Genomic DNA, 261075 nt, shown 5'->3' with positions numbered 1-261075 from the left:
GACTGCACTTGAGGCAAAATATCCTCACATGAAACAAATTGATTCATTTGTTGCCATAACAGTTTTTCACACACCTTAACAAAAACAGGGAGAATGCTGATCGGTCGTAAGTCCGAAATTACGGGGTTGAATTGATACAGGTGTTACCAACGACCATTTCCAATCGATAGGAAACTTCCCATCAACAATACATGTATTTATAATATTTACCAGCTGAGGTAAAATATGAGGACAACACATTTTTACAACCTTTATATTCAGCCCGTAGGATAAACTATTACTTCTCGTAGGATAAAAATTAAAGGCAACTCAACCCTATCATACTTCAAACAATCAAATCTCGTGTACGGCAAGAAGACGTAATTACTCCACACTTATTAAAAGTTTACTCTAAAAATCTACAATTACACAATTCCACTGAACCAGGAAACCATATCACCCTATACAAAAGAGTAACCTTCTCTTTCCACATTAAAAACTGCATATACAAGGAATCCTCCATCATAAAAACCATTTATCCCCTAGTTTCACGAAATAGTGACCTAAATCTTACCGACAAAAAACTCTTACTCTGCCATCTTGTAATACTGCCGATACTAATAACTCTTAGGATCCCTATTGTATCCTTATACAGTGAATTTCACTTAAGATGCAATATACAAAAATATATTTCCATAGAAACCAGGACATACCTACTTACTTTGTCCCACATAAAATCCAACATGTCAATATAATTTGACATTACAGTAAAACCTCGATATAACGGATTTAGTGTCGAATAACAAATAAAACTGGACTAACACTAGCACTAAAACTAACACTAGATCTAGGATTAGAATCAAATTGTCGATTATTTCAAAAATTTATTTCTCAAGAACTAAAAGTGATTTTTCAAATCGACTTGTTGCATTAAAAAGACGATACTTTAATTAATAATTGGTGATATTTTCACAAGGATCCTTCAAGAAATAAATTTTATAGCGAATTTTGAAAATTATCGATGAAAATTGCAACATCGAAAATTTTATCAAAACTTCAAATATTGCTTTCTCAAAAACTAAAAGTTATTTTTCAAAACGTGTTGGTTCATTGAAAAGAGGACACTCTTATTAACACGTTGTGTCCAACACCTAAAAGAGATACTAATTCCTGTGAATGGTGGAGTACTAAGTAATAGGTATTTAATATCCGGCCAAAGCCGGATATTTGGTAACTATCCGGTATCCAGCCGGATTTTAAAAAATGGTCGAATACCGGATAGTTGCCCGGATATCCGTTCCACCACTAGTACTGATCCATATGGTGGGTTCAAACTTATTATGTCATATTAAAATGGCCATAACTTATAATGGAAAAATCATGCAGCACCATTCGCACCATAGTACTCTTTGGTGAAACAGATAGAATGCAGCAAAATAATATTGTGCGTCTCACGCACAACTACATTTTATAGCAAATTTAATTTATATTTAGTTTGTTAAAAATCATTTCGTCATATTTTCAAATTTCGAGATGAAGATTTTTCTATTCAGTGAAAATCGTAAATATTACATTAAAAAAAATCAACATTAATATTGTATCTCACAAACTAATTGAGAAATCAGCGTAAGATAAATTACATTTTGTAGTAAGTTTAATGTATATTTGGTGTGTTAAATATCATTTCTTCATATTTTCATATTTTAAAGCGATGATATTTTTTTTCAGTCGTAAATAATACATTGAAAACCATCAATTTTTAATGGTATTGTAGGTATCTCAAATACTAATTGAGATATTGGAGTGATATAAAATGCATTTTGTAGCAAATTTAAATGGTATTTATTATGTTGGAGATTATTTACTCAAAGCGTCAAATATTGGGGTAATGACTTTTTCAGTTTAATCACAATATGATGTTAATTTAAAAAGTAGCAATGTTTATGGAATTGCATCTTTGAAAATAATTGAAATATTAAGATGAATGGCATTTTGTAACAAATTTAATTAATATTTATAGCGTTGAGAAAAATATTTCTAAATAATCAAATTGAATCAAACCATAACCACACATATTAAGATATACGACAAAAATATACATTGGATTACATCTCTAAAACTAAATGAGATATTGATGGTATTAAATAAATATTATATATCATTTCTTCGAATATTTTAATTTCGGGGTATTGATTTTTTGAGTTCAACCGCAAATTAAAATATAATCACTTTTTGAAATTTTTAATAACTCTTAATTTAATTATAAGTTATTTTTTATCGCTCTCTAATAATTTTAATCTATTTATTATGGATAAAATATAAACATTAGTCCTTTTAAGAAATATCTTATCTTACTTCAGAATGACTTTTGAAATGAAACAGTATCAAACTTGAAATGGACACAGTTCTAGTTAAAGTAAAACATGGTGAATTACGCGGAAAACTTCAGAAAAATTATAAAAATGGAACATTCTATAGCTTCTTTGGAATTCCGTATGCTACACCTCCACTCGGAAATTTACGATTTAAGGTAAGTTGAAGATAACAACTGATAAATTTTTATTTTTATATTATGTGTTAGTTGAGTTGCATATATTTATTTAATTTTGTTGATTAATTTAGCCTCCTCAACCTCTCAAACCATGGGATGGAATTTTAGATGCAACAGAAGAAAAAGAAGGATGTTTTGCACCTAATACATATACAGGGAAATTAGAAGGAAGTGAAGATTGTCTACATCTAAATGTTTATACTCCAGAGGTTAATTCTGGAAACATAAATTTAAAACCAGTTATAGTTTTCATTTACGGTGGAGGTTTTTCAATAGGAAATATTAAAACTGAAATTTATGGTCCAGAATTTTTATTAACTCAAGATATAGTTCTAGTATTAATTTCTTATAGGCTCGGAGCTTTGGGTATTTAACTACCTCTTCGTTTAAAAAGATCCAACATTTTTTTATTAATTTATATTGTAGGTTGGTCACGTCTTGAAGATGGTTCTTTAGGAATCCCTGGCAATCAAGGGGTTCGAGACGTTATCATGGCTCTAAATTGGGTTCAACAAAATATCGAATCATTTTCGGGCGATCCAAACAACGTGACACTGTTTGGGGGAAGTGCAGGGGCTCTTCTTGCCCACATTCTTATGTTTGTACCATCATGTAAAGGACTTTTTCATAAAATAATTCTTCATAGTACGTCGGCTCTTTTTCATTGGTCTTTCGGGCAAACCGATTCCATGAAACAGTTGGCAAAAAAATTGGGTTGCTCTTCAGAAATTGATAAAGATATATTAGAGTTTCTACAGAAACAATCGATGGAGAAACTTATGCAAGGTCAAATGATGGTTAAATCTTCCATAAAAGGGAATGCCGCAAGACCGTTTTATCCCGTGTTTGAAAATGATGATAATATTGAAGAAAAAATAATTTTTGGAGAATTTAAGGACCGCATAAAAAAAGGTGAATACATAAAAGTACCGATGATTATTGGATACGTATCAGATGAAGGACTATTTTATGATTATATAATAAGAAGAAAACTACAACGGAGTGAAAATCCGATTTTAATAAAAGATTTTGAAGATATCATCCCATTTAAATTAGGATTTAAAAAGGGAAGTCCAGAATCTTTAAAGATCGCGGAAAAGATGAAGATGTTTTATTATAATGGACGAAATCCAACGTTACAAGATCGCAAACAATTTTATAGATTATTCGCAGATAGTCGTTTTATCACTCTTATTCAAGACACGGCTAAAAGACATTTCGAAACTTTACAAAATCCCATTTATTTATTTAAATTCGCCTTCGACGGAAAATTAAACTTATATAAAAAACTACAAGGCGTCGATTTTCCCGGAGTTTCTCATTCAGATGAGTTGTGTTATTTATTTAAGATGTCCAAAAATCCACCGGTCGAAGAAAACAGTTACGAAGATAAAACGATTCAAAGAATGGTTAAGTTGTGGACTAATTTTGCCAAGAATGGAAATCCGAATAATCTTGACCGCGAGAATGCTTTAATTAATATTGAATGGAAACCGATTGAAAAGGACAAGCTACATTTTCTTAATATTGGAGATGAATTAACGGTTGGGATTAATCCTGATAAAGAGGGGACTGATTTTTGGGAAGAAGTGTTTAATATGAAATCAATATCTAAATTGTAACTTTGTTGTGTTAATAAAGAAATTTAAATTAAATGTATTGTGGTGTGATTTTTTTCTATTAAAGAGTTTTTGGAAACAGTTATAGATGATGGCATAAGTGTACAAATTGTGCAAGAAGATTATTTTAGCTATTTCTTATGTAAAATTTGAGGAATGTGCAACATTTCTTAAACCACACAGACATAACGGAACTAAAAGCGGAATTAGGGGAGATATCATTGACATCTTCATAAGAATTAATTTTCAGTCATAAGAATCAGTTTAAAATTTGGGGGATATCTTTATCCTCGGAGACCTCAAAGTCCACCACCCGTCCTGGAGGTCCTACATCTTCAACAGAATAGGCCATATCATCTTCAATTATACCAAAGTCTACAACGCTTTCGTCCTCATCCTCCACATCTTAACCCAGTTTTCAACCAATGCAATGACTCTCACGATAATTGACATCGCAGCTCTTGAAGACATAAATCCTCTACTAGAACTTGTCGCTCTAGACGATTCGCAAATCTAAACCCAAAAACCTCCGCCCAATCACACCGGCTTCCATCATAACAATCATAAAATGCTTTCTACTTTGACAAACATCATTCTGCAAAAACTGCCCAAAAAAGTCATAGTATACTGTGCTACATCACAGGGCATATCCTCAATCTCCAGCGCCTCCTCGTCGCTTGAAAAATTGTCATAATCATATTCATTACCAAACCTACCAACAATCATCTCCAAAGTCGTAAAGAAAATCCATCTCGAAAAACTAAACTCGCACTCCCGAAATTAAAACACCTCATCAGCTTGCGACCCATGCATTCTATACCGTATGGATCGACAACCTCATCCACAAATTAAGCCTATCCAAATATCCTCCCACCTCAAGAAACTAACCCATGGTTATATAATAATAATATATAGTTTATTGATCCAATGAAAACAAATACAAAAGAAAAAACTTAATAGTAACAAGAAGTCAAAGATGTATGGTGCGCATTCAGCAGAAAAAAGCTGATCTTCCATGCGCCCATAGGCGACCCAGTAATAAAATGTACATGTTATATAACTTAAAAATTATGTAAGTGTTGCTATTTTTAAAACGTTCTGTCTTATGAAACGGAGGTGATGATGCTCCCTTAAATCTAATATTAAGTGTATGTAAGTCGGACCAGCGAATTTTATCAATTAGGTAAGAAGGCATACCCGTAACAATTATTTTATAAAAGAGAACAGTAGTATGCATTGTTCTTCGATTATGCATGTTAAGCCAATTAAGCTTCTCCAGTTTATGACTCACATGATCTCTCCGTCTCAAACCAAGAATCAAGCGTAGGTATACATGAAGTTTGTATTCGTTGCATCCTCGCTCGCAGCTGAGAAGTCAAGAATGGAGAGTACAGTGCATCAGCATAATTAAAATGGGAGAGGACCAAGAAATCACAGAGCATGGCTTTCAACTTTCGGGAAAGATGTCTCATGTTATATATTTTTTTCATGTGAATAAAAGTCTTTTTTAAACATAAATTTATATGGTCGCGAAAGCTCAAAGCCTCGTCTACCACAACTCTCAAATTTTTTACTTTTTCCTTTAGCTCTAAACGATCTCCATTTAGTGTTACCTTAATCCTATCCTTTACTCTATTTCTAAGCCTTCGCGGACCAAATACAATAAGCTCGGTTTTGCTACTGTTAATTTGTAGCACATGTCGCTGGGAATAGTCCACGATCGACAACAAATCATTCTCAAGCCGACCACATAACTCATCCAACTCCGTTTTCTTACCCGATACTTAAATCTGGGTGTCATCAGCATAATAGTGATATTTGGAGTATTTTAAGCAGTTTGATATGTTTCTAACATAAATAAAAAACAACAGTGGTGACAATATAGACCCCTGAGGATACCCAGAAGTAGATACCACAAAACTGACCTACTGCCACCTAGGCTCACGGCTTACTCTCGCCCAGCAACATATTCACTAAGCAAATTCAATACCTTAGGTCCAACCCCATTGTGATACAATATAGCAAAAAGCAGCATATAAGACATAGGATAGTTATATTGTTGTCATCTGCAGCCCTCAAAATATGGTCCACTACACACAAAAGTGCTGTGTTGCAGCTAAACCCCGATCTAAAACCCGACTGTACTTGAGGCAAAATATCCTCACATGAAACAAACTGATTCATTTGTTGCCATAACAGTTTTTCACACACCTTAGCAAAAACAATGAGAATGCTGATCGGCCGTAAGTCTGAAAATAAGGGGTTGGATTTTTGTGGTACAGGTAAATATTAAAGTCAACTCTACCCTATCATACCTTAAACAATCAAATCTGGTGTACGGCAAGAAGACGTAAACAGTCCACACTTATTCAATGTTTACCCTAAAAATCTTCAATTACACAATTCCACTGAACCAGGAAACCAAATCACCTTATACAAAAGTTTAACTTTTTCTTTCCACATTCAAAACTCCATATCCAAGGAATCCTCCTTCGTAAAAATCATAAAAAACCATCTATCCCTTCGTTTCACGAAATGCTCTGCCATCTTGTAATACCGCCGACAGTAATTTCAGAAAACATCAAATCATCCAAAACAAAACTCTTAGAATCCCTATTATATCCCTATACAGTGAATTTCATTTAAGATGCAATATACAAAAATATATTTCCATAGAAATTAGGGCGTACCTACTTACTTTGTCCCACATAAAATGCAACATGTCAATATAATTTAACATTAAACTAAAACCTCGATATAACGGATTTAGTGCTGAATAACAAATAAAACTAGACTAACACTAGCGCTAAAACTAACACTAGATCTAGAACTAGAATCATTTGGGTTTAGCCGTCTTGAAAGACGTGCGGCTAAAACCGAATGTTTCTAGATCTAGATCTAGTGTTAGTTGTAGTTTTAACCATCAAGCAGGCGCGCTGTAATAAAATTTATGACAATTGTTGTTTTTAAAATATATCTGCTTATATTATGCATTTGAAAGGATTTAACGCTAAAGTATTCATGTAATTATGTATTTTGAACATCTTGATAAGTCGACTGCTTGGATAAGTCATCATTACCGCACTTATTTGAGGTGATTTGAGTTACGTAATGAAGTTCATTACGCACTGGTTTCATTACGTAACGCATTTTTAGCCTAATCAGAACACACTTAATTTATTGAAACGAGCAACAATACAGAAGAAAAAGTTCTATCTACTTACAGAGAAACAATACTATTTATTATAAACATTCATTGTTATGTTTTTACATTTCGAAACACTTATTCCAGATGAGTAAACATGTTGTTGAAACTGACAATTCAAAATTGTCAACAATCATTTGAAAATATTTTTATATGTAAATGTCAAATAGACTTTTCTAAAGAAATTGATTTTTTAGTAATTTTTAGCAGTCGTAGATAAAATGCTGTATATCACACGTGGGCCAGAGCATAATTACAGTACTCGGTCTACGACCTCGTAGTGCAGTTCTCCACACTCGTACAGTAATTATGTTTCTAGCCCACTTGTAATATAAATAACTAATATGAAATTCCCGGTATATTAATGCATATATTATATTATGCTTTGTATATTGCTGACACAAAGTGATGCAACAGATGACATTAACAACAAGATTAAAGTAAAAGCAACAAAACAACTAATCGAAGACATCCCAACTGTTACTTATTTTTTCTGGAATGCGCTGATTCAAACACACTTCTTTTATTTGTATTTAAATTGTTCTTTATTTTATTATATGTACACTTGTTTTATAAATTTGCGAAGTTTGTTTGTTATATATATATGACTGGTACGACGTGTGTGTTATACACTACATATGACTGGTACGACATGTGTCAATATCGAAAGACAAAAAGTTGTTCTCGACTTAACCAAAATTAAAAATAAAATTGTATACTTTATGCAACCCAAACTGCTAACTTTGAAATAAATCTTAACACCAACCTCAAGTGGTATGTTGCAAAAGTAGCTGCTTTAAAGGCTAAATGCATGGTGGTAACAATTAAGCCAAAAAGATATAAGCAGATAGTCTACAACACCCTATCGCATAAATCAAGGAATTTTCCTGCTTTGGTGTACACATCTCAAGCACTCACGATCCCACAAAGGACCTAAGAAGTTCGATCAACAATTTATCCGCAATTTCAGGCAGCTTACGAGATACTGTTTGGTTCAACAAATTCATGCGTATGCATAATATAATAATAGAAATGAGGAGAACAATTTCAGGAAAGGCCAGATGGGACATAATTAAGAATATCCGATATCAGAGAACAATCAGGACATTGTGATGTGGCGAAGACAGCGTAAGAGATTTTGACACAACAATGTCTATAGAAATAACAATCCAAATAACAGGCTGCTAAAAATTGTGATTAGAAATAACCTGCTCTGAACTAGATCACCAGGTAGATTACCAAAGAAATAGAGAAACAGCTACCAGTTAACTTCTCAAAAGACATCTTAGAGGCAGATTAGCAGATTTGATCTTGAACCGAGTATCTTGGGTGTCTTCAAATTTTCCGATATAAATATTAGTTGTAAAATATCTTCTGTTTCGTTTGTTGCATCCAAAATTTCTTGTTTTGCTTTAATTGCAATTAAAAGTATGCAACCCAATTAACAAATACCATTTATATTGTTCAAACACAATTTATATCGATTTATAAACAAAATTTATATTTAATTTACTTTGAATCTTATTTTTTCACTCGATGGTTTTTTACAGGAACTTCCGAGAAAGCCACAAAACGTTTTCCATTTGTAATTTCATTTCAGCTGTAATGGTTTCCCACACTTTATTCTAACGAGAACTTGGTTCATTATCAATTTGGTACTAATTGAAAATTATTTGATAGTTAGTGTAGTGAGATTAGATAGATGAATTTTATAATACGCCAAAGGTTAATAGTTATTTTACAAAACTTCTTTACATTTCTGTGTTATAACTTTCTGGGGTTACTATTCTTTAAAACCACTTTCCTCGGTAATCTTAATTTTTAACAACATTTTGGTGATACGTCATAATAAATGTTAATTGATGAATACCTAAATTATAAATAAAGTGCGTTTCGTAATAAAACAATATTATCTCATTATTTTCATCTATTTGTAATGGATATATCAAATAGTTTTTTTAAGGGAATATCTTATCATACTTGAGAATGTCTACTAAAAAGTTAACACAGTATCAAATTGAATATGGATATGGACACAGTTCTAGTTAAAGTAAAACATGGGGAATTACGTGGAAAACGTCAGAAAAATTATAAAAACGGAACTTTTTATAGCTTCTTTGGAATTCCGTATGCTACACCTCCACTCGGAAATTTAAGATTTAAGGTATCAAAAACAAAAATTGATAAATCTTTAGATGTATTTCATATTTTTTATTGATTAAGCCCCCTCAACCTCTCAATCCATGGAAAGGAATTTTAGATGTAACAGAAGAAAAGGAAGGTTGTTTTGCACCTAATATTTATACAAAAAAAATTGAAGGCACTGAAGATTGTTTACATCTAAATGTTTATACTCCAGAGGTTAATACTGGAAACAAAAAATTAAAACCAGTTATAGTTTTCATTTATGGTGGAGCTTTTTTAGTAGGAAATACTAAAACAGAAATTTTTGGTCCAGAATTTTTATTAACTCAAGATGTAGTTCTCGTATTAATTTCTTATAGGCTCGGAGCTTTAGGTATTTAACTAACTCTTCGTTTCAAAAGATCCAACATTTCTTTATTAATTTCTTTTGTAGGTTGGTCACGCCTTGAAGATGGTTCCTTAGGAATCCCAGGCAATCAAGGGCTTCGAGACATCATCATGGGTTTAAATTGGGTTCAATATAACATCGAATCATTTTCGGGTAATCCAAGCAACGTTACAGTGTTTGGAGAGAGTGCAGGAGCTCTTCTCGCCCACATCCTTATGTTTGTGCCATCATGTGAAGGGCTTTTCCATAAAATAATTCTTCACAGTACAACGGCTCTCCTTCATTATTCTTTCGGTCGAAACGACTCCATGAAACTGTTGGCAGAAAAATTGGGTTGCACCTCAGAAAATGATAAAGATATTTTAGAATTTTTACAAAAACAACCTGTTGAGAAAATTTTTGAAGGGCAAATGATGGTTAAATACTCCATAATATCGAATGCAGCAAGACCGTTTTACCCCATTTTTGAAAATGGTGATAATATAGAGGAAAAAATAATATTTGGAGATTATAATGAACGCATAAAAAAGGGTGAATACATAAAAGTTCCTATGATTATTGGATACACATCAGATGAAGGACTATTTTTTGACAATTTAATCCGAAGACAATTAAAACGCAATGAAAACCCGATTCTAATAAAAGATTTTGAAGATATGGTGCCATTTAAATTAGAGTTTAAAAAGGGAAGTCCAGAATCATTAAAGATCGCCGAAAAGACGAAGATGTTTTATTTTAACGGACGAAACCCAACGTTACAAGATCGCAAACAATTTTATAGATTATTTTCAGAAAGTCGTTTTAACTCTCTTATTCAAACCACGGCTAAAAAACATTTTGAAACTTTACAAAATCCCATCTATTTCTTTAAATTCGCCTTCGACGGAAAATTAAATTTATATAAAAAACTGCAAGGCGTCGATTTCCCCGGAGCTTCTCATTCCGATGAGTTGTGTTATTTATTTAAGATGTCCAAAAATCCGCCGGTTGAAGCAAACAGTTACGAAGATAAAACGATTCAAAGAATGGTAAAGTTATGGACTAATTTTGCTAAGAACGGAAATCCGAATAATCTTGAAGGCGAAAATCGTTTCATTGATATTGAATGGAAACCAATCGAAAAGAACAAACTACATTTTCTTAATATTGGAGATGATTTAACTGTTGGGATTAATCCTGATAAAGAAGGTGCCGAGTTTTGGGAAGAAATATTTAATATGAAACCGATATCTAAACTGTAACGTTGTGTTAATAAAGAAATTTAAAAGAAATGTATTGTTTTTTTTGTTGTTTCAAAAGAATCAAAAGCTGGTGTCAAAAATGTCTGGGAACCTAACTTTGCGATGTTGCAGCTTTCTTCGTTTTTGTTGTATGTATAGATGAAGGCCACTTTCCTTCAGTAATGTCGCGAACTTCCGCTTCTCACCGACCGAGCTCAAACACATCTTCTTCACTGACGAGAAGTTATTCACGATTAAGTAAACACTCAGTCGTCAAAATGATAGAATTCTGAACGGTTCAGGAAGTGAATGGGCGTGGTCGCTACGTTTCCCGAAAGAGTCGTGCAGGATTGATATCACTGATTTTTGTGGATCAGAGGTCAAGATTAACTCCCAGAACTACCTTGATGAGATTCTGATAAAGAAAGTGTTTCCTTGGAGCTAGTCCCATTTTAGCGTGCGCCCTTGAACATTCCAACAGGGCTCAGCACCCGCCTACAATATTAACCCAGATATGCCCATACAAATTTGGTGGTTGTTTATGAGTAGATGTTCTGAGAGGTTAGTGTTTAAGCTATACATAAACAAATTTTGTAAAGAAAATTAAAAACATATTTTGAAAAATACAAAATTCTGGGCTGGGCATTTAAGGAGTAACAAATCTAATTGTTAGTTTGTGTATGATATGAGAGGAAACACTTCACGTGTAGACCCTTTTCACACTTCAAACATCTAATGGTGGTCTTCTGATGACAATGGACGCATCTAGTTTGCTTATCTTGAGGTATGACGTAGTGGTGCCTGTGATCAAACCGAATATCTATACCTTCATTACGTGACGTATGTCCTCTTGAAGTCGTTTGTTTTTTATTCTGCAATAGCAGTGTGGTGGCAATTCTTCTTCTAAATTTTAGCTGATCTACTTAGTGCTCCACCACTTCTCCTATTTAGTTGCCAAGCGTTGTGGACTGACATGTCAATACAATGCGATATAAGAGGAAGATACCACTTTTTCTCTCTGACAGATATACGATAAAGGCTCATATTTTGATCACATCTGTTGACACCTCCCATATTCGCGTTGTATAAATTGACAAAATGTGGCTGAGTTACTTGAATAATTTTCTTTTGTTTTCGAGAAAATCTTTTTGAAGAATGAATTGGATTCACCCCCGCAGAATTTGAACATAAAGTAACACTACTATTGTCATGCCATTTTTCAACAATTATATTTTGGCCATCAACTTTTTTATAATCGTAGCATCCCCTTGGCTCTTTCTTAATTTTTTTGGAATCCATCAGAGGACTAGCTGGTATACGGTTTTCACGAATGTTGCCTGTGCCTCTCAAATTTTTATTGCATAGAAGCTCCAATAGCGGCAAGGTGGAAAAGAAGTTGTCAAAAGAAAGTGTATTGGTTCATTAGGCCATTTTTTCTTCAAAACGTCGGCATATTCTAAATCAACAGCAGGCCCTGCACCGTACGCACTATACATAGTGCTGATATTTGTTGACGCGCCTTGGTACGGCTCGAACCAGTTGACATAGCCCAGTCGCGTTTATAACCATATCGGATGGGTTTACCATGTATAAACTGTTTACAGCCATGACGACCAAAGTATGGTACCATGGCTTCATCAACGCAATGTATCTCCTCGCATATACTATTTACTAAAAAATTTTTATTCAGATGTTGGAATAAAGGCCTCACCTTTGCGAATTTGTCTCTTGCTTCTATTTTAGTAGTATCTGCAATGGGACATAATATATTCAAAATTATTTCGACTTATTGCTTCAGACACCAACACATTTAGACTGTCTCTTTCGTACTCCCAGTACATTCTCCTTCTTGGTACTTGCATGTATCCACTGAGTAATAGTACACCTATAAATTCTTTTATTTCTGTTTTCTCTATTCTTAGGTGGTGATTCTTCTAATTTGCATAACGATTACTTTGGATCCAGTATTTCATCATCAAAGAAAAGTGAAAATAGCTCCAAAGGACTTATATCGTTATCATTTTCATCTACTTGTCCATTAAAAATTATAATATTAGGCTTCAAGTCGTTATCCGTCCACTTACAACTTTTCGTTTTTTTCATATTTTTTTCAACCCTTGCTTTCTTTACCCTCAAGGCTGAAAGAGGAATTTCGTCGTCTGAAGAAAAATCGTCATCATTCTTTTGATTTTGATTCTGGCAGTCAATATTTCGGAAATTTATTTCAGCTGGAGCTTGAAGTTGTGGTCCAGGTAAATTATTTAGGTTTGAGGCATCCTCCTCTCCAGAATCTTCATCGGTTTGATCTCCGCAAGCATTCTCTGGTGGAAAAATGGTCAAAGAATCGCCGTTTTCTGCCAGTTCGTCGTCATCTTCTAACATTGCCAAAGCCTCGTTTAACGAAAAACCTCTAGAATAATAGAACAACTAAGAGGTATCCGAATGCCCACCGTCCTACATATAGTACACATAAAAAAATCGGGTTGAAACAATACTCTAATAAATTTTAAAACTAATTTGGAGATAATATATCTAAAACTTGGTACTTTTGCCTTATTATCCATAATGAATAATAGAAAAATAGATAATACAATATATGAAAAACTACTTACCTAACAAATCGTACACTGTATTCCGCCATTAATGATATTACACAATCTTTAAAAAATAACAGAGAGTAATTAACACTTAATTGCAAACCTATGCACCTTTACGCAACCACTACTTCTTACTGAATGCCTGCGTGCACCCGAAATGCTACTTCGACTCATGTTCGGACACGTTGAGACATGTATTTGCGTGTACTATATGTAGTACGGTGGGCATATCTGGGTTAAGATGATTCAGCAGTGGTGTCGGACCAATTTTTCAGCCATGATCACCCACTGCTCATCTGATTTGAACCTCTTCGACTTTTCTGTGTGGTCGGTAATTAAGAGCAAGGCCTGTGCTACTCTCCACTTAAATCTCGACAGTCTGCATCTTTAGAAGGCATGAGACGATCTCGACGTTGTGAAGCTCTACGCTATGGTGGTTGCATTCCCCAAGCGTCTACGGACCTTTGTGAAGGCGAAGGGTGGATCTGTTAATGTTTGAATAAAATTTATGACAAATATCATGTGTCTATGTGCTTTCGTTCTGTTTTTATCAACAGAAATACCGGACTTTTGTGACACCTATATACTACATAAATAAATTATGAGTTATTAATGCGTTTTCTACCGCATTCGATCAGCAATAATCTTGTAGATTTTAGAAGCAAAATCGTTAGCAATTAGGTTACATCCTCATGATTTTCGGAATCAGAATCATCAGACAAGGCCTTCATTAGATTCATCTTTCGAATATTAAAGAAGTAGCTAAAGAGGTAACTAATGAAAAATTATCTAACAAAAAGGATCCGGGGTAAAACCTTATACCAAACATAGTTCTAAAACATTTACCGACAAATTTTATATGTTATATAACAACTATTTTTAATTCGTGTTTAAAACTTGGATATTTTCCTACATATTGAAAAAAAGACATCCAAACAAAAATTTAGAATGAAAACGATAAACCAAATTTTTATGTTCAGATAATACAGTTGAGCACTCGATAGAAATATTTAACTTTAAAGGAAACATTCCACAACGTTTTGACACACAAAAGATTATTGCTCACTCAAGCCTAAATGCGTTGAATGTGGCGAAGAACACAATCACGTCCAAATCCAAAAAAAGAAAAACGATCCTCCTAAATGTTCAAACTGCGAAGAAGCAGTTCCATACAGTAAAGTCCATACGGATATTGGTACAACAGAATAACCCACAACAAGTAAGAACAAACATTTACAACCAACACGTGCAAACTACGTATAATAACTCCCATGTCCAAAGCAACAACATCCTGCAAATACAAAATGCAACGATGGGGAGATCAGCAGGAGAGATGCTCATGGGAAGAAGATTATCATGTCTATTGGACCGAATCAAATCAGATTTCACTAAGAACATGAAGATCAAGCAAGAAGAGAAGTGTTCAACAACACCGCCAAGAATGTTTACATTGGACGATTCAGTTTTCATGAGATCGTATGAAACACGGGAAAAGTGGCAACCTGCAGCAGTAACCGAAGTAAACGGTCCACTTAGTTATAAAGTCCAAACAACATAAAAGACATGTCGACCAAATGAGAGAGAAGATCCCAGTGTTGGAAAATGCAGAAGCAGAGCCATTACTGGAAAAAGAAGCAGTTGCACAACCAACCTCATTGTAGAAAAAGTGTGCAAAACTTGTGTATCGAGTGGCAATAAAAGTTACAAGTATGATTTACACTATTAATTAATACAGGGTGATTTATAACATACGGAGCAGACTAAAAGAGTAGGTACTGGAGGTAAAACTGAAGAGATTTTCTTAATAATGTTTTGTTAAAAACTTAATAGTTACATAGATATCCCATGTTAATTTTTTAAATAATTTAACGTCCATTTTTGAGAACCGCTGATATTCAGTAAAGAATAATTAAAATACTTATCTGTTGCTAAGTAACCAAATCAACTGGATTGGCAGCAATAAAAACATGGTATCAGCGGTTCTCAATAAACAAACACCACCGTTTGAGCGTTTTAACAAATTTTTAAATAGCCGTAACTGCTATGTTATAAAGATTTTATTATTTTTATTAATTATGCATTGTTTAAGTAACCCCGAAATATTCGCAGTTTGAATTTAAGCGTAGTGTAATACCGTATATGGTAAGAAATGCTCGGCCATTACTTCAACTTTAACGTTCTATATCTTTGTGATTATTAAGTTGTGGTCAAAATTTTATTAGAAAAATATCTTCAATTTGGCTCCTAGTACCTACCCTTTTAGTCTGCTCCGTATGTTATAAATCACCCTGTATATATAAACTATACAGCCTGATTCAGAGTAAGCGTAAATATTTGGCAGTAATATGTTTTAGGACACTCTCTACACGATGGTGATATCATATTTTCAATTGGACGAATTATTTCAAAATGGCGACTGTCAACTTTTTTTTTTTTAATGGAATGCCAAAATTTTTTTTTTATTATTGAGATCTTAAAAGCATTCTTTTTACGACAGAATTTTGTTTTTCTTAAAAATTCATTTCTTTCCCCATCCAAAAGGAACCTAATATTTTAATCTATACTCTGTTTTTAAACCAGGAGGAGTATTTTAAATTTGTCACCAGATTGATCTTGCACGTGATTGGTTGAATGCGAGGAAGGTTCACACACAGGCAATTTTGAATTTTGATTTTGAATTTGAAGGTTAGGTAATTGATAATTCGACAGTTTCGTGTCATTATTGTATATTTTGTGTTCTTAAACCCTTTTTTATTATATTTTGAAATAAATATACTCATAACTTCAATGTTAATTTGTATGTATAGTGTTGACGATAACAAACGAAAATAAATACAATAATAAGTAAATAAATAAATAATAATTATTAATTTAAATTTACCGCCAAAATATCTAGTGATATTTTCTGTTGGTTTTTTCCAGTGTAAATCTGACTTTCGCGTTTACTCCTCCTGGTTTAAAAACAGAGTATAGTTCTAGTGCAAGTGTTAGTTCTAGTTTTAATTGTTATTCAGCGCTAAGTTGTATATTTTTAAGTTTCGGGTTTAGCCCTGTGTCTTCAGACGCTGAATGTTAGGTAAGGTTAGTTTTGTTTACAAACATTAATTATACCATGAAGTATTCTTTGGCAATTTGTAATGGAAATTATAGCGTGAAGTTTTCTTTTGTAATGTCAATTATAGCGTGAAGGAATGTGAGGTAAGGTTAGTTTTGTTTACAAACATTAATTATACCATGAAGTTTTCTTTGGCAATTAGTAATGGCAATTATAGCGTGAAGTTTTCTTTTATAATGTCAATTATAGCGTGAAGGAATGTGAGGTAAGGTTAGTTTTGTTTACAAACATTAATTATACCATGAAGTTTTCTTTGGCAATTAGTAAAGGCAATTATAGCGTGAAGTTTTCTTTTGTAATGTCATAGATTAAATATAGCATAGATTAAAAAAACAAAAGTTGACAGTCGCCATTTTGAAATAATTCTTCCAATTGAAAATGTGGCATCACCATCGTGTAGAGAATGACCCAAAACATATTACTGCCAAATATTTTGAAAGTAGTACCCACAGTGTGACTAAAAAAAATAAGGCGCTTACTCTGAATCAGGCTGTATACTATATATACACTATATATTAATAAATAGTGTAAATCATACGTGTAACTTTTATTGCCACTCAACAAGTATGATTTACACTATTAATTAATATATATAAACTATATACTATATATACACTATATATTAATAAATAGTGTAAATCATACGTGTAACTTTTATTGCCACTCGATACACAATTTTTTCACACTTCTTCTACAATGAGGTTGGTTGTGTAACTGCTTCTTCTTCCAGTAATGGCTCTGCTTCTGCATTTTCCAACACTGGGATCTTCTCTCTCATTTGGTCGACATGTCTTTTATGTTGTTTTCCATCTGGTGTTTGGACTTTATAACTAAGTGGACCTATTGCCACTCGATACACCACACGAATCCTTCCTCCAAATTCTCCTATAAAGACAATTGTATTAAAAAGCAAAGACAACTACTAATAGCGTTTATCTTTTCGTACAATCACGATACTGATTGTATATCAGAAAGAAATTTGCCCTCAGGGGAAGACTTTAGAACAAAGCAGGAGATAACAGCTATTTCACAGATGGATAATCCCGAGCAGTTGCAGGAGGTGTAGTAATATTAATCAAAAAAGGACTCTGGAAACATCAACATGATCTCAATAATCTTTTAGGCCAGTATATTTTCCCTATTGAAGAGTCTATCAATCAATCCGAGTTCTTAAACTTAGTTATAATAAAAATTTACCAAGTTGTATTTCTTTAACTGACACAGGTGACTAACATCATTGAATAAGGCTTTATGCATAAAAAGTTCACATGGCTCGCTTCTTAGACGTAGCAAAGGCCTTTGACACCATTTTTGACTAGAAGAACTGTTTTTTGAGAAAATCGCATCTTTACATCAATAGCTACACCTCAACAACCACAAAAGTGAAACCTAATGTAAAACAATAATACTAATACTAATCAGAGCACTCTAGGTATGTACGGTGATAATATGGTTATTATATCACAAAATACATATCTAGAAGCATTAACTGATCAACTACAACGCTCACTTAATAATGTTAATAATTGATTGACTAATTGTTAATAATTGAAATGGAATAATGTAAGTTAATTCAAATAAATGTGAAGCAAAAATGTTTACACTGAGAAGAATAAGAAGACAAAAGGCAAGGCAGTAAAATATCTTGGAGTCATACTTGATCAAAGACTAACATGGAGTATCTACATATGTTAAACGTCTCTAATGCGCTCATTAATAACATACGCTAGTCCAGTTTGGAGCAATATTTCATAAAATACAATCAATCAAATACAATCAAATGGAGCTATTAAAAAAACTAGAATCGTTCATGCGTAACGATCAAATAAGAAGAGCACTTATTGTGGAAATGATAGCAGATTCTATACATTGAATTATGTTGTATCAAAACAACATTGTATCAAAACAATTTTGTATACAATTTTGGTGCTCACTGCTTCAATCATTCCACTGCTTACATGTATGCTTGGGGCGAGGCAGAATAAAATTCACAGGATTCTACATCTTAAGTTTACAAACATTTAAAAGAAAACACAGCGAATTGCAAGGACATAATTTTACTTAATCAGTTTTATCAATAAACCTGTGTGTTATAGGTGTCTACCTTGTGGTTATTCTTAGACATAGAGAAGGATTTCGATAAGACTACCATCTCGACCCTGTGACATTAAAAATTCTATAAAACATAGAATCATTACTTAAGGCTGGCGATATAGAAAGAGAGTTATCATTGACTATCTGTAAGTGTAAAATTTTCCATCGTAGTGATTCACAAATAATGCGCAGCGAAATAAAGCAGAAACTTCATAACATCAAGATGTTCTGGCTCGATTCAATTTTTTCAAATTGATTCAAATTTAATTGCTTCAAAATCAATATACTTTGAAATTCTTGAAAATATGCAACCCATTTAACACATCGAAAAACTGTCTAAAAAATAATTTTTTCAAGTGTTCAAATATCCAAATAATACTTTTTTGAATTAAGATAGTAAGTTGGAGGTTAATAAGGTTTCTTGAAGATTAAGATTTTATTTTATATTATAGCTTAGAAGACGCTCATTATAATGATACATAATGGTGCTGATAGGATGTTAGTTAATTGGAGAAAAATAGTAAACACATTAAAATTAAACACATCAAAATATTATTGTATAATTATTTTAGTCTGTTTATAATAAATATAATATATGTAATCACATACCTTTTTCATAAAATATCTTATTTATATTCGAATGACTAGTAAACAGTTAATTCAGTATCAAACTGAAAATGGATACAGTTCTAGTTAAAATTAAACACGGAGAATTACGTGGAAAACTTCAAAACAATTATAAAAATAGAACATTTTATAGCTTCTTTGGAATTCCATATGCTACACCTCCACTCGGAAATTTAAGATTTAAGGTAAATTGAAAAATTTTATTATAAATCCTTATGTGTTAGTAGAGTCAAACAGTTTTTATTGATTTAGCCTCCTCAACCTCTTAAACCATGGAAAGGAATTTTAGATGTAACTGAGGAAAAAGAAGGATGCATTGCACCTAATACATACACAAGGAAATTAGAAGGAAGTGAAGACTGTTTACATTTAAATGTTTATACTCCAGAAGTTAATACTGGAAAAACAAAGTTAAAACCAGTTATAGTTTTCATCCATGGTGGAGCTTTCTTAATAGGAAATACTAAAACAGAAATTTACGGTCCTGAATTTTTATTAACTGAAGATGTAGTTCTTGTATTAATTTCTTATAGGCTCGGAGCTTTAGGTATTTAACTAACTTTTTATTTAAAAAGATCCAACATTTTTTTATTAATTTCTTTTGTAGGTTGGTCACGTCTTGAAGATGGCTCCTTAGGAATCCCAGGTAATCAAGGGCTTCGAGACATCATCATGGGTTTAAATTGGGTTCAAAGAAATATTGAATCATTTTCGGGTAATCCAAACAACGTAACATTGTTTGGAGAAAGCACAGGGGCTCTTCTTGCCCATATCCTTATGTTTGTACCATCATGTGAAGGACTTTTCCACAAAATAATTCTTCACAGTACATTGGGCATTCTTCATTCGGCATTCGGTCAAAATGATTTCATGAAAAAGTTGGCAAAAAGATTGGGTCACTCTTCAGAAAGTGATAAAGATATTTTAGAATTTTTACAGAAACAACCGATTGAGAAAATTATTCAAAGACAGATGATATATAAATCTTCCTTAATAGCGAATGTCGAGAGACCGTTTTATCCAGTCTTTGAAAATGATGATAATATAGAAGAAAAAATAACTTTTACAGATTATAAGGAACGTATAAAAAAAGGTGAATATATAAAAGTACCAATGATTGTTGGATACACGGCAGATGAAGGATTATTTTTTGATTATTCAATAAGAAGAAAATTAAAACGAAATCAAAATTTGATTTCAATACGAGATTTTGAAGATATGATTCCACTTAAATTAGGATTTAAAAAAAGAAGTCCAGAATCATTAAAAATCGCCGAAAAAACGAAGATTTTTTATTTTAACGAACGAAACCCAACGTACCCAAAAGATCGTAAACAATTTTATAGGATGTATACAGAGCGTTTAGGCTGTCTTATTCAAGACACGGCTGTAAAACATTTCAAAACATTACAAAATCCCATTTATTTCTTTAAATTCGCTTTCGATGGACAATTAAACTTATATAAAAAACTACAAGGTGTCGATTTTCCCGGAGCTTCTCATTCCGATGAATTGTGTTATTTGTTTAAGATGTCTAAAAATCCACCGGTCGAAGAAAACAGTTACGAAGATAAAACGATTCAAAGAATGGTTAAGTTGTGGACTAATTTTGCCAGGAATGGAAATCCGAATAATCTTGACGACGAGAATGCTTTAATTAATATTGAATGGAAACCGATTGAAAAGGACAAGCTACATTTTATTAATATTGGAGATGAATTAACGGTTGGGATTAATCCTGATAAAGAGGGGACTGACTTTTGGGACGAAGTGTTTAATATGAAATCAATATCTAAATTGTAACTTTGTTGTGTTAATAAATAAATTAAGAAAAATATAGGCTTGTGGCGTAAAGAAGACTTTATTTATGTTTTGTCACCTAAAATCATGTCGATTACCAGCTAAAAATTTTGTGAATTACAAACCGACACTTAATGTTGGTTAGAATGGACGAAGCTTGCTGCTCTGTCAATCCAGTACCAGTTAAGTAAGTATAGTTATTGGCTATATTCCAGGCATTTGACACACCTGTATATGCAATTAGAAACGCTGGTCTATTGGACCTCCTTACAGCAATTTGAAGCAACTGGTTTTACAGACCTGCAGGTTTCTAGAGTCTACTACTTACATCATAATGCACTATGACAATTCAAACTGTCTGTTGGACCTATGTTTTGGGCTAATTTCTTTCCTACTAAACGTATGCATTTCACGGCAATATATTCACACATGTGGTCTTTTTGCGGTCATGTAACCGCGGCGATCATTTGAAAGGCCTATTCACATTATCGATCAACGATCGGTCAACTCACGGAGCGATCACGGTTAAAACAAAATTTCTTTCCTACTGAACATATGCATTTCACGGCAATACAGGGTGTTCAGAAATTGGCGGATAATCTACACGCAGCGACATTCTACGACCGATTCTGAATCGAAAATCTTAATGTGAAAATGTTGTTCTACTATGTTGAAAAATGTCTTTTTCCTGAAGATGTTATAATGAAAAAATGTTAAAAACGCACTTTAAAGCAAAACAAAATAACTTGAACAAAAAAAACTAGTTTTGAAAATTCTTTTTATTCCAAATTACAGCTTATTTATCAACACATATTGAATATTTATGATTATTTATGGATAAATTATCCAACCTTTGAGAACCTCGTGAAGACGTATGAAGCATGGTACAACATTTTGCAATTAAGATTTTCGCTTTAGAATCGAACGAAGAATAACACTACGTGTAGATTATCCGCCAATTTCTGAACATCCTGTATATTCACACATACGATCTTCTTGCCGTCATGCGAGGTCATGTGACCGCGGCGATCATTTGAAAGAATATTTGACCGGCTCAAACCTGTTGATTTCCGACGAGTGCCTGCAAGTCTGAATTTCATTGTAAAAAAGGCGGCAAAATGAAGCGACAACGAAAATTTTCGTGTGAAAATGATAAAAAGTTAATAGAAACTGTACTTACGTGAATGTACAGAATTATACGATTTTTCAAATAACAAATATTCAGATAGTGTACACAAAGCAGATGTGTGGAGGGACATCGGGGAAAAAATAAAACAAGGTAAGTAAATACTTTTTATATACTATTTATATAAGAGGTTATATTATACAGGTTAGTACGTACAGTGTACTCCGGATATAACGAACCCTCAAGGAACCTGAAAATCGGTTCGTTATAACCGAAGTTCGTTATAAGCAATAATTTAAAAAAATCATGAATTAAATTTATTTAAATTACAATTGACAAAAATCTTGTAATATTAAATTGAATGAAATTAAACAATTTGGGAAGAAAGTAAAGGAAATCAGTAAGAACAAATAGTAAATTATTAAATAGACATTTTCGGGACTATTACGTTCGTTCGTTCGTTATATCCGGAAGTTCGTTATAACCGGCTTACACTATATTTGAAAATAATAAGCATTCGTTGCAAAAAGTAAATAATAATATTCTAATATTAACAACAATAAATATTGCGTGGTAATAGCTTTGTGAAATATTTATGAAAAGTTTTATATCTTTTCCAACTGCCAAGGTACAGATCCCGACTCCGAATTGAGAAAACTTGTAAAATTTTCTCGGACAAAAAATGCTTGTTGTTGAGCGTTGCCACCTTGCTTTTGTAAATTTTCAAGTATACACTGATTTTGTGCATTCACTTGTGTATCGCTTTCAGAGTGTGACAGGTTATTATTTCGCAAATAGTTGTGTAAAATACAGGTAGTTAAAATAATTTGTTCGACATAGTCCGGTTTGGAATGAATAATTCGAAAATAAATTCTGAATCGTTGCGTTAAAATGCCAAACGCATTCTCCACAACACGTCTGGCACGACAGTGACGATAATTAAACACCCTTTTTTCTATGGCATCACATGTTTGGGTTTCTGGGTATGGGCGTAGTAGATTGACTTTCAAGGGAAATGCAGAATCCCCTAATATTACATATGGTGCTCTAATATTTGAATTTGGTTATGTTGTAGGGTTGGCAATATTTAATGTGCCATTGTCTAAACGTTTTCCTAAATGAGAATTAGCAAAAATACCCCCATCGCTATTCTTTCCGTACGACTCAATATCAACAAAAATAAACTTGTAATTAGCATCAACTAAAGCAAGTAAAACAACCGAAAATTTTTTTTTGTAATTAAAGTAATTTGATCCGCTATTTGGAGGAGCCAAGATTTGAACATGTTTACCATCCAATGCTCCTATACAGTTCGGGAAGTTCCAATGCATCCAAAATGTTTTGGCAATATCGTGCCAATCGCTTTCAGTTGGCACTGGAATGCATGTAGCCAATAAATTGTTTACAATTGCTTTACATACTTCATGCACGATAGAATGCACCGTCGAATGGCCAAGGCGATAACTAAATGCTATCGTCTGAAACGAATCTCCGGTGGCAAGAAATCTGTAAGTAAAAGCGAGAATTATTACGCAAATTGTTGCCGTTTTAATATTATAAATTAACGTGATATTTATAAATTGCTTACAACGATTAAAATACTACTTTACGTAACAACACATGGTGGCAGTAATTCATTACCTATATACTTTTATGTTATACCTTTTTTTTACAGATCCACAGATTTGTAAGCAGAGATGGGAATCTCTGCGATCGCAATATCGTAAAATAAAGAGATTAAGAAAAACAAAATCCGGCCAAGCTGCCATAAACACACAAAAGTGGAAATACGAAGATTCACTGCAATTTTTAGAACCGTTTATGTAGGATAAAAAACGAGTAACGTCCTTCGATCGGGGAGCAGATGATAGCAACGATGGCAGCGTGTTGGAAGAGAACGTATCTCAACCATCACATTCTAGCTCCCCTTCTATCCACTACAGACAAGACACAGTTCTATCAGAAAGTTCTACTAACATTAATACTTCAGTACCTACACAAACAACTCCCAAAACAAAACAAAAGAGCACTTTAAAAGTAGCAACCGAGGCGACTACGGCAGCAAGTACTCTTATGAATTTTCTTTTAGAGGAAGAAAAACGAAAACTAAATGAAAATAAAGATGAAATTGATTACTTTTTTGAAACGATGAACAGACGGTTAAAAAATTTTCAGCTGCTGACAAACATACAGCAAAGCAACAAATTTTTACAATTGTTTCAACGCTCGAAAGCAAGTACATCGACCCTCCACCAGTGCAGTCACATCATCAGATTCAGCCGTTTCATGCACATGATAGAATTTCATTTTTGCAACAATCAATGTCATCTCCACAAGTTTCGTGGGTATAAATTAAACAATTTCAGGTTAGGATTTAATACGAAAATGCATATTTAACATTACTTTTAACTTCGTAAAAGAAACGTCAAATCGCAACTTTAAAGTGATTTTTCGGTAAGTAGTACACTTTTCCGCATTTTTTTTTATCATTAACGCCTTTTTTGACTCATTTCCTATCGATATAGCAATTCTCTAATTCTCACTCCTAATCTTGATATATGCCCTATTTTTCTTCTACCTAATCGAACGCGAAGCCGTTGCGTTCACCATATATTATAGTAAAAAATATATTTAAAAGATATACATTACATTACATTACATTACATGGAATACATATCGGGTAGGCGGACCAACCAACCTTGCACCGCGACCCTAAGGATCTATTGTACCCCGATAGATATCATTATCAAATTTCCCGTGCAGTCCAATGTTCTTAACGAACATTAATACCTTGCTCGGCGAAAGGTCATTCAGATCTTTTGAGGAGATAAACTGCGACCCAAAAATCGAGAATCTGATACGGTTAACGGCAGGGCAGTGGCATAAAACATGCTCAACCGTCTCTGCTTCCTCCGCACATAGTCGGCATTCAACATCGTCGGCTAAACCCAACAAGTTGAGGTGTGCTTTTAATCGGCAGTGCCCAGTAAAAACACCCATTAGAACTTTTATGCTACTACGGGCAAGTCCTAAAATATTCCCGGGTCTCATTCCAGGAGAACTGGTCCACAGTAGGCGAAGTCTCTCTTCAGCCCACAGTCCAATCCTATATTTGGCCATCGCAAATGATACACCAACTGCTGGTTCCGGTCCCCCAAACGCTTCAGCGCTGCCATCTCGTGCTAGCTTATCTGCCGCTTCATTGCCAGCAACACCAGAGTGACCCGGGACCCAGATCAGAGAGACTCTGTTATCACAACTCAGTGTGTTTAATGTTCTCTTACAATCATTAACCAGAGCCGACACCGTTTTCACGGCTTGCAGCGCCTGGAGAGCGGCTTGACTGTCTGAGAAGATTCGTACTGTCATGTTCTTCACCCCTCTTTCAAGAAGGATTTTAGCACCCATGTCAATAGCAAATACTTCCGCCTGGAATACAGTACAGTACGTACCCAGGCTGTAGGCTTGCTTAATTCGAGGTGTCTGGCAGTATACTCCTGCTCCTACCCCTTCAGGCGTTTTTGATCCATCTGTGTACAAGCAAATGTCTGCCCGAACCAGAGAATTTTCATTTTCGATCCAGGACTGCCGCTCAGGCAGTACAATCTGGTATCGAGCATTAATCACTGATAGTGATACCGCCAAATCTGACAGCATTGATAGCACAGTATCAGTGCTTATAATGTCTTCCGCAGCCCATTGGTAGGACATGTCGGAACAGTTTTGAGCATATTGCTTAAATCTGTAAATGGTTGTTCTAGCCACTTTCTCTATATGCAAATGCAGAGGAGATAGGCCAAGCAGAACCTCCATTGCTAGAGTTGGCGTTGTGCCTATGGCACCAGAGATTGCCAATCCAGCTACTCGTTGAATTCGTGAAAGTTTACTGATAACTGAAGTCTGTCGGACTTTCCTATACCAGGCTGCTGCTCCGTATGTGATCATAGGTCTAACCACAGTCACATAGAGCCAGTACAGTCTTTCAGGGGTAAGACCCCAACTTTTGCCACAAAGACTGCGACAAGTCCACAAGGATAGTCTAGCTTTGTGCAAAACTCCCTGCAAATGTCCATTCCATGACAGGGTTTTGTCTAGGATTACTCCTAGATATTTGACTTCCTTTGAGAAAGGAATTTCTTCACCTTGGATAGTTGGACGGATTAGTCCATCCAACTTTCGCTTCCTGGTGAAGGGCACAACAATTGTCTTTTGCGGGTTTATTGAGAGGTTCTCTCCCTTACACCAAGCGCAAATGGTATCTAGGGTCACCTGGAGGACTTTAGATATCCTCGGCAAACAGGTTCCTTTGACCATAACGACAATGTCATCAGCATAAGCTTGTATTTCCACACCAACGGCTTCGACTATCGCAATCAGATCGTCAACTAGGAGGGACCAAAGCAGGGGAGATAACACCCCTCCCTGCGGTCAGCCACCTCCCGGCCTGAAGCGTATCGTATCACCGTGGAGTGAAGTAGAAACTATTCTACTATCTAGCATATTGCGAATCCAACCCGCTATAGTTGCTTCCACTCCCCTGTCAAGAGCAGCTCTTTCAAGAGATTGTGGTATTGCGTTGTTGGATACTCTACCAACTAAGTTGTGTAGAGCCAATTCTGCTGATTTTCCCGCTTGATAAGCATACTGGTGGCGACTCAGTGGACCAGATACCAATGGCACCGTACGGATATACCGTTCCAGAACTTTTTCAAGGGTTTTCAGCAGAAATGACGTTAGGCTGATGGGTCGAAAGGCATTAGGAGTAGGGACCGAACGGCCCTACTCCTAATGCCCTAAGGCCCGCTTTGGGTATGTAAGATACCCGTACCTTAGTCCATTCTGCCGGCACATATTTCCAGGCGACACTCGCTCTGAAAATTTTTACCAAAATTGGCAACAACAAAGACCTCCCCTGCTGTAACAAAGCAGGGAAGATATTGTCTTCTCCAGGCGATTTGAACGGCTTAAACGTTTGAATTGCCTGGTCCACGGATGTGTAAGTGACGACTTTTCTAGTCACACTCCAATCCGTATTTGAGGGGCGCTTTGCCTTGCAGGAATAGCCCGCTGTGGCATTATCGGCCCTCATCATCAGGCTTTTAAAAGATATAAGATATATTTGAAAATCAGGCATACTACTTACCTTAAACAAACTGCCAGTTTCTGCATTGGAGATATAGCTTCTCGAAATGTTGTATTTTCCTTTTGAATATCAACTTTAATTACTTGAAGAATGTCATTGAATTCTTTGACTGACATTCTGAAATATTTAATATATTTAATTTGGTCGTCTAAGAGTTCATTATATAACGTGACAAATTCTCCTTCAATATTTCGTCGTTTTAATATGTTATGAACCCACAAACGTTTTCTTTTCCGGACTTTCCTATTTTCTTCTTCCTCTTCATCCAAAATTAGAGCAATTTTTATTAAACTTGATGTTGACAACATTTTTTCACCACGTTTCCAACACCAAACTGACTGCCGGTAGATCACCAGTGTGAATTAATTGAAAATTGACCGGACCGCGACCGACCCGTGACCGGCCCGTGACTTGACCGGTCGTTGATCGATAGTGTGAATAGGCCTTTAGTTGTTCTACTTCTTCATCTACCAGCATCACTAGCCTGTTAGATGAAGGTACCTCACTATCACAGGGTGTCCCAATTTCGATGTCCGCATAGGCTATCTCCGAAACTAAAAGAGATAGAAAAAAAGTAGCTTACATGTCATGATCTGGTTTTTCGAGAAAATGCTAATGCCGAAAACTCAGAACAGCTATCGTCTTTTGTTTTCGCCCTATCGGCAAAAACTGAAAATTTTGCAAAAACGACAATCACGAATATCTCACTTATTATCAAAGATGGAGTATTATAAATAAAACATTATATGGGCAACTTTTTACGAAGAATTCAGTGGCGTAGGTAGAATTTTTTTCCCATCATTTATTTTCGAGATTTTAGATGTAACTTTATTTTTTTAAATGGAAACCATAGTTGGCTATGATTTAAAATAATTTGTTATTTTCTTCTGATAACAAATATATATAGTTTGTGGGTTATATTTCTTATGGTTATTGAATAATTAACAAAAATTCATTTTGTTCTGTCTAAAACTAATGTATGTATTTAAAAGTTAATGTTGCTATGGTGATAACTATACATACTATGATGAAACATAATGTATCAAATAATTGCCAAAGTTTGTATTTAAAAATTCGATAACAACTCTGGCATTATGAGCTGGTACGATGCACCAGCATGTTAAGTGTCAAAGTATAACAAAACTGAATAAAACTTTACAATGAATTTCGAAAATTATGAAAAATGTAACATGATGGAATGCTATATGTTATCAGATAAGTATGCGACGTTAGCCGCAGAATTTTATTTCACAAGATATCCAGAAAGAAGACAACCGCATGTAAGAACCTTCAGCCGGTTAGCAGAAAATTTAATACATATTTGGTCCTTCCCCAAACCACATACAAAAACATACCAAAATGAACTGCAAGAGAAATTGCAACAAGACGTCTGACCCAAAAGCCGCTGCTCCCGAATATGAAAGAAAAATAAGTATAAACCATACAAAGCGGGGCTAACTCCTTATTTACGTGCCGGAGATGTCAATCGAAGATTAGAATTTTGTAGATGATATTTAGAAAAATTAAATAGTCTGCTGTTTGTTCAAAATGTTATCTGGACCGAAGAAGTCTCTGAGTGTTCAAAGAAGCTTGGGGTTCAATGTATGGTGTGCCCTTTTAGATAATAGAATTTTGCCATATAGTATCTACCATAAAAACTTAAACTCAGAGAAATACCTCAATATATTAAGGCAGCATATTGAGCCTTTGGTCGACAATTTGCCACTAAATATATCTCAAATGATATATTTTTAATATGACGGAGCTCCAGCACATAATGCGAGATTTGTTAGTGAATTTTTAAATACTACTACAAACTCAAGGACAGTAGAATCTAACAGGACTGCTACATCCATTGTTGTGACAGCCTACCCGCAAACTACGTCACACCATTTTCCACGCCCAGCTGTTGTTATGGTCTATGCGTTTGCTGTGTGTTTTTAGAGGTTATATATGCGTATTAATGTCTATCATATAACCTCTAAAAACATAGACAGTTACCAGGCGTGGCAAATAGTGTGACGTAGAGTGCTGGTAACCAACCCGTAGTCGACTACAAAAATACAATGGATGTAGCAGTCCTGTTAGATTCTACTGTCTTTGCTACAAACTTTGGCAATAATAAAATTGGAAACAATGCTTTCTCTCAAGGGAAAGCTCATATACAATAGTTTTAGAAAGAACAAAAAAAATTTATACATTATATTCCATCATAGTATGTATGGTTATCACTATAGCAACATTAACTTTTAAATACATACATTAGATTTAGATAGAACAAAATGAATTTTTGTTAATTATTCAATAACTATAAGAAATATACCCCACAAACTATATATATTTGTTATCAGAAGAAAATAACAAATTATTTTAAGTCATAGCCAACTATGATTTCCATTTAAAAAAATAAAGTTACGTCTAAAATCTCGAAAATAAAAGATGAGAAAAAAATTCTACCTACGCCACTGAATTCTTCGTAAAAAGTTGCCCATATAATGTTTTATTTATAATACTCCATCTTTGATAATAAGTGAGATATTCGCGATTGTCGTTTTTGCAAAATTTTCAGTTTTTGCCGATAGGGCGAAAACAAAAGACGATAGCTGTTCGGAGTTTTCGGCATTAGCATTTTCTCGAAAAACGAGATCATGACATGTAAGCTACTTCTTTTCTATCTCTTTTAGTTTCGGAAATAGCCTATGCGGACATCGAAATTGGGACACCCTGCACTAGTAATAACAATGTCACCTTCTTCATCTTCTATGTCTGTCTGTTCAGAATTATCCAACGGGAGATTTTATAATTCAATACAAACTTTTTTAGCCTCAACCAAAAGTTCTTCATGAGTCAAAGCTCTGTTAAAGTACCAAAACGTATCTGTATTCGCTTGGCTTATTTTTAAATCAATCTCAATATTGTACCTGTTATTATCCTGACGGTACATTTACGTACCAAACACAAAATGTAACTTTTTCGGGATAAGAATAAGAAATGTTTGAAAAAATGAAAAAATTCAGCAACACCACTTTTCACCAAACTTCTAATCTCACATCTGGATGAATTTGGGATGAATAAGTTTAAATATACCTAAAAATCCTACAGTGCGGATTGCGTCATTTTAGATACAAACTATGGTTCTTATAACAAAGAACCTTTGTTGTATAGTAGAAAGTACTGACAGGTCTAAATGTCCCGAAAAATAACTACAGTTTAAAATGAGTGTTGAAAACTACCGGTACTTTAAAGTACTGTCGGGACACAAAGAGTTAATTAGCTCAAAACCAAAATATTTTTTGAAAATATGCAACCCATTTAATACATATTATCTAAACTGTATTATAAATCGTTACTTTTATCAATTTGTAAACAAATTTATCTTTAATATACGTTTAACATTAATTATCCAATTAAAAGGCGTTGCATAAAAAATTTCGAAAAAGCTACAAAACATTTCCGTTTTGTAATATTATTTTTAATTTTTCCACTTAATCTCATATTTTATTCGAAACAAAAGTTTGTTCATTTTCAATTCGGTACTAATTGAAAATTATTTGATAGTTCCCGCATAGTAAGATTAGATAGGTAAAAAAAGAAACTATAAGCCAAAGGTTAAACAATTTAATATGATAAGTTGAAAAACACCACAATTATTTTTGAAGATTAAGACTCTATTTTATATTGTAGCTAAGAAGACACTCTTAAAGATATATCGTAATAGAAAAAAGAATTTTAAATAAAACAAACAGTTTTTTAAAGAAATGTCTTATCTAACTTCTGAATGACTAGTAAAAAGTTAATACAGTTTCAAATAGAAAATGGATACAGTTCTAGTTAAAGTAAAACATGGAGAGTTACGTGGAAAACTTCAGAAAAATTATAAAAACGGAAGTTTCTATAGCTTCTTTGGAATTCCATATGCTACACCTCCGGTCGGAAATTTAAGATTTAAGGTAAATTTAAGATAAAAATTGATAAATTCTTATTATTATTATTTTTATTATTGTGTGCTAGTTGAGTTGCATATTTTTATTCATTTTATTTTATTGATTTAGCCTCCTCAACCTCTTAAACCATGGAAAGGAATTTTAGATGTAACTGAAGAAAAAGAAGGATGTATTGCACCTAATATGTACACCAGAAAATTAGAAGGAAGTGAAGATTGTTTACATCTAAATGTTTATACTCCAGAAGTTAATACTGGAAATATAAAGTTAAAACCAGTTATAGTTTTCATCCATGGTGGAGCTTTTTTAATAGGAAATACAAAAACTGAAATTTACGGCCCAGAATTTTTATTAACTGAAGATGTAGTTCTTGTATTAATTTCTTATAGGCTCGGAGCTTTCGGTATTAAACTTTAAAAAGATTTTACATTTCTTCATTATTTTTTTATAGGTTGGTCATGTCTTCAAGATGGTTCTTTAGGAATCCCTGGTAATCAAGGACTTCGAGACGTCATCATGGGTTTAAATTGGGTTCAACAAAATATCGAATCATTTTCGGGCAATCCACGCAACGTAACGTTGTTCGGAGAAAGTACGGGAGCTTTTCTCGCCCATATTCTTATGTTTGTACCAGCTTGCGAAGGACTTTTCCACAAAATAATTCTTCACAGCACATCGGCTCTTCTTCATTGGTCGTTCGGTCAAAGCGATTCCATGAAACAATTGGCAAAGAAATTGGGTTTCTCTTCAGAAAATGATAAAGATATTTTAGAATTTTTACAGAAACAACCGATGGAGAAAATTATCGAAGGACAAATGATGTTTAGAGGTTCCATAGTTTCGAATAACGAAAGACCGTTTTATCCAATCTTAGAAAATGATGATAATATAGAAGAAAAAACAATTTTTGGGGATTGTAACAAACGCATAATGAAGGGTGAATACATAAAAGTACCGATGATTATTGGATACACATCAGATGAAGGGATAATTTTTGATTCAACCATAAGAAAAATATTAAAACGAACTGAAAATCCGATTACACTAAGAGATTTTGAAGATATGATTCCATTTAAATCAGATTTTAAAAGAGGAAGTCCAGAATCGTTAAAAATCGCCGAAAAAGCGAAAATTTTTTATTTTAACCAACGAAACCCAACGTACCCAAAAGATCGTAAACAATTTTATAGAATGTACACAGATAATATTACTTCTCTTATTCAGAACACGGCAAGAAGGCATTTAGAAACATTACAAAATCCGATTTACTTTTTTAAATTCGCCTTCGACGGGCAATTAAACTTATATAAAAAACTACAAGGTGTCGAGTTTCCCGGAGCTTCTCATTCGGATGAATTGTGTTATTTGTTTAAGATGTCTAAAAATCCACCGGTTGAACAAAACAGTTACGAAGATATAACCATTCAAAGAATGGTTAAGTTGTGGACGAATTTTGCCAGGAATGGAAATCCGAATAATCTTGAACTAATTAAGGTTGAATGGAAACCAATTGAGCAAGATAAGATGCATTTTCTTAATATTGGAGATGAATTAACTGTTGGGATTGATCCTGATAAAGAAGGGGTTGAGTTTTGGAGAGAAATGTTTAACCTGAAACCAAAATCGAAACTGTAATTTTTTAAGAGGGCATTAATAAAGAAATATTAAACGAATACAGTATTTTCTTTAGAGAATTAAAAGTCTCATCAAATATTTATAGTAATTTACACATATTTTCTCATAGAACGATATATTAAGAACATTTTCGAACTGTTCTTTAATTGTAATTCAACATCAAGAAGATGTCCCTATATGAATTCCATCGTTATTGTAGATTCCGTTTCAATAACAGTTTTTCATATATCGTCAATAATAGATTTTAAAGTTAATTTAATATATATCATTTAAAAGAGAAAACTTTGAGCTTTAATTTAAAATAAATCTCGTTTCTTAGTCTTCATAAATAAGTTCTCCATGAACTTTTAATTTGTCATCTTTTTTTAAATTTTTGAATTACGTAAGCTTCAACTTAATTTTTTTTTTCTCCAAATTTCTGTAATCTAACACTACGATTATTATACATGGTTTGAAAGAGGACACTTTTAGCTTTAATTTAAGATACATCTCATTCACTAATTTTCATAAACACCGCTTCCAGGCTTTTTTAAATTTTTATGATTTTTGACATTTTTAGGTTAAGCAAAAATGACGCTTTTACTTCAACACTTCTTTTCTAAACATTTTCTTAAATCAACCTAATATTTATTATATATCATTTAAAAGAGAAAACTTTGAGCTTTAATTTAAAATAAATCTCGTTTCTTACTCTTCATAAATAAGTTCTCCATGAATTTTTAATTTTTCATCTTTTTTAAAATTTTTGAATTAAGTAAGCTTCAACTTAATTCTTTTTTTCTCAAAATTTTTGTAATTTAACACTACGATTATTATATATGGTTTGAAAGAGGACACTTTCAGCTTTAATTTAAGATAAATCTCATTTCTTAATTTTCATAAAGACCGCATCCAGGATTTTTTTAATTTTTATGATTTTTGACATTTTTAGGTTAAACAAAAATGGTGCTTTTACTTCAACACATCTTTTCTAAACATTTTCTTAAATTAACCTAATATTTATTATATATCATTTAAAAGAGAAAACTTTGAGCTTTAATTTAAAATAAATCTCGTTTCTTAGTCTTCTTAAATAAGTTCTCCGTGAATTTTTAATTTTTCATCTTTTTTAAAATTTTTGAATTACGTAAGCTTCAACTTAATTCTTTTTTTCTCAAAATTTTTGTAATTTAACACTCCGATTATTATACATGGTTTGAAAGAGGACACTTTCAGCTTTAATTTAAGATAAATCTCATTCCTTAATTTTCATAAATATCGCTTTCAGGATTTTTATAATTTTAAAAATTTTTGTCATTTTTAGGTTAAGCAAAAATGTTGCTTTTATTTCAACACTTATTTTCTCTACATTTTCATAAATTATCCTAATATTTATTATATATCATTGAAAAGAGAAAACTTTGAGCTTTAATTTAAAATAAATCTCGTTTCTTAGTCTTCATAAATAAGTTCTCCATGAATTTTTAATTTTTCATCTTTTTTAAAATTTTTGAATTACGTTAGCTTTAACTTAATTCTTTCTTTCTCCAAATTTTTGTAATCTAACACTACGATTATTATACATGGTTTGAAAGAGGACACTTTCAGCTTTAATTTATGATAAATCTCATTCGTTAATTATCATAAACACCACTTCCAAGCTTTTTTAATTTTTATGATTTTTGACATTTTTACGTTAAGCAAAAATGGTGCTTTTATTTCAACATTTCTTTTCTCCACATTTTCTTAAATCAACCTAATATTTATTATATATCATTTAAAAGAGAAAACTCTGAGCTTTAATTTAAAATAAATCTTGCTTCTTACTCTTCATAAATAAGTTCTCCATGAATTTTTAATTTTTCATCTTTTTTAAAATTTTTGAATTGCGTTAGCTTTAACTTAATTCTTTCTTTCTCCAAATTTTTGTAATCTAACACTACGATTATTATACATGGTTTGAAAGAGGACACTTTCAGCTTTAATTTAAGATAAATCTCATTCCTTAATTTTCATAAACACCGCTTCCAGGATTTTTTTAATTTTTAAAATTTTTGTAATTTTTAGGTTAAGCAAAAATGGTGCTTTTATTTCAACATTTATTTTCTCTACATTTTCATAAATTAACCTAATGTTTATTATATATCATTTAAAAGAGAAAACATTGAGTTTTAATTTAAAAGAAACCTCGTTTCTTAGTCTGCATAAATAAGTTCTACTTGAATTTTTAATTTTTCATATTTTTCAACATTTTTAAACTACGTAAGCTTCAACTTAATTCTTTTTTTCTCCAAATTTTTGTAATCCAACACTACGATTATTATACATGGTTTGAAAGAGCACACTTTCAGCTTTAATTTAAGATAAATCTCATTCCTTAATTTTCATAAACACCGCTTCCAGAATTTTTTTAATTTTTAAAATTTTTGTCATTTTTAGATTAAGCAAAAATGGTGCTTTTATTTCAACATTTATTTTCTCTACATTTTCATAAATTAACCTAATGTTTATTATATATCATTTAAAAGAGAAAACTTTGAGTTTTAATTTAAAATAAACCTCGTTTCTTAGTCTGCATATATAAGTTCTCCATACATTTTTGAATTTTCATCTATTTGACATTTTTGAATTACTTAAGCTTTAACTTAATTCTCTTTTACTCCATATTTTTGTAATGTAAAACTACGATTATTATACATGGTTTGAAAGAGGACACTTTCAGCTTTAATGTAAGATAAATCTCATTCCTTAATTTTCATAAACACCGCTTCCAGGTCTTTTTAAATTTTTATGATTTTTGACATTTTTAGGTTTAGCGAAAATGGTGCTTTACTTCAACATTTACTTTCTCTACATTTTCTTAAATAAACCTAATATTTATTATATATCACTTAAAAAAGAAAACTTTGAGCTTTAATTTAAAATAAATCTCGTTTCTTAGTCTTCTTAAATAAGTTCTCCGTGAATTTTTAATTTTCCATCTCTTTTAAAATTTTTGAATTACATAAGCTTCAACTTAATTCTTTTTTTCTCAAAATTTTTGTAATTTAACACTACGATTATTATACATGGTTTGAAAGAGGACAGTTTCAGCTTTAATTTAAGATAAATCTCATTCCTTAATTTTCATAAACACCGCTTCCAGGATTTTTTTAATTTTTAAAATTTTTGTCTTTTTTAGGTTAAGCAAAAATGGTGCTTATTTCAACATTTATTTTTTCTACATTTTCATAAATTAACCTAATATTTATTATATATCATTTAAAAGAGAAAACTTTGAGCTTTAATTTACAATAAATCGCGTTTCTTAGTCTTCATAAATAAGTTCTCCATAAATTTTTAATTTTTCATCTTTTTTAAAATTTTTGAATTACGTAAGCTTCAACTTAATTCTTTTTTTCTCCAAATTTTTGTAATCTAACACTACGATTTTTATACATGGTTTGAAAGAGGACACTTTCAGCTTTAATTTAAGATAAATCTCATTCGTTAATTTTCATAAACACCGCTTCCAGGATTTTTTAATTTTTAAAATTTTTGTCATTTTTAGGTTAAGCAAAAATGGTGCTTTTATTTCAACATTTATTTACTCTACATTTTCATAAATTAACCTAATATTTATTATATATCATTTAAAAGAGAAAACTTTCAGCTTTAATTTACAATAAATCACGTTTCTTAGTCTTCATAAATAAGTTCTCCATGAATTTTTAATTTTTCATCTTTTTTAAAATTTTAGAATTACGTAAGCTTCAACTTAATTCTTTTCTTCTCCAAATTTTTGTAATCTAACACTACGATTATTATACATGGTTTGAAAGAGGACACTTTTAGCTTTAATTTAAGATACATCTCATTCCCTAATTTTCATAAACACCGCTTCTAGGATTTTTTTAATTTTTATGATTTTTGACATTTTTAGGTTAAGCGAAAATGGTGCTTTTACTTCAACATTTCTTTTCTCCACATTTTCTTATATCAACCTAATATTTATTATATATCATTTAAAAGAGAAAACTTTGAGCTTTAATTTACAATAAATCACGTTTCTTAGTCTTCATAAATAAGTTCTCCATGAATTTTTAATTATTCAACTTTTTTAAAATTTTTGAATTACGTAAGCTTCAACTTAATTCTTTTTTTCTCAACATTTTTGTAATCTAACACTACGATTATTATACATGGCTTGAAAGAGGACACTTTCAGCTTTAATTTAAGATAAATCTCATTCCTTAATTTTCATAAACACCGCTTCCGGGATTTTTTAATTTTTAAAATTTTTGTCATTTTTAGGTTAAGCAAAAATGGTGCTTATTTCAACATTTATTTTCTCTACATTTTCATAAATTAACCTAATATTTATTATATATCATTTAAAAGAGAAAACTTTGAGCTTTAATTTAAAATAAATCTCGATTCTTAGTCTTCATAAATAAATTCTCCATGAATTTTTAATTTTTCATCTTTTTTAAAATTTTTGAATTAAGTAAGCTTCAACTTAATTCTTTTTTTCTCAAAATTTTTGTAATTTAACACTACGATTATTATATATGGTTTGAAAGAGGACACTTTCAGCTTTAATTTAAGATAAATCTCATTTCTTAATTTTCATAAACACCGCATCCAGGATTTTTTTAATTTTTATGATTTTTGACATTTTTAGGTTAAGCAAAAATGGTGCTTTTACTTCAACACTTCTTTTCTAAACATTTTTTTATATCAACCTAATATTTATTATATATCATTTAAAAGAGAAAACTTTGAGCTTTAATTTAAAATAAATCTCGATTCTTAGTCTTCATAAATAAGTTCTCCATGAATTTTTAATTTTTCATCTTTTTTAAAATTTTTGAATTAAGTAAGCTTCAACTTAATTCTTTTTTTCTCAAAATTTTTGTAATTTAACACTACGATTATTATATATGGTTTGGAAGAGGACACTTTCAGCTTTAATTTAAGATAAATCTCATTTCTTAATTTTCATAAACACCGCATCCAGGATTTTTTTAATTTTTATGATTTTTGACATTTTTAGGTTAAGCAAAAATGGTGCTTTTACTTCAACACTTCTTTTCTAAACATTTTTTTAAATCAACCTAATATTTATTATATATCATTTAAAAGAGAAAACTTTGAGCTTTAATTTAAAATAAATCTCGTTTCTTAGTCGTCATAAATAAGTTCTCCATGAATTTTTAATTTTTCATCTTTTTCAAAATTTTTGAATTACGTAATCTTCAACTTATTCTTTTTTTCTCCAAATTTTTGTAATCTAACACTACGATTATTATACATGGTTTGAAAGAGGACAGTTTTAGCTTTAATTTAAGTTAAACTCATTCCTTAATTTTCATAAACACCGCTTCCAGGATTTTTTAATTTTTATGATTTTTGTCATTTTTAGGTTAAGCAAAAATGGTGCTTTTATTTCAACATTTATTTTCTCTACATTTTCATAAATTAACCTAATATTTATTATATACCATTTAAAAGAAGAAATTTTGAGCTTTAATTTAAAATAAATGTCGTTTCATAAATAAGTTCTCCATAAATTTTATTATTATTACTTTATTACGTAAGCTTTAACTTAATTCTTTCTTTCTCCAAAATTTTGTAATCTAACACTACGATTATTCTACATAGTTTGAAAGAGGACACTTTCAGACCTCATAAAATTATGCAACGATTTACAGAAACACTCTGTAGTATCCTAGTAAAGTTTCTCGATTAAAATTTGTACCACCCTATATACGAAGGAATCTTGATGCAGATCGAGTAAGACTTTTAATAATTTATTAACGTAGTAATTGAGTTAATTTAGTAATGTGGATTGAGTGTTTACGATAATAATCCCTTTCTTTTAAAATTTCGAAACCGAAATTTTTTTATTGATTTATTTATTTTGTCAAGATAAAGATTTTATTTGCCGGGAACCTACTGACCTACATTTTTCTCTTTCCTTATCAATTTTATTATTGATCTCCGATTAAAATTCCTTACATATATATCTGAAAGAATACACAATTTTAATCTCTTTTTTATTTTCCTTAAAAATAAATAAAATAAATCAAAAGCTTTTAGGTACTTCAAAAACATTTTACTCTCTTCCCATGTTAGATCAGCAATACTAATCTCACAATTAGTAATTTCACCAACAAGATAGAAACTATGACGGTCACAATCATTTCCTAGTTAAACAACAATAAAGAACTAAACATTATTTCAAGAAAATTTTATTAAACTCAATCGATATTAATAATTATGTTATAAAAAACACTAAAATCTAATTAAAAGGATGTGTTTATTATTCAACTTCTTTGCTGGAAATTTCCGTAGTAGTTATAACATTCTCTTCAACATCTAGAAAACAAACAAAAATTAAAACATAATTTTATTATCAAAAAAATAACTAACCTAGGGAATTACTGAAAGTTTCTTCGACACCTTCATTTCTCTTCTTATTAAAAATCCCATAGTTATAATACCAATTATATAGCTCTTCACACCATTTAACTCGTTGATAATAAGAATAATAACAATATTGATAATTATAATCGTAACAATTATTATCATACAACGACTGCGCAACACAACTTCTTATAAAATAATTATAATAATATCCCAAATAATTATTGTATCTAATATTATCCTCACAAATTTTTCCACATCTTTTTTCAATCGATAAATTACAACGTTTCGGATGAAACTTTTCACATTTTGGTATTAAAATTTTACAGCAAATAGCTCGTTTTTGCGGAACAATCAAAATATCATTATTAATGAATGAATTCACAGAAGTTGTTTGATTAATTTTGTTATTATTATTAATAAGATTTGCAATATCCAAAGTTGTCGTTATTTTACTCGATTCCTTATCATAAACATGAACATCTTCAACACAATCATTTTCGCAAGAATTAAAACAACCTGATCGTTTCAAACGTTTTTTTAAACAAGTTTCTTGTAAATTAGTCGCGAACCGTCTGCAGTACTTTTTAGCAAAATCATTTATTTCCGTGCAATTTTTATTTGAACTGATCAAATTTAAGTTGTAAAAAAGAAATAGTAATAAAAATGTAGTGCTAAAGTACATCTATAACAACGAAATTTTTGTAATTAATAACTTAATTAATGATTTTTTTACCTTTATAATATTAAGACGCTTCAGGTTCACTTAATAAAAAGACTGTGAGGTTCCATTGATTCGCCAAGGAATTTATGGTATGGTTTAATCGGTTTTTTTGCTTAGTTAACATTTTCCGGTCAGTTACATTTGAAAAAGCACAAGAGTTACTGTGTGAAATAACTAGAGTAGAAATTACGACGGACAAATATTATTACGAACGTCAACCTAATTCAATAAAGCTTTTAATATCTTATACGATTATTGATTTTCATTAATATTTATTGGTTTGTTTTGTTATTTGATTTTTATTAAAATATTTTATGAATAAAAATTATGTTAAGTTTTATTGCTTGATGATAAGGACTTGGAACTTTATTGGTGTATCGTGGGATATCATCTGAAAATAATGAGTAAAAATGGATGTTCTTTAAATGCAAATAGGAAGTGTATTGTTGTCCAAACTTTATTGTTATAAGTTTATAGAATATAGTACATTTGCTTCACATATTCGTTATTTGCTACAAATCCACCCTTTCTATTCGTTGAGAAAACACCATACGTTTAAAGTAGGATAAAGTAAGGTAGAGTTTAGAAACTTGGACTCTTTGGACATGAAAAAGTCATAATCCACGCTTATTTCATATTTATCTATCACCCGTTCCTAGTGATATAACATAAATCAGAAAATGTCAAAATTGGGCGATTTTTCTTCTAATAAAATCAACTAGATATAACGTAAGTACTAAAACTGATAGAGAAAGACTTTGTGAATAAAAAATATTCGTATTACATCAAGGAATCATAATTCATAATTATTTCATATTTATCTATCACCAGTTTCTAGTGATATAGTATAAATCACAAAATGTCTAAATTGGACGATTTTTCTTAATAAAATCAACTAGATATAACGTAAGTACTAAAACTGATAAAGAAAGACTTTGTGAATAAAAAATATTCGTATTACATCAAGAAAGCATAATCCATAATTATTTCATATTTATCTATCACCAGTTTCTAGTGATATAGTACAAATCACAAAATGTCTAAATTAGACGATTTTTCTTAATAAAATCAACTAGATATAACCTACGTACTAAAACTGATGGAGAAAGACGTTATGAATAAAAAATATTCGTAATATATCAAGAAATCATAATCCAAAGTTATTCCGTATTTATTTATCACCAGTTTCTACTGATATAGCATAAATCACAAAATGTCCAAATTGAACGTATTTTCTTAATAAAATCAGCTATAACTTAAACACTAAAACTGATGGAGAAAGACGATATGAATAAAAAATATTCCTAATGCACCAAGAAATCATAATCCATACTTCTTTCATTTTTATCTATCATCAATTTCTAGTGATATAGCATAAATGAGAAAATGTCAAAATTGGGCGATTTTTCTTAATAAAATCAACTAGATATAACGTAAGTAGTAAAACTGACAAAGAAAGACTTTGTGAATAAAAAATATTCGTATTACATCAAGAAAGCATAATCCATAATTATTTCATATTTATCTATCACCAGTTTCTAGTGATATAGTACAAATCACAAAATGTCTAAATTAGACGATTTTTCTTAATAAAATCAACTAGATATAACCTACGTACTAAAACTGATGGAGAAAGACGTTATGAATAAAAAATATTCCTAATATATCAAGAAATCATAATCTAAAGTTATTCCGTATTTATTTATCACCAGTTTCTACTGATATAGCATAAATCACAAAATGTCCAAATTGAACGTATTTTCTTAATAAAATCAGCTATAACTTAAATACTGAAACTGATGGAGAAAGACGATATGAATAAAAAATATTCCTAATGCACCAAGAAATCATAATCCATACTTCTTTCATTTTTATCTATCATCAATTTCTAGTGATATAGCATAAATGAGAAAATATCAAAATTGGGCGATTTTTCTTAATAAAATCAACTAGATATAACGTAAGTAGTAAAACTGACAAAGAAAGACTTTGTGAATAAAAAATATTCGTATTACATCAAGAAAGCATAATCCATAATTATTTCATATTTATCTATCACCAGTTTCTAGTGATATAGTACAAATCACAAAATGTCTAAATTAGACGATTTTTCTTAATAAAATCAACTAGATATAACCTACGTACTAAAACTGATGGAGAAAGACGTTATGAATAAAAAATATTCCTAATATATCAAGAAATCATAATCTAAAGTTATTCCGTATTTATTTATCACCAGTTTCTACTGATATAGCATAAATCACAAAATGTCCAAATTGAACGTATTTTCTTAATAAAATCAGCTATAACTTAAATACTGAAACTGATGGAGAAAGACGATATGAATAAAAAATATTCCTAATGCACCAAGAAATCATAATCCATACTTCTTTCATTTTTATCTATCATCAATTTCTAGTGATATAGCATATATGAGAAAATATCAAAATTGGGCGATTTTTCTTAATAAAATCAACTAGATATAACGTAAGTAGTAAAACTGACAAAGAAAGACTTTGTGAATAAAAAATATTCGTATTACATCAAGAAAGCATAATCCATAATTATTTCATATTTATCTATCACCAGTTTCTAGTGATATAGTACAAATCACAAAATGTCTAAATTAGACGATTTTTCTTAATAAAATCAACTAGATATAACCTACGTACTAAAACTGATGGAGAAAGACGTTATGAATAAAAAATATTCCTAATATATCAAGAAATCATAATCCAAAGTTATTCCGTATTTATTTATCACCAGTTTCTACTGATATAGCATAAATCACAAAATGTCCAAATTGAACGTATTTTCTTAATAAAATCAGCTATAACTTAAATACTAAAACTGATGGAGAAAGACGATATGAATAAAAAATATTCCTAATGCACCAAGAAACCATAATCCACACTTCTTTCATGTTTATCTATCACCAATTTCTAGTGATATAGCATAAATCAGAAAATGTCAAAATTGGGCGATTTTTCTTAATAAAATCAACTAGATATAACGTAAGTACTAAAACTGATATAGAAAGACTTTGTGAATAAGAAATATTCGTATTACATCAAGAAATCATAATCCAAAGTTATTCCATATTTATTTATCACCAGTTTCTAGTGATATAGTACAAATCACAAAATGTCTAAATTGGACGATTTTTCTTAATAAAATCAACTAGATATAACATACGTACTAAAACTGATGGAGGAAGACGTTATGAATAAAAAATATTCCTAATACGTCAAGAAATCATAATCCAAAGTTATTCCATATTTATTTATCACCAGTTTCTAGTGATATAGCATAAATCACAAATTGTCAAAATTGAACGTATTTTCTTAATAAAATCAGCTATAACTTAAGTACTAAAACTGACGGAGAAAGACGATATGAATAAAAAATATTCCTAGTGCACCAAGAAATCATAGTCCACACCTCTTTCATTTTTATTTATCACCAATTTCTAGTGATATAGCATAAATCAGAAAATGTCAAAATAACGCGATTTTTCTTAATAAAATCAATTAGATCTAACGTAAGTACTAAAACTGATAGAAAAAGACTTTGTGAATAAAAAATATTCGTATTACATCAAGCAATCATAATCCATAATTATTTCATATTTATCTATCACCAGTTTCTAGTGATATAGTATAAATCACAAAATGTCTAAATTGGACGATTTTTCTTAATAAAATCAACCAGATATTACGTAAGTACTAAAACTCATGGAGAAAGACATTATGAATACAATATATTCCTAATACATCAAGAAATCATAATCCATAGTTATTCCATATTTATCTATCACCAGTTTCTAGTGATATAGCATAAATCACAAATTGTCAAAATTGAACGTATTTTCTTAATAAAATCAGCTATAACTTAAGTACTAAAATTGATGGAGAAAGATGATATAAATAAAACATATTCCTAATGCACCAAGAAACCATAATCCACATTTCTTTCATGTTTATCTATCACCAATCTCTAGTGATATAGCATGAATCAGAAAATATCAAAATTGGGTGATTTTTCTTAATAAAATCAACTAGATATAACGTAAGTACTAAACCTGATAGAGAAAGACTCTATGAATAAAAAATATTCGTATTATATCAAGGAATCATAATCCATAATTATTTCATATTTATCTATCACCAACTTCTAGTGATATAGTATAAATCATAAAATGTCTAAATTGGATGATTTTTCTTAATAAAATCAACTAGATATAACGTAAGTACTAAAACTGATGGAGAAAGACGTTCTGAATATAAAGTATTCCTAATACATCAAGAAATCATAATCCATAGTTATTCCGTATTTATCTATCACCAGTTTCTACTGATATAGCATAAATCACAAAATGTCAAAATTGAACGTATTTTCCTAATAAAATCAGCTATAACTTAAATACTAAAACTGATGGAGAAAGACAATATGAATAAAAAATATTCCTAATGCACCAAGAAATCATAATCGACACTTCTTTCATGTTTATCTATTACCAATTTCTAGTGATATAGCATAAATCAGAAAATGTCAAAATTGGGCGATTTTTCTTAATAAAATCAACTAGATATAACGTAAGTAGATACTAAAACTGATATAGAAAAATTTTGTGAATACAAAATATTCGTATTACATCAAAGAATCATAATCCATAATTATTTCATATTTATCTATCACCAGTTTCTAGTGATATAGTATAAATCACAAAATGTCTAAATTGGACGATTTTTCTTAATAAAATCAACTAGATATCCAAACCAATTGATGTTTCTATATTTCAAATATATATCCCACCGCTCTTGTCACTAATGGTACAACCACTGTATGTTTTGCATTCAATGTTCGCCTCTGATTTGCCAGTTTTTGTTGCGCTATGCCAGTACTTTAGCATATCCACACTTTTTTCTAAATTTAAGGGCATCTTTCTATGCCGGAGCCGTGTAAAACGAGATCGATCCCGCAACTATTGTCAAAAGATATTTACGAGCATCAAACTTTTGGGAATAAGTCATATTAGATTGTAGTATAGTTTGGCCGCACTGTCGATCGCCATTTTTATGTCATCCATCAGACGCAGATTTTGTCCACAAAAACCTTTATATCCATTGTTTTTAATCTTCTCCTGTTCTTCAATGTAACCAGTTCTGTTTTGTCCTCAGCTAATTGCAGGCCTTTATGGCTTTAGATATTCTTTACATATAGGCCATCATTGCCTATATTGGCCCTTTCTTAGTTTTTCTCTCTTCCTCCTTTTATCCAATCCTGTCTCCCACATCTGTTTGACCAGGTTGTTTTCGCCCGTTCTTTCCAGATGTCCAAATCATCTAAGTTGGCTCTCTTGTATTTTGGTTAATATTGGTTCCAAATTGAGTATTGCTCAAATAATTTCATTCTATCTGTAGTTGTTATGTCTCTATTCTTCATAACATCTTTATTTTCATAGCAATAATCTTTGATTTTAACCTTTGTGACTTTTAAGTACAAAACAATTTTACAAATTTTTAATTTGGAACTTTTTCTTTTTAAGAAATACTGCTTTCCGTGCAGTAAATAACTGCAGTTAATATCTGTATCCAGACTTCCATGATTATCCAATATCGTTTCCAGAAATTTAAACTTTCGTGAGTGTTCTTGTAAATAATGGCAATATTATTTTGTAAAAATTAATAAAATATATAAATAATTGAATGAATTTTCTTCGATGTTTCTTATGATAAAAATCTACTTTACAACACAAATTTTTTTATTTGGTTAATGCTAAAACAAACATTTCTCAATTTGTTATTACACATTTTTGAAAATATCAAACTTAACGAAATTAATTGTCGCAACTACCAAAAAAAATCAGTTAAATGTAATTAGAGCTATCTTAAAACATAATCTTTTCCCAATCTTCTCTAAATAAGAACATTTTTATCTGTTTCTCTTTGAGCATAAATACCCCTTACTCAATGAAATTGATCATTGACGGTTCGAAAAAGTTGCCGATGAGAGTTAATTTAGTGCGTTTTTTAAGTGTTTTATCCACATTGGATTTATAAAAAACGGTAATTCTTAAACATTATGACTTAATTAACACAGTTATTAATAATAATTTTCTTTTAAGATGTTCCCTAAACTATTTTTTATCTTATTGATTACATTAATAATAATTATAGAAGTAAAAAGTTATGATTGCGATGAATTTAGAGAGCACGCCATCAGAAAATGTAAAAGACATTACGGGGAATCGATTGAAATTTGTATGCATAAAAGAATGAAAAGATCCCATTGTAGTTCAAAACCGGAAAGTGGAAACACTCACTGTGGAGAATGTAATTGTAATTATTGTTCGAATAATTCTTGTACAACGCGCTGTAGTTCTTGTTGTAATCGAGAAATTCGCGAAGAACACGAAATTTGTGAAACATCTTATTGTTGCCATAAAATGTGCCATAAAAAATGTTACACTCCGAGTTGTACTAGAAATTGTAGATCGTCTTGTTTAAGTTCAATAGATAAAAAAGAAATTATTACAACGAATAATAAACAGCAAACAAATATAACGACAGTTATTAATCTTCACAATAAAATTAATAACACAAATATAATCGATATGCCGGTTAAAATAAATACAACAAATTATAATAATTTAAATATAACTGCTCCGAATGTCTACGATTTAAACGAATCAAAGAGTGAAGATCAAAAGGAAGAACGTTGTTGTGAAATTTTAATCGAATTGTGTGATCCCTATGATAATAAAAAATGTTATCGAGAAAAACAAAGATATTGTGGTAAGGAATGTGCGAATTACCCCGAAAAACCGCCACAATACTCGGTTGGAAATGTTCCACAAATTCCACGACAACAATATATCCCGCAAAATTATCCTGTTATATTTCCGAATTATAATAATTATCAACAAATTCAAAATTATCCTAATTATCTGCAATACCCACAAAAATATCCGCAAGTTTATCCACAAGTATATCCCCAACAATACCCACAAATCTTTCCGCAAAATTATAATTATTATCCATCGCAAATTCCTCAAGGATGTCAACAAACGTCGACTTATCCTTTTGTAACGTGCGTGGGAAATAATTATCCTGCAACATGGGCGGGAATTCCTAACCAACCTAATCAAGTATCGCAAAATCCAACGAATAATTTTTATAATCCAAATAACCAATTTTATCCTGGAAGTGTTTCTAGTTATAATAATTTGCAAGTTCCACAATTTAATTATGGCACTGGACAAGATTTACCAGGACAACCTCGAACACCTGAAGGTAAAGAATTTATTTAAGTAGATGTAACATTTTATTTATTTTTTTTTTTACAATTTTAGTTGTCGCTCCTGAAAATTCTAATAATAATAATAATGATAATAACAATAATAATGAAGCAGATGAAAATGGAATAGAAGAAGATGAAGATGATAACGACGGCGATTATTAATTTTAATTTTTTTATTATATTTCTCTTTTTTTTTACTTATAATAAATATTTTTAACTATTTTGTACATTTCATTTAAAAATTATAGTTAAGTTCTTTAAATCAATCATCATTTACTTCTAAATGGTATACCGTAGTAATAAAAATTAAAGTTGTTAGGAATTTGATGTGTTTTGCAAAGTTCTGCTAAGTATATCGTTTTTCTAAGACGGTTTTTGCTGAAAAAGAGTGAGTTATTGTCTTAATCATGAGAGGGTGTAATAATAAAATACGATGTATATTATATGTTGAAAATTTTGGCCCTAATAAAATTTTGGCAGTAGACATATGAAGAGCAAACAGGAAGCTTTACTTGCCTCTTACAAAGTATTGTATAAAATAGTCAGATGTAAAAAGGCTCATACCATTGGTGAAGACCTTATTCTACCAGCTGAGGTGGAGATTGTAGAAACTATGTTTGGAAATAATTTTGCCAAACAATTGCAATCCATATCTCTTTCAAATGATACTGTTGTGGCCGAATTGGTGATATAGCCGAAGATATACAGTATCAGCTTCTTGAAACGTTGCGTGACGAATTGTTTTCATTTAATTGCCTATGTCCGATTTTGTGATGTTATATCGACAGTAAAAGAACTACTTTTCTACAAACCTATAGAACTCAAATCAACAGCACTACCTTGGTATGATATCTTAAATGATTTTATTAATGAGGCAAACATAGAGACGAAGAATTGCGTTGGAATATGCACCGATGGTGCTCGTACAATGCCTGGAAGATTCCAAAGTGTACAAGGACTGAAACAAAAATCTCCACAATGTGTCTGGGCCCATTGCATGATCCACAGAGTGGTTCTGGCTTGCAAAGAAATGAGTCCTGGTCTCAACATTGTGCTAACGACGGTTGAAACTGTAGTAAATTATATATAAATGAGACAACTAAAATCAAGAATCTTTAATGCAGTTTGCAAAGATATGGCTGCAGAACATTCTTCGTTGCTATTTTGTTGCGAGGCGAGATGGTTACCGCCTGGGAAATTTCTACAACGTGTTTATGAATTAAAAGAAGAAATTGCCCCTTTTCTAGAGGAGGAAAACCGCCCGGAAGCCGAAAAGTTTGGGTAAGCTTTATTTGTGATGAAATTGAGTTACTTGGTAGACATATTCGGGAAATTAAATATCCTGAATCTACAACTCCAAGGAACAAACACATATATGTTGGACAGCAGTGATAAAATACTGACAGCTTTTTGTAGAAAGTTGGAGCAGAAATGTGAAACAAAAAAAACTAGAAATGTTTGCAAATATGAATGAGTGTGTCAAAACATACAACGAAGAATAACAGTATTGTAAGAATAACATTTTAAAGAGCATTTTCTTGCTGACGACAAATTGTTAGCAAGTTACGAGTGGGTTAGGGATCCATTTCAAACTATTCCCGAAGGTCTGTCAAGTACAGAAGAAGAAATCTTCATAGACTTTACTGCAAACGGCAAAATCAAAAGGGAAAACAAGAGCATTTCGTATATTATTGCCATTTTCAACATCCTACCTTTGCGAAGCCGTATTTTCTTAGAAATGTTCAAATATTTCCCCAGTCTGCATGCATTTCTTATCCGGTCTTTCATGTTTCCGTGTTTTTGAAATTAGACCTCTCCTTCTAATTCATCGCCCAGCATAATCCCGATCTAAATCTTCACGTGCAATATGTGAAAAATGTGCTGGACACCCATCATTTTGCAGCCACATATTTTGTCTTTCTTCCCTGCTCAAATCTACAAGTCAGGTTGGTAAGACGTCATCTAAAAATTTTGGTACTTCTCCACATTCAGCATACCATCAATAAAGTATAGACCGATCAATTTATCACCAATTATGCCACACCAAACATTAACCGACTAAGGTCGTTGATGTTCTATTTCACGCAACCATCTCAGATTTTCAACGCTCCAATAGTGCATGTTATGTCTATTGACTTGTCCTTTGTTTGTAAAAGTAGACTCATCCGAGAATAGCATGTTACCAAAAAAATTGACGTCCAACCGTATTCGTTCTTGTGCCCATTGACAAAATATTAATCTATTTTCAAAATCACCTCCATAAAGCTGTTGATGCAATGAAATGTAGTATGGGTGATACTTGTTGCGCTTTAATATTCTTAAAATGCTGATCTTCGATATTCCGGCGTCAATTGCAAGTCGTGGAATGGTAACTTGAGGATTTACCTCAACGCTAGCTAATACCGCAATTTCCTTTTCTTCAGTAGTCACAGTTGCTGGCCGAGTTCTTTTTCTTGATTCCACATTTCTAGTGTTAGTGAAATCATTCACAACTCTGTAAAAGGTACTTCTCGAAGACGTATTTCGATCAGGAAAAGGTTCTCGATACAAAGCAACTTTTCTGCCATTTTCTCCATAAACAAAAATCATTTCGCCTTTTTCTGCCACACTTAGAGTATTCATGATTTAATGACTTAGTTTAAACACTTTGCCTTAATGTAAAACGATTAAATGAATTCAGAATTTGTTGCCAAGCAGTTTTTATGCAAATTTTGTTTTACTTGTTACATTTTAAAACACTTCAACCAATTAAGTCTCTGAAAGCGATATTCTGAAAATACCGACATAAGCAATTCCACGAACTCTTGTTTTTATGCGTTATTCTATTATCAAATTGACAAAGGCGGAGAAATGTCGGAACATTTTAAACCTCTTTCCAAAGGTTAACACTTCCTTTGAAAAACTTTGCTGTGCGAGGCAGGCCCAAAGGAGTCACTAATAATTATTAAAGCTACTTTTAATTTAGTACTGATGAGTTTATTATTAATTTCATTTGGCATTTGACAGTACCTACTGATACAATCATATTTATAACAATCAAATAGTATATTAGTTCAAACGTGCTATTAAACTACTAATTAATTTTTTTTATTAGTGATTATCGTTTTTTTTCCTTTTGATGTACTGGCGCCCCCCACGTAGAGTTATGGCGCTCCACAGGTTGAGAAACGCTGTTTTAGATGCAAAGCAGCTTAGTGAAAATCAATATGCAACCTCACGCAAACTTTCATAAGTAGATGATATAAGCCATTCTTCAACTTACTTCTTGATAATCGTCACCGTTCCTTTCTTCTATGTGTCCATAATACTCACTTGTTTCAGATTCGTTGTCAAAGTCAGCCTCGTACTCATCTCATTTTTCAAAATCATTATCAAATCATTACTATTTTTCTGATAGTTCGTGGTATCTCCTGATATTTCTTGATCGCTTTCAAATATAAGATTTCACCATAAACTTCCCTTGATAACCCGTCATCTTCTTGTGGAAAACTATTCCCTTCAGCATTTCTTCGTTGAACTTGGATTTTGTCATCTTCAAAGTATTCACATCTTCATTTCCACTCGTTGTAGATGATTCTTGTAGGTTGTCATCAGATTTATTTTGGGGATCTCCACTGCCTCTTGTCATGGACCATTCTTCCAATTCGTCTCTAGATTCATTTTCATCGTCTTCACTCTTATTATAGGCAATTCTGGAAGTTCGTCGCCTGATTCATTGTCATCGTCTGCATTACTTCTTGTTACATATAATTCTTCTATTTTGTCGACAGATTCGTTTTCGCCTTAACTTCCTCTAGACATAGACGATTATTCTAGATCGCATCCAAATTCGTTTTCGTCACTTTCACTTTCTGTTATAGTCAATTCGACATCTTATTTTTCACAAATGGAAACTTCATCTCAGAAACAACTTGAACGGTTGCTTTTCTTTGCCCGTTTTATGAAACATGGCTTTCAGTTTAAGACGTTGTAAAAATTTGTTTTTTTGTTTTACAGACTTGAAAGGTACGGACTCTGCAGTCTCGTAATTCTGCATACGCAAAATTTGAACCTATAGCATTACAAATATATTCTCTGGGGATTCTGCATAATGCAGAATAGGTACGTTTGCAATCTTAGATTTACTGAAAATCAGACTAATGCTTTACAGACTTTGCATTATGATAATTGTCACATACCTCTTGTTTAAGGAGTGGGGCATATATCGATTTAGTCCAGTTCTCGGGCCATCCACCCAGATCCTAAATCAGCTGGCATATTCTGTGCATAACATCGATTATGGGTCTCTTAGTGCTGTTATCATTTCAGCCACGATGTTGCTAAGTTTTAATTTCCTGACTGTAGCATATAAGTGCTTCTCTCATAAGTGATAACTCCCTTTCCTTATGCTCTATTCTTTGCTGTTGGTTATCTCGGTTGCTATTTGTTGACACTAGTAGTACACCATCCTCGGATCTTATTGCTCCCTGTTTTGAAGTGTCTATTTTTCTTGAACATATCACTGGTTTCGTTTTTGTATGTGGGTTATTCTATTTCTAGACATATGTGGTTAAGGTACTTGGTTTTATCTTTCCTGCAGTCGTTTTTGATCTCTCACATAGTGCTGCGTGTTTCATTTTGTCGTCAATGTCTCGCAAACCATTCCACATTGTCCCAAGTTTCCTAGAATATCTAGGCATTCCTTTATTTCGTCACCTTGTATCCTTCTTGTAATGTTTAAAAACTTTTCTAGTGACAAGCTTTTAATTTTGTATTTACAGTGTGTACACAAGAATCTAGGCGTTTTACATTAAACACAATAATAGCTCGATAATGCAGAAAATCTATTGGAAAAGTTTCTCAAAAGGTATTACTAAAGTAGTTTATTGGGATACACGACCAACACGACAAAGGCTAGATAATTGAAAAGAGGCTTCCTTTTATCTTTACCGAGCTTTCGGAAATTTTATTTTTCCTTCTTCAGAGGTAACTACAATATTGAGAAAACAAAAGTTACAATAGTTAACAAGCAAACAATTGAACAACTTACAAAAATGGATTGCATAAAGGAACCGAACCAAAGCTAAACATGAGGTCGCAAACTTTGAGCACTAGACATATCTTATAAAAACTATACTTCTAATAATTCACTAAAGATGAGTAATTAAAGATCAAAAGATACTAAAAATCATTACAAAGTTAATTTTGAAACCATTAAAATAAGTATTACTTACAAAGAGAACACGTTAAAATTTTTCGTTAAAAGTTAAGACGCAATAAGTCACGTAAGTTTTTTATACCACAAAAACTGGAAAGAAACAAGGCTGGCCAACCGTCATCACGGCAAAACACCAAATACACCAAAAGTAACCACTAGGTGGCGTTGAGAGGGGGAATAAAATTGAAATTATGAAAAAGGAAACAAAAACCGAAAAAGAACTAGAAAACCAAAGAATCACCCTCAATCGATGTTTGATCCCTTCTACCCCAGTTCTTCATAACAAGGTAACTGTAAATAGAACTAAGGTTCTGGGTGTCAGTTCTGAAGTTTAAGGAATTAACCTCTTTATTGATGTAAAACATCTCTAAGAACAATCTCTTTGAATAAATTGATTCCTTATCAACAATCTGAGAATTCTCAAAATTAAAATGGTGACCACTGAGAACATGGTGATGAACCAACGCACTCTTGTTTTCATCTCTAGATTGACAATCACGTTTATGTTGTTTGATCCTAGCATCAAAATACTGACTGGTAGTGCCTATGTAGGTTTTTTCGCAATTATTGCAAGGAACCCTATAAATAACATTAGATTGTAAACCTTTAGGAACCAGATCCTTAGTCCTTGAAAAACAGGTGGATAAAGGCAAAGAATTGCATTTAGCAAACCTAACCGAGTCACACCTCAGAACTGAAACAAGTTTATCAGTCAGCCTGGGGACGAAGGGAATCTTAACAAAGTGGGTCCGGGGGCCAGGGAGGCTAGATATGTCGTGTTGGTCGTCACCCTCAGAAGGTTGACTAATATTACGATGGTAAGTACCATTATGATAAAGAATTCTATTAACTAGACCTATCGGATACCCGTTGTTGACGAATATATCCCGGAGCTTTTTTAGGTTAGAGTCAAGAAAGCGGACATCAGAGATGGATCTGACACGGTTAACCATAGCAACCACAGTGTTCAGTTTCTGATTGAGAGGATGGTTTGAATGAAAGTTGATATATCTCCCCGAATATGTTGGCTTAGTACACCAATTTAAACTAATAGTTTGATCTAAATTTCTTATAACAATAGTATCGAGAAAAGGAACACTAGAGTTAGATTCAGTTTCAACCGTGAACTGTAAATGACTATCAAAGTTGTTGAACACATCCATAACATCGTCGATGCAGTCGACAGGTACAGCGCAAATTATATCGTCCACATACTTGTAGATAAAAGGAAGAGAAAAACCCAACAAAGGAATACCTACATTGATCGAGAAGATGATCCATCACCATAGTGGCCAAGATGGGGCTCAAAGGACTTCCCATTGGAGTGCCAAATTTTTGACTGTAAATAACATCATTGAAAGTAAATACCGAAGACTCAAACAAGAACACTATCAATTGTAAAAACAAATCCATATCAATAGGAGTGACAGAACTTACTAGGTCCCAATTTTGTAACAATATATCTCTCACCAAGTTGAGAGGTATGTTGGTGAAGAGAGACACCACATCAAGTGAGATAAGCATAAAGTTAGGAGTTTTATATCCCTAATTTTCTCTACAAAAGAGAAAGTATCCTTGATATTGTAGGAAGTTCTCTCACTAAAAGAAAGTTTCAGAATACCTGACAGGAACTCTGACAAGTGATATGTGGGGGAACCCACAAAAGATATGATGGGTCTCAAAGGACAGTTCACCTTGTGGATCTTCGGCAACCCATAATATTTGGGAATGACACCATTGTGACATCTAAGGCTGTTATACAATCTCTTATCAATGTATTCCCTTTCTAATAAAATTTTTGAAAATTTATTGTTTCTGTTTTGTATCTTTAAAGTGGGGTCCCTATCCAAAATACAGTAAGTGGACTGATCGTTAAATAAGTCTAAAGACTTCGATATATATTCTGATTTAAACATAGCTACTGTAACCTGTCCTTTATCTGCTCTTAATATAAGAATCGGGTCCTCTCTTTCGAGACTCAAAAACCTTTTTGTAGAGATCAAACTCCTCTTCAAAAACAGCTAGGTACTATTCAAGTGTTGGTGTCCATTAAGAAAATTAGTCATAATGTTTGTAACTTGAGCTCTTTTTATGTTTTGTAAATTACTAGGCAAAACTTTAATTATAGACTCTACATCTGCCAACAGCTTAGGAACAGACAAAGTAGTGGCATCAGGGATTAAGCCAAACTTAGGTCCCAATGACAAAAAATCTTTGACATCTTCAGGTATTTGGATAGATGTATTATTGACGAACCAGCCCTTGTTGTCATTAAACATTTTTTTTGAATTTTTTAAATTACTATTCTTTAAAACATTAAACTTTTTAACATTAATGCACTTTACTCTATTAAAAATCTTTGAATAAGAAAAAGCTAATCTGATCTCAAATTCCCCACACATGTGAGAGGGTAACACATTGTACAATTTATTTTTTAGCTCCGCAATAGATTCATCAACCTTTTTTAAATCATAGCAAGTAATTTGAATTTCAAAATTAAGAATCTTAGCTCCTAACCTTATATTAAACTCATTAACTTTATGAGAGATGGTTCCTCTTGCCTCGTCCAACAAGGCAACAGCATTCTTGCTACCATTTTTTATGTGGGTTGGAAGGAGTCCGTGTCTTCTGCACTTCATTAAAAAATGTTTCCTATTGTTGTCCTATTTTTAAAATGTTTAATTAATTACTTTGTACCTGTGTATCTTGTAAAGCTAAATTTGTTGTGATTATTGAGACTACTAATCATCTAATTTGATTGAAGACAGTTTTTAATGAATATTTTAATAATATGAATTACATGATTTATACAGGAAGTCGGTGTTTTGAATTAGGAAAAAATACAGGAAAATTTAGTTATGTAACCCAGGACAAGTTGTTTAAATCTTATTAATATCTCCTATTTTTATTAGATTTTCTTTATACCGTAATGTATTGGGTGAAACATTACACTACAAAATATATCAAAGATAAACGTTTCTTTCTTCCTTTTTTTGAATCGACTTAAATATAAGTTCGTTTTAATAAATAAACCAATACGGTTAGTAAACAAATTGGTGAATGCAAAGAGACCAGTTGCAGTTTTAACACAGTACGAGCTGTGTTAAAGAAAATGCTGATGAAATTGGACTGGAACGATATTTATAAAGTACATATAGATAATATTGTTTGATATCCTAACCATCTCGCCTATACTATATCAAAACTGGGTAAGCAATAATCCAATGCGCAAGTTGAAGCAATTTTAGATAACGCAATCTGTGGAGGTTACTGCACCGGGTTTATGCCATAAAAAATCCGGTCATACCTATGTACAAATAAAACACAACATTAATTTATAAATGTATTTATTAACTTTGAAAACAATAAAATTAAAATTAAAATCAAAATGATCTCATTTATGTTTTAAAACTCAAAGGAATATTTTATAATAAATAAATCTAAACAGCAATAAAATAGCTGAGTAAACTTAAATTTGCTATAACTAGGTTGAAAAACTAACAATACAAACAATGGGGTGATTATTTAATGGAATAAAACGACCTATATGTGAGTAGTCGTTGTATGAGAACAGCCCTCCTCACTCTTTAATGGATTGAACCCAAAGTTTCGTTAAAGATTAGTAGAAGTGTACGAAGAAGTATACTAAGGTGTTGTATCTCATTCTGCATCTGTCAGTGGATTTCAGTCCGTTAAAGATAACGCCAAATAGGTCACTAAAAGTGCTATAGCCTGTCAACAGCTTCCCTAAAGTGACGACCGGTTATTTCATACTTGACGCCAGTAGATGCATTTCAATTTTTTGAACGGTGCAGTGTAATTTATAAGAAAAAGAATAGATACGAATCATCAAAATGTAAGTAAAAAATCATCAATCAATTTTATGTGTCAATATTAGATATGAAAACGAATTTGAACAAAGACTTTCATTTTTATATAATCAATTATAATTTCGAAATTGACGATAATAATACATATCTGAATGATTTTTATAAACAAAAACCGTTTCGTAACATTCGTAATTTTGTTGCTTTCGGTTTGCGTTTAGATGGTTTTCCAGATTTTATTTTTAATAATTTTCATAATTTAATCCAATATGGTATATATACAATTTTATAGAGCAAAGTTTCAGTTGTAATTTGATGTAGAAATCGTTTCATTACCTTAATTAATAATGATTAAAAGGGTAATTTAATAATAATGATTTTAAAGGACAAACATTCAATTTTAATTTGATATAAAAATTGTTTCATAATCTTCATTAATAATCATTTAAGGAATTTTTAATTTTTGATCGAATATCGGAGATTTCAGATTTTTTGAATAATTAAGAAAACTTTACCAATGTTTTTTTCAAAATGTTTACCATCTAACTCATTATGTTAACCGATTTTAACCCATTTAGTCCCACTGGTGTAAAAACGCACCAGCGTTTTTAAAATTATTTTACAGCCATACATTTCCAAATTTAAAGGTGTTAGCTGTTTGTACGATAACAGTATAAGGTTGTTAGGCTATACATATCAAAATATTTCATAATTCTTGCTATTTAAACCATATTTACATCAATTCTTTTCTATTGAACATTTCTGTTCAAAATATACAATGAAAATAAAACTATTTTTAGTACATAAAATTCTTCAAAATTTTTTCATTTGCAAGTTTTTAGTGCATACTTTCCTCATATATATCTTGAAACGCGAAATAAAAATATGGATTCTGAAAATACGACATGAAACATTAATGGTGCAAAAACGCACCATTGGGACGATGTATGAAGAGATATAAGGATTGCATCATCTTTCGTATTATTTGAAACCAGTTTAGACGCGTCTGTTAGGTGAATTTCCGAACGAATTTAGTCATTTATGGAATACTGCGTTAAGAGTGTGTTTTTGTGCAAAATGTCTCGGTTTCTCACAAAAAGGGAATTAGATGCTTCTCTAGAAGAAATTGTTAATGAACTGGAAATAGAGAGAAAGGGAGGTAATTCTTATATTATTTTGTTGTGGTTTAAAATTTATTTTTATTCGATATTGACTTTAGCCGTCGTGGATGCTGTTTATATTCCTCCTCCTGTTGGCTACCTAACAGATGAGGAGTGTATAGACGACGAAAATTTAACGTCTATGAATTGTCCTCAGGACATAGACATCGCCGGTACTTACGAGGTACAAGTACCCAATGCAGACGAATACAATTCCTCAGACGATGAGTTCCTCGCGGTGAAACAACGCCGTCTTATGAAGGAAAAAGAAAATAGATTTGATATAAAATGGAAAAAAGTCAGATCGATTACACACACTCCGCATTATCAATCGAATCTTTAGATCATGATGTTCTTCGAGAAAAACTTCTGGAAAAGACGCCTTTGGAATTATTTTTTTTATATTTCGATGATGAAATGCTAAATTTAATTATTAACTTTTCTTTAAAATACGCACACGACAATAATCGACCAAACTTTCGTTTAGACAAAGAACAATTATTAAAATATTTAGGTATTGTTTTACTTTCTGGATATCACACATTACCAACAATTCCTATGTTTTGGTCTAATGAAGAAGACAAAGGGGTCGAAATTGTCAAAAAAACCATGAGTCGTAATACATTTCAAAACATAAAACGAAACCTTCATTTATCAGATAACAGTCCATTAGATCCATCTGATAAATTTGCAAAAATACGACCATTCCTTCAGCTTATAAACAAAAAAAATTTACAATTTGGTGTTTTTAGTCACAATTTATCTATTGATGAACAAATGGTTCCATATTTTGGGCGCCATTCATGTAAAATGTTTATCAAAGGGAAACCGGTAAGATTCGGTTTCAAACTTTGGTGTTTATGTTCATCTGACGGATATTTATTTCACTTTGAACCTTACGCTGGAGCCGCAATGAAAACGGGAAAATCAAAATTAGGCTTGGGTGGTGAAGTAGTTATGCAATTACTCTCTGTAGTGAAAAATCTTCATGTTCATCGGATATTTTTTGACAATTTTTTTTCATCGTTTGATTTGTTTGTTGAATTGAAAAATAAAGGTTTTTTTGCTACCGGTACTGTACGCGATAACAGAACGAAAAATTGTCCGTTAGAAAACATAAAATGTACTTCAAAGAAGGAAAGGGGTTTTTTTGATACAGCTTATGATACCTGTTCAAACATTTCTTTAGTACGATGGAATGATAACTCCGTTGTCACTGTAATTACTAACCATTTGAATGTGGAGCCAATACAATCAATTAAGAGGTACAACAGAAAGAAAAAAAAGGAAACACTAGTTAATCAACCTTATGCGGTATCAGAATATAATAAATTCATGGGTGGTGTAGATTTACACGATAACGGAATAGCCAACTATAGAACAAGAGTATTAGGAAAGAAGTGGTGGTGGCCACTATGTATTAATTCATTGGATAGTGTCATAATAAACGCGTGGAAATTATACAATACTGTCAATAATGCTAAAATGGCACAATTGGATTTTAAATCACATATTGCAGTTCGGCTAATGAAATATGAAAACGCAACACCTAATACTGAACGAAACACGAGGTCAAACAGAGAATTTCAATCTTCCAATGACCATTTAATAAAGAATCACGACTCTAAAGCTCGTAGAAGATGTAAAATATGCCATAAACATACTATATATATGTGTAGTAAGTGTAATGTTCATTTACATGTAGAGTGTTTTACGGACTATCACAATAAATCGTTATACTGTTAATCCCATTGGTGCGTTTTTTCACCAATTTTAGTTTAAATATTTTTTATATTAATCTTTATACTAAAGTTGGTATTTGTTAGTATAATGTTGTATTAGTATTATTATTTATTTACGACTAATTTATTACTTAGTTAATAAATGATAATCAAAATTTTTGTGTGCTCTTGTTCACTTATCTTACCAGTGGTGCATTTTTGCACCATCTCATATCTCACAAACAATTTTTTGTTTCAAACACCTGTGTACATTTTTATACTCTTCATTCCATCTTATCTTAAGGAAAAGTATAAAAAATCAATTTTAAACATAAAGCAGCTTGGGACTAAATGGGTTAAAGAAGAAATGTTCATCTTCAACTTTGTTCCAAAATCGTTTCATATCATTCATAATTAACCCTTCTGGTTATTTTTTTACTTTCGGTCCGCATTTGGATGTTTTAAGGTAAAGAAAACTTCCCGATCTTTTTTCCAAAAGTTTTCATTATACAATATAACATTTATTATACACCATTTTAAGAAGCAAACATTCAATTTTAATTTGATATAAAAATCGTCCCATAATCTTCATTAATAATCATTCAAGGGATTGTTAAGTTTTGATCGAATATCAGAGTTTTGAGATTTTTTGAATAATTAAGAAAACTTTACCAATCTTTTTCTCAAAATGTTTACCATTTAACTTATTATATTTTATATACCATTTTAAAGAAGAAATGTTCATCTTCAACTTTGTACCAAAATCGTTTCATATCATTCATAATTAACCCTTCTGGTTTTTTTTTTTACTTTTGGTCTGCATTTGGATGTTTTAAGGTAAAGAAAACTTCCCGATCTTTTTTCCAAGAATTTTCATTATGCAACATAACATGTATTATACACCATTTTAAAGAGCAAACACTCAGTTTAAATTTGATATAAAACTCGTCTCATAACCTTCATTAATAATTAATCACTCCAGGGATTGTTAATTTTTGATCGAATATCGGAGTTTTGAGATTTTTTGAATAATTAAGAAAATTTTACCAATCTTTTTCTCAAAATCTTTACCATCTAACTTATTATGTTTTATACACCATTTTAAAAAAGAAATATTCATTTTCAACTTTATACAAAAATCGTTTCATATCATTTATAATTAACCTTTCCCTGATATTTTTTACTTTCGGTCTGCATTTAGATGTTTTAAGATGAAGAAAGCTTCCTGCCTCTTTTTCCAAAAATTTTCGTTATGTAACATAACATGTATTATACACCATTTTAAAGAGCAAACATTCAGTTTTAATTTGATATAAAAATCGTTTCATAATCTTCATTAATAATCATTCCAGGGATTGTTCCTTTTTAATCGAATGTCGGAGTTTTGAGATTTTTTGAATAGTTAAGAAAACTTTACCAATCTTTTTCCAAAAATTTTCATTATGCAACATAACATGTATTATACACCATTTTAAAAGGCAAATATTCAGTTTCAATTTAATGTAGAAATCATACCACGAATTTTTATTTTTTTGTCGGAATTTTTCTTATGTAAATAATAAAAGTATGTCTTGTTGATTTAAAATTTTTTACCCTAAAAAAACTTTTTGGCTCTGAATGACGCCAGCTGTCTTTAGAAAATGGGTCACGCAAATATTGGAAAATTCATTATCTAATCAAGATTTTTTTGGTCCGGATGCCATGTGAAACAGTTTCAATAGTAAATATTTGAAAAATCGTAACAAATTTCCTTGTCGTATACAATTTCTAGAATCAACCTTTTAAAAGCAACAAATACGCCACTATATATAAGTAAAAAGCAAATAGAGGAGTTGTTGATGGCAATAAAGATAATTAAGTAGTGATATAAATACCATTAAAGTTCAAGTGTTATTTACATTAATTTTTATTTTAATCTTTCAGATGTGGTTTAAAATATTATTAATTTCATCTCTAATTTGTGTGTCCATATCTTATTCGAATGGAAAAAGTCACAAATGTAAAGAGCTCGAAGAATGTGTGAAAGGAGAGAATGATATCAGCTGTTTAAAAAGATACAAACGACATTGTACTGGATCTTCAAATTCTTGTAGCGATTGCGATTGCGATTATTGTTCGACGAATACTTGCTCCTCAACCTGCAATACTTGTTGCGCAAATTTCAATCAACAGTGTTCGAGTACTTATTGCTGCTATAAGACTTGTCATTCGCAATGCGCTTCGCAGTCGTGCAGAAAAAGCTGTAGAAATGTTTGTAATAAAAAAATTCCTCATACTAAGCCTGGTGGTAGTGATAGCAGCCAATCGCAACAATCAAATGCGGTCAATATAACAACGGTCATTAATTTACATAACAAAATCAATAACACCAATCAAATTGATATTCCTGTTAACGTAAATAGCACTAATTATAATAACTTTACGATCGATGCTGCTAATGAGTATGACGGTTACTATGGAGGAGGACAAACTTCAGGACAAATTGTGCTACCACAACCACCGCATCCACAACAGCCACAACCACAACCACCGCATCCACAGCCTCATCCGCAACAACAATCATGTTGTCAAGTTGTTGGACCAAGACAATGTACTCCACAAGCTCAATATCCATATACAAGATGTTATCATTTAAGGTAAAATATATTTTCTATAAATTACATTAATGTTTATTCTAAACATTTTTTGATAGGAGAAAACAATGTGGAAGCTTTTGTGCATCATCAATAATGCACGCCCAGCAACATCAAGTTTGCGAACAAGCAAGTACTGGTCAACAAAGTTGCCATAATCAATTAATATATATACCACAACCACAAACGAGGTGTGCGTATCAACAAGCTTGGCCTTATGTAACTTGCGGTATTCCGCAACCGAATTGTGAAGGTTGTTATGGAACGTCAAACGAAGAAGTAAATCAAGAATGTCCACCGAGTTGCTTCCAAGATGCATTCGCTGGCGGACGATACTTTTCACCTGGACCTGTAGGTGCAACACCTTTAATCGCACCTAATTTTGAAAATTCTTATTCAGTGAGGAGTATTGATCCAAGTAAAAAAATGAAATTATTTTAAACGAAGATTTTAATTTAATTTTATAATTTGTTTTAGATGAAATTGTTAGTTCAGATCCGCAACGTAAGTATTTTTGATATAATTAAATTGTGGTGGTTAGTTTAAATTTTTTTTGTTACAGCTAAGCGAGGTAAAGAAGAAGGTGAGTTAAAATATTAATTTAAAGAAAGCCTAGAAATTTTAAGCCGAGATAAAATACCAGTTCCGGTTATGTAAATTTTGGCTGTAAGTCAAAAACTAACGGCGATGGGGAAAAATATTTTATACATCAATTGTTTAGAAAAAACAAAAAAATTCATACACAAATCCAGATCAGGTGCAGCTATATTTTAGTTGGAAAGTGGAAATTCCCAAAATATTAAAATTGATGATTTTTGTTACTATACTCGATCATATCTCAAAAGTGATAGTGGCAGAGAAAAATATATTGTGTATAAATTGTTTATAATGAACCAAAAAGACATAATTCATAATCAGTAGTAACTCAGGTGTAACTGATTTTTAGTTAGAAAGTGGAAATCCCAATAATATCAAAATTACTGATTTTCGTTATTAATTTTGATCACAACACAAAAATTAAAAGTGATGGAGAAAAGTATATTGTATATAAATTGTTTATAACGAACCAAAGAGACATAATTCATAATCAGTTGTAACTTAGGTGTAAATAATTTTTAGTTGGAATGTGCAAAATCCAAAATTATCAAAATTTATGATTTTCGTTACTATTATCGATCATATCTCAAAAATTAAAAGTGATGGAGAAAAGTATATTGTATATAAATTGTTTATAATGAACCAAAAAGACATAATTCATAAACAGTTGTAACTCTGGTGTAACCAATTTTTAGTTAGAAAGTGGAAATTCCAAAAATATCAAAATTTATGATTTTCGTTACTATTGTCGAACATATTTCAAAAATTAAAAGTGGTGGAGAAAAGTATATTGTATATAAATTGTATATAACGAACCAAAGAGACATAATTCATAATCAGTTGTAACTTAGGTGTAACTAATTTTTAGTTAGAAAGTGGAAAATCCAAAATTATCAAAATTTATGATTTTCGTTACTAAACTCCAAGATATCTCCAAAATTAAAAGTGGTGGAGAAAAATATATTGTGTATAAATTGTTCATAATGAACCAAAAAGACATAATTCATAATAAGTTGTAACTCAGGTGTAACTAATTTTTAGTTGAAAAGTGGAAATCCCAATTATATCAAAATTTATGATTTTCGCTATTATTGTCGATCATATCTCAAAAATTAAAAGTGATGGAGAAAAGTATATTGTATATAAATTGTTTATAATGAACCAAAGAAACATAATTCATAATCAATTGTAACTCTGGTGTAACTAATTTTTAGTTAGAAAGTGGAAAACCCAAAAATATCAAAATTTATGATTTTCGTTACTATTATCGAACATATTTCAAAAATTAAAAGTGACGGAGAAAAGTATATTGTATATAAATTGTTTATAGTGAACCAAAAAGACATAATTCATAATAAGTTGTAACTCAGGTGTAACTAATTTTTAGTTGAAAAGTGGAAATCCCAAATATATCAAAATTTATGATTTTCGCTATTATTGTCGATCATATCTCAAAAATTAAAAGTGATGGAGAAAAGTATATTGTATATAAATTGTTTATAATGTACCAAAGAAACATAATTCATAATCAGTTGTAACTCTGGTGTAACTAATTTTTAGTTAGAAACTGGAAAACCCAAAAATATTAAAATTTATGATTTTCGTTACTATTATCGATCATATCTCAAAAATTAAAAGTGGTGGAGAAAAATATGTTGTATATAAATTGTTTATAATGAACCACAAAGACATAATTCATAATCAGTTGTAACTCAGGTGTAATTAATTTTTAGTTAGAAAGTGTAAATCCCAAAAATATCAAAATTTATGATTTTCGTTACTATTATCGATCATATCTCAAAAATTAAAAGTGATGGAGAAAAGTATATTGTATATAAATTGTTTATAATGAACCAAAAAGACATAATTCATAAACAGTTGCAACTTTGGTGTAACCAATTTTTAGTTAGAAAGTGGAAATTCCAAAAATATCAAAATTTATGATTTTCGTTACTATTGTCGAACATATTTTAAAAATTAAAAGTGATGGAAAAAAGTATATTGTATATAAATTGTTTATAATGAACCAAAAAGACATAATTCATAATCAGTTGTAACTCAGGTGTAAATAGAAATTAGTTAGAAAGTGGAAATCCCAATAAAATCAAAATTAGTGATTTTCGTTATTAATTTTGATCATAACGCAAAAATTAAAAGTGGTGGAGAAAAATATGTTATATATAAATTGTTTATAATGCACCAAAAAGACATAATTCATAATCAGTTGTAACTCAGGTGTAACTAATTTCTAGTTAAAAAGTGGAAATATCAATTATATCAAATTTAGTGATTTTCGTTAGTAATGTCGATCATATCTCAAAAATTAAAAGTGGTAGAGAAAAATATATTCTATATAAATTGTTTATAATGAACAAATAAGACATAATTCATAAACAGTTGTAACTCTGGTGTAACTAATTTTTAGTTAAAAAATGAAAATCCTAAAAATATCAAAATTAATAATTATTGTTACTAAACTCGACGATATCTCAAAAATTAAAAGTGGTAGAAAATAATGCGTTGTATATAAATTGTTTATAATGAACCAATGAGACATAATTCATAATCAGTTGTAACTCAGGTGTAACTAATGTCTAGTTAAAAAGTGGAAATCTCAAAAATATCAAAATTTATGATTTTCGTTACTATTGTTGATCATATCTCGAAAATTAAAATTGCTGGAGAAAAGTATATTGTATATAAATTGTTTATAATGAACCGAAAAGACATAATTTATAATCAGTTGTAACTCAGGTGTAACTGATTTTGAGTTAGAAAGTGGAAATCCCAAAAATATCAAAATTTATGATTTTCGTTACTATTGTCGATCATATCTCAAAAATTAAAAGTGATGGAGAACAGTATATAGTATATAAATTGTTTATAATGAACCAAAAAGACATAATTTATAATCAGTTGTAACTCAGGTGTAACTGATTTTGAGTTAGAAAGTGGAAATCCCAAAAATATCAAAATTTATGATTTTCGTTACTATTGTCGATCATATCTCAAAAATTAAAAGTGATGGAGAACAGTATATAGTATATAAATTGTTTATAATGAACCAAAAAGACATAATTCATAATCAGTTGTAACTCAGGTGTAACTAATTTTTAGTTAAAAAGTGGAAATATCAATTATATCAAATTTAGTGATTTTCGTTAGTAATGTCGATCATATCTCAAAAATTAAAAGTGGTAGAGAAAAATATATTCCATATAAATTGTTTATAATGAACAAAAAAGACATAATTCATAAACAGTTGTAACTCTGGTGTAACTAATTTTTAGTTAAAAAATGAAAATCCTAAAAATATCAAAATTAATAATTATTGTTACTAAACTCGATGATATCTCAAAAATTAAAAGTGGTAGAAAATAATGTGTTGTATATCAATTGTTTATAATGAACCAATGAGACATAATTCATAATCAGTTATAACCCAGGTGTAACTAATTTTTAGTTAGAACGTGGAAATTCCAATAATATCAAAATTAGTGATTTTCGTTATTAATTTTAATCATAACGCAAAAATTAAAAGTGATGGAGAAAAGTATATTGTATATAAATTGTTTATAATGAACAAAAAAGACATAATTCATAATCAGTTGTAAGTCAGCTGAAAGCAATTTCTTGTTGGAACGTAGAAATTCCTAAAATATCAAAATTGATGATTATCGTTACTAAACTCGATCATACCTCAAAAATTAAAAGTGGTAGAGAAAAATATATTGTACATAAATTGTTTATAATGAGCCAAAAATCACAATTCACAGCCAGCTCTAAGTCAAATTTAACCAGTTTCTAGTTGAAAAGTGGATATGCCTAAAATATCAAAATTCATGATTTTCGTTATTACTGTCAATTCCAACTCAAAAATTAAAATGGATGGAGAAAATTGCATTGTATATAAATTGTTTAAATAAACCAAAAAGACTTAATTTATAATTAGTTCTAACTTTGGTGTAACCATATTTTAATTAGAATATCAAAATTGATGATTTTGGTTACTAATTTTGATCATAACACAAAAATTAAAAGTGATTGATAAAATCAGAAAACTAGAAACTCATATTTTATAACCAGATTGCTTATTTATAACAACATTTTAGTTAGGATCGTCCTCAATGTCTTCTGAGATGGTCGTTGATACTCTAGCTCTCTATTTTTGCTCCAACGTTAATTTCATCTTACCTTTAAAATCTCTAATCAGAACTAATGATCATGCTCAAGAACTTTCCATGCAATCTCTAAATATGAGCTTTCCAAAATTAGAGATATGTCTACATGCTTGAAAATTGTAATAAAATTTCGAAACCAGCACTATTATTATCGGTTTCTATTGTCAACATTATTTTCAATCTGCGGAGACAAGATATTGTATTTTATTTAAGTCTTTGGTCACCACGGTTTTGCAGTCTTTGGTTTTGCTGTTCCGATAATACTGATTTTGATTCCCATATTTATAGGTGCTAAGTTTAACTTTCTTTCGTAAATAGACGCTTCAATCTCTATTTTGCTCTTTGGCAGTTTTATTTTTAGATACTGCTTGACTCCTTTCTTTATTTTTTAAGTAAAAATTTACAAAACATGAGTTTGCCTACCAACTGCTTGTTGTTGAATTAGCAAAGTAGCAAAGCTTTTTACTGTATATGCCTTGTTGACGGAAAAATGGAAATTATGAATGGTGGTGATCAAACTTTTACAATTTTAGGAAAATATTATTTCATAACATTATTAAAAATATGTAGAGATAATATAAATTAATTGATTTTATTTATTTCAGGAAGTTTACCTATTAATATCATCCAAGATGGAATTAGTAAGATTTTTCATATTAATTTAATAAAAAAAAATCCAATTAATTACTTTCATTTTTTAGATATTAATGATATACCATCATCATTTATTCCACCACATATCCCAATAAATCAATACGGTAAATATCTTATTGTTAGATAAATTAATCTCTTCTATTCAATACACGAAATTAATAATTAATTAAGAATAATTTATTTATTTTTCAGGTTCATATCCATCGTTTCCACCAGTACCATATCCACCATATTCACCACCATATCCAGCACCGTATCCTGCACCGTATTCAGCCCCGTACCGTAAGTTTATCATTAAAATAAAAATTTAGAAATTAATTTATTTTTTTTAGCATTCTGGCCACCACAACCTCCTTTTTCAGGACTTCCAATTCCAGGTAATAAAAGCAAATTTAGAAATGAGTTTTATAACATGACTTTTCTTTTTATAGAATTGCCTTTATTTGCTAATAATAATATTCATAATAAACGTGGAGCAAATGGTAAAATAACTTATTAAATAATTAATAGATTATAATTAAATATTAATTTTCAGAAAATACTGAAAAAAATGAAGCTGAAGATGACGTTTCAGCTGAAGAGGAGGAAGATAATAAAATAGACTAAAATAAAAATACTACATTAATATATTTTTTTAACATATAAGTTTTCTTAGCAAGCTTAATCATTTGAGTTAATTTATAAAATGTTGTTTTGAGTTTGAGTAATTCATTACTTTATTATGTAATATAACACCTAAGGAATGATGTATTTTTAAACGACTGATGTTTATAAAAAAATAAATGTAATAAAACAAATTTCGCGAAAGTTTTTTAGAAGAATCTTATCACTTTTCCGTTTAAACAAACCGAAAAAGAATAGTAAATAGCTTTTATTTAAATATAGCGATAACATAATTACCTCATTGATACAATGTGAATCTGAACATTTTTCTTATAATTCTTATTAGGATTCGTTAATTTCACAATGTATTTTCCTGGTTTTGTAAGATTTTTTTGTATGCTTTATAAAATCATTGAAGGGCATCTTATCTGCCGAAAAAAAATAACAAAATCAAGGTAAATAAAATAACACGTAAAAACGTTTCAAACAATTCATCCCTTCTTAAATCATGACCTTGTATTTAGTGAGAACCAAGCAAAAAACGATAATACCAAGATACGAATGAATGGGTGTTTCTATATAAGCCATTGTTCGTTTCATTCCGGTCGTAGTAACTAATAAGAACAACGATCGTTAGTTTACAGGTGCACGAAACCTATTCGAATTAGACACGGATCTAAAATAAAACAAGGTATGCTTCTTACTATTTATTATCTATTTAGGTCATAGATATCAAATTAATTGTTTTTCTTATTAGTCATCGCAGTCGGCTTTTAAGAAAAGGCCCCATGCCAAAACTTATTTATTTTCTTAAATTTTGATGAGTTTATAATAAAATGTGGATTAAAATCGAGTGCGTTTTAAATTTTTTAAAAATATCAAAAAGATTAAGATTTTTGTAAAGATCACAAAATTCTAACTTAACTTGAAACATCACACTCTATATTTATAAAAAATATAATTGCAAATAAATATGGCGAAAAGAAAATCAATAATTTTCATATTTATCTAACATTTTCGTAATAATCAGAATATTTTAACCCAATTTGATATATCACATCCTATATATGTTATAAAATTCATGTCTAAAAGCATAGATGGCGCAATTTGTTTGTGTTTTGTTTTCGGCCATCTTGTTTCTATAAAAATAAATATATCTGGGTGTTATAATACCTAGATGTGTTAAGTTTGAACTCATTTTATTGGTTTTTTAATTATGTACAGGGTGGTTCAAATTCGATGTCCGAATAGGCTAACTCGAAAACTATAAGAGTTAGAAAAAAAGTAGCTGACATGTCATGATCTCGTTTTTCGAGAAACTGCTAATGCCGAAAACCTCATAGCGCTATCGTCTTTTGTTTTTCCCCTAGAGGGCAAAATTGAAAATATCGTAAAACCAATAAGTGCAATTATCTTGGTTATTATTATAGGTGGAGTATTATAACTACGACATTATATGGACACTTTTTTACAGAGAATTTCATGACATAATCAAAAAAAAATTTTCGGTTTTAGATTTTGAGATATAATGAGAATTTTCGTTTTTTTAAATGGAAACAACCACTGATTATTAGCTTATTAAATTCGTTATTTTTTTCTGATTACAAAAATATAGGGTTCGACAGGTCTATTTCTTATTGTTTTAGAATAAAGCTAAAAATAAACTTTTTTTATAAAATTTCCATCTAGTGTCGTCGAGGAAATTAAATTTACAGTTTCCTGTAAGTTATGGGGCGGTAGGTAAAATCTAAAAAGTTAACAATTAAATACGAAGATAACTTCTAGTATTTAAAAACAAATAATTTTTTAATATGTAACATTCTAACATGTCAAACTTTTCAAATTTTCGTAATTGATCTTAAAAACACGATTTTTAAAGTGACACTTCAGAAAATTTTCGAATACAAACAAATGTTGCTATGTTTATTTGAATTTAAATAAAAACATATCAGCGCCATCTATCGATAATTTATTAAGTCATTTAAAAATAATATTAAATCGTAATAAAAAATGTGAAATAATGCAATCTATTCCAACTTTTGTGTAAAACATATATAAATTAAACAGTTCCACAAATATATTTGTTTCAAATATCAGAAATATGTTTTTTTAATTTTTAGTTATAGAACCGTAATTTACAGGAAACTGTAAATTTAATTCCTTCGACGGCACTAAAAGAAAAGTTTATTTTTAGTTTTATTCTAAAACAATAAGAAATAGGCCTGTCAAACCCTATATTTTTGTAATCAGAAAAAAATAACGAATTTATTAAGCGAATAATCAGTGCTTGTTTCCATTTAAAAAAACGAAAATTGTGATAATATCTCAAAATCTAAACCCGACAAAATTTTTTTGACTACGTCATCAAATTCTCTGTAAAAAAGTGTCTATATAATGCCTTAGTTATAATACTCCACCTATAATAATAACCAAGATAATTAGATTTGCGGGTTTTACGATATTTTCAATTTTGGCTTCTAGCGGAAAAACAAAAGACGATAGCGGTATGAGGTTTTCGGCATTAGCAGTTTCTCGAAAAACGAGATCATGACATGTAAGCTACTTTTCTTCTAACTCTTATAGTTTTCGAGTTAGCCTATTCGGACATCGAATTTGAACCACCCTGTACACCAATAATTTCGAATTATTTGTTTTGGGCAAACTTGTATTTCATAAAAAACGCAAAATACGTCTGAAAATTTATTAGAAAAAAACAACTATATTAGAAATGAGTAAGTAGGTATAAAAAGAGGCTACCTTTGATGCTGTCTTCAAAACCTACTATTCGATGAGTTAAACGTTAAAAGATACCTGGTGCTCTTTGATAGAAATGGAAGATGTCTTGGAAGGGCAAAAATGAAAGTTAGAAATATCTCTTTATCTGTACATTGAATCATCAAGACGAAAACGAGAAAGAGCAAGAAGGACGCGAAACTTTAAGTGGCAACATTGATATCTTTGTTTATTACCTTGATAATCTACCGCATGCGCCTAGAAGACCTGGTATAGAACGTGGTGACGTGGAAACAAGACGAATACATTGATTGCAGACATAGGTTATGAGCTAACGCAGGCTTTTAGAATACATGCGGCAAAATCAACATGGAGATACTTGAACTAGAGTACTAAGATCGACCATCTGGAAAAACAACTGCATATCTACCGAGACCAAAGTGAGGACATACAAAGCCTGCCAATAATGACAGATACTACGGAGGCGCCGGCAGACATAGCAGAAACTAGAGAGAGAAAGCGATTTTAAAAGTAATCACTCGAAACTCGCCATGGGACCAGAGATGACACAAGGAAATTCTGGAGGAATGCGAAACAGAAGATGTGATGTGAGAAACGAGGCCGTTTGGAACAAAATAATATTGAAGCCAAGGATATATTGCATATATTGCAGGTATTAAAGGTTGCGAACATTCGAACAACTCCATTAAGCACACAACCCCACTCAGAACTAGCAAAAACGGTAAATCATCTGCCGTGGCGACATATAGAGTCAAACCAAATCGTGAACTATAGTGAGAAAGTTTACGAAGGGGTAGCAATTTTCGTGTATAAACCCTACATATTCTGACAAAGAAACGTTAAGCACTTAATGTGATAAGTGTAAAAAAGGGTGAAAGTATCGAACTTGCATTGCATTCTTTTCAGCAAGCAGAATTTTTATAAAAAATTCGCTTGTAACAGAGTCATATAGCAACCAGGTAAACAACGACCAAGCTCCCTACGAGCAATTAGAAATTTCCCCCAAATTGAAGTTGTTTAGAATCATACCTTCAATTCTTTTAACTATATCATGGGTTATAAGTATGACTTCTTCTTCTTTGGGAAAGCCATAGAGGTTTGTTCTACCCATTCTGTTTTGCATTTCTTGTAATGCAAACGACCAGCTACATTTCCATCCTTTTGGAGGTTGTCCTGATGGTGTTTTGGATGCTGGTCTGCAATTTCTGGAAATCCTTGACGTAAAACGTTAATGAGTTCTGCGTGCGCGCATTCATCTTATTACATCTTCCGTCTCGCCGCATTCCTTCCAAATTTCCGTGCAACTTCTTTGATCCCATAGTATGAAAATTATTGTAACATATTTAGTTACATACTTAGTACAACATCGTATTTAGAAGACATCATTAACAAAAGGAACAAAACTAACCCCAATAGTAGTACCTCGGTTGCAGTAGCAGTAGTGAAAGAGACAATACTGCAGAATATTTTATTAGTTCGACAAAGCTAGATGCACGACCCATTTTATTCTCATGGATCATAAGTCAGATTGATAGTTCCATAGTTAACATTGTTGTTGCTACAACAGAGACGCTGACTACTTTTTTTATGTAACTTAGAAGCACTTACAGAACTAAGCGATAGTGAATTATGCAAAATTCCGAAAATTCCAATACCGAAAATCAGACAAGTGAAAGATTAATCCTCTACTTTACATCGCAAATTTACAAGGAAGTGAGAATCAATTTTGCCAGTCTCTTTTTGTCTTAGTTCTAGTGATAGAACTAACACAGTTCTAGGTCTAGCGACTAACACTAAACATTGGACTGTATTAGTTGTAGATTTAGAGTTATCACTAGAACTAAAACAGTTGTAGTGGTAGCTAGGAGTTAAAATAATGACCCATGTAATTTAAAGTGCTTACTGGTAGCATATCCTGTAAACCCAATTCCATTGAAGACTCTTCATACAAATATAAATCCAATGAAGATTTGTTGCAACAAAAGTATTATCCTTAGCGGATTTGGTAAACCTTATTTTGTACACCAGTTGCTTTTCGACATAATTTCTTGTGTAAGGTAAGAACAGTTTATCGGTGGAAACGTTTTTCCGGCAAGTTCTTTCAATTTCTGGAACTCGTACTGGACCGGGAACCGTCTGGAACCGGGAACGAATCGAAAGAAAAAAACTTTTAGAACAAAAGTTGTAGCAAATTTTATCCTTCACACATTGCTCTCTGACACTTTTGCTCTTAGATGCGTTAATGAAGAGAAACATTCGAAAATATGAAAATTGGAATAATTCGTAATATCACAAGTTGCTAATGGAAAAAAACCGTATGCTGAGTATGGTACAGAAAAACTATTAGAACAAAAGTTGTAGCAAATTTTATACTTTGCACATTGCCCTCTAATACTTTTCCTCTCTAATGCATCAATGTAGAGAAATATTCAAAAATATGAAAATTAGAAGAATTCGTAGTTTCACAATGGGTTAATGGAAAAAAAAAACGGTATTCCGAGCATGATACAGAAAAACTGTCAGAACAAAAGTTGTAGCAAATTTTACACTTTACATATTGCTTTCTAGCACTTTTGCTCTCAGATGCATCAATGTAGAGCAGTGGTTCTCAAACTATGGTACGCGTACCACTGATGGTACGCGAGAAGTTCTCAAGTGGTACGCAAAACAGTTTATATTTGGATTATCATTATTGTTTTTTTTTTGTTCAGTGGTACTTACCTGATTTTTAAAATAGCCTTAGTGGTACGCAAGGATATAAGTTTGAGAACCGCTGATGTAGAGAAATATTCGAAAATATGAAAATTGGATGAATTTGTAATTTCACAAGTTGCTAATGGAAGAAAAATGGTATTCCGAGGTTGATACAGAAAAACGTTTAGAACAAAAGATGTAGCAAATTTTACCCTTTACACACTGCTATCTAACACCTTTGCTCTCAGATGCATCAATATAGAGAAATATTCGAAAATATTAAAAATTGGAAGAATTTCGTAATTTCCCAAGATGCTAATGGAAAGAAAACGGTATTCCGAGCTTGATACAGAAAAACATTTTGAACAAAAGTTGTAGCAAATTTTACACTTCGCACATTGCTCTGTAACACTTTTACTCTCAGATGCATCAATGTAGAGAAATAATCGAAAATATAAGAATTACAAGAATTCGTAGTTTTACAATGGGTTAATGGAAAAAAACGGTATTCCGAGCAGGATACAGAAAAACTTTTAGAACACGAGTTGTAGCAAATTTTACACTTTACACACTGCTATCTAACACTTTTGCTCTCAGATGCATCAATGTAGAGAAATATTCGAAAATATGAAAATTGGAAGAATTTCGTAATTTCCCAAGTTGCTAATGGAAAAAAAACGGTATTCCGAGCTTGATACAGAAAAACATTTTGAACAAAAGTTGTAGCAAATTTTACACTTTGCACATTGCTCTCTAACACTTTTGCTCTCAGATGCATCAATGTAGAGAAATATTCGAAAATATGAAAATTACAAGAATTCGTAGTTTCACAATGGGTTAATGGAAAAAAACGGTATTCCGAGCATGATACAGAAAAACTGTCAGAACAAGAGTTGTAGCAAATTTTACACTTTACATATTGCTTTGTAGCACTTTTGCTCTCAGATGCATCAATGTAGAGAAATATTCGAAAATATGAAAATTAAAAGAAATCGTAGTTTCATAATTGTCTAATGGAAAAAAACGATATTCCGAGCTTGATACAGAGAAACTTTTTGAACAAAAGTTGTAGCAAATTTTACACTTTACACACTGCTATCTAACACTTTTGCTCTCAGATGCATCAATGCAGAGAAATATTCAAAAATATGAAAATTGGAAGAATTTCGTAATTTCCCAAGTTGCTAATGGAAAGAAAACGGTATTCCGAGCTTGATACAGAAATACTTTTAGAACAAAAGTTGTAGCAAATTTTACACTTTACACACTGCTTTCTAACACTTTTGCTCTCAGATGCATCAGTGTAGAGAAATATTCGAAAATATGAAAATTGGAAGAATTTCGTAACTTCACAAGTTGCTAATGGACAAGAAAACGGTATTCCGAGCTTGATACAGAAAAACTTTTAGAACAAAAGTTGTAGCAAATTTTACACTTTACACACTGCTATCTAACACTTTTGCTCTCAGATGCATCAATGTAGAGAAATATTCGAAAATATGAAAATTAGAAGAATTCGTAGTTTCACAATGGGTTAATGGAAAAAGCGGTATTCCGAGCATGATACAGAAAAACTGTCAGAACAAGAGTTGTAGCAAATTTTACACTTTACCTATTGCTTTTTAGCACTTTTGCTCTCAGATGCATCAATGTAGAGAAATATTCGAAAATATGAAAATTAAAAGAAATCGTAGTTACACAATTATTGTCTAATGAAGAAAAAACGATATTCCGAGCATGATACAGAAAAAGTTTTAGAACAAAAGTTGTAGCAAATTTTACCCTTTACACATTGCTCTCTAACACTTTTGCCCTCAGATGCATCTTAGTGTAACAATTTCTAGTCATTGCGGTTGACACTAAGTCACATCTTATTTTTAAAACACAGTACTGAGCAAAATTTTACTATTGTTATTGATTAAAAATTATGGCTTGGAGCAATATTAATTTAAATTAACTTATTATTTAATTTTTATTTTTAGATGCGTCATCATATAATTTATCTACTTCTATTACAAACAATTTGTATCGTTTACGTAAACTCCGAAGGTTGTTTAATCGAAGAGCATCCGGAAGAGCTTTGCCCGGAAACAGAATATCATGCTTACATAGAATGTTTACAAACAAAAAAAAGAATGAAACGTTCAGTTTGCAATTCGGAACCCTGCAACGAATGTAACTGCTCGTATTGCGAGAAAAACGAATGCAGCGAAATGTGTAATAATTGTTGTGAGATTTCTTTCGATACATGCGAAACTTCGTATTGTTGTTACAAAAAGTGTCACTCGAAATGTAGTTCTGGAGATTGTAGAAGAACTTGTAGAAAATCTTGTCAGGATAATGTAAATGAGAAGAAGAAGGTGGTTCAAGAAGGTATTGTGTTAACTCCGAATATTACAACGGTTATTAATTTACATAATAAAATTAATAATACGAATATTTTGGATCTTCCCATTAAGATTGAAACAAAAAATATTAATAATATTACTTTGGATAAAGCTGATTTGATTCAAAATGATCAAGGTTTTGTTGAGGCTTATGATGATTCAAAAATCGATAAAAATGGTGATATAAAAATAGATGAAAACGTTGATGAAATAACTGATGAGAAGAATAATGAAGATATTAAAGAAAATGTTGAAGATTCAACCGAAATTAATAAAAATGATGAGAACACCACAGAAGAGAAAAATAATTGTTGTCAAGTAATTAGTCCAAGACAATGTGTACCACAAGTTGAATTTCCCTTTATGAAGTGTTTCCATTACAGGCAGCAGGTAAATAGAAACATTTTAAATAACAATTAACTTTTATAATCAATTTGTATTTGTTTAGGTTTGCGGAAATATTTGTCAAGCGAAAATAATGCATACCCAAACCCATCAAATCTGCGATGAAAATCCATCTGGACCACCAAACTGTCATAATCAAATTATTTATATACCACAACCACAACCAAGATGTACTTATTTGGATGTTTGGCCCTACGTTAGTTGTAATATACAAAGTATGGATAATTCGTATAATGTTGGTCCGTTTCCTCAATCACTTGGTCAATCATATGGTTCGTATCCTTATGGACAATACCCCAATCAATTTGCCCCATACCAAAACTTCGGTTATAATTTTAATCAGTACAACCCATTATCTTATGGGTTGGAGAATTTTTATAGCGTTTCGAGAGATGTCGATGGAACTAATTATGAGAATTTATTTGGTAATAAAGGAGTTGTGGGTACTTCCCAAGAGAATTATATCTCTGAAACGATACCGATTGAAATTAATCAATTGAATAATGAACCAGTTGCGCCGGAACTTGTTCGAGTTGAAGTTAAAACTAAACCCAACGAAAGTGTATAAATACAAAAGCTTTTTATAAATATAAATTTCTTATAATTTTTTCGACAACATTATCATTTTCTTCTTTTAATATAATACGTACATATAAAATTAATTTAGATTAATTATCATTTTATTATGTTTTTCTTTAAACGGAATGTTATTGTTACTTTTACTTAATAAATTGATTGCACTAATATTTTTATGTTTTTAAATGATTGGTGTATGTCAAAATGGTATTAATCGGTTAATGACATTCCTGGGATACTTAAAAATGATGAGGGAATTAAAAAGTTGATTTTGATGATTTTGGAAAGTGTTTAAAGAATATTAGGAACAAGAAAATACTTGTTGGTGTGTGCCAAAATGCTACTAATCGGTTAATAACATTCATGGGATACTGAAAAATGATGAAGGAATTAAAAAATTGATTTACATATTTTTGGAAAGTGTTTAAACAATACTAGAAATTAGCAAATACTTGTTGGTGTGTGTCAAAATGGTACAAATCGCTTAATAACATCCCAGGAATACTTAAAGTTGATGAGAGAAATGAAGAAATTGATTTTGACATTTTTAGAAAACGTTTCAAAAATGTAAAGAACAAGAAAACACTTGTTGGTGACTGTCAAAATGGTACTAATCGATTAATAACAACCCTAGGATACATAAAAAGGATGAAAGAATTTAAAAAAAAGATTTTGATGTGTTTTAAAACTGTTTCAAAGCTGTCACAAAAAAAAAGAAAAAGCTTGTTGGTTTATGTCCAAATGGTAGTAATGTGTTAAAAATAGCTTCAGATTAATTAATAAAAACAAAAACAGGTAATAACATTTAATAGGGACATTTTGCAGAAAATTTTAAAACTTTGGCATATAGAAAAAGCTGATTGGTATAAATCAAATTGGTTCTAGTCGATTAAAAGCATCCCTGGGATAACTAAAAAGGCTCAAAATAAACGCATTAAATCGCTAAAATTAATTAAAATATCAGAATAAGATTTAAAGCTTTTTAAAGCAAATTTAACCTACTTTTAGTGAGCCTTTGATTATTTCTTCGCTTTCATAAGTTGCGTTGTTATGATGCTTTGGACACAATTTGCATCTATAGCAGTAATTGAGATAATATCGAAAAAGTTTAATATAGAAAAAATCCTATCTCAGAAAGTAATTGAGATATCAGGACGAACTAAACGACATCTTAAACCAAATTTATTCTAGATTTAATGCTACTTAATGTATTTCTTAATTTCCTTAAACGTGGTAGTTATGAAATTTTTAATCAACCTCATTTTGTGTGAACGTTAACTAAACACTGTGTAAATAAAACGTCGTATCTCCACAATGAATTGAGATATCAAAATGAGATTGGAAGCGTTTTAAAGCAAATTTAATCTAGTTTAAGTGAGCCTTTGATTATTTCTTCGCTTTTATAAGTTTCGTTGTTATGATGCTTTGAACACAATTTATATGTATAATAGTGATTGAGATAGTATCGAAAAAGTTTAATGTAGAAAAAATCCTATCTCAAAAAGTAATTGAGATATCACCACGAACTACAAAACATTTTAAAGTAAATTTATTACAGATTTAACGCTCCTTAATGTATTTCTTAATTTCCGTAAACATCGTAGATATGAAATCTTTAATCAACCTCGTTTTGTGTGAACGTCAACTCAACACTGTGTAAATAAAATGTTGAATCTCCAAAACGAATTGAGATATCGAAATGAGATTTAAAGTGTTTTAAAGCAAATTTAATCTAGTTTTAGTGAGCCGATGATTATTTCTTCGCTTTTATAAGTTTTGTTGTTATGATGCTTTGAACACAATTTGCATGTATAACAGTGATTGAGATAATATCGAAAAAGTTTAATGTAGAAATAAATCCTATCTCAGAAAGTAATTGAGATATCAGCACGAACTAAAAAACATTTTAAAGGAAATTTATTCTAAATTTAATACTCCATCATGTATTTCTTAATTTCCGTAAAAATCGTAGTTATGAAATTTTTAATCAACCTCATTTTGTGTGAACGTTAACTAAACACTATGTAAAGAAAACGTCGTATCTCCAAAACAAATTGAGATATCAAAATGAGGTTGGAAGCGTTTTAAAGCAAATTTAATCTAGTTTTAGTGAGCCATTGATTATTTCTTCGCTTTCATAAATTTCGTTGTTATGATGCTTTGAATACCATTTGCATGTATAATAGTGTTGAGATAATATCGAAAAACTTTAATGTAGAAAAAACGTATGTCAAAAAGTAATTGAGATATCGGCACGAACTAAAAAACATTTTAAAGCAAATTTATTCTAGATTTAATGCTCCTTAATGTATTTCTTAATTTCCTTAAACGTGGTAGTTATGAAATTTTTAATCAACCTCACTTTGTGTGAACGTTAACTAAACACTATGTAAAGAAAACGTCGTATCTCCAAAACAAATTGAGATATCAAAATGAGGTTGGAAGCGTTTTAAAGCAAATTTATTCTAGTTTAAGTGAGCCTTTGATTATTTCTTCGCTTTTATAAGTTTCGTTGTTATGATGCTTTGAACACAATTTGCATGTATAATAGTGATTGAGATAATATCGAAAAAGTTTTATGTAGAAAAAATCCTATCTCAAAAAGTAATTTAGATATCGGCACTAACTAAAAAACATTGTAAAGCAAATTTATTCTAGATTTAATACTCCTTAATGTATTTCTTAATTTCCGTAAAGATCGTAGATACGAAATTTTTAATCAACCTTACTTTGTGTGCATATTAACTAAACACTGTGTGAATAAAACGTCGTATCTCCAAAATGAATTGAGATATCAAAATGAGATTGGAAGCGTTTTAAAGCAAATTTATTCCAATTTTAGTGAGCCATTGATTATTTCTTCGCTTTCACAAATTTCGTTGTTATGATGCTTTGAATACAATTTGCATGTATAATAGTGTTGAGATAATATCGAAAAAGTTTAATGTAGAAAAAAACCTATCTCAAAAAGTAATTGAGATATCGGCACGAACTAAAAAACATTTTAAAGCAAATTTATTCTAGATTTAATGCTCTTTAATGTATTTCTTAATTTCCGGAAAGATCGTAGATATGAAATTTTTAATCAACCTCGTTTTGTGTGCATGTTAACTAAACATTGTTTAAATAAACCGTCGTATCTCCAAAACGAATTGAGATATCAAAATGAGATTGGAAGCGTTTTAAAGCAAATTTATTAAAATTTTAGTGAGCCATTGATTATTTCTTCGCTTTCACAAATTTCGTTGTTATGATGCTTTGAATACAATTTGCATGTATAATAGTGTTGAGATAATATCGAAAAGCTTTAATGTAGAAAAAACCCTATCTCAAAAAGTAATTGAGATATCGGCTCGAACTAAAAAACATTTTAAAGCAAATTTATTCTAGATATAACGCTCCTTAATGTATTTCTTAATTTCCGTAAACATCGTAGATACCAAATTTTTAATCAACTTCATTTTGCGTGCATGTTAACTAAACACTGTTTAAATAAAACGTCGTATCTCCAAAACGAATTGAGATATCAAAATGAGATTGGAAGCGTTTTAAAGCAAATTTATTCCAGTTTTAGTGAGCCATTGATTATTTCTTCGCTTTCATAAATTTCGTTGTTATGATGCTTTGAATACAATTTGCATGTATAATAGTGTTGAGATAATATCGAAAAACTTTAATGTAGAAAAAACCCTATCTCAAAAAATAATTGAGATATCGGCACGAACTAAAAAACATTTTAAAGCAAATTTATTCTAGATTTAACGCTCCTTAATGTATTTCTTAATTTCCGTAAACATCGTAGATATCAAATTTTTAATCAACCTCGTTTTGTGTGCATGTTAACTAAACACTCTTTAAATAAAACGTCGTATCTCCAAAACGAATTGAGATATCAAAATGAGATTGGAAGCGGTTTAAAGCAAATTTATTCTAGTTTTAGTACACGTGTAATTATTTCTTCGCTTTCATATATTTCACTATTATGACATTTTAAACATAATTTGAAATTTTAATTAATTAAGTTTAGTCTTCGTTTTCATTATTTACTTTTCATTCATCTTTCTATTTTTATTTTTCGTTAGAATTGGTCGTTAATCTTATTGCCTAATTTTTATTTTAAAACATCTAAACAGTTTCTTAAGTAAACGATCTGATTAATTTAGTTTATGTAACCTTGGATCGTGCTGAAAAAACTGTGGATTAACAAACCACACCCGAAGGTCTCTTTCAACTTATTTTTATATTCGTAAACGAACGAAAAGTATAAAAGCTACCGAAAAAAACTTCTTAACAACTCGTGTGTTGAGTTCTAAGTAGGTGCAATAAGGTAAGATGATTTTAATTAAAAAAACAAAATTAATTTAATTTATTAACAGATGAGGATCTCAATATTAATTCTGTTACTATCACTGACATATTTGGCATGGGGACATGGAAACTGTGGCGGATGTAGTAACAATTGTTCAAGATGTATACAAAGATGTTCGGATTGTGATTGTGAATGTGAAGAGTCAAATTGTGGTGATGATTGTAACAAAGAAGCAATTAAAAATAATACAGTTATAATCAATTCCGATTCGACATCATCATCCAATTCCAATCTTCGATTGACCCTTGATAATATTGTTACTGTTAATAACACCATTGAAAATCCCATTAATGTTACAACCATTAATAAAAATAACATAAAATTACATCCATCTAGTTCTACCAAGAATGGTGGAAAATCTGAACGTTTAGTTGTTCCCGTTCCTGTTCCTGAACCTGTTTATATTCCTCATCCTGTATATATTAATAAACCTATTCCGGTACCACAACCTCATCCTGTGTATGTACCTTATCCCGTTCGAGAAAAAGTACCCGTTCCTGTTCCTCATCCCTTACCTATTCCTGTACCACATCCTAGACCATATCCTATTCCGATTCATCATTTTGTTCCTGTAGACCGTCCTGTTCCGCAACCAATTCCATTTCCTCATCCAGTACCTCAACCAGTTCCAGTTCCTCAACCGATTCCGGTTCCTCATCCTGTACCTCAACCGGTCCCAGTTCCGCAACCGGTTCCAGTTCCTCAACCGATTCCAGTTCCTCATCCACTCCCGCAACCCGTTCCAGTACCTCACCCATATCCAGTTCCACAAATACGACCATACCCTGTATATGTTCATCTTCCAAATAGTAAGTTTAATTGGATATTATTTATAATTTTGTTTATTCATAATAAAAATATTTCTTGCAGATTGTTTTAATTGCCACCATAGGATGCCATGTTTTAATGGTTGTCAAAACTGTAAGTTTTAATCTATTTCTTAAAATTATTTATTTGGTATATTAATTTTTTGATCTGTTGCAGTTTGTTCCAACACATGTCAACCATGGATGCCATGTTACCACCAATGCCGACATAATTTATTTCAGACAAGATGAATTCAACGCGTTTATAAACAAAGATTGTTTTTGTAAACAGATTAAAAATAAATATAATTACTAAAATAACTTTTTTTTCCCTTTAACATTAAAATTTACCTTTATGGTTCTTTACCTTGGTTTTTTATTAATAACTAAGTAACTAGGCAAAATCATTCATCTCTAAAACACTTAACACTGGCATAAATGATCATGCTTTCAAAGTGCCATCAGTAAGTACTACTCAATTTGGTGAAGGAGAAATTATACATACTTTACCACATCATCACAAATATGCGAATGTTCGAAAAGAAAATAATAAAGTTGATGGTGTAACAGTCGTTATGAACTTGCTCCAATTCGCTGTATGATTTCAAAGTTTCTATAAAAACTGCAAATATCAAAATAACTTCTGGTTGTAGATAACTCGCCACATGTATTCCCAAAAATTCGAGGCATATTCTAAAGTTAGGGTGTAGGAGAAAAAGTCTCACTCTGAGAAACAAGATAAACCGCCCAAAGAAAAGCTTCCCACCATTCAATCAGTTTCAGGTGCAAAATATACCAAGTTTACCTCATTAACTGAGGTCGCTCATACTTCGTTTTTTACTCTTATACCAAGTTTATTTTCTACAGTGATATGATTTCTGTGTTGTCCGATGGTCGCTTCATGAATCATTCCATTTATCATGTTTGAGTTCACTCTCAACAGCCGAAATTACTGCCTATATAGTTACTAGTTAATGGGTTTTATTGGTTGATCTTATCTCTCTTTTCTTTTGCTCTCAGATGCATGAACACAATCAAGAAATACTCAAAAGTATGAAAATTAGAAGAATTCGTAGTTTCGCAAGTTGCTAATAGAAAAAATCTAAATTCCCAGCATGATACAGAAAAACTTTTTGAACAAAAGTTGTAGCAAATTTTACCCTTTACACACTGCTATCTAACACTTTTGCTCTCAGATGCATCAATGTAGAGAAATATTCGAAAATATGAAAATTGGAAGAATTTCGTAACTTCACAAGTAAAGTAACATTCTGGAGACTTAGCCACCTCTCCTAAAAATTAATGAAAGTCTGTAGATTTAGTCGTATATCTATCTTCTATATCGGCATTTCAATACTATTCTTGTATTACCGCACCCACTGCCAATCCTCACAGGAGAATGTTGGACCGACTTGGACACCAGCCATTTCAAAGTAGCCTTCAGTAGCTTCAAGAATTTTAGAGTCCAGTGCATTGGTCTAAGACTTTCCAATCGAGCAGTAAGCAGAATTTTGTATAAATCTACAATATTCAAAATCCAAGCAAAAATCCTGGAAATTATACAATTCAAAGTAATTTCTGCATTTATAGTTATGGATCAGAGACAAAGCTGTTTAAACTGAAGTTGGTTTTGCGATGCTACGAAGATCCAAAAGCTGGCACTTACAAAAAAATAAAATGAATACTTTTCATACCTAGTGATATATTTATAGACCGATATATTGACATATTATTATTTAACAAGGTATTAAGGTCTGACATATTAAATTCTGCGGAAATAACGAGAGTAGAAAGTATCTGCCCGCAAGCTCTGAAGTTAGACGCCAAGTAAAAACATCTCTGAAAAATATAATAAAAGATATTTGAGAGTCTCAATGTTATTTACAGCAGCAAAACTGTAGACACCATATATCAATCTTGAGTCACATTTTAAAAACATTCTGAAAAAACTTACAAATTTTGATAATAATCTGTTTGTTTCAAGAAATCATTTGAGCTTTATTTTTCAAGTTTCAGAAATAATTTCAGTACTAAATTAAAGCTTAAAGCACGGTCAAATCGTCCGCAGTAAAGTTACAACTAACGTCATGTTTTAACCAAAATCCCATAAATTATAATAAAAATTGTTTGATGTCAAAGAAACACCTCAGCTTCATTTTTGAAGTTTACTAGGTAATTTACTAAAGCTTAAAGTCCACTCTTTAAAACGCCATATACTAATCGTAAGTTATACTGTAAAATAGCCCTGAATAAACTTACAACAAAAGGAATGTTTTAAATAATGCCTACAAATTTTGATAAAAATCCGTTTGAGATTTATTTTTCAATTTCAAGTTTCAAAAAAAATTTGCATACGAAATTAAAGCTACAGTAAACTCTTTAAGATACTTAAAAGTTAAACTAAAACTAGAACTAACACTAGCACTATCACTAAAACTAACTGAATTCGTAGAAGAAAAACAACGATTTGCCAATCGAAACAGTCATCATCAACCGATCAAGCGTCTCATTAACAGTGAAGGAAACTAAAGTACTCGCAAAAGGCTTAAATTATACAGTCGCTACAAAGAGGGTCCCCAAAGAAGAAATTATATGTGAAGTGGAAGCGGCTATTCGCAGAATACCTTCAGTGAAAGTAGAAGAAATTCGTCAAGACGTAAAACAGCAAAGCCACCAAAATCAAACATAACAGTGAACGAAAGAAGAGCACTACGAACGATAAGGGAAAAAACAGACATGCGACCGTGGTTATGGACAAAAAGGAATACGACGACAAGATCATGAGCTTTTCGGACCCAGCTACCTATAAGAAGATAAAAAGGACTCAACCGAGAAGATAGACAAAATCCACAGGAACCCCAGCAGAACAGAAAAACTTATTCGTACAGGCTCTAGTACTACCAAGGATATATGGATTACCCAAAATTCATAAAACTAGGGTTCCCACTACGCCCTATTGTCAGTGCCATAAATTCTCCCACTTGTCAGCTAGAAAAACACCTTGCCACGATTCTGTCTCTTTTTACAGGTAAAACAGAGTCATATCGGCGTTAATATCACAAACTGACGTATCTCAAAAGAATCGATTTGTTAGATAAGACTATAGGTACACTTCTGTAGGCATAAATTTTCTTCTCAAAAAGCTGCGTACGTAAATTCGCAGTGGTATTGGTTCTCGAACTGAGCTGTTTCACAAACTGGCAAAAAAAGATTCCTTAGGGCTTACTGACGTATTTACACTATGCAAGTTCAGACAAGTAATTTCATGTGGAGTCTGGTAGTGTATGCTTATTCTCGGTGGTGTGAGTTTATCCAAAATGGATGTCTTAGTTTTGTGGAAAGACGGCTCAAAAAATGTTGTTGCATCGAAAAAATTGATGTTTCGTGGTTGCCTTAAAAAAGGAACCAAAGTAAAAATGTTTTACAACAAGTAATGGTATAGTGGCAAAGTGATTGATACAGATTACGTTGACGCGAGTGACTTCCCTGAGGACGATGCTTTACTCAGTTAGAATCCAGGGTAGTTAATCCATGTGGGGACCCAAATGCTACCAACCATGGGGAAAATTAAATTAAGAATGCACCCGGTATTTCAGTGCAGTAGATCCTCAATCGGTGGAATCAGCACAGCAGGAATTAGAGAAGCGGGAACAACGAGAGCATAGACCAACAGAGCAAGAACCAAAGATCAAGAATCGGCAGCACAGGAACAAGCACAACAAATATCAAAGGAGTGGGAACAAGCATAGCAAAAACCTACTCAATTTGGTCACGGCTACGATTCAGATGCGGGTCCAGCTTATTCTCTAGGATGTGAGGCAAAAGACTGCAAAGAAGAGGTATTTACTTCTTGTTTTCGTTGTCTGAGATTACTGTGTCACGCCAATTTCATGACAAATCCCAATTGTGACAGTCACATAAAAAGAGCAAAAAAAAGTAAAATTGAAAAAATTACTAAACTTGATCATAACCCGGAGCAACATGCAGTAGAGGAGGTTGAAAGAGAAGGACAGATCCCAAAGAAAGTATATTTTAATAAACAAAAAAATGCAAAGACTTTAAGAAATTTAGGTAAGGAGTACTCAACGGTGAAGGAAGAGAAACTTGTACCTTGTAGGAGAATGAAATCAAGATGTAACAGCACCATTTGCAAGAAGTTGGGAAGGTTTTGTTCAACAATAGAAGAGGCGCAAAGACTTGAATTGTTTACTGGGTATTATAAACTGCCAGACATAAATCGAAAACAAGAATTTATTGTGAGAAATACGTAAGTTACTGACACAAAGTAGAAAAAAGACTATTAAATATTATTTCCTTATAAACCAAACTCGTGTTCCTATCTACAAGAAGTTTTTTTTGAATACTTTGGATATTTCAGAACGGACAGTGCAAACAGAATTAGAGAAAGTAGACGAATTGTTGAAATGGATAAAAGAGGTGGACGGAAATCTGAAAGCGTTATTGCAATGGATCAACTGATTCGTTTTGATGTTTTGCGACACATTAACATGTTTCCTAGAATGGAGTCCCACTACTGTAGAAGCAGCTACTAGGGAATATTTACATCCAGAACTTTCTATTTCGAAAATGTACTATATGTACTTGCAGTCTGTGCCTGAAGGTAATCTTAAAACAAGCTTTTCTACTTATCAAAGGGTCTTTAAAACTCAGAATTTATCATTTTATACTCCCTAGAAAGATCAATGTTCACTTTGTTTGACGTACAAAACGGGTGAACCTAGTGTGAAAACTAAATTAGAAGAAAAATTTCAAAGGCACAATTTGGAAAAAACTGCTGTCAGAAAGTTGAAAGACCAGTGTAAACCGAGAGCTACTGAAGATAACACTTTTCTCTATGCGTCTTTTGATTTACAGCAAATAATTTACTTACCAAATTCAAAGGTGTTATAAACAATAATTGTAACAATTGTGTTATAAAAGGTGGTTGGCAGTGCATAACTTTACCTTTTACAATATTTCAAGCAAAGCATGTTCATGTTATTGTTGGCACGAAACCGAAAGTAAGAGAGGCTCATCAGAAATTACAACATAGTTGTACAGCGCTTTACAAGCTTATGACTTTCGAGGGGTGAAACACGCCTCATTATTTTCTGACGGATGCAGCGATCAAAACAAGAACACTATAATGGCTGCTATGCTTTTACATACTGTTCGACACTCTAAGAATATTGAAGATATATCTTTGAGATTTTTCGAATCCTTCCATGGGCAAAGCGAAGGAGATTCTGCTCACAGCGCAATTTCCAATGCGATAAAGATCTTTTTGTACCCTCACAACTTATTCCCGTATTTAAACTAGCACACAGGCAGAATCCCTACGACGTTTTTGCTCTACAATACAAAGACTTCTTATAGTTATCCAAAGAACTTCGAATTTTGAACATAAAAACTACAGATTCCGGAGAAACCATGAAATGGACGAACGTTATGGAAATTAAGGTTTCCAAACATCACCCACATAAGCTGTTTTTAAAAACCAGTCACTTGGAGACAGGATACAAAACTCTGTCTTTGAAACGTCTTACAATCGATTCAATATTATGTCAGAGATTCCACACATTTTGTAGAATCAATCAGAAGTTTAAAGCTAAACCCTCAGGATATTCTGCTAAGTTTCGACGTGGAGTCTCTATTCACCAGAGTACTAGTTAAAAATGCCGTGGATGGTCTTCGCCAGAAACTCATCCCGGAGGATTTGCCCAAGTATGTCGCAGGACTAGTGGAGTAGTTCTACGAGCAATGCGAAGGAACAGCCATGGGGTTATTATTATTGTTATTATTGCTTCTCGTTACCGCGACCTATAAGATCTATTGTAACTTTAGTCCTCTAAAGGTTTAGGGCAAATGTAGGTCCTTGATGAACCTTAGTATTGTCCTGAGGTCTTGAACCTTTATCTTACAGTTTTACCGAAGATGTTGTGTCTTAGACGGCCTCTGGCGACTCAATTGCACAGTATATGTTCAGCTGTTTCTGACTCGTCGTTGCATAGTCGACAAGTTTGATCCTCAGCTTGTCCAATGTGGAAGAGGTGGTATTTTAGGGGCGCATGGCCGGTCAGGTAGCCTGAGAGCGTTCTGAGATCCCCTTTGTTGAGGCATAAAACCTCTTTGGTTTTGTTTTGCGACGGAGTTATCATACTCTTCGCTTGTCTGTGACCTGGAAGTTCTTTCCAGCGTAAGGCAATCTTTGAAACCTCTCACTTGTTGATTATTTGTTTTAGGTGGCTTTTTTGTAGTCCACAACCAGGTTGGGGTCCAATGAAGGGCGTGTTTGCTGCCTCTTTGGCCAGCTTGTCGGCCTTCTCATTGCCCTCAATGTTGCTATGACCTGGAGGGGCAATTTAATGTGGCTATTTGGTCCACTGTAGCCCATGCCTACTCCAGATCTTACTGTCTTTGAAGCATCAGTGTACCAGGCTAGGGTTCCTCTTTTTAGTTGAGGCCCTCCCTTCGTCCAATCATCCCTGCTTCTAAATATGACCTTATACAGTTGGTTGAAATTGTATTATGTCGGTATGAGGTCCGTTTTAATTTCAATCAGGTGATTTAGACATGGGTCCTTGAGGATCTCGAGGTGTCCTCTGAGGTTACCCTGCATCAACTTGAGTGAAGAAACTGTTTTTAGTGATAAGGCACTTAAGGCTGCCTCCTTTTGTATATATAAATGGAGCGGTGTGAGACCGAGTAGGGCTTCCAAAGCAGCCGTCGACAGGATCTCATTGCACCCATTATGTTAAGACATGCTAACCGCTGGATTTGTGCCAGCTGTTGTTGTGCTGTCTTATGTTTTGTTTTTGGCCACCAAAATAATGAGGCGTAGGCGACAATGGGTCTGATTATTGCTACGTAGGCTCAATGAGCCATTTGTGGTTTGAGATCCCGGTTCCTTCTTAGGAGCCTGCGGCAGATCTGGTTGGCCTTTTTCCTCACCTTATCTAAGTGTGAGTTCCAGTTTAGTTTACTGTCAAGTATTACCCCTAGGTGTTTAGTTTCTGTTTTGAGGTTAATAGTTCTGCTTTCAATGGAGGGTGCGTTTATTTGTAGCTTCCTTTTCCGAGTGAAAGGGACTATATCGATTTTATTGGGATCGATGCTGAGCCCATTGCTTCTACACCAAGTACTGGTGAGTAGTAGGGCTTTCTGCATTAGCTGAGTTATGATTGAATCATATTTACCTCGGATTGTGATTATTACGTCATCAGCATACCCTTGTATCTTAAATCCGTTTTTAGTTAAGGTGCTCATCAAGTCATCAACTACCAGGCACCATAATAGAGGTGATAGCACTCCCCCTTGGGGACATCCTCTTAGCACCTTTATAGTCAGCGACTCGCCTCCCAGACTGGCTGTGATCTGCCGACTTTTCAACATGGCTATACACCACTTGATTGTCGACGGATGTATGTCTTTTATGTTTAGAGCCTTCTCTATGGATTCATATGAGGTGTTATCAAACGTACCCTCTATGTCTATGAAAGCACATAGGGCTATCTCTTTGATTGCAATTGCCTCCTCTAAAGTGCTGGTCAAAGCATGGAGAGCGGTAATTGTTAATTTTGCTTTTTGGTAAGCATGTTGGCTAGGGTGGTGTGGATTAGTGACAAGCACTCCATTCCTAAGGTATTGATCGATTACCTTTTCTATCCCTTTGAGGAGAAATGAAGTTAGGCTAATTGGTCTGTATGCCTTGGGGTCCGCGTACCACCTTTAGGTATGAAGACCACCATGCCATGGGGTTACCTCTGTAAAAGATTATTTTGAGGAGTGTTGTTTTCTTTATAACGTATACCTAACCACTAATTACCAGGTATGTAATATCACGGAGGTTATGATAGGATTATACAATGATCTTGATCTATTTAAGAACTCTTTATTACTAGGCTTTATTAATAAAAATGTTTAAATATGTTACAAACTTAAATTACATCATTTTCTTAATGGCACATTTCCAAATCTATTCCCAAATAATGCATAATAATTATAACAAGAATAAAAATCGTTGCACGGAAGTTGATTATTATAATAATTGTAATTATGATAATTATTATTTTCGCATACCAGAGGACAAATTTTCATTGTATTCTGATAATAATAGTAATAATTACAATAGGAATAATAATTCGACATTATACGATTGTTGTAATTGCAAAAAATGTACGGCCAATAATTTACGTACACGCACATACAATTAATTCTTAAAACGTTTATAGGTGAATGTTTATAATTCAAAATTGTTTTATTATAATCTGTATTAAGCGTTTTTAATTCAATATTATTATTAGTACCGTTTTGATGAATCGTTGTTATATTTTTAGGAAGTTTAATTTTTGATTTTTGTTTTTTCATTGTAGGTAATCCTAATTTTTTTTTCTCGTTCTGTTTGTTTTCAAGACAAACGTCTCCGCATTTAGTTTCTTTAGAATACGTGCAAGAAAATCGAAGATACGGATCAAATATCGATTCACATTTTGGTGATAAAATTTCACAACAAACTTCAATTACTCTTCCGTTTGTTGTTAGTTTTCCATTCGATAAATCTAACGTATTTATATTTACTTGATCGTTGATTATACGAATAATAGCTGACGAATTTTTCGTCGATGACACAACTTCAATAAGAAAAAATAAAAAATAATAAAGAAATGATGATGCCATTACTACAAAAATAAAAATTAATTAAAATAATAATTTATTTATTATAAATTATAACAAGTACTCACTTGATTATGAGTGATATTATAACAAACTGTTATTCTGCTTATTTAAAAGTAACTAATCACGAGAAAAATATATTTGGCGTTTCCTTCGTCTGTTCGGGCAAATATACATACCTAATTTAAACACGTTTATCGTTTCACATTTTTATGATCTAGATATATTACGTGTGTAAAGGAATACGATTTTATTTACTGAAGTGTGTAAAGAAAAAAATTTCGACAATAATGTTTGCATATTAAATATTTCGATTGCTACTCAAGATATCAAATTACTTTAATTAAATATGATTTTCTTATTTATGTTAACGCAATTAAAACAAAATATTAATATGAAGTTTTGAATCTTTTCCAAATTTCATTTGGGTCAATGTTCTTCGATCTATTAATAGTTTTCGGTTTATAATACATCGTTTATGTCGAGGAATCAAGGTTGACTAGGAAGTTTTTGAAAATACTAAAAATATTTTATGTTTATTTTAAAATTAAAAATAAACACCTCGTCGGTTAATACAAAGAAACATTCTTCTGGATTTATCATTTTATTTATTTATTTCATTTATTTCATTTTCAAGTTTTTAATAAAGTTACTTTAAGAATTAGAGGTACTAAATAGGATAGTAGAAAAGAATGGAACAGAACGGAGAAAAATTGACTACTTGCATGGAATCAATGAATTGTTAACGCAACATAACAGGGATGAAAAATGACTCAAAGAAAAAAAAGAAAGAAAATAGACAGAGTTACATAAACAAGAGGAACGAAGCACAGGAAGTAGTAATAGAAGGAAAGTTTGAAGACAACACAAACAATAAGAAAGACTTCTGGACGACAATTAAATATCTAAGAAGAAAATATGGCAAAATGGAAATGAAAGAACAAGCAATAATCTTAGAAAAAGCTTAAAGGATGGAATGAAGACAGCCCAGAGATGATCAAGTACGGAGGGAGAAAAGAGGAGCCCTAGCCTGGTACACCGATGCTTCAAAGACAGTAAGATCTGGAGTAGGCATGGGCATCAGTGGACCAAATAGCCACATCAAATTGCCCCTCAGCTCGGACTTAACAATTTTCCAAGCAGAAGTTCTTGCTATAAACTTCTGCACCGCTTTGAACCTACAGAAGGGACCAAAAGGTGCATCTATAAACATTTTCACAGACAGTCGGGCCGCCTTAAAGGCAATTCAGGCCTACACGTGTGGCTCCGCACTGATCAGAGAGTGCACCAACAACCTGAGAGAACTCGCTAGGGGCAATGATGTTACCCTATGGTGGGTTCCAGATCACAGCAACATTGAGGGCAATGAGAAGGCCGACAAGCTGGCCAAAGAGGCAGCAAACACGCCCTTCATTGGACCCCAACCTGGATGTGGACTACAAAAAAGCCACCTAAAACAAATAATCAACAACTGGGAGGCTTCAAAGATAGCCTTACGCTGGAAAGAACTTCCAGGTCACAGACAAGCGAAGAGTATGATAACTCCGTCGCAAAACAAAACCAAAGAGGTTTTATGCCTCAGCAAAGAGGATCTAAGAACGCTCTCAGGCTACCTAACCAGCCATGTGCCCCTAAAATACCACCTATTCCACATTGGACAAGCTGAGGATCAAACTTGTCGACTATGCAACGACGAGTCAGAAACTGCTGAACATATACTGTGCAATTGCGTCGCCAGAGGCCGTCTAAGGCACAACGTCTTCGGTAAAACTCCCCTGTTACCTACCGACATAAAGGTTCAAGACCTCAGGACAATACTAAGGTTCATTAAGGACCTACATTTGCCCTAAACCTTTGGAGGGCTAAAGTTACAATAGATCTTATAGGTCGCGGTAACGAGAGGGGCCGCCCTCCTCAGCCCGGCAGCAATAATAATAATAAAGTACGGAGGGAGACAAATGGGGGAATGGATCCAAAGAATATGCCAGCAAGAATGGGATGGAGAAGTCATACCTAGAGATTGGGAGGAAAATATCATTATAACAGTATTATCAGATTGTGATAACTATAGGGCCATCAGCCTGTCATCATGCATACAGAAGTTATACTCGAAGATAATCGAGACAAGGATTAGACGTTACACAGATAAAGACCTGCAGGAGGAACAAGCGACATTACGGAAAAATAGATAAACGCAAGATCACATATTCACATACATACAATTAGAGCAAAAGCAGAGAAGAGATTAGAAGAACCATAACATATATACCTGGCATTCTTAGATTTGAGTGCAGCGTTTGATGGTATACCAAACAAGAATATTTGGCGGCTCAAATAACTGGCAAGTTGATCACAGTTACAAGAGCGTTGTACAAAAGAACAACAGGAATAGTCAGAATAAAGGAGATGGAGTATAAAAGTTTCAATAGGGAAAAAGGAAGCAAACAGAAAAACTCCCTTAACCATCCCCTGTTTATTATGGTAATGAACCAAATTTTAAATTAAAGTAAAGATACGACACTGAACCTAAAACTCGCACATTGAAAAATGGAAGAGGTTGGGTTGGGTTGAGTTGAGGTGAAGAGATAAGCCTCCAAAGTCTTCTATATGCAAATGACATAGCATTACTGGCGGACAGAGTCAGGAAGTTGTAAGCCACAGTCAACAAATAGAATATCAATGTACAAAATGCAGGAATGGAAATAAATGCAAAGAAAAGTAAAATAATGAAGACTCACAAACTAATTGACAACGAAAAAGAAGACCTAAAGATGAGGTTGAATGAAGTTGGATGGACAGCATTATCAATGCGATTCAGCAGAGGGAAAGGAACGTCGAGGAAGTAAAGAGGATCGAGGACCCGATGCTGTAAGGTACAAGGCAAAATGCAAAGAAGAAGAAAATAATGGAATGAGCCGAAATTAGTGACACAAAACTGGTCAGCTTTTCTGATTTAATCTGAGAGCATCACAGACAACCCAATCTCGAAACGTTTCCTTTTAAATCCCACAACTACAATCACAATAAATATTACTGTCATCAAAATCGTACTGTCGATTCGATGTAACTTTGATTTTGCGCATTTTCCCTTTTTTCAGCAATTAGTCCTTACACTTACAACCGATGTATCACCAAAACGTGCTCGTGATTTCATTTTATTTTTATCCGCATTATTTGGCATATCACGTATATAATCGTAAGGTTACCTTTCAGATTATTCATGTAACTTCATCTCGCAGTCTATTTACATGACTGGTTCTCGTAAGTGAGATTAACTGCATCAGTGATCATGATACTGTCACTATGCACATTTATAAACTATGTGCCAAAAAAATTGCAACACCTCGAAAGAGCTGAATTACAAAGCTGAAATTTTTACAAGTAATTTGTATTTATTTCAGTAGTAAATCATATCAATTGAAAAAAAATACCAACAATTTATGTCAATAAAATGTTACATCTCCATGATTGTTTATACACTGTCTAACTCTGCGAGGCATGTTCTGAATGAGATGATCAATGGTATCTTGTGGAATCACATCCGAAGGTGTTTACTGCTTGTGGTAAACGCCTTATATAGCGACCCATCATATCTCACACATGCTCGAGCGAGCAGGCCAGGGGAGAATTTCTACTCCTTCTTTATCTAGGAAGTTCTGACAGATGTGGGCGATATGAGGTTGGGCGTTACCCTGCTGAAACATGATGTCAGGGCGTTCAACACCAATTGCAGCCGAAGAACGAAATCTGTCTGTAAGACTCATTTGTCTAAGATGAGATCTTCACGTTCGTTAGTCGCTCGAGGACGTCCGTATCCAGGACGACGATTTTATTTATGTTGTTCAGACCACGCAGTCCATGCTCGAAGCACTGTTGTAAGGTTTCGATTCAATCTTCAACCAATTTCACGAAACGGAAAACCTGCCTCGTGCAGGCCAACAATTCGCTCTCTTTCAAAGTCAGACAATGAGTTAACAATCGAAGAAACAACGTTCACTCACCAATTGGCATTTACTTTTTAACTGCAGTTTAAGTGATATCTTGTTTTCTGGTATACCTTTTGTTTGGAGTACAAAAGTCGCAATAACCGAAGATGTACGGCATCAATGCCACCAGATCTAATTCAACCCTGGACTCCCAACTCTTACTCCTCACGAGATAGACCTCTATCTAAAAAACAACTATGACTCATTCAAGTATCTGTAAGTTCGCGTATGATCAGAAACGTAAAAGTTTGCTACCTAATGGCATTTATTAACCAACCTTACAATCTGAGTGTATGCACCTACTGTATAATCTATACAACATACTTGTGGACGAAATCTGAATTGCTCTGGATTACAAGTTACACACCGGTGTTGTTGACCATGACGCGGCAGATATGAGTACTTCTCGATAGGAAGTTGCAGCTCAGCACCTCCCGATGACGTCATCCGCTCAATGTAAATGTATAGGGAGGAGAGCCAACCAAAGTTTAGGGGAAAAAAATTTACCCCTATGCACACGACGATTACAATTCTTTGGTGTGTCTTGTTTTCGCAATACATAGGGTCCTTCACACCTACCTTCCACTCTCCCACCCCACATACTCTCCATACCGCCTCCTGTAAAGTGTTTCACAGACAGTTTTTTGAAATTTCGAGGAGATATTGGAATGTATATTCTCCTCCTCCGAAGAGATGTGCTCCTCCTCTTTTTCGTTTGATTGATTTTTGTAAGTTGAGTGTTTTTTGAGATAATTTAAATTTTAATTTGTCTTACACAAATTAATATTTCGCTACGCATGCGCTGTTAAACATAACCCAAATGTTCTCAATACAACGTAATTCTCTGACCGCTACTTTTCGACTTTTCTGGTATGGTTGTTTCATTTATATATATTCTTAATCAGACATTTAATTACAAATTAGTTAACATAAAATATACGAGCCCGTTTAAAATTGGAAAACAACATAAATCTTCAAATTTAATACCGAATGAAATTCCTAATCTATATTTGACAAGGTAAAATAGCTTTTAATTTTGATTGTATTTGTTTGTATTTTATGATTTTTCATAATCCTTATAGACTCCTGCTGATGGCTTAAGCCGAAACCGGTAGAGTCAACAATAAAAAATATATTGGAGATTAAGTACAGTTTTATTTTTCAAAAGAAATAAATTTGGTTGATATTAATAGTAAATAATTTAATAACTAAATATCTGGCGATTTTTAAAAAAAGTAAGTAGAAAAAATCGCGCCAGTGGAACTAACCAAATTTTTTTTCCCCCAAACTTTGGTTGGCACCGCTCCCTATACTTTTACATTGAGCGGATGACGTCATCAGGAGGTGCTGAAGTGCAACTTCCTATCGAAAACCCAAGGTCTATAGAACATAAGGTTACCCAATACCGATTCTCCTCCTCTGAGAGGCAAGGTGGGTCAGTGACGTAGCTGGTTCTATGAACAACACAACACGATGCGAGGTTTAAATATTTTATATAGACTGTACCACAGTATAGGCACGTATAGGCTATCTTTTATTCTGACTGTATCGAACCAGTGACGTCAATTTGCGGGGTAATAATCGATACTACAGAGGCATAGGGAATGAGGTAACCTTATGTTCTCTAAACCTTGTCGAAAACCCACGTTTCTATACTATTGATATGCCATGCTATGATATTGCATAACCACAGCTGATTATAGCTTGAAAAGAATACTAATCGGAGAGAGACATCGCCTGCATTGTACCAGTTGTCCAAACGCGAGATATTCAAAGAGATTTATCTCTCGACAGTCCCACTCTTTCTGATAGTTTTTTGTTGTGCTATATCCTTTATTGACAATAGATATCTTTTTCGAAGTTTCTTGTCCACAACAGAATCATGTTATAGATTGAAACTGTTTATGTAAGGGGTCGAAATCTTCGGAGTTTTTTTAAACACATCTCCAAGTTCTAGTCTATTTGACGAGTGTTTCCAGCTTTTTTTTATTGCCATTTCTTGCATCCCATTCGCCAGCGGTCGTTATCATTCTAATCATAATCACCCAGTTCTCTCCTCTTCATCTCCACATTGATATCCTGGATACATTTTCCTGGCACCCAGTTCCAAACCTTAAGTAGGATTCTCTCTTTACTCATTCGGTGTAGATGTCCATACCATTTTAGTAGCTTTTCATTTATAGTGTCTACTATTGAGCTTTGTGCCGTCATTCTTCCTCTTATTTCCTCATTTTCAACTCGGTCCAGCGTGGCTATGCCGCGGTATCTTCTCCAAAACATCATCTCTGCTGCTAGCATCTCCAAATCTTTAATAGAAATGGAATTTTGCATGGTCTGGACAAGGAAATTTTTATTCATCTTCGAAACTAAGAAACTTCGAAGCTAAGGTACTTTGCATCTATATAACATTTTATTTCCTTACATTAATCCGTTTAATCATTTTATACATTAATCCCAGACACATTCGTTGCTATCTTATGAGTATGGATTTAATTTGTAATAAATCTTACCATTAAAATGAAACTATTTTCGATTTCTAATTTCGACGAAAAACCTTAAAAATTATTAATTTTCCTCTAAAAATAGTTTCTTTAACATTCTGTATAATAGTAACCCTGATTTTTTGGAAATATAAACTACATTCTCACTTTAAATATACAACGCGCACATTTGTATACATTTTGTATAACCCAAGTTTTAAAACGAAATTATTTGAAATTAGTAACGATCAGTTTCGTTCAGATTCGTTCGAGATTTCTTCGAGATGAAGGTAAAAAATGAATCAATATTCAATTTTTTTAATTAATAAATTACTTCTTTGTATTAATTTCATACAGATAATTTTTTTAAGAATAATAAAATTGTGGTGTTTTTCTATTATAATAAATTGGTGTGTTGGACAAGATGATGACTGTTTGAGAATGTGCAAAATAAAATGTTTAACGAAAGAATGCCAAGAGAAGTGTTGGGTACAAGAATGCAAAAAAGAAAACATATCGTATCCATATAAAGGAAATTTAACACAATCGTTTGAAGGAAATGTTGACGTCTCTATTAAGATAAATAATACCTTGAGGAATGCACAAAAAATTGAAAATCCCGTTAGGATTTTTAGTACAAGTATAAATAATATTAAAATTATTGCAAGTGCTGAAATCAATGATGATATAACAATAAACGAAAAAATTCTTCAACCTAAAACTGAAAATTTTAATAAAAACGAAACCAAAAATCAAACAAAAACTAATTTAACTCCAAAATTTGAAAATCCAAACTTATATTATCGAAATAATCAAATTCCTTTCAATTATTATTATTACATACCACCTCAGCGATATCATTTAACACATCCAACAAATATCCAACAAAACCCACAAAAACCTCGAATTCAATCACGTAAGTAATTATTTATAAAAAATTTATAAGATTATTTAGAACTGTCTTTCTTTTTAGCGTGTGAAGGGGGTTTGTTAAAGTGTTAAATAAAATATTTACCTTCCCATTACGAAACATGCAAGAAATTCGCTTTTTAGAATTGCTGTGTACCTAATGTTCAACTCTAAATAATACTTGAGTCAATATGTATGTACGAGATGTAAGGAAGATAAGCAATTTGGAACGTTGAACTGAAGCTAACCTAAATAATATCCGCAAATATTGTAGTGTGTGGATGTTCTAAACCGTTCTTTTGTAGAAAATAAAATTTTTTAAATATAATATGTAAATTTAAATTTGAATAAAATCTTTGTAAATATCGAAGATATTTGGCAACAATAAGGAAATTATTTTTATTTTGCGTATAATGTGGGGGAAATGATGAAATATTCAATTATATTTTTATTCGTTTTCATAATTATATACAACATGATTGGAATTAATAGTACAAGTGTTTCCAACTAAACCCGACGAGGTTAAAAATGTTTATGTACCGGTTCCTGTACATATACTCTGTCATATTAAAGACCCACCACCTCCGATTCTCTCTTTATTCATTCAGCGTAGATGTCCATACCATTTTAGTTGCTAAAATTATTTATTATTTTATTGGAATGAATTGTTGTGTTAATATGTTGTAATACTAAAAATGGAAATTGAAAGTAAGAACAAATTAAAAAGAAATAAATATATTTGTAAAATGAGAATGTTTTAATTTCCTTATTTTTACCTAAGTTATTGTTCCACCTCAAACTATACAGTAAGAATTTCTAACCGTTTAGAGTGTAAAGCGCTTTGCCCACTCTCACTTTGTACTACTATTCAAAGTTTACTTCCCATCATAACTTATCTTGTTCCCTATATATTCCAAATATCCCATAAAAATGATTTTGTCGTCTTCAGCTAGATCCAAGTACCCACTTCATCAATAAGCTATATGGGACTCTGCTTTCTCTCATCCCAAGAATTGACTTCCTCTTAGGCTTTCGCGATAGTCCATAAGTAATCTGTTTTCCATTACACAACCCCCGTTTTGCTACTCCCCTTAACAATCACACCACTCTAAGCAAAGGGTATTATCGAGTCATCGGTTTTGAATCATTTCAAAAAACTGCATTTAATTCAAACAACTTCGTACTGATTTCCGCCAGTGTGATATTTATCAATAATATCTTCATCGCCTTTACCACGTAGGAACCACCTGTAACCACTTTCTGCCGCAAACGACCTCGAATTCAAATGGCTGATTAGAGACCTGCTTAGAGACATGATTAGGCTTAGAGATGGTCTTTACAGCAAATATAAAAAGTCTAAAACCGAACTAGCACTTAATGAATATAAATCATCTTTTAAAAATAAAGTTCCAGGGTTCTCTGGAAATCACTACGGCATCTGAATGTTACCAAATCAAAAGAGCAGGTACTTTCACAACATTTGAATGACTTTGAAGATATTAATGACAATTTTTTACAAGCTGCGGAAAACCCAATGATCACTGATCCAGACTTAATTCAGGCCTATACACCACGAAAAAGTCTACCTTTAATGAATTGTTTGCTTTTGTGCTTGTCTCGGAGCATATTGTAGCGAGCTATTTGTTAAATATCAAGTCTGGCAGTGTGGGATATGATGAACTCTCGGTTGGGATGGTACATTACTGCTGTCCTTTCATCATTCCTTACGTCACACATATTATTAATATATGCTTATCGAGGTCAATCTTTCCAAAGTGTTGGAAGAAATCTTTAGTAACACCTTTGCCAAAGATTAAAAATCCTATGACATTTTCGGACCTGCGACCAATAGTATTTTCCCTGTTTTGTCTAAAGAATTAGAAAAAATTATAAATAATCAAATTCAGGCATTTCTCGATAAACTTAATATTCTGCCTAGAATACAGTCTGGATTTCGTGCTAATTACAGTTGCGATACAGCATTAACGCATATAGTTGATGACAAAATTGTTTGCGACGGATCAAAATAGGCTTACTGATTAGTTATGCTACACTACAGTAGGGCCTTTGATACTGTCAATCATAGGATGTTATCAGCTATCTTATCCTTCATTGGGTTCAATGATTCTTCTATGAGCATGATTGATAGTTATGTGTCAGACAGACAACAAGCGGTTAAATTGGGTGATCGGAGATCTGAACTGCGAGGCTTGAAGTCAGGAGTGCTACAGGGTTCTATCTTGGGGCCTCTACTGTTTTGTATCTACACTTCTAATGTTTCGACAGTTTTGAAATATTCAGTCACATTTTTATGCGGACGATTCCCAAATCTATGTATCGTTCTGGCCTATGGACATGGCCACTGCTCAAGTTAAATTGAGTGAGGACATAAATAATCTGATAGATGTATCCACTAAACACTCGTTACGGGTAAATTCAAATGAAACAGTGGTTATGCTCTTTGGAAGGCGGGGTGCACGAGACTCTCTTGCAGAAAATTTTAAAATCAATATTGGTGGTAAATTTATTGGTGTTAGGGAGTGTGCTAGAAATTTAGGATTACAGCTCGACTCGAATCTTAGGTTCGAAAAGCACATCCTGGACAAAACAAAAACTTCATTTGCTGCTTTGAAGCTCATATATAGCATGAGGAATATTTTAAATCGCAGCACAAAGGTTATGGTTTGCGATTCCTTAGTGCTGAGTCATTTTAGCTTTTGTGATACAGTATATCATAGTTGTCTGAACTCAAAAACATCAATAAGGAATTTATGTCTCCGAATGATTTTCGGGCTTCGACGAGAATGCCACGTCTCACACAGGTTGATCGCTCTTGAGTGGCTGAATATGTTTAACCGTCACATATACCATATGGTTTCACTTTATCATAAGTTACTGTTGCTTAAATGTCTATCTTATTTGTATGATAAGATTACATTCCGCACTGATATAGCTTAAAGGTTGGAAGCAAGGGTATTGTCACACCACCGCTACATGTTACTACATTATTTGAGAGATTATTCTCTTACAACTTACCTAAATTTTATAATAGCTTACCCCAATCATTGAAAATGTTGAGCTTGCCGTCGCTTCAAACAAAGATCAAAAAATTTTTATATGGAGAACAATGTGATCAGATACAGGTGGGACACGTGGAATGCGATGATTTGGTTTTGCTTTTTATGCAATTGTATTACAATCTTTAAAAATCTTTTTTTTCGTTTTATTTTTCATTGGTGCACTAGTATTATTAGTTTTATTTGTATCTCGTTTAGTTTTGTTTTGTATTTATTCATTTTCTTTTGTTTTTTGTTATATTTTAGTTTATTTTTATGGCAGGGTTGAGTGGAAGAGAAGACGATTGTCTTAACTTCGCCCTTCCCAACCAGTTAAATTTATATTGTTATTTTGTGAAAATTCTGATAAAGTCTATTATTATTAAATTCGCTGCACCTGAGGCGCTTCAATATAAGCTACTCAACACAGCATGGATGTGATATCAATTCACCACGCTATTCAACCTCGGTCGCAAGCAACCTCAGCTTGATTAGATGGTATTCTAACATAAACTGCTCATATTACTTGGATGTGAAATTCTACAAGTTATGGACCAATGAAGATTACAGAAAAATAAAGATCATAATAAATACAAAGCTATTATAGATGGCTACAAGAACGCTGTGAGGAGATTGAAGACCTGCAAAATACAACATCAAACCGTGCAGAGATCCTTCGATATGTGGGAGTTGACGCGATTTGACTATGTGTATTGGAGTCAAACCACGAACATTTGAGTGGATGGTGACACATCGGAATAGATAGCGATCTTGAAGATTTTGAAGAACGGCGTCAACGTGAAAAATCTCCGTTACGCAGACAACACGATAGTTTTTGCCAAGAGTATGACCGACTCGCAGATACGGAGCCAACTGTAAGACATCAATAAGCACCTCGAAGACAATGCTAATGATCTTCTCAGAAACGCCTCTCCTTATAAATGACATCCCTATAGATCAAGTACCCTCATATAAATATCTGGGTGATAAATTAATTGCGATCCCAAAAACGAAGTAGCAACTAGAATAGAACATGCAAGAAATGCAAAAAAGTCTTTACTTGTAAATATTTAAACTATCCGGTGTTCGCATATTGGTCAGAAAGCTGGACACTCAAAATGTTCCTTCATCACCAAATTTCAAAAATTTCATGGACAGAGTATAACCTACGTGGAAGTGCAGTGTAAAAATATGGAGCTTTTGAATACAGTCAAAGAAAGTTAGCTGAACTACGTGTGTTACAACACAAGAATATAACACCTCCTTAGATTGATTACAGAAGGTAAAACAGCAGGAAAAAGATTTGTAAGGATTGGTCTGGAGTAATTGGATCGTCAAATTTTGTTATAAGACGAGCCAATATGAAGAAGAAGTAAGAAATAGTAAAGAGTCGACCCCAATTGACGACCGATGGTTGGATTAGATGGAGTCAAATAAGCTCAGATCCAGACATCGACTTGATTAGATGGAGTCATAATATATCGGCTGCAAGTTAAGCCAAGATTGCTTGCAGCTGAATCGCTTCAATATAAGCTGCACAATATTGTATGAATGTGGTGTTAATTAGATCATCTTAACCCTCTCGCAATATCATCATAAACCTTTGCATTATTCCATGTACAGATCTACTTCTACAGTTATCCTGGTTATATCATTGTTTTCCCTTTCCTTCTATGCACAACCTACAAATCACTCATCAACAAATTTATCTGCAACTAATATAGAAATCTTAATCAAAGTGTGGCTTAGCCTTTCAATCATTCTCATATAATTTTATATAGTTTTTTATAACGTTCTTACAACGTCACATTTTCTCCCATTCTATGGAAATTTTCAGCACACATCATTACCTTCGAATTTTGATAATTTAATTTTAACACATAGATGCTACTGAATTCTATGCCAGGTCTTCTGTCTTCACAGCAACATCGTCCAGCGGTTCTTAATCGAACTACTTTCATTGTAAACATTATACTAATATATACATTAATGGTGTTTCAAATATATATTTACATTTGAATAAAGTATAAATATCGGAGGTATTTGGCATCAATAAGAAAATTATATTTATTTTGTGTACAATGTGGGGAAAAGCGTGGGTGTTGAATGTTTTAAAAAGGATGATCAGAACGTCACTGATCTTAGACTATACGAAATTGCGTTGTGGTTGTTAATATTCCAAAAAGGTAGGATTTTCAATAAATGGGATTTTGATTTTAAGTTAATAAAACGTTTTTTTTTTATCCAGATGAAATATTCAATTATATTTTTATTTGTTTTCATAATTATATACAATATAATTGGAATAAATAGTACAACTGTGTTTCCGACTAAACCCGACGAGGATAAAACTGAAAATATCCCTGTACCATATTCTATACGTCCACGATGTCCTATTTTTGAGCCACAGCCTATTCGTGTCGAGGTACCTGTACCTATACCGTGTCCACAACCTACACCGTGTCCTCTGTCAACACCCTGTCCTGTACCTGCACCATGCGTTTGTGCCTGCACTTGCCCTAAAAGTGAGTGAAAATCCAATATATGTTAAGATTTTCGCAACCCAACAATATGAAGAATTTCTAAAGTTTCTGCTTATACAAAGTTTATAATCCAACAAGTTTTAAATACTTTAACAAAGTAAATTTTACTTAATTATGTTATTGGAATGAATGTTGGTGTTAAAATATGTTGTAATACTTAAATTAAAAGTAAGAACAAATTAAAAATAAATAAATATATTTGTATAATGAGAATACTTTAATTTTATTTTCCTATGTTTACTAAAGTTGCTGTTCAAATACAGTCGTGTACAGTAGTTTCCTTCATCGATTTCTCTTGTTACTTTTTTGACACCACTTCTTACTATGTGTCTACACACACATACATTTATACTAGTTTTAAGCGTGTACTGGGATTAGTTCGTATCCGTTTATGCGTGCAGGTTTCTTAGACCCATTTGTTCTCCATCAAAGAGAATCCATCCCGCCTTGGAGCTACCATCCCCAGCCATTTGAATGCGAAATCATTCCTACCCAAGTCGAAAAGGAAAGATATACAAGTCTCAAATAATAATTTACAAATATAGGCATCTTTGTCGCTGAGAAGCATTTATGAGACATTTTTCATTTTCTACTCTACAATCCAGTATTAAAGCAAAACATATTATCCTTCCACATTAATCACACGCTTCGCAACACTATTCAAAGTTTACTTCCCACCTTACTTAACTTGTTCCTAACAAGTATCCCATGAAAATCATTTTACCATCTATAACTGCATAAACATATTTTATCAATAAGGTATAAGTGACTCTGTTATCTTCCGTTACTTGAATTGGCTTCCTCTTCGGCTTTCTTTGTGATCGTGTATATTTATTATTTTGTATTATTACGTCTCTAAGCAACAATAATCTCCTTCGATCCTATTCCTATTCTCAACTCCGTACTATGTTCCGCTAGTGTGGATCAAACATTGCTTTTCATCAGCAAACTGCTTTTCATATAACTTCAACCTCATCGTTGGCAATAAATAATAAATATCATATGAAATAAAAGGATCCTTAACATTATTTTCAACTTTTAACTAATCGTTTTGTAAGACTAGTTCAACAGTCTCTATACATCGTAATCTGTCTTGTCGCCCTTTATTGCTTCTTTCTTAATCCAATTCTTTCGAACATACCACGCCAGGCTATCTCACCTTAGCCTTCTTCTACACTCTTCTTTTATCAAATTTCTCTTTGATCTTCCCATCCATATATCAACATCGCCTTTGTATCATCATCTCAGATATTCCTATTATTCTTCTACATTATTACATCAATTAATAGTATCACAAATCTCTCACGATTGTTCTAACTTCCAGCAATATCTTTTCCTTGATTTATAAACATTACCCCTGATATCATTCAACATCTACCCTAATTTTCATCAATATCTTCCCTTATCTCCTTCGATGGTGTCTGCGACTTCTCTCAATGTCGTCCTAGGTATCTCACAAAACTATTCTGTCCCACTCAACATCTGCCTTATCATTTATCATCATAGTCTTCGATAATCCTAAAAATCATTTATGGTATATATCATCTCTCATATTAGCACGCATCGTCCTTGGTATCCTCCCACTTCATAGCAGATATTGCATAACATCACTACGGTATCTCTAAGCATTATCCCTGACATCCCTTCATCTCTCATCATAGGTCTTCATCAGCGTTATTATGGCAAGATCTATATCTCTCATATTAACCCTCATTTCTGCAAGCATGGTCCTTGATATCCTCTACCATCCCTTAATGTGGTACGTAATTCTTTTACATCATTACTAGTCTTCCTTAATATCGTTTAGGGCCTCCTTTTCATTTTTTTGCCTAACATCTCTCAACATAATCACTGACATCTATTAATATTGTAACTCAAATCCTCAAATTCTTTCTTAGCATTATCTGAGGAATTTGTTAATACCGATCCTGAAATATATCAACACTAGCTTCAAATAATATCTTCTTAAATATTTATCAATATCGTTTTTGATATCATAAAACATCATCTTTAACATTTCTTAATATCATTCTTGAGATATCTCAATATCAATACTGAGATTCTTCAGCATCGTCGTTGATATTCTCTTACCTACTTCATTCCATTTTTTCCTGGCATCTCATAACATCATCCCTGACATTTATCAACATTGAAACATCTTCCCCATCATCTACTAATATTACCAATATGTTTGAACGTCATCCCTAATATCCTTTAATGTCGACTTTAGCCTTCCTCAACGGCACTGACGACACCTCTTAACATTGTCCTTGGGTTTCCTTACGGTCTCCCTTAAGATTTTCCTTTGCATCTATCAACATCGTCTTCGATATAGCTAAACATCGACTTTGATGTTGACAACATCCGTTATATGTCTTAACTTTGTCCCTGGCATCTTTCAACATTATTACTGAAACGTCCTAGCACCGTTCTTGATATCTTCCTCCATTACCGGTTTTTTAACATGGTCTACGTCATCCCTTTACAATATTATTCCGGCGTCATTCATCATCTATTAATATTACCCTTGATAACTTTCAACAATTTCGTCCAATGTAGTTTAATCCTTCCTCAACATCACCTATACTTCTCAATATCGTCCTCTGCATCTCTTAACACTGTTCTCTCTTAATTAAGACATTCCTCATAGTCCTCGATATCGCTAAACTTTAAGCATCGTTTTTGATATCTTTCTGTATTATCGTTAGATTTTCTCAACATCCTTCTACATCTTTTAACATTGTTTTAAACATTTTTCTCGGCGTCTGTATCACATTCTTCCGCATTATCCTTGATAACGATTATCATAATCCGTGACACTTGTCAACACTGTACCTACCTTAAGATCTTCCTTATCATCTATATCACCATATCGTTTTTGGTATCCTCCTACATCATAGCAAGTTTTACTCAACATCAATACGGTATCAGTATGCGTTATTCCTAAGATCTCTTAACATAATCCTTAATACTCATCAATACTATCCTAGCTTAAACTAAAATTAGAACTAACACTAGAAACTTTTGGGTTTTGCCGTGCGTCTTTTAATAAAAGGTTTGACGTTTCGGATGCCATGTTGCAACCTTCTTCAGAAACTGGTTCGAAGTGACGTGATCAAAAATCGGTAACTATATATAAGTCGGAAAAACTAATTAATAATCAGTTAACGCTAATTATAAGCTAATTATTAACTAATTGCGTTGCGTCCGGTGTGAGGCGGGAAGAGGTCTTCGTGTTCACCACAATCTTCCATGTTCTGCTAAGCTCCCAGCCATCCTCTCTGTTGACGTTATTTTTATGTCGGTGGATCTCCATGGCTTCTTTTGTCAGTCTTTGGTAGTATCTGTTGTCCCTAGCCAGCACCTTTGTTTGTGCGAAGTCTATTCGGTGTCCCTTTGTATGGCAATGTTCCGCAACCGCCGACTGCTGGATCTTCTTCAGCCTTACATCCCTCTAATGCTCATTGATGCAGCACTCGACATTGCGTCCAGTTTGGCCAATATAAACCTTCCCACAACTACACGATAGTCGGTAGACCACCGCTCCTTTTAATGGAGTTAGTTTGTCCTTGGCTATCGGGAGTGTGTTCCGAATTTTGCTAACCGTGCCGTACCGCACTACGATGTCGTTCTTCTTGAGGTGCCTAGCAATTCGTTCCGTTACACCTGAAACATAGGGAAGACAGGTAAATCCAAGTAGTTTTGTACTTACCGTGTCCTCTTTCTGATTTCGCTGCTTGATGACCTGGTTGATGTCCCTCGAAGTGTATCCATTCTTCTGCAGCACGCCTCGTAGAAAGCGTTGCTCCTTCTTCAAGTTCTCTCCTTCACATAGTCTCGCTGCTCGCTGAAATAATGTACGGATCACGGACCTCTTCTGTTGGGGATGATGATATGAACATGCCTGTAAATACCTGTTGGTATGGGTCTTCTTTCGGTATACACCAAGTTCTATATCTCCATTTGTCGTCCTGGTGACCAACACATCTAGGAAAGGTAATTTTTTGGCAGTTTCTGTTTCCATGGTGAACTTAATCATAGGGTGTTGAGAGTTCAAGTGATCCAAGAGCTCTTGGAGCCGTTTTTGACCATGTTGCCATATCACAAACGTGTCATCCACATATTGGAGCCATAGTTTTGGTTTCCACTGGCTCTTCTTCAAAGCGTCCTCTTCGAATAATTCCATGTAGAAATTAGCTATAACTGGTGATAGTGGAGATACCATGGCTGTCCCTTCGAACTGCTCGTAACATTCTCCTTTCCAGCTGAAATACGTCGACGATAAGCAATACTCCACCAGATCTGGCACGTTGTAAACGTTGTAGCAGTATCCTTCAATGTCTTCAGTGATATTCATCAACATAGATCCTTACCTTCGTCGTAATTGTCTATGATATCTCTCCACATTATTGTGATATATTTCAAGATTGTAGTCATCATCTGTTATCGCAGTATTGGATGATCCTAAACATCGTCTTTGATATCTATGTATACTAGGTTTACCTCAATATCATTATGGCTTTCCTTTGCGTCTTCACTGACATCTCTTAACCTAATCCACGGTATTTGTCAGTGACTGTCTTTGTCTCCCTCAAGATCTTGCTCATCACATACCTAAACATCATGTTTGATGTCTCTCACATCAACCATGATACATGCAAGTATTCGCGCATATTTTTTCGTAACTAGCAAAAATGTGAAAATAAACGTAAAAAAGGTTATGTAATTTCACCGAAACGTAGATTTAACTAGTTTAATAATATTTCAACACGACCTTCAAATTAAACATATTTGTTGTGTAACAAATTGGAATTACAGAAAAAAAAAGTATATATTACCAACAAATTTATTATAAATGTGGGAGATTTGGCTTGAAAAAAGAAACTATTTTTATTTCGGAAAGAATGTGGGAGAAAGCTTAAGTTTAGAAATTTTTAAAAAGATTGGTCAGTAGTAAACTGATCTTAGACAGTATGAACTTGGATTAATTGAATTTAGAGTTCATCGTTTTCGCAAGGTAAGATTTAGAATTAATTAATTACTTTTTTTATTAAAAAAAATTTTTATTTTCAATTTAGATGAGATATCTAATAACCTTTTTACTCCTTCTTCCAATTATATCCCTAACTTTCGCACATTGTAATAGGAGATGTTGTTCGAGTTGTTCAATTGAAACCTGTTGTTATGAAAACCCACCGTGTTGTAACCGCTGCAACAACTGCAACTGTGAAGACATCATTTGTTCCAGTAATAAAACGGAATCCGAAACTGAATTAATTGATTCTACACAAAAAACGGTTATCGTTAATGACAAGAAATCTGTGCCAAACCAATCGAATCTTACAGTTACAATTTCAAACGAAATTAACCAAAACAATACTTTGCATAACCCTATTAATGTAACAACTATTAACGAAAATAATATATTAGTACATTCTGTAGCAGATCGCAAATCTTCACAAATTAATGAAGGACCTAATGGTACTAACGTACAAATAATTCGAGTTCCGTATTATATTGATAGACCAGTACTAGTTGAAGTGGAAAAAGTTGTAGAGAAAAAAGTATACGTTCCGGTTCCATCTAATGAAACTAAAATTATTGAGAAAATAGTAGAAGTACCAATTGTAAAACCAGTGCCGTATTTCATTAATAACACCCAATACGTACCTGTATTATCACCCGTAGATAGGCCTATAGTATACCCAGTACAAGTACCAGTTGATAGACCAATTCCTTATTACATACCATTTAATCAAACTCACTACAAGTATATATTAGTAAATGTTCCAACGTATATTGATAAACCAATTCCAATGCCTTATCCTGTTAAACACACGGAATACATAACCCAGCACGTACCAGTGCAAGTACCAACGGTTGTTGAAAAACCGGTTGGAGTTCCAGTTCCAGTACCCCATTATATTGAAAACGTTGTTAGTGTACCGATCGTTGTCGATAAATTGACTCCGGTTCCCGTACCATTTAAGGAGATTCAAGTTGTTAACAACCCGGTTCACATTCCTGTTCAAGTACCAGTTCCATATCCAGTAATAATACCATGTAAGTAATATAATGAATAATTTACCACATCAAACTGATATCGTTTCATTTCAGCTTGCCAAAATTGCCATCAAAATCACTTGGCATGTTTCCAAAATTGCAGACCACACTTTGAAGTTGGTAAGATAAACGAACACGATAATTTTTTAGAAGTCTAAATTTTTTTTATTTATAGTTTGCCCAAAGTGCCAATTTCATATGCCGTGTCACCAAACTTGTTCTCATTTTATGAACACAAGTAAGTGAAATAAAAATAATTTTTTAATAATTATAAAAAGATTTTTAATTGTTAGTGTGCCAAAATTGTGGTGGTCACCTTCCTTGTGCTTCATCGTGCAATGCACATTACAACTCATGTAAGTATTGAAAGGTGTGTATTAAAAGGAATTAAGTTTTATTTTTTATTTAGTGTGTCAACGTTGCCAACCAAATACTCAATGTTTTTCGAATTGTCAACAACATTTAGGAACGAGTAAGTACTTACAAAAAGATTTTTGAACCTTTAAAATGTAAGAAAAGAAACTAAAAAAAAAAGATGTTATATATACAGGTGTTCCATAAAATTCAGATTATAAAAGTTATCTATTAAAATCTTTTAAGGATGGCTGAAATAATAATGTTGTAATCTACTTCAAAGAAGACGAATGGCAGTGGCTCGTAAGATTTTGATGAATTTGAATTTCAAAGAATTCTTTAAGTTGTTTGCTGACATAAACCTCTTGATTTGTGGCACACATGTTCTTGCATGTGCAAATGCAAATATTTTTATATTTTATACATATTTTATATTTTGGTCGGTTACAAAGCCAATGCCAGAAGTTCTATTTGCAAAACCTGTACACTTTAGAAGCTCAGACAGCTGGTAACTCCATAATACGTTTACAGATGTGACTATATGATGAATGGGAAAAACATTTAGAAATATTAACGCAATATGATGCCGAGTTTAAAGTTAGATGATAGGACAACATGATAGGAAACATGATAAGACAATTAACAGACTACATTTATTTGGGCATAAGCCCGTCTTATAGAAAATCCAAGAAAAATGTAAAAAACAGGTCAACAAATCACTCAAAATAGTACTAAGAATCACTAAGATCTGGAGAAACAACTGCATATCTACCAGGACCAAAGTATGGATAATGATATATGCTGTGAAGGTGCGAACAGAGATAGCGGAAACCAAAAGGATGGTGGGGACCTCTAAAAACATTGAAAGATAACTGGTTGACACAAGAAATGCTGACAGAACAGAATGCGTAGATCAAGCCAATATGGCTACCGCAAAGAAGAACAATTTGAATGAAAATCGTCACCATAGAAACATAGAGTCGTGCTGATGATGATATCAATCTCTTGGCAACCAGGAACAGATGTTGCAGTATTTATCTAACACAGCCCACTTGTATACAGCGTTCTCAAACATCTCACGTCAGTGGCAAGAAAGATGATAGAACCTATTTATATTTTTTGTCTCAGAGAAAACAACAAACGTAAACAAAGCTGTCCTATCCATCTATGGAAAATGTTCTCTACATGCAATAACGCTTATTTATTTATTTATAACTACTTCTTTAACATTTACATCCTCAAACAAAAATAAGATTGCATTGTGTGAAAGTTTTGTTTACTGTTCGAGGTGATTCCTGCATGGAACACAACAAGAACTTGACTTTAATCAACCAAAAAGCCATCGTTGAACTTCATGAAGAGTAGAAGGAGAATAAGACATAATTCGGGTTCTGTCTAACTGCGATTAGCCTTATAACAAATCGTGGATGAAATTTTTGAAATCCTTTTATAAATTTAAACTAAATTTAATCCTGACACTATAAAAGTTGATTAAGTTTAGTTTCCTTCGATCTTCTGAGTTCTTTGATATTGCCCATGAGCTGAATGACTTCAACGTTGGAATATCGCATCAGGTTTTTTACGTGTGTCGCTGTGATATTTTGGATCTCTTCGTAGACCTATTTGGGTTTGAGGTAATCATGCAGTTCGCAATGTAACGATAAGCAATGGTAATCAGTCTAAGAAATTGTTTGGCTACTTGAATGATCAATTAATTAGACTTAATTATAGACCGATAAACTAGTCTTTTTGATCGCAGATCAAGTTGGAAGCATCTACCGGCTAATATATGTCTACTTTTGAGTCTAATCTGCTTAGCTTTTTGTCTAACATCATGCGTCCAGTTCAATCTGCCATTAAAATCGAGATATTTTATACAATCTGCTCGAGAAATCCAAGAAACACAGGTTATCACAAAATAGGCATGGACCGATTTCCAGCTGAGTCCATTTGAGTTGAAACTTTTACCATAGCAACGATGTTATCAATTTGAAATAGGAATATCTGCAATAAACAGTAGATATTGGAGTGAAACTCTAGCCAAGGTTGGTTTGAATGTTAACTTTACCCCATCATGTAACACTTCAAACTGTCTTTCAGAAAAATATGATTCCAGTAGTTTGTTGTAGACAAGTCTCTGGTGTCACATCATGTCAAACGTCTTTGAAACAGTATTTTTGCTCTTCAAATACTTTATTTACGAGTATCACGTTATCTATTGTAGAATGGCGATTACAAAATCCAATCTGGAAATCTGATATGTTGATGAGTTATTAACAGTAATCTTTCAAATCATTTGGAAATGGCAGGAAACAACGAAATAGATGCATTTTGCAAATCGGCGATTGTCAAGTTTTTTAAGCATAATTATCTGGGTAATCTTAAAACATTGCGAGACAAGCTTCAATCTCAAGCAAGCATTAAACAAGTATATCAACATGATGAATGTTTTTATTTGCATATCTAGTCTCTACCTGCTTCCGGACTTTAACCATTAAGATATTTTTCGAAGCATCTATGATTAAATTCTGGTAAGTTCTGGTTTAATTGCCCATTCGGTTAAATTTTCTTTTGACTGTGGCGTTTCTGGATTTATACCATGTTCTGCTTCTTGCTTTTCTTCTTTTTTTTATCATATCAATATCTCGAAATCTATCGAACTAATTCTTTTCAAATTTGAACGACTTATTCAGTACACATGTAGGTACTTTGCAAACTAGAATTCTGATTCGTCAAGCCGTTTATTTAATATTCAACACGATGCCAAAACTTTACCTTTCAATATTTTTTTAAAGATGAGTGGCTAAATTGCCACGTACTTCAACAATGAGCTACAAAATTCTAATAAAAACGAAATAAAGGAGACTGTTCTTTTGCTACAGGAGTAGCCTCCTTTGCAGCTGCTCGATTTTGTGCTATAAGATTTTGGGGTTAAGCCTCAAGATCATCTTACATTTAAACAAATTAGGTTTTCTAGCATTAGTCTAAACTTGTCCAAATCAGCATAGTTTTTACTAAAATGTTGCTTCATTACTTTCTTGATGTGGTCTTATATTATATATGTTATTCAGAAGGCCAGCAGATCCGACACCGTCTGGTTGTCGGTTGGCAAATAAGTAGGCTCACCTGAATGATAAGTACAGTTTGCTAAGTTAATACCACTCAACAATTCGCTGCCTTTACCAGGTGTTATCAATTGCGAACCCTATGCTATGTGTTTAACTGCAAAGCTTCCTCCAATGATAAACCTTGAGGCAACTATGGTGGCTTCCATTACATACTTTCTGATCTAGTTTCCTTGGAAGTACCTCCTTAGAGCATGTTCACTCGGGTAAGTGGTTCAGCAGATATCATATCACTGTATCTTGATGACATTCATATTGGAAAAGCAAGTCTCTGAAATGAACGCTGTCTATATGGTTACTTGACAGAAAAAAAATGGTTCTCGGACTAGTTGTTCTCTTAATAGTTACATAACTGCCTCTAACATGGAGCCAATTTTACTTACACCTTACATCAATGACCTGTTTCAAAAGTTAAGCTATTGTTCTTATTACTTGTACGCTGATGATACACAGCTTTATTTTTGATTTTGTACCGGATGACCATTCTACTACCATTGGCTTTGAGTGATTAATTGATATTCTACCAAAGAAGTTTTGTAGTAGAATAACTGAGGGACTGGATATCTGTGAAGATGATCACAGTTCATGTCGCTTGTTTTTTCATATTTGGAGCTGACGTTAGTTTGTATGTAAGTGTGTAACTCACTAGTGTTCTACAATGTAGCTACCATCTTTAATTATTGTAATATTGTTTTTAGTCCATACATGTCTTGTAAAACTGATATTGTCTAGACTAAATGGCCTTATGGACTCATCAATATCCTGGTAGGTTGAAAATATAACAAATATTTGTGGTTCGTTAGATTGCATTCGTCTATGTTCATATATATTCCGGTAACCTACTTATCTTTCAAGCAAAATTACTTAAGCCCACTTTTACCACCTCTTGATAAATTTATCCCATAGATAAATCCAACTCTTAGGTCCATTACTACCATCTTTTAGTTAAATTTATCTTATAGATAAACCCATCTACTACCCAATCAGAGCGCACAAAATAGCCGTAACCGTGGTAATAATCCCTTAGATAGCTTAACCAGAAGATGATAGTAACGAGCCTTAGCCAATGAGAATGCTTAAAACCACCGTAACCATGGCAACTACGTAACCTCTAGATAGTTTATCAGGAGGATGGTAAAAGTGGGCCTTAAAGAGCTAATGTTTATAATCCATATCATGGTTTTTGCATTAATATTTCATAGCTAGTCGATGTATCAGACCTTATATTATGATCAGGATCTTCTTTTTAGATTACAATTTCGTCGAGTCTTTAAAACTTTTCAAATTAATTTCAAATACTATTTGCAACAGTAAATTTAAATGAATTTACTGTTAAAAAGTCAGTAAAGATCGTTTCAAGTTTCAAAATAATCGCCAGAAATTAAAACATAATAAATTTTATTATTCTTAGTTTGCAGTGGGTGCCAACAACACATGTCTTGTGCAAAAACTTGCAGTGTCTGTAAGTAAACCATAAGAACCCCTTACTTTAAATGAATTTTTCTAATTATGTTTTATAACTCTATAGATTGCAACAATTGCCGCCATCCGATGCCATGTCAACAATTTTGCCAATATCCTTTGTTAGGAGCAACATAAAAAGTACAGAATGAAACGACAACATAAATTCTTCACAATTAATCAATTCAATTTCAATAAAATTATTAACCTAATTTCTAAATTTAAACGAATAAGTGATTTCATACAACGCCGCACAGTGTCGATTAGATATGAAAGATTTTTTCGGAAGAAAATCGGTCAAATTTTATAGATTTAATGCTGCCATTAATTATTTAATGAATAAAATAATAAATTTTATTTAAAATTTAATTTATTCATTTTTGTCTTATTCACTTAATTTTTATTTATTTATTTTTTTTAGGATTAAATGAGTCAAATAAGATCACGAAAGTAAACCACAAACGCAACCAACGATTTTTCTAAATTCCCTACAACTTCTTATCAGGTACATTTTCCGAATGATATGTTTTCTTAGCCGACTTAATTGGAGCGAGTAAAATAAAATTCCGCATCAAGGTTGGTGCATTCGCGAAGATTATGATTTTTTTAAACGTATCGCATATATATTGTAGATTGAATTATCTAAGTGTTTCAGTTTATTTTGTGTAGTTTAACCTGACGGTAAGAAATAAAATCTTAATCATCAATTATTTTAATTTTCGTTTCAATTCAGATGAAGTACATTTACTTAACGCTCCTATTAACACCGATAATCGCGTGGAGATTAAATAATTTAGATTGTACAGAATCTAAAACTAACTTAAAAGAAGCATGCGACCCTTCGGATTATACGACATACATTGATTGTGTTAAAAGGCAAAAAAGAGACACGGATTGTTCTAACGATTGTAGTCAATGCGAATGTGAGGAATGTTCTTATGGTGGATGTTCCGAAACGTGTAATAATTGCTGTTCTTCAAACTGCGATAATTGTGACTGCAATCAATGTTCTAATAGTGGTTGTAGTGACAACTGTAACAGTTGTTGCCACACCCAACAAACCTGCCAAACTCACTATTGTTGTTATAGAACATGCCATTCCGCATGTTCAAACAGCGATTGTAGGAGAAGTTGTAGAAAATCATGCGAAGATAAAGTAGATGGAAAATCCGGACATCAATCTAGTTCGCAAAACACCACAACTCACATCAAAACGATTTTAGAAGTTTATAATGAAATCAACAACACGAATGAAATTCATATCCCCGTCGATGTTAACACAACATCTTTTAATAACATTACAGTGCTAACATCGCAACGTGGTAATCATGGAACTTATTATGGTGGTGATTATCAGAGATTTATACAAACTATAAATCAACCGGATATTACGCCTAATACGCCCAATCCTTATCCTAATTCTTATCCCAATTCTTTTCCTTACTCGATACCTTATCAGATTCCTTTCCCTCAACCAGATTCAACACCTTGTTGTACAATAGCAACCCCAAGACAATGCGTGCCACAACAAAGAATACCTTACATAAACTGTTTTTATCAAACTCAAAGGGTTTGTAATAATGTTTGTCAATCAAATCAAGTAATACATCCGTACGTGGAAGAAGTATGCGACGAAGGGATAAATTCAGGATGCCAAAATGAAGTGTTTTATTCGGCCCAACAACGTCCGATGTGCGCGTTTGGACGAAATTGGCCTTATTTTGGATGCGGGGTGCCCCAATATCCTTGTTCGGGATGTTATGAATCCCAATTTGATACTTCAAGGTGTCCGGATTTTTGTAATAATTATGGTGGAATGTAATGAATTTAATATTTTAAGATAAAGTTGTATTTTGTACTAAGTTTTAAATGTTTTTAATATTAAAGAGAAGTATTTATCATTATGTCATTACATCATTTTCTACTTTCTTTTTATTCCCATTCAATATTTGAATTCACATCTACACCATCTACTTTAATGGTCGTGGGATGAACCCAAAGATATAACCAAATTCCTCGTTACTCATTATTTTTTTATAATATAAACAAACAAAACATAACCTCTAACTAGTTACAATACGCGATATCGTATAGGGGGAAGAAAGGGATTGCCCTTGGTGCTGCCTTTTTCTTGTCCCACCGATAAAAAGGAGTTGATCCTATGTAGCAAGAAAATAGGGAAAAATCTCAAATAAATGGACCTCCCCTCTTCTTGCTGCAGCTTCTCAATTGGACATAAACTAATACGCAGATTTTTAAGCTTAATGGATATTTAAACAATGGCATAAAAAGTCGAGTGATCAACAAAAAATTAAGATTAGCATCCCAGAGGTTATTATTTAATACGAGCATGTTTGATAGCTTCGTAAGATATCAAACATTTCGCAAAACATCATTTCAACACCCAGTAAACAAGAAACATTTCAATTTTAACGTACAGTGAATTAAATGAAACATTTTAGAACTTATTTTTACGAAACGTATCTAAAGATATGTATCAAATACATTTCAGTAGGAATATTTATGAAATATCACCAAAATATGCAGCAGAAACATTTCATTTGAAACATTTCTTTACAAATGTGTCTGAAACATAACTGGAATATCTTCATCGCGCTGACGCGTTCAGCGTCTTGTCACGTCTTGTTCAATTGTGTGTTTTGTTCTGTTCTCAGTTCGATTCGTTCGAATATTGGTTTAGAATGGCACAAGTTTTTTTATATATCACCACTAGGTTTAGTTAATGAAAATACAGCTAGTGAACACTATTAAAAAGAAAGAGACCTATGTAAAGAATTTTTTGTAATTCACGACGGTAATGAAAGCTATAACAGTACTCAAACGGGTGCTGTAATGAGACTCCTTACAGCATCCGATGCTGTAATGAGATTTTAGTAACATTTTATGGAACCAGTTCAAGTTGGTGACATTGGGTCGTTAATTTTTCTAGTTGTCAATGTGACAATGTTTGTCTATGGATGTTTAAACGCGTTCTTAGCATCGAATACAAGGTCCACAATGATGAGGACATTGAACTATGAGCAATTTCTCTTATTTTGGGAGGTGTACATCAAACATTTTTGTCAGGTGAATACATTTTGTGTTTTGACAGTTTCTAATTGTCAATTCAAATTTCTATTTTCAAGCTCGTGGCTTCGCCACTCGTTTTTCAGCTTGAATTCGTGCATTTCAAACGTGTCTTACGAAACTTGTTTTTCAATATACTATTACACATTTTCGTAGATTGGTAAACGTATTTACATTTCAGAAATAATTCAAACCCGTTAATGAAACATTTAAGTAATGTACCGTAATTGTCACCTGTATGTTGCAGAAACGTTTCAATAGAAACGTTTCAATGAAACATAAAAAGGGCCGGATTAGCAGTTTCAGACACGTTTCAACTATGGTTCAGAAATATGTCGAAGAAACATTTCATGTTTCAATAATATGTATTAGAAATGTTTCTGAAACGCAAATTTGTTTACTGGGCATACGCTATAGAAACATGAGCGGAAAATGTCACTACGAAAAAGCTTTCAAAAGACTACTGTAATGAGAACTATAAGAGCCATAAATGGCTATATTTTAAAAGACATAGAACGGAACAAGTAAATCAGGAACTCGTGTGACATTGAGGACAGTATTGTTAAGAAGCACATAAGATCTATTGAAGCAGTTCTTCAAAAAACACAGTATCTACAATCTGCCCAACAATCTTATTCTACACAAAAACTTCGATTCCAATATGGGTAAGGGAAGCAATCTGGCTAAGGCAATGATTGAAACCGTTAAAAGAAGTTGTAGCAAATTAAGGTGAATGTAGACGTGATTCAGATCCACAATGACTAACCAACAGGGGAGTAGACAATGCATAGATGAATACTTAGATCCATCGAGAGAAGGTGAAGAACAATGATCAATACTTAGTTGACGGTAACTCCTAGGACTTCGAAGCAGTATGTGATGATGAGCCCATTGATGAAGAAAGACATAAAAAATTTGAATGTGTGGTCGTATTTAAGAAATCATGGGGATTAGATTCAAAAAGCTTAAAAATGATACTGGTCTAGGTGCTAGAAATGGTTTACGCAGACGTAGAAGAGTAGAAGGATCAGCAAATGATATCAAAACATACAACCACGTTTCATAGAACTTAATTTAAATTAATAGTTTCAATCAGTTACTGATCTTTTCTGTCAGTATGAAATAATGATTGTGTCTTAGTAATATTTAGTGAAAAAAGAGTAATAAACAACCAATAATGCTGTTTGGCATGAAATGATATCCGGCAGAGCTTACTACAGAGTTTACTGAAAATTGTGGATTTTAGATTTACCGAAATTAAAAAAACTGGTCATTTGATCTGATTCTTGTATTTCCCAGACTATAAATAGCATTTTCGCTTGTACTGCAGTATTTCATCAAAAATCATCCACAAATAGAATGGATACAGCAAAAATTCTTCGACATTTTGATGTCCAAGGAGAAGGTGCCGTGCATAGTCTTCTAAAAAAAACTAAAAATTAGCACTGAATGAAACTGGATGTAACCGAAATCAACGCGATAGACCCAATAGTGATGTTAATATAGACCCTTGAATATAGACTACTTTATTAAAATTTAAAATGCATTTCAAAAATGCCATCGTTGGATGTAAAAGACAAATATTAAAAATATAAAAAGTGTACATATTATTATTACATACCTATTATTATTAATTTACTATATAATAAGTAATAACAATAAAGAATTTTTGATATGAAATGTTAAACCATGTCCATTCTATAAACATTAAAATATAGTTTAGTTGTAGCAAACTTTTCATACCGTTATTTTTACCATTAATAATATCTTAACACTTTATCAACCGCTAGCCTATTAATCGGCTTTTTGTTGTCGATGCTTACCGACCGATCGCCTATTAATCGGCTTTTATATAGTCATGCCGAGCCAGTCGGATGTGCGTATCCCGTTGAATCGCTAGCGGTCGATAAAGTGTTAACATGAATTAGACAGCTTTTAGTCACAACCACGAAAAAAAACGATTTGCTAACTTTTAGATCCAAATTAGTACCTTGCGTAAGGGACGTAAGGTTCTTGGTGCAAAATAATTCTCAGGTGACAGTATGTTGGAAACATGAGAAAAGTAAAACGCAGTTGACCGCAGAATGTATTCTAGTGAAGGGAAGGAAACAAGACATCAGCATGCTGGGAAAATATTAGTATCATATACAGGGTGATTCTCAACCTATACGCATAAACTTGAGGATTTACTCCTCATGACGAATAAAGATTTTCTGTTTCATAGATACCTGTGATATTTAATTTCAAATCAAGAATACATAGAACATTTTAAAATAACATCACAGCAAGTGTTCGAAGTTATTTCCCATATTTTCTATCAATTAGGCTGCCCGAATCCACGATTTCCCACTACTGTAGCCTAAACCACGGTGTTGGCGGATTGTCTGAGCAGCAGCATGTATCTGATTTTGCAATATTTCCTCAGTATTAACTTCCTCGTATTAACACTATGCTTTTTAAGTGACCCGAAAGGTATAAATCAATCTTGACCTATCCATCTTCCAGGAAACACATTATGTAGATGTCGCGGATTATATCGGATATCTAGGAAACTAAAAAACTTTTACTACAATTTTTTTCATCTATTAGTCATTATTTGCCATGAGGAGAAAATCCCTAAGTTTATGCGTATAGGTTGAGAATCATCCTGTATATTATTGTATCTATACTTTCTAATAACTTACTAACTCATATCTGGCTTCGTTATGAAATATTTCTGAATTCTTCGTCATTATTTGTCCTGAGGAATACTTAAATCTCTCAGTTTATGCGTATAGGCACAGAATCACTCTGTATACAAAGAATAAAGAAAAACGGGATTCACCTTCATGATGACCACGCCATTAATCCTGAATCTGAAGAGAAAAAGAAAACAGCGAGCCGAATGTGTAACATTGGTCATACTTTTCATAATGCTGAATGGAGTGATATTAATTCACAAGTATTAAGAAAAATTATGAAGAAAAATTTTCCTAATTGTTATCCCAATTACCAATTGGGATAACAATTTGATTGGTTCTTAATGTATGTGCTAAGTTTTTTTACCATTCAAACCATACTTCATTCACACATTTCCGCAAATAAAGCAAACAATCGCTGTTATACATTGTTTTAGGTTATTAATGTCACACTGAGAGAAATGGATTGTACTATGCACTAAAAATATACTATAAGGTATAATACTTTACTACGAAAAGTGACAGCGAGACGAGATTGTATTCAGTACAATAAATATAATGAATATAATACAATGAATTGCTGCATGTATAATATTTTTTCTATAATACGATTCGTACAATCTATTTCTTTCAGTGCAATAAGTCTTGGAGTGCGCGTTCTTTTACTATTCCCCATACCCAGAAATCACAGAGTCGAGTCTCACGACCGTGATAATCAAGGTAAAGCTCTATGCCCTTTTCCAATCCAATGTCTATCAAAAGTTTTATCTAGGTAATGTCGAATAAATAAGGAATAATGCAGTGATGCATCTTATTGAAAGCAATAAGACGTTATAAAAATTGTCTATAACTAAATTCTACAAAATATCTAGATAACAATATACCGTTATAGACTGATCATTCAAAAAAATACGAAGCAAGTCCAAACCTTGAAATGCTACACCATACTTTCTGAGAGATTCGAGTATGGATTTGTTTTATAACAAACAAGCGAATTTTCTCTGAAACAGAGAAACATCTGTTAGTAAATTATGTAACAACAGCTGCTGATTTACATTATGCTATCCCGATACAAGAATTACAAAAATTAGCATATGAAATCGGTGTTGCAAATAAAAAAGTTATACCAGATTCGTGGATTAAAGAAAGAAAAGTTGGTAGGGAATAGGTTCGCGGGTTTCTATCTCGATATCCAACAATAAGCCAGAAACTGGTTTTCGTGAAACTAGAAATGATGTTAAACGAAGTTAAACAGAAGAAAAAATGTTAAACAAAATGTAAAAAGAAAAATTGCTAGAGAAGCAGTAAAATTTAAGAACGGTTTAAAGAGAAACAAGAAAGAAAGTAGTGAGACGAATATTACGAAAATATTCAGCTGTCAGTCTTCATCAGATGATGATGAAAAAGACGAAAAAACATTTTGTTTCCAGAATAGTTAATAAAATTGATGAGGGTATGCGACCTATTAATTGACGACTTTTCAAGTGACGAAGTAGTGTCGTCTTAGCAAATTGGTGTTTTACAGCCGCTTGACCAACAGAAAATTGTGCACGATGTGCACAAGAACATCTTCAACGTATAATTTTACAAAAAAATAGTTGGCACAAAAGCAGCTCGAAATTTTATTCTCAGCGATAAAGACGTTTCTTTTGTTGACAGTAATAGTATACTGTTTCGTCTTCCCACACCTGCTGTCGATGTTTTTTAATTAAAAATATATCTATGAAATATTTTCAAAGTTTATTTCTATCCTTTTGATAATGGTAGGTACTTGTCACATTTTATTATCTATTTATTATTGTTAATAATAATGTAGATAAATAAAATTAGATTTAGTTACTAACTGGTCCAAGGTATATTCAACGTTGGTTCAAGGTACAACCTGTATTGTACCTTGGATCAATTCACATTTTTTCTTTTGAAGAATTTTTTACCCGTAAAATGAAGTATTTTGCGATTGCGACTATGAAATTTTATCAGTTCAAGCATTACAGAATCGATTTAAACCAAGAGATTTGATTAATAACTGATGAATTTTGAAATATTAGTTGTAGAAATAAAAATGGTCCATTGTACAACATATGCTCCTACAGAATATAAGCGCATAAATATCTCAAATATAGCATCTTTGCAGATATTTCGGGTAATAGGGAATGTGCGATTTTTTAATAGACGTCTCTGATAAATTAGCATTGTTAATTAATAGGGTAAAATTATTGATCAACCATTTTGTTCGAATCTGAATAGCAGATATAGTTACAACAAAGCTAATTTCATTAAATACACCTGTAGATCAATTAATATTACAACTAGGTATGTCTCCTACCGCTAATAATAAGGAAGTAGTGCATAGAACACCTTCATGATCGCCAAAACCAACTTTATCAAATAAAAATAGTCCATAAGGAGTTGAGTATCCCATTTCAAAACGTTTTTATGCGCTTAATATCCCCAAAAGATTAACATGTAGTAGATCAAAATAGTAGATAATCAAATAAAGTTGAGTTTTCTTCAATTTGAATTATAGTAAACCCTCAATATAACAGATTAATATGGGAAAGGAAGTATAGTAGACTTTCGGCTATAGTGTATTATAGCCAAAAGTCCATTATATGAATAATTTTTAATTTGCACTTTAAACTGTTGAATGAATGAATAATTTTAAAGCATAGAAATTCGAACAGCAAATTCTGACAACTATTGCATTCTTTAGTAATTAGTTCTACTTTTGGTTGAATAAAAATATACAACAATCTAGCGCCGAATAACAACTAAAACTAGAGCTAACACTAACACTAGACCTAGAACTAGAAACATTTGGGTTTAGCATAGGCTGAAGTCCCACAGCTAAACTTCAAACTTTCTAGTTCTAAGCCTAGTGTTAGTTCAACAAAAATATACAACAATCTAGCACTGAATAACAACTAAAACTAGACCTAGAACCAGGAACATTCTAGTTCTAATAGCCATCTCAGAGTTTTGTTTCAGCAAAACGATGTACCTTCTCATTATACTAATAACTTTGAAGATCTAAAGAAGAAAATTAAATTAATCCATTGTAATTAATGAAAACTATAAAACAATATTAATTTAAAACTCAAGTCAATTTAAAAAGTATGAATAAATAAATTCATTTTAAGTTTTCATCCTTTTCTTACAATCCATCTGTAATAATAAACTAATTAATTTAAATTAAGGAGAAATAATTATATAAGGAAATGGTTAAAAGAAATAACAATAATCATTACCTTATTCAAATGATTTCTATTTTAAAAATTGAGAAAAAAAACTGTAATATACATCACGCAATAAAAAAAACATCAGCAAGCACCCCAATTTCTTCTTTAGGTCACTTCTTCCCAGACTTTTTTATCCCACCGCTAGTTAATGGTCCTTTTTGGGCCGCCTTAGCCTTCGCATCTGCCATAGCTTTAGCTTGCTCTTTTTGTTTCTGTTTAAACGCTACATCCTCTTCGTCATAATCTTTTGAATCTTTTTTCGGCGCTTTTAGCGGCTTTTTCTTACCACCTTCTCTTCCGGACATAACCTAAAAAAACATACTTATGCTAACATAACCTATCAACGTATTATGGACACAAATTATATTCTAAAAAGAATAATCGTTACTTACGTGATTTACTGGAAATGTATATAGAGAAATTCGATGTTTTACCGATTAGAATCGGTGAGCTTTTTTGGAGATTTCAAGCAATAAAATTTGACAGTTAAAATGTGACAAATATTATAGGTTATGTTGGTTGTTTTGTATACTTGTTATTTGTGATATTGTGGGGATTATGAATTTTTGTTGTGTAATAACGTAAAAATTAAGAATTATTTTTAATTTTGTGTTAATAAAGGTATTAAAATAAATTTAGACCTATTATAAAGTTTAAATAAAGAAATTTTAAATAAAAGTAAATGATGTTCATTTCACATACTTGTTAGATAGAAATTAAAAGATATTTTAATGTTATAATAATTTCATTGTTTTGAATTAGAGGCTTTTTAAATAATATTTAATCAAATATTAAGTGGATTTAAAAAAAATTTGAATGTGCTTTAAAACTTCATTGATTTTTTTAAATTTGGCGCTTAATAAAAAGCCCATCCCCACTCAAAATTTCTCCTCCCAAGTTCCAAGGCTAACCTCTCTGAAGTCAAACAGCTGACTAGTTTCAAACGAGCTTGCAACCCTAACGGAGCGCGTTGGTCAACTTTCGAGTTGCATTGTCTGCAAAAAAAGAAAAGACACTTAATTTCAAGCGAAAATGTGCTCGAAAAGTCATAGGACTACCATATTCAGTGCGGTTATATAGCAGCAATTAAAAGAACGGATCGCCAACGTACGGAATCGAGGTAAATTGGCGAAATTAACACGTTCTCTCTATCTATCTGTTTTTGTTCTGTTTTTATTCTGTTTCTGTTCTGACCCCCCTTGTTTATTATAGTTAAGCTCCCCCTTGAATTTGCTCGTTCGCATCCGTTATGTTAAATAGTGACATTAATGTGATATAAAACTATTTATTTGTTGGAATTAATTTATTAATACAATTATATTTAATGTTTTTAAACACCCTGTATAAATGGAATCACTATCAAGTATTCTGTGGGATGCCATTTTGTCTGTTTATCATTTGTAAACAAAGTAGTCTCTTTTTTTGTTTTAAGTACTTAGTTAATTGTTGTGATTGTTAATTTTGTTTTTAAAACAATTAGTATCGAAAAAAAGAAAACATGATTGTTGTCATTGTTTTTTTTTAATATTTAAAACGTGATTATTTCAAAAATCTGTTCCATTTTTTTTGTGTCAACTTGAGTGAGTAAAAGTTTTTCCAACAAGAGAAAGTGTACTTGTTTAGTTGAATTGCTTGAATGTTACTTGTTTTAATTATTTTTTTGTTACTGTATATATCTTTATTTCGTGTTATTACGCAATATTTTGCCCACATTATTTCAAATTTCGTAATCAAAACTATTTGATTACTATGTGTTAAATCAATTTTTGTTTTATTTATTTTTTGTTTAATTTAGTGTCAAATGTAACATATTGACCTCGAACAACACAATATTTGCAATAAACGAATTGATACGCAATCAAAAATAAAAGTTGTTTTATCATTTACACCTTGTGTTTTTTAAAAAATACATTTTTAATCGAAAATTGGGATTTACTTAACGATTTTATCTACTTACGTACGTTTTTATTCTTATCGAATTTTGTAATAAGATGTACTTAATTAAAAGTCATTACTTTCGATCGATTTGATAAATTATCATTTCAAATTCGCTTACCCTTCATACCTATGATAAAGTTTATCTTAATGAAACAGCTGTTTTTAAATAAAATGTTATAATAACAATTTTGTAATTGACTAAACTTTTTATTTTGAAATAACCGTCGAAACCTGACGACAAAATCTACAAAATCAAAATGACGACAGTTAAGGTTTAAAAACCCGTATTACAGTTAAGTGACGCTATTTCTCAATTAATGTTCGATTAACATCACGTTAATCGTATATGCTGAGGTTTAAAGTCAACTTAAAGTACAATTCCGTGACAGGCGGCAGACTGCAAAAGCAACTGCAGGAGACACTTTGGTATATACAGGGTGTTAAAAAAACAATGTAAAACATTTTAAGATGTAATAGTATGGACCAAAATAAACAAAAAAGTCTTAATAAACATGGATCCGCAAATTAACGGTTTTCTTATCATTGTGAAATAAACATTGACTGTTCGACTGTTATTACTGCATAAGTTTTCATTTGCTATGGTTGTTTACTCTAACGCAGAATTAACTGACATACATTTCATGTATGGTCGTGCTAATGGGGTTGCCTCCGAAGCGCAAAGATTTTATGCTGAAGCTTATCAAAATCGCCAGGTTCCTTCACATCGTATTTTTGACAGAATTCATCAAAGATTGCGTGATACCGATTCATTAAGCAGACAATGCTCTTTATCCCATAGAATATACATTATCTCCATGAAAACTAGTAGCATCGCTTGTTGGTTGTCCCTTTATACAGAGTGTTTCATGAGGAATCAGAAAAGTTCCTAAAAGCATGTTTCAATTCTCAAAGGTGACTGAGATACAGCCAGTTAATGCATAAATTGATATCACGCACGTCTGTTGTGAAACAGTCATTTATCAACGTTTGACATTTAACATTATTTGGTTGACGTGTCAACTAAGTTATTGATAATGCCACACATATTGACTCATGACTCAGAATATGCTGATATGATTCCTAACCGAGTGCTACCAGATTGAAGAGCATTTACTCGAACGTTCAACAGATTGCTTGCACATCATTCTCAACGTGCAGGTGTGCAAACTATGAATGAAGCTGAACAAATTCTTCAGTTGGTAGAACGCAGTCCATTTACCAGTACTTCTTGCTCGTCTTGGTGTTCCTCATGTAAAAGTATGGAGAACATTGCGTACTCATGGCTTGTATCCATTCCATGTTCAACCAGTACAACACCTTGAACCAGCAAACTTTTCCAGGAGATAGTTGTGATACGTTTTACCGATGCAGCCACTTTCACCCGTAATGGAATCAATAACAGTCGAAATGATCACCGTTGGTCTGAGGATAATCCGCATGCCAGTGTTGAAACAAATTTTCAGGTAAAATTCTCTGTGAATGTATGGTGTGGAATGATTGACAATAACTTAATTGGGCCTTTCGTACTACCCGAGCGTCTAACAACGGACAGATACCTTGAGTTCTTTCGCAATAAGCTTCCAATACTGTTAGAAGATATTCCTTTGGCTACCAGAGCCAATATGTTCTTCCAGCATGATGGGGCCCTGCACACTACGGCCGTCAAGTGACGCAATACCTGAACCAAACCTTTGCGGAACCAAAGCTCGGTCTTAATCCGTTAGATTACGGAATGTGGAGATGACTGAAAAGCGATGTTTATCAAGTAAAAGTAAACAGGCGTGATGAACTAATCGCTCGTATTACGGCCAGTGCTGCACGAATCAAGGCACATCAGGATAAATTACGCAGATCAGTGCGTGATATCTTCAAAAGATCAGCCAAGTGCATCGAGTCGGATATTCGAACCCTTCCTTTAAAGTCCGAATTTCGATATTTTATGTACACATTTAAATAAATCAGTTTATGCTTTAACTGACTGTATCTCAGATACCTTTGAGAATTGAGCACATGTTTTTAGGAACTTTTCTGCTTAAAATAACGTATGTACCATTCCCCATGAAACATTCTGTATAAAAAAAAATATATAACACCTTGAATACTGTGGGTAGTACTCTAAGGTGTGGTCTGAAATCCTATCCTAGAAGATAACGATGGACAAGTACAGAGACGGTTCTTTCAAATTAAAATGTAACCCAAAGTAAAACGAAATGGAATTAAGGCTGTAAATACAAGGTGATTCTCAACTTATACGCATAAACTGAGGGATTTATTCTTCAGGGCAAATAATAGCTAACAGATGAAAAAATTTGTAGTAAAAGTGTTTTAGTTTCCTATATATCTGATATAATCAGCGACATCTAGATAATGTGTTTCATGGAAGATGGATAGATAGGGATATGTTTATGCCTATAGGTTGAGAACCATCCTGTATACAAATTACTTCTACTACTACGAAGCTTCTCCTCAATGTGGATAGCTCAATACTTCTGGAAATTACTGGAGTTTAGCATAACTTCACGGAATTCCTACTATTTCTAACAAAGTTAGTTCTCACCGACCTTGAAAACAACTCACACGATGGTAAGCATGGTTATAACAATGACAGGTTATGACGTCTTGAATCAGGTATATGACGAGATCCAGTTATTGTCGTCTTTTAAACATGATTTTCTGTAAACTCGATAGAAAATCAAATTATTGCAAAGATTTGGTAGTTATTTAATTGCATTTATACTGCTAATTGTTATCTTCTAATGCTGTTAATTGTTAACTGGCATCAAGTCCTTTGCTAGCAGTGTTAACTGTTCTGTAAGGAGGATATAGTTTTTAATTGCTACTATGTAGCCTCCTGCAAGCAGTATTTAATCTTCTGGTGCTATTTAATCTACTTCTTCAAGTTGTTTGTGGTCTTCTATTAGCAGTGTTTGGTGTTCCATTAGCAATATCTAGTGTTCTGCCAGCAGTATCTATTAAAAAAATCTAGTCCTCCATTGGATAGTGTTCTGCAAGCAGTATTTACTCTTATATTAGTACTATCTAGTCTTGTGGCAGCAGTATCTATAAGAAAGATCTAGCTTTCCAATAGTTAGTGTTTTATTAGTAATTGGTCTCCTGCAAGCAATAAGTAGTGTTCTGCACGGAGTATATACGCTTATATTAGCAGCATATAGTTTTCTGCCAGCAGTATCTATAAGGAAGATCTAGTCTTCCATTGGTAGTGTAGTAACTAGTCATTTATAAGCAATAGGTAGTATTCCCTAGGCCGTATTTAATCTTATATTATCAGTATGTGGAAGTGACGGAGTACACATCTTGGGGTACAGATTTAAAGAGAACAACAAGGAGGGAGGACATATTATGAAATTTTGGCTGAGAGGGTGAATAAGGTTATGGGACAGGTTTGGGGATGGGATGAGAAGATTTATGGCAAAAAGGAAATTAATATTTGAGAGTTTGATAAAAAGCGTAATGATTTATGGGGTGGAGATATGGGGATGGAAGGAGCAAAGGCTCTTAGAGGATGTGCAGACCAGGTACTGGAGGTGGGTGTTGGGATTGGCTAGGGAGACTCCGGAATATATAGTCAAGGACGAAATGAAGCTAGATAAGGTGAAGGTAGAGACGGGTAAGCGAGCGGTGCGTTTTGAAGAGAGGGATTAAGATAGATGGCATTGTAAAATCTTGGGGGAGTGCTACAGACAGATTGAGGCAAGTAAGGGGCGTTATGGGCAGCGAGAAAGGGAGGAATACTGCCGAAGGGTTGGGTATTCAACGGAAGAAGTGAACAGGAAAAGAGAGGATTGAGATGTGTAAACAACTGGAGAGCAGGGAGAGGGATGTGGGAATGCAAGAGAGAAGGACTGCGATAAGGGAAAGCAGGTACAATCCAAAATATAATGAAATTGTGGTAGAGGGGCTACCAAAGTACCTGATGACAGAGGGGGTGAGGAGGGGAAGAGGTTGGTAGCCAGGTTTAGGTGTGGGAATGGAGAAAGGGTCAACAGATATTGGATGGAAGATGAGGAGAGGATGTGCAGGCTGTGTGGAGACGGCTGGGAGTCTCTACACCATCTGCTGGTGGAATGTAGTGAGTTGAGAGAGGAGGTGATCGATTGGAGATAGGTGTTGGGAGAGAGGGCGAAGGGAAGGAGATGGATGGGGGAGGTGGTGGCAGCAAGGAGACAGGGAGAGGTTGAGGAAAGGGGTAGGATTTAGATTAGTTATGGATAATGGTGTTCTTTTTTGTACTATTGTAATCTTCTGAAGACAATACATTATTATTATTAGCAGTATGTGGCATTCTGTCAGCAAATCTGTTAGTTTTCTACAAGCAATATTTAATGTATTGTTAACAGTGTCTACTCCATTTGTAATCCGTCACATTGGTTTTGTTGGCGATGCATCAAGCGGTGAAAGTAAGAACGATTTCCTACTTGACTCTTAGGGACCGTGTAGCATCGCTTAAGATCATACAGTAACCTCACTAATCTTTCTGCCAGAGTCTTATCACCAATTTTGCTGCTGCTTCCTTTTTGCATGGTTCCACATTCTTTCTTTATACGCTAGTTGAGTAATCTTATTCATCGGCCAAATTCTTCAATAATGTTTCACCATCCGCTTATTCTCGTCCAAGCAATCAATTAATTCATCAACCTCGGTAGTCACCTTATTGTTAGTTCGCCTCAATTTATTTCCTATATCTAGCACACATATTAGTAGTTCATCATTAGCTAAAACTGTTTCTCTCGACTTCACCGAATCCATTCTTGTGTATACTCTCGCTTAATTCCTAGAGAAGGTTCTTGGAAATGGGATACAGCGATAATATCTTGCCCTTGCAAATTTTCAGCTTAACCAATGATTGTCACAATGTAAGCGGATAGCACACGTTTCCAAAGTAGCCATTAGTGTTCATTTCTTGTTTTGATCACCCCAAGATCAGACTCACCCGAAATGGGAGATGAGTTGACATGAAATGATATGATATATCCATATTTCCAACATTAAATTTTTCAAAAATAAATTCTTTGTAGGAACTTGCTCAATGTTTTAACAATTTTACATAAAATTATTCTCGTATGATCATCAACAGTTTGCCTCCTTTTTAATCATGGTGGATATGAGAATCTTGTTACTATAACCTTCTAATTGTCTGATTATGGCAGATTCCCTTTGCTCGAAAGAGATGTTTCAGCTTCGAAACTATCTTTAAGGAAGGACAAGTTATTATCACATTGGACATAGTTAATTTGTGACGAAATCTGCAGAAGAACATTAAAATCGACGTTTTTTGGAAACTTCTCAAGCTTAGACATGTTGCTTTTTCTGATTGTACATATTTTCTTGTTGTTAACGTCAGCTGATATTTTATTTTAATTTTTTTCAAGGCGATTAGCAATAGATAGAAGTCTGCAATAGCTGGAACCCAATTATAATGTTGGACGAATTCATAGCTGATTAAAACGTTGTTTTTACAATTGCTGGGATCTTGTAAACAGTTAATTTTAGCTGGATGATGGAAATATAAGCCCACTTCTTTGACCAAATCATGTTATGATTCTGACTAGTCTCACAAAGTGGATAAAGTTGGATAAACCTCAAAATTGTGTCTATCTAATCTGATTTGTTGGTATCGCTTTGCTTCGCACGAAATGTTCTTTAAACTTGGCTCGTAATAAAATAAAAAATGGAGAAATAGCTAATGTCATAAAGACTACTTCGAAGCCTTATCTGGTTGGGAACAGTTAGAGAAAATGATTCGTTTCTAATCGTAAAATAAGAAACTCTTCACGAATTGGATCAATTAAGAAGATTTTTGTCATGTGATGGTACACTTATTAAAATCGGTTTGGATACCCCTTTATGAGAAAGTTGAATTCTGAATAATTTTTTTATTATATTTTTACCACTTTTTTAAATAAAACTAATATTAACTTTTCAACACATTATTACATAAAGCATTATGTAACAATGTGAACACAACCTATACATCTTGAAAGTGACTATAAATAAATAAGTTTTATAGCGTGTTAAATTCATTAATGTATATATTACATACACATTAAATCCTAATAGATTATTATGTATTAAAAAGTCGTTTTAGAATGTTAAGCTTACTAATACATTTATGTAACAATTTTCGCTAATAACGGCCTTGTTACTATGGTCATTAATTTCGTTTGAGTTCGAAAATCAAAAAGAGATTAATGTGGTAATAACGTCAAAGCATGTGCCAAATAAAATTAACATGGCTAGAATCGTGATAAACAAAACGGCTTTTGATGTAGATACTATTAATTTATTTTCATTGGTTTCATATTGTTTGAACAGGGCTTTATATTTTAATTATAATATGTAATAATAAAGTAGACGGTATATGTACTGTACAGGTATACACACGGTTGAGGTAATGTTACAACATCCCAACGGAGCATGAACTCCACTCCTCCAGGCTGCGGTAAACTTCCTTCGTTTTGCGGCTACGTAAAAGCTTTTGTTAACAAAGCTCCTGTTCCGCAAAGCAAGCAACTCAATGAGCGTTACGGTGACTCATACAGTTCTTTTTTAAACGTGCAGACTTTTCAATGCCGTTGCATAAAAAAAACTTGATTCCCTTTGTAGAGTAAAGACCTAGTTAATAAAACGGCCGTCCATCTATTTTACCAGAAGAGTAAGGTAACTTTAACATGGATAGAGGAACGGGTCAAGGTTCGGTCGTCCGGGTTTGACCTACTATCCCGGAAAAGGACGTAGTCGCGATGCACGTGCCACCCGCTCACCAAAAAGAAAATCATCGACTATATTCCTCTCGGCGCTCTGTGCTAGTTTAACGTCGTAGAAATAAATGGGACAAGACAAAGAACTTTAAAGTAAATTTAAATCCTCTCAAATTCGTAAAGTGAATAAGAAAGTGAATTGAAAATCCGATGGATGATTATAATAGTTGAAAAATAAAATAAATTGAAAAGTGAACTTGAATAAACAGAAAACGTGTGAAAACTTGGCAGAAAAACGAATATTCTTAAATACGTAGACTTTTCTAAAGATAACACGTCTTTGTTGCTTTGAAAATATTAATAACGAAATTAAACGATTTGAAAAGTATGAGTAATAACGTTTTCCTAAACATCCTGACTCATAATACGTGTGTAAATTAAGTGAATCAGCGTGTAATTAGAGCTTTCTGAAATCACACTAATCAATACAGGTTAAAATTAAAAAAATATGTAAATATTTTCAGTACATCAAGACGTTTATTTTAGAAATGCTTTAATATTATTGAAATAGGTGTTGATACTTCGATTGAGAAATAGATACCAGATGGTTTAAGCCTATTTGTTCCACGTCCATTTTTGGTCTGCGGGAGCTTTTAAAGATGCCGCACCGCTTGGAAGCTCGGCTAGGCCGAGAGAGCTATTTTCGTTAGCGAATACAGAGAAAACGTTGCCCTTTCACACAGAGGCGTTCGTCCGGTAGAGGCCGCTCCTATAAATACGAAGGACACTACGAAGTTATTTGTCTTGTTTACTTGGCCAATATTATCAATCTTAAAATAATATTTCTTTTTGTGCAAATATTTATTTTTGTTTTGCATTAATATTTATTTTTATGTATTTGTTGTACTTATTTTCATTGGTGGAATTAAAATTAGCTTTGAATCATTTGAAATGAATCATTTTAATGCGAAATCTAAAATTTGGATTCTTCCCCATCTTATTTACTAGTGATTCAAAATTCATTTTCACAAATCTTAAAGAAATAAAACTCATAGAAACTTAATGGACATTAATTTTGCTTGATTGGCGGTAGAGCTTTTCCACGAAAAAATTTAGCTTGTGTTAAAAAACATATCGTCTGGTGTTGCACCTCTTCAATACTATTTAGAAACATTCTTACATATTTAAAATGTTGTTTTGAACTTGCAGTTTCTGTTTTGCAAGACATATTCAGACCATAGCAACTGAAACATGTCCGGTTAGGAGATGCGGGTTGAATTGAATCTGTATGTTGGTTTTGCCACGTGAGGCCGATCCTGTTTTACAAATCTACGTTGTATAAGATTATAAATAAAAACTTTGGCAACATCAATCATGAATGTGTTAACTCAAATTGCGATTGCGTTAAACCAGAGCAACTTTTTCTGCGGATCACATCCTCCCTACAGGCTCCCTTGGCTCACTTCCAAGAAATGTCTTTTAAGACCTCTCACCTTCTTTATGCCGCAGAACATTCCCTCAAGATTTTCCAAGCTATCAATCATTTACTTGCTATTTCCTTGACCGAAATATCCTCAGAGAAAATAATGTGGTCATCATGTGCTCACCCAAGACGTTCTTAAACCGTATAATTCATGTTGTTGCAGTGTATCTCTTGCTTAGAAAACTTTCAATCATATACATAGAGCACCCTAGACGAATGGGATCGTGTTAACCTTTCCTGTAGACCCGGCACTCATATCGTGTTAAACACCCCGATGACCCTGATCAGATGACTGCAATGTCAACGAAACGCAAAGGTGTATCAAATCTAATCCTGTATCTTGTGGTCAGAACGAAGTATTGACTGAAGCTTTCAACATTTTTCCTGCTTCTCTCAACACCTTCCAAGTTCCCTATTAAAATTGCTTCTGATATTTTCTGACATTGTCCGCGATATCTTCTATCTTCCCCAACCTTCCTCATATATCAACATCTTCCTTAATATTTTAAAACATCAAAACTGATATCTTGTAATATTATTCATTACATATCTGAATATCACTCATTTAACGTCTCCAATCTTCGTCGCCTTAGATTGCGTTCTTGCTTTCCTTAACATTCTCTACGTCATCTTTAGATTTTTATTGACACTCTTAAACATCTTGCTGGAGATCTTTCTACATTGTTCCAGGTTTCCTGAATCATCTATTAAAATTATCCCTGATATCTTCCAACATTATTTTTGCTATCCTCTAATATCATACTCAACCCTCCTCAACTTGTACTAAGGCAACTATTAACATTGGTTCTAACATATTTCAACACAGTGTCGACCTCAAGTAAGATTTTCTCAAGTAACATCGGCTCTGATATTACTCAACATCGCCTTTTTAACAAGGTTTTGTGCTTCTTTAATGTTTTATCTATTAATATCAGTCATGATATTTCTAAATATTATCCCTGATATTTCTATTATCGCGTGACCTTCCTCAACATTGGTCAACGCCATCCTTGAATATAATGTTTGATATCTCTCAACACTTTGAATCACAAAGCAATGTCGTCCCTGATGTTCTGATCTTTACTTAAATATCATGAATTCATCAACCTTATAAACATTAACTTCAATTATTTATATTAAGGACATTGATTTATCGGAATACAACAATCATCACAATCCATGGATTTAACACACATTGACGCCCTACCTTGCATTGATTGCAAATTTTGTGTGTCAAGTTGCTTTTATACTAACAATCTATTTGTTTCATCAATTCCAAACATTTCAAATAATTCTATTTCACAACACATTTTTGTCATACTCTTTAATAGATTACCATCTTTCCTGGGTTTTGCCCCACTTCGGTATTTACAGAAAAATGTTTTAAAGTAGTTAAAATGATGTTCATATCTTAAACATTACAGTGAAATTCCCCTAACGAATTTAGAAATGTACTTTTCTAATACGTATATTTAAAATAGAAAAAATAATCGGTAATTTTCTTTTGGCTTAAAGCGGACAACCGCTCTTTGTCAAAAAAATCTTCTATGAAATGTAGAGAATTATGAATGTTATCTGGAACATGCTCTCTTCACAATATAAAAGTTTCAAGCTTTCTAAGAGAGGAATAAGCTTCATCAAATGTACGCACAGCGATAAATACGTCATTTTCAAGATTATCATCACCCTCATCTGATTCTGAAACAATAAGAACATTAGGTTTGTTTTGGTTCAAGAGTCTGTAATTTCTGAGCCTGAGCCTATGTGGTTTGATTCTGTAGTTCCGCACGGTTGGGAACTCTTCCGCGCATACATATTGTATAAAGACGTATGCGCAGAACCGTTCGGAACTACAGAACTAAAGCAAGCCTATTATTATTGGAATATTTGTAACAGATTAGCTAGCGGATTTCCTAAAAGTTACATACACATACCGTTTTTATCTGGAATTGAAGTTCTCATAACGCTGTCTAAAATATCTTTGTCTGTTGGAACGTCCATTGTCCATTGTACACTGCATATCTACAGCGATTTCATATAAAGACCATAAGTGCTTCATTTCAGACAAGGGATGAAGATCCTCTTCGTTCCAATAATCTTCTTTCAGCATTTCGGCGTTTTTAATAAACTTTGCCTTTTTGAAGCAATTCACGATTGTTCGTTGTTTTATATCTACCTTCCATGTTTTGTTTAAGTCTTTAATTGCATCAAGTAATGTTATTGTTGTAGAAGTAACTGCATCCATATTGGTTAACAATTTCATTAAAATTAGTTTTCTATACAACTGTTTAACATTTTATATAATTCCTAAATCCATCGGTTCTAATACAGTGGTTATATTAGGGGGAAAGTATGCCAGTTTAATATGTTTCAATTTAGATTGTATAGTCCGTGGATGAGCAGGACAATTGTCGACAAACAGCAGAATGCTTCTCTTTTGAGTACCAAATTTTGTATCTAATCCCAAGAGCCATTTTTCAAAAATATCACTCGTCATCCAGGCCTGTCTGTTATGTTCATAATTCACATGAAGCGACTTTATGCCATAAATTAAAATTAACATCGTTGACAGTGTACTTTGAGGAATACCGAATTCAGCAGCAATTTCTTTTTTATTTTTTTCCCCTTTTTCTACCATCTTAATTAACGATAGTTTTTCCGTAATTGTTAAGCACTTTAATTTACCTTTAACAATAGCGAATGTTACGGCTTTCCGTAGCTGTAAACAAGTGAATTCAGAGAACTGGATATACACAGGGACTTTACCGGATTTGTTCGAACCATAAAATCAACCAAATAAAAAAAATGGTAAATTTGACATATAGAAGTAAAAGTTGAAGAAATTCCATAGTAGTTCAGTTCGAGTTACAGAGAAATTCGAGTTAGGGAAATTCGACTTAAGAGAGATAAAAACACATTTGAAACGTAGTCAAACCGTAGAGCTTACGAAAATGCTATCTGTCAGTTAAGCTATCTATAAGATACAATTTATCTCGTAGATAACAGGGTCGTGCGTACTACCACCTCCATTTATCTCATAGTTAAGAAATCCTTGAGATAACCAAGGAATCTAGGGATTTTTGATCTATTATGTTAAATTGACAGCTCTATGTGGTTAAAAGACCTACTATTAGCTATTTTGACGATATTCTAACCTATTCTAACCTTAAAATTAAAATTTGGAAATGGAGACTGAGAAAAATCTTCTTGAATTTGTTATCAAACATAAAAACGTAATAGAAAACAAAAAGAGTGATGCAGTTACATGGCAAGGAAAGCAACAAGTATGTATATCTCGTATTAGTCAAATCATTGTATGTTTAAATGTGATGGTAAACAATAATGGCACAACTAACATGATAAACAACTGAAGATGCCAATTGTACACTCATTCCTGCAAAATCTGCTATGGATAGCAACATGTTACCTATTGCATAAAACCGAAGAGTCAGCAACAAACGGTTTGAAGGAGGTACAGTCGTGTTCACTGGAAATGCGCACTCAAGGTCAGGCGCTGTTGTGAGACCCGACATGCCGCTGGCTAAACGGGCTGAGCCGAGCGCACACGAAGCTCGTGGAGAAGGGACTTGTGGCGGTCCTGCTTAGCCAGCGGCATGTCGGATCTCACAACAGCACTTGACCTTGAATGCGCATTTCCCGTGAACACGACTGTACAGCATTATTACTAAAATTTTGATGAATTTTACATTAAATAATAGGAATCAACAAATTATTTACGTCATGGATGGAGGTTTTATTACATCTTCTATTTGAGTCATAAATTCAACATCTGAATAAATATTTAAATGGTCAACTCTACTCCTTATTATCCTTTCGCTTCTTACAGGAAATAATTCATTGATTTCTTCAAAAATTTGTTCTTCATCTCCAATATCGAAGAAATTATCCATGATGATTTTATCTAATGTTAATTATTAATAGTTTTTTATTTAAGTTTATATTACTTTTCTTATTTTAACTGAAATAGTAAAACGCTCGAATTTTATACGTCAGTATAAATCCTATTTGAGGTTAGGTATCCTCAGTTATCCCTTAGATAGTAACTTATCCGACACCCAATCCAGGGGTTACAGATATTTTAAAAGTTATCCCTCGGATAGCGGTATCTTTAAGATAAATACAGTGGTAGTAACCAATTTTTAAGCTATCCGATAGATAACTCTATCAGAGACTTTAACTGTGAGTGGTAGTAGTGGGCCTTAGAGGATAATTCGAGATATAAAAATTCGAGTTAGGGGAATTTCACTGTACGTAAATAATTTTATTGTGATTCCGATTTCTATCTATTGCCATTCTCAACATGAACTACGACATTTCTTAATAGTAGCTCTGATATATATCAACAAAATCCTGATGCCAAGGAAGATTTTCTTCATCGATATCAACATCTTTCTCTACATCGCAAAATGTCATCACATATATGTCTCAATATCATCCCTGACATGTCTTGATATAATTACCTGATATCATTTAACTTCTTCAACAATGTCTATGGCATCCTCCAGTATCATGCAAGATATCATCGGCAATGTTCTCGCTGAGAGATATTTCACCATGGTTCTTGACATCTTCCATTATCGTCAGTGAATTTTCTCAACATTGCTTATGGCATCCCTCAATTTTATCTCTGATATCCCTCAACATATAATAAAGGTTCTTTATTACCTTTATCAGTATCTATTAATACCATTCTTGCAATCTCTAATTGTTCCTTGATATCTCACAACATTATTCCTGATAATTTTTCACTATCTTCTTTATTGTCTATTTTATTCTTCATCATCATCGATGACATTTCTTAACGTATTTCTTTAGCTGTAATTATATTCGCCAATATCGTCATTCCATTTTTCATCACTGATATATCCCAATTTCGCTCCTGAGATCTTCCAATATCATCTTTGGAATTCCTCAACATTATACGTTTTTTAAAAATGTTTTGGGCTTCCTCGACATTTTCCCCACCATTTATTAATATCAGTCTAGATATTTTTAAATTTTATCCTTCCTCAACATTGGTCAACGGTATCCTTGAATATTTGATATCTCTCAACACTTTCCTGCCCTTCTTAAATCAATGTCGTTCCTATCAAGTTATCCTATCATCTTTGAACCATTTAGGTTCACAAAAATTTTCGGCAAACCTTTCAATTTGTTTATCGAAGGGATTGTTGAACCAGAAAACAATACTAAAAGTTTTTTTTTTGCTATTTTATCTATATAATTTAGCAACTACATAAAAGGACAATAAAATGAAATCTTACTGGTATGTATATTTATTTCCCATCAACCTTACAAACGACGTTAAGGACATTTACTTTTTGGAATACAACAATCATCACAATTCTCCGATTTTTTTACGTAACCTGGTTCACATTCACACCCTACAACGCATTGCTTGGTACAAACAATATCTTTAGGTTGTCCACAATACTCAGGACAAGCTGATCCACATGTGGTAAATCTTTGGTGAGGTGAACATGTTTGATTATAAGGACATTCGGATCTCAATATACACTGGGTGGAGTTACCATCCTTTAAAATGTAATTATCTTTGCATTGACACTCTGGTACGCACACAGCTAGGCATATCTTGAATTGGGGTTCACCGCAATATGGAGGGCAACTAGATCCACATGTTTTATATTCTTTATTTGGTGGACATTTTGGTATAGGACATTGACTTCTTAATATGCATTCGTTAGTTTCGTTGTTCTTTCTAATGTAACCATCTTTGCAGTGACAACCTTCCTCGCATTCCGTCGAACATGTGAAAGGTTTATTTCCACAATATTCCTTACAACCGGTCCAACATGTCTTATATTCTTCATTTTTTGTACAATTTCTCGCAAGAATTTCTGAAACTAATTCAAAAATGTATCACACTTTTTCTTTACAATCTTGCAATGTATAATTGTTTACCAGAAATAAAGAAAACAGCAAAAACTAAAATGAGTTTAGACATTTTAAAAACATTAACTGAGTGGAAATGTTGTTTGTTACTCTTTTTATACTAACAAGCTATTTATTTTATCAATTCTAAAAATTCAAATAATAGATTCTATTTCCTAACATTTTTCTGTCATATTCTTTAATAGATTACCTTCTTTCCTGGATTTTCCCACTTCGGTATTTACAGAAAAATGTTTTAAAGTATTTAAAATCATGTTCATATCTTAAACATTTATATAAATAATTTGGTGGCCCCGCGATAATTTTATTTTCGGAACGATTCCATTTACATACATACGTCCATGTATTATTAATGAACGAAAACGGAGCGTATCGTAATGTTTCTAAAACATTCTCGGAGCGCAACGTCGTTGTCGTTCGTGCGCAATTTACTTTGTTATTGGTTTCGTCTTTGTTTGTTATCGTTTTTAAAACGATAATAAAACGTAGAAAGTGATTATATCAAGAAACATGGATTGCTGCACCCGATCTGCTCTAATTGACCCGGATCGTTATTAACAATTTAATTTCGTTCGGTTTGAAACGAGGGAAAGTTCCTTAACTGTTATTACTAAACGTTAAAACCACCGTGTGACAACTTGCGAATTACTTTATGTTATTTACTGTTAATTAAATTTCGAGTTCATTCAGAATCGTTAAACTAACTGATTTTATGATTTCTATAAGTTATAGGAATTTATTATATTAAGTTTTTTTTGCTTTTTTTCAGATATGTTTTTCGGCTCATCTAATTGATCTGGACTCGTCTTTCAAGGTAAACCTATTATATACGATTATTTATATTAATTTATATCTACCTACATGGATTATGACCTTGTTTATTAAAGAAAATCGGTTTTATTGAACAGTATATCATACATTATCTATAAATAGAAGTTTGACCTCCTTGTGTTTATAAATAGAATTTTAATGATAACATTGAAGAAAAAATAGAATTTGGGGGTTTGTTAAAAGAATTTTATCGTCAACATTTTGCAATGAAATTTCCGTGATATAACAAAGTTCACGACAAATACCTTAAATGTATATGTACATAATAAAACAAAAACGAATTTTAAAAAAACATGAAATAATTACGCGGACTTCCTGTTAGCTGTTTACGACATGCAAATTTCCAGACTTATATTATTACAAAAAAAAGTTGATTAGTAGCGGTGTTTTTAACCTTTAAAATTTTTTTTTATGATTAAGTTCTAAAATTAATTACTCTAATCGTATTGATGGCTTTAATAATACTAGTCCTTGGACTATTTACAAGTGTCAAGAAATAAATGGGTGTAACACAGGTTGAAAGTGTATTTCTCTTACGCGTGTGGTGAAAGATGACGAAACGAGGTGAGAGAAAGTGATTTTAAAATAATATTTAATGTTCCTTTTTTTGAAAGATAATATGTTTGCAAAGGAAAAATAATTATGTTGATATATCGATATCGTTTTTTGACGCAAATATGTTAATGAATTTGGGATGATGAAATATTCTGTTTATTTCAATTTTTTTCTCATACAAAATAATCTCGGATTTTATTTTTTCCTAATTGATAATTAAATTGTCTTATTTATTTTAAATACACCAATTAGAAAATGATGAATAACTTGAATTATTCAACCAAAATCCTGTTTTGTATCTGCAATTAATTAGATTTTTATTAAAAATAATCTTTCATTGAGATATTAATAAGCTTAATTTACGAATAACTCGACCTTTTAACTCGAAAATGCTTCGCGGTCACTTTTGTTTGCAAACATAGCGACAATGTTATTTTGCTTTTTAATGAATATTCATCAAATTAATTTCATTAAATTAATAAATTGTATATACACAGTGTCTGCCAAAAAGTCAGTAACATCCTGTTTTTTGGGTTCTATTGCAGCTAGCTTTCTGGAATTATCTTTGATGATATGATATGTAGGTTAAATTGTAGCTTATAGATTCTAATTTATGAAATGATGTAAAAACAATAAGATAATATTATTGAAATATCCTGGAACAAAATTAAAGATGAACCGAGATACACAATTCTTCCTTAGACAAAAGTTGTAGGAAATTTATCACACTATAATCTGAAAATATTTTTATACATACAGGATGTTCCATAACGACGTACCGAAAAAAATATTTGTTATTTTAAATGGAATGATATAGTTTTTATTGCGTGTTCCGATTCTACACACAAAAATATGTTGACTTTGATAAGATATAAGTATTAAAAGAGTCACAATATACTTTCGTCTAAACCGATTTCGGGCCCTGCCCTTCCCCAGTAAATAGAACCCTACAAACGTACAAAATCTTTTATAATTATATGTTGCAGTAATTTAAACAGAATAACTGAATAACATGAATAAAAGAGAACTTACGTTAAAATCGTAAAAAATTCATTGAGAACAGAATTGGCGGAAAAATGGTTGTAAACAGGTTATGTAACTGAGGTTAGGAGTGTTCATTAGGCGATTAAAGTAGAACACTACATGAAATCTAAAATCGACAATTGATCCGACTTAAAAACTAAAATCAAATTATGTATTATAAATTATAAAAGTGATAAAATGTTATTGCAGGACTAATTCTCCCTCGAAAGCAAAAACATAACAAATCAGTCAACATAACAATAAAGGCAACTTAACAAAAGCTAGTTTTTTGTGGGGACATTTGGGGCATGGGGTGCAAAATTGAGCAGCCTCCAAGCTTAATTTTCTCAAATTTAATTTTAAATTTTGTTCGCTCGCGAGAAGAAGAAAAATAATATAAAAAATAAATAATCCAGCCCATTTGTTATTGAAAACTAAAAATAATCTTCGCAAGAAACATTTTGACCTTAGCACATAAGAAGGAAACTAATATTTTATAAATGTACTACATAACCTAACAAAACAAGACGAAAGCCTCCGAAGATGGCGTAGATCGCCGAAACGCGTCAGGCAGAGTTTACAATAAAACCAAAAGATATACATTTAATTATTTCATATACAGGGTGATTCAAAAAACCGCTGACAGACTTCTAGAGTAGATAATACACTGTTGGAAATAATTCACGAGCACACCCTATATAATCTGAACGCGTGAAGATAAATCCATAATATTTGCGGAGCACAAAGGTTTACGGTAGACGAGTTTATTCAGGGAATTTCGAGTTGTTCCATCGCGGCATTGTTGACTGAGCCGCTCTTCCAAGTGGAACATTCCGTCGCTATGGAGACCGAAGTGGATGGAAAATACCGGTCGTTTTTAGTGTGGTGTGAGGGACCACATTGTTATCGTACTCTGTGCGCAATGGATGGGCGATCGCGTAACTTGAGCGAGGAATGTTTGTGGGTATGCAAATTGAGGATGTATCGTTCTGTGAAATTGCGCGTCGTCTCCAGTAGTCGTTATCGGCAGTGCAAAGGGCATGGCGAGAATGGTCTGAGGTAGGACATAGGTACCTTCAGCCGCGCCCTGGACGGCCCTGCGCGTCCCCATCACACGAGGATTGCGCTCTTGTGCTCAGCGCTTTACCGTCGTGTGTGTCCTCCTCAAGGCAACTTGGAGCTGTTTGGCCACTGGCAGGGGAAGGCGCACTCACTACACGAACTGTACGGCGGCGTTTGGTAGATAATGGACTGGCGCGCGCGTCGTGCGATACAGCGGATTCCAGTAACACCCGAGCACCGTAGCTTACGTCACGAGTGGGTCGACGCTAGGCATTAGTAGGTTGTTGAGTAGAGGGATATTTTGTTTTCCGACGAATCAAGATTCGAATTGAGCACCGGTGATGCGCGAATTTTAGTTCATCGGAGCCGTGATGATCGTCTACGCGAACAGTGTGTGCAAGAACGCCCTATCCACCGACAACCGAGCATTATGGTATGGGGTGCGATTACATATGGTGGACGTACACGTCTGTTGCGTGTATAGCAGACCATGACGGGTCAACGATACGTAGATGAGGTACTACGGTCCGTTGTGCTTCCCTACGTTCGGCGGCTCCCATGTATGCTATACATGCACGACAACGTACGACAGCACATCGGGCGTGTTGTACAGACCTTTGTGGAAGAGCACCGTATACGAATGCTTCCATGGCTAGCTCGGTTTCCGCATCTGAATCCGATCAAACATGTTTGGGACATGACTGGTCGGAGACTTCTAAGTTATCCGGCTTCCTCGGCTAACGTTGAGGAGCTATGGAGGCGAGTTGAGGTGGCATGGTTGGCCATCCCTCTCGCTACAATATAGCGACTTATAGACTCCATGCCACGTCGTGTAGCGATGGTACGCGAAGCTCACGGGGGATACTCTCGCTATTGATGTTTCTCCTCCCAGCAGAGTTGTGCCGTTCTCCATGTGAGAGTAAGTTATACTACTTTAGTACTACTTCCATACCAAATTTTATTGCGCTAGACACACGCGTTCAGATTATACAGGGTGTGCTCGTGAATTATTTCCAACAGTGTACATGAAAAATTAAGATAAATAGTCTTAATATACATGGAGTCGCAAATACCTCGTTAGCGAGATATAGCGGATCAAAGTTTCTTTAAAATGAAAAATTATCTGCTACAAACTTTTTTAAAAATATTGTCTTCGCCATTGCTCTCTACGCGTGTAAAGTGATCCATTATCTATCGATTGGTCTCTTACAAAACTTTGATCAAAGAAATAGTTTTTAAGAAAAACACGTTTGTAGAAAATTTGTTAATCCAATCAAAAACTGTTGCTGTAATCAAAGATTTGTAAGAGACCAATTGATAGATAATTGATCACTTTACACGAAAATACTGCCCGTTTGGCAAAATTAGCAGTGGACTTGAAAATATTTTTAAAATAGGGCTTTTTATTGCAGATAATGTTTAATTTTAAAGAATCTTTGACCCGCTATATCTCATTAAGGAGGCATTTGCGACCCCATGTATATTAAGACTTTTCATCTTTATTTTTGATGTATTACCTGCCATAGAAGTCTGTCAGCGGTTTTTTGAATCATCCTGTATATATTTAATTTAATTTAATTTGCCCAAAAAGAAATATACATATAAAGTACATACATATCATATATATATACAGGGTGTCACACAAAAAACGCCCCAAGCTGTAACTCTGTCATTTACATTCCGATTTTCATGAGCGGGTTATCAAATGAAATGGTTTCATGAATACTATGATTCATGCTACAAATAAATTTTTTCTAAGGCCGTCTTCAATTTTAAGCGATTATTAACTTTTGCTTTTCAAATTGCTCTATATATTTTTCTTTACGTCATTGGATAGAGATTGTTTTTCTGAATCCACTGATGTACAATACATCCATTTTGAATATAATTTTAGTAGAGAAAAGACACCTGTATATACAGGTTGCCACACAACAACGCCGCTAGCTGTATCTCTGTCATTTACCTTCCAATTTTCATGACCTAGCTATCAAATGAAATGGTTTGATGAATACTATGATTCATGCTACAAATAAACTTTTTCCAACGCCATCTTCAATTTCTAGCGATTATCAACGTTGATTTTCAAATTGCTCGGTATGTTTTTCTTCACGCTATTGGATAAAGTTTTTTTTTCTGAATCCATTAATGTACAATACATCAACATTAATTGTAATTGTAGCATAGAAAAACAATAAAATAGTTTCTGAACATTCTCTTAAAGTCACTTGTGTTATACTGTAGTGTGCCATGGGATAAATGAAAAACCAACTTATAAGTATCATTTACAACTGCTTGGGCATTGAAATAGCATTTAATGAGTGTTATCAATTTTGCGTGTTATTTTTTTCCATGGCACACTGCAGTATTACAGAAGTGACTAAGACAATGTTCGGAAAATGTTTTAATTGTTTTTCTCTGCTAAAATTACAATTAAAGTTAATGTATTGCACATCAATGGGCTCAGAAAACAATTTCTATCCCATAACGTGAAGAAAAACATACCGAGCAATTTGAAAATCAAAAGTTGATAATCGCTTGAAATCGAAGATGGCGTTGGAAAAAGTTTATTTGTAGTATGAATCATAGCATTCATCAAACCATTTCATTTGATACCTCGTTCATAAAAATCGGAAGTTAAATGACAGAGTTACAGCTTACGGCGTTCTTGTGCGACAACCTGTATATACAGGTGTCTTTTTTCTGCTAAAATTACATTCAAAGTGGATGTATTGCACATCAGTGGATTCAGAAAAACAATCTCTATCTAATGACGTGAAGAAAAATATATGGAGCAATTTGAAAAACAAAAGTTAATAATCGCTTAAAATTGAAGATGGCCTTGAAAAAAATTTATTTGTAGCATGAACCATAGTATTCATCAAACCATTTCATTTGATGCCTCGGTCATGAAAATCGGAATATAAATGACAGAGTTACAGCTTGGGGCGTTTTTTGTGTGACACCCTGTATATATAGGGTACAGCATAGCTGATTACTAGAAAACTAGAAAACCAAAAATAAATACATATATATCAAAGTAATAACCAACAAAATAAAAATAATTAAACTTAACATTTTGATTCTTGTTCCTCAAGAAGCCTGCGCTTCAAGGTGCATTTAAAAGATCTATTAGATTTCAACTGAAAAACATCTGAAAAGCAATTATAAATTGTAGGTGCTCTGTACGCAAAGCTACCACAAAATTTAGCAGATTTATGTTTGGGAATCGTCAACAACTTCGTTTGTCTTAGATTAACATTATGTATTTGCGATCTTGGTACTAAGATACAATATAAATAATAAGGCAATTTGTAAAATATTACATTGTATAACATAACAGCTAGCAAGAGTGTACATCTAGGTTCCATTTTTAAGATAGAATATCTTATGTATATATATCTTATGGGGTAACATGTTCTCTACGATCAATCGAGTATGAAAACCTAAGTCCGCTATTCTGAAGTATTTGAATACGATTTTTTAAAGTAGCTGATAGAAAATTGTAGTAAACGTTACTACAGTAATCAAGTTGACTTAGAATTAAGGAGTTAACAAGTCTCCATTTCAATTGTGGTGACAACAATGACTTAAATTTATATAACGATTTTAAATTATAGTAGCACACACCAATTTTCTTATTTACATGTTCCGCAAAATTAAGATTACTGTCGACAGTAAGACCTAAGTTGTTGGTCGATTCAGAGAACGCTAAGACAGTTCCATTGAGGTGTATAGGAACCGATAAATTATCGATTGCTCTTCTGCGAATGTTGGCCGACCCGACACGCATACATATAGTTTTTTTCGCGTTAAGAATTAACCCGTTAGCAGAACACCACTCACAAATATTCTTTAAATCAGAGTTAAGCAAGCGCACCGTGTCATCAACACTGATAATATCACAAGAGATGTAAATCTGCGCATCATCCGCGTATTGATGAACCGAACAGCTCGTCACTACATTTGGCATGTCTGCCGTAAATAAGTTGAATAATATAGGACTCAAAACACTTCCCTGTGGAACACCTTGCTTGACTAGGATACCGCTAGATATATTACCATTAATCTTTGTATGTTGAGATCTGTTCACAAGATATGACTGGAACCAATGTACAACGTCTTCTTTACATCCATAACGGACTAGCTTGGCTATTAGAAGCTGATGATTGATGATATCAAAAGCCTTACTAAAGTCCAGGAATACAACGAAGGTAACTCTTGAGGCATCAATGGCACAGCACCAATCGTTCACAATTTTAGTTAACGCGGTCGTTGTGCTATACTTCTCCCGAAATCCAGATTGACAATCGTGGGAGTAAATTAGTATGATTCAGGATATGTACTAGCTGTGAAGCGACAATGTTCTCTAATATTTTAGATAAGATAGGTAACACACTAATCGGTCGTATATATTAGTAACAAGGACCCACACCATGTATAACAAATCAGTCAATATAATAATAATGGCAACTTAACTAAAGCTACTTTTTGTGGGGGCATGGGATGCAAGTGGTGTAAAATTGAGCCGCCTCCAAGCTCAATCTTCTCGTCCACTTACACAATTATTTAATTTTTATTTCTATTTTTGATCTTTATTTTCGGGAAAGGATCCTTCAGACATTGATATAACGATGTTGAATTGGGAACCACTTGTTCATTTAGGCTAACAATATTTTGGTTGTTTTTAATAAACCGGTTGATTTCGTATGTTTCCACCAATACCATCAGGTTGCCCATTTTTGCAAAGTAAAGGTGTCTTATCCTTATTGACTAGTATGTTTTTTAGGGTATTTTTATTTTTAAATGAAACTGTTATATTGTTTCTATAAAAAATTCTCTTAATTTTGGAACAGATATCTCCTGGAAATGTAATTGATCTGTATGATGTATTTTCATTTTTCGTGGTGTTGTGTAGGGAGGTTATATTCTCTAAGTCGAATTTACATTGTATTTTTGAGATGAGTTTTTGTATATGTTGTTGTGGAAATTTATTTTCACTAGCAATCTGCTGAATGACCTGAATTTCCCTTTTCAGTTCTTGTTGAATGGAACTATTGTACTCGTCTGTGTCGGTTTCCTATATATGTCAAACTTTATTTTATCTTGACATCGCTTCAGTATAAAGTCCAGAAAATTAATCTTACTATCATTCTCTATTTCCACCGTGAAATTGATTTTGAGATGTAGCATATTAATGTATTTGATGTTCATTTTTGATAAATACAAGGACATCGTCCACGCATCTAATCCATAAAATAATTTCTTCTCTGTGTGGGTTGTTGTTATTAATAACAATTATTTTCCAAATTGTTCATAAAAATATCAGCCATAACCCCACTCCGCGAGGAACCCATTGGAAATAAATCCTTGTATTGGAAATATTTTCCATTAAACAGGCAGAAATTTTGTTCTAAGCATAGTTTAAAAAGGTTGTGTATTCAGTCTTGTTGTCGTCCTTTATTTCTGCCTTAATAAACTTTCTTAAGATGTGTTTACGTGTTTCGGCTGTGGGTATGCTAGTGAACAAATTGCTAACATCAAAGGATATCATTCTGAAGCTATCTGGCAGTTTTAGTTTATTAATTATTCCAGGTAAATGATTACGGTTATTAATTGTATGTTCAGGTTTAAAATTAATACCATGTTTGACAAATCTTTGTAACACTTTTGCTTAGGTTGTAAGTGCTAGATTCAATTGAACTAATTATTGGTCTAATTGGCATATTATTCTTGTTGTTTGGTAAGGCGTATAGTTTTGGTATTTGTGGGTTCATAGGTATTAAGTTGTTGCTGTCATTCTTTTATTACTGTTATGCTGCCTTTAATCGTCTGTTTGGTCCTCTTGTGGAAGTTAATGGTTGGATTTTTATTTATGTTCTCAAAATTATTTTCATTTAGGAACTCATCCGTCTTCCTTAAGTATTCTTCCTTCTTCATTATAACCATTTCTGCATTTTTGTCTACTGGAGTTATTATTAGACCATCATCTTTAATTTTCTGTTTTATGTTCTTGATAATCTTGTGTTCTTCTTTTGCTTTCTTGTCACTCTTTCTTCGCAACTGTTGTCGGTTCTTTTCTTCCTTTATTAGGATTAATTGGATATCTTTGTTGATTATATTTTCTCTTTCATGTCCTTTTATTGCTGCTTGGATTTCTATTGACAGCATTGGTAGGTCCATTTGGTTTTTTGAAGCATATTTTAGTCCCTTCTGCAATAGTTCCTCTTCTTTTTCATCAAATATTGTGGAAGTACTATTTGTCAGCTTAGGATGGAACTTATGTGTTTCTCTTTGTTTTTCAACCTTTCTCTTTCTATGTTGTTGATTGTCTCTCAATTTTTTAAGTTTTTTATGCTTTTTCTTTTGTATTTCGTTTAGGATTAAATTATGTGTTTTGGCTTCATTAATGATTTCTTCACTATAATGTGGTGAAAATAGCAGTTTACTTTTTGGTAATTCTTATAGAGGTGCATGTTGAGTAGATTCCGTTTTCTGTAGTGATTATTAACTGTCTTGCGCATAGATTGAGCTTTCATTTTATTTATTTGATGTTCCGTTAAATGTTGTGGGTATTTTATATTTGCAAATTTAGGAAAAATTCCCTCTTTAAGGCATATCTTTAGAAATTTGATAAGATATGTTGATACTTGCCGCTTTTAGGGTGTTCAAAACTGTAACTACTGTTTTACCATATTTAATTGTAAAAAAGTCGAAAAGTTTAAATGGAACACCCCATATTTGACTAGCTTATCAGATAGAGAATTTAATTCTCTACAAATCTTCAGCACATGTCTCTATACCTATCAGTTGGAGTTTTTTAGATATTGTGCAATTAATCAAGATCATGCAAAGAATGGCAGATCTTGTTCATTTTATGAAATAAGACCGTGAAAATACGTGATTAAGCATTAATAATGATTTTAAACATAAAATAATAAAAAATTCTCAACCAATCTTTATTTTTAAGTGTTCAAATATCTGCCTTGTGCTCCAAGCATAGATGAAGCCGATTTACGAATTCGGCTTGCACATTATTTAGCGTTTCAGCAATATTGGACCTCCACAACTAATCCAATGTCTCCCTTACCGAATATTTAAAAGGTTTTTAACATCCCTGGAATAATGTGCATGTGCCCCATCGTGTTGAAATATCATTCCTTGTCTAGTTTCTAAATCTACATCTTCTGGCAACTCTTCTTCAAAAAATGTTTTGTAAATTTGTTCCGTCAGTATACCATAAAAAAAAATGGCCTAACTATAGTTGGTATTACGGTTAACCCGTTGCTTTTAAAAGTAGCTTCCATATTCCATTTAAAATAACATATGTTTATTTCGGTACGTCATTATGGCATACCCGGTATCTATAAAAATATTTTCCGTTCATAGTGTGGTAAATTTCCTACAACTTTTTTCAATGGAAAAACTGTGTATCTCGGCTCCTTAATGCTATTTATATACTTTGCCGCTTACGTGGGACATCTGTATATGTTAAATTGTAGCTTTAGGATCCTATTTAACATTTTATGTTTTAATATAAAAACTATAAGATAATATTGTTAAAAATGATGATTAATGGGATAATCATTAGACGCAAAATGTTTTTCCACCGAGACAAAAATTAAGCTCTAGGTATCAACAATCCTTATCGAAGTCAACCTATTTTTGTATAAAGAATTTGAATATGTAATAAAAACCATGTATTTCATTTAAAATAACGATTTTGTAGTCTACTTGTAATAAGTGGTGACTATCTTGGAAATATTTTAGATCCAAGGTCGGAATGAAACCAATTGAAACAATCTTATAACTCATAAACAATCAATTTATGGAAAAAAATTTCAGATAAACCTTTCATCATATGAAGGGAAAAAATATTCTGTACAGTTTTCATTGCTTTATAAAACCGCCGTCTATGTCTTTAAAGTGTTAAAGCCATTTTTTTAAAATATAAGAATATCGTATTGTGTACGGCAAAAATTCAGAATGTAAAATCAATTTATCTCATGGCAAAATCTTGCTTATCCTTGAACACTTTATCGCGAACATGTTGATTGATGATGTTATACTTAAAATAAGCCAGTACACATTTAGAAAAAAATTAGGCCAACTCTATTAAAAAATTTATATTCCAACTGAATAAGGATGATATTTATTAAGTATATTATGGAGCACAGTATTGGTTATCGTATTCCCATGCTGATGAGTCTGCTGTAATTATTAGCGTGTTACTAGAATACGTTTTGAGGTATTAGCTTAAACTCATGACATTCAGAGGACATATTAGTATATCTTCATAACAATTCATGCTACAAACAAATGTAGGGCCAAATAACTTGAAACAAGAAGAAATCTGAAGACTTAGACACCGAGAAAGAAGTCTGATTAAATAATGTCAGATGCTGAGACTGAATTTTTAGGAGAAGATGACGAAACTCATTTTTACAGATCAAGTGATCTCTTAACAATAGTCGTTCTGTTCGCAACATTTAGTCAATGATATAACAGTTGAATCTAATATCTTCAAAATCTGCCAAGTGCGACATAAGGATATTTACGCTGTAATTTTATGTATTATAAAATTTCGGAGTATAAAATGTATGTACAATGTACATTTTATATTATCAATATGTAGACTTTGAATATTTACAAACGATAATAACATAAAACCTAAAACTAGACTCTAAAATACCACCGTCAAATTATAATTTGAAAAACTACTCACATCATCATCTAATAATGAATAGTTGACGTGACATACAATACATCCCCCTGTGAGTTGGCGAGGGAATTCTCCGAACTGTCTCCCTATTTTTATCATCACAATATTGTTTTTAATTAGTTCAACCTTAATCGCCATTTACAAATTAAACACTTAGCTTTCAAAGAAAAAAATCCGACGATTGGTGAAAATTTGATTTGGCCCAGCAATTTTTTGTATGTTCACAAAATTAAAGTTATCGTAAATATTTTTCCATTCAGGTTGATGAAAGTAGTGACATAGCACAATTTGTCGCTTTAATAAAAGTTATATATAAAAGTACTTTAAAAAAATGAATTTGTAGAAGGATTTTGTCATCTTCTTTCTGAAAGTACGACAGAGACAGATATTTTTCATGTCATTGATTCCTTCTTTACTAAAAAGATTTTGACTAAACAGAGACTTTCGTTAACAACCTGGAATATTGGAACATGTGTATTGAGAACAATCAACCTGAAATAATATGCGAATTTAAACGGAGCTTTATGATGTGAAGGCTAAATAAGGTGTGGTAGGGCAGGATGTGGATAATCTAATTCGAAAATGTAGGCTGGCAAGTTTATTTGCCATCATACCTAGCAAAAATTCATTGGCCAAGAGAACAATATGTGTTTGCCGCAGGAACTCACGTTTAACAGATATCGCCGTGCAGCTTGCATCTTGTGGCTACTTGATTATGCCTATTGAGGTCGATGTAAAAAGAACGTAATAATGCAGCTGCGATTTTATGATCGTTTTATGAGGTAACTTCATGATAACCATATAACCAAGTATTTTGTGTTCAAGAACTTATTCTGTGGTTTTTTAGACATACTCGTTACATGATTAATGACTGCAACATTATAAATTAACTGCTATTACTATTAGCTCTTTTGTCATATTTTGGATCAGTATTTGGTGCGTCATGTGTTGAATGCGGCGGTGGGTTTTCCCCTCTAGATTGTTTTCGTCAGTTATACTAAGTATTCCACTATCTCTTTTACATAGGAACCCACTCCCATACGTTTCATTCATAATGTTGGGACTTCATTTCAGTACGATGCTTTGGAGTACTCTTTGATGAATGAGAACTTGCCCACGATATTATCGTTTACACATGTTCATAATATTATTTCTACAGAGTAGTTTTCAGGAATAAAGCTATTTTCGATGAGGCTAATATGCCAAGAAAGTGAGCGAAAAGAAGGGTTGATGCATACTTAATTTGCTTTTATTTCAATAATTGGTGGGCATACTGCATTTTCAACACAAAATCTCGTTTGCATTAATGAGGAGATCACCAGGTTATGTTGAGAAAGTGGGAGCCGCATGACCACAAAGTTATGCCGGATCAGATTGTATTGTACGTGTTCAAGTTATTCTGTATTAGGTGGAAGTGAGGTGTGCGTACTTGATAAGCAGACTTTAATATTGGATCTTTTTTCAGTGAAGGTTTTGAAGAAACGTGTTTGCACTCAAAGACCCCATTCATTTGACGACTTTTTGTATAACATGTTTATGGCCAATTACTTGATTAGAATGGACTAGTGTATCAAGGAAAACAGACCTCATTTGTTAGACATTGTTTCTGCTCATGATATTTGCGCATAACATGCTTTTTTTCTGCTATTATTATTGCCACAAAAAGATTTTTATTATCAGTTTCTAGTAATTCCTGCGTAATATACAGGATGTGATAGCTTGTCCAAAAATTTGAAACAAAGTTTCTATCAACTTACCCTCTAAGTTGAGATACAGGGTGTTGAAATTTAATAAAAAAAAATGGTTTTTTGCTAATATGTCCGGAACCGTTTATCGTACAGAAAACACCGTTTGTAAGCATTTTCTACTCATAATAAGCTAAGTTTTGTGTGAGAAAAAATTTTTTTAAAGTCATAATTGGTGATGATTTTGAAGGAATAGTGGTTGTTTTTCTCCTCAACTTCTACGCCACTGGAAAAACTACGGTTTTGAAACGCCCATTTGAACCGTCAATGTTTTCTATGCAAAAAAGGTATTGTAGGTATCAACTTATATGTTGAAAAACATGGTCAATTTTTTTAAATAAAAATTTTATTTTACAATTAAACAAAATTTATGTAAACGTAGAACAAGTAACAAAAGCAAACGTTAACTTCTTAATATACGATATAAGTTATTACAGTATTTCTTAATAATAACTTATAAATTATTTTTAACAAGTCAACAAGTCCTGTCAACATAACAATTAGTTTGTACCTGCAAAAAGTAAACTTGCATTACAAAATTAAAAATTAATTACACAAACGCTGAAATGTGCGAAATACATTACCTTTACGGAATGGCTTGCAGTAATTCCGTTGAAACAAGGCGGTTGTATCAAGAAAGACATCGTGATCGCCCAGTACCACACCATAACTTGTTGTTTCTACATAATCACCAACGACTATGGGAAAATGGAATACTGCTGATAATGGGTGGCCTATGGAAGTTGCAAATCCCCAAGTAGAAAAGGCTGTCCTCAACGAAATTGATGAAAATTCGACCACAAGTACCAGAAAAATGGCTTACAACTTAAACCTATCTCACTCGACGGTTTGGAGAATTTTGAAAAGGCAACTTTTGTATCACTACCATATTCAAAGAGTACAAGCTTTATTGCCAAGAGATTTTTCGTCAAGATTTTTCTTTATAAACTTGTGTCAAGTAAGCTACCACCTTACCTCACCAACAAAATTACTTACAGAACGGACATTCATAATATTAATGTACGGCGTAAGGACCTCATTGACATTCCTCGTCACCGTACCCAATTGTTCAAGAAGTCTTTTAGTTATAACGCGGCATGTGTTTTGAATAAGTACAGTCTGCTTTTTGCTCAACCATCGTTTCGCACTTTTAAGAGGTCTCTGCGTCTTAAATTGCTTAATGACTAGCGCGTCGTTCTACCTTCAACTCGAACTAGTGTATATATATATATTTTTTTTCTTTTTAGTTTGTTAGGGACATTTATTAATTTTTATTTGTTTAGGCCCTTCATTTTTTATATTTTTTCGTTTTTACTTATCGGCTACGATAATTGTTTCAGTTTGAATTTAATTTTAATTTGTTATTACTTTGTTTTGTTTTTTTTTTTATATATTTCTTTTTTTTTATGTATGGGATTTCCAGGAAGACCAGAGCGCCATAAATCGGCTTACTGATGGAAATACCCTTTGGCAAACTCTATACTTACAATTAGTTATTTTAATGTATTACTTACATTGTAGTATTCTTTTATGCCAATAAACTATTATTATTATTATTGGCTTTATGCAAGACAAAATAGCTCAAAATCCTCAGTTTGGAGCCGAAGTTCTATTTGCCGATGAAGCATCTTTCTCGAAAGATGGTATTTTCATTTTCACAATAACCACATATGGGCAGAAGAAAATCCACTTGAAATTGCAGAAGGCCATCATCAGCAACAATTTTCCGTAAATGTTTGGTCTGCCATCGTTGGTGATCATTTGATTGGCCGACATTTTTTACCGAACAGATAAACCGGTGCAGATTATCGACAATTTCTAGAAGAAGTACTGCCGGAACTGCTGGAAGATGTACCGCTTCAAATAAGACAAAACATATACTTTATGCATGATGGAGCTCCGGCCCACTTTAGTTTGGTTGCTCGCCAATACTTGGACGACGAATACCCAGACCGTTGGATCGGTCGAGGATCTCCCGAACTTAATTGTTTAGATTTTTTCTTTTAGGGCATTCTGAAAACCCTAGTCTACGCTGCTCCAGTTGAAAATGTTGACCAATTAAGAGAGCGCATTATTGTATCTTGCGACATAATTCGGAACACTCCGGAAATATTCCTGCGTGTTAGACAATCAATGCGTCGAAGAATTGCTGCGAGCATTGAAGCTAACGGCGGACATTTCCAACATTTAATTTAACTGTGTATGATTTGTAATTGTTTTTTTTTTAATTATGCAATTATGAAGTTAACGTTTGCTTTTGTTACTTCTTCTAACGTTTTAGTAAAATATTATTCAACATAAAAGTTGATTTTTCTCGAAAACGGTCAACTTTAGAGTTCATGACCTTCAGTACCTTTTTTGTGCAGAAAATATTAGCGGTTCAAATGGGCGGTGGGTCTCAAAACCGTACTTTTTCCAGTGGCGTAGAAGTTGGGGAGAAAAACAACCACTACCCAAAATCTACACCAATTCTGACTTTAAAAAATTATGACTCGAAAATGGTGCATTTTAGAGGGTAAGTTAATGGAAATTTTTTCAAATTTTTGGAGAAGCTATCACATCCTAAAGTCCTGCGCATATATTATGAAACACCCTGTATACTATTTTTCAAAATTTGACCGAGTATTTTTTCGTTTGCTACATCACCAATAAAACGATCTGTATACACATCAAGTAATTTATTATAAATAAATAAACAATTTCGCAAAACATCGAAATCAACCTCGACAAATTTAAACGTTCAATTTCCAATAATAGCAACCTTTAAACTTCAGCTGACTCTGTGACGTCTCTCGTAACATATTTTTTATTAACTTATGGCAACGAAACAAACTGTAAAGTGTTCAGATTCATCGACCTTGACAACAAACAGGTACAAACGGTGTAATAAAGATAACCACAATCGGTGCCAATTTACTCACGTCAACCGCGACATAAATATTATCCCCACCGAAGAAAACCATTTCTTTTATCTCATTTTTATTTCCATTATTTTATCGGAAAATACGGTTTGCGGTCGAAAATATCGCACTTCCTACAATTTTATTGCACGTGTCGATTTTCCTCGACACGTGTGTTACAATAACATCAGGTAGTAGATCCGAAAGCAAAATACATTGGGGAGTTTAAAAAAATACATTGGGGTGACTTTTTTTTATCTTCATAAACGAAACTTAAAATAAAACAAGTTGAAAATAATTTGATTGTAAATTTTATTCTAAAGTCAACCCATAAAAGCAAAAAGCTCTAATATCCCTTGTAATTAGATTTTGAACCTGGGGTTACTAAAACCAAAGTGTATATCGTCTAGACGGTGACTCGTCTAGACTCGGGACAATGCTCTCCTCCAGCCTCACAGGTAGTAGTACGTTGGCATCTGGGGGCCCGTTGTTGTTTCTCGCACTCAGAGGCCAATGCCAAGCGGTCCGCGTCCTGGGAGAGAGCCCCCGCGTCTTGCCCCAGAACGGTTTTCGGCACCCGAAGGTCATCATCAAACGCAAACAACGGTGAAGAGAACGAAATCTCGTCTTTCTCCTTCTTCCTTATAACGTTGTCGTTTTATTTAGTTCTTTTTTGTTGTTGCTTCGTTCTTCTTGAACTTGACGAGACGGTGTCGATAAACTTTCAATGTGCAAAGCAACGTAAAATAATTCCACTTTGTATTTTAAAAATAATTTTGCCGTTGATGCATCCGTTTATACGGTATGGTGTTTATAAATAATACTGTCACGTGTATAGTATCATCAAAAAAAAATCGCACACGAGTCGAGTAACTTGCTGCATCTATAGATATCACAGTTAAGAAGGACTTCGGATTTATATTTAGAGTCTCCACGTGCTTCTCGCTTAATCGTGCCGATAGAGGTCGTTCTGACGATTATTTTTAATCTGCGATAACTATATTCATTGAAACTTTAAACTATTCAGCATTACTCTTTTGCATGTCAGGTATGTTTTTGTATTTAGAACGTTTAAATAACACGTAGTTAATTAAAAACACTCAATTACTTTTAATATTCATGGAGCGTTTCAACATCTTTATATAATCCTTTGTTGATCCAGAAAACGTGCAGCACTTACTTATTTCAGACTTGATTGGACCAATAAATAAACAATTTTGTATAGCAATAAATGGTAGGGAAATATGATTATTTTAAACTGTTAATGCGAGAGAAAATCATCAACAATTTTCTTATAATCACATTTATCACAATTTGGACAACAAACAAGTTTTTTTTTGTTATTACAGATTATGTGGAATACGGCGACTTCAAATTAAATTAATTAGATATTCTGCGCAACTCAAATTAGCAAAAATTAGTATTAATAGCAAAAATGCATGGAAACCTGTTTTTTTTTCTAGAAACAGATAATGGCAAAATTTTTTGTTGCCAACTTGTTGCTTGGGATGGTGTGGAAAAAGTTGCGGTTGAAATTAAGAGTTGCTCAACTCAAAATTTGCAAATAATCAAAGAAAAGCTGTTTTTCGTAGAAATAGGACATGACAGAAATAAATTTGTTTCATTTGCTGCTATAGGAAAAACATTACAGATAGAATCGATCCGAAAGGGCAAATGCTGATAGAAACAATTTTCTGCCCATATTTGTCACTATAGATGATAAGTAATGCGAGTCAATTCAAATTAAATAGATAAAAATTTCTGCTCAACTCCAAATTTGCAAAAATTTTACAAAAACCTAGATGTCCAAAAAAAAATTGAAGATATAACTATTTTTTTCATATTTGCTATTATAATGAGATTGGTATTATAATGCTCAACTCAAAATGTACAAACATGCAGGAAAAACTGTTTTCTAGACAAATGGGAAATGGCAGAAATAACTTTTATTATTTATGTGTTGCTGCAGGTGAAGAGAAATATGGTGCAGTTAAAATCTCGAAAATTTTCTTGCTGTATTTCCCACTGTAGATGATAAGTAGTGCTATACAGTTCAAATTAAACTGTTAAAAAAATCTGCTTATCTGGAATTTTACAGAAATTCAAAATAAATTGGTTTTCTCGAGAAACGGGAAATGGCAGAAATATTTTTTCCATATTTGTTATTTGTAGATGCTATGAAATATGTTGTGATGTCAATTAAGTTGATCAGAAATGTTGCCCAACTCACAATTTGTAGAAATTCAAGAAATTACGCATTTCTAGAAAAATTAGATATGGCAAAAATAAATTTCTTTTCATATTTATTGCAATATACCCCGAAGAATAGAATATTAAGTTGATCAAAAATTCTGTTCATCTTGAATTTATGAGAAACCCCGAGTTTCAAAGAAATATGGTTGAAGAATTTGTGTTGAACCCAAAATTTGCAAAAACTCCAGATCAATCAGATTTTCAAAGGAATAGAAAATTACAAATGTGTGTATTTTTTTATATTAGCTTGTTTAAAGATGCTGTTATCTTGGCCTGTTATTTTTGAATACTTTTTTCCGCATCTATCGTCCAGCAGAACTTTCCTCGAAATATATCTATAAGTGTGACATCTTTTCATTCTAAGCAAAAGAGTACATCTAATTTCTATTCTCTGGTCTTGAAGTGTCTTACGTGCTGGAAATAACAAGTAATCTGCCAGTAATTAGAGCTATCAAGACCCGACTCAAGTCTCAAAGTGAAAAAGCGACTTGGTTCAATGATACCGTTAGGCAGGATGCTAAACGACGGCATCTACACTGGTTTTGATACGGATTTAAGGTGTAGTTCGTGTTGAATCGCCAGCTCTGGAACTTTGGATTCTATCGATATATCGAATTTCAAGAATTCAATTTAATTGGTTTGGGTTCCTCCTAAGTAGTTTTTGCTATTTTCAAGTTTTGGTTCTGAACTTGCAACCAAAATAGAGACAATCCATTTGATATCCCAGTACGAACTAAGGGTTACCAAGGATGATGAGATGAGTACCACCAAAAATTCTTCCTAATATTTGCAGCTAAACATCTCAGTCAGTCTGGGTAACCAACATTTTCTGTCGAAGGTGCAAGTTCATATATTATATCACAGCAAATAAAGTCGTGGATAACATTTTTTACGACAGCTTCCTGTTAGAGAACATTTTCAATACTAGTGATCCTCTTGACAGTTTCAGCATTATGGTCTAATTGGCCAAGTCTGAACTTCTTCAGATGTACTCCGATGGGGTTCATAGAGCAACTTCGATCTACAAAGATTATCTACCGCATCTTGCTCACCTTTCGAAATTATCACTTTGTGTTTGCTGGTGCATTGAACAACTGGAGCTGAACTTGCACAGGGAAAACAACAAAATAATGGGGAAGTCTCTTTTAGATGTAATCTTTGATCTGTAATCTTCTGTCCTCTTAGGAAGATATCTGACTCACGTTACCAAAAAGCTCGATTATACTCTTTGATGAGGTGTGCGACAAAGTCTAGAAAGTCTACAAATGACAATTTTTATCTTATTATTTTCGAGCGTATGAAACTCTTGAAAATATGTTTCCAGGTTCTTATTTCCTTTTTAATTCCTCCCTCGATCATGAGATGGCGTTAACATTTAATTTACGTTTAATGTTTAATAGATGGCGCTTTTAATTATTATTTTTTTTATGATCGCAAAGACCAAACCTCATAATTCGTAAATATAACTTTATAGATTGATTTAATTAAATTATAAGTATAAAAAATTCCTATTAGAATATTATAAGAACTTTATCACGTCATGTATAACTTAATAATTGAGATTAAAACAAGTTCTAGGTAATCGATTGTTCTGTTGCTCTATCTCATTGGTGCTTGCTTAAAACATTGTCTGAAATGTTCTTGGAAGAAGGGTTATTGTCCATGCAACTCTCGCGCATGCTCTCTTTCTTGAACATTTTGTATGTAGGTACACTTTCCGGTGTCTCTTTCTCTGGTCATTTTCACTGTTATCTTTTGTGACGTCGCGTCGCACCGTATTGGAATGATCCCCGTACTCTTTGTTCCCGTCTTTGTTTAAGAAGAGGTAAGATATGATTTCTTTATTTTTATTAACAAATATAGTTGACATTAAAGTATTTTTTTTACTGGTAAAATTGATAAATAACTAGAAAGTATACAAGAAAATTAATTTTCCTTAACTTTCTAACTTTGATTTTGAAGGTTTATTCAATTTAAGCAATCTTGATTGGTTATTAACACACAACTCTTAGAACTACATTATACTAGGTGAATAAGAAATCTAATTATTAAGTGAGAGTTAGCTTTCACTGTGTTATTATCCAAACAAAATTAGTTTGTGTAGTTTTCCATTTTCACTTTTTTTTGTTACTTTCAATGTTTTAAAAAGTTATAAATATACAGTTCAAATTTAAATTGCTATATATATATATATATATATATATATATATATATATACTTTTGTTTAATTATTCAAACGCGCAGACGTTGCCTGTGAACTAAAAGTGTTTAATAACAGTAATTTTTCCACGTGCAGAGTTCGCTTTATCGTTGCCAATCGCGTCATCTTTATCTAACAACATACAGAGATATATGGGTGTTCTCTGAAAGTGGGATTATATAGTGATTTTAGCACCTACATCTCTATTACCTAATTCGAAAAGTTTTATTATCAAAAACTATATATACATCTATGTGAAACCATCGGATTTATCGTATTTATATAAAAGTTTTCGATAACGTTTCTATGTCGTATTTCGACAGAACATCCTGTAGTGTAATGTATAAATTGGTGCGATGTCGCTAGTATCGCCTCGAGGCTCGAGGCACGACAAGCAAGCAACCTTGGATCGGAACGCTCAGCTGTCTACCGTTGATCAGCTGTGGGCTCAGGCGGCGAGTCCGTCCGCGAACGCTGTTATTGGCCGAAAGTAGTGACGTCACTAGAGCGGGGAAATAACGATCAGCTGTTTATGTGGCAACTACGATCTCGTTGTAGACTGACTGGTACCGCTATAGAATTCCAATTTTTACTGGGGAGAGGGTACAAAATATGGTAATTATTATTAGAAATATTGATTTTTCTTTTTAAATAATTTGTTTCTACGCTAATTTTTTGCTTTAAATAACAAATTCTATTCTAATATATTATTTTATTTTTTATATATAGTTTATATACAGGGTGTCAGCTAAAAACTTCCCCAAGCTGTATATGTATGATCACTAGAATTTTTTCTGTATTCAAAATAAAGTTGTAACATATTAGTAAGTTCATTACAATTCATGATTTTTTATTAAAAATGAATTTAGCAAGAATCAAAAGTTCAGGAAATTTGAAAAACTCAGTAATTACTATTAACACGTTCGATACTGAGCCTTCTGCAGTAGTTTTTTCCCGTGTACCATTCGTAGTTTCTTTGATTTTGAGATTCAGGTTTGTGTTATTTACATGTTGGTTTAATGTATATGTCGCAGGCAAATGGTTGTTTCAGGCAAATAGCTTTTTCCTAGTCAGATACTATCTGCCTAGGCAAATAGTTTTATTCAATTTATTTCAGTCTAAATTCTACATTCCTAGGCAAATAGCATATGGCTAAACTATTTTCAGGCAAATAGCTCTTTAAACCAACCCAACCCCAGGAATGCTTTATTTCTTTAAGAGAGGCCTGCACTTCACAGTCACTGTTCTCTGGGCAAGGGATGTCAAAATGCCCTAAAATACCACGAAAAGGTGTACTTGTTTCAAAAATAACATGATGTGCAATAGTAGATGCCATTTCAGCAACAATTGTCTAAACAAGGAAAGTTTTGTATTTAGTGTTTAAGTCTTCAAGAAATAAATCGTTTATTTGTATTTGTATTAAACTTAATAAAAGTATATGAAACTGTTATGCATTTTTTGAAAATGATACGCAAATAATTTGACTCGTTTGACACTCATTAATGACTTTAATTTAGGAAAAGTAGGTTGATAACGATAGGAACTACTTTATTTTATTGTGAACAGGTACCTACTCTATATTGCATTGCTGTATCGAAAAAATGGTATTTGCCTAAAATAAGCTTATACATATACTATTTGTCTTGTCCAATAGTATTTGCCTAGACATTTAATGATAAAACTGTAACCAACTACTGTTTGCCTAAACAGACAGTATCTGACTAGGAAAAAGCTATATACCTGAAATAACCATTTGCCTGCGACATATAAGATCTAGTCCAGATTACTGGACTTTGAATTTCTAAATTCTGTACCAACTTTTTCTAAATACAACGTAATGTAATAATAAATATTACAAAACATAATTATTATGCCCTGTGCCAGATTCTGAAGCATGGATCTACGCATAAACCAGGATTTTCTTGACATATCGGGCAGTTGTATTTGGATTTCTCATAAACTCCACCTCGCTACATTGTCGACACCTCTTCATCGCGGATTTGTATTTTTGTGTGGAGGGAACTGCCTCTAGATAATGGAATTCTGATTGTTGGTCTGTGGTTGGCCTAGTATATCCATCATTGAGCTGTAGCATATCCTTATAACTTCGCTAAAAACTGAATAATATGGCAAATGACGCTGTGGAAATCTTTCCCGATATTCTCGTACTGATTGTCGAGCATTTCCATTTCAAAAACCATACGCGAAAATTATATCAGCATACTCTTCAGTGCTATAAGCGTACATTTTGAGTTTCTTCTTGTATGTAATAATTAAACCTTACAGCAAACTGACATATTACAATGACAACTTTGTTTTTGTTGAATGTTTGATTTTACTGACTATTAATAAATTCGCTGCAGAAAACTTTAAAGTGTTATAATTTCGTAAATAATTGAAATAGGACATATGTTCATTAACATTTTTTTTTGGTAATTGTGTTAACTATCATATATCAAAGTTTGAAGGTGAGCAATAATAAATCAACCTGTATGTAATAGGCATTTCACATTGCAATGTCTATAAGATGAAAGAACATTTTTCTGTACCATCTTATGGTTTTCCTTGGTGATGTACTTATTGTAGGCAAGAACACACTCTGGTTTTATTACTTGTTTTCCTTTTCTATTTGATGCTTCTACCATTCGATGTTTATACATTGTTGATATAGTCACCAATCTCTTGTCCTTCCAGTGTGTAACCAACACTGGACCTTTTCTTTTCCATAGAGTTTTTTTTTTCTTGAAATAATCTTTTCTAAATTTTCGCAAAGTTCCTACAAGTTTCGTCTTCCTTTTGAACAAATATTTTGCTAGCCGTACACTATTTATCCGTACTTATGCCTCTTGTTCATAATACACTGCCTAAATTTTAGGTGTCCTCGCCAGTGAATCATAGATTCGTCTATAGAAAGTTGTTTCATTGGAGAAACCAACTGCTGAATGTTAAGGATATGGCAAAACCTATTCCTGGATATACATTTTCCGAAAATTCGGTGAAACTATCCAATTCCAGATAAAGGACAGAGTCCAATCAGTTTAATTAATTTAGGTGGCGTCACATCTTTCCATTTCCTAGACTTTTTTCTCGTATTTTCTACAACCGGCACTGATGTTGCACGATTATTTCTTTCAGTTGCAATTTTATTTATTATATGATCGTCAAAGAATAATCTGAAGTAGTCAATAGGTTTGGAATTATAGCCCAAATTCGGGAATTTATCTAAGAGATCAGTTTCCGTGTGAGTCTAACTCATTATCAGACTCAGACTACAAAAGCTAGTGTAGCAGGAGGTGTAGAACCATTTGAGTTTATTTCATCATAACCAGAAGGGAGGGCCTGAATCGTTAAGTGATAAGTCAGAATTTTCAAAAATCTATCTATCGTCACTGAAAAAATCGTTTCCGCTCGAAATTTCTGATAAATGGTCAACAATGTACTCTAACTCAGCTTCAATAAGCTTTCTTTTTGTCGTTGTAAATGATCTTGATCCCTTTTCTTTGTATTTCGCGTACTAGAGCTAACCATAACACAGAATCCTTTATTTGTACAGTTTCAAACATGACATGAAACTCGTACTAACCCAGGAACTGCTAAATTCTCTGTTGCACTCATTGTGCAAGTAACTAAACACAGCAGTAAAGAACAAGAAGTGGGTGTACTAATAAATGCAGATGCAAAGGGTATTCCACGTATTCGTATTTCAAACATGAGACAACACTATCACCATCATCAATCAGCCTATCACCACAAAAGCAGCCTAGACTTTCAAGTACAGGCTACGATATCACAAGCACCATTTAAATGCCATTATGCCACGACTTACAAAAACACCCTGTATAGCACTGTTGATGAGAATTCTTAATAATTTTATCTATCTCTCTTAATTATATCTTCTGATTAGCTTAGAATGTTGTTACAGTAAGTGGTATTGAAAGTGTGAGTAAACCATTGGTGACCAAACAGTTATTTCTGAAATAGGTGATTCCCCGGTTCCTTTTCATTCTGTATGGAAACTTGTATGAGATTTAAAAAAAAATAATGTTCAGAAGTTAGTTCCTCATTTATTTAATATTTTACCAAGATGTTGCCATATAATTCCATTTATTCTAACTTGAATTGATTGAAGTTACGTCTGACTTAGATATTGTGTTACTTTGTGCTCAAAGAAGAATCTTCCAATAATATGGGAAATTTATTTTGTTAGAACTCTAAGTATAGATAAGTTATGCTGTTCTCAATTATTTCATGCCATACGTTTATAAATAGAAATGGAAATGTTTCAATAATCTGCACAAAATCCCAATCTGAAATCTTGTGAATATTTAACGGTAATAATAAACTCATATAAAATGTGGAGATGTGGCTAATGAGAAGAAATTCATGGAGAATATCTGCTGCTCAGCAAAACTCTGGAGTTCTCTTGAAACTCGAAGTTTGAAACTGCTATGTACAATTTTCTTATCTAATCTCATCCTAAGAAGAAAAAATTGGTTGGATCACCTGGAAAAGACTCGCATATATGGCATCATGAACTATATTTTAGTTTAGATCTTTAAACTTGTAGAATGCTACATTAAAATTAAGAAAATTTAACGATGCTGTTTACGATTTGTCCATACTGACAGAAACCATTGTTATGTTTGATACTTTCAACATGAGATTCATAAAAAAGAAACATTTCGGGCAAGTACGTTTGATCAACTGCAATTTTAACCTGCATGCTTTGTCCTACAGCAAGCAACAAATAGCTTTAAATGAACTACCCTTAAAACTAACTCCAATCAGAGATGCTCAACTTATGTCATCAATTATGTGGTCAACATCTACCTACACAATTGGGTGCTGTTGAAACTTTGAAATTCAACACATCCAATTTGATTGATGTATTTGCTAACTTATAGTTGTTTATGTCGCTTAATTCATCTTTAGATATATCCAAATTTCCTCTAAGAACAGCTTTGAAAATATTTAAAACGACAACATCATTGTTTTCTTCAATTAAAAACATTTAGTCAATTAGACTTGATATTTATGAATTGCTTTTTATAATCTTGCATAGTAAAATTTTTATTTTATTCCTCAGCAACACTTAAATGTGATATCGTCACATTTAAGAATTCATTACGAAACGTGTTTAAACATCGCGCAACGATTTATAGCGGAAGTATTAAAATGTTTATCAATATTAAAATCTAACTAATGGACTTGCTATTTGAAAGATTCTTTATAAATATTTAAATGTTTTTGTTGAATTTTAAATTATTATCAGTATAAAACGATAGACGATTTATTGCTTGATTCAAACTTGACCTTTATCAATAAGATTAAGATAGCAAATTTGTAGTTTAAAGTCTGAAATGTACTAGATTATAAAAACAATACAATTTTATGGCAATATATAAATAGTTGGAATGGCGTTAGTGAAATTCTTGGTAATTGGTGAATACGCGTGTGAATGTGGATGTAGAGCCAAGATAAGTTTGTTTAACACTTGTCATTTCTCACTTAACCGGTGTCAGATTAACGTAATACGCGTTATCTTGTGCCAAATGGCGTTGGAAAAGCTTGGAAACTGAAGAGCATCTCTAAAAAACGTAATCCCATTTTACTTATAATAAAATGATTATATAAAGTTATTATTTTGTTATAAAGATTCTTATTATATAGAATATAGAAAATGCGTGAGTTTCTGGTCAAGGTTACGTTTTAAACGTGTTTGAACAGTGGGCGTCTTTTCACGTTTTGCAATAATTTTAACGACAGCCTGTTGCCTGTGAGCGGTTTAAAACGCCTTTCTAGGCTGTTGCGTGTGATGTTTTGAAATTAAATAGTGACGTAACGAAAACGTTTAAGTATTGTTGCCACGCACGAAAGCTCAGTGTAAAAAGAGTGCCAGCAAAGTTGATATTTTTATAAACCGACGCGGAAATAAGTTCAGATCGATTTTCCATCAAATAGAAAATTGTTTTTAAAAGTACCTATAGGGGAAAATTGATTTGGAAAGTATCCAGATTGGTTTCTATTTTAAAAACGTCACTCATGTATTCAAAATTTAGGCAGTATCGTGGTATATTTAGATTTCTTTAAAATCTCGTTCAAGTTTTATATTTAACTTGAACTTGTTTTTTAAAAACTTATCCACAAATTGCATAATTAATATTCGTTTAAAATCGTCAAAGATAACTTGAAATTGTTTGGTTTCAACTAGGATCCAAGTACAAGTCGAATTTTGCGGGTGAAGTTTGAGAAGCCAAAGCTGTAACTGAAATCCTTAGTGAGTTTCATTGCCTCACAGATCTCGGATGGAACTAATATCAAGTTGAATAACTCCCAGCTAGTCATCACATAACTATCGATTTCGCAGATTAAATTTTGTACCTACGGCTAATTTTATTACATTTTTATTGCAAAAAAGTACTAAAAAAATTACTTTTTTGTTGAAAAGTCTAACGACCAAGATATCTCTATGCAATAAAATTTAATTGAGCATGCTTTCCTTGCAAAAAAAAAATTTGACCTTTTTCTTCATATTTTGAACGCCATTTTTGAAATGTATTTCGTTTTATGTTATCTTTGTACAATTCAACCGAACCACAACCTATCATTTGGACTCTTAATATTTACAGTCTCATCCCATACATTCACTGTTCTCTCCCTAATATCGACGTTTGTTTTTGGGAAATTATCTGATTGAATAAAATTGCTAGTCTGTAGCAAGTATTAGACCTAATCTGGTGCAAGCATAACGCTGAATGTTTGTGCATTGATTTGAAAATCTAAATTCCTTGGTTGCCAAACCTGCTAAAACATGTTTTATTATGGTATGGATCTAATTGATCAACAAATATTGCCAAGTCCGTTCCAAGTTCTCGAATCATTCAACTATAGACTGGTGTTTTTAAATGAACTTGATGAACCTTTTCACCACTATCACTAACATCTTTTCATAACTAACTTGCATTAGTATAAAAACTCAAGTTTGTTATTTCAGAATTCAAAATAACTTATGATTAATGTCATACATTTCTGCCATGGTGTGTATCTGTTTAAATACTACCTCTATCTACTTAAATAAATTTGCATTAGATAAGATATAGCTTCGAACTTTCGAATCATTCAATCGGGACTTGTATTTTTAAATAAACTTACTTAAGCTAATGCTATTTCGAGTTTTAAATGTAACAACCAATGATAACCAAGTTGACAATTCCCACTATATTGTAGATCAAAATAGATCCACTGTCTTCTCTGACTGGATCTTTGAAAAATAACATCTATATACAGGGTGATTTATTAATCCACCATGAAACTTTGACATATGATAGCTAATCCAATTACCAAAAAAAAAATGTTAATGAAATTAACTGCTATTAACTGCTATATTCTTTTTTAAACACATAAATATTACAAATATTGTTCAAAATAGCCTCCTTCTGCTAGAATAGATGCTTCACAACGACGAATTAAAGAGAGTTTCAGCCGAATTAAAATGTCTGGTTGATTTCAGTGTTGCCGTTTCGGTACAATTGTACTGAATTCAGTACGATTTCATGGATACACTACGTGAAAGTAGCAAATCAGTACATAATTTTTAATCGGTACAATTGTACTGAAATCAGTACATTTTTAGGGATTGCAGTACAACTTCTTTTGAATTTACCGTTCCTGATCTTACCATAATATATTCTATCGAAATTTTCACTACTTCTTGTAAGTTTTGTTATGCCTTATTACTAAAATAAGGTCTCCTCAATTTTCTCCCTGAATTCAGTACATTTATTTCATTTTCAGTACGAATTTTTCATTTTCTTGCGTGCGGCAACACTGGTTGATTTCTTATTTCAGTAGCAGCCATTTGTATTCTGTTTAATAACTGTTCTCGTGTGTTAATTTCCACTTGATAAACAATTTGTTTCATTTGACCCCATTAGAAGAAACCCAATGGATTAAGGTCGAGGGATCTAGGTGGCCAAGCAAATGGACCATTATTACCAATCCACTTGTTTGGAAAATATTCACTCGACAACTACTCTTCCGCGATGAGGTGGGGCACCATCGTGCTGGTACCACATATGTTGAATTACATTAAGAGGTATATCTTCAAGTAAATCAAAAAGTGTATTGTTAAAAAAAATCTGTAATTTACAGCGTTCAAACGTCCATCAAGTATATGCAAACATAGTAAATTATTGTTAAATATTCCACCCCGAATATTGATGCTGAAACGTTGTTGAAATTTCCTTGGTCTAATCACATGCGGATTTTGTAATGCCCAGATATGTTCGTTATGGTAATTATTTATACCATCTCGTGTAAAACATGATTCATCTGTTCAGAGAACATTTGGAATGAAGTTATTCACAAAATGCTAACCGTTGCTGATTATCTCCTGGCTCTAGAGCTTGAACATTCTGTTTACGATACGGATGAAGGAAACTTTTGACTTATGTATGTATGTTGTGTGCTATTCTTCGAGTATTGATGGAAGGATTATCAATGACAGCATTAATTACAGCTTCTTGGTCCTCTCCATTAACTATATGCGGTTGAATAGGTTTTGCTGGAGCAGGATTATCTGTTTCTAAAAGTCTTCTGGAAGAATCGCTAAAAACTGAATGATATAGCAAATGACGCTGGGGAAATCTTTCTTAATATTTTCATATATCATATGTCAAAGATTGATGGTGAGCTAATAAATCACCCTGTATAATAATAAAAACTAGTGCTTTCATTAAAAACGATTCATATGAAAATAATGACTGACAATAATTGCACCGAAAGGTGCGAAAATTTAAGAATCATCATTTTGGATAGTTTTCAACATAGTTCACACATTCCTCCATATTGTCTCCGCCAACCCTCAACATTGTTCTGAACATTCTTCTGTATCTAAATAACAATACCTCAATGTCATCACTGAAACTCTCCAACATAGTACACTTGCTACACCTGATACACCTTAAATCATCCCGGATATTTCTTATTATAGTTTCTGAAATCCTGCACACTTTCCAATATTCTCTCACACATCCCTCGAAGTTATTTTTGGTACAACTCAACATCATCATAGACATCCCCTAACATTTTCTTGAAAATGTCTTAATATTATTCCTGTCATCTCTTTAAATCATCTCAAACATCACTCAATATTGTATCAGACAACACTTGACATCGTCCCAGACACTTCTCCTGGGCAGTGTCATCTGTAGCAACTCTCGATATCGTTCGTGACTTCCATCAACAAGTCTTTCAACTTCATTTAAGATGACACTCACCATCATTCTAGACAAAAATCTTTAAATATTGTCTCAGACAACCCTTGACATCGTTTCGAAGGTCAATCAACATCATCTTTGACATCCCTGAGTATAATTCCATACAGGTCTCAATATGTTGTCTCTCAACATATGTAGTTCCTGACAGTTTTTAATGTGGTCCCATATCACTCAGCTAAACTCCAGATTTCGTACCATCTCTTCGGAGGATGTCGAGACTGGCACACTGATACCCCGCAACGTCGTCCCTGACATATCGCAACATCTGCCTTTCCCTTCCTCAATGTCATATCTGATATTGTTCAATATCATAGTTGACACCTGTCAATATAATCTGGATATCTTTAATGTTGCCTTTGAGAACCCTCAACGTCGTCCCGGGCATCAGTTTCATCTCAGACATCCCTCAACATCATCCCAAACATCTGCTCAACGTCGTCTCTGGTACATCGCAACATCTTCCCAAACATTTTTCAATAACTTGTTTAACATTCCTCAATATCATTCCTGGCACCTCTCAACATTATCGCGGATATCCTTCATTATTATCTCTGACAATCCTCAATGTCAGAGGCTCCCCTAGGCACCTCTCAACATCGTCCCAAACTTCTTTCGATATCATCTCAAACATCCATTGATATTAAAATGTAAGAATTCTGTCGATTTTATCACGACGTTAGAGATATGATTTATTTTGTTAACCGGTTTCGATACTTTTTGTGTGTCATCAGGGATTTTGTCATACAGTTGAAAATTTTAAACCCTATTGAAATGTATGGAGAACCATGAAACACTATGTGACACGTAGGAACACGAATATTGATTTAAAAACTGCCTAGGAGTTTCTATTGTAATGAAATTGAAATTTTGGCCCTTCTGACCTTATACTCAACCCGGCCAATGTATTTTGTAGTAAAACCGCGCGTACCTTCCATCTACAATTCCAAGCCATCCGCAAAGTTATTCATGTCAACCAGTAGTTTCAAATATTTGAAAAAGTTTTAAAATTTTTCTCTAAAAGTTCTCTAAAATCCTTCAAAAACGTAAAAATAAAGTAAAGTTGAGGAGAATCAATACGGATTTATTCAGTTTTCTCGGTAACATAATTTCCTGAGTACTTTTTTGGTTAACTTTAAATAGAAAATCGTTTGTATTGCATAAAATATCTGTTTACCTTTTATACAGTCTTAATCGATTCTTGTTACATCTCACCTCGCATACATACTTAAAATTCCCCATCTGTCCATTTGAAACGGTAAAGAGAAAAAAGGTAACACGGTTAAATTAGGCAAGTACGGTTCGGCGTTACTTTCCAAAGAAAATAACGTCCCAGATAAACAACTTCCAAGTTGTAATGTTATATACGGTTGTAACGACCAGTTCTAGTTTTGACCCGATACTTGCTACTGAATATGGTCGGTCATACGGAAGGCGTCACCTTTCCGATGATGTCTGTGAGTAATACTCTCCGGGAATATATCGGTGTTAAGCACCGATTTACAACTCGTTATTTACCGTTCACCTAAGTATTCTTAGAGGCCTTTTAATTCTGAGATCTACAATCCTTTTAGATCAACTTTTAACCATTTTCTTGGTTTATTTAGTTTTGTTAAAATCAAAATTAACGTTTTATCAGCAAACAACATGTTTTTATATTATTATCGATGGGAAATATACCGAAACTCTTTCCAGACAAAAACATGTTTTGAGGTTTTCATTATCATTTATTTATTAAAATGATAATTTATATAGGAAACTTAAATATTATTAATACAATTTTATAGTTACCTTATTGTATACATATATACTTAAATATTTTTAATAAAAAAACACAACATATTAATGACAAAACTACTGATATTTTAGTGGTTCAATCCCGCACAAACTGATCTCTCTTCCGTTCGTTCCCTGTTTTATACTTCATGCGTCGATTGCTGGAACGTTCTAGGTTTTTCGAGACCCAGCCTTCCGAACTTTTCATCGGTAAAACGACAGCGTTTACCATTGCTGGGTGATTGACCTCTTTATTTTCGAACATTTGAGAACATTCTTATCTACTCTGTTATATTAGAATATTTATGGTTGGTAAGGAAAGTATAGAACAAGAAAGGATTGTTGATGCTCATAATTTTGTTGATTTCTGATTGTATTCATTTCTTTGTAGATTTTAACTTCTAGAAAATTAACCTGAAAACTGTCAATCTCTTGATTTAATTAATTTTAATGTTTATGAAAGAAAGTTTTAGGAACTAAGCAATTCATTTTTGAGAGGTAATTATAATTAACTAAAGTATGTATTAGCATTAATGTAGTGAAAATGTTTAGGTTCCTGTTAAAAGAGACCTAAAAGCTGTCGACATTATGATATGATTAAGTTTTAATATTTTTATAAAAGGAACCGTTAGGAATTAAGGTATGAAATTAATAAAGCTAAGATTCAACTTTAAACTCGAAAATATTTCAAGTTTCTAGAATTTTCTGTTTCGCTAAAAAATCTTCCTAAAGTTTCCAAACCTAAGAATTATCAAATTGTTGGTGTGATTTATAATTTTATTTTAAAACAAAGTGTTAGGAGTTAAGCAATCAATTTTTGAGAAGTTATAAATTAAAGTATTAGCTTTAATTTGGTGTAAATTTCAACTTTCTAAGGCCCGCTTTTACCACCTCTAGTTAAACTGGTCGTTAGTCTAACTACTGAGTACACACTTTCCTTCCTCAAAAGTCTGCCCCCATGCAGATGCCGACCCTGAAGTAATGGACATAACCCGTCCATCAGGTAGGGTTCGCAGTACAGCTGGGAATATTTTCACACCCAACAGAGTAAGGTGGGCTATCTCGAATTTCAAGCCCCTAAAATCACCTGGAGGAGATGGAATTCTGCCTATCTTTCTGCAAAAAGGCTTAGAAGACCTTCTCCCAATAATAATATCCCTATATATAGCTAGCTACAGCTTTAGCTATATACCCACTCTATGGAGGAAAGTAAAGGTGGTCTTCATACCTAAAGGTGGTAGGCGTTCAAACGCGGACCCTAAGGCGTACAGACCAATTAGCCTAACTTTTCTCCTCAAAGGGATGGAAAAGGTAATCGATCAATACCTAAGGAATGGAGTGCTTGTCACAAATCCACTCCACCCTAGCCAACATGCTTACCAGAAAGCAAAATGAACAATTACCGCTCTCCATGCTTTGACTAGCACCTTAGAGGAGGCAATTGCAACCAACGAGATAGCCCTTTGTGCTTTCATAGATATAGAGGGTGCGTTTGATAACACCTCATATGAATCCATAGAGAAGGCTTTAAACGTAAAAGACATACATCCGTCGACAATCAAGTGGTGTATAGCCATGTTGAAAAGTCGGCAGATCACAGCCAGTCTGGGAGGCGAGTCGCTGACTATAAAGGCGCTAAGAGGATGTCCCCAAGGGGGAGTGCTATCACCTCTATTATGGTGCCTGGTAGTTGATGACTTGATGAACACCCTAACTAAAAACGGATTTAAGATACAAGGGTATGCTGATGACCTGGTAATCACAATCCGAGGTAAATATGATTCAATCATAACTCAGCTAAAGCAGAAAGCCCTACTACTCACCAGTACTCGGTGCAGAAGCAATGGGCTCAGCATCAATCCCAATAAAATCGAAATAGTCCCTTTCACTCGGAGAAGGAAGCTACAAATAAAAGCACCCTCAATTGAAAGCAGAACTATTAACCTCAAAACAGAAACTAAATACCTAGGGGTAATACTTGACAGTAAACTAAACTGGAACTCACACTTAGATAAGGTGAGGAAAAAGGCCATCATGGCAAACCAGATCTGCCGCAGGCTCCTAGGAAGGAACTGGGGTCTCAAATCACGAATGGCTCATTGGGCCTACGTAGCAATAATCAGACCCATGGTCGCCTACGCCTCATTGGTTTGGTGGCCAAAAACAAAACATAAGACAGCTCAACAACAGCTGGCACAAATCCAGCGGTTAGCATGTCTTAACATAACGGGTGCAATGAGATCCTGTCCGACGGCTGCTTTGGAAGCCCTACTCGGTCTCACACCGCTCCACATATATATACAAAAGGAGGCAGCCTTAAGTGCCTTATCATTGAAAACAGTTTCTTCACTCAAGTTGATGCAGGGTAACCTCAGAGGACACCTTGAGATCCACAAAGACCCATGTCTAAATCACCTGATTGAAATTAAAACGGACCTTATACCGACGTAATACAATTTCAACCAACCGTATAAGGTCATATTTAGTAGCAGGGATAATTGGGCGAAAGGAGTGCCTCAACTAAAAAGAGGAGCCCTAGCCTGGTACACCGATGCTTCAAAGACAGTAAGATCTGGAGTAGGCATGGGCATCAGTGGACCAAATAGCCACATCAAATTGCCCCTCAGCTCGGACTTAACAATTTTCCAAGCAGAAGTTCTTGCTATAAACTTCTGCACCGCTTTGAACCTACAGAAGGGACAAAAAGGTGCATCCATAAACATTTTCACAGACAGTCGGGCCGACTTAAAGGCAATTCAGGCCTACACGTGTGGCTCCGCACTGATCAGAGAGTGCACCAACAACCTGAGAGAACTCGCTAGGGGCAATGATGTTACCCTATGGTGGGTTCCAGATCACAGCAACATTGAGGGCAATGAGAAGGCCGACAAGCTGGCCAAAGAGGCAGCAAACACGCCCTTCATTGGACCCCAACCTGGATGTGGACTACAAAAAAGCAACCTAAAACAAATAATCAACAACTGGGAGGCTTCAAAGATACCTTACGCTGGAAAGAACTTCCAGGTCACAGACAAGCGAAGAGTATGATAACTCCGTCGCAAAACAAAACCAAAGAGGTTTTATGCCTCAGCAAAGGGGATCTAAGAACGCTCTCAGGCTACCTAACCAGCCATGTGCCCCTAAAATACCACCTCTTCCACATTGGACAAGCTGAGGATCAAACTTGTCGACTATGCAACGACGAGTCAGAAACTGCTGAACATATACTGTGCAATTGCGTCGCCAGAGGCCGTCTAAGGCACAACGTCTTCGGTAAAACTCCCCTGTTACCTACCGACATAAAGGTTCAAGACCTCAGGACAATACTAAGGTTCATTAAGGACCTACATTTGCCCTAAACCTTTGGAGGGCTAAAGTTACAATAGATCTTATAGGTCGCGGTAACGAGAGGGGCCGCCCTCCTCAGCCCGGCAGCAATAATAATAATAATAATAGTCTAACTATCGGATAACGTTTATCTATTAGTTAACTGCGAAACGACTTTTACCATTTCGATCTAACTAATGGATAGGCTATCTAGTAGTTAACGTAAAAATCTAGGGGAATATTATAATGGCTGTTGGTGACTACGTGTAAAAGAGGAATTACAGGTTTCTATCTCCTTTATCCGTCGGTAATTCGTGGGTAATTCTCATAAACCTATCAGTTCTGTTAGTGGCAATTAACAAATTTTTAACCTGAAGAAATAACACTTTTACTTGCTTGGTGGCGGATCATAAACGGCACGTGCAAAATAACGTTTGGATTTTGCAAACAACAAAGAAAAGTAAAAGTACAATCAAAATACTAACTAACCTACTATGTATTTATAAAAAATTGATCTGCTTTATATGGTGTAGTGTCTATAATGAGTTATTAAAGAAAAGATTAGAGTTAACAACATTAATGTTAGAAAATGAGAAGGAAAGAGATGGAAGTGATAAAATTGAAAATAGAAGTGGAGATAAAACAATTAAGACAAGAAAAAGACAGTTAATCTATTTTTTAAATACTTATTGACGATATTTAAATAATAATAATGTACATATTTATTGTAAATAACGTTTTCTGTTATTACTTTTTATAATTATAAAGTTTATTTTTATAAGTTCCGAAAATAATTGATAACTACTAATCTTCTATTATTGACCTGAAGCTAATGATTCGCTGATTCCACAAAAGTCAGCTACATCCAATAACATGTTGCCTGTAGCAAAAAATCTTAAAGTAAGCAACAATCTATTTGAAACAGGGATTGCAGATTTCTAAAAAAAATTAATTATTAATTCTTCTACAGATAAAAACTAGGTGCTATACATATAATACTTCCTCGTTCGTGGTTTGATGTCATTATCAATTTGTGCTAAAATGTGGTGAAATCTTTTAATAAATTCATCAGTTTTATCGTGGTCTATTCTGTCTTTCTGTCTTCTATTACGCGTCCACCCCGAATAGGAAATAGATAATTAATTTTCTCCAAGATTTCTTGCTCATCAATTTCAAACCTTTCGAAATCCATGATTTTTTATTCTATCGTTGTGTAACACTGTTATAACACGACAATAACACCGTTTTAATCACTATTATGGAGTTTTGAGCGAACGTAAGCGTTTATTATGATTTTAGGTTAGATTTATGTTACGCCATCTGGTTAAAAATACCTTCAACCAAGTTTATCAATGAGGTAAATATTTAATCCGACCCCCAAACCGATAGTTACGGATAGACTAGAAAATAACTATTAGTTAGCGCTATCAACAAGGTAAATATGGTGGTAAAAGCCGATTTTTGCGCTAACCATTAGTTAAAGTTAACAACCACTTTAACTAGAGGTGGTAAAAGTGGGCCTAAGATGGTTAATTCCGCTCAAAATAGACCCTAAAAGTGACGTAACCTAAAAGTGGCAAATTTCTTGACATGATTAACTTTAAAAGTGTTTATAAAAGGAAGCGTTATGAATTGAGGAATGCAATTGATAGACTTAATAACGGAAAGATTTAACTTTAAATTCGAGGGTACTACAACTTTCTAGAATTTTCTATTTCCCTGAAAAACCCTCCTGAAGTTACCTAACCTAAGAACTGTCAAATTGTTGGTGTGATTAACTTATAATTCTTTTTTAAGAAAGTTTTAGGAATTAAGCAATCAATTTTTGAGAGGTTGTAAATTAAAGTATTGGTTTTAATTTGGTGTAAATTTCAACGTTCTAAGGTGGTTAGTTCCGCTCAAAATAGACCCTAAAAGTAACATAACCTAAAAGTGCCCAATTTCTTGACATGATCAACTTTAAAACTGTTTATAATAGGAAGCGTTATGAATTGAGGAATACAATTGATAGACTTAATAACGGAATGACTTAGCTTTAAATTCGACAGTATTACAACTTTCTAGAATTTTCTGTTTCTCTGAAAAAGTTTCCTAAAGTCACGTAACCTAAGAACTATCAAATTGTTGGTGTGATTAATTTATAATTCTTTTTTAAGAAAGTTTTAGGAATTAAGCAATCAATTTTTGAGGGGTTGTAAATTAAAGTATTAGCTTTAATTTGGTGTAAATTTCAACTTTCTAAGATGGTTAATTCCGCTCAAAATAGACCCTAAAAGTGACGTAACCTAAAAGTGGCCAATTTCATGACATGATTAATTTTAAAAATGTTTATAAAAGGAAGCGTTATCAATTGAGGAATACAATTGATAGACCTAATAACGGAAAGATTTAACTTTAAATTCGGGAGTATTACAACTTTCTAGAATTTTTTATTTCGCTGAAAAGCCTTTTTAAATTTACCTAACTTAAGAATTATCAAATTGTCGGTGTGATTAACTTATAATTTTTTTAAGAAAGTTTTAGGAATTGAGCAATCAATTTTTGAGAGGTTATAAATTAAAGTATTAGCTTTAATTTGGTAACAATTTCAACTTTCTAGGATTGTTAGTTCCGCTCAAAATTGATCCTAAATGTAACATAACGTAAAAACGTTCAATACCTTGATATGATTAAATTTTAAAATGTTTCTAAAAGGAAGCGTTATGAATGAAGGTATAAAATTGATAGACCTAATAACGGAGAGATTTAACTTTAAATTCGAGAGTATTACAAGTTTCTAGAATGTTCTGTTTCCCTGAAAAACCTTCCTAAAATTACCTAACCTAAGAACTGTCAAATTGTTGGTGTGATTAACTTATAATTTTTTTAAAGACAGTTTTGGGAATTATGTATGCAATTTTTGAGAGGTTGTAAATTAAAGTATTAGCTTTAATTTGGTGAATTTTTTAACATTCTAGGATTTTTAGTTCCGCTCAAAATAGACCCTAAAATTAACGTAATCTAAAAGTGCCCAATTTCTTAACATGATTATTTTAAAAAATGTTTATAATAGGAAGGGTTATGAATTGAAGAATACAATTGATAGACTTAATAACGGAATGATTTAGCTTTAAATTCGACAGTATTACAACTTTCTAGAATTTTCTGTTTCTCTGAAAAACCTTCCTAAAGTCACCTAACCTAAGAACTGTCAAATTGTTGGTGTGATTAACTTATAATTCTTTTTTAAAAATGTTTTAGGAATTAAGCAATCAATTTTTGTGAGGTTGTAAATTAAAGTATTAGCTTTAATTTGGTGTAAATTTCAACGTTCTAAGATGGTTAGTTCCGCTCAAAATAGACCCTAAAAGTAACGTAACCTAAAAGTGGTCAATTTCGTGACATGATTAACTTTACAAATGTTTATAAAAGGAACCGTTATGAATTGAGGAATAAAATTGATGGGCCTAATAACGGAATGATTTAGCTTTAAATTCGAGAGTATTACAACTTTCTAGAATTTTCTGTTTCTCTGAAAAACCTTCCTAAAGTCACCTAACCTAAGAACTGTCAAATTGTTGGTGTGATTAACTTATAATTCTTTTTTAAGAAAGTTTTTGGAATTAAGAAATCAATTTTTAAAAGGTTGTAAATGAAAGTATTAGCTTTAATTTGGTGTAAACTTCAACTTTCTAAGATGGTTAGTTCCGCTCAAAATAGACCCTAAAAGTAACGTAACCTAAAAGTGGCAAATTTCTTGACATGATTAACTTTACAAATGTTTATAAAAGGAACCGTTATGAACTGAGGAATACAATTGATAGAATTAATAACGGAAAGATTTAACTTTAAATTCGAGAGTATTACAACTTTCTAGAATTTTCAGTTTCCCTGAAAAACCTTCCTAAAGTTGCCTAACCTAAGAACTGTCAAATTGTTGGTGTGATTAACTTATAATTCTTTTTTAAGAAAGTTTTAGGAATTAAGCAATCAATTTTTGTGAGGTTGTAAATTAAAGTATTGGTTTTAATTTGGTGTAAATTTCAACTTTCTAAGATGGTTAGTTCCGCTCAAAATAGACTCTAAAAGTAACGTAACCTAAAGGTGGCCAATTTCTTGACATGATTAATTTTAAAAATGTTTATAAAAGGAAGCGTTAAGAATTGAGGAATACAATTAGACTTAATAACGGAAAGATTTAACTTTAAATTCGAGAGTACTACAACTTTCTAGAATTTTTTGTTTCCCTGAAAAACTTTCCTGAAATTACCTAACCTAAGAACTGTCAAATTGTTGGTGTGATTAACTTATAATTTTTTTAAAGAAAGTTTTAGGAATTAAGTAATCAATTTTTGAGAGGTTGTAAATTAAAGTATTAGCTTTAATTTGGTGTAAATTTCAACTTTCTAAGATGGTTAGTTCCACTCAAAATAGACCCTAAAAGTAACATAACCTAAAAGTGCCCAATTTCTTGACATGATCAACTTTAAAAATGTTTATAAAATGAAGTGTCATGAATTGAGGAATACAGTTGATGGAATTAATAACGGAAAGATTTAACTTTAAATTCGAGAGTATTACAACTTTCTAGAATTTTCTGTTTCCCTGAAAAACCTTCCTAAAGTTGCCTAACCTAAGACCTGTCAAATTGTTGGTGTAATTAACTTATAACGTTTTTTAAGAAAGTTTTGGGAATTAAGCAATCAATTTTGAGAGATTATAAATTAAAGTATTAGCTTTAATTTGGTGCAAATTTCAACTTTCTAGGATTGTTAGTTCCGCTCAAAGTAGACCCTAAAAGTAACGGAACCTAAAAGTGACCAATTTCTTGATATGATTAAGTTCAAAAATGTTTATAAAAAAAACCGTTATGAATTGAGGTATAAAATTGATAGACCTAATAACGGAAAGATTTACCTTTAAATTCGAGAGTATTACAACTTTCTAGAATTTTCAGTTTCCCTGAAAAACCTTCCTAAAGTTACCTAACCTAAGAACTGTCAAATTGTTGGTGTGATTAACTTATAATTCTTTATTAAGAAAATTGAGGAATTAAGCAATCAATTTTTGAGAGGTTGTAAATTAAAGTATTAGCTTTAATTTGGTGTAAATTTCAACGTTCTAAGGTGGTTAATTCCGCTCAAAATAGACCTTAAAAGTAACGTAACCTAAAAAGGCGAATTTCTTGACATGATTAACTTTAAAAATGTTTATAAAAAAAGCGTTATGAATTGAGGTATAAAATTGATAGAGCTAATAACGGAAAGATTTAACTTTAAAATCGAGAATATTTCAAGTTGATAGACTTTTCTGTTTCGCTGAAAAACCTTTGTAAAGTTACCCAACCTAAAAACTCAATTTGTCGATTGATTAACTTTAAAATTTTCTTTGTAAGGAAACTTTTAGGAATTAAGCAATCAATTTTGAAGGCGTTGTAAATTAACGATTTCGCTTTAATTTTAACTTTCTAGGATTGATAGTTCTCCTCAAAATAGACCCTAAAGCTGGCGTAACCTAAAAGTTGTCAATTTCTTAACATAATTAAGTTTAAATTGTTTCTAAAAGAAATCATTATGAATTTGATGATTTGAAAGTGTTTATTTAATGGTATTCTTAAGAGAACTATTAAGAGGTGTCACAATTTCCGTGTTCGTAATCCGGTCGAATGAAGTTCCCAACAGCTACGGTTGTCCTAGTTTGCTTTGGTTCATTTCGTCGTATATATAGGCTCGAGCGGTGTAATTTATACAGATGAAGAGACTTAGAAGAGGTCTAATTGCGAGAGGATAAGGATAGGAGAGCCAGTACATTGGGAGCGAGTGCGACGGGCATGAATGAAAACGAAAACTGGGTCGACTATTTTAGCAGCGACGTTGTCGAGTTTCCGAGATATGTGAGGGGCTGTACGCCCAATTTGGCATAACCAATTTGGAAACACTACTTCCAAGAAGTATGTTTCAAAAAAAAAATAAACAGTTTTAAATCCATAAAATCGATGTAATATGTCTTGTTGTTGCTCATAAAAGAATAAGTATATAATAAAGTAATGAGATTGAAAGCAGGTTTTGAGAGCTGCTCCAAAAACGCTCTTAACAAACGGTATACTTAACCCGCTCTCCATTTCTCTGTTAGAGGTTCTTCGTGCGGAGAAGAAGTGGGTCATAGACAAGGCAAATGCGGGACACAATTAGTCCATTAGAGAGGACGTACAAGGACTGAGGGGAGAGCTTTTTGCGTAACGCAAACGTTACACTATCTATTCGCTTTGGGCGAGGAGTTATTGGGTTGGGAAAATCGCAAAATTCTCAACTCGCCATGGGAAAATCGTGAGTGGAAATGTAATCGTCGAACCAAATCGATGCCAACGATATTTCCTCTCACATTATAATAATTGTGTGATTTGCTTAACAAATTTGTAAGAACTTAACACCGTAATACAAATTCTTTGTTTTTTTTCGTTAGAGAGTGAAAACAATTTTTTTAATCATGTTAAATAATTTATTAATAAAATAAATTTGTGGTGTTATTTTTATTTGTTTTGATTGCCGATTACGAAGACATCTTCCTAATAGCACTTAAGGTTAAATATACTTAATTAATGACATCTACTTGTAACACACAGGCACAATGGAGCGTGGGCATACGGTGAAGTTATTCACCTCTCGTCCTTGTATTGATTAGGTTGGTTAAAGCTCGCCTTTCTGCGGCTTAATACATTGTTAATACTCGTGACAACTAGTTTATTATCTGTGTTGAGATATTATTTCTTCAATAGATTCCATGTCTATTTTATCAATATTTATTTCTATTACGATCTACATCAATCAATAACATTTCTTGAAATTTCAATGAAATCTACGAAAACATTAGAATCTATTGTGGTTTCTTTCTTTGCCAGGGAAATAAGCGTCGCCGCACCAGCATTCATCTATTTAATGTAGATAATTTAACAACAGGAAGTTACGTTTTCACTGTTTTTGATGCAGTGATGAAAGTTGCCGCAGTATCTGACTGATGGAAATACAACATTTGGGAACAGTTTTACATTGGCTACCGCAATTGCTGGAAGATGTGTCCGCAGCTCTACTTGTGGTACAGTTTTTTACATTCTTCTGCTTCATCTTCTTGCACTAATAGTAATTGATTAATACCTAATACATATAACAGTATTTACAAGCAGATACCATAATTTATATATTATAGGTTGAAAATGGTAAAACTTGTAGAAGTTTTAAAGCATGGTATTGGAATTGTTTACTATCCATAACTAAATGTTGTGGTTTAAGTTGTAGTTTGAATCTTCCTAGAGCAAGTAGAGATCGCCAGGAAAAAGTTCCAATATGCGCAGTGAAAACTGCATACTTCCACAATGAAATATTGAAAGTTCATTATTGGAAATTTGTGCAAAAACCAATTGGTTGAAAAATATTCTAACAAAATTTGATCAAAATCATGTCAAGTGTATTTCAAATATACGTTTCTTAAAATAGACCATAATTTTCCTGAAAACCATCTAATAAAGCAATCTTCTCCATTATCGGGCACTATTGGTCGATATCTGATTTGATGTGATTGTGAACATGTTGTTCTGATGGCCGATAATGAATTTCTAGTGCATATGTTATATGACGAATTTGAAACTGCCATTAAACATGTCAACTACAAAGTAGGCGAATTTATTAATTTTTTTCACTTTGTAGTAATATTTGGTCTTTTGAAAGGGTCAAATAGTGTGTAGGCTTCTTTAAGCAGTTTCTAATTTCTTCAAGCAGTTTCTAATTTTATCAAGTATCTAGCCTTTTGTAATGTAAATTTGTTCTTATGTTCTTTTTGTAAAGCTTTAAACAATGTGTAATCTTCTATTAACAGTATCCAGTCTTCTAGCTTGTAAAGAGTATCTAATTTTCTGCAATAAGAATCTGTTTTTTACAGGCTGTACATAGCTTTCTACAAACTATATGTGGTCTTTGTCAAGCTTCAAGTAGTGTGTAGTCTTCATTAAATGTTATCTAGACTTTTGCAACTAGTATGTAGTTTTCTGTAGCCAATCTAGAGTCTTCTATAAAAAGTATCTAATCTTCTAACATGGGAAGCTAACATCAAGCAATATGTAGTCTTCATCAAGCTTCAAACACTGTGTTGCCTGCACAAATTGCGTTGTCTTTTACAAACAGTATCTAATCTTCTATAAGAAATATTTAGTATTCTATAAGGATTATCTAATTTTCTGCAATATAGTTCTCTTCAAACAACTGGATCAAAAACACATGTAATCAGTGCAAGTTTGCATCATGGATATATTCAGCACAATATTTTAGGCAGAAATATAGTATTTACACAGGTACTAAAATTTTGAGGTGCACTCACAAAAGAATAAAATATTTTGAAGTTTTGCAACCATATGTCAGTCATTTGTGCAATATAAATGTGGGAGCTTTTAATCACTGAAATTAAGTGGGTATTAAAAAAGTGATTCCCAAGGGTTGCAAACCATCAAAGTGGACGAAGTCAGTTTTGATTAATTCCAGTAAGGGAAGACTGAACTTGGTAAAGATGTACACAAAGTCTGCCTGATCTGGTTCATGCTAGTGTCGCTAATAACGAAACTGATGATAAACTGGTCCCGACAAAGAGCTTAAATGTGTTATATGGTACCCGAATTAGCAATTCGGGCGTCTTTCGGGATGACCTAACAATGAATTGCCGATGGTTAAGCAATAATTTAAGCAGCAGTAGATCAGTTCTCTTGATTTGAGACCTCTGAGTTTCTTTATCCAAGCTCTTTATATTTTTCACTGATTTAATTATTGATTGATTGCCTTGATTTGATTCAAACCAGTTTATGAACCTTAAATCTGTCGTGATTGCTTATACCCATATTTGATGTGATTTCTGTGGATGTATTGCTAACAACTATGTTTTTTGTAGTACGGAGTATGGCGCTGTTTATGCTGTGGCATTTTTGGGCGATTAAAAATGTACAAATTTTTTATTGCTAATGTTATCAATGAAATACAAATTTATCGGGTGTGATGGATTCTGTAATAATATCGATATGATAATCTACGTCCGTTTCTCAATTTGTTGTTTGTATCTCTACTATCAGTATTCCATCTTTTTCAAATAGTATCTAAATTTCATCATATAGTATTTTGTCTTTTGCAATTGATGTTAAGCTTCTATAACCAGTATATAGTCTTTTGAAAGCAGTATCTAGTCCTGTAATAGTCACCCTGATGGACACAACTTTCAAAATTTATGCAAAGATGCTGCTGGGGAGGTTGGAAGCGGAAATGGAAAGGGGGGAATCAAGAAGGGAAGAGGGGCAATTGACAATATATACATTCTGAAACACCTGTTAGATAGGGAGTTGAACAAGAAGGGAGGAAAGCTGTATGGATTGTTTATTGACCTGAAGGCTGCATTCGATAACGTGGATAGAGAGAAATTGTGGGAGGAAATGAGGAGGAGAGGTATCACAGAACAACTGATAGGGAGGGTGAACGAGATGTACAGGGAGACGATGGCCAAGGTTAAAGTGGGGGAAGAGTTAAGTGAGGTGTTCTGGACGACAAAGGGATTGAGACAGGGGTCCCACACTATTTGCAATATATACGGCGGATTTGGAAAAGAGACTTGTGAAGGGGCAAATGGACCTTGGCGTATGCGGACGATTTGGTGGTCGTGGCTAGAGAGGCGATGGAGATGATGAGGTCCCTGGAAAGATATTTTAAGGCGAAGGGGTTGGAGGTAAACGTCGAGAAAACAAAGATAATGAAGTTCTGCAAAGGGGAGAGAAGAAAGAAAGAGGAATGGAGGTGGCAGGGAAGAGATATTGAGCAAGTGAAAGAGTACACGTACCTGGGATATGGGTGATGGAACAGGTTTGGGGATGGGGGAAAGAACTTTTGGGAGGGACGTCGGAAAATGAAAGGTTATGTTTGATGGCTTGGTAAGGAGCACAATTGGCGCAGAAGTATGGGGATGGAGAGAACAAGGTTTGCTGGAGGATATACAAACACGGTATTGGAGATGGGTGCTAGGGTTGGCAAGGGAGACTCCAGGGTATGTAGTGACGGAGGAGGTTAAGGTGGATGTAGTAAGGAAATAATAGAAGCATTGCAGGATCCTCGGAGAGTGCTGGAGGGAAATTAAGGAGAGGAGGCTGATCTATGAGCAAAGAGACAGGGAAGAATATTATAGAGGAGTGGGATACTCACTAACTGGGATCGAAAACAGAAGAGCGGAAAGAGGTGAAATGTGGAGAGAACTGAGAGATAGGGATAGGGAGATACAGAGGCAGGAAAGAAGGTCACAGATACGAGAAGGGAGATACAATGAAAGGTATGGGGAGATAATGACAGAGGAACTGCCGAAGTATTTGTTGATGGAGGGGGATGATGAAGGGAAGCGATTGGTGGCCAGATTTGGCTGTGGCAATGAGGAGAGGGGGAATAGGTACTGGGCGGACGATGTGGAGAGGTGGTGTAGGCTGTGTAGGCTGTGTGGAGAGGACTGGGAGATGCTAGAACCTATGCTGAGAGGGTGTAGTGAGCTAAGGGAGGAGGCAATGACCAAGAAGCAGATTTTGCGAGAGGGAGGCGATGGCAAAAAATAGATGAGGGAGGCGATGGGGACGAGGAGGCGAAGGTGTGGAAAGGGGGGAGGAGGGTAGAGGATCTGGAGGTGTATATATGTATATATATAGATTGTATTGTATTACATTAGGAACAATAACACGCTTATTATTAGTCCTGTAATAGCAGTATCCAGTCTTTCTCAAATAATGTCTAAACTTCTTCATACAGTATTTAGTCTTTAGCAATCAGTATTTAGTTTCTTGCAACTTGTATCTAGCCCTCTATTAGTATTAACAAACCTACCTCGCACAGTATCCAGACGTTTTTAGACGATATTCAGTCTACATGCAATTTTTATAACCAAATATATACTTTTATAGAATAGCGAGACAAAAACTGTTGATTGAAATTAAATTATTTGACCATGTTTAGTAACACGCAGATAACTTGGCGAAGCAGCGTGGGTCAACCTAATGTTGGCCAGTTATGTCAAGCTAACTCGTGATGGCAATGGAATACACGAATATAGTCAAGTTTAAGAAGAGGGCGTAGAAAAAAGATGTTCTACATATATGATATTAGGCACATTTGGGTTAATAGCGAATTCTTGAATTTGATGTGAACTCAACTAGAATTTAGATTCTGTTACTGCCCAATATTTACAATTCATATCCAGATTTAGCTCTTCATACTTTCTCAACAGATATTTTATATTATTCTAATCCTTTCCTCATTTTCTCATCCTCCTTCATTGTTGGACACCATCAAATACTCCGTAATTCCTATGTTGTGGTGTTTTTATAAATCTCATTATTATAGATTTCCAATTCTTTTGTATCCAATCATTTAGCCATTCTGACTCAAAATGTATATAAAATTTGTGATTAAATAGATTAATGCTTTTGAAAGAAAGTTAGAAAACACGTAAATAATGATTAAATCGTATAAATAAGTTGTTACTTTTAACCGAAAGATTTATAACTTTCAACAATTTCCTTTGTTTTCTTTTACCGCATTATGACAAAATAATCGGTTACAAAACGCGAAAACCTAATTACTTTTCATAATAGGCACAACCGAACCATTAAAAGAAACGAATAATTTCTCATTGTGAAGTTTACACCGAAATCTTTTATAATAATCACGTTACGTCACGATTAACCGAGTTAAACAAGTTGTCGAAGGTTGTTAAGAAAGTATCTAATCATAATTACAACGTACGATATTTTCCACTTTTTATTCTTTGTATGGCGGAACAGGTCGAGGTATGAGGTCACAGCAATTACCACCATTTCAAAACGCATCCTTAACGAACCGACCACCGTTAAATCTTGTATATCCCGGATTAAAACGTCCTCCAACTTAACATGAGGATCAATAACATGCAAAGCGCGTGTATGTATATAAGGGAGAGTTGTATCTCCCCTACTAACACACACCGAGTAATGATATAACTTGTAGCGATAATAAAATTTGTAATGAGTAATGACAATTTTTTTTTTGTATTTTCAGATGCATAGTTCTTCTTTTGACGTAGACAGGGATTGTTTTAGAGATAGCGGTGACGTTCTCGTCACCGTTGCAGCTTTGGTTACCGAAGGACGTATTCCCGGAAAAGTGAATAAATCGAAGGGATTTTATGAAGGGCCGCATTGTCCCGCGGGAAAACAAACTTTGCCTCAGGAACATAGATGCAACGCTACCGATATTTTGGTAAGTAAAAATTTAAAAAAAAAATTGGATAATAACCACATTGGTTTCCGTGACCTCTTATCGATTTTGCTTGGGTTTTCGCTACTTTAGAAGAGCGACACGTGCCTGCATTAGTAATACAATCGATTTCGAAAGGTTCGTGGTATGAATAGGTAGCGGAAAGTCGGATTGACTTTACAGCTGTCGATGACAATGGGTTAAAACTTATGGATACTCAATTGGTTTTGTTTTATTTGCAGTGCCAACAGTACAAAACTGTTCAAAACCAGATACTGAATCTTTGCATGAAGAATATTCCGGTTTGCGTCGAAGTTCTTTTGGTACCCAATTGTAATTGTAACAAACAGGATTCTATTGACTCGGCTTCTGATAACGTTTCCGGAGAAGGACTTCTTTTAGAACAATGGCATCTATCGGTCAACCAACATAGGTAAGAAACAAAAAATGAGTTGTTCAGAATAATCCTTAATTCCTATCATTTCGTACCTTTAAGCTCTAATAACATAAATATTTTTAATATTTATAGACCTTCCGACATCTCTTCCCCTTTCACCTTCAACCAACTGATCAACGCCGTTCGTTCTCAATTATACTTCTCACAAATATCAGCATGGTTATCCTCGCAGCAAGAAACAGAGGTGAAACTAACCCCGAGAAACTTCAAATATCGTTTGGCGATCCCAGGAGAAACCTACCAAATATCCATGTTCAACACCACAGTGACGAAACACACTTTTCCGCCCACGGATTTAGGCAACGGTTTTTCCCTAAATATTACATTATCCAGCTTGCCCAGGATGTCCACAATGCCCAACCTAATATGTAAAAGATGTACTTCAAATTCAATCCCTAAAACAATTCACCAGGAAGAAAGAAAAAAATCAAAAGATGACGAAAAAAACGGATTATTCGACGATAGGATGCATACAAGTTGTACTTTAATGGGCAAGCATCGTTGCGAAGATCTAGACGAGTTCGATCCGAGCGTTAAAAAGGAGTGTAAATTCGTGAAGAGATGTCAAAATCATTTTTTAGACGAACAACCATCGACTTCTAAACAACAACAATCAAGTTATTATTGTGGTAAAGAGGCGTCGACGAGTTATCAATTTCGAGATGAATTTAAAGAGAAGAAAAAATTTAACGGGGCTGGAAAGATCGAAAAAAGAAACTGTTCGGTACAAGAACAATCGGTGAAGACGCCTAAATTAGATTTGAACGAAATTAAAGACGCCCTGAAAGTTTTCGATAAAATTGATCTCAGCAAGAGGCAAAACGAAGGTGGCGACGTTTTGCTTAATGCCATCCTGAGGAGTTGTCGCCTTCAAAACAACGAGGGCACAACTCTGCCGTGTGGCAAAGACAGTAGTACAAATAACGACACTGTTGACGTTGTTCAAACGGGTAAATGTGATAATATGCTGAATCGGTGTGAAAGCGGTGATATTTTTAGTTATAAGACAAACATTAGTATGTACGTAGGTAGCAATTGTGATAACAAGGCCCATAACAACAGTAGTAACGCTGGTAGTAATGGCCACAGATGCAATAAACTTAGGGAACACTTTCCGAGGTTGTACAACGGTAAAGTTCGACAAAAATTGGACTTTGACAACTTTCCCAGCATTGACAAAAAATATAATGATGCTAATAAAATTATCGACGATACCAATAAATTAAACGGTGAAGAAAGGATTGTTAATGGCGAGAAAAAGTTTGTTGAACCAAATAAGATTGAGACGACGAAGAAAATTAATCAAATAGTTGACGTGCCATCTTCGATTGAACAGGCGAAGTTTAGAAAATCACTGGATAATGCGGCTTCTATGGTTTTTCATTCAAGATCTGGATTACCTTTAACTAGCAGTCCAGCTCCGGTACGACGAGGAAAATGTTTTGATTTCGATTCCAGTATTAATTCAGTTTCTGCAATTAAGAGGTTGGTAAATATCTAATTAATTTAATTATTTTAATAACTATAATTAATTTAATTGCTTTATTTTCTATAAAATCGTTTAATATTTTATTCTAAATTAAATCGTTAAAAAGATTAATTTGACCGTTTCGGTATTTTTAAGAATGTATGTATATTTATAGACAAGAAATAAATGTGCAACAAACAAGTTGCATATTCAAATTATCCTTGTCATCAATAATAAAATCTTAGTAGCAAATCTTCGTCCATATATATTATGTCATAAGGCAACGTCATGATATTGTTACTATACATTGATTGAATGATTGATACAATGAAGCTGTCATCGAAACTATTGCGAAATTATTTCCTCAAAATAGTTGACTGTCCATAAGGTATGCTAAAGCTTACTAAAGTTTTTGCTATATTCTAGAGTTCTAATGTTTAGAAACAGTAATGTGGCTTACACTTGATTATTGTGGTAGACTTTTAAATTATGTGCTGATAGATAGACATATATAATTTGATCAATAATATTCTAGTAGAAAAATTACAACACTTATAAAGAAGCTTTTACAGAAAGACAAAAACAGAACACAAAAACATCTACAATGACGCAGAAATTTATGCAAGAAAGTTCAAAAAACTTACATTGAAAATTGCAGAAAGCAAGAACACCATCACTAACACAAAAATTTGTCTGTGTAACACAAAAAGAGAGATTGGGAACAGTTATTGCATGATGACAAGAACACATGACACTGACAGAAAAATGGGAACTAACCTGACAGAGGATGTTGATAAAGACATTTCTGCAGAAGCTCTGACGGAGGAGTTTGCAGAAAAGAAAAAAACGCCGCTTTTGACTAGGAATACTGATAGTATAGTTTCTGCTGAATAACAATAATACCAATATAAAATCCAGTTCCAGTTGGAATATGAGTATAAAAATTTCCCAAAATGTTAATAAAAGTGTCCTCTTTCCAATGAACCAACCCATTTTGAAAAATAACTTTTAGTTTTTGAGAAAACAATATTTGAGAAATTTTGATAAAATTTTCGATGTTGCAATTTTCATCGATAACTGTCAAAGTTCACTATAAAATTAATTTCTTGAAGGATCCTTGTGGAAATATCACCAATTATTAATTAAAGTATCCTCTTTTTAATGCAAAAAGCCGTTTTGAAAAATCACTTTTAATTCTTGAGAAATAAATTTTTGAAATGATCGACAATTTTTTCGAATTTTACAATTTTTGCTGTTTAAGTTTTAAAAATTGCTATAAAATCCAGTTTTTGGAATATCACTATGATAATTTCCCAAAATATTAATAAAAGTGTCCCTCTTTCCAATGAACCAACCCGTTTCGAAAAATAACTTAGTTTTTGAAAAAACACTTAGTTCTTGAGAAATAAATTTTTGAAATAATCGACAATTTTTTTGAATTTTGCAATTTTCGTCGATTAAGTTTTAAGAATTCGTATAAAATCCATTTCTTGGAATATGAATTTGAAAATTTCCCAAAGTGTTAATAAGAGTGCCCTCTTGCCAATGAACCAACCCGTTTTAAACAATAACTTTTAGTTTTTGAGAAAACAAATTTTGAAGTTTTGATAAAATTTTCGATGTTGCAATTTTCATCGAAAACTTTCAAAATTCGGTATTAAATTATTTTCTTGAAGTATCCTTGTGGAAATATCACCAATTATTAATTAAAGTATCCTCTTTTTAATACAACAAGCCGTTTTGAAAAATCACTTTTAGTTCTTGGGAAATAAATTTTTGAAATAATCGAAAATTTTTTCTAATTTTGCAATTTTCACCGATTAAGTTCTCAAAATTCGTATAAAATCCAGTTCTTGGAATATGAGTATAAAAATTTCCCAAAATGTTAATAAAAGTGTCCTCTTTTCAATGAACCAATCCGTTTTGAAAAATAACTTTTAGTTTTTGAGAAAACATTATTTGAAATTTTAATTGATAATTGATTTTCATCGATAACTTTCAAAATTCGCTATAAAATTAATTTTTTGAAGGATCCTTGCGGAAATATCACCAATTATTAATTAAAGTATCCTCTTTTTAATGCAACAAGCCGTTTTGAAAAATCACTTAGTTCTTGAGAAATAAATTTTTGAATTAATCGACAATTATTTCTAATTTTGCATTTTTCGCCGATTAAGTTTTAAAAAATCGTATAAAATCCATTTCTTGGAATATGAGTTTGAAACTTTCCCAAAGTGTTAATAAAAGTGTCCTCTTTCCAATGAACCAACCCGTTTTCAAAAATAACTTTTACTTTTTGAGAAAACAATATTTGAAGTTTTTATAAAATTTTCGATGTTGCAATTTTCATCGATAACTTTCAAAATTCGCTACAAAATTAATTTCTTGAAGGATCCTTGTGGAAATATCATCAATTATTAATTCAAGTATCCTCTTTTCAATGCAACAAACCGTTTTGAAAAATCACTTTTAGTTATTGAGAAATCAATATTTGAATAATCGACAATTTTTTCGAATTTTGCAATTTTCGCCGATTAACTTTTAAAAATTCGTATAAAATCCATTCCTTGGAATATGAGTTTGAATATTTCCTAAAGTGTTAATAAAAGTGTCCTCTTTCCAATGAACTAACCCGTTTTGAAAAATAACTTTTAGTTTTTGAGAAAACAATATTTGAAGTTTTGATAAAATTTTCGATGTTGCAATTTTCATCGATAACTTTCAAAATTCGCTATAAAATTAATTTCTTGAAGGATCCTTGTGGAAATATCATCAATTATTAATTAAAGTAACCTCTTTTCAATGCAACAAGCCGTTTTGAAAAATCACTTTTAGTTCTTGAGAAAAAAATGTTTGAATAATCGACAATTTTTTCGAATTTTGCAATTTTCGCCGATTAAGTTTTAAAAATTCGTATGAAATCCATTTCTTGGAATATGAGTTTGAAAATTTTCCAAAGTGTTAATAAGAGTATCCTCTTTCTAATAAACCAACCCGTTTTGAAAAATAACTTTTATTTTTTGAGAAAACAAATTTTGAAATTTTGATAAAATTTTTGATGTTGCAATTTTCATCGATAACTTTCAAAATTCGCTATAAAATTAATATTTTGAAGGATCCTTGAGGAAATATCACCAATTATTAATTAAAACATCCTCTTTTTAATGCAAAAAGCCGTTTTGAAAAATCATTTTTAGTTCTTGAGAAATAAATTTTTGAAATGATCGACAATTTTCCGACACTGATAGAGTATACGGGCTGAGATGTTTTCAGAAAGAAAATGACTGTTTCAAAGACAATCCAATAAGTTTTAGTTGTAAAAAATTAAAAAGTTTAAATTAATATAATATGCACAATGCCGTTAAAATTGTTTTTTAATATCCACGTTTTATGCTATATATTCACTATGTTCATATCAACAGAATTTATAGCTTTATTGGAATGATGCATAAATAATCCTACAAACTTAATCACAATTAGTGAAATCAATTCGTACAAAAGTGTTCTAGATTAATTTAATGAAATTTACCTTTTATACGCCAGACCTTGAGAAAACTCTCCAAAAACATTAGCATTGATAAAGAACGCTGATAGTAAAACTTATTGAGAACAACTTTAACAATGATTATAAAAAAAGAACATTTTCTTCAGATTCAAAAATTTGTGTAAAATGATAAAGTGTATGTACTGACAAAAGTATTTATAGGAAGAAAAGATGAAGAAGACGCTTGACACTACAAAGAATCCTAATGGAGAATTTTCTACAAAACAAGAAAGAATGACTGACAATTTTCTACAAAAAGGTATAAACAGTACCATTAACAGAGAGCACCAACAGAATTGTTTCTGCTAAATGACATTAGCACCAACAATAATATAGAAGTTTGTGCAAAAAGGCCAGAATACTGATACTGATATAATAGTAGTAGCAAATAAATTTAAGACAGAAAGAGTTATTATCAAAACATTAACAAAGAAAATTCTGCAAAAGAAAGGCAGCTCCCATTGAGAATGTTGTGCAAGATGCAAAAATACTCCACAATAATACCATGCCATTGCAGCGTAAAATGTTCAAAATATTGTCATTTATAGGGTTTATCGCCAGTACATTTTATGATTAAGAAAAATTACTAAGGCTAACACTAAGTAATGTGTTCTACGTATAAGTTCACTAAAACCATTGAGAATCAGGAAGTTGCATTGATAATATTTTACTAAGTAACTGATAGAATAAACAATGCAGACATATTCGACATAATTCAGATACTATATATGCACACATATTAGTGCAGTCAGTAAGAGACAAATACAATAATAAAAAACTCGTAAATATCATTGATTGACAAGCTTGATTTGTTCAATTAATAACAAATATCTATCTATAGCACCAGCAGTAGACACTGTTAGAAAATTTCCATAGAAAAAGAAGAACTCTGACTGAAAAGTTTATGCAAAAAGGTCAGAATAGTAACAAAACTGGGCAGAACTGTGTGCAAAAAAGTTTCTACCAAGACAAAAACATTACATCTCTATAATTTAAGTTATATACTGCGAAATGGAATACTATAATACTGTACATTTGTATTTGTTAATTGTTATTCCGGAACTATGAGGAATAACAATATATGCAAAGATTTTGTAATACCAACAAATATTGTGCTATAAATATTAACACAATTATTACTGAAACCGATCGATTTAATTCTTTAAGACGAATTAAGAGTAATTAATAAACATCTTCTTGTTTTATTTTAGCGCTTTGTTTGCGGATAATTTCAATGATGAAGACAGTGAGAGCGACGGTAGTGTCGTATCTCCAAGAAGTCCGGATGCGCACGCGCCTCCCAGGTTCGTCCCGGCTACGAAACGTTGCAAAAAACGGCACTCATCGAATTTGCTAGGTTGGTAGTCACAAAAACACAGAGTGTCTCTCTCTATCTATGGGCGGTCTCAGATAAAAACCATGAAATGAAACTATGTATAAACACATGTGTATGCCAAAAGGACTCTACCTCCTCCTACCCCCTCAGAGCGTTTCATTATTATGTACGTACAATTATTACCGTTAGTTTATTTATTCGTTCGAAAAAAAAAAAAATTAAGTATTAAATTATTTTCAGGAGGTTTTATTTTTTATTTTAGTAAAGTCGAAAGTGCCTTGGTTTATAATATTGTTGTAGTTCTTTTTAGATTTTATTATTTATGAAAAGTCTTCTATTGTGTTGTGTGTGGGTTTTTTTGTTAGCAATTGGCACAAATTTGCAAAAAAAATATTAAAATCTGAATAAAAACAGAAATTCCCTACAAAAAAATATCCCGTATTTTATATACAGGGGTCACACCAGATTCTAGTGAATTATTAAGGTATGGTTCCTGTATTATATGTATATTTTTTATGTTATAAAGCGTACGTTTACATCTACAAAATATTTACACCTTTGCAAAGCACTTTCACCCATTTATTTAATTTTATTGTTATATAAATTAATAAAATTGATTTAATATTTTTACTTAAATAGGAAGTTTTGAAGAATCGGTTTTAAACGGCCGATTGGAACCTGTTTCAACCGTTCATGGATTTAAAGCTGAACTTGGAGCGAGTGGTTCTTTTATTCCTAAACATCTAACCGTTCCAGTTACTGTGTTCTTTTACACTTTAGGAGACAACGATAAAGTTTCATCTCCATATTTGGTAAGAATTGTAAAACGATGAGTACTAAAAGATTGAGATTTCTAAATTTTATTTTGTTTAGGGTCATATCAACTTGGGTAAAAAAGGATACAATGTACCTCCGACGGGAACTCTTCAAGTTACATTATATAATCCATCTGGCACGGTAGTAAAGATGTTTGTTATAATGTACGACCTAAGTGATATGCCTCCAAATACCAAAACCTTTATCAGACAGAGAACGTTGAATATTCCTGATGATTATAAGAATACCAACGATCTTGAACTGAGTCCAAAGTGGCTGAGATATTTAATACATTTAAGGTTGGTATTAATAGATGGTTTTTATGAAAATATTTATTATTTATTAGATTTAATGTAATTTAGGTTATTTCAAAACTCACCACTATATATCCATCCAATATCTGTTCATCTCTTTTGATTTAAAGCACGTGAAATTATGTTTCCACACCTCTAATTAAAATTAAGAAAACGGCGATAAATTCTTAAGATAATAAGTATTGAAGTTAATACAAATATTTATGTTTTTTGAGTAGCTTTAAAAACTCCTGAACAATTGATTTCTTGGAAAATTGTTATGAATTTTTCACCAATTATTAATTAAGCACTCTCATTACAATGAACAAGTCCGTTTTGAAATATCTCTCTTAGTTCTCGAGATATTAAGTAATGAAGTTAATATTAATATTGAGGTTTTTTTGAGTAACATTAAAAATTCCTAAAAAATCGATTTCTTGGAAAATGGATACAAAATTATCATCAATTACTAATTAAAGCATATACTTTCTAATGATAAAGTCCGTTTTGACATATCTTACTTAATTCTTGAGATATAAATTGCTGGAATTAATTGGAAATTTTTACCATATTTTGAATAACTTTAAAAATTCCTGAAAAATCTATTTCTTCGAAAATTGTTATGAAATTATTATCAATTACTAATTAAAGTATCTGTTTTCCAGTGATCAAGTCCGTTTTGAAATACGACTCTTAGTTCTCGAGATATAAATTCCTGAAGTTAATTAGAAATTTTTACCGTATTATGAGTAACTTTAAAAATTCCTAAAAAATCGAATCCTTGAGAAATTGTTATGAAATTATCACCAATTACTAGCTAAAGTATATGTTTTCCAGTGATCAAGTCCGTTTTGAAATATCTCTCTTAGTTATCGAGATATTAAGTATTGAAGTTAATATTAATACTTACGTTTTTTTGAGTAACATTAAAAAATTCCTAAAAAATTGATTTCATGGAAAATGGTTACAAAATTATCATCAATTACTAATTAAAGCATCTACTTTCTAATAATACAGTCTGTTTTGAAATATCTCTCTTAGTTCTTGAGACATTAAGTATTGAAGTTAATATTAATATTTACGTTTTTTTCAGTAACATTGAAAAATTCCTAAAAAATCGATTTCTTGGAAAATGGTTACAAAATTATCATCAATTACTAATTAAAGCATCTACTTTCTAATGATAAAGTCCGTTTTGAAATATCTTACTTAATTCTTGAGATATAAATTGCTGAAGTTAATTCGAAATTTTTACCATATTTTAAACAACTTTAAAAATTCCTGAAAAATCGATTTCTTGGAAAATTGTTATGGAATTATTACCAATTACTAACTAAAGTATCTGTTTTCCAGTAATCAAGTCCGTTTTGAAATGTGACTCTTAGTTCTCGAGATATAAATTCCTGAAGTTAATTAGACATTTTTACCGTATTATGAGTAACTTTAAAAATTCCTAAGAAATCGAATTCTTGAGAAATTGTTATGAAATTATCACCAATTACTAGCTAAGGTATTTACTTTCCAATGATTAAGTCCGTTTTGAAATATCTCTCTTAGATCTTAAGATATTAAGTATTGAAGTTACTATTAATGTTTACGTTTTTTTGAGTAACATTAAAAAATTCGTAAAAAATCGATTTCTTGGAAAATGGTTACAAAATTATCATCGATTACTAATTAAAGCATCTACTTTTTAATGGTAAAGTCCGTTTTGAAATATCTTACTTAATTCTTGAGATATAAATTGCTGAAGTTAATTGGAAATTTTTACTATATTTTGAATAACTTTAAAAAATTCCTGAAAAATCGATTTCTTGAAAAATTGTTATGAAATTATTACCAATTACTAATTAAAGTATCTGTTTTCCAGTGATCAAGTCCGTTTTGAAATATGAGTCTTAGTTCTCGAGATATAAATTCCTGAAGTTAATTAGACATTTTTACCGTATTATGAGTAACTTTAAAAATTCCTAAGAAATCGAATCCTTGAGAAATTGTTATGAAATTATCACCAATTACTAGCTAAGGTATTTACTTTCTAATGATTAAGTCCGTTTTGAAATATCTCTCTTAGATCTTAAGATATTAAGTATTGAAGTTACCATTAATGTTTACGTTTTTTTGAGTAACATTGAAAAATTCGTAAAAAATCGATTTCTTGGAAAATGGTTACAAAATTATCATCGATTACTAATTAAAGCATCTACTTTTTAATGGTAAAGTCCGTTTTGAAATATCTTACTTAATTCTTGAGATATAAATTGCTGAAGTTAATTGGAAATTTTTACTATATTTTGAATAACTTTAAAAAATTCCTGAAAAATCGATTTCTTGAAAAATTGTTATGAAATTATTACCAATTACTAATTAAAGTATCTGTTTTCCAGTGATCAAGTCCGTTTTGAAATATGAGTCTTAGTTCTCGAGATATAAATTCCTGAAGTTAATTAGACATTTTTACCGTATTATGAGTAACTTTAAAAATTCCTAAGAAATCGAATCCTTGAGAAATTGTTATGAAATTATCACCAATTACTAGCTAAGGTATTTACTTTCTAATGATTAAGTCCGTTTTGAAATATCTCTCTTAGATCTTAAGATATTAAGTATTGAAGTTACCATTAATGTTTACGTTTTTTTGAGTAACATTGAAAAATTCGTAAAAAATCGATTTCTTGGAAAATGGTTACAAAATTATCATCGATTACTAATTAAAGCATCTACTTTTTAATGGTAAAGTCCGTTTTGAAATATCTTACTTAATTCTTGAGATATAAATTGCTGAAGTTAATTGGAAATTTTTACTATATTTTGAATAACTTTAAAAAATTCCTGAAAAATCGATTTCTTGAAAAATTGTTATGAAATTATTACCAATTACTAATTAAAGTATCTGTTTTCCAGTGATCAAGTCCGTTTTGAAATATGAGTCTTAGTTCTCGAGATATAAATTCCTGAAGTTAATTAGACATTTTTACCGTATTATGAGTAACTTTAAAAATTCCTAAGAAATCGAATCCTTGAGAAATTGTTATGAAATTATCACCAATTACTAGCTAAGGTATTTACTTTCTAATGATTAAGTCCGTTTTGAAATATCTCTCTTAGATCTTAAGATATTAAGTATTGAAGTTACCATTAATGTTTACGTTTTTTTGAGTAACATTGAAAAATTCGTAAAAAATCGATTTCTTGGAAAATGGTTACAAAATTATCATCGATTACTAATTAAAGCATCTACTTTTTAATGGTAAAGTCCGTTTTGAAATATCTTACTTAATTCTTGAGATATAAATTGCTGAAGTTAATTGGAAATTTTTACTATATTTTGAATAACTTTAAAAAATTCCTGAAAAATCGATTTCTTGAAAAATTGTTATGAAATTATTACCAATTACTAATTAAAGTATCTGTTTTCCAGTGATCAAGTCCGTTTTGAAATATGAGTCTTAGTTCTCGAGATATAAATTCCTGAAGTTAATTAGACATTTTTACCGTATTATGAGTAACTTTAAAAATTCCTAAGAAATCGAATCCTTGAGAAATTGTTATGAAATTATCACCAATTACTAGCTAAGGTATTTACTTTCTAATGATTAAGTCCGTTTTGAAATATCTCTCTTAGATCTTAAGATATTAAGTATTGAAGTTACCATTAATGTTTACGTTTTTTTGAGTAACATTGAAAAATTCCTGAAAAATCGATTTCTTGGAAAATGGTTACAAAATTATCATCAATTACTAATTAAAGCATCTACTTTTTAATGGTAAAGTCCGCTTTGAAATATCTTACTTAATTCTTGAGATATAAATTGCTGAAGTTAATTGGAAATTTTTACCATATTTTGAATAACTTTAAAAATTCCAGAAAAATCGATTTCTTGGAAAATTGTTATGAAATTATTATCAATTACTAATTAAAGTATCTGTTTTCCAGTGATCAAGTCCGTTTTGAAATACGACTCTTAGTTCTCGAGATATAAATTCCTGCAGTTAATTTGAAATTTTATCCGTATTATGAGTAACTTTAAAAATTCCTAAAAAATCGAATCCTTGAGAAATTGTTAAAAAATTATCACCAATTACTAGCTAAAGTATCTACTTTCCAATGATCAAGTCCGTTTTGAAGTATCACTCTTAGTTCTTGAGATATAAATTACTGAACTTGATTAGAAATTTTTATCGTGTTTGAGTAACTTTAAAAATTCCTGAAAAATCTATTTCTTGGAAAATTGCTAAGAAATTTTCACCATTTATTAAGCAAAGCACCCCCTTTCCAATGGACAAATCTATTTTGAAATATCACTTTCGGTTCTTAAAATATAAATTGTTAAAGGTAATTGGTAATGAATATCGTTTTGTGAGTAATTTTGAAACATTCGCTGCAAAATAGATCTCTTGGGAAATTGTTATGAAATTTTTACCAATTACTAATTAAAGCACCCCCTTTCTTATGATCTAGTCCGTTTTGGAATATCTCGCTTAGTTGTTAAGATATTAAGTATTCAAGTTAATATAGATATTTATGTTTTTTTGAGTGACTTTAAAAACTCATGGAAAAATCGATTTCTTGGAAAATTATTATGAAATTATTACCAATTATTAACTGAAGCATCCAGTTTCCAATGATCAAGTCCGTTTCGAAATATCTGTTTTACTTCTTAAAATATTAAGTGATGAAGTTAATATAAATTTTTTAATATAAGTTAATATAAGTTTTTTAAGTAGCTTTAAAAAATCCTGAAAAATTGATTTCATAGAAAATTGTTATGAAATTTTCACCAATTATTAATTAATACCTTTTAAGAAGAAGAAGAAAACAATATTTATTTGGACTTATATAAAAATTATAACAATAAGAAATACGAAAAGAAATATATATACATATAAAATAAATATAAAAAAAAAGTCCAAAACGGCTGTAGACCTGAGTCTTCCTGCCCAACCTTTTAATTTTATTAGCTCCGAATAGCCCCTAAAGTCTCTCTAGCCACTCTAACAATGAGTCCCAATGTCTTTCGTTTTTAACAGCTCCCAGTTGATTTCAATATCTTACGCTTTTAAATACTCTAAATATCTGTCAGTAGCCCTTATTGGCACGCAGTACATCCAACATCTCCCACTGATTCCAAATACCTTTCGTTAACTAATATGCACTCGCTTCAAAACCTTCTATAACCTCTTAACGCTTCTCAACGTTTCTGAATCCTTCTCACCGACTCCAAATGACTTCTAACACGTATATCTTACGCTTATGAATGTTTGCTTAGCCATTCATTTGAAGTATATATTTAAAAATGAGGTTTCAAATCAATATTTTTGACACTATCTTATTCTTGAACGTTTTCTATATCAAAATTAAAGGAAAATTTTCTCAATCGTTTTATAGGTACTTCTTTTAAACAATCGATTTTCTTCAAATACTAACGAGGTGATTGGAATTTCACATTAATTCCATTAAGAACTCGATTAAGGTTAATCGCCTTGTTAAACCAAGCTGAAGCTCGATTAGCATCACTGTTAGCATAGATTTACTGAAAATCATGGTTTGATAATGATACATTTTTGATTGAATGGTAATTAAGACTTCAATCGATTAGCGTTCGCTTAAAGTTAATTAATCGTCACACTTAAAATTGTATAAAATCTTACTTTAAGTGATACAGTTTGACGATAAACATTCGATTAAAGTTTTATGAAACCCATTTTTGATTTCTTGCGACTCTAACTCAGAATTAACGTTCGATTACCGTCAGGTTAAGTGTTGATTAACATTCGATTTAGGCTCTATAAAATCCGCTTTGACTTAATATAATAATAAAACTTATTTTTGATGTAATATACACCCAAACCAAGCTTAACAGATAAATCTAATATCAGATTTTGATCAAATAGCTGATACTAGTCTTTTTGTACGATTCTTATAATTTTTCTACTTCAAAGTATCCACTACGCCCAAAACTGTTCCTGATTGAACTAATCGTACTTGCATTCCAAGACATTCATTAAGAACTAAGATAGTTATTAGTTATATACTAGTTAAATAATGTTAGAATGATATAATTTATAACATTAAAAAAATTCCTAAAAAATCGATTTCTTGGAATATGGTTACAAAATTATCATCAATTACTAATTAAAGCAACTACTTTCTAGTGATAAAGTTCGATTTGAAATATCTTACTTAATTCTTGAGATATAAATTGCTGAAATTAATTGGAAATTTTTACCATATTTTGAATAACTTTAAAAATTCCTGAAAAATCGATTTTTTGGAAAATTGTTATGAAATTATTACCAATTACTAATTAAAGTATCTGTTTTCCGTTTTGAAATATCACTGTTAGTTCTCGGGATATAAATTCCTGAAGTTAATAAGAAAATAATAATATCGTTTCGTGAGTAATTTGAAACATTCGCTGCAAAATCGATCTCTTGGGAAATTGTTATGAAATTTTCACCAATTGCTAATTAAAGAACCCCCTTTCTTATGATCAAGTCCGTTTTGGAATATCTCGCTTAGTTCTTAAAATATTAAGTATTCAAGTTAATATAGATATTTACGTTTTTTGAGTTGCTTTAAAAAATCCGGAGAGATTGATTTCTTGGAAAATTGCTAAGAAATTTTCACCATTTATTAAGTAAGCACCCCCTTTTCAATGAACAAATCTATTTTGAAATATCACTCTTGATTCTTAAAATATAAATTGTTAAAGTTAATTCGTAATGAATATCGTTTCGTGAGTAATTTGAAACATTCGCTGCAAAATCGATCTCTTGGGAAATTGTTATGAAATTTTCACCAATTACTAATTAAAGCACCCCTTTTCTTATGGTCCAGTCCGTTTTGAAATATCTCGCTTAGTTCTTAAGATATTATGTGTTCAAGTTAATATAGATATTTATGTTTTTTTGAGTGACTTTAAAAAATCCTGAAAAATCGATTTCTTGGAAAATTGTTATGAAATTTTCACCAATTATTAATAAAAGAACCCCCTTTCCAATGAACAAATCCGTTTTGAAATATCTCGCTTAGTTCTTAAGATATTGTATGTAAGTTAATATAAGTATTTGCGTTTTTTGAGTAGCTTTAAAAAATCCTGAAAGATGGATTTCTTGGAAAATTGTTATGAAATTTACACCGATTATTAATTAAAGCACCCCCATTACAATGAACAAGTCCGTTTTGAAATATCTTTCATAGTTCTCGAGATATTAAATATTGAAGTTAATATTAGTATTTACGTTTTTTTGAGTAACATGAAAAAATTCCTAAAAAATCGATTTCTTGGAAAATTGTTATGAAATTATTATCAATTACTAATTAATGTATCTGTTTTCCAGTGATCCAGTCCATTTTGAAATATCACTCTTAGTTCTCGAGATAGAAATTCTTGAAGTTAATTAGAAATTTGTACCGTATTATGAGAAACTTTAAAAATTCCTAAAAAATCGAATCCTTGAGAAATTGTTATGAAATTATCACCAATTACTAGCTAAAGTATTTACTTTCCAATGATCAAGTCCTTTTTGAAATATCTCTCTTAGATCTTAAGATATTAAGTATTGAAGTTAATATAAATATTTAGGTTTTTTGAGTAGCTTTAAAAAAATCCTGAAAAATTAATTTCTTGGAAAATTGTTATGAAATTTACACCGATTATTAATTAAAGCACCCACATTACAATGAACAAGTCCGTTTTGAAATATCTCTCTTAGTTCTCGATATATTAAGTATTGAAGTTAATATTAATATTTTCGTTTTTTTGCGTAACAGTAAAAAATTCATAATAAATCGATTTCTTGGAAAATGGTTACAAAATTATCATCAATTTCTAATTAAAGCATCTACTTTCTAATAATACAGTCCGTTTTGAAATATCTTACTTAGTTCCTGAGATATAAATTGTTGAAGTTAATTGGAAATTTTTACCATATTTTGAATAACTTTTAAAATTCCTGAAAAATCGATTTCTTGGAAAATTCTTATGAAATTATTACCAATTACTAATTAAAGTATCTGTTTTCCAGCGATCAAGTCTGTTTTGAAATATGACTCTTATTTCTCGAGATATAAATTCCTGAAGTTAATAAGAAATTTCTATCGTACTATAAGTAACTTTAAAAATTCCTGAAAAATCGAATCCTTGAGAAATTGTTATGAAATTATCACCAATTATTAATTAAAGCACCCCCATTACAATGAACAAGTCCGTTTTGAAATATCTTTCTTAGTTCTCGAGATATTAAATATTGAAGTTAATATTAGTATTTATGTTTTTTTGAGTAACATGAAAAATTCCTAAAAAATCGATTTCTTGGAAAATTGTTATGAAATTATCACCAATTACTAGCTAAAGTATTTACTTTCCAATGATCAAGTCCGTTTTGAAATATCTTTCTTAGATCTTAAGATATTAAGTATTGAAGTTAATATAAATATTTAGGTTTTTTGAGTAGCTTTAAAAAAATCCTGAAAAATTAATTTCTTGGAAAATTAACACCGATTATTAATTAAAGCACCCCCATTACAATGAACAAGTCCGTTTTGAAATATCTCTCTTAGTTCTCGAGATATTAAGTATTGAAGTAATATTAATATTGACGTTTTTTTGAGTAACATTAAAAAATTCCTAAAAAAGCCGATTTCTTGGAAAATGGTTACAAAACTTTCATCAATTACTAATTAAAGCATCTACTTTCGAGTGATAAAGTCCGTTTTGAAATATCTTACTTAATTATTGAGATATAAATTGTTGAAGTTAATTGGAAATTTTTACCATATTTTGAATAACTTTTAAAATTCCTGAAAAATCGATTTCTTGGAAAATTCTTATGAAATTATTACCAATTACTAATTAAAGTATCTGTTTTCCAGCGATCAAGTCTGTTTTGAAATATGACTCTTATTTCTCGAGATATAAATTCCTGAAGTTAATAAGAAATTTCTAACGTACTATAAGTAACTTTAAAAATTCCTGAAAAATCGAATACTTGAGAAATTGTTATGAAATTATCACCAATTATTAATTAAAGCACCCCCATTACAATGAACAAGTTCGTTTTGAAATATCTTTCTTAGTTCTCGAGATATTAAATATTGAAGTTAATATTAGTATTTACGTTTTTTTGAGTAACATTAAAAAATTCCTAAAAAATCGATTTCTTGGAAAATGGTTCCAAAATTATCATCAATTACTAATTAAAGCATCTACTTTCTAATGATAAAGTTCGTTTTGAAATATCTTACTTAATTCTTGAGATATAAATTGCTGAAGTTAATTGGAAATTTTTACCATATTTTGAATAACTTTAAAAATTCGTGAAAAATCGATTTCTTGAAAAATTGTTATGAAATTATTACCAATTACTAACTAAAGTATCTACTATCCAATGATCAAGTCCGTTTTGAAGTATCACTCTTAGTTCATGAGATATAAATTACTGAACTTGATTAGAAATTTTTTTCGTATTTGAGTAACTAAAAATTTCTGAAAAATTTATTTCTTGGAAAGTTTTTATGAAATTTTCACCAATTATTAATAAAAGTAGCCACTTTCCAATGATTTAGTCTGTTTTGAAATATCTCTCTTAGATCTTAAGATATTAAGTATTGAAGTTAATATCAATATTTACGTTTTTGAGTAGCTTTAAGAAATCTTGAAAAATCGATTTCTGGGAAAATTGTTATGAAATTTTCAACAATTTAGCTGATCCCACTTCTATTCCAAGACATTCATTAAGAACTAAGATAGTTATTAGTTATATATTAGTTAAATAACGTTGAATGATATAATTTTTTCTTTTTAATATAGATTTATGAGTTCAAAATCGGGTCGAATTTATCTACACAGCGACATACGTTTAGTGATTTCAAGAAAAACCGATTTGGACACAGCAACGGGTCACGGAGATGGAATGCACGAGTTACGCAGTTTCACCCACATGCCCACAAATCCAAAATACACCTCGATTAAGTAACATGAGTCCGCTGCAGCGTTAGGTTCTTCTTCATCTCCGGAACATAAACCGAGAAGAACTTTAACCTATTTGAAACTAATATGTTGTTCGGTATAAAAGAAATAATTCAAAAAAAATAAAATAAACACTAAATGTTAATGGAGTTCAGAGAAGAGTTATTTTTAACGCACATTGACTATTGACATGCAACATTTTTTGATTTCATAAAAAAAATATAGTGAATGAAGCGAGTTAATAGAAGATGAGCGTTGGATTTGAAAAAAATTTAAATAAATTAAATTAAAGCAAAAACGTGTTGTGCAGTAGGAATAAAAATATCAGCATTTTCTTCGTCGTTGTCGTCCAAGAGTATCGTTGAGTAGTGGAAATAGCTCATTACTGCCATTTCAAATGTGTATAAACACTAATTATTATTATACTTGGTTAACAAATAACAAAAACAATTATTACTATTATTATTAACTATTATTATTGTAAATAATTTATTTCGTTTATTGTTTATGTATTTACTATGCTGAGGGTTTTTATAATTCATAACATAATTTTAATAATAATAATATGTTATGAATTAAAGAAACTTTATGCATAACGTGATTTTTAAATTTTGCAACAAACTTACTCAAATTATCATTTTGTTTGGAAACTTTTAGAGTAAATTTGTTGCAAAGCTTATAAATTATATATTGTCCTTATATTTCTTCTTTTATTTTATTACTTATAAAAAGTTAATTTTCACTCTTGTTACTTTAATGGTATTAATCAAAGATAAATTTTTTTGGGGTTATTAATGTGGGAAAATTATTATTAAAAAAAATAAATAAAAATTAGATAGGTAGCTTGTTTGTGGTTAAAATTAGGTTCGATTTGGTTTCGTTTAAGATATCTTTCTTTAGAACAAAAAAAATACAATTTATTATTTTGTAAAAATTATTTTTGGACGTATCTATTTTAGAATACAGATTGATGGAGTTATTATGGATTAAAACTTAACAGTGTTAGTACCAATAAAGTTGTGAGTAAAACACTAGCAGGGCTTTCTCTCTGCAGCAAGAATAAATCAATATTTATTATACATACATAATTTTTTTATTAGATGATTCAATAAATGTGAGAAATAGATGGACTATTTGTTTTATTTAAAATTTATCTGGTTTTTCTCTAATTTCAACAAAGAGTTGTTTTTCAATTAAGGGTAAAGTACATTTATCATAACTTATATTATAACTAACATAAACTGGTTTTTTTAAATATTTTGAAACCTTAGAAGCTAAAAGACAGGATTTTTCTTCGTTTGAGTTCCCAATAAGTTGAGTTGTTACAGGTAACGTTTGATAACGATTTAACATAGCCAAACTCAAATCATCCAACGATTTATTGTCTTTGTAGTTAATAAATATCATCAGGGAATCTTGCATTTTAAGTATTTGGTATAAAATTCTTCTGTCTGCGATTTCTGTTGAAAATATGTGCAAACTAAAACCTTCTCGCGGTGACATTTTATTTTCTTCAAGACACAACAAAATAATTGTAAAAAAGTTAGGTTAGCTTTTATGACAGCTTATAAAATGACAATACATAATAATAATGTGAAGTTAGTTGCAGAACTTGTTTAAATTAAAACAACATTAAATTATAAACAAAATTATTTATAACAAAGTTATTTTTATTTCTGTGTTCCATTTTGTTTATTACATAAACAGAATAAATACAAGTTAAGTAATTTGGGAATATTTTATTATGAATTGAAACTATCTTCAGGAAGGTTTTACTGTGAGGTCATTGGAAGAATTGACATTTCTATGTTTTTATTTATACAATGTATTTCACTTAAGAAGCAATATACAAAAATATAAAAAAAAGATAAAATAAAATTGAAAAAATATTAAAATATAAAGCGAAATATTAACGGTTATAATTTTATTATTGTTAGGTTATCCAACTTGATTCGGTTACCATGGTGATTAATATCCAAATACTGCAGGTGCTTGTCAAAATTGAAATTGAATTTAAGTTTTTTTAAGGAATAAGTCTTATTAAATTAGTTTAAAAGGCTGTATTTACTCAAAATTGGTTTATCCTAGGTATTATAAACAAGGTAAGTGGATTAAATCAAAAAAAGATGTTTTTAATTTATTTTTCTTAATTAGAATCGATTTAAATTAACAATAATTAACGAATTTGAATGCGAGATAATCGTAAAGAATTCAAATTGTTAGAATAAAATTAGTTAAATAAAAATTAGGTTAGAATTGATAAAAAAATGGGAATAGAATTTTATTATTTTAAGGTTATCCAACTTGACTCGGTTACCATGGTGATTAAGATCCAAATATTGCAGTTGCTTGTCAAAATTGACGTTGAATTTAAGTTTTTTTAATGAAAAACACTAATGCCCGTTTGCACCGTTTTTGAGTTAAGCTTTGCTTAACTAAGCGTCCCTTAATTTTTAAGCCAAGCTTTAAATGTAATCCGTTGCACCGCAATATATTTAAGAAAGTTTAGTAAAGCAAAAATAAACTCGGCAACAACGCACTAAATCGGTGAAAATGGGAAACTGTATTACCGATAATCTTTTTTTAATAATTGGTTTTGACATTTCAAAGTTAGTGTGCGAAATTTGTACTTTTTACAACTCCGAATAAGAATGGACGTGGAAAAGAAAAAGAGAATGCGTTCTCTTAATTATAGTTGCCAATCGATCCATGCTTAACAGAAAATAATAATACTGAAGAAACAACAACAACTGTAATTGAAGACTACATGGATGTTTCTAAATTCTCCACCTTCTAGCGTAGCACGTATTCTACTATTTGAATAAATAGTCATGTCATGTGTTGATCCTGGCTATCGTGCTACAATATCTTGCACCTTAAGGTCAGAATCTCCCACAACTTGGACATTTATAGAGATATAGCCTTTCCTGTTTCTGAATATCTCACCATCTTCTCCTCCTAGAATATATTATTTATTTATTTAGTAAAGGTTCTTTTTTATTGAATTATGTCAATATACCTGGAGATTGTATCTTTATGTGGGTGCCATCAATGCATCCTACAATACTTGGAAATAATGCAATATTATAAAAATCTCTTTGTATTTTTTGAATATTATTTTCTTTTGGCATTTTTATGTAAGCATGAGATAGACTAGCTAATGCAATTGAAACATTTTTAATAATTCTTGATGATGTAGAAACATGAGTCCCCATAAAATCTGATATGGTTGACAAATGTCCACCTGTAGCATAAAAACGTAGACATGTTAATAATTGGTCCATAGGGCTTAAGCTGTTATTTCTACAAAAAGAATGAATAATTAATTACATATTTATTATTTACATAATATTTTACGTACATGTCTGTAGGATATTCAAGCTTTTCTTCAATTAGTGGTAAAATGTTTAAAACAGTATTCTTTGTTAAACGAAATCGTTGAAAAAATGTAAGGTTATCCAAATCTTCAAAATGATTGCGCCGTAGATATATCCGTTTAGGAAATCCATAATCAACAATCTCTAATATTTCTGCAGCATTTCCAAACATATCTTCATCGTCGTCAAAAATATCCATGTTTTCACAATTTTCACGTCACACAATGACAAATACATTTTTTCACGTAATTTAAAGCTACGCTTAACCGGTAAACTCCGAACATTGAACGCTTAAATTAAGCTGAGAATAAGCGTAGCTTAAACAACGGTGCAAACCGATTTAAAAATTTAAGGAAAGCTTAGCGTAAAGCAACGCTTAACTATTGCGGTGCAAACGGGCATAAATTAATTGGATTTAAAGGTTGTATTTCATTCAAAATGAGTAAATGGTTGAAATTATAAGCAAGGTAAGTGGATTAAATTAAAAAATGTTTTAGATCAATTAAAATGTACAAGAATGTGGGGTTAAATAACATTTAATACTACAACTAACACTAGACGTAGAACTAGAAAGTTTTAGGTTTAGCCGGGCCTCTTAAACAAGAACTTAGAAAATTCTGAAGACGCACGGCTAAACCCGAATATTTCTAGTTCAAGGTCTAGTGTTAGTTCTAGTGCAAGTGTAAAACTAGAACTAACACAAGACCTAGAACTACAAACAGTCGGGTTTAGTCGTGAAAAAAACTTTCAGTTGTCAATGTCAACTTTAATTTGATTATTATATTCGTAATCTTCATAAAATAACCTTTAAAGTGAGTCCAAACTTGACGCATTTCTCTCAAAAAACCAAAAAATTCGAACTTTCAACTTTTAATTTACACATATTTGTCAACTTCATAAAAAAAACCTTTAAAATGAGTCCAAACTCGACATATTTAACTTTAATATTAATGGAAATACAATCACTTCCGGTTTGAAACGTCAATTTTGACATATTTGTCATCTTCATTAATAAACCTTTAAAATGAGTCTAAAGATGACGCACTTATCTTGAAAAACAAAAAAGTTAGAATAAAAAACGTTAAACCCGAAATTAGCAACAATGAAGGTAGCAATTTAATTTTAAAATATTAATGTCAACATAATTTTTTATTTTTTTTATTATATTTTTGTTTTTGTGATAAATTTTAAGACATTTTATAAAAATTAAGAATTTGTGAAAATGACATTGACATTTCAAACCGGAAGTTGCTTATATCTCGACTAATATTGGAATTAAACGTATCATGTTTGGGCTCATTTTAAGGGATTTTTCACGACAATTACAAATATGTCAAATTTGACGTTGACATTTCTAACCGGAAGTTGGCCATAACTTCATTAATATTGAAGATAAATATATCGTGTTTGTACTCATTTTAAAGGATTTTTAATGAAGATTACAAATATGTCAAAATTGAGGTTGACATTTTAAATCTGAAATTAGTTATCATATAATAGACAAATGGACAACTTCATGGTGTTCTTTTATGATGTATTCTTTATTAAAAAAACCATTAAAATGAGTCTAAACATGATGTTGCTAGATATCACTATGTTGTATATTTTTATTGCACTAAAACTAGAACTACCACTAGACCTAGAACTAGAAAGCTTCGGTTTAAATTTTTTTTTTTAATTTAAACATGAAAACAATCATATAAATTGCCTTATCGATCAAGTTCATAAGCAGCAGAATTGTGACTGGTGCTAAAAGGGCTATATAAGCCCAGACACCAAGTTGTTATCCCTGGTTTTAAGAAGAAGAAGAATATCACAACATTTTGTAGAAGAGAAGATTATGTGCAAGAGCAAAATATCATAGGTAAAAACAAAATATTAGCTGTAGAATATATGAAACGAAGACATATATGATTAACAATAGTTGTTGTGTTATTTTTATTAAATCTTGATTCGAAATGGAAACTTTTAGCTTTAATTTAGGATATAAATCATTTCCTAACTCATCCAAATAAAGATAAAGGTCACTCTATCAAAGTAGCAGCTTTTCTAATAAGACTCTTTTAGGAGAAACTTTTTATATAAAATCACATTATTTGTATATCATATGTAAAAGTAGAGCGCTTTAGCTTTAATTTAAGACCTAAATCATTTCCTAATTTCCCACAATAAGGTCGATATCATGATATCATGATATCGATTAATATTTTCACTTCTTTGAAACAGCCTACATTAAAACATTTTTGAAAAATTTTTTTGTTTATCTTTTTATACCACTTTCAATAATAGAGTGTTTTAGCTTTAATTTGGGATTTACATCTATTTTACTGTAAAAGTCCAAACTACGGTAAATCCTAAGATTTACCAACTCTGAATTGTAAAATATCCGAAATGTTCTGTGATCATCGTTCATTTCGAATTTTTACCACATCCACTCGGTAAATTTTAGGTTTTACTGCAAAGACATGGTAAATGCCGAAAAATAGACTCGTATAGACGTGTTCGGTGCATGTTCTGATACTCGTGGGTAGTCTGCAGTCCTCGCTACCCATACCACCTCCTTCACCGTCCCCAAAAGCTAATTGCGCTGACGAAGGAAAGGTGTGAAGAAATCAAGTATTATGTTTATTACGACTACTTATTCAACATTCTCGAAGAATCACATGTTGCTGACAATACCTTGACAATACCCTTTTTCAAAGTCTTCTGATTTTGTTTTGACAAGGCATAGCTTCAAATATGTCATAATACCCTCAACTGTTACATATTTATACTTGCTGTTGGACATGGTGGAAGGACAAGGAAGCTGAAGGACTTTGAACAAGGGTATTGTCATCAAGCCTATACTTCATAATGAAATGAACTCACGTTATCAAGTAGATCTAATAGATCTACAAACTAATCCTGATAGAAATTATAAATTCACTTTTAGTTTACCAAGACCATCTCACTAAATTTGTGATTCTTCGTGCACTTCAATCCAAATGCACAACAGAAGTTGCATACCATCTTTTCGATATTTTTACCACTTTTGGAGCTCCAACCATCTTTCATTCCGATAATGGTCGAGAATTTTGTAACCAAGTTATTGAAAGTTTATGCTCTCTGTAGCCGAACGTTAAAATAGTATATGGAAAGCCAGACACAGTCAGACTCAGGGATCAGTAGAATGGGCCAAACAAGATATCGAAAATATGTTGAGCAAGTGGATGGAAACAAATCAGTTAACAAAATGATCAGAGGGTTTGAATTTCATCCAGGCAATGAAAGATAGAGCATATCACGAGAGCCAGAAAATTATCTCTTGTTTAAAAAATCCCCACATTTACCAACTCATGTTGGTAAATCTTAAGATTTACTAGTTAAACCTAAGATTTACCGTAGTTCTAGTTTTTACAGTAGAGATCAATATACAGGCTGTCTCACGTAACTGGTTCGTTAGAACTTTTTTAGGTTCCACTATTCGTAGAGGTTTGAAATTTTGGTAGCATGGGTTGTTCATTCTAAACTTTCAATCTAAAATATTTTCAAGATGGCCACCACTTCCGGTCTACCGGAAATAGACCACAACTTCGTTATTTTAAATGGAATGCTATAGTTTTTATTACACCTTTCAACTATACATAAAAAAAATGTTGACTTTGATAAAAGTTGTTGGTATTTGTTGGTATTTTGATTTTAAGCTTTTTTTGGCAAATTTCACCATGCTCTTTAAAAGCCCATATTTCAGTTAACGTTCATTAAAAAAACCTCTAAATTGGCACGATTACTCTTCAGATGTTGTCAAATAGATTGTCATTTCTTGTATCAGAGTATCTTATAATTTTCTAATATCAGGGAAACTACACTAAATAGGTATAGGGATGTTTATAGATAATTTGTAGAGAATTAAATTCCCTTTCTGATAGGGTAAAGAAATATGGGGTGTTCCATTTAAAATTTTCGACTTTCTCGCAATTGAATATTGAGAAACGATAATTCAATTTTTGACCAGCCTGTATAAGATTCTCTGATACAACAAATGACAATCTATTTGGCAGCATCTGTAGAGTAGTCGTGCCAATGCAGAGCTTTTTTGAATGATCGTTAGCTGAGATATGGGCTTTTAAAGACCATGGTGAAATTTGTCAAAAAACACTTAAAATCAAAATAACTCGAAAACAAAAAACGCTAGGTACCAACAACTTTTATCAAAGTCAACATATTTTTTTACGTATAATTGAAAGGTGTAATAAAAACTATAGCATTCCATTTAAAATAACGAAGTTGTGGTCTACTTCCGGTAAACCGGAAGAGGTGGCCATCTTGAAAATATTTTAGATCGAAAGTTTAGAATGAACAACCCATGCTACCAAAATTTCAAACCACTACGAATAGTGGAACCTTAAAAAGTTCTAACGAACCAGTTACGTGAGACACCCTGTATACATTTTCCCCTGTATACATTGCTTAAAAACAGAAATGAAGTTATAATTAAAAAAGAAAAACTAAAATTTAATGCTGAATCGTGATTAGATTTATTTTACGACTAAAATTTTAATTCGTAAGTGCGATTAATTACAATTAACTCTTTTAATTTTACATAAATCGGTCTGGTTGTAAACGAAATTCAGGAATTTCTTTTTGCGAATTGCTACTATCTTCAGGATGATACGTTTCATATTTAAAATCTTGAATTGGGATATAATAATCATAATTTTGCGCATCATCATCAATGAAATTACCCTAAAACAATTTAAATAAATAAAAAATGAAATTAAAAAAGATGTTTTTACCATAACAGGTCCTCTTCGGCCAATTCTAGGGACAGATTTAGAAGCTTTCAAAAAAAACTTCTCAAAACTGTCGTCGACATTTTGATTTCGACTTCTTCTTCCAATACGAGGAACACTTTTTGCAGCTTTTAGGAAAAAGTGATCATTTTCACATTTCACCGTGCCGTCTAACAAACACAAATAGAAAAATAAAAAACACAAAGTAACCGCAAAACGCATTTTGTCTTGAATTAAACAACCAACAAAACCAAATTTTGGTTTTAACTATTTAATCCAAAAAACAACCAGTTTATATACACCTCATCCATTGTAATTAATATGTAAAACTCGTCGATACGGGTATTTAAATTTGTTCATGGACGCGAATGAAATTTTAATTGCAACTTAAAAACAATTTATTTATTTTTTATTCAAATCAATTTTTGTTGTATAAAAAATCATGAGTGCCATATTAAAAAATGAAAGTATGGCTGTATTAATATGCGACCAATAGGAAACCTATCATTAATAATTGTAACCATGACAACAGCTGTGGTAGGAAAATCTACAAAGTAATTGGTCGAGATATTCGAAGAACATGCGCCTTTTCTTCGAAGGTTACCATTGGAAGGAACGAACCGGCTACAGAAAACCTGTTCTCAACTGAAAGTTGATTAATTTTTCAACCAAACGTACTTTCTGAAAAGATTTAGTTCAGCTATTCTTGTATAGATGGCGAAAGGAGTTTAGAAACGAGACTTTTAATGCGAATACTCGCATCATGTTCACAACATTGTAACGAATCGGGGACAATTTTGAAACGGTTTTAAAATACTTAACAAATTGGGCTATTAGAGAACCTCGCAGAGATAAAGCGTTGTGTTATTATGTGTTTATGGGAATGCTTTGTATGCGCTTTGTCGTTATACAGAACGAATATTTTGGGAATGCTCGTTAAATATGTTTAAACATATTTAACTAGTTTTTGTTATTCAATTTATCGATGAGTTAAAACCGTTTTTAGAATTTTGTAAGGTGTATATAATTATACGATGATGTATATTAATCTTTAGAGGTAAGACTTGAAATATATTTGTGCTAAAGGTAGTTTATACTTTGTTTGTTGTAATTCAACAATATATTTTAAAGAACAAAAATGTCTTAATCTGTGATAATTTCGTTTTCAAATGTAGAAGATTTAGAAAAGAATCGACACAAAAAGCACAAAGACTAAAAAGACATCAGAACCATAAAAATTAGAAATCTATCTATAGTCTGTGTAGTTCCTTTTTTAAGTTTTTCTTGCAACATAGAATTTGGATAATATGATTTCAAAGTTATCCTTTAAATCTGTAGTATAGTCAGTGTCACTCCAAATTATTTCTTAGAGATTAGTGATGCTAACTTTTGTTGTAGTTTGGCACCTCAGACATTTTCTTGCAATTTGAAGTATGGCCAGAATAATTCCAACCATTTTCTTGTAGCTTTGAGTTTTGACACTGTTCTACTAACAGATGATTAAAAAGAGATAAGTAGACAACGTGCTCTAAATGTAGAATCATAGTGTTAAATTGGAGCTACAGACAGTCAGTCTTAGACACGGATACCCGGAGTGTAGTAGAGCGCTGAAGTTGTTCCTGCAGAAATAGACAAAGGATAAGTAGTGAATAATGCAGGGCAGTAGTTAACACCAAGGATACACTGAAATTGTGTATGTGTGAGTCTGGAGTGTGGGGCGAATGAGATAATAGTGAGAGTTTTATCCAATTCATCAGATGGAAGCAATTCTGCAGTCATCAATGTAGCGTGATAATGTTCTAAATGATAATAGGATGTTATTCCAGGAGTTTGTAATGATGTCTTTGTAATTAACGAAATGATTAAGAAGGTGAACTTGGAGGTCATCCTCCAAACTGGATGATGGAGGTGGTGAAGAAGATAGTTTCGAGGAGACGGATTAGGGTGAAGGTGTGAGATGGTCCTGCCTTGGAATCTGAAAATGAAAAAAGTTTTAAATTAATCTTTAAGATTGTTGTGATTTAAAATTTTTTAATCATTCTGATACCGCTTATGGCGCTGCGGAACGATGGGTGCTAAATTCTTGTACCTGTAAAAGATATTCAAAATCTAGTCATTTTGTATATTTAGGATTTATCTAATTAATAATCTGTTACATTGGGTTGTAGTCAATTTAGTTGTGTTTCTAATTTGGAGTCTAGTCATTTTAGTCTAAATTTATGTTTTTAAAATCTTTTAAGTTCTTAATCTTTTAAGTATTGCGTGTTAAACGATAAACGGCTAAACATATTGGCAGTCTGTATTGTGTGTTTATTTTGTAACTCTTTTCTTGTAATTTGGAGTTTTTCCAAATATTACACTGTAATTTAGAATTTAGCTAGGGTAGTTTTAGATATCTTCTTGCAGTTTTGGGCTTTACTAGTGTTCTATCAGGCATTTCATTGCAATTTTAGAGCCAGTCCAGTGTAATTCCAGACACTTCTCTTCAATTTAGAATTTATCAAATGTAATTCCTTATAGTTTTAAGCATTTCCAGTGTCTTATCTGTCATTTTCTCGCAATTTGCAGTTTGCTCAGTATAGGATTGCCAGTTATAGGATACTGTCAAACTTCAAACCGTTATCACATTATTGGAGTTTATGCAGATAATTTCTTACAGTTTACAATTTTTTCAGCTTAATTCTAAACATTTTCTTGTAGTTTTGGGCTTTGCTAGTGTTCTATCAGACATTTCATTGCAATTTTAGAACCAGTCCAGTGTAATTCCGGACATTCTATCCGGCCATTGTGGTTATAATTTCTGGTGCATTTCTGAATTTTGTCTTAACTCTAAAAAGAGGATACTTTAATCAATAGTTGGCGATATTTCCATAAGGATCCTTCAAGAAATGAATTTTATAGCGAATTTTGAAAACTTCAAATATTATTTTCTCAAAAACTAAAAGTTATTTTTCAAAACGTGTTGGTTCATTAGAAAGAGGATACTTTTATTAACATTTTGGGAAATTTTCATACCCATATTCCAAGAAATCGATTTTTTACGAATTATTAAAATGTAATCAGCGAAAATTGGAAAATTCGAAAAACTTTTCGATTATTTCAAAAATTTATTTCTCAAGAACTAAAAATGATTTTTCAAAACGGCTTGTTGCATTAAAAAGAGGATACTTTAATTAATAATTGGTAATATTTTCACAAGGATCCTTCAAGAAATTAATTTTATAGCGAATTTTGAAAGTTATCGATGAAAATTGCAACATCGAAAATTTGATCAAAACTTCAAATATTATTTTCTCCAAAACTAAGAGCTGTTTTTCAAAACGGGTTGGTTCATTGGATAGAAGACACTTTTATTAACACTTTGGGAAATTTTCATACTCATATTCCAAGAAATCGATTTTTTACGAATTATCAAAATTTAATCCGCGAAAATTGTAAAATTCGAAAAAATTGTCGATCATTTCAAAAATTTATTTTTCAAGAACTAAAAGTGATTTTTCAAAACGGCTTGTTGCATTAAATAGAGGATACTTTAATTAATAATCGAAAATGATAACAGCGACAGTTTTGTTAGTAATATTTTAAGCATTTCAAGTGTCTTATCTGTCATTTTCTCACAATTTGCAGTTTGCTCAGTATAATTCCAGAATTTTCTTATAATTTAAACCGTTATCATACAATTGAACTTTATGTAGATAAATCTTACAGTTAGCTATTTTTACGGCGTAATTCCAGACATTTTCTTGCAGTTTTGGGCTTTGCCAGGAATTTTTTTTGCCATTTGGAGCTAGTTCTGTGTAATTATAAACATTTTCTTGTCTTCATTTTGTTGATTTAGTTGAAAATCCATTTTAATCAATAATTCAATAACAATAAAAATGTTTTCGTTGTACTTATATTGGTTATTGTGTAACAATGTTCTTTATTTTGCGTTGCCAATGTTATTTCAGGAATTTTATTGGATTATAGATTTTGGTCAATATAATTCCAAACATTCTATAGTAATTTAGACATTGGATGGTGTAGTACCCACATTTTCTGATAATTCTGAACTTGTGCAGTATAATTCTTTGGATAATTTTTAACAACAATATGGCCAGCGTAATTACATACATTTTCATGTAAGATAAAGTTTTGCTAGTCCAATATCAGCCATTTTCTTGTGGTTTAGAATTTACCCAAAGAAATTCCTTGCAATTTACTGGAGTAGTTTCAGAAATTTTTTTGCAATTCAGAATTTAGCCAGTGTGATTTCAGATAGTTTCTTGTAGTTTTGATATTTTCAGTACCATTTTAGGGATTTCCTTGTAATTTGAAGCACGGTCGTTGTGCTACAGCATAGATAGCTGATTATTACGCCATCAGATACTTTCTTATAACAATTATATTCATCACTTAATATAGGTCGACCAAATAAAGATTAGGTTTGGAATCATATATTTTTAAAAAAATTATAATAAATAGATCGTATTTTAACAACACCACAATCAAGCAATTACGATACAGTTGGACTTAAAATCGTTTACTTTACGACTCATTATTATTATTGAGTGTCCGCGTAACATTCCATAGCTACCACTTTTAAAGGTATGCCCTTACCACCTTCCTCACTTAGGATCTACTTATGTATTTACGGTGTAAAGTATATATGGCATCGTGTTACACACAGGTGTCATCGATGGAATTTGATTCTAATTCCGAGACATAACGTAGACATACGGGTTGTCTGTCCTCATTACATATAATCATCGTTTACTTACATGTAAAGTTTAACCATTTTCTTTTACCACTTTACCATTATTTATAAATGCAGAAAAAAGGAAACTTAGAAGAAAAATTTTTTTATTGCATTTATATGACATGAATTTTTTTTAAGAAGATTCTTCTTGGTCATGTTCGATTCATTTCTTTTTTGCTATTTTTATTGAGTCGTTTCTTTGTACGGACAAAAGAGACCCGGCGTCAAGTCTATTAAATAGATAAGTAAAGTAGCTACCGGGCTTGGGTTGCTCAGTCATGCACCGTGTGGACTTTGAATCATTAAAGACCATGACTAGTATAAGGAGGAGGAACGTGGTGCATGCTACTACCTGACGACAGGACGACGATGACGATGATGTCTTCATCCTAGCGCGACTTTCTTCTTCAAAGAAAAATGCAACATCATCGTCGTCATTCCTGTACCCGATGAAGAATAAGAGGAAGAGATGTTTTGGCAACTGAACACTAACAAAACGAAAATGGCTAACACCATATTGATTGATTATGACAAATTTTTGAATTAATGATAAAACTTGTTTTATTTTGTTATTTTATTTTACGTAAGATGGGCGCGAACTAAGTTCCGTGATCTCACCGATGCGCGAGATCACGGTTTGTCCTTCACTGTGCTTCATCGTCCATGAAACTCGGCGGGAACGCGGCTGGTTACGAAATTGTCCGGTGCTTTTCGTTATTGTCAGCCGGAACAACCGGCCTCCGTAACAATGTCGTTATTGTCGTACCACGATTGTCCCATTTTCAAACGGAGGATTCGACTTTTCAAGCGCACGCAATAAAAAAACACGACATCAATAAGAAGTGAAGCAAAAAAAATCAAAATCATCTAAAATAAAAATTACAAATCCTCACTTTTTCTTTTTGTTCGCGGTTGAGTTTCTATTAAAACATTATACGTTTATGTTTTATGTTTTGTACTGACATCTGAGCCACGTTGAAGGTGAAATACGAGTTAGTTGACGTCAATTAACAGATTCCGTAAATAGTAAAAAAGTTCAAATTTATGAAATGTTTACTTGGTACTAAATTATATGTTGTTTGTCGAAACTATTAAAAACTTGGATTTTCTTGTCAACAATTTTGTTTCTTTTTAAATCTCTTTTCACGATTATAACAATTACAAAATCCACTGTAATATCAAAAGAGATGTCTGAGTCGAATTAAATTTTATGCCCAAGAATGTTCATCATCTAAGTCACTTATCAAATCCTAACCATAAAAGGTTACATTTTACATAGTTTTGTTATAATTTTGTTGTTCTACATAATGTGTAATTACCAAAACATGTTTAATAAAGTTGACATTCTTTGGAAACATAATCTTCTTTATCTAGAGCTTTAGAAAGATCATTTTAAGACCAAACATGTCATGAAGCGGCTTGTCATTTTCAATCTTTAAAAAACAACAAAGATTTTATTCATAGTTAAATTCATCAATTGGAATCCGTTGCTATTATGCATTAGTAAACCTGGTATTTCATCAATCCGTTGAAAATGCTACACACACACATTAAATTCTGTATGTCCAAATATTGGGTGAAAAAGGTATATAAAAATCAGATAAAACAGGAATTCTTTATCCCTGGAGCCAGAAGACTCCAACCTTATAGTGTAAAATTAGTGATTTTAACTAATTAAGCTGATGTTGTTTGCGGGTGAGGCACTAGCTTTCGTGCCACATCGATAGAAAAGTGCTACCTTGGCTAAATGTATGACAGAGCCAAGGTCACTTGTGGCCGAGGTTCTACATTATATGTTGCAACCTGGGATGTACTCACTATTGATGAAACTTAGAACGAAAATGGAAGATTTCATTTAATGAAGCCGAGGTCGCTTGTTGCCGAGGCGCTTGTGCCACATTGATACAAAAGTGCTACCTTAGCTAAATGTGTGACAGAAACAAGGTCGCTTACGGCCGGGACTCTACATTATATGTTACAACCTGGATTGCACTTACTATTGATGCAACTTAGAACGAAAATGGAAGATTTTATTTAAAGTAGCCGAGGTCGCTTGCGGCCGAGGCGCTAGTTTTCATGCCACAACGATACAAAAGTGTTACCTTAAAAAAATGAATGATTTCATTTAATCAAGCTGAGGTCGATTACAGTCGAAGCTCTACATTATGTGCTGCATCCTAGGATGTACTTAATATCGATTAAATTTAGAACGGAAAATAGATGATTTCATCTAATCAAGCAGAGGCGCTAATTTTCGTGTCACATCGATACAAAAGTGGACAATGTATACTTCAACACCATTTCAAGCATCTTTCAAGCACTTTTTGCATGTTGCGTACTTTATTTTATATCTAGCTTGATTGTTCTGCAATATTTGGTGGACAGAATTAACAGTTTGAATACCAGTCAGATTCTGAATTTGCAAATCATCTTGCTAATCTGGAAAGAATGTTGCATTCAGGTATAATCTACGGAGATTTGAACTCAAGAACGAGAATAACTGAATATCTGACACAATCAAAAGGGTTAATTACCGTAACAACAAAAAATATATAAAAAAGTGATGTCCGAATAGCCTCGTTGTTGGGGCTTCTTGGACACTAAACTTCGTTTTAGGGACAATGTCGTACTATGCATGTCAGATGGTAACTTGACCAGAAATGTAACCCTGAAATGTAATGTAACTGAAGCATTAAGGAATGTATTTTTATGTAAAAGACACATTTTTTATTGAATTAAAAATTATTAAACATTAAAAAATATTAAATAAATTTTAACAAAACTGTGTTTATTTCTTCTTACAAGTGTTTCAAAAAAATTTTCTAAAGTTAAGCTTAAATTAATATAAATCGAAATAAAAGAAACAAAAATTAACGTATATACTAACAATAAACATGTTAAAAACCAAAAACCACTGTTCTATAGCACAATTCAAACTTAAATTAATAATAATCATTTTTCCTTCATAAATTTCTTTAATCCTGAACGAAAGAAATCGTTGTCTTGATTGCTATCATCAAAGATTTCTTCGTATTCCGAGTCTTCGCAGCGAGAACAGTTGTAAAATGATTTTGTGCTTCCACGGTTACATGGACCACAAACTCAATATTTGCATTTCAGGCACTGTATCCAATCCATTTTCTTCCTGTCGTCTTTCCGCTTTATGCGGCAGATACTGCAAGTAGATGAGTCAATCTTTTTTACTGAGCGTATCTTCGAACTGGCCTTCCTTTTCGAAGATTTTTTGTTTGGGTGTCTGAGGAAGAAGGTTGATTTTCTTTTTCAGCTTTTGTGGAAATTAGAGCAACGGACGTATCTGTACCTGCTGGAATCTTTTTGCCTCGCTTCCTTTTCTGCTTATCGCCACTTCCACAGCACTTTTGCAGCAGTTCTAGCAAACTTGCGTCTAAACTTCTTTAGTGTGTGTCGCTGCTTTCGCTCTCATTTAAACCGTCGGAAATCCTTTTCAAAACCTCATTTGGGTCAGGAGGATGCAAGCCAGTTGCTCTAAAACCTGTTTTCAGGTTTTGCTCTACCATATCACTGATTGCTGTCCATAGTCTATTTAGCAATACATGTTCTTTTAGAATGCAACCAGGGTATCTGCTTTCTTTTCTCCATTGATAATATTTTTCTCCACTTTCTCTTCATAGGTGCGAATACCGCAACATTTAATGGTTGCATTAGATGGGTGGCATTTGCTGGAAATGGCGTCAAATAGATGTTATTCTTCTTGCATGCCTTGATCTTAGTTGTCATATATGTTTTGTGCTTTATATAACACCATAGGAGGAAGTATATCTCCATTTGCGTTTCCACAAACCATAATGCTGATCGAAGCCCGAGAATGTTCTTGCACTCTTTCCACTCTTTTTGCGTTTCTTGGCACGATGACTTTTTTAGCACCAGGATCATCAGTGACATTCGTCTCATCATAATTATATAGGTTTACACTTTTCATTGAAAAAAGAGCAAGGTTAGCGTTGTTAAAAAATGTTGTAATGTCGTCGCAGTTGACTGACGACCTGGACCGCTTGATATTTGACGCTATTCTGATAGTCAGGTTGTTTCTAGCGATAAAAGAATCGATGAAATCTGGACCTGGACTGTTGTTTTTGAAGACCTTGACCCGCCTCCCTTGTTTATTTAGGTATTTTTTCCATAATTGTCTTTTAGTTTACGTACAAGAAGAGAAGAGGAACTGAATCACAGAACAATTGTTCTGTGCATGATCAGGTACGCAGTCTTCTACAAAACCCCTGCCTGGGAGAGTGCTCTAAAATATAAAAATCACATATGCCTATCGCAATGTGCCACCCTTGAAATTTGCTAGTCTTAATTAAAAAATGGATACCCTGGCAGACAACAGGGAAGTGTTAGACCAGATGGCACGAATACACGGAGTGGGAACCTTGTTAGTATGGCAGAATAATGGCATGGAATTAAGAAACACGAGTCGGATTGGTGCTGATTTGGCACATCTAGGTTGTCGATTTTCCAAATGCGAGAAAATGGGAGAGTATTTAGTGAGTAGCTGGGTTTCTTAATCAGTCCCATACTGCTGTGGGAATTAGATAATTTCATCTAATCAAACCGAGGCGCTAGTTTTCGTGTCACGTCGATATAAAAGTGGACAATGTATACTTCAACACCAATTTAAGCATCTTTCAAGCATCTTTCGTATGTTTGAGTACTTTATTTTATATCAAGCTTGATTGTTCTGCAATATTTGGTGGACTGAATTAATTTAATTTGAATATCAGTCAGACTCTGAATTTGCAAAAGTTCTTGATGATCTGGAAAGAAAGAGAATCAATTGCATTCAGGTGTAATCTACGGCGATTTGAACTCAAGAACATCTGACACAATCAAATGGGTTAATTAAAAACAACAAATTAATATTAATAAACACACCCGGTATGTTAATCTAAACAATTGAATCGGAAGAAACTGTCAACTCGACACTAGACTGGACACTGAAGTTAAAGTACTGAGTGATCCGTCATCAGCTCTATTATTATTATTATTGTGGCGGGTATTAGCCACTCATATAAAATAGCAACACAGTTAATGAATTGGGGATAAATTGGGCACCCTTAAAGAAGTTTCAATAGTTCCCTTGCTAAATAACCAACCACACATTGAATATACCAAAACACTTAAGAGAAAGGTAAACAAGGATAATCTCAGAAAACCAAAATGTTGCTGGACCCAAGAAATAGCTGTAGTTAGGTGCTTTAGTTATTGACTTATGATGATTTGGTATTTTGTAGTTTCTAGCTTTATTCCTCAACAATAGTTATAGATATATTTATATCGTATTATATATATTAGCGATTTGTTATCAATTATTGTTCGCTAAAGCATTAATAATGCAGTTAACGCATTATTAAATTGGTTGATAACAACTTTTGTAACAAATATCACTTTTTCACTTCAAATTATAATACAAATTAGGGTTTAATGCAAAACTGATTACTATAGATTATTAAGTTTCATCGATTTTATAATTTATAACATTAATAAAAAAAGGGTTGTATTAAAACTTTATTATACGTGAATATGAATTACATTTTTTTTTCATAGTTGTGAATTACAAACCATTACGAAATAAAGATAACGTACTCTAAAGTTAAAGTAGCCATATCAACAACATTTTTATTACAGGCAGTGAAAAGTCTCGGCACGCAACATCGATGTAAAACGAACTTTTAGGGTTTAGAATAATTTCCCCGGCACGTTCTCCATCATCTTTATTGCTTTTTATTTCGTACCATAAAATTTTCATCAACACCTATACCTACAACAATAAGTTAGCAAAGAATGGAAAAAACATTTCGTTACACTCACTTAAAATTGTAATGTGACAGACTCTGTAGGGGTTCTAAACCTCCACAATGACTTGAGTAAATTGAAGAACCCTTTAAATTTTAACTGACACTTTACATCAATAACCCAAAAAAAATGTAGTTTAAAATATTAGATGCCAAATTAGAGCAAATACTAAAGTATTTTGAGATATTATAGAAAACTCGTTTTATTTTCTTATCAAGAATCGGCATCTTTTAAAACATCTTTAAATCTATAATCTTTCGGCGAGAAACAAAAGGTCGGCGGGTTATTTGTCTCGGCGTAAAGGAATCGTCTGTGAAGAAAGTCCTTGTTCTGACGAGATGGTCTCTTCCTCGTTTTGCCTTTTCTTCTTCCTTTTTGCCTTGCGGCTTGTCATCGGGGCACGCCAGCGCAGGTGAGATGGACGTATTTTACCTGTGAACCCACCGGCGGTGGCGCCACCAAAACACACCTCCTTCGTCCTGGCGGCAAGCTTCAGAGCGCCCCATCACGAGACGCCTGCGATTGCTGTCAAACGTCTTGACAGGACTAGAAACCACCCAGAGGGATTTTTATTCCACAACTAATACCAAGACGTCGTTTCTAAAACGGTGTTGAAAAAATGTTATAAATTGTCGAAGAAATGATTATTTTAGTTGATAAATTAAAATTACTTTTTAACCTTTTTGTTCCCTTCTCTGAGTTGTACTTTTAGTGGAACGAACGGTTTTTAATCGTCTTTTTTGTACCGTTCTTCGACCGCTACCACATCAACCGCGCGGCAGCCATTATGCTTATTATATTGGCTTACGAGACGATTTTTGAATGACGGACGTATGGCGCGTAGAGAGAGACTGACGAGGACATGTAATATTTACGCGAGGACTCGGTAATGTTAGATAAAAGGGCAATTAAAATTACACACTAGTTCCCGCATTGATAATTATTGCCTGTTAATTGCGACAATTTACAATGTGCGACATTTCCATTAAGGAAGTAACACAAAAAAATACATTTTTAAACAGGTTAGTGAACATAAATAATTTAGTTATGTGTGTTATTTAAAATATAATGATTTTTAATTAATTTTTATGATTGTGTACACTATTTTCTTTTAATTGGTTATACATGATGGTTATTAGAAAGATATGAAGAAGCAAAACATTTCTGCAATTCTGCCATTATACTTTCGTTCTTTTCTTCGATTTTTTACACTTAACACAAGTTTTCTAAATGCTCAATTAAACTGTATGTTAAAATAAGTAAACTCAATGTTTGGCTATTTCTTGGCTAAGAAGGTGGTCATGTTCTCAACTTGTATACTCTTTTTCTATTTAATTCTGAACTACATATTGCCTTTTGATGTCATTCGTAACGTGGGAAGGATTAAATGTAAGCTCTATCGTTATGAAGAACTTTTTCAGGAAGTTTCTTAAGTTCTGCATCTTTATGGCATTGAGCACAACAGTTTCTGAAATTATTAGCGTATTTAAAAAAGAGCTTTATAATACATAAACTTTTTTATGACTTTTATTAGTCAAGCATTATTTGTTAGCAGCGCCACTCTTTCACAAACCACTCCTCATTATCTTGCTCTATAAAGTCTGCATCTCGACTTAATAAAATTTGCTTCAGTTATGTCAATTACATAACTTGTCTTCCAAGTTCTGTCTTCAATAATTAATGATGGCTGAAACTTCTTCCATGATAACTGCATTACTCTCTCAAGTATAATATATATCTAGCCTCAGTCACAGTTATAAGACATCTTTGGAAATAAAATCTCCTAAAACTATTATAGCAGCGAAAATTAGGAGTTGAAAAAACTTTTCAGTACAATTCGTGATCAAGTTTTGAATAGAAAATAATTTATTTTTGTCATATCTTGCTTTAAACGTTTCGGTCTACAACGTTTTGTCGATCTTAACGAATTCTAAACAAATACGCTTCAGTATTCCTTAATTCTTAATAATAAGTATTCCTGTTGACTTCTATATTCATTTTGGTGGTTTCTTCATCGCTTTTCTGATTCCTATCTAATTGTATCTTAAAAGATCTATTGCTTTTCCTTACAACATACATTATTATCAATATTAAATCATATCCATCAAATTGCAATTTTGCCCAACAAAGCTGAAGTTATCTAAATATTTTTTGCACTCCCTTAATCCGTTCAAACTTTTTCTGCTTCTTTAACCAGTATGCGAATTATAAGAATTTTCTGTTTTAACTTCGGTTTTTGTGAAAGCACTGTTGTCCCTAACTCTATCACTAATTTAAATTCATTCTCTGTCTGCACCAAATCCAGAACCTGTGTTGCAATTTCTTTACCAGGCCTTTCCAGGCCTTTTTTGATGGAATACTTATTACTTAATACCTATTAATCGTTTTCCTCTGTCTCTCCATTTTTTCCCTCATTATCTTGATTTCACACTTTTTATCTTCCTCAACTAATCCTAGTGGGACATACTATATCCCTTATGACAAAAACATATGAGCACTTTTTCTTATTATATGGAACATATAGAGTTACTCCTTGTATGGGTAAATGTTTTCTTTAATTTACTTCATGATTTAAAAACCTTTTCGGACTGGTCTATCTAGCCTATCTTCAACGTGCACAAAAAACATTGTGGATTTGGAAACATCGCAATCCACCTGAGTCTTCCATAAGGAAGAAACCGCTTAATGGGGTCCTGCCGCTAAGAATAGGCAGTCCCAACTTTTTCATTGAGATGTGTTACCTTACCTTGGGTTGCCTAGAGTGAGCTATACCTGTACCTAGTATCATACTGAGATGCTGAGGAAAACTTATTTCAATCCAATCCTTTTTTTAACGTTAGCCTGAAGATGGTGATTGAATCTAGGGATTCATTACCTAATCCAGAAGCTTCTGATGAAAAGGAAAGTAATGGAGCTTATTTAATTTCAAAGAAAAACTCAAGTTACTCAAGAAAAGAAAACCAAGAAAAGAAATACTACCATAATGATGACAAGTTCTCTAATTATAAAATAAAATGTTTTAGATACCAAAAAATAGGACATAAGATTGCCGATTGTAAAGTAAGAGTTAACAGAAATAATGCAAATATTACATATTGCACATATGTATACTGATAATTACTATAAAATGGAAAATAATAATTTAAATTCAAAAAACTTAACTTTAGCAAACGGCAGGGCAACTGAAATTACCGGAAAAGGAGATACAAAATTAGAAATTGTTCAGAAGGATCATATTAAAACTGTGGAATTAAAAGAAGTGTTATATGTTCCAGATTTGAAATTAAATTTACTGTCAGTTGCCAAAATGACAGAAAATGGTTTTAATGTAACAAACGTTATTATGCCGAAATTAGAAATGAGTTTAACGAAATCTGTTAAAAAGCAAAGAAAATCAATAATCTTTAGTACATCGAAGAATATAAGCCTAAAGAAGAAAGTAAAATAATAAAAGCAAACAATATGAAGAAAAACGGTAATGCAGTGGAAATATGGTATAGACAAGTAGACCATTTAAATTTAAGGGATATGAAAATATTATCAAAAACCTCAATTTTACATGAATGTGACATCTGCATTAAAGGAAAAATAACAAAACTACCATTCCCCAAAACGGAAGAGAGAACATCAAACGTATTAGAAATAATTCACTCTGATGTCTGTGGTCTGATGAAAACACAGTCTTTAGATATTTTGTAACATTTACAGATTACTACAGTAGATATTGTGAAGTATATTTCTTAATGCAAAAATGTAAAGTACTTTCAAAATTTAAAGAATTTAAAAGTAAAATGGAAAATTTAACAAACAAGAAAATAAAGTTCTTACAAAGTGACAATGGTACGGAATATAAAAATAGAGAATTTGATGATTTTCTAAAAAGAAATGGAATACAAAGAAGATTAACTGTCCCTTATTGTCCAGAACAAAATGGAATATCCGAAAGAAAAAACAGGACATTAATTGAAATCTCGAGGTATTTATTATTACAAGCAAATCTAGCAACATATTTTTGGGCAGAAGCAATAAATATTGCAAATTATATTCGAAACAGATACCCCACTAAAATTTTAAAAAATAAAACACCATTTGAAATATTTTATAAGAAAATACCTTTATTTAATAATAACTGATCCACAAATATCGAAATTTCAAGAAAAAGGTGAAAAATGTATATTGAATATTGTGAAGGAATTAAAGGATATAAAGTATGGTTAGACAAGCAAAAAAAAATAAAAATAGTAAGAAATGTGAAATTTACAAAACATTTAAATGATGGTAGACAAAATGAAGTATACTTCATTTTAATAAAAAGGATATTATGAAAATGAATGACAATGAATTTGATGACATATGGATTGTTAATTCCAAAAATAATAATGATCATCAAAACATAGATAATGATGAAAGGGATATAGAAGAAGAAAGAAATTTAGAACAATTGGAAAATCAAAATAAGAAAAGAAGTCGTGGTCGCCCCAAAATTTTAAGAAATGAATTACCGCGAAGACCAAGGAAATCTTACCATGAAAAATCTACGGAAATTAATAATGAGGATGAATCTAATCTAACATATTTAGAATCTTGCTTTTCTGCAGAAATAATGATTTAAGATGGAAGGAGATGATATGCAATGGTACCAGAAATTAGTTCTAAAATTAAAAATAAAACTTGGGAATTGGTGGATAAACCAAATAATCGTAAAATGGTTAGTAGTCGTTTTATATTAACCGTAAAACGAGGTAAGGATGGAACTATTGAGAGAAAGAAAGCAAGAATTGTGGCAAGAAGTTTTTCTCAACAACCAGAGATTTCTTAGAGACTTATTCTCCAGTTGTAAAAATGAAATCTATACGACTTTTGGTATCATTACCTGTATACATAATATGGAAATTCATTAAATTGATGTTACCACAGCATATTTATACGGAACTTTAGATGAAGAGATATTTATGAGTTTACCATACTATTTTGAAAAGGGTTTAAATTATCTTTGCGAAAATAGTTTAGATACGAAAATAAAGCAAGAAGCTATAAAAATGAAAAGGAAATTAAAGGAAGGGAATAAGGTATGCTCTTTGAAGAAATCGTTATACGGGTTAAAACAGTCAGGTAGACTATGGTTTTTAAAACTTAAAGAAAAACTGTTGGTATTTGGATTGAAACAATCTAATTATGGCAAATGTATATTCTATGCCAAAGAAGACTTGTTGATGATATTGTAATGAGCTGTAAAAATCAAGAAAGGATTAAACAACTTTTGGATTATCTTAGCACAAATTTTGAAATTAAGGATATGGGAAAAACTTCGTATTGTTTAGTAATTGAATTTATTAAGAGAGAAGATAAAATTATTTTAACCCAAAGGCAATATATTAAAAGTTTACTGGAAAAATATAAAATGTAGTATCTTCACCAATGATTAATGGTGCCAAACTGCAGAAATCAAATGAAACTTCTTCCAAACCATATAAAGAATTAATTGATGCTTTATTATTTTTAGCAATAACTACAAGACCAGATATAGCTCATTCTGTTAGTGTTTTGACACAGTTTAGTGATTACCACAATAATGAGCATTGGACGGCAGCAAAGAGATAAGTTAAAAGGCTTTGTGGATGCTGATTGGGCCAATGATGTGGTAGATAGGAAATCCTATTCAGGTTATGTTTTCTCGTTGGGCGGAACTGCAATATCTTGGAAATCCAGGAAACAAAGAACGGTAGCTACATCATCTGCTGAGGCGGAATTCGTTGCAATTTCTGAAGCTGCCAAAGAAGCCATCTTTTTAAACAATTTCTTAGAAGAATTGGGATATTATGATCTCGGTAGTAGAACTTTATTCAATGATAACAAAAGAGCACAAATTATGATTAAAAATAATGGAATATCATTTCACAAGAGATTTGGTAAATTCTAAATTATTTGTTATTGAGTATATGCATACTAATGAAATGATAGCAGACATGTTGACCAAATATCTATCATCAATTAAATTGAAGAGAGATGGGACTTTCGATGTTGAGGGGTGAGTGTTGAGGATCAACATTCTCAAGTAGTAGTCTATGAATGCTTTTGGTTACTATGATAATAGTTGTAGTCGTAAACAAGTTGTATTGATTGAAGTAAATAAAAGAAAAGGTGTTCATACAAATTTGCGTTTCTCTGCATTTAATTCCTATCAAAAACGAGAGCAAATCTTACAAAATCATTGATAGGTTCATGAATTGTGAGCATAAATGTATCCAAAATCAATCTTATATCTAGGGCAACAAAACCACTGTAGACCAGTGATATGATTGGTGTACCTAAGTACGTAGACATTTCTGTCCCAATTTAATGTTAGCTTACAGATAGATTCAATATCTGATAGTAAATTGTAATGCATTGTAATGCACTTTATAATGCATTGAGGCAAGGGCGTCGCCAGCCAGTGGGCCAAATTATTTATTTAAAACATAATTTTCGAGGCTTCTTCGCGAATTGGTCAACTAGTTTATTAATAAAACCCTCAAAGTTTTAAAAAATATGCTTCCTATACACATTCATAATGGGAAGACCATTGAGACGACATTCTGCCATAGTGCTTCTAAGCCAGGTTTTATTGTCCTCAAGCTGCTAAAAGATCGTTCAACAGTATATGTCGTGCAGGGTAAAGTAACCAAAATTATAAAGGCTTTTTTCTCGTTTCAGGAAAAAAAATGTCGGCATCTTTTATGACATCCACAACACTTAATTCTTTTGAGTCAGGTTTATCTTGCCATAGTTTTTTCCATAGTTCGATTTCGTTGTTAATATTTGATAAATTGGGAAAAGACTTCACCAGCTTCTACGAAGTCTTCAAGGGACATGTCTAACATTTGAGCTGGGTGTAATTTAGATAAGGAAAATGTGGTGTTTTCTTCAGAAAAGCGAACTTCAAAAGAATTAATAATCGAGTCAAAGTATGGTATTATTAAAAACCTCCGCCAGAATTCTGAGGGGCTTGCTTCTGGGTGGTTGTTCTGATGTTGTTGTCTCCCAACAATACGGGGCAAGGACTTCATGTCTTCTCCCAGTCCAAGTTTTTCTGCAACGATAGTAGCGTCCTTAATAATTCCATTTGTGACGTTTATTGGACGGTGGTTTTCTATAAATTCCAAAAGGCGGCTAATGTGCTGGGATGTTTTAACTGCACTCAAAAGGTTCCATCATAACCGAGTATTTGGCTATCAAAATAAAGCTGAGAATAAACGAACCTCTAGAAGCTGCTGCATGGAGCTGATAAGTATTTTTTAGTCGCATTATTTATTCTTATTTTCTTCCCGTGACGAGGTTTCAAAGGCCTCCATTATAATACGAAAATTCTCATTAAAAACACTAATATTTTTGTGTTTCTCGCTCCACCTTGTTTCGCAAAGCTTGGAAATATTTGGTATCAATTTGAGTCTCAAAACTGATTCTTGAAAAAAATGTAATAATATCTTTGATGGTACTTTCTTTTGATGAAAGCACAAAGCTTTTTTATATTTTCTGCGTAGGATTGCTTGCACACCACCTTCTTTCCCGGACATCGTCGAACAACCGTCAAATCCTAAACCAACACATTTGTCGGGATTAAGATCTTCTTCTGCCGAAAACTCATCTATTGCTTTTGCAATACATTTCGCATCCAAAGCATCAAGTTTGACGAATCCGTGGAATACTTCTTGAACTTCCTTGGTTTCCAGATCAAAATATGGCATCCCATTCGATAGTTGTTCAGTACTCGAGATGTATATTTATTGTGCCTTAATTTTTTTTTCGAATCTACCTCTAGGGGGGCAGTGGCCCCCCCTGCCCCTCACTGGCGACGCCCTTGCATTGAGGTTACATTGCTGTAACTAAGCAATTGGAATATTTTGGTAAACGGGAATAGCTTATAAGATATTTATTTATTTATTTATTTATTGACGCATAATATAATATAAGTATATCCATAATATAACAAAAGAAAATTTGTATACATATTAAAAAAAAAAACAAACAAACAACAAGAAAAAAGAAAAAAATGTGCGCCAAATGGAGATACCTCAGAACAGTGAAGAACACTGATCTGTTCTTCCGGCGCCCCATAAAAAAAATCTATCAACTAACTAAACTAACTAACTACTAACTAATGGTAAAAATAATAAACTTAAAAAAAAAAAAGAAAAGAAACGAAAGGGCCACGAATCAACTATTACAGTGCAAGCATTACGAAAAACCAGCAATCATAACATAGTGTGATTCTCGGAGAAAAAAAAAAAACAACTGCGCGACCTAGTCATTTATTACAGGTCAGAAAGAGTCCTTTGATTTTCTTCTTGAAGGAGATACCACCAAGGTGCTGGAATTCAGGAGGAACAGAATTATAATAGGAAACAATGGTGTAAGAAAACGACCTCTTAAACAGCTCAAGCCTGTGACGCGGTATTGCCAGGTAATCTTTTTTACGTATATTAACGTTGTGAACGTCAGTTCGGAAACGAATTCTTTCATACAAGTACTGTGGTACCCTTTTATTCAGCACATGGTGGTAGAAAGCAAGGGCATGCAACCTACGACGTGCAGCCATACGCAGCCAACCGATATCCTCATAAACATGAGATATTCGATCGCGATTTCTCGAACCAAAAATGAATCTAATACAAGAGTTTTGTAGCTTCTGGATACGGTATTTGTCACGACCCTTGACACAAGGTCCGTAAACGACATCACAATAATTAAGATTAGACAAAACAAGTGTTTCACAGAGCAATATTTTTATTCGTTTATTAAGTAGGGAACGGTGTTCATAAAGAGATTTAAGAGCACAGTACGACCACCGCATCATCGAACTAACATGCTAAAACGAAGTTCGGAATCCAGTATGACACCCAAATTTTTTGCTTCACTTGAAATATTCAATGGACTATTTTTAACAAAAATCTGTATATTATTTTTTATTCTATTCCTGCACGCTTTACTCCCGAACAATAATAACTTACTCTTATCGGGGTTAATAACTAAATTATGCCTTTCTGAAAGGCTAACTAGTGCATCCAGGTCCTGGTTAATATGTCTTTGCGCAACAGCAAGATCTTTTTCATTAAAAGAGGAATAAATCTGAGTGTCATCAGCATAAGCATGATACTTACAATGACGCAGACAGTCGTATAACCGGCATGTATACACAGTATACAAAATGGGACCCAACACAGAGCCCTGAGGTACACCGGATACGACTTCAGTGGGTCTAGATCTGTTTCCATGTATCATGACACTTTGTGACCTACCCGCCAGATAGTCAGCAAACAACGATATCGCATTACACCCAAGGCCTATGTAGTCCAAAATACTCAACAACAATGAATGATTAATAGTATCAAAGGCCTTGGAGTAGTCCAACATAGCAAGCGCCGACATCTTCCCCTGATCAACCGCAGACAACAAGTCGTCAGTGATATTCAAAAGCGCTCCACAGCAGCCATGATGAGGTCTAAACCCAGATTGGAATTCAGGCAAAATATTACACGCTTTCAGATAATGTCTAAGTTGTTTTGCTAAAATTTTTTCAAATGCCTTCTAAAGCACCGGCAAAATACTAATCGGTCTTAAATCCGACACCGCATTAGGATTACTTACTTTAGCGATGGGTAAAATGATCGACTCTTTCCAACAAGATGGAAAAACATGTTCAGTTATACAAAAATTAAAAATGTGTCTGATGAAATGTATGATCAAGGGAGAACATATGTTTATCATAGATATAGAAAGCTGGTCAGCTCCCTGAGCATTGGAAGAAATAGCGCTTAAGGCATCTCCTACCTCCTCCTCCGTCACCACAGTAAACTCAAACACATCCACATCTGTTGATATCTGACTGAGTCTCAGGAAGAGAAGCATAAATGGGAGTCTGCTATTCTTCAAAGAGAACAGTTCGTACATTCTTTGACGTTCCTTGTTATTTACTCCTTGATATTAATTTTTTTGAAGAAAGTGAGATAATCAGATACTTATTTAATCATAGTTAATAAAATTAAAACATAAAGCTTATCTAAATATACTTATATATACACTCGTTTAAACCATTAAACATTAACTCCATAAATTTTAAATGGTGAGACAAAATACAGTTTTTACCGAACTTTTCAAATATTTTTACGTGAACACCAAATTACCGTCATTACGTCCGACGCTTGGCATAGGTACATTTACGAGGTCCGCCAGTAAAAGTTATGCATTTTTAATCAACAAGGTTTTAGAGACGTCTTTAATAAGGGTCGACTATCGCTATTATATTTACCGAAGTTTCACTCAAATACTTAAATAAATTCCATCGTTTTATACGTATGATACAAAAGTTAAATGGTATTCGTCCAATTTCCATGTAAATTATACAACCGATTTACTTGATAAATTATACCATTCGGACCAGTGACATATACGCAGCGTGTGTGGCACGCGAAAGTTCATCTCGTGTTGAAGTCCTTTTATATCGCATAAATATTCAATTGACATTTTAGGTAAATTAAATAACGACTGCGTAATGAATCTGATCTTGTTAAATAAATGTAAATGTTTTCTTAAAAATGGGATCATCAAGGGATTTGAGGTTTTTGTGGTTTCACCACGGGTTGATTTTTTTTATGCGGTTTCTTAATACTATACTAATTTTGAGATGTCTATTAAAAAAGATATATCTAAATCTCTTGGAATATCTTGATTTTTCTTCAAGTAAGATAGATGTGGATTTAGTGTTTAACCACCCTGAAATAGTGAAGTGGCAATTAACGCTAAGTCATGCGGTCGTGGTTTGTTACGAAATGATAAATTGTAACATCGTGACTGTACGGATTTTTGACTATACAATTCCGGATATAATGGCGCATTATGCGGCGATTATACGGTCATTACATCTAGTTAAAAATCAATCCATCACGCTCGCGTTTCGTGTTAATGAATTTCCCATTCACGCATTTGTACCAAATATTTCTCTATTGTTTGTTTTAAAAATAAAAAAAAATAAAACTAAATATATATTGGTAATAGTAAAAAAAGAAATTGTGAAATAAGTCCTAGTTATAATTACAACTTGTAACAACATTTCTTTTTTAGTTTTTGCTGGCTTTATTTCGCAAAGTACATTCGTTCATTTACTCTTCTCACGCAACCGACTTACTCTCTCATTATTACCTGGCTATGTGGCCTCTAATAATCCCCTTGCAGATCACTTTTACGACACCAAATGAAACAAAATAAACAGTAAAGCGTAACCTAGAAGCTTTTTCATTTATCCACGTTAAAAACATTATTATGGATAATTCGATGATTGACGATTCATATATTGTATGAACAAGTTATATTACATTTAAAGAAACTATAATAATGACTTAGTGAGCTAAAAAGAGTTATCCGCTTTCGATAAGCGTCGTTATAGTGATTTTTTAACCCCAAGTCTGCAAATTTGATTAACAAAGTTTAGAACAATACAAAAAATAATATCTCGAGAACAAATTGAGATATCATGTTGAAATATATTGCATATTGAAGCAAATTTAAAAAAGACTTAATGCTCCATAGATAATTTTTTCCTTTCATTAAACCTGATTGTTGAGATTTCTTAAACACACCTTTACTTAATTATTAGATATGAGCAATGGAACTTAAAAATAACATATCTCGAGAACGAATTCAGACAACATGATGAAATAAGTTGTACATTAAAGAAAATTTAAAAAAGATGTAATGAGCCATAGAAAATTTTCCACTTTTAATAAACATGATTATGATTTTTCTAATCCAACTCTACATATCAAATTATGAAAGTTTTGAACAATAGAACTTTAAATAAATCATATTTCAAGAACAAATTGAGATATCATATTGAAATATATTGCATTTAAAGCAAATTTAATAAAGACTTAATTCTTCATAGATAATTTCTCACTTTCAATAAACATGGTTGTTATGATTTTTCTAGTCCAATTCCGCATATCAGGTTATCAAAGTTTTGAACAATAGAACTTTAAATAAATCATATCTCGATAACAAATTGAGATATTATATTGAAATATATTGCATTTTAAAGCAAATTTAATAAAGACTTAATTCTTCATAGATAATTTCTCCTTTTCAATAAACGTGGTTGTTATGATGCCTTAAGCACAACTCTGCATATGTGATTATCAAATGTTTGTATAATCAAACTTAGAAAAATCATATCTCGAGAACGAATTGAGATATCATGATGAAATTAATTGCATTTTAAAGCAAATTTAATAAAAACTTCATATGCCATACAGAATTTTCCACTTTTAATAAACATGGTTGTTGTGATATTTGTAGTCCAACTCTGCTTATCAGATTATCAAAGATATGAACAATAGAATTAAAAAAAATCATATCTCGAAAACAAATTGAGATATCATATTGAAATACATTGCATTTTAAAGCAAATTTAATGAAGACTTAATTGTCCATAGATTATTTCTCGTTTTCATTAAACATGGTTGTTATGATATTTTAAGTACAACCCTGCATATATGATTATCAAATATTTGTATAATCAAACTTAGAAAAATCATATCTCGAGAACGAATTGAGATATCATGATGAAATCAATTGCATTTTAAAGCAAATTTAATACAAACTTAATATGCCATACAGAATTTTCCACATTTAATAAACATGGTTGTTGTGATATTTCTAGTCCAACTCTTCATATCAAATTATCCAAGATTTGGACAATAGAATTTAAAAAAAATCTTATCTCGAAAACAAATTGAGATATCATATTGAAATATTTTGCATTTTAAAGCAAATTTAATAAAGACTTAATTCTCCATAGATTATTTCTTGTTTTCAATAAACATGGTTGTTACGATGTATTAAGTATAGCCCTGCATATATGATTATCAAATATTTGTATAATGAAACTTAGAAAAATCATATCTCGAGAACGAATTGAGATATCATGATGAAATCAATTGCATTTTAAAGCAAATTTAATACAAACTTAATATGCCATACAGAATTTTCCACAATTAATAAACATGGTTGTTGTGATATTTCTAGTCTAACTCTGCATATCAGATTATCAAAGATTTGAATAATCGAATTTAAAAAAAATCATATCCCGAAAACGAATTGAGATATCATATCGACATATATTGCATTTTAAAGCAAATTTAATAAAGACTTCATTCTCCATAGATTATTTCTCGTTTTCAATAAGCATGGTTGTTATGATGTTTTAAGTACAGCCCTGCATATATGATTATCAAATATTTGTATAATCAAACTTAGAAAAATCATATCTCGAGAACGAATTGAGATATCATGATGAAATTAATTGCATTTTAAAGCAAATTTAATAAAAATTTAATATGCCATACAGAATTTTCCACATTTAATAAACATGGTTGTTGTGATATTTCTAGTCCAACTCTGCATATCAGATTATCAAAGATTTGAATAATAGAATTTAAAAAGATCATATCTCGAGAACAAATTGAGATATCATATTGAAATATTTTGCATTGTAAAGCAAATTTAATAAAGACTTAATTCTCTATAGATTATTTCTCGTTTTCAATAAACATGGTTGTTATGATGTTTTAAGTACAGCCCTGCATATATGATTATCAAATATTTGCACAATTAACCTTAGAAAAATCATATCTCGAGAACGAATTGAGATATCATGATGAAATCAATTGCATTTTAAAGCAAATTTAATAAAAACTTAATATGCCATACAGAACTTTCCACATTTAATAAACATGGTTGTTGTGATATTTCTAGTCCAACTCTTCATATCAAATTATCCAAAATTTGGACAATAGAATTTTAAAAAAATCCTATCTCGAGAACGAATTGAGATATCATGATGAAATATATTGCATTTTAAAGCAAATTTAATAAAGACTTAATTCTCCATAAATTATTTCTCGTTTTCAATAAACATGGTTGTTATGATGTTTTAAGTACAGCCCTGCATATATGATTATCAAATATTTGTATAATCAAACTTAGAAAAATCATATCTCGAGAACGAATTGAGATATCACGATGAAATTAATTGCATTTTAAAACAAATTTAATAAAAATTTAATATGCCATACAGAATTTTCCACATTTAATAAACATGGTTGTTGTGATATTTCTAGTCCTACTCTGCATATCAGATTATTAAAGATTTGAATAATCGAATTTAAAAAAAATCAAATCTCGAAAACAAATTGTGATATCATGTTGAAATATTTTGCATTTTAAAGCAAATTTAATAAAGACTTAATTCTCCATAGATTATTTCTTGTTTTCAATAAACATGGTTGTTACGATGTATTAAGTATAGCCCTGCATATATGATTATCAGATATTTGTATAATCAAACTTAGAAAAATCATATCTCGAGAACGAATTGAGATATCATGATGAAATCAATTGCATTTTAAAGCAAATTTAATACAAACTTAATATGCCATACAGAATTTTCCACATTTAATAAACATGGTTGTTGTGATATTTCTAGTCCAATTCTGCATATCAGATTATCAAAGATTTGAACAATAACATTTTAAAAAAATCATATCTCGAAAACAAATTGAGATATCATATTGAAATATATTGCATTTTAAAGCAAATTTAATAAAGATTTAATGTACCAGAGAGAATTTTCCATTTTCAATAAACATGCTTGTTATGATTTCTTAAACCCAACTCAGTATATTCGATTATGAAAGATTTGAACAATAAAACTAAAAAAATCATATTTCGAGAACAAATTGACATATCATGATGAAATAAATAGCATTTTAAAGCAAATTTAATAAAGACTTAATACGCCATAGAGAATTTTCAACTTTTAATAAACGTCGTTATTATGATGTCTTAAGCACAAGTCTGCATTGTGGGCTATAAAAGCAAAATTAAGAATCATATTTCAGAAACGAACCAAGATATTATGATGAAACAATACATTTCAGAACAATTTTAATAAACATATAACGCTCTAAAAATACTTCTCTAAATAATGACAGAAACATGATCTAGATTTAAAACATAAAACATTTTCTTCAAGATTTTTTTTTTAAAGCTTTCCATATAAAACCCTAAACTTTCTATACCCCATCATAAAACATCATCTTTGAGCTTTAATTTAAAGTATAAACCGTTGCTCCAAACTGAAAAATAAAGTTAGTACGATTTTTTAAAGTGTTTGGATTTTTTTGCAAACATCAAAATAAAGTCATTTATAGATGTATTGATTAACTTTATTTTTGTTAAAAATAATGTTAAAATATAAGCTATAACTTTCAATTTAAAGTATAAATTAAGATTTTTTCGAAAAACTTTCCATATCAAATCCAAAATTTTTTTCACCTCATCATAAAACATCATCTTTTAACATTAATTTAAAGTTTAAATCATTGCGTTCCTTTAAACTTAAAGTTAGACTTTAATAAAATTTTCCATAAAACATATGTTTTTTTTTATCGTTTCAAGTGATTTCTAATGAAATCAACCATAATAATTCAAAAAATTCACGATTTTAATTATTCATCGAAGACTACGTGACCACATATCGCCAATTTCTGCGTAATATCCGTTAGCACACGTTAAAATTATTCGAGAAACTCACGTTTTGATAAAATTTGGGTATAAAAGACGATCGATTTTTCGGTAAAGGCATCAGTTGTTCAATTGGTTTTCATCGAGAAACAACAATCACTTCAAATCATCCAACATGAAATTCCTCATCGTTGCTACTTTCGTTGCTTTGTGGTGCTTCGTCGTAAGCCAGGTAATAATAATTATTTTTTTTATTATAATTTAATTTAAATTTGTTATTTTTTTGTTAATAGCAAATTGGTGCAGAAAATGCCAACGCTACCGTTGCTGGAAATCAAACTGCTCCAGGGGTACCTATTGTTGATCAAGGAAATAAAACCACATTAGACAATTCTTCTGTTCCCCAACCAGCTTTAGAACCACAACAGTCCCCACAATCGGCCGGTGCTGCTACTCCACAGAAACCAGTTCGTTTGGTTAGGGACAGCTACCAAAAACAACACCACGAATCTCAACATAACACCAAATCCAAATCTATGTAAACAAAATGTTGGGATAAAATGGACTGGAATGATGACGACCAATTTTTATTTTTATTATAAAAATCTTATTTTTTCAATTTTTTGTTAAAAATTATTTGAAAAAAATTTAATAAAGCATATAAATAAAAACCCAAAAAAAATTTTGACTTCTACATTTATATATTTTTTAAGATTTACCACATCCATAAAAAAATCATATACCATCGTTAAGACAAAAATACGCCAGTGTTAAAGACTGGTTATTTAACGTTCGCAGTTTACTGTCATTCATTTCGCCCATTTCGGCTATTGTTTAATTGGTACTAATAACAAACCGCTTCTTCGTCTTCGGCTCTTTGGTCGGTGCGGTGGGCGCCTTGTAAAGACAGAGTAGGAGTTGGTGTAATTGTCAGGTAAGAGTCGAGAATGACGTCTAGACGGAGTTTTGAAAATATAAAACTATGGACCACACAAATCATCATCAGGTATATAAACTTTAAGTCTACTTTTAAATAGAACAAAAAATATTATATATATAAACACATCTTTTTAGATATTTCTACCAAAAACATGAAATTATCTCAAATTTTTTTGCCAAAACATCACAACAATGAAAATGATTTTCTCAGGTAAAGGTACCAACATTAAATTCACAAAGTGTTTTTAAAAACACCGCTCCGTCAATTTACCAAGAAAAAATAATTGCTGAGGAACAAGATTCGTAATTGGAAGGATCCGAAATGAGCGGTCTAAAAAAACCTATGGACTACCCCAAGGGTATCGGTATATCCTTGAGATATGGTTGGGTGCAATTTTTATCACGCGACCATCCCTTTTTCTTCCCATATTAACCCCGGCGGTCACGAAAGTTTACGAAAGCCAACCACAAAATTTTGGTTTTAGGGTTACTTTGAACAAATCAATTTTTTCCATCATATTTGTAATGCAACAAAAATGTTACCGCTTAAAACAGATGTTTTTAAAGAACGTTTCGGCTGTTGATGTATATCTTCGAAATGGTTCGTAAACTAGAAGAGTCTGATGACGATGTCGTGGGGCCAGGTTTTCGTGTGAAGCCCAATTAGTTGGCTTCGTTGTGGTGTTGCGTGTTGTGTCCGCGGTTCCAGCAACAATGGCGTCGTCGATGTCCTCACGACGCATGGTCCCAATAGCAACAGCCAGTAGCGGTTCGAAGAAACCAGAAATTAACGTGACGTCCTAGTTTCGTGTTCTACCCTTCATATGCGGCTCATAGATGGAATTTAGATGTTCAAATTTCGACTAAATCAATTCGTTTATAACTTAATTCAGACATAAATTAAAAAAATTATGATCTCATCTACATATCCTTTTTTTTAAACAGTAATATGATACCCAAGTTTTTTTGTAATAGGTATAATTTATAAGAAATTATGCATATGTATAAATTTTAGATTAATTGATGTTGCTTAATTAATGTTTGATGTTACTTAAAGATATTAAAGAGAAAAGCTGGAGACAATGTTTAGGGATAATGTTGATAAATGTCAAAGACAGTCTAGGACGATGCCATAGATAATGTTGAAGAGGATCAGGAATGATTTAGAGTGACACCAAGAACGATGATTGCTGAATTAGCGAAGGTAAGTGTTGAGAGATATTACGTAGGTATAACTATGATTTATTACATTTTTTGTTGAAGCTGTACGCGATATTCAAAGATGTTAGAGATTATATAAGAGCTATCAGATTTTATATTGAGATGTACAACAATTATGATAGACGATGGAACAAAAACTAACAGAGTGCTGAGCGGGATTTAAGGGACAATGGTGTCCATGTTTACAAATACCAAAAGGTGCGTTGATGAATATATTAGGGACAACGTATAAAATATCACAGAGGCTATTAAATTAAGATATGGAAAGCTATTAGGATTGAGATATTGAGGAAAAGTGTTGAAAGAAATTTGTTGAAACCAGTTAAGGCCCATAATATATATAATTATCACTTAGATATTACAATTTGATGTTATAGACGATTAAACAAAAATTTGATATTCGAGGATGTTAGGGACGATATTGAGAGCTATCAAGGATGATACTGAGGGATGTCAGAAATGATCTTTACAGTTATGACAGAGGATGCTAAATGGAAAAACGATGAAAGAAACCAGGATTGTTTTAAGGGCGGTATTGAGAAAAGCTAACGATTATGTTGAAAAACGTTACTATGATATAGGTATATTGAGAGATATCAGTTATGTTGTTGAAAGATACTAGGGATGATGATTCGCGATATCAAGAAGGATATCTTTAGATGATGAGGAGGATGTTGAAAGATACCAAGAAAATGTTGGGAAATGTTTGCGATTAGGTTAAAATATGTTAAAATGATCTTATATGTATATAATTATGTTTTATTATAATTTGATGCCATAGGTGATATTCGGAGATATTATGGATGCTACAAAAAAATATTAAGGATAATATTTAGAACTGTCAGAATGTCAAAAACAATATTCCAAGATATGAGACAATATTCTTGATATGGACATTCTTTACGGTTGTCGAATAGAATATTGATTAATGATAGAGATAATGGAGAGGTGGCCGGAACATTATGGGGAGATATGTTAGACACAATATTGATGCTATATTGATTTATATACTATCTCTACTATAGATTTCTGCCGTTATGAGGAAGAGGATTAGAATGAGAATAAGAAACATATTGAGGAAAGCGTTGACAATATTATGGGATAATAGGGTCGATGCCGAGAGATGTCGAGGACGATAACTATTCATAGAAAGCAATATATAAGGTGCTGAAAGTGTTGCAAAAGTTCACGAAAACTATTCTGCCTGAAAAGTTATTTGTTGTATGAATTATTTTGGGAAATTTGCACATAATAATATTCTATACATATGTTAAATCAAATAATCAACGATATATTCATATAGAATATATATAACATATATTCTATTAGAATTGAATTGAAATTTAGTATTACTGGTATATTTTTTAATTGAGAAAAAACGCACAAGTGTTATATCACTTGGCATAGTGCACGTTTCTAATATATCGGTTCAGAATCTTCTATAGTACGATTAACAAATGCGTACATCAACATCAATAATATATAGTGTTTTTTAAAATTTGATATTTCTTCATCTCTTAAGAGGCTACTTTACCATACAGCTCGGCAAATTACAAAAAACATACATTATTTATGAAAATATTTGGATGAAATTTTGTACATAGCTTCTTCTAACAATTCTACATAACGCATGGTGAAAATTTTTAAAGTTTTCCAAAAAAAGGGGTTTTTTTCCTCAATATTATAGAATTTGGTCGTTCTTTTTTAGCTTGCATGATAGTATACTTGAAAATAGTAACATTTTTCAAATAAATTTTTTCAAAAATTTTAGTTATAAAGGAATAGTTTGTAATTTGCTAAAATTGCAAAAAGGTAGCGTAAAAATGAATATTTTCCGTCAAGATTCCCACGAAGTATTACCACCGCGTTAGTCCCGCCTCCTGCCGACTGAGCGGCGCTGACATCGACTCTCTTCATCGAAGCTCCTTGTTTTATCTATTACTTTTTAATGTGGTAGAGAAAATAATCATTTCCAAAAGTACGTTTTGAACTTTATTTTCCGTGATTTTCTACTAATGATTGTGTAATTTAACAAAATTTTTGAATTTATAGTCAATAGTTGTTATTTTATTTTGTACTATAGTGTTAGTTTAATTTAGTTTGTGTAAAGTTTTTATAAACAATGGGTAAGTATGTTCATCTAAAAAACTACCCCTTAGCATTTGAAGATGTTCTCGAAAAAGGAGTAATAGACGGTAATAATTTACGATATAAATTTTTATAAAATCTAAAATTTCATATTTTATAGTCCGAGATTCAATTGAAAAATGTATTCATTCCGAAAGGTAAGTTAAATTTTATTAATTTTATTGTATAAACTGTGGCACACATAAAAAGGACTTATTTAAAAAGAATAAACCATCACAGTAAAAATTAAAACGATACATTATTTGAAGCGATACCATAAGATAAATAATACAAATGATGCAGAACCAAATACTGATGGTGGAGAATAATCCATTCAACTGCAACAAAACTCACAATAAATTTATTAATGAGTCAAAAGAAGGGCTTAGCAGCTCATTTCTTTTATGTTTTATGTGCGGGATAAAAAAGAAGCTTTACACTGAAGAAAGCGAAGAGTCTATTGAGATAAACTCTGCTGTTGTTTCTGTTATCTGTCGGTACCGGATATACACAGGCTGAAGAATTATTGTTATGTGTGGATATACCATTTATGTTAACAAAACCATTCCAAAAATATCGAGAAACCGTAAGTGACATGGCATAGCAGTCTATGAAGAACGCAGGTAAAGAAGAATTAATTTAGTTACAGCTTCAGAAGAAGTAAATAAAGACTGAATAAAGACTGTAAACGCTAAACGCTCGAACGTCAATTACGATGCATCATCCGGAGTGGTACTGCTATAAAATAATTGTATACATAAAAAAAAATACTCGTGTATACAGGGTAATTCAGGTAGGTAGCGAAAGCCGATCAGGGTAATGATAGCAATTCGGTTATAATTTATGAGTGACATTTCACACGAAGAATATAAAAGAAAGAAGAATTTATTGGAAACTTGCAAGATGGATGCATTAACAGAAATAAAATACAAATTCTTACCAGAAGCTAAAGTACCAATCTGATATGGATCCAAGAAAGGTATCTGTGCCTAACTGCATCGAGATTTGGTGATGTATGTAGGATGAGAAATGACACGTCTTGCTTAAATAAAGTTAAATCAATCTTGTACTCGAAATTTGCTAGAAATAATAACACTAAACATGGCCAAGACTATGAATGGCTTGCATTAAAAAAATTTGAAAGTAAATATAACTTGCCAGCAAACTTTTGAGCTCTATTCATCCGTAGGATGTATGGATTCTTAGTTGCAAGTCCAAATGAAGCAATAAAAAACGAAAATGCCATCGTCGAGGTGAAGTGTCCAGCGAATTTCAAGAGCTTACATCTATTCAACGATGGCAAATTAAAATTTCCTAAAGATTTTTCTAGTCAGGGCTGTTTTATTTATTACACTATTAGCCATATTTTGTATACTTCAATCATTATTTAATATTATTATTAGTTAGGTATTACATATTATTTCATTTACTTATACAAGGTGATGCAGACCATGCAGTCCATTTTTTTAAACAGAAATATAAAAAAGTTCGAATGAAAAGTAATAATATTCATAAAGGAACCACATTTATTCAGCTATTTTTTCTTTAATTTTTGTAACTACCTGTGTTTTCAAATAAAATTACTTACACGGTTACTCTGAGACACCTGTATATCAAACGAACGCATAATAATACATCAAAGATATAATTTATAAATGTTGTACCGAACTTTTCACATTCCCTGTATTGCAAATATATCTATTTTAATATAAAATGAAGTTATAAATGTTATTTTCGTTTCAAAATGATATAAATGTGTTATGCCTCGCAAAATTCTCTAATTTCTCTATTAAAAAATTAATATTCTATTCATATCGAAAAAAAGCATTAAAAAACTGATATTTGCGTAATGTAAATTGTTGTGAACCAAAATACTTAAAAAAACAAACGTAGTAAAAAGGTGGGCTACGACTACGATTATTAATAAAAAATCAAAATAATAACTAAAATAATAAATAAATTGGAAAGTCAATAAAAAGATTGATTGTAATTCATAATTAAGAAAAATTGTTAATAAACAATAATATTTAGAAGAAGTCGTTTAATTTCTTCATTAACAACATCGACGAGAAAAAGAATCGTAATAAAATAAACACGATGTTTTTTTTATCTATAAAGGGTCGGGCCTAGTAGAAAATAAACTCCGCCTCGTTGCTTCCGAACGTCCGTCGTCTGCGCCCCTCAGAAACTGACCGATCTGGTAAAGTGGGCTCTTAAAATATGTCCTCATAATGTATGTTTTCCAAGTGTTGTTAGTGTATTAGTACCATATTAAAATGTGAGGACGTTTAGTATGGATCCTTCTAATTAGTATTATAATTAACTTTTTCGCTGAGCTTACTTTCGAATTTGAACACCTTGCTGTGGTATTGGAGTTATCGCAAATAGTATGTCAGTTTTCTTGAACAGTCAGTTCTAGATCTTTAAGTAGTATTTGGTCTTCTGTCAGCACTATCTGCTATTCTGTTAGGAGTATCTAGTCTACCATTAATAATACATAATATTCTTTCAGCAGTATCTACATTTCTATTAGCAAATAGTATGTCAGTTTTCTTGAACAGTCAGTTCTAGATCTCTAAGTAGTATTTGGTCTTCTGTCAGCAGGATCTGCTATTCTGTCAGGAGTATCTAGTCTACCATTACTAATACATAATACTCTTTCAGCAGTATCTAGATTTCTATTAGCAGAATCTATCTCTTGCAAGCAATATCTTCATTAGCAACATCTAGCATTCTATCTGGAGTATGCAGTATTCTATTAGCAGTATTTATTTCCTGTCGGTAGTATTTAGTCTTCTGGGAGCAGTACCAAGTCTTCCATTAGCAATACATTGTACCCTTTGAGCAATAGCTAGACATCTGTTAGCAGAACCTGTTTCTTGCTATCACTAACTAGTCGCTTGCAAGCAGTACTTAGCTTTCATTAGTAACACATATTATATTCAGAGTGGTTCAGCTTTTAATCGGGAAACTTTACTAGGACGTAGTACTTGCCAAAATAGCACAAGTTTTTTATATAAACATAGGGTCGCAACTCTTTTGTTTTCAAGCTATGAGCTGTCAAAGTTGAGCCAAAAATTTATATTTTATCTTTTATTTCGGATATAAGTAAACCGTAGAATTTGAAATGTTGTATGTATGTACTACTGGTTAATAAAGGTACATTATTAACTGGTATTAACTGTTAAATACTTACTTAAATACGTTATTAACTGGTAAATAAAAAAATTTTTTCCTTAACGATAATAGTTTTAGCGTTAAAAAATAAAATATGGTACATTGTACGGTAAAGCGCTGGTATTATTAAAAAAAAAATTCTTTATAGATGACTACGAAAGTTGTGCACTTGCTAAGATCTAGTACTAACTAAATAACACCAATTAATTATGATTTTCATAAGAAAAACCATAAATAAGATGAATGTCTGTCTCAACAAATTACGTTGTGTTATACAATATTAAAAAATTGATACCCTTGCTTAATAACAGTCAAAAATTATTAATAATGATCAACAATTATGAGGATTCACTGTAAATGAAACTTACAAGTTCTCAGTGTTAACTTTTAGAGTAATTTTAGCTAAATATGGTGGTACATACGAAACCATACGAAACATGGCACGATGTTTTATTTTTTTATATGGAAACTATTAACTTTAAGGAAAATACTAAAGAGACAAAAAGTACCAGTAAAGAATGAGCTTTACAACCCATCTTTTTTATGTTAATATTCCATAGCGTTAAAAAGTTCTTATAAAAAAAATCAAGGGGGTGGTGAATTTCATCCCCTTAGAGGGCGCTAGGAAAGTTTAAGGTATGCTTGAAAATAAGGTTTTTACCAGTAGTAAATATGTACAAAGTTTCAAATTCTACGGTTTACTTACAGCCGAAATATAAAACAAAATGTAAATTTTTGGTCAACTTTGATCGCTCATAGCTCGAAAACAAAAGAGTTGCGACCCTACGTTTATATAAAAAACTTTTGTTATTTTGGCAAGTACTATATCCTACTAAAGTTTTTCGATTAAAAATTGAACCAGCTTGTATATATATCATATATTCATTCGGTTATACACATATTATATACAGGGTGTCTCAGCGAGACCGGTCATTAGACGTTTCTGGGGTTCTGGACAAAATAAAAATTTGAGATTTCAGATTTAAGTATAATCAATTCTCTTCGAATAAAATATTTTCAGATTTCTAGCACTTCCGGTTATACCGGAATACCGGAAAATATATTGGAACACCCAATATATTTTTACAGATTTGGATTTGTCGATTTTCAAGGTTTATGAATAATTTTACTTTTTGCAATTTGGTTCTGTTGTTCTCGAGTTATTCGATTTTTTCTAAAAAAAAATCTGCTCTAGCGGACATTTGTTCAAAAGATCAGAAAACACTCGATTTTTGGGGTATTAATTTAGGATTCAGAAAATGCTTAAGCAACTTGATGGAGTGTGTTTTGGTGCCAAGAGCGGCTGTCTAGATCCTTTGGCCACTTTACTATGGGACGTTAATTTTTCGAAATTTGGAAGTACCATAACTTCATTTTTTAAATGGCACCCCCCATATTTTATTGCTTATTGTTAGTTGTCTTCGGCGTCTCATTTTACATCTTTTATACTCCATATGTCCTATACCTAACATTAATAGTTTGGGAAATATTTAGGGTTTTTTGAAAAACGCTTACGTCATATCGATATTAACCTAGTGTGCCATGGAAACCAAGCCTTCTCAAAGTTTCACTTGTTTATGTCACTTGATGCATGTGAGCTAATAATTATCTGAATAATACATGAATGATAATATATAAATCTGAATTCTCAAATTTTTATTTTGGCCAGAACCCGAGAAACGTCTAATGACCGGTCTCGCTGAGACACCCTGTATAATACATATATTCTGCAAACAGTAGTCTTCAATTAGCAATATCTACTCTTCTATTTACAGTATCTAGTAAATAGATTTAGCTCCTCTGCCAACAATATTCAATTTTCGGCAAGCAGTGTTTAGCCATTTATTAGCAGTATTATATAGTATTTACAAAAATTATACTAAAGTTATTATTTGTTATCTAACATGAATGGTATTACTATCAAAAACAACCGAAACAATATTTATTTTCAGCTTCTGCAGGCATCTTCTCTGTTCCAAAGGTAGACAAACCTTAAGAACATTTTTGTTTTTGAGATCGCTGCTCTTAATAGTAAATTGCTGGATCATCCAAATAATTCCCTAAAGCTCTTCAGCCATGAGTTTCCCGTATACAAGAGCTTTCTTCTTGTCATGTCTTTTACTCGCATTGCTGTTTTTTGTTTGAGATTTGAAATTTATTCTTATGTCTCTGAGGTCTATTTTTATATATCTATTATATATTTTTATATTGTCTACTCTTTATAAGGGTTTGTATGAGTAGGTCATATTGAACCACAATATGAATCTATTAATTTAAGAATTTCCGTCGGCAGTTGGTTTAGACCAATTTAATGCATATATCACTTCGTCTTTATTTATGCCCCTGACGAACTCTCGTTCTATATTTTCAAGGTTAATTTTTTATCTTTGAAGTTCCTGGATGAATAGTCCTTTTATAAAAAAACTTCATCTTTACTTCATCTTAAATATATCGTTCTGAAAAGATTATGATCAGACGAAATGAAATATTTTGAACAGATGTTGGAAATTATAAAGGAATGTCTGAAATTGGTAAACAGTGTTGACCACTACAGTCAAATTTAATGAGAATGAAATATTATTATATACCTTCTGATGAGTGCATGATAATGAGTTTACATGGTGCAAAATGTTTTTTATAAATCAAGCTGCATGTAGTTGCCTCTTGCTAGCCATTTTGAATTAGTTAGGCATAGACAAGGAACTACTTAATCTCGTTTACGTGTGGCAGATTTAAGTCGATTTTAAAATACTTAAACTATACAAACATTACAGTATTTAGCTGTTCTCTCAGAAGTGTCTAATTGTTTGCAAGTTTCTGCCAACATCATATTCATTAGCAGTATTTGGATTTCTTTCTGCAGTATTTCATATTCTGTCAATAATATTTGTTCTTTTACTAGCGATATATATATAGTCTCCTGCAAGCAGTACTTACTCTTCCATTACCAATTCTGTTAAAGAGTATATTTTGTCTTCTGAGACCAGTCATCTGTTATCGTCTGTAACAGTCATCTGTTAATGTAGCAGTATCTAGTCTTCTATTAGTAGTATTTAATTATTTTGCCATCATCTGTCAGTCTCTGTAACCTCATCACTATTTCATATATAAAAAAATCATTTAATTCAAGAATTAAAATCAACATCTTCATTACATATAATGAATAATTATTATATAATTAATTAATAACTATATAATTTCTCGGTAATGTGTCATTTAAAATTAAATAATAATACGTTTTATAATTTTTTCTATTATATCAAGTAATCTAAGTAATTATTTTTATAAAATCGAATGGTTTTAATAAAACTTGTCGTAATCACTTAAAAGGTTAATATATTTAAACTAAGTCCTTAACAACTCTTGTAAAGTTAATATTGATTTATGGATTAAATAATCTCAATCTATCTGCGGCAAAAAAATTTATACAAACGTGTTATTTGCCAAGAAATTAATTTAAATTTCTCTTTATAAGAAAAAAAATATACAATCTTGTTAGGTTGAGTATAATAATGTAGTGCACACGAAACATTGCACACGTAACGTATATAGATTGCTTAGTTATTTTTGGTATTTCACGACGTGATTATGACTTGGTTTCGTACCCATTCATTTTAACCCGTTGCCGTTGCACACAGACCAACCTCTTTCGTTTATTCCTTTTTAACTTTTTGTAGAACCACGCCCCAAATTACACTTGAACTTTTTTTTATTTCAAAACTTCAATACAATATATTGAATCACTTTAAACAACCCGAAATATTGGAGATTCTTAATCTACCCATATTTTTCCTCGAATCAATATTGGGAATTTCCTGTTCGAACACAAAGAAATGAATCAAAAAGATGACTCTAATAAATCTTGGATAACCTTGATGATTTAGATTTTTTTGCATTCCAAGAAATTTAAAAGTTAAAACATTCACAATTACTTTTTAAATCATACAATTAAAGAGCAATGAAACGAATGTTGACCTATTTTGTCCAAAAAATATTTAATGTGTATCCCTTGAAATGGCGGATAAATAATAAAGGGGAAGGTTGGAAACATGTCGAATGGTGTCACCGAGACAGGGTTTTATCTATTAAAAATGGAAGCCCGCGCAGTATCCTTTGATACATAAAATAGGAGTCTATAAACCATTCGAATGATGAGGATCTACGGGAAACGTGCGCGGGGAAATGAGAAAGAAAGCCGCGCCTACAACGCACGCCACTGGAGTTTCAGGGAGCGTTGCGCCTCGGAATTAAAAATAAAACTTTCGAACACGAAACGTGGCGCGGACGATTTTTCTATTTGGTCACGCGAGAAACGACGACGACAAGAGAAAAAGGAGGAAATTCGAAATGGAGGTGTTTCTCCGTTTTTACATCGTGTGTTGGGTAACGAAAAAAGACCAATTCGGTTCGTTTCAGTTTCTACTGGTTATGTAATTTTAAGTTCAATTATTTCTAAATCTTTTTTATACGAGTTGTTAAAATTATTTTCAGTCTTTTTTCAATTTTATCGAATTACTCAAATTCTTTTCAACCGACACTCACAGGGTTAAATTATTTAGGCACAAGGTTTCCTTGCTTATTGACTTATAAATAATGTAATAATATTGGGTTCCACTAATAATTTTATTAATTAATTAATAAACAATAGTTTTGTTATAAGAAATAATTACAATAAAGAGGAAATAATGACATTCCGCAGAAAAATCCTTGTAAATCGAGAGCCTAGAGAGTTTATTAGTACTTCTTCAAATCGTTCAAATTAATATTATAATTAAAATATAAAGAACAACTCACGTATTGATATCAAAGTTGATATACCGAGGATAGTTAAAGCTGATCGTTGAAAAATTTCATAAAAGTTTGTTATAGTTCTCATTGATTTCGTCGTTATTTGTAAAGATGTTTTAATCAATGATAAATCCGTTCGTATTTCCGTCGTAGATTAAGAAATATTCTTGTATTTAGTTAAAAAAAGAGGCCACAAAAAAAAACGAAACATAACCTCCAAATCTAAAGTATTCAATTTATGGGTGATTACAGCCAAAAAACTTCTTGAAATACCTAAAAACATAAAGTTTATAATGAATTACATCAGATTCAAGTGATTTTAATCAGTTTAAAACCGAAATGTTGAAAATTAAAAATGTGAAGATTTTGAAAGAAACGGAATATAAATTTTTGAATTAAAGAAGAATTAATGTGAAAAATTGTGTCAAAGGGGAATGAAATAATTCAAAGTATTCAAACATTGAAGGATTTCAATAAATATAATTTATTTAAAAAGTAATTTTTGAAAATTTGGAAGAAAAACCAAATGTCAATAAGAGATGATGCTCAGAAATACAAATTTTTTACACTTTTTCTTGTGGTATCAAAGAGGGTGATGGACAAAAAAGAGAAGTTTTTGTCGATTTTTGCCGAAAAAAGGGTGAAAAATGAATAACGAGGACGCTAAGATTCGCTTCTTGATCATCATTGAGTAAACATCTATTTCGAAACGCTCGTGAAATCCTACGAAGATAAATTTCTGAAGAAAAAACATAACCAAAGAAATTCACAATTGAGGGAGAAGAAAAGAAGCTAAAATTAATTAAGAAGAGTACGATAACCAACCTGGGAAAGAAGACATCGGAATAGTTTTTCCGGAAAGCCACCAAGGGGGTACCAGCACATTCCACCAAGGGGGAAGAAGGAGCAGTTCAAACCAGGGAGGAATCAAGATTTCAATCAATTCCACCAACATCTGTAAAACCAAAGAAGTTAAGATTTTTTTTTATTCTCGATATACCATTTCTAAAAAAATAACTCACTTACCTCGTGTGTAATCCAAAGCGAATCAAAATCAATTATTTCAGATCACTTTGATTATTTCAATTATCAGAATCAATTTATTTAAGAAGTTTTAGAGCTGAAAGTTATAGATTAACTTAAATGTTTTTTTTTTAAAAAACATGAGCAACTGTGTTTCGTTTACATGAGCCCTAGAAAACAAACCCTGAGATCGTTTACTTTCGTTATTTTTTTTTGTAGAGTCTCGTGTTAGATATTCTTTTTTGTTTCAATAATTTTGTTTGTAAAGTATTTTTTCTATTTTCTATTAAAGATTGTTATTTATTTATTGTATTTAATTAAAGTATTTTTATTCATTTTCGAAAGACGAATACACATATTATCACAATATTTTTTAACAAAAAATACCACTATATTGAGCTAATAACTTTTCTTAGATGGAAAATTAGAGTTGTGTTGAAATGAATCAACACAAAGGAGATAAATCAATTGTGTAATAAAAACTACATTCTTAGACGGTCTAGAACTTCCATGCAATGTGGAATTTTGTTAGGGGATGATCACCTCTACATTTTTAAATAACAACCCCTGTCGAGTTTTACCTTATTGTAAAGGCAATGAAAAAAGAAACACAACCTCCTAAACCAAAACCCAATATCTTAATTCTTTTAAGAATTATGAGGTTTTCTTTCAACTGTTTTCAACAAACTTGTTTTCTAAATTTTAGTTTTATTAACGCCAAAAATGGCGCAAAAACTGACCGAAAAAGAAAGAATCACTCTTTTAATGATTCGTAGCATTGGGAGTAGAACGTGTTCAATGATTTTTTTCATCACCGACCACTTATTTCTAAATCAACTGTCGAAAGAACTGTTCGAAGATTTCAAGAAGAGGGAACTGTAAAAGATCTTCCGAGAACTGGTAGACTGAAATCTGCAACAATTACAGAAAAAAAGCGAAGAAGTACATGACATTGGTAAAAGTACAGGCCATAGAATTTCGAAAAGAAATAACTATTTCCCCTGTAAGTTTCAAGTTGTTTTCTCTGATAAGACTACTTTCTACTTGAATTTAAAGAGACAGATATCTGCAATTGTTAGAAAATCAAGTAGTCCCAAGTGTTCCGTATGCCCTAATGGTATTGACAATAAGTGGTTCCAACAAGATGGTGCTCCTCCACATTTTAGTGGCGCAGTCCGAAACATTTTAAACCGCACGTTTCCAAATCGTTGGATTCGTAGAAGAGTTGAAATTGAGTGACCAGAATCTCCTGATCTAACACCACTCGATTTTCTCTTTTGAGGGGTTCTGAAAACTAGAGTGTATGCAACAAAACCAGAATGAATAAATAATCTGGAAAATCGCATACTTGAAGAAACCACCAATATCACTAGGGATGGGCTCCTGATGGTTCAAAATCCCATTTATGAGCGTTTGGGTCATTGAAAAAACATTTTATTTTCTCATTTGGTAGTCAACCCCTCATAATTCTTGAAAGAATTAAGATATCGGGTTTTGGTTTATGAGGTTGTGTTGCTTTTTTCATTACCTTTAAGATAAGGTAAAACTCGACAGGGGTTGGTATTTAAAAATGTAGGCATCCCCTAAAAAAACTCCGCATTGCATGGAAGTTCTAAACTATCTAAAAATGTAGTTTTTATGATTCTTTAGTGATCCCCAAATTTCAAATTTTTTCCTTCACTTGTTCAAAACTTATAGCTCCATCCTGGGAGTTTTGGGAAACCCTGCATAATTGATTTATCTTCTTTGTGTTGATTCATTTCAAGATGAGATTAAATTATACAAAACAGGTTGAGTTATGATCTTTGTGGATTGTTTATGATTATAATGCTCGATTGAAAATTTCTTGGGTTAAGAATAACGGTGAGTTAAGACACTGATTGGAGTTGATTGAAATGATTGTGCTTGAAACGACAATTTTAATAATTTTGGTTAAGTTGCAATATTAACTTAGGGTTTAACTCAGACTTTTATGGGTTAAGGACGTAGTCAGATTGAGGTTGATTTGAGATATTCTTGAATTTAAGGTCAGGTTAGTTTTAGACAATCTTGATCAGTGGAATGATTCACCAGTGACTTCATGGGTTAACGATGTAGTCAGATTTAGACATTGTCACGTTTTGGAAAGATTCAGTTTGAAATTAACATACATGAAGAAAATATGATCAGAATGAAGCATTCTTTAATTACTTAACACCACTTAACTTGTCTGACAAATTATTCAGACTGATTCGCGATGTTTTTTGGTTGGAGATGAGGTTGATTTGAGACATTCTTGAACTGACGGTCAGGTTAGTTTTAGACATTATTCACCATTGGAATGATTCATTTTAAAATAACGTGCATACAATCTACTATCCGTGCCAAAAGTCAAGGCCCCTCACTTTAGAGATCGATATAAAAAAATTGCGGTAAAGTTTGTTGTAATCACTAAACATTTCTAAGTTATGTGAATTTGAAATTAAAAAGAAACAGAAATAATCCGATTCAATCGAATGGAAGATGGTACTGGTGTGTGTTCCAGACTGGATGTCGCGCCTTTATTTCGTTATGTAGGTAAAATGAAGGCGCGACGTTCTAAATAAAACCTTGCTCTAGACGCATGGCTTGTTACTGTGTCTTTTTAATTGACTATTCCCTTAAATTTGACATATTTTGTTTAAAACCACATTCACCCAGCCGTTTTCGACATAACCGCATCCTACTAAACCGCGATTTTCCGGAAAACTGTATGGAATATCAAAAAAATAAAATATGGCCCTCATTAAGAACATATTAGGCTGGTCAATGTTGAATTTTTAAGAAAAACAATTGCAAAGCGGGCAGTGTTGCTGAAATCCTCAAAAATCGGATATCTTTTTCATTTAACTCGCAATTAAAACAAAACCGCGGAGCCGAAAATTTTCAAATTTACATGTGTTACATACCAAAAAATGTTTAGTGATGACAACAAACATTACCAATTTTTTTCATCAAATGGTTGCGAAGATATCGACCTCTAAAGTGAGGGACCTTAACTTTTGGCATGAATAGTATTTAGGGTTGAGACAATCTTAAATTGGGACCCTCTTGAATGGAAAATAAGGTCGAATTCTTATATTTAAAAATTAGTTCAGTTCTAGACGAATTTCATTATGTAAACAATCCGATTGAAGAATTTTTGCATTGAGGATGAAGTTAACTCCTATCATCCTTACTCTTTGGAATGCTTTATTTTTAGACAACGTCACATGTTGTAAAATAATGAAATCAGGTTGTGGTAAGGATTTCTTATGAGGTTGATTTGAGACATTCTTCAACTGAAGGTCAGGTTGGTTTTAGACATTATTGACCATTTGAATGATTCATTTTAAAGTAACGTAACAATCTACTATCCGTGCCAAAAGTCAAGGCCCCACACTTTACAGATCGATATCTTTTTATTAACTGCTCGATGAAAGAAATTGCGGTAAAGTTTGTTGTAATCACTGAACATTTCTACGTTATGTGAATTTGAAAATTGAATTTGAAATTAAAAAGAAACAGAAATAAGCCATGCGGAGAGAGAGGGTTTTCGTCAAATCGGAAAAGACGCTGTTCCAGACTGGATGTCGCGTCATTATTTCTTTATGTAGGTAAAGTGAAGGCGCGACGTTCTATCTAGAACACACGGCAGTTGGATTGGATAAAATCCCTCTCTACACACATGTCTTATTACTGTTTCTTTTTAATTTACAATTGGATTAAATCGCTCTAAAAAAATAGAAAGATGGAACTTTGAAAACCTGATAACGGAATCTAATATACGCAATTATTTGACATGTTTTGTTTGAAACCACATTAAAATCCAGCAGTTTTCGACATAACCGTATCCTACTAAACCGTGATTTTTCTCAAATATAATTAAATGAGGTTGACACATTCTTGGCTTTCGTATAAGCCTAAATTGACATACTCTCGTAGGCTGCATGAGTTGAAAATGAGAAGTTCTTATATTTTTATATCAGTTTCGTTCTATACGAAATGAATTTTACAAACAATCTGATCAAGTTGAAACATTGTTGAACAGATATTGAAATGAGGTTGAAATTTTTAATGAAATGGAAATATTATAGAAAATCTGGCTTAGTAGTGATATTTTTCGATTGATGATAACATTCATCTGAGATTTAATACAAGATACAGTTACATTTTACAAAAGCAATCAAATTGAACCGAATCATTAATCTTACATAAAGAGTTACACTTAAAAATTGATCAAATTTCTTGCAACAAAAAAAACTTTAAAAAATATATCTCCTATTGGTAAGTAGAAGTGGCAAAGAAGGGTCTTTGCGAAAGTTTGGAAGAGTCTTTGTTGTTTATTAATTAAGAGGAAGGACTCGCCCCAACATCGACGATCGTCTCCACATCGATTGTGGAACCATCACAATACACCAAGTGTGTCCACCATCATAAATATCGCAAGACGAACGAGGCTGAAGCAAAGAAAATACGAGAAGCGGAAGAAAATGTCTTTAACCAGAATATCTCCACACCATCTTAAAAATCATCTGTAATTATGATGCTTAGTTGTTATGGCTGAAGGCGGCAGAACAAGGAGCCCTCTTATTAAGCATGTAAATCTGGATTCTGAATTGTGATTCATGGGTTATTGTAGATAATGAAAATATGTTTTGAAAGATTATGTTGACAGAATGGTCGAGGATCGATTGGCCAGAAATTGCGAACGATGGGATACCAGCTTCACTAAGATGCTCGGAAAGTTCGCCAAAGCCTTAAAAATGTTGAGTTGAGGAAGGCCAGGATAAATAACTATCATTCCTCGGTATATTAGTGAACAGGACCAACAATGAACAATTCAATCAATATCGGATGAAATCGCAATGGATGAAACGATGGGGATTCTCCCTTTACTCTTTGTCGATATTTTTCTTATTCGTGGCTACTCAGTTTGTGTAGAATAAACTTTTGCACACGTTATGGTTGATCTTCTGAGAGTACTGTTTTAATCATTATGAATACAGTGATAATAACCCAAGTCGTCTCGTCATTAAACAAACATTTGAAGAGTGCCATCTCATGTACTTTAAGATTGTACCTTGTATATCATGAAAGAGTTGCTTATATTGTATGAATTTTATCTTGTAAACTTTTGCCTGACATCCTGGTAAAGTGCTGTTTTGTTACTTTGTGTTCTAAAACCGATGGAGTATGATTTTACCTCATTTAGCCGAGGATACTAAGATACTACTTGTATTAGACTACATATTGTTGGCAGAAGAATAGACAGTTCTAAATATTGTTCTACTTGCAGAAGAATAGAAACTTCTTATGGAAGACTGAACATTGCTAGTAAAAAATTAGATAGTGTTTGCAGATTACTAGATATTGTTTGCAAAAGGGTATATATTGTTGGCTGAAGGGTAGATACTCCTAATGCAAGACTAGATACTACTTGCAGAACACAATATATGGTTGGCAGAAGAACAGATACTCTGTTAATAAAAGAGTTTAAATAAAAAAAATTAAGAAGAAGAATTAAACAAGATTGGTGCATTCTCCAATACCCAAATAAGAGACAGACTCTTAAACCTTTTTTGTTTCTCGTTTTTGTGATGAGAGATGTCGAATTGGTGAAAAGGAATGGAAGAAAAATCTGGTTCCTCTTCAACACTGTAATGATTCTCGTGGAGAAGAAAATGATGATGGGATGGCTTTGGAATAAATATTAACGAACCTAGATGCCAATTGGAAAACTTCGACAACTACCAAATTTTTGGATCAATCCGTTTTTGGCACATCTCCTCGTAGAGTAATTTCAGGTAAAATATTCTTTGTTGAGCATGCCATCTGTAGCATATCAAGGTTGCAACAGTCACCTTTATCGGCATTTAGATAATTGGATTTTTAAATCGCCAGTTTATAGACTCAAGCAGCTCCATTTTAATAGTTGAACTCGCAAATATCCCATTCAATCTACAATCAGAAGGTAAAATTAGACTTGTAACACAAATATAGTTACACTTCAACTAAAGCTGCTAAAAAAAGCAAACTATTAGAGCCAACTCAAATTATCAAATCGAATTAACAAAGAAACTAGCACTTACACTTTTTAAATTGAGTGTAAACTTTTTAGTTTCGGAAGTCTCTACAGTTGTTAAACGAGACACTAAATGAAGTATTAAAGTATAAATAAGAAATCTAAAACGCATAATTACTTAATTATAAATAATAGTTTACCAAGAAATTGCTCAATAAATATTAATTGCATAATAAAAACATTCCATGTATTTAATTAAGAACTGCTTAAAGACTAGTAAATAGCATAAATACCCAAACCAATTATTACGCAACGATTAGTTGTTTAAATAAATTTCCAATTATTTAAAAAAACCTTAAAAATTTTTTGTTACACACCTGGATGTAATGATAAGGCTTGAATTGAAATGGCACCTTTGACGTTAGAGTAACCATTAATCAGGAGCGTTTTCTAAAGTTCAAAAGTTACTAACATAAATGATACCTCTCGACTGTTTTACGTTGCGATGTTAAGCAATAAAAGCTGTTAATTCGCTTGGGTATTATTTTTAAAGCGATTTTTAATTATTGTTGAAATGCGCGCGTTCTCGGCTTTCTTGAAACATTATAATTAAATTACTTTATACTTCGTTGTACACCTTGAACTGAACGGGTGTTAGTTCGTTCTTTTTTCTTCACGTTTGAAGCGAAGAAATGCTCTTACACACATACATATAGTTTACCCGGTTATGTTTTACCGCTATAACACATTTATTATACATAGTTTCGATCGAAATTCTTGATAAAATATAATAACCGCTACCGTCTTGCGGGTAGAAGCTACTGGTCTTCAACATAAATGGTTTTTAACATAAATGGTTTTTTAACATAGGTAAATGGTTTTTAACATAAATGATATTTTAACATAAATGGTTTCTTAAGTTAAGCGATATAATAAATAGTTTTTTTATTAACACTTAGTCTCTTTCTAAGATCGCCAAATTTAAATTTTTAATTTCCCAAGAACCTTTATTTTAATGTTTTATTTTAATAACATCATTAAGTTTTTGTAGTTTTAGTAGTTTCGGGGTTCTGAATACATTAAAAGACCGGTAGCTTTAAAAAAAGGTTACCTAAGCTTTAAAATAATGATAAATTAACTTTTTCGAATGTTTACACTTAAATTTAGCGAAGCCAGTTTTGTCGAGAGCTCTTCAAGTTATTTATTGTTAGAAAAAATCGACCGTGTGCACGCCCATCGTACCCATCTTGACCATTTTTTGAATGCAGTGGAACCATTGGGTCCATTTCAACTAAAAGTTATGAGTGTAAAGAAATTTTAAAGTGAGCTTTTTGAAACGAAGTCTAGAATAATTTAGACACTTTTTAATTTAGTTTTTAAGGGCTCTTTTGAAGGTGCCGAAAAGGATCAAGCAGAATCAAGGATAAGAAAAGTTCTAAAAAGACGAGACAAAGTGAAAAATAATTTCTTTTTGTTTTGAAGGAGAAGTTAATTAATAAATTAGTTCCTCTGGCGGCGCCAATTGAGATTAAAGAAGTTTTGAGATTTTCAAAACATTATAACTTCTTTATTTATGAACATGAAAAAAAGGTTTGTATCTCAAATTAAAGCTGAAGATGTCATCTTTCGAAATCAGTATAACATTAAAAAAATTTATATAAAAAAGTTTGGAGAAAAATTGTAAAAACATAAAATGATGTTTTTTTAGATAAGTTCAAATTGATTAATTTTCAAAAAATTATAACTTCCTTATTTATGAACAGGTAGAAATGGTTTATATCTCAA

At 32.2% G+C, this 261075-nt stretch overlaps 14 protein-coding genes and 4 long non-coding RNA genes across 23 annotated transcripts; 14 read left to right on the top strand and 4 right to left on the bottom strand.

Annotated features, from left to right (window-relative positions):
• The first annotated feature begins 2315 nt into the window (after window positions 1-2315).
• Window positions 2316-4179, top strand: LOC111413985 (juvenile hormone esterase-like). Its single transcript, XM_023045135.2, has 3 exons — window positions 2316-2509; window positions 2602-2896; window positions 2957-4179. The coding sequence occupies exons 1-3, from the start codon at window positions 2375-2377 to the stop codon at window positions 4150-4152; spliced, it is 1626 nt and encodes a 541-aa protein (XP_022900903.2). The 5' UTR covers window positions 2316-2374; the 3' UTR covers window positions 4153-4179.
• Window positions 4180-9313: 5134 nt separating this feature from the next.
• LOC111415628 (esterase FE4-like) lies at window positions 9314-11158 on the top strand. Its single transcript, XM_023047380.2, has 3 exons — window positions 9314-9518; window positions 9578-9872; window positions 9933-11158. The coding sequence occupies exons 1-3, from the start codon at window positions 9378-9380 to the stop codon at window positions 11126-11128; spliced, it is 1632 nt and encodes a 543-aa protein (XP_022903148.2). The 5' UTR covers window positions 9314-9377; the 3' UTR covers window positions 11129-11158.
• An 8417-nt stretch (window positions 11159-19575) lies between these two features.
• Window positions 19576-21391, top strand: LOC111415627 (juvenile hormone esterase-like). Its single transcript, XM_071198126.1, has 3 exons — window positions 19576-19725; window positions 19793-20087; window positions 20148-21391. Exons 1-3 carry the CDS (start codon window positions 19591-19593, stop codon window positions 21341-21343), a joined length of 1626 nt encoding a protein of 541 aa, XP_071054227.1. The 5' UTR covers window positions 19576-19590; the 3' UTR covers window positions 21344-21391.
• Window positions 21392-23530: 2139 nt separating this feature from the next.
• On the bottom strand, window positions 23531-27917 carry LOC111415626 (uncharacterized). The gene is made up of 2 exons (XM_071197566.1): window positions 27610-27917; window positions 23531-23972 (listed from the first exon to the last, which is right to left on the bottom strand). The coding sequence occupies exons 1-2, from the start codon at window positions 27915-27917 to the stop codon at window positions 23531-23533; spliced, it is 750 nt and encodes a 249-aa protein (XP_071053667.1).
• Window positions 27918-31332: 3415 nt separating this feature from the next.
• On the top strand, window positions 31333-33226 carry LOC111421239 (esterase FE4-like). Its single transcript, XM_023054382.2, has 3 exons — window positions 31333-31559; window positions 31662-31956; window positions 32005-33226. The coding sequence occupies exons 1-3, from the start codon at window positions 31425-31427 to the stop codon at window positions 33186-33188; spliced, it is 1614 nt and encodes a 537-aa protein (XP_022910150.2). The 5' UTR covers window positions 31333-31424; the 3' UTR covers window positions 33189-33226.
• Window positions 33227-39411: 6185 nt separating this feature from the next.
• Window positions 39412-40379, bottom strand: LOC139430782 (uncharacterized). Its single transcript, XR_011641154.1, has 3 exons — window positions 40312-40379; window positions 39582-40260; window positions 39412-39527 (listed from the first exon to the last, which is right to left on the bottom strand). It is a non-coding gene; the product is annotated as an uncharacterized lncRNA (long non-coding RNA).
• Window positions 40380-46307: 5928 nt separating this feature from the next.
• Window positions 46308-47763, top strand: LOC139430502 (probable serine/threonine-protein kinase DDB_G0267514). Its single transcript, XM_071197565.1, has 3 exons — window positions 46308-46367; window positions 46427-47594; window positions 47654-47763. The coding sequence occupies exons 2-3, from the start codon at window positions 46427-46429 to the stop codon at window positions 47761-47763; spliced, it is 1278 nt and encodes a 425-aa protein (XP_071053666.1). The 5' UTR covers window positions 46308-46367.
• Window positions 47764-56349: 8586 nt separating this feature from the next.
• Window positions 56350-68252, top strand: LOC111417769 (uncharacterized). The gene is made up of 11 exons (XM_071197819.1): window positions 56350-56654; window positions 61430-62142; window positions 62199-62557; window positions 62617-62643; window positions 62702-62722; window positions 67523-67558; window positions 67619-67675; window positions 67764-67853; window positions 67904-67948; window positions 68003-68053; window positions 68107-68252. The coding sequence occupies exons 2-11, from the start codon at window positions 61430-61432 to the stop codon at window positions 68175-68177; spliced, it is 1470 nt and encodes a 489-aa protein (XP_071053920.1). The 5' UTR covers window positions 56350-56654; the 3' UTR covers window positions 68178-68252.
• A 521-nt stretch (window positions 68253-68773) lies between these two features.
• Window positions 68774-77158, top strand: LOC111417778 (uncharacterized). The gene is made up of 3 exons (XM_023050155.2): window positions 68774-68865; window positions 75605-76399; window positions 76458-77158. Exons 2-3 carry the CDS (start codon window positions 75605-75607, stop codon window positions 76980-76982), a joined length of 1320 nt encoding a protein of 439 aa, XP_022905923.2. The 5' UTR covers window positions 68774-68865; the 3' UTR covers window positions 76983-77158.
• A 4108-nt stretch (window positions 77159-81266) lies between these two features.
• LOC111417777 (uncharacterized) lies at window positions 81267-82486 on the top strand. The gene is made up of 4 exons (XM_023050154.2): window positions 81267-81317; window positions 81367-82168; window positions 82230-82280; window positions 82344-82486. Exons 2-4 carry the CDS (start codon window positions 81367-81369, stop codon window positions 82415-82417), a joined length of 927 nt encoding a protein of 308 aa, XP_022905922.2. The 5' UTR covers window positions 81267-81317; the 3' UTR covers window positions 82418-82486.
• A 15042-nt stretch (window positions 82487-97528) lies between these two features.
• On the top strand, window positions 97529-98797 carry LOC111417768 (uncharacterized). Its single transcript, XR_011641149.1, has 3 exons — window positions 97529-97594; window positions 97662-98220; window positions 98278-98797. It is a non-coding gene; the product is annotated as an uncharacterized lncRNA (long non-coding RNA).
• A 4612-nt stretch (window positions 98798-103409) lies between these two features.
• On the top strand, window positions 103410-104025 carry LOC139430578 (uncharacterized). The gene is made up of 2 exons (XR_011640982.1): window positions 103410-103455; window positions 103518-104025. It is a non-coding gene; the product is annotated as an uncharacterized lncRNA (long non-coding RNA).
• A 3311-nt stretch (window positions 104026-107336) lies between these two features.
• Window positions 107337-115184, top strand: LOC111416672 (uncharacterized). Of its 2 annotated transcripts, XM_071197898.1 has the most exons (8): window positions 107342-108829; window positions 108891-109875; window positions 109930-109995; window positions 110051-110113; window positions 110169-110231; window positions 110285-110347; window positions 114766-114816; window positions 114883-115184. In XM_071197898.1, exons 2-8 carry the CDS (start codon window positions 108891-108893, stop codon window positions 114951-114953), a joined length of 1362 nt encoding a protein of 453 aa, XP_071053999.1. In that variant the 5' UTR covers window positions 107342-108829; the 3' UTR covers window positions 114954-115184. The 2 variants fall into 2 exon arrangements, with proteins under 2 accessions (XP_071054000.1, XP_071053999.1); XM_071197899.1 differs by lacking the exons at window positions 110285-110347; window positions 114766-114816; window positions 114883-115184 and having other exon boundaries at window positions 107337-108829; window positions 110154-110230.
• A 27-nt stretch (window positions 115185-115211) lies between these two features.
• Window positions 115212-116696, top strand: LOC111416677 (uncharacterized). Its single transcript, XM_023048770.2, has 2 exons — window positions 115212-115496; window positions 115549-116696. The coding sequence occupies exon 2, from the start codon at window positions 115549-115551 to the stop codon at window positions 116635-116637; it is 1089 nt and encodes a 362-aa protein (XP_022904538.2). The 5' UTR covers window positions 115212-115496; the 3' UTR covers window positions 116638-116696.
• Window positions 116697-123824: 7128 nt separating this feature from the next.
• LOC111419082 (translation machinery-associated protein 7 homolog) lies at window positions 123825-190412 on the bottom strand. 3 transcript variants are annotated; one of them, XR_011641247.1, is made up of 3 exons: window positions 190398-190412; window positions 124212-124814; window positions 123825-124127 (listed from the first exon to the last, which is right to left on the bottom strand). XR_011641247.1 is itself a non-coding variant. In XM_071198312.1 (2 exons), exon 2 carries the CDS (start codon window positions 124122-124124, stop codon window positions 123930-123932), a length of 195 nt encoding a protein of 64 aa, XP_071054413.1. In that variant the 5' UTR covers window positions 124125-124140; window positions 124212-124329; the 3' UTR covers window positions 123825-123929. The 3 variants fall into 3 exon arrangements, 2 of the variants coding, with proteins under 2 accessions (XP_071054413.1, XP_022907606.1); XM_071198312.1 differs by lacking the exon at window positions 190398-190412 and having other exon boundaries at window positions 123825-124140; window positions 124212-124329; XM_023051838.2 differs by lacking the exon at window positions 190398-190412 and having other exon boundaries at window positions 124212-124326.
• LOC111428712 (atos homolog atossa) lies at window positions 124757-206846 on the top strand. 3 transcript variants are annotated; one of them, XM_071198310.1, is made up of 9 exons: window positions 124757-124939; window positions 140663-140707; window positions 187631-187831; window positions 188071-188261; window positions 188358-189770; window positions 194509-194654; window positions 195273-195445; window positions 195507-195748; window positions 205558-206846. In XM_071198310.1, the coding sequence occupies exons 3-9, from the start codon at window positions 187631-187633 to the stop codon at window positions 205721-205723; spliced, it is 2532 nt and encodes an 843-aa protein (XP_071054411.1). In that variant the 5' UTR covers window positions 124757-124939; window positions 140663-140707; the 3' UTR covers window positions 205724-206846. The 3 variants fall into 3 exon arrangements, with proteins under 3 accessions (XP_071054411.1, XP_071054412.1, XP_071054410.1); XM_071198311.1 differs by lacking the exons at window positions 124757-124939; window positions 140663-140707 and adding an exon at window positions 160718-160806; XM_071198309.1 differs by lacking the exons at window positions 124757-124939; window positions 140663-140707 and adding an exon at window positions 161710-161796.
• A 1787-nt stretch (window positions 206847-208633) lies between these two features.
• Window positions 208634-209498, bottom strand: LOC139430644 (uncharacterized). The gene is made up of 3 exons (XR_011641035.1): window positions 209078-209498; window positions 208736-209019; window positions 208634-208674 (listed from the first exon to the last, which is right to left on the bottom strand). It is a non-coding gene; the product is annotated as an uncharacterized lncRNA (long non-coding RNA).
• Window positions 209499-240130: 30632 nt separating this feature from the next.
• Window positions 240131-240642, top strand: LOC111428716 (uncharacterized). The gene is made up of 2 exons (XM_023064369.2): window positions 240131-240225; window positions 240287-240642. Exons 1-2 carry the CDS (start codon window positions 240169-240171, stop codon window positions 240533-240535), a joined length of 306 nt encoding a protein of 101 aa, XP_022920137.2. The 5' UTR covers window positions 240131-240168; the 3' UTR covers window positions 240536-240642.
• The last annotated feature ends 20433 nt before the right edge of the window (window positions 240643-261075 follow it).

This window comes from Onthophagus taurus, chromosome 7, assembly GCF_036711975.1.
Source record: "Onthophagus taurus isolate NC chromosome 7, IU_Otau_3.0, whole genome shotgun sequence".
NCBI lineage: Eukaryota > Metazoa > Arthropoda > Insecta > Coleoptera > Scarabaeidae > Onthophagus > Onthophagus taurus.
Note: the sequence above shows the minus strand (reverse complement) of the source record. Positions and strands in the feature narration are given on the sequence as shown.

What these genes read in the sequence shown, in the direction of transcription:
- LOC111413985 (XM_023045135.2), top strand. Translation starts at nt 2,375, where the DNA reads ATGGACACAGTTCTAGTTAAAGTAAAACATGGTGAATTACGCGGAAAA. An exon ending in TCGGAAATTTACGATTTAAG is followed by an intron (nt 2,510 to 2,601) that starts GTAAGTTGAAGA and finishes TGATTAATTTAG; the next exon opens with CCTCCTCAACCTCTCAAACC. An exon ending in TTATAGGCTCGGAGCTTTGG is followed by an intron (nt 2,897 to 2,956) that starts GTATTTAACTAC and finishes TTTATATTGTAG; the next exon opens with GTTGGTCACGTCTTGAAGAT.
- LOC111415628 (XM_023047380.2), top strand. Translation starts at nt 9,378, where the DNA reads ATGGATATGGACACAGTTCTAGTTAAAGTAAAACATGGGGAATTACGT. An exon ending in TCGGAAATTTAAGATTTAAG is followed by an intron (nt 9,519 to 9,577) that starts GTATCAAAAACA and finishes TTATTGATTAAG; the next exon opens with CCCCCTCAACCTCTCAATCC. An exon ending in TTATAGGCTCGGAGCTTTAG is followed by an intron (nt 9,873 to 9,932) that starts GTATTTAACTAA and finishes TTTCTTTTGTAG; the next exon opens with GTTGGTCACGCCTTGAAGAT.
- LOC111415627 (XM_071198126.1), top strand. Translation starts at nt 19,591, where the DNA reads ATGGATACAGTTCTAGTTAAAATTAAACACGGAGAATTACGTGGAAAA. An exon ending in TCGGAAATTTAAGATTTAAG is followed by an intron (nt 19,726 to 19,792) that starts GTAAATTGAAAA and finishes TTATTGATTTAG; the next exon opens with CCTCCTCAACCTCTTAAACC. An exon ending in TTATAGGCTCGGAGCTTTAG is followed by an intron (nt 20,088 to 20,147) that starts GTATTTAACTAA and finishes TTTCTTTTGTAG; the next exon opens with GTTGGTCACGTCTTGAAGAT.
- LOC111415626 (XM_071197566.1), bottom strand. Translation starts at nt 27,917, where the DNA reads ATGTTGTCAACATCAAGTTTAATAAAAATTGCTCTAATTTTGGATGAA. An exon ending in AAACTGGCAGTTTGTTTAAG is followed by an intron (nt 23,973 to 27,609) that starts GTAAGTAGTATG and finishes TTTTACTTACAG; the next exon opens with ATTTCTTGCCACCGGAGATT.
- LOC111421239 (XM_023054382.2), top strand. Translation starts at nt 31,425, where the DNA reads ATGGATACAGTTCTAGTTAAAGTAAAACATGGAGAGTTACGTGGAAAA. An exon ending in TCGGAAATTTAAGATTTAAG is followed by an intron (nt 31,560 to 31,661) that starts GTAAATTTAAGA and finishes TTATTGATTTAG; the next exon opens with CCTCCTCAACCTCTTAAACC. An exon ending in TTATAGGCTCGGAGCTTTCG is followed by an intron (nt 31,957 to 32,004) that starts GTATTAAACTTT and finishes ATTTTTTTATAG; the next exon opens with GTTGGTCATGTCTTCAAGAT.
- LOC139430502 (XM_071197565.1), top strand. Translation starts at nt 46,427, where the DNA reads ATGTTCCCTAAACTATTTTTTATCTTATTGATTACATTAATAATAATT. An exon ending in ACAACCTCGAACACCTGAAG is followed by an intron (nt 47,595 to 47,653) that starts GTAAAGAATTTA and finishes TTACAATTTTAG; the next exon opens with TTGTCGCTCCTGAAAATTCT.
- LOC111417769 (XM_071197819.1), top strand. Translation starts at nt 61,430, where the DNA reads ATGTGGTTTAAAATATTATTAATTTCATCTCTAATTTGTGTGTCCATA. An exon ending in TAAGCGAGGTAAAGAAGAAG is followed by an intron (nt 62,723 to 67,522) that starts GTGAGTTAAAAT and finishes TATTTATTTCAG; the next exon opens with GAAGTTTACCTATTAATATC. An exon ending in ACCGTATTCAGCCCCGTACC is followed by an intron (nt 67,854 to 67,903) that starts GTAAGTTTATCA and finishes TATTTTTTTTAG; the next exon opens with CATTCTGGCCACCACAACCT.
- LOC111417778 (XM_023050155.2), top strand. Translation starts at nt 75,605, where the DNA reads ATGCGTCATCATATAATTTATCTACTTCTATTACAAACAATTTGTATC. An exon ending in GTTTCCATTACAGGCAGCAG is followed by an intron (nt 76,400 to 76,457) that starts GTAAATAGAAAC and finishes GTATTTGTTTAG; the next exon opens with GTTTGCGGAAATATTTGTCA.
- LOC111417777 (XM_023050154.2), top strand. Translation starts at nt 81,367, where the DNA reads ATGAGGATCTCAATATTAATTCTGTTACTATCACTGACATATTTGGCA. An exon ending in ATATGTTCATCTTCCAAATA is followed by an intron (nt 82,169 to 82,229) that starts GTAAGTTTAATT and finishes TATTTCTTGCAG; the next exon opens with ATTGTTTTAATTGCCACCAT. An exon ending in TTTTAATGGTTGTCAAAACT is followed by an intron (nt 82,281 to 82,343) that starts GTAAGTTTTAAT and finishes GATCTGTTGCAG; the next exon opens with TTTGTTCCAACACATGTCAA.
- LOC111416672 (XM_071197898.1), top strand. Translation starts at nt 108,891, where the DNA reads ATGAGATATCTAATAACCTTTTTACTCCTTCTTCCAATTATATCCCTA. An exon ending in CAATGCACATTACAACTCAT is followed by an intron (nt 110,232 to 110,284) that starts GTAAGTATTGAA and finishes TTTTTTATTTAG; the next exon opens with TGTGTCAACGTTGCCAACCA. An exon ending in TCAACAACATTTAGGAACGA is followed by an intron (nt 110,348 to 114,765) that starts GTAAGTACTTAC and finishes TATTATTCTTAG; the next exon opens with TTTGCAGTGGGTGCCAACAA.
- LOC111416677 (XM_023048770.2), top strand. Translation starts at nt 115,549, where the DNA reads ATGAAGTACATTTACTTAACGCTCCTATTAACACCGATAATCGCGTGG.
- LOC111419082 (XM_071198312.1), bottom strand. Translation starts at nt 124,124, where the DNA reads ATGTCCGGAAGAGAAGGTGGTAAGAAAAAGCCGCTAAAAGCGCCGAAA.
- LOC111428712 (XM_071198309.1), top strand. An exon ending in TCAGTTTCTGCAATTAAGAG is followed by an intron (nt 189,771 to 194,508) that starts GTTGGTAAATAT and finishes GTTTTATTTTAG; the next exon opens with CGCTTTGTTTGCGGATAATT. An exon ending in AAGTTTCATCTCCATATTTG is followed by an intron (nt 195,446 to 195,506) that starts GTAAGAATTGTA and finishes TATTTTGTTTAG; the next exon opens with GGTCATATCAACTTGGGTAA.
- LOC111428716 (XM_023064369.2), top strand. Translation starts at nt 240,169, where the DNA reads ATGAAATTCCTCATCGTTGCTACTTTCGTTGCTTTGTGGTGCTTCGTC. An exon ending in GGTGCTTCGTCGTAAGCCAG is followed by an intron (nt 240,226 to 240,286) that starts GTAATAATAATT and finishes TTTTGTTAATAG; the next exon opens with CAAATTGGTGCAGAAAATGC.